The following is a 288,358-nucleotide window of genomic DNA, read 5'->3' on the forward strand; positions in this document are numbered from 1 at the left end:
AGGATTTTCCGTTGGTGTTTTCATACCAGTCAATACACATCTGTAGTAATATGTCAAAGTTTTAGATGCCATTCCAAGTCTTCACAATCTTCTAAAGAGGTAGAGGAGCTGCAGTGCTTTCTTCATAATTATACTTATGTGCAGGGCCTCTGAAATGATAACACTGAGGAATTTTAAGTTGCTGACCTTCTCTACCTCTGATCATCCAACAAGGACTGGCTCATGGACCGCTAGTTTCCTCCTTCAGAAGTCAATCCTCTGCTGCTTGGTCTTGCTGACATGAGTAAGAAGTTGTTGTTGTGGAACCCATAGCCGTATTTTTAATCTCCCTCCTGTGTGCTGATTCGCCACCACTTTGATCTGGCCTATGGCAGTGGAGTTGTCAGCAAACAAATATGACAATGGAATTATGCTTAGTCTCACCGTCATATGGGTAAAGTGAGTAGAGCAGGGGACTAAGCACAGCCTTGTGCTGCTCCTGCGCTGAGGGAAATTGTGGAGAAATTGTTCCCAATCCAAACTGACTAGGGTCTATAAGTGAGGAAATCCGGGATGCAATTGCACAAGGAGGTCTTGAAGCCAAGGTCTTGAAGCCTATGGATTAGTTTTGAGGGGATGATAATACTGACTGCCGAGCTGTATTTGATAAAGAGCATCCTGATGTATGTATCTTTGCTGTCCAGATGGTCCAGGGTTGAGTGAAGAGCCTCTGAAATGGTATCTGCTGAGGACCTGTTGTGCCAGTAGGCAAATTGGAGCAGATCTAATTTGTCAGGAGTTGATATGTTTCATCAGCTACCTCTCAAAACTCTTCATCACTGTGGATGTAAGTGCTACTGGATGATAGTCATTGAGGCAGGTTGCCAGGTAGGCACCAGTATAATTGAAGTCTGCTTGAAACAGTCGGGTACCTCAGACTGCCGAAGTGAGAAGTTAAAGATCTTAGTGAACACTCCACCAGTGTTTTTAGTACTTGGCCAAGTACACCATCTGGGCCAGATAGGGTCATCCTCCTGAAGGATGCTCTTACATTGGCCTCAGAGACTGAAATCACAGGATCATCGGGGACTGTGGCAGTTCGTGGTGGTTCCTCCATGTTTTGATTTCACCTTGTAAGAGGTGATAGCATTCAAGCCCCGCCACAGCTGTCAAACATCCTTCAGTGATTCCAGTTTGGTCCAGAATCACCACTTTGGACATGAGGTGGCTTTCCAGACATGGTATCTGGACCTCTTGTAACTTTTTTTGTCACCAGACTTGAACGCCTCTGATCTGACTCTCAGCAGACTGCAGATCTCGTGGTTCATCCTGGGCTTCTGGTTGGGAAGTCTTGGAATGATTTTGAGGGACAACCCATCTACAACTGTGGTGAATTCATTCCAACTACAAATGAGTCCTTCAACACCTCCAGTCCACCAACTCAAAGCAACCTGTAGTCACCCTTCCTTTGATCTCCTCTTTGTTGTCCTAATCTCTGGAGCCTAGATCTTTAGCTTCTGCCTGTATGCAGGGAGGAGGAGGACAGACAATTGATTAGATTTCCCAAAATGTGGTCTGGGTATGAAACAGTAGGCATTCCTTTATTTTAGTATGGCAGTGGTCTAGTGTATTAAGACCTCTGGTGCTACAGATTATAGGCTAATGGTAATTGGCAGGGATTTCTTCAAGCAAGCCTGTTTGAAATCCCGGACTATGATTTGTGGTGAACTGTTTTTTGGTGATGGCATCATGCGGTATCTCAAGCCCTTGATTATAGTATGCCACTGGTGGTATGTAAACTGTGGTCAGGATCATGGATGAGAACTCTTGGTTAATAAAACTGTTGGCATTTGGTTGTTAGGTGTCCAAGATCGGGAGAACATGAGTACACCAAAACTGCCACATCAGACTGCCACAGAGAGTTTATCATGAAACACACACCTCTACCGTTTGCCTTTTCTGAATCAGTAGTTCTGTCCATCCTCTATATTGAGAAACTGACGAGTCTGATCGCCATATCTGGCATTCTCTGAGAAAGACATGTCTCGGTAAAACACAGAACACAACAATTCCTCATTTCCCTTCGATGCAGCAATCTAGCCCTTAGATCTTCAATTTTGTCTCCAGCGGCAGCACATTTCCTAACAAGATGCAGGTTAGAGGGAGTCTCAGCCCTTTGCGATTTAGCTTGGCTGCACAAGCGAGTCTGCAGATGCTGAGAAAGTATTTGTTGCATGTTCTTGCATCACCTAACATTGGTTATTTTGAAGCATAGAAAATCAAAATGGAGTTTGTTGTTATCTGTGCAAGTACATGGATGCACAGGGAGCCATGAAAATTTATGCTTGCAACGGCATCACAGCTACACAGCATAAGGTAAGCATCATTCACAAGAAAAACATAATTTATACATAACTTTTACAAGAAGGAAGCAATATGAACAAAAAAGTACAACGCAGCACACACATAAATGATGGAGGAACTCAACAGGTCAGGGAGCATCTATGGAAATGATCAAACAGTCGATGTTTCGGGCCATTCATGTCTATAGATGCTGCCTGCCCCGCTGAGTTCTTCAGCACTTTGTGTGTGTGTGAGGACTTAGGAGTCCTCATGCAAGACTCCTTGTAGGTTAATTTACGGGGTGAGTCTGGGGCAAAGTAGGCAAATGCAATGTTGGTATTTATTTGAAGGGGAGTAGAATATAAAAGCAAGGAAATAATGTTGAGTCTTTATGACACTAGTCAGGCTGCACTTGGAGTATTGTCAACAGTTTTGGGCCTCATATCTCAGAAAGGATGTGTTGTCATTGGAGAGAGTCCACAAGAGGTTCACAAGGATGATTCCAGGAATGAAGGGGTTAACATATGATGAGCGTTTGGCAGCTTTGGGCTTATACTCACTGGAATTTAGAAGAATGCGTGGGAATCTCTTTGAAACCTACCGAATGTTGAAAGCACCAGAAAGGGTGGATGTGGAGAGGATGTTTCCTCTGGTGGGGGTATCCAGAACTAGAGGGCACGGCCTCAAAATTGAGGGGAAATCTTTTAGAACAGGGGTAGGGAGGAATTATCTTTTAGAACAGGGGTAGGGAGGAATTGTCTTTTAGCCGGAGAGTGGTGAATCTGTGGAATGCTCTGCCACAGACTGCGGTGGAGGCCAAATCCATGGGTATATTTAAAGCAGAAGTCGATCATTTCCTGATCAGTCAGGACACCAAAGGATATGGCAAGAAAGCAGGTGTATGGGTTGAGTGGGCTCTGGGATCAGCCATGATGGAATGGCGAAGACTTAATGGGCTGAATGGCCTAATTCTGCTCCTATGTCTTATGGTCTTATAGTTTTGCTTTAGATTTCCAACATCTACAGACTTTCTTGGGTTTGAAATGGTACAATGTCCATTTTAGTTCCAAGTGACTCAAATGTTACAAGGCTGTCGTGATTAGGGTTTGCCCCACTTCCCCAGTTGGTTCAAGGGAAGTTGATGTTCCTGAACCTGATGGTGTACCTCCTGCCTAAAGCTACCTAAGAGATGATGGTATGCCTGGTTGGTGTGGGAATCCTTCAGAATCAATATTGCCTTCTTGGAGCAGCATTTCATGCAGACACTACTGATGGGGGTGAGGGATGTATTGGGCAGAGTCCAAAGTTGTTACAGCCTTTACTAACACAGCTGTGGATGAGTGTGTCGCCATGGAATTGTTCAGGATTTTCCAAATCAGAAGCCCTGGATGAACAATGTTATCCAGAGAGCCAGATCAGAGGCATTCACCTGTCCAAGAATGCTCCAAGAGGCACAGATATGACCTCTGGAACGTCAGCCCTCAGGCAAGGTGGATTCTGGAATAACAAGGGATGGTTGACAGCTGTGGCAGGTTTCGAAAGCCATAACCTCCTACAAAAACAAATCTTGCAACATAGGAGCCAGCAGAGCTTTGCTTCCAAAGCTCAATGCCTTCTATGCTCACTTTGTCCACCAGAACAAAGGGAGGAACCATTGCACATCCCCATGTCTCCCAGCGATCAATTTGGCCTCAGTATAGAAACATGGAAAACTTACAGCACAATACAGACCCTTTGGTCCACAATGCTGTGCTGAACATATACTTACTTTAAAATTACCTAAGATTATCCATAGCCCTCTATTTTTCTGAGCTCCATGTACCTATCCAGGAGTCTCTTAAAAGACCCAATTGTATCTGCCTCCACCACCATTGACAGCAGCCCATTCCATGCACTCACCACTCTCTGTGTAAAAAACTGCCATCTCCTCTGTACCTACTTCCAAGCACCTCAAAACTGTGCCCTCTCTGAAGATGACATGCAGGCTGCCTTCAAGATAGTGAATCCAAGGAATGCATCCATTCCAGGTGGAGTACCTGGCTGAGTGCTGAAGACCTGTGCTGACCAACTGGCTGGTGTATTCACGGATATCTTCAACCTCTTGCTGTATTATAGTATTGTAATATTATTACAATATAATATACAATATTATTGTATATTAGGTACAAGAGTGAAGCCCAGTATGGCCTTCTGCTGTTGTAGCCCCTCCACTTCAAGTTTGGATGTGTTATGCCTTCAGAGATGCTCTTCTGCACACCAGGGTTGCAATGCGTGGTTATTTGGGTTACTGTTCACTGCGGTCAGCTTAAACCAGTGTGAGCATTCTCTTCCAACCTCTCCCGTTAACAATGTGGTTTTGCTCACAGAACTGCTGCTCACTGGATGGTGGTTTTTGTTTTTCACACCATTCTCTGTGAACTCTGCTGTGTGTGAAAATCCCAGAAGATCAGTAGTTTCAGGGACCCCATCTGGCACCAACTATAATCATTCCACTGTCAATCACTTAGGTCCCACTTCTTCCTGATGTTGGGTCTGAACCACAACTGAACCTCTTGACCATCTCTGCATGCTTTTATGCAGTGAGTTGCTGCTACACGATTGGCTGATTAGATATTTGCAAAAACAAACAGATGTACTGGTGTATTTAATAAAGTAGCCTCTGAGTGTATGTGCTGGGCCCAGAACACATCTTTGGATGTGTTAAAGCCCAGGAGTTTACTAGACTGAATTTATCCTCAAGGTGCACTGTTCCGAGTTTCCCTCCTTCCAAAATAGAAATCCTAAAATCCTTGGCGAGGATGGAAATAGTGTTAGGAATGTGGACTTCATGTAAATGAGAAGCTATGAGGCAGAGAAGGCTAAGAGTACACGTCGGGCTGCTGTTTATCGATGACAGCATGGTGTTCAACACCATAATTTTGCTAATCCATGAGGCTTTACTCAGCTTAGCGCTGAACTGTCTCAGTACCTATGGCCTGCAGCCACCAGCACTGAGCTACCTCCACGGGTGTGGACTCACCTTTGGGAACTCCACCACTCATGTTCTGTGTGTTATCTGTTTATCTTTGTTTTACTGTTTGCATGATTTATTCTTTTTTTGCACATTGGACATTTGTTGTGTGGAGTTTTACATGGATTCTATTGTGTTTCTTAGTCATGTGGCTGTCTGCAAGAAGATGCATCTCAAGGGCGTATATGGTATATACACTTTGATAATAACTGTACTTTGACTTTGACCCTCAGTAATAATCCACTAAGATGAAATGATTTTGCTGAAAAACAGTTTCCCACTCAGGAGGTGCCTGTAGCCCCACTGCAACCAGCAAATCTGCCCCACTCACAGGTTGCACTGTACATAAGTCAGGCATTTAGATCCAGGGCAGGTGTGTGGCAACCATGCCATCTGAGGAACGACAGGAGTGGCTCAGGGGACCAGGTGTAACTGCTCCATTATGCTGGTGCAAAGATCAGAATCAGGTTTATTATCACTGTCACATCACTTAAGTTTGGTGTTTGCAGCAGCAGTGCAGTGCAATACATTAAAATACTTGCAGTTACAGCAAGAGATCACCGGCCGGTGGTGTAGTGGCATCCACACTGAACTTTGAGGCGAGTAGTCCTGGGTTTGAGTACGGCCGGCTCCTTCCACACATCGAAAACAGGCAAAAATGCTAAAAGACAGTGGCAAGGTTGCCGCCCGATGCGCCACAAGGCACAGAAAGGGGCAACATCGGCATCGAAAAGAAATGTGAAAAAAAAATAAGACGTGCAAAAGAAAAGCAGAAGAGCGAGGTAGTGTAGTCCTGACGAAAGGTCTCGGCCCGAAACGTCGACAGTTGATGCACCATCAATAACTCTCGGAGACGGGAGGTGAAGGATAGGCTTTTATTAGCTGCAAGAAACAACCACACAACTTCCTGGAGACTGAGGGGGGAGCAGTGCCTCCAATCGCCTTTATACAGGGGTCTGTGGGAGGAGCCACAGGAGCAGTCAGCAGATGGGCGTGTCCAGACAGGTATATGTAGTTCACCACAACAGTGCTTCTCCCTGTAGATGCTGCCTGGCCTGCTGTGTTCCATCAGCATTTTGTGTGTGTTGTTGAGCGAGGTAGTGTTCATGGGTTCATGCACTGTTCAGATATCTGATGGCCGAGGGGAGGAAGCTGCTCTTAAAATGTTGAGTGTAGGTCTTCCGGCTCCTGTACCTCCTCTCCGGTCAGGTCCCAGATGCTGAAGGTCCTCAATGATGGATGCAGTCTTCCTGAGGCACTGCTCTTTGAAGATGTCCTTGATGGAGTGTGTGGGGGGTGGGGGGAGAGGGTTAGTGCTGCTGATGATGAAGCTGGCAGAGTTTGTACTCCTCTCCAGCTTTTTCTGATCCTGTGCATTGCCCCCCCCCCCCCCACACCAGGCAGTGAAGCAACCAGTTAGAATGCTCTCCACTGTACATCTATAGAAATTTGTGAGTCTTTGGTGACAAACCAAATTTCCTCAAATCTCCTAATGGAGTGTGGTATGGTGGGAGAGTCTAGGACCAGAGGACATAGCCTCAAACAGAGGGCCATCCTTTAGATTGGAGATGAGAAGGGACTTCTTTAATGAGAAAGTGGTGAATTTGTGCAATTCTTTGCCACAGACAGCTGGAGAGGCCAAGACTTTATGTATATTTAAGGCAGAGGTTGATAGGTTGTCGATTGGTCAGAGCATGAAGGGATACTGGGAGAAGGGAAGAGATTGGGGCTGAGAGGAAAATTGGATCAGTCATGATGAAATGGCTGAACAAATGTGATGTGCCCAATGGCCCAATCCTGCTCCTATATCTTACTGTCTTGTGGCACGAAGAGGGGGAGGCCATTCTTCCCACTTGACTGCACTGGCAAACGCTATGATTGTGGATTATCTTGTACCTTGTTCAGATCCCCTCTGAGAATCATTTAAAAACACATGACAGAGAGGCAGCTGAATAGTGAGTATTGGTGAGGGGGAAGGAGGGTGGGGGAGGGGTGAAGTGAGAAGCTGGGAGATGACAGTTGTAAGAGGTAAGGGGCTGAAGCAGAAGGAATCTGATAGGAGAGCACAGTGGGCCATGGGAGAAAGGAAAAGAGGATGGGGACCTAGGATGAGGTAATGGACAGGTGAGGAGAAGGGAAGGGATAGAGAGAAGTCAGAATGGAAAGTGGAAGATTTCTGAGAGGTTTTTTTGTAGAGGTGTGGTAAAACATTTGTCAATTTGTCACGGGTGGCGTATGTCGGTGTGGGTTAGTGTGGCAGAGAGAATCGGTGAGTTGAGCACAGGACCTTTAGGAACGAGCATTCAGAGTGGAGATGTCGAGGACGAGCCAAATTTTGTGTATATTTTAGTGTGAGGTTCGCAAGTCCCGATCAAACAGGAGACTGAGTGTGTGTGTGTGTGTGTGTGTGTGTGTGAGTGAGTGAGTGAGTGAGTGAGTGAGTGTGTGTGTGTGTGTGTGTGTGTGAGTGTATGAGTGAGTGAGTGTGTGTGTGTGTGTGTGTGTGTGTGTGTGTTTGTGAGTGTGTGTGTGAGTGAGTGAGTGTGTGTGTGTGTGTGTGTGTGTGTGTTTGTGAGTGTGTGTGTGAGTGAGTGAGTGTGTGTGTGTGTGTGTGTGAGAGAGTGAGTGAGTGAGTGAGTGAGTGAGTGAGTGTGTGTGTGTGTGTGTGTGTGTGTGTGTGTGTGTGTGTGTGTGTGTGTGTGTGTGTGTCCGCGACAAAACGAAAGTGGAATGAGATCCCGACTCATCACACAAAAAAGGAAACAATATTGGGGATTTTTTTTTCTCTCTCTCTCTCTGCAGAGTTCCGGGATTTCCACGTCGGGGGTTTCCAAAATGCCACAGTGCACTGCCGCCTCTTGACCGGTGAAAATGTCAGCCTCGTCACCCCGAGTTCCCCAGCTGGAGTGGTGTAATGGGGACAGTGTCTCTGCTCTCTCGGGGGAGACGCCAACACCTTCTAGCTCTGTTCACCAGAAGGGCCATTGTTTAGGAGTTTTCTCTCTCTCTCTCTCTCTCTCTCTCTCTCTCTCCCCCCCCCCCCTCTCTCTCTCTCTCTCTCTCTCTCTCTCTCTCTCTCTCTCTCTCTCTCTCTCTCTCTCTCTCTCTCTCTCTGTCTGCGTGACTTTATCTCTCTAACACACACGGTACAGGACAGCCTCAGACTTCAGGAATAAAGGTGGGGAAGAAAGGGGCTGGTGTCAGAGATAAAGGAAAACATAATTCGGGAGGGGTTGGGGAGGAGAGGATGATGAAACAGGGAAGGGTGGGGCAGAAGGGGAGGGATGAGGCAGGTGAGGGGACATGGGGAGGGGGAAATGGGTGAGTGGATAAGGATAGGGGAGATTAGAGGTGAGGGGGAATGGGGAAAAGGAGGCAGGGAAAGACCGGGGAGGGGGAACGGGGATGGTGAAATGCTGAGAGAGTAGGAAGGTAGGGGAGAGGATGGAGAGGTGAGGGGGAGGAGGGGATAGAAAGGCTACGAGGGAAGAGAAAGAGGGGAGTTGTGTTGGGTGTTGTTGTGCAGGAGAGAGTAAGGGGAGAGGAGGTGGAAGGGCAAGGGAGATCGAGGTAAAGAGATGAGTCAGGGGGGATAAAGGGAAGGGGAGATGAGGAAGATGAGAGAGAGGGGAGGGGAGACGAGGCAGAGGGAATGGGGGAGATGAGAGAGAGATGAAGGTGAGGGGAGATAAGGCAGAGGGGATAGTGGGGAGTGGAGATGAGGGAGAGGGGAATAAGAGGGGAGGGGAGATGAGGGAGAGGATAGAGGGGGAGGGAGACAAGGCAGAGGGGGTTAGGCAGAGAGGAGGTGCGAGCCTGAGGAGGGGAAAATGGGGGTTGGGATTGGTGTGGAGGGAGACAGACAGGGCAGAGGGATATGGAGGAGTGGAAGACTGTGAGGGGGAAAGACAGGAGAGAGGAGAGAAAGGGAGAGGAGCCGGGAAAGCGTTGCCGGCGAGAGGAGGTGTGAGAGGGTGTTGTAGAACTGGAAGAGGCAAGATTTGAGGATTGAGAAAGTGTGAATGAACCGGCAGGAAGGAGAGAGAAGTGGAATAGAGGATTGTGTGAATGCGGAGGAAAAAGAGAGGAGAAAAAGAAATAGATGACGGAGAGCAGGAAAGGGGTAGAAAAGATTGTGGGAATTGATGCAAAGGAAGAGGGCAAGTCTAAGGGTGAAAAGGGGGCAAGAACTGTAACGGGGCTACCTGCCGGAGGAGCTCCAGATTCTAGATCCGGATTGCTCCTGGGTCAAGCATCTTTTGTCGACGGCTGGAACAGGGAAGACGGGAGAGTTCCCGAGCCGGGGAGCGGAGACGTGTCGGAACGGAATTCTGGAGCCAGATCTAGTCATTGTGAGAGAGCTCACAGGCTGGAACAACCCTGGGATACACAACTATGACTAGCAGGTCTCGAGGGGATTTGCACAATCAACATAACCTCGTACGTGTAAAAGTCCCAGAGGAAATACTGTCAGCAGCTTGGCTGGAATTTCCAGCGCCGCGCGCTACAAATTGGCCCAAGCTTCCGCCCAGTCTCCTAGTTACCCTTTGACCACGGAAGTATCGGGGAGTGCTCCTTCCACACAGGGTGAGTTAAGACACTGACGTTCGCCCAACTATTGTAAGACTCTGGTTTCACTGTGTAATGCTCTGCTAAACGCCGCTTAAACCCGTGTAATATCTGAGATCAGATTAAACTATTTGTTTAAAAAAGTTCTGATGAAGGATCTCGGCTGGAAACATCGACTGTTATTGCTTTGCGTAGAGGCTGCCTGACCTGTCCACTTAGCTCCGATCGATCCCCTGATCTTTCTGTCCCTCTCTCTCGCTCTCTCTCTCTTCCCCATTCTCTTTTTTCTTCGCTCTCTCCCTCCCTCTGTCCGGTCTCCCGTCCACCCCATTGCTCTGCTTCTCGTCTCGAACTTCCACCGCCCTCCATCGGGGAATTTAACAGCGACAGGTTGTAAACACAAGAGATTCTGCGGATGTAAGAGCGAGGTCACGGGGATAAGGAAGACCCAGGACAAACGACAGAGATGGTAGGGAGGCGGTAGGAGACAGAGTCAATCTCGGCTGCTGCGATTCGAGTTCACCCGAAGAAACGGCAACCAGACAAAGTGTCGCAAAGATGGATCTATTTACGTAAGGGCAAAAGCGATCCGCGCTTCCAGCGATCTACTGGAGAATAGGACTGTCAGACATTCTTCCTTAGGAGCTAAGTGATTCCACCGCCAGGTGATTTACTGGTCCGTACGCACAACGATCTACTGGACAAGTCAAGCAGCGAACAAGCAAACTCATCAGCCACTGATGAAGCCATCCAATAATCACTATGTTGTTCTCCTATGGATTCCCCTTACTGGTGAAGGCATGTGCGTGGTTTGTTTAACGCGGGGAGGTTGATGCACATCGGAGTCAGCATCCAGTGGCTTGGAATGCGAGACGATTGGGGACCGCTCCCTGCTGCAGCCTTCCTCCACTTTCACTGCCCCTGTGATGCCATCTTCTTGTGCCAGCTCCACCGTCGAGGTTGGGTCGCACTTTGTCTGGGTGAGCCTACCAGCAGCTACGCACCAGATGGCATGGTTCATGGGATCCCAGCATCTCACAAGCCTCTCCATCACAACTAAGGTGACAATCCTCGAAGAAGATCTATTGGGAGAATAGATCTTTATAGCCAAGATGATGGACTGCACACGGTGACCCATGGATTAGATGGCCTGCTGGATGTGACCCATTGGCCTGACAACGAACCAGAGAAGTGACCCATGGAGTACCCGTTATCCACTGGATGTGACCCATTGATGGAGTGATGCCCTGGGCAACTGATCTGTGGGACAATTGATCTTAGTTAATTCCCAAGCCAATTGATCCAGTGGGTGGACAATTCCAGGGTCAATACTGGACAATTGATCTGGTGGGCAATTTATTCCTGGGGTATTCTTTAGGTCTGGTTATATGTTGGAGAATTGATCCATGAACCAATTGGCCCATTGGTCAATTGGGGAAAAGAGAATCCCACATTTACAACCTTACTTTGAGAAGTGCTTCCTGACATCAAGTAGAAATGGCTTGGCATGCTAATTATGATGTTATGCTTACAGAAGAAGGAATTGTTTCTCTCCGTCTACATGATCAATTTCTTTAAATATTGTAAATGTTTTGATTACTGATCTAATACTACTCTAACAGTATTTAAAGATATTTACATCTGCCTCTAATAGCAAGGTGGCTAGCACAGTCACTTTATGGCATCAACTGTACGATCAGTGTTCAATTCCCACCACTGCCTGTGAGGAATTTGTACATTCTCCCAGTGCCCATGTGGGTTTCTTCTGGCTGGTCTGTTTTCCTCCCACAATCCAGAAGTGATGCCCCGTTAGGCTTAGTGAGTTGTGTTGGAGGCGGAAGCATGGTGGCACTTGCAGGTGCCCAGCGCAATCCTCACTGATTTAATTTGGGGCGCTATAGTAGCGTAACGGTTAGTGCAATGCTATTACAGCTCAGGGCACTGGAGTTCAGAGTTCAATTCCAGCACCCTCTGTAAGAAAATTCGTACTTGCTTCACATACTGGTGTGGGTTTCCTTTGGGTGCTGCGGTTTGCTCCAACCGTCCAAAGACGTACTGGTTAATAGGTTAATTTGTCAATGTAAATTGTCCTGTGATTAGGTTAGTACTAAATGTGTGGGTTGCTGGGCTGTTTGGCTCAAAAGGCCAGAAGGGTTTGCTCTGCATTGTATCGCTGAATAAATAAATAATATAAAATATATAACTGAAGAAAACAAATCGAGATTATGCCAGCTCTCCCCGTAACTTAACTCCTCTACTGGCATACCGGGCATCCTCAGTCAGGGCAATGAGTACCGAAAATCGTAAACTTAAAAAATTCCTCAGATGCTGGAAATCTGGAGCCACACGCTGGAGGAACTCAACAGGTCATGGCAGCATCTATGGAAATGCATAAACCGTCGACACTTCATGCTGAGACCCTTCATCAGGAGTGTAGAAGTCAGGACTTATGTCTTATGGTCTTGTGAGACATCACGTTGAACTTGTTCAAGAGATTGTTGAGGCTGCACTTCAAATACAACCTTCCGTTTTGCTGTAGGAAATATACCATTAAGCTGGAAAAGAGAAGGATGTTGCTAGGATGCAAGGCACTGAGTTATGGAGAGAGGCTGGGCAGCTTGGGACATTTTTCCCCTGAGCATAAGAGAATGGGGATTGATCTTATGGAACTATATAAAATCGTGAGGGGTATAGTTCGGTGAATGAATACACACTCTCTGTTTTTCTCTAGGGTCGGGGAATCAAGACATAAGCTTAAGGTGAGAGGGGAGAGAGTTAATAGGAAACTGAGGGGCATCAACTCACCCAGAGTGTGATCCACGTGGAACAAGCTGCCAAAGGGAGTGATTGAAATAGGTACATTAACAACATGTGAAAGTTACTTGGACAGGTACAATGGATAGGAAAGGTGTGGAGGGATATGGGCAGGCATGAGCAAACGATGAGAATCTTGGCCAGTATCGACCAGTTCGACTGAAAGGTCTGTTTCCATGCTGTATGACTCTGTGACTCTCTCTGTTCTGTAGAATAACCCCTCTAATTCATATGGTCCCTCCTTACACATCTTACCAAAGTACTCTGCTGCAAAATCCTAAGCACTGCAGCTTTGCAACACTACGACCACTTCTGTCTCTTTATAATGAAGCTCGAAGTGAAAAGCCAAAGTAAATTTATTATCGAAGTATGTACTCTATATCTTAATATATACTACCTTGAGATTAATTTTCTTGCAGGCATTTACAGGGTGTAAAGAAATACAATAGAATTTATTAAAAAACTATACATAACTCAGACAAAGGCTGACAACAAACCTATGCGAAAAAGAAGACAAACTGCAAGTAAAATGTATATAATGTAATACTAGAACATGTGTTGTAAAGAGACCATGAAAGTGAGTCTGTAGGTTGTAGAATCAATTCAGGTAGTGATGTTTAAAGTTATCCACACCAGTTCAGGAGCATGATGGTTGTAGGGTAACAACTTTTCCCTAACATAGCTATAACTATACTAAAATGGACATTGCTCTCGTTTTGTTCAAATTATGTTCCTTCTTGTAAAATTTATGTATAATTTATGTTTTTTCCCCTTGTGAACACCATAAATCGGTTGCTATGTTCGTGTGACGCTGCAGTTTTTTTTGCACCTGTGTATACATGTACACATGCATATGACAACAAACTGGAGTTTGACTTTGACACTCCCACCCATCCACCTTTTAACTGCAGTTTCGTGCTTTTACAAAGTGAAGGAAATAAGGTCAACTGGAGTGCAAGTGAAATCTAATTCACGGTAGCATAGTGGTTAGTGTAACTCTATACCAGCCCCAGTGCTCACCGATCTCTGTGATCTGTGTTCAATTCCCACCACTGTTTTTAAAGAAATTGTACTTTCACCTGCGTGAGATTCCTCCGAGTGCTCTAGCTTCTTCCCACGTTCCAAAGATGTACAGTATTGTGCAAAAGTCTTAGGCACACATATATAACTTGGGTACCTAGGGCTTTTGCCCATTACTATATTTGACCTTGTGGAGTGGAAAGTGGGTTTAAAGATTTGGCGGGAGCAAAGGATGTTGGGAATGGTGAGAGCGGAGCGCCGCAGGAGGGGTCTGGGACAGGTGGCAGAGAAGGAGTGCCAGGGGTGGGGGGGGGGGGGGGGGGTGTAGAATGTGTGCAGAAACACCCAGCCCTGAGATATCAGGCAATACCATTTGATTCCAAACAATTGATTTATTGATCACTACAGAATGTCTCTCTGGCATTTCCCGCTTCCTCCCCTCTCCCTTCTTTTCCCAACCATGATTCCCTTCTCCCTCCCCAGCACAACCCTCAGCAACTTGACTTGATGCAAATGATGCATTTCACTTTACATTTCAATGTTTCGATGTACATGTGACAAATAAAGCTAATATTTGAATAATAGAACTAATCTTCACAAAAGAATTAGATTATCATTCCTCATTGGTGGAGCAAAGTTTCAAGAAACTGAGATAAACCTGAATCAAAACTGAAATTAAAAAGGTCAGCTTTTCATGTGGGCCATATTTATAGCCAAGTAGTTCTAGGCTGCTTTCTATTCGGACTTCAGAATTGAAAATATGTGTGGGACTTTTTGTGTACTCAGTCTGAACTTAACAGATAATGTTATCAAGAAAGAAATGTGGGATGGGGTGGTTCAGAATATTTGGTAACTTATATAAATGTGTTTCACTTTGATAAAACGAGAGACACTTATTAACCAGCCCTAAATTACTGGAATTATTATTCAGGTTGGCACCCACTTGGCTCTGCATCAAATCCTTCTCCGTTTGAGCTCCCACTTGAGAGACATGAGTAAAACAAAAAATCAAGGTTAACTTTTGGAGATTTGGACCGGGCTTCAAACCTGTTATGAAAGAGATTTACAAGAAACCTCGTGGCACTGCTGTGAAAGGGAGCAGGCTTATTGTTTGCTAATGCAGGATTTTATCTGAAATGTTAACAAATCCTTCCCCATGTCCACACACACACACACACACACACACACACACACACACACACACACACACACACACACACACACACACACACACACACACACACACACACACACACACACACACACACACACACACACACACACACACACACACACACACACACACACACACACACACACCTCGACCCAATGCGTTCCTCCGGTGGGTTGCTTGTTGCTCCAGAGTCCTGCATCTTTTGTGTCTCCTAGCAACCTCCTCCCTGCCCTGGCCAATATTTATTCAGTTTTAGAACATATGACATAGAATATTCAAGCACAGTACAGGCTCTTCAGCCCACGATGTTGTGCCTACTTTTAAACCTACTCCAAGATCAATCTAATTCTTCCTTCCCACATAGACCCCAATTTCATCCATGTCTAAGAGTTTCTTAAATGCCCCTAATATATCTGCCTCTACAACTATCTTAGTGTTGCACCCACCATTCTCTGTGTAAAGAACCTACGTCTGAGACCCCTGCATATTTTTCTACAGTCAGCTTAAAGTTATGGTCCCTTGTATTAGCCATTTCTGCCCAGAGAAAAAATTCTCTGGCTGTCCGCTCAATCTATGCCTCTTATCATCTTGTACACCTCTATCAAGTCACCCCTCACTCTGTTTCACTCCAAAGAGAAAAGCCCTTGCTTGCTCCACCTTTCTTTGTAAGACATGGTCCAGGCAGCACTTGGGATAGATTATCTGGTCTCCACTACATTACTGGCTGTGGGATCTTGCCATACACAGACTGACTGCCATTTTGGAATACAGGTCACACCTCAAGAATAGAGTGCTGTTTGATGTCCAGGAAAGGATGTGAAGGGTGTCACATAAATGCAAGTCTTTTTTGTTTTTTTTTAAGGTTAAGTAAGAGAATATTTCCAGAGCCAAGCTAAGGAATGGAGATGAGTTTGTTCCCACTGAAACATGAAGATGGGCCCCAGCTCTACAGTTCGGTGTGTGTGGAGAAGAAGGCCTTATTCACAAGCACCAACATGGAGGAGACGGACGGGGGTTATGTGACAAACACCAGTCAGGGCTACGATCGCAAGTACTACTGCGGCGCCTGTGGGCTCCTGATGAGAGATCCCGTCCAGACAGAGTGCGGGCATCGGTTCTGTGAGATGTGTCACAAGTCAGTATTGTAAGTTGTCACTTCATCCCATTGCATTACTGACCACGTGTTCTCTGCCAATGCCACAGTGTCAAATTATCGAAAGGGTTCAAATCACAGAATCATACAGTACCTTATCACCATAAAACTAACCTACACTAACTGCATTTGCCACACTGGGTTCAAACCCCTCTATGCCTTTCTTATCCAAATACACGTCCATAACTGTGGTTGTATCTGCCTCCAACACCTATTGTAACATGGTCCAGACACTCACTACTGTGTGGAAAAACCTAGCCCCTACCCCTCAGATGCTGGAAATCCAAGCAACACCAGGCAAAATGCTGGAGGCAGCATCTGTGGAAAAGAGTAAACAGTCGATGTTTCGGGACAAGGTCCTTCTTCAGGACAGGTGAAAGGACCTACTGAAGGGTTTTGGCCTGAAGTTTTGACTGTACTTTTTTTCCCATAGATGCTGCCTGGCTTTTTGAGTTTCCTCAGCATTTTGTCTCTGATCCTCTGACAAGCTAGTGTTTTGATTCAGATGAATCTGCTTGCTCTGCACCCTCTCTCTACTCCTCTCTGCAGTGCGGTGACCAGTGCCACACACAATATTCTAAGTGGTCCCAGTGGGTCTTACTGGGCTGAGGGGATGGTTCTCTTGGGGATAGCATTGATTTAATGGCCCAAATGGCCTCATAATAAGTGAGCATTTGTATGTCCTTATATATATTTATGCATCAATTAATATTTCCTCTATTTCACTTGCCTACAGGAAAGAACTGATGATGTGTCCCTCTTGCCTGAGGGATAAAGAAATAGTTGAGAATGTTTCACTTGCCACATTCGAAAAGGTAAGAAAATATGCTCTGTTTGTGGTCCATTGAAAGGCCTGGATAGAGTGGATGTGAAGAGGATGTAGTAAGAGACTCTAGGACCAGAGGGCACAGCCTCAGAATAGAACAGAAATGAGAAGGGACTTCTTTAGCCAGAGGGCTGTGAATCTGTGGAATTCATTGCCATGGACAACTGGGGATATTTAAAGTGGAGGTTGGATTGGTTGTTTCCTTCAGTGACAACTAACACTGGATTGTGTTGTTATTCTGAGGCTGTGGATAGCAGAGTCAAGATCGACACTTATTCCCTCTCCTCAGCAGTGGTCTAAATCATCTTCACAACTCGACGTTTTGGTTTGAGACCTTTCTTCAGGACCCTGATGAAGGGCCTTGGCCCAAAACAACAACTGTTTATTCCCCTCCATAGATTCTGCCTGATCTGCTCTGTTCCTCCAGCACTTTGAGGGTGTTACTTAAGATTTCCAACACCTGCAAAATCTCTCATGTTTACAATCCTCTTCCATTGTTGGAGGCAAGTGCAGGGTATTCCATCACTCTTCTGACCCATGCTTTGTAGATTGAGGGAAGGTTTGGAGTGTTCCTTCATCGTAGTGTACAATGCTCTTGTACGAAACAGCTAGTACAGTTTATGATCAGTGATCGGAGACTGGGCAATATTCAGAGAAGGAGGGTTCACTCTTGTATTGGAGAGGTAATAATTGCCTGTAACTTATAATGAATAAAGTTGGTGTTTATCGACTCATTGAGGCTTTCTGTATGTTTTAGTGTTTTAATGACAGGGCGATTGCAAAGGAGATCCTAAACCTGGAAGTCTCCTGTCTCAACCAGGGCTGCACGTGGACTGGTCCACTGAGGGAACGAGAGGTAAGTCCTTCACATTCACTGCACAACACTCTCAGAGGAATGATGCATGGAAGATGCAAATAGACAATGGAGGTGGATGATCCCCGAAGACAAACACTCAATATTTTAGGAACAGCTTCTTTTCTTGCATTATTGGATTTCTAAATGGACAATGAACCCATGAACACTGCCTCACCTTTCCTCTTTCACACTATTTCGTTTATTTATTTCTTCTTGTTAGTGATTGTTTTTACATCTTGCACTGATCTACTGTCCCAAAGCAACAAAACTTCACTACATATGTTAGAGGTAACAAAACCCGATTCTGATTAGAATTAGAATAGGTACGGTTTATTGTCACTGACATACAGTAGATCGTGAAATCTGTTGTTTTGCGGCAGCGGTACAATGCCAGACGTAAAAAAAATCACTGTAAGTTACAACAAGAAGTCCTGAGTTCAGACACATTTCTGCCCTAGAGCCCTGAAAAGTCAGCACTCGGCGGTGCTGGGCTGGCCTTTAAGGCACTGGGTGAGCCATTCAGACCACCATATCTACGGCCTATGATTAAAACTGGGGCAGCAAGAAGAGCCATTGTTGTGCTATTCTTCTGACACAGGTTCAATCCCACCTCCGGCGCTGGCCGTGTGGAGTTCGCTCTTTCTCCCAGTAACTGCGTGGCGTTCCCCACTCAGGTGGTCCTGTCCCCCCCCCCCCGCCCACCCACCAATGAAGAGACTCAGATTGGCTGCTGTAAATTGCTCTAGTGTTTTAGGGAAGGGTAGAATCTGGTGGAGGAGAACAAAATGGGGATAAAGTGGTCGATGGCCAGTGTGGACCTGGTGTGCCAGAGTTCAACATCTGTATGATTATCAAATATTCTTTGCTGGCTGCCTCATGTGTAGTACAGCTAATCCAAAGTTACTAATGCTCGACATTCAGCAGAGCTCAGTGTTTCGTGAATGAACCATCAAGCGTTTGGCAGGAGCCTGATGGCTGTAGGGTGATAACTGTTCTTGAACTTGGTGGTGTGGGATCTAAGGCTTCTGTACCTCCTGACCGATGGAAATAGAGAGCAGCAATTGGCCAGTAAATTTACCACTTCCACCTCACAAACCACAAAAGCCCCAGGAGCAGTCTTTGGCCCATGCCGAGTTGGCAGAGAGGAGAGTGAGTGCCTTATGCTTTAACGGTGTGCCATTTCTCTGGACCTGATGCGTGATCATATTTTGTCCTTGGCATTTCAGGCGGAGCACAAGATGACTTGCGAGCAAGGCCTCCGGAGGTGTCCCTTCAGTGTTGTCGGCTGCAGGCAGATGGTGAGTGAGAGGATGTTAATTCAGTGAATGAGGCCACTGTCTCAGCCTGGACAGGGAGCTCTGTGTCAGAACAGAAGAAAGATTTTCCATTACTATAGCACCTTTTGTGGCTTTGAAACATTCCAAGCAAATGAAAATCTTCCTTTAAAGCTGGGATTTGGGACTATTAGGTAATGGTCAATTTGTCAATGTAAGCTCTCACATATCTCTGAATACTTCAGCAAAAACTAGCAACTCTTGGGCTATAGGAGAGTGGAACTGAATGTCTTGACCGTGTCTGCGTGCATTTATGCATTGTGTTGCGGCCACGTGATTAGTTGATAAGATATTTGCATTAATGAGCAGGTGTACCTAATAAAGTGGCCACTGAGTGTAAAGCCAACCTTTAATCTTAAAATGTTTCTTTGCAGATACCTGGTCAGAAGGTCGATGAACACATGCAGAACTCTGTTGCACACCATCTGAACTGTGTCCTCCAGAGCATACAGGGATTCCGGAAAGAGCTCAGTGAGTCTCCCAGCCTGGAAGGAATGTTTGGGAATCGGAAAGAGATGAGCTTACAGCCCAGCCAGTTGCTAAAGCAGAAGACACAGGGCGAGGGTGCCCAGGAAGATCTGAAAGTAAAACTACAGACTTTTGAAAACATTGTCACGGTGCTAAACCGTGAAGTGGGACATACAATAAATACAGTTGAAAAGCAAGAGAAATGGATAAAGGAGCAAGACACAGTGATTGCACAGCTAAAGAACAAGGTAAGAATTTCATAGAACATCGAAGAGTATAGCCCAGTACAGACTCTTCCCCGTATGCCGTACCTACCCTTTAACCAACTTTGGGAACAATGTAACCCTTCCTTGCCCAAATCCCTTCATTATTCTTTTACGTGTAGTTTCACACTGACAATGAACAAGAAGAGGGTGGTGAATGGTGGCGAACCTTCGACTGCCTAGCTAAAGATCAGGGAAACAAACACACCTGATTTTAAAAAAAAGAGTAGTCACTCCATGGAAATGGAAAGAGTGGAAGATTGTTACATAGGAATTCTGGACATCCGGATTAGCACAGTAACATAGCCCTCAGTGAGACGCTTTACTGCACTGGCTGTAAAATCGGGGTTCAATTCTCACCGCTGTCTGTAAGGAGCTTGTATGTTTTCCTTGTGACCATATGGGTTTCCTCCAGGTGCTCCGGTTTCCACCCACGGTCCGAAGGCAACTTGAACAGCACAGCACAGGAACAACCTCTGCCTGTATAATGGATCTCAAAATGGTTTATTATTGTCATAGGTTGAGTGAAAAGCTTTTCTTGCATACTGTTCATTTAGCTCATGGTCTATATCCCTCCATTCAGTGTCAATCTAACTGTTTCTTAAAAAGCACAATTGTATCTCCTTCTATCAGACCTTCTGGCATCTATCACCCTCTGTAGTAAATAAAAACTTACCTTGCCCATCTCCTTTAATCTCTCCCCCATCCTCTTGTGCTTGATATTTCTACCTTGGCAAAAAGATTCTGGCTGCCAATCCGAACAAATCCTTCTCAAAGCCTTAAGAACTTTTACCAGGTCTCCCCTCAGCCTCCCAACACTTCCGAGAAAACAGCCTCAGTTTGTCCAACCTCTCCTGGGCCCGGCAGCAGATGCTGGAAGTGTGACGGCACTTGCGGGCTGCCACCAGCACATCCTCACATCGTGGATCATTGACGCAAACAACAAATTTTCACTGTTCGCTTCGTTGTACATGTGGCAAATAAAGCTAATCTAAATGTAATCTGTCTAGTTCATACATTCTAATCCAGGCAGTATCCTGGTAAAACTCTACTGCTCCCTCTTCAAAACCTCCACACCCTTTTTGTAATGGGTTCACAGATCTTCTTAAGCACTTCATTCTAAACCTTAGCATTCCAGCCATTGGCTTACAGTTCACTGTTTTCTGAGGTTCCAGTTTCTATCGAAACTCGTTCCCTTCGCCTGTCCCCATTCAATTGGATGTACTCTGCTTCCTCCAAGAGGATTTCTGTGTTTTCTGTGAGAAAAACCTCAAAACAATTAATTCCTCTGCCACTTCCTTATTCCCCGACACAATTTCTTCAGCCCCAGCCTGTAGGGGATCCACATTATATGAGATTAGTTTGTTGCAGGTACATTGAAACATACAGTGAAATGCATCATTTTGTGTCAAATCAAATCAGCCAGAGAATGTGCTGGGGGCAGCCCGCAATTGTCACCATGCTTCTTCTGCCAACGTGACACGCCCACAACTCACTAACCCTAACCTGCACGTCTTTGGAATGTGGGAAGAAACCAGAGACACTCATGTGGTCATGGGGAGAACACACAAACTCCTTGCAGACTGCGGAGTGATTCTAACCCCAGTCCTACATCTGGCACTGTAAAGCGATTGCGCTAATTGCTGTGCCACTTGTTTTAGTTTCTGTATTTCTAGCCATATCACTTTCATCTTTCACTTTCCTTTCTTTATCACTACCCTGGTCCTGGTTTGCTGAAATCTGGATTTTCCTTACTACCTCATCCTTAGGCTTACTTCTCAAGTTCACGTTCAACTCAAGTTCAAGCTGACATAGGGCACATACCCAGGGTATAAGTGCCACCAGAATTAGCTTCTTGCAGCAGCAGCAGAGGAAATTATGAACATAAGTTTGTAACATGAGTTTCAGGGTGGGACTGTCGTGTAGAGGTTAGTGTGACACTTTATAGCACCGGCTGTAAGATCAGGGTTCGATTTCTGCCACTGGCTGTAAGAAGCCTGTATGTTCTCCCTGTGGCCGTGTGGGTTTCCTCGGTGCGTTCCAGTTTCATCCCATGTGCCAAAGTTGTACAGCTTAGGGCATGCTATGTTGGGCTGAAGTGTGGCAACAGTTGCAGGCTGCTCTGCATAACCCTGATTGGATTTGAGGTAAAGCGGTGCATTTCACTGTATGTTTCGATATACATTTGACAAATAAAGCTAATCTTTCAGTTAACGTAAATTATGTTTAACTTATATTACAAAAAGGCATAACTTGGCAACATTCTAAGTCTGTTTCTTTTAATTTAATATTTAACTACCCTTGACAGCCATGACTGTACCTTTCTTTGTGCTGAACATCTTTAAAAGGACACACCTTTGTTACACATTAAGTTGTCATAAATTCAATGTTAGCCAATGCTTGCTTCTGTGTGTAAGACATCTCCAGAATGTGCACATGGTAAATTATGCAATTCTGGACTCAAAAAAGTCTCTGGAATTGTTGCAAAAATAGGAAGTGATGCAAACACTCATTGAGTCAGGCTATGAATAAGAAAAATCAGATCAATTGTTCAGGTTGGAAACTCTTCATCAGAAAGAGAGAAGTAAAGCTGATTTTAATTTGTTTAGAGAGTGAGGAGGGGATGGACAGGACAAAGGGTAGTATTTAGTTTCCTGTGTAGATAAGCTGTTGAAATCATCGGGTTTCATAGATTAATGAGGGAAGTTTATGACAAAGAAAACAAATGGATAAGTAAATGCAGGACAAAGTTGCAGGGATCTCCCGGCAGTGTATAGGAGGCGGCTGATGTTGGAGCCAAAATCCAAACAGCGGAAGGAACTCAGTCATTAATTGAGTGCTGATGTGGGGTCGGTATCCCTCTACATGGCTGACTCACTGAGTTCTTCCAGCAGTGTTTTTTGGAGCTGGACATAGTAAACGGAAACAAAAAGAAATATATCACAGGTAGATAACTATAGCAGAACTGACCAGAACTAATAGAAACAGAGGAAAATTGAAATGATCATATTTGATGTTGACATAAGAACATAAGAACTAGGAGCAGGAGTTGACCATCTGGTCCATGGAGCCTGCTCCACCATTCAGTTAGATTTCAGCTGATCTGGCTGTGCACCTACCTGTCTTTTCTCCATAATCCTTAATTGTCCTGCTATGCAAAAATCTATCCTGATGAAGGGTCTTGGCCCGAACTGTTTATTCCTCTTCATAAATGGTGCCTGATCTGCTGAGATTCTCTAGCATTTCCAGCACCTGCAGAATCTCTTGTCCTCAAAAACATTATCTAACTGAGTCTTAAATATATTTAATGAGGTAACCACTAATGCTTCCCTGGGCAGAGAATTCCACAGATTCACTACAGTTCCTTCTCATCTCTGTCCTTAACCTATTCCTCCGAATCTTGAAGTAATATCCCAAAAGTTGTGCTATACCCAGATTGGGTACCAGTGTGTTCTATGATGGCCCCTAGAATGGTGAAAATGATTCCAAATCTAGTAGTGCGATTTCCTTAATTCCAGAAACACTGATGTAAGTCTTTTATTCAGTGTCAGGTGTGGTCTCAATCAGCATAATCTAAGGCCCCTGCCCTTCCCAGACAGTTTCTCCTCTCCCCTCTCCCATTGGACAGAGGATCCAGAAGCCTGGGCTGCATACTGCCAGAACAACTTCAGCCCTGCTGTTGTGGAGCCGTTGATAAGATGGACTCTTGACCTTACTGTCTACCTGGCTATGATCTTGCACCTTGTTGTCTACTTGCAGTGCCCTTTCCCTGTGGATATTACACTTTATTCTGCACCCTGTCATTTTCCCTTGTTCGGCCTCAATGAATTGATTAATATGAACAGTAAGCAAGACATGGTTTTCACTTTGCTTCACAGTGCATATGACAGGAGCATGGGATTGGGAAGGATAATAAATCAGCCATGGTCGAAGGGCAGAGCGGACCTCGCCTGATTCTGCTCCTATGTCTTATAGACTGTATTCCATCATTGTGCCCACTTGCAGCCTGGTGGAGAAACAGTTCATCTGGGGAACTCTGGAGAGAATTCCTCACCATGGACAGCTGTGGAGGCAAGTCACTGGGTGCATTTAAGGCAGATATTGTAAATGGTGCTAAAAGTTACATGAAGAAGGCAAGAGAACACTGTTGAAAAAAATCAGGCATGATGGAACAGCGGAGCAGACTTAATGAGCCAAATAGACTAATTCTGTGCCTATGTCTCATGGTCTTATGGTGTAACACGTGGTGTTGTTAATTAGACAAGTCAACAAGAATTTTTACAATACTCAGCTGTGACATGTTTTAATTACCTTACCAGATACGACAAAATGAGAAATCAATTTGCCTCAAGGATGTGGTGATCGCTAACCTCCAGATGCGCCTTGAAGTCTTGGAGAGCACTTCATATGATGGCACTCTGGTCTGGGAAATCTCTGACCTCAGCCAGAAAATGCAAGAGGCCATCGATGGGAGGACTCCCTCAATTCTCTCCCCACGTAAGATTTCAATATAGCTTTGGAAGCAGAATTTAATATATTTAGAGTATAAATAAGTAGTCAGCAAGTGCAGCATCTGTCCAACACACCCTCAATATTACTTGTGCTCACTGGGAGAAAAAAAACAGTATTAAAATGCTAGGTGTTTGTGACCTGTCCTTTAGAAAATGCTATCACTCCTATCTGCATGACCTGGGCTGTTGCGTAATTAAAGTGGATCATGTGACACGAAAGGGCCAAAGAAACACTGCACAGGCCACCCACGAGTATTGAACAAGTTCTGTTTTTACTAAAGTCCTTAAATCAATCTTGTTTCTAAGTTGAAAAATACACAAAAACACTTGATATGGTAACAAAATCTCCATGGTGTTGTAGTGAATGGCATTGAAACATGCAAGAAGAAAAACAGTTTGGCATGGACTAGATGGGCTGAAGAGCCCGCTTCTGTGCTGTAGTCCTCCATGACTCTAAGAAAAAACAATTACTAAAAGGGAAGAGGGAGAGGGAGGGGGAGCGAGATCATGCATAAATGTTGTTAAGTGATACTAGGATTTGTCATAAGATTGTATGGTAAGCAAGCATGCCCTTCAGCTCAACTCATTCATCCCAACCATGGTGCTTACCCAAACTAACTTCTCGATATTTGGCCCATACCCCTGCAAACCTTTCTGGTCCATGTACCTGCCCAAATGTCTTTAAATGTTGTAATTGTATCTTCCTCTACTACTGGCAGCTGGTTCCACATAGTCGTGACCCTCTGTGTGAAAATCTTGCTCCTTTAATCCCATTTTAAAATTCTTTCCCTCTCACCTTAAACCAGTGCCCCATAGCTTTACACTCCCCTACCCTAAGAAAAAGACATGGACACTATCTGTGTCCTGCAAAATTTTATCTATCTCTAGAAGGTCACCCCTTGACCTTTTCTGCTCCAGGGAAAACAGTTCCAGCCTGTCAAATCTCCACTCATTACTCAAGCCCCCCAGTCCAGGTAACTCTTCCCTGGGCCCTCTCCAGCTCAATCTTGCACCCGCTACCTAACATGTGGTGACCAGAGCACATGGTACTTCAAATGAGGCCTGATCAACTTGTTTTGGCAGGGCAATGTTTGAAGTGGAGTTCCAGACTGTCAGCTTATCGATCATCTTTCTCTCTCCCACAGCGTTCTTCACCGCTCACTGTGGCTACAAGCTGTGCCTGAGGATGTACCTGAATGGTGATGGAGTGGGGGCAAACACACACCTCTCTCTATTTCTGGTCATAATGAAGGGCAAATACGATCCCATTCTGGAGTGGCCATTCAGCAAGAAGGTAAAGGAACCTCTCAATATACGGCAGAACACACTGGTAGATCCCATCAAGAGGATGGAAGAAATTTACTGGGTTAGGTGTAGAGATGTTTCCATTTATTGAGGTCTGGGAAAACTGATGGTTATAAATTTAAGAGTCATGGTATCGAAACTGGACAAACTTGTCCAAGGTGCCTGTCTGAGCTAATTTGTGGAATTCATTGACACAGATAGCTGAGGAGGCCAAGTTATTAGGTATGTTTAAAATGGAGTTTGATAGGTTCTTGGCGAGTCAGAGTATCAAAGGTTACGAGAGAAGGCAGGAGAATGGGGTTGAGGGGGCAAACTAAATCAGCCACAGTCAAATGGCAGCGTCGACTCGATGAGCCAAATGGCCTAATTCTGCTCCTATGTCTTGTGGCTGTCTAATAGTCAATTGGCCCATTTCCTTCCAAACATTTATTAACCAGGTGCTTATCCAAATATCCCCTTCACTTGGTCTCACTTATCAACTTGTATTCCTCCCCTCCCCTCTAAATCTAGCTTTTGCCCCCTCCCTTTCCAATCCTTGAGAAGTTTTTCAGCCCAAAACACCCACGCATGTTGCCTGACCCGATTTCCTTTGTGTGTTTCTCAAGATTTCCAGCATCTGCAAAATCACTTGTGTTTACAATTGGCAAATCTCTATTTTTCTCCAGGTGACCTTTAAGCTCTTGACTCAGCAGGACAGAAGCCTCCAGATGGTGTCGGCCTTCAAACCGGATGTCAGCTCTCCCTCATTCCAGAGGCCCACCCAGACCATGAACGTGGCCAGCGGCTGCCCGCAGTTTCTGCCCCTCACCTACCTCCACTCTAACTGGCACTCCTACGTATCTGATGACACCATGTTTGTCAAAGCCATCATAGAGCCTTAGCTCTCTGTTTCCATGGCAACCTTGGCAAAGAAGGCATAGACCTCAGGACTTAGCAAGGGCCCCACTGCGACAGATGTGGTGGCTGCCTGGGAACACGCAGTGAAGCGGCCTCCCACAATCGGCACCATCCTCCAACCCTGGAGTTTTGAATTGCACTTTTGTTACACATATAGAATTAATTTTATTACTTCAATGTTAGAAATCTATATTTTTAACCTAATGTAAATTATATGAATGAATATTTTTCTAGCTAATGCTTGGATGAGGAGGCAAGAAGCCTCACATGTGGAATGTGAACATTTGATGGCTAAAGGGTCTCATGCTGTGTGATGACAAAGAGGCCACTTGGCCCCTCAAGTCTGTCCCACCATTCAATGTAATCATGGCTGATCTGCACCAAACTACCTCCTCTCCTATGCCAGTTCCCAAGGCACTTAAGTTGCCCATCTATTAACTGTTTATCTACCTCCTCTTGCAATACATCAGGGTGATGTGGTCACACATTCAGCTTTTTGGTCTGTTCAGACCCCGTGCTGACATGTAGGGAACACAGTGAGCCCAATGTTTCTCTCACTTGCAATCCCGGGGCATGGAGCCAGTGAGTTGAGGTGCTGTCTGTATGTGGAGTTTACATGTTTTCACAGATTCAGAATCATACAACACGGAAACAGGCCCTTTGGCCCGGCTTGTTCATGCTGACCAAGATGTCTTCCTGAGCTAGTTCCTATTGCCTGCATTTGGCCATATCCCTTAACTAATTTCCCCTTTGCCCAATAAAGGAAATGATGAACAGGATGAGTTACCAATGGTAGGGTGTTAGGGTTGGGGTTTGATTACTTTTTGGATCGAGAATGGTCTTGCAGTCAGTGGGAGAGACCTTGTTGTTTTAATCTTTGAAGCAAGTTCACAGAGGGTTGTCTGTCAGGACAACGCAGAGGGCGTGGGAAGTTTCACATCCAAATGCAGTACACCCAAGTCCCAGTCATTTATCGCATGGGTAACTTCCAGCCTGACTGATGGGGGAATTACCCACTTATCTTCCTTGTGGCATCATTTTATACCACATTTGCTTTATGAGATTATGTCAATAGTTTGATGGTAAAATATATTATTTACTTATTAAAACACTAAACATTTTTCTTAATTATAAAAGTGTTATTGAGTCATCGAACACTACAGCAGAGAAAATGGTCCTTTGGCCCATCTAATCCCTGCCAAACCAGTCATCTGCCTAATCCCATTAACCTGCACCAGACTATACTCCTCTATACCCCTCATTTAAGAGAAATTGGATAGGTACATCCATGTACCTATACAATTTCTCTTAAATATTACAATTGATCTTACATCCACAACTTCCACTGGCAGCTCATTCCACATTCTCACCATCCTCTGAGTGAAAAAGTTCACCCTCATGTTCTTCTTAAACATTTCACTTTTCACTCTTAACTCCTGACCTCTAGTTCTAGTCTCACCCATCCTTAGTGGAAAAAACCTGTTTGCATTTACCCTATCTATACCCCTCATAATTTTGTATACCTCTATAACGTATATCCTCAATCTCTTGTGCTCCAGGGTGTAAAGTCCTAACCCATTCAACCTTTCCCCACAACTCAGTTCCTCCAGTCCCGGCAACATGCTTGTAAATTGTGTGTATTCTTTCACTCTTATTGACATCTTTCCTGTTGGTAAGTGACCAGAACTTCACACAAAACTCCAATTTAGGCTTCAGCCTAATCTATGAAGGCCAATATGCCAAAAGTTTCCTTTAGAAAGACAATCAGAAATCACTGGCATATGCCGTGAAATTTGTTAACTTTTGCAGCAACAGTACAATGCAATACATGATAATTTATGGGGGAAAACTGTGAATTAAAGCAAGTAATGTGTATATTAAATAGTTAAATAAAGTATAAATATAGAAATAAAAATAGTGAGATAGTGTTCATGGTTTCACTGTCCATTCAGAAATCAGATAGCAGAGGGGAAAGCTGTTGCAGAGTTGGTGAATGTGTGCCTTCAGACTTCTGTACCTCTTTCTTGATGAAGAGGGTATGTCCTGGGCGGTGGGAACCCTTAGTAATGGACACCACCTTATACAGGCACTTCTCCTTGAAGATGTCTTGGATTTAATTCAGAAAATGTGTAGCTTGGATGCTTGATTGTTGGGTTGTGTTGTTCTCCAATCCTGGCAATCTATTTCATCATCTTACGAGGCTGTTCGCTTGTGGTGTGTTCTTCGAATGCTTATTTTTTAATATCCTTATCAATCAGAAGACTGAGGGGTACAAATTCGGCTGGCATCATTGAAAGCCATGCACATGGCATACAAGAGAATTCCTAGAAGCATGGTTTGCCACAAACAATTCTATAAAGAGGCATGTAGATTGTGAGCCCATTTATAAGCCAATGTAGGCAAAATCCCAGACAATGCAAAGTTCACCACACAACCAGTCAGTGACAAAATCCCTTCCCTACTTCACAACTGACTTCCCATAAGATGACGAGTCAAATGACACATTTATAAAAGCCAAGTATTCGGTCTGTGATTTATCAATGTTTATTCCTCTAAACCCTGTGGACTATTGGATGGTCTATAATATAATCCCCTTAATGTAGCCATCCCTTTCTTATTCTTCATTTCCACCCATATACTCTCAGTAGATCTGCTCTCCAGCCTGTCTTGACTGAGCTCTGCTGTGACAGTTTCCCTGACTAGTATTGACACCACTCCCCCTTTAATCCCTCCCACTCTGTCACGTGTAAAGCAATGGAACCCTGGAAAATTGAGCTGCCCCTCCTGCAACCAAGTTTCACTAATAGCTACAATGTCATAATTCCAAATACCCAGAGCTCAACCACTTTTCTTACAAACATGTATGTTGAAATATACACAACTCAGAACATAGTTCCACCTTGCTTCATCTTTTGTTTCCTGACCGTACACAGGCTTAATATTTTTCCCAACAATCATTCTGCCTGCCCAGGTGCTCTGGTTTGCATCCCCCTATAACTCTAGTTTAAATCTCCCCCCCCCCCCCACACCTCAGAATAGCACCTGCAAACCTTCCCACAAGGATATTAGTCCCTCTCCAGTGTTCAGGTGCAAACCATACCTTCTGTACAGGTCCCAGCTTCCTTGGAAGAGAGCCCAATGATCCAAAAATCTGAATCCCTTCCTCCTGCACCAATTCTTTAGCCACGTGTTAAACACTGTATGATCTTCCAGTTTCTGGCCTCACTAGCATGTGGCATGGGTAGCAATCTAAAGATCACTCACTCCCAGGAGTCAGGATAACATCCAGGAATCTTGCTCAAGTCTGCAGAACCTTCTGTCCATTTCCCTAACCAACAATCCCTTATAACTACTGCTCACCCTTCTCCTCCCTTCCCTTCTGAGCCACAAAGCCAGACTCAGTGCCAGAGATCTGACCTCTGTGACTTTCCTCTGCTAGGACATCCATGCCTACAGTATCACTTCAACTTGTTGAGGGGAATGACAATAAATGTACTCTGCAATGGCTACCTATCTTCTTCTCCGCTCCTGACAGTCATCCAGTTACCTGTGTTCTGCACTTTCGATCTACCTACCTCCATATGCATCCTGTTGATCAATCCGTCAGCCTCCCAAATGATCATCCAGATCCAGCTCTAATTCCTTCACAGTTTGTAAGTAGCTGCAGGTGGATGCACTTTTTGCTGGTATAGTCATCAGGGCACTGGAGGTCTCCCTGCCTTCCCACATTCTGCAAGAGGAGCATTCCACTATCCTGCATAGCAACCTCACTACTCTAACTGTGCAACAAGAAAGAAAGAAAGAAAAATAAACAGAAAAATCTACCTGTAGCATCTGCCTATGACAAAGCCCGTATGAGCCAAACACTGAACTCTCCACTCTAACACTGGCCCACTCACACAATGGCCACTCTGCTTAAACCTAACTTAAATCTAACTTGGCAGTGCCAAGTGCCTAAATACATACACTCCAACATCTCCTCAGGAACTGAGTTAATTGTTTTAATTAACAATTAAATATTTATGTATTTAGAGATACAGCACAGAATAGAACCTTACAGCCCTTCAAGCCACCAGCAACTCACTGATTAAACATAGACTAATCATGGGACAATTTACAGTGACCAATTAACCTGCTAATCAGTCCATCTTTGGACAGAGGTCAGAAAATGCCAGCAATCAAGGACAGTACAGACTCCTTACAGGTTATGTTAGAGTTGAACTCCTAGCTCCAACACCCTGAGCTATAATAGTGTTGTGCTAAACATGACACAACTGTGGCGCCCAATGACGATGATGGTCAAAGAATCTTGAGACAAACAGTACAAAGCCAGCAGGTTATGCTAAACATATAAAACATTACTTTCGCTAATGTATGCAGTTCTGGACATTTGGAATTATGTGTGTTGCATGAGAGAAGGGAGATAATTATCTGTTCTAGAGGGCTGGGCTTATAGTCATGGAAACTGAAATGATTTTATTAAGCTCCACCACGTTGTGGTGGAGAGGCTTGTGAGCTCTTGAAAGCAAAGTTGTCTGGATTTTTACTATTTGGTGCTTAGCTCCTCGTAGGGTCACCCATGGCAGTAAGGTGAAGGGGGAGGTTCCAACATAGAGTGATCCAGCCAGGACCTCAATGGTGGAGCTGGTGGAAGATGATGATACATCACAGCAGCAGTGAAAGCAGAGGAAGGCCACAGCAGTGAAGAGTTCCCAGTTGACTTGCATTCCAAGCCACTGGACCCTGACCCTCGATCTGTCAAGATTGTGTGGTGTCTGCCCATGCATCAGCCTTCCCACATTAAACACAGTCACACACAGTCATTCTTCATTAAGGAAATCCACCCTAACATCCAGGATTAAGTCCCATGGTGATCAGCAAGTGGCAGAATATATAGATTCCAGATCTGCCTCTGCAGCCACCTGAAGACCCACCAATAGGAGAACATCATGCTCCATGCAAGTGATCACACTACTACTACCAAGCTAACATGCTGGTGTGGGGTACAGAACATTCGATGGAGATATTTAAAGCCACAATGGGATAGGATAAAGTAATTAAACTGAAGGTATACACACACAAAATGCTGGAGGAACTCATGCAGTATCTGTGAAGAGGTATAAGGAGCCAATGTTTCAGGCCTAGACCGTCCATCAGGAGAAGCCAGAACTTCGTGATGGTGGGTTTCCTCCCACATCCCAAAGACAGCTGGTAGCTAAACTAATGGTACAGAGATTTAAGTTTCAAAGGGCAGGGTTGACAGGAGGAGAAATGTTTTAAACCAATAGATATCTGGATCAAGATATAGGATACAGATCCAATATCATTCTTCAAAATGGTACTGCACAAGTACTTGAAGAGTAGTTTTACATGCAAAGGCCAGAAGAGCGAGGAGGTGACACTACCTTTGTAAGAGCCGGTGCAGTCTACGTTGTCAGACTGCCCACCTCCCATGTTACATCACTGACCTTTTAAGGCTGTTAATACTGAAAATAGATGAGGTGGTCAGATCCAAGTGAATAAATATATTGTTCATTGCAGTATTATCTTTAACAAAATCAGAACTAAATGAACAATAAAAACATTGTCTGTTATGATTCATATTCTCCTCTCTGTGCTTCCCCTATGACATCTTGCTTCTATTAATGAGGCTTTTGATTGCTTGCTGTGGGTGGTGGGAACAATGGGAAGGAGAGATGGTGGGGAAACAATACAATACACAGTGGTTCATGGGGTATGGGGGAAGAGGAGGTCAAGGGGACTTGAACTGTGTGGGGATACAGCCTTACAGGGTGGTACAGTGATGCAGTGGTAGAGTTGCCTCACAGCTCTGCTGACCAAAGATCTATCCTGACCTCTGGTTCCAGCTATGAAGTCTGCACATTCCCCCTGTCACTGTGTAAGCTTCCTCACACATCCCAAGGACAAGCAGCTTGGTAAGTAATTACCTGCTGTGAATTGTCTGTAGAGTGTAGGTCAATGGTAGAGTTTGAGTGGTGGCGAGATGATGGGAAAATGGAGAGAATGGGATTAGCGATGAATTCTTCCCACATGAAAACAAACCCATCAGCCCAACATCCATGCCAACCAAGGTGACTTCCTGGGCTGATCCTATTTGCTCCTGCATTTTGGCCTTCATCTCTCCAAACTTTTCCTATCCATGTACCCGTTCAAATGTCTTTTAAACACAGTAAATGCACCCACTCAGCACCTGATTTAGTTTATACTTAGTGAATGGAAAATCCTACAAAAAAGTAGATGATTTGGTCCAGTCCATTACAGGTAAAGCCCTCCCCACCACTGAGCGCATCTACACAAAATGTTGTCATAGGAAAGCAGCATCTGTTGTCAGGAACCCCAACACCAAGGTTATGCTCTTTTCTCACTGCTGCCAACAGGAAGAAGGTAAAGGAACCCCAGGACCCACACCACCACGTCCAGGAAGTTATTACCCTTCAACCATCAGGCTCTCGATTCAAAGGGGATAGATAGCTTAACTCAATTTCACTTGCCCCATCATTGAATGTTCCCAGAACCTACGGAATCACTTTCAATATCTCTTCATCTCACGTTCTCGATATTTATTGTTAATTATTCTCTCTTTTAGTATTTGCACATTTTGTTGACCTTTGCATACAGGGTGAATGCCTATGTTGGTGCAGTCTCTCTTTAATTCTATTATTGTTATTTTATTATGGATTTATTGAGTATGCCCACAAGCAAATTATTCTCAGGGTTGTATATAGTGACATATGCACTTTGTTAATAAATTTATTTTGAACTTATGAAATTTGAAATGGATTGATACTGTTATGTGTGCTGAACAAGCCAGATGGAAATGAGGTCCAGAGCTGCCCCCCCACCACTGGGAACTATGCTGCTAATGAGAAAGAGATGAACAGAGGTAGAGGCATCTGCTACAGGTAAGAGAGAGAGAGTTGGATGATTTAAGTATTATGGTTTCTTCACTGATGGAAAGGTAAACAATCTTTTGCTGCAAGGACACTTCTTTGCTCGTTAACATTCTTGCTGAGACAGCTGGGAGTGGCCTAGTTTGATGGACATGGACATGTTGAGCTGATGGATGGCTGATACCCCGTCAGTGGGGATAAAAGACGGGTCTGGAAGACACCCTCAGACACACCAGTGGACACTGAGTGTTGTGTGCCCACAGGAAGGTGGGGGCCTGGAGGATTGGTTCAGGAGAATCGGTCTGGAGTACGGTGGATGAAGGCAGACCGGGGGGACTTGTGTTTGTCCGCCCTTGCCTGGGTGATGAGTCCATCACTGAAGAATGGTCTAGCCTGGAACGGAAGGGTCATAATCGGTGACCCCAACGCTACAACGGTACAAGACAACGGAAGGTTTGCCTGCTGCAGCTGCTCTCTTGCTCTCTCTCTCTCCAACAATTGGAACACAACTACCTCAACACGAACTGAACTGAACTCTATATTCCCTTATGACTATTCATTTACCCCTAGACTTTGATAGAGCTTGGTTTTGATTCTTATTCCTACACTTCTGTATTTATCATTGCTAACCTGTTTTATATGTATATTTGCATTTTTGATACTGTATTGCTTAGTTTACTAATAAACACCTGTAGTTACAGTACCACCAGACTCCAACATATCATTCCATTTCTGCTGGTCTGTTAACCCAGTTACGGGGTACGTAACAATACAGACTGGGCCAACAGCAGGGACTGTTTTCACTACTGTACAACCCCATAAAACTAATATATGAAGGTATCAAGGCAAGTTGATATGTTGCATACTTTACTTTAAAAGGGCCAATTGGAAAACCTGGAAGTCAAATAAGGAGGAAACCATCGCTGCTGCCTTTCTTCCCTATATTTCCATAGTTTCTGGAAGTTTTGCCAAGATCCTGAAGAAATACCAGATTAATACCATCCACAAACCTGTAATATGCTCAAATCACAGCATACAATGGTCAAAAATTACCTGGGACTGAGGACAGCTTGAATTTATAGGATTCCTTATGAATGCAGAGCAGAACATAATTGGCCTGGTGAGACTCATGGTGTTAATCTGCATTAAAGAGCACAAGTGGTGTATCTGTTTCGGTTAACCAGAGAGATCAGCAGTAGCAGAACACTGCATTCACAGTAGTCACAGTGTTGACTTGGCACGAAACTACTGTGCCAAGCCAGTGGCTTTTGGGTCCGCCTGGTGAAGAGAGCCATTGAAATAAAATTACAGGAAAAGAATTTTAATAAAGCCAAAGGTCTTGCTCCAAGAAAGAACTGGAATCCAATTATAAACAAGGTAGCACAGCGAAAACTTGATTGGATGAAGACTAACCAATTAGGAATAACGGATGATGGGGGTATAAAAACCACCAAACTAGATATGCTCAGTCATCATTCCGGACGAAGATGGCAGCATTTGTCATCAAAACATCAGCCAAAATTAATACTGTACCTGTACTTGACTGGAAGTCTAAGTGTTTATTCGTCACGTACGCCAGGAAAGCACTAGATCCATTTCCATACATTGTTTTGTAGACGGTATTAGTTACAAATAGACCAAAATACTGTACGTGGTTCTTCTGCGTAATCAGTTGAAAATCCAACATAATTAAAGTGGAGCCAAAAAAAAGCAAGATGCTTTAGGAATTCAGTGGGTCAGGAAGCATCTGTGGAGGGAAATGGACAGTCAAGTCCCAAAAATCTTGGCTGTTCATTTCCATCCACAGATGCCGCCTGGCTAACTGAGTTTCTTCAGCATCCTGTTGTTTTTTTGCCTTAAATACCAGCATCTACAGTCTCATGTCTCCACAATTAAAGTGGAGTATGATTTATTGGCTTACTGTTAATTCATGACTCTGGTTATAGATGAATAGGTGAGGCAGGGCAGATGGAGGCAAAATGGGATCATTTGGACTTCTCTATCAATCTTCATGCAATGAGATTCAAGCAGAATAGCGCAACCTTGCTTCTTAAGCACAGGGGCAATTGTGAAGGGAGATACAAGAGACTGCAGGTGCTGGAACCTGGATCTGCCAGAGGAATTCAGCGGATCAAGCAGCATCTGTGGGAGGAAAGAAATTGTCGACGTTTCGGGTCAAATCCCTGCAACAGGACAGTCATGGAGGTTTTTGTTTAAACAAAGGTTTATTCACTAACAAAACACCATACAATAATCTGGGCTTCATAAACTATATACAGTTTCAAATTAAAATACGACTGTTACTATCTACAAGTCCTGAGGGGGTCAGCTTTTTTTGGAAATCCCCCATTGTGCCCACACATACCGCGTGCTCCTTCTCCAAGGCATGTACATAGCCCTAGAAGAAGGGCAACACTTGACTGACGACTGCTTTCTGGACTGGTGAATGGCCAGCATGACCAAACCAACCAGGAGATGTCTCAAGTGGCCCTCTCCCCTTTGTACTGGATGAATGTAGGTCACGAGTGTGGGGTTGCAGTGTAACCAAAAGTTGAGGAGCAGCCAGTTCACATACTCAGAGAATGCAATGTCTCAGATTCCATGTACACTTACTCATCCCGGCCATGGAAAGGGTAGATGGCTGAGAAGTCAGTAAACTGATTCAAAAATCTGCTGCATGGCACTGCCCAACACTTTTCATCCCAGTCCACGATGTACAGGGGAAGACCCCTGCATAAAGAGACATCCACTTGGGAACCTCTCTTATGAAGGGTTTTGACACTGTAGCCTTTTCACGAGCAAAGGTTTAACGTAACTGGGCAAGGGAACCAGGCAGAACTGAAAAATTATCTGATGAAATGACTACCTACGATGTGAAATGTATTCACTGGAGAAATTCCACAGCAATGTCCAAAAAATGGAACAGAAAGGCAATGAAAAAGTACAGAAAGACTCAGGGAAAGCACCCATATTATCAGTTCCAAGCACAGGCTCAAAGGTTAATGAGAAAACTGAAAGTGCAGCTGATAAAGAAAGTTTAATTTCACTACGCACATCTCACAGGTCAATATCCTCTCCTCCCGATGAATCAGGGTGGGCTCATACTAATGTCCATCAGCACCTGCCAGCTTCTCCTCCTTCTAGCTTCTGCTTTCTTCCTTCCCAGTCATGATGTTGGGTCTCAGCCTAAACTATTGACTGTTTATTCCCCTTCATAGATGCCGCCTAACCTGCTGAGTTCTTTCAGGATTTTGTGTGCGTTACTCTGGATTTTCCAGCATCTGTAGGATCTCATGTTTCTCAAATACCTCCAGCTGCTCCTGACTGTTCTGAGCTGAGGGTCCTACTTCCCAAAGTCAAAAACAGATGTATCATGTTTCTTGCCTGATCACAACTTAGAAACAACATTCCCCAGCTCCAGGAGTTTGGACCATCACAAGGCAGCCTCAATGCTCCAGGTAAATAGAGCGCTCTCTGGAGGAAGGACATACACTCGCAATGCACCTCTTGCGCAATCAGGATGACTTGACATGCTTCACAGTCAACGATTCATATCCTGAAGGGAGCCTATGTTGTAACATGGCAAGTTCATGTATAGTGAGCTCCCCCCCCCAAGAGCAAAGTGAGTGGACCCAGATAATCACTTTTAGGGATGTTGGTAGAGGGATAACCATGGATTCAGAAAACTGGGGGTGGGATGACTGAAGTAGGAGGAAGTTATTAACATTCACCCAGTGGAATAGCATGGGGGCCTGAACTAGCCCACTATCCAAAAGATGGCACTCTACCCTCGGTCGATAGTAAAATCCTGTAAAACCTAAAACCTCCCATCACCCAGTCAGAAGAGATGTTGGAAGAGGTTCATCACTATATCTCCCTGGGTCGTCAGACAATAAACAGGGACTTTAAACACAAAGTACACTGCAGATGCTGTGATCAAATCAAGACGTACAAAAAGGCAGGATGAACTCAGCAGGTCGGGCAGCATCCGTTGAAAGGAGCAGTCAACGTTTCGGGCCGAGACCCTTCGTCAGGACTAAAGAAGGAGGTGGCAGGGGCCATATAAAGAGGGTGGGGGGAGGGTGGAATGTGCCAGGTGAAAAACCAATCAGAGGAAAGATCAAGGGGTGGGGGAGGGGAAGAAGGGAGGGGATAGGCAGGAGAAGGAATCTAAGGGGAAAGCACTATGGGTAGCAGAAGAAGGCAGAATCATGAGAGAGGTGATAGGCAACTAGAAGAGGAGACAGAGTGAAGGTGGGATGGGGGAAGGGAGAGGGAGGGAATTACCGGAAGTTGGAGAATTCGATGTTCATAAACAGGGACTTTTATTTTCTACGGGATCAGAAGAAACAAGAAATTCCCATTTCTTCCCCTCCAACCCTCCCCTGAGACTCTGGTACCATGAGCTTCCTCCCACCTTTCTTGGGAACAGTAGACTTTGGAGGTCAGAATGAACAAATCAGTCACATCCCAGAAAGCAGCCTGAAAGAAAATCCAATGAACCAAAAACTCAGGGGAAGGTGAAATTATTTTTTCCTTAATTGCATGGCATCTCGTAACTAGGAAGAGGGTGGTGAGAGCTGCGGCAGTCTGGAATATGATAAGACATTGTTTACTATCGAACTACTGTCACCATGCTCCAGGGTAGATTTAGTGGCAATAGAGACAATACAGAAGATATTAATCAGGGGAACAAATAAACCTGCTTATAGGAGATTTGACCAGGTTGAGTGGCATCTGTGGGGGAACAGAATTGTCAAAGCTGGAATTTGAAGACCTTGACAATTTCTTTCCTCCACAGATGCTGTTTGGCCCATTTTGTTCCTCCAGATTCCAGCATTGGTTGTGTCATGTCTCTGAGATCCATCACAAAGTTGCTTGGCTTCAGTTAAAGGGAGACACTGGATAGGCCGGGTTTATACCCATAGCAATGGTGAAGGTTGAAGAATGAACTTATAGAGGTTTATAATATTATTAGGGGCATAGCTAGGATACATAGTCTTTAGCACAGTGAAGACCATAACTAGAGGGCGTAGTATTAAGGTGAGAGGGGAGAAATTTAAAAGATCTGAGGGGTAGATATTTCCACACAGAGGGTGCTAAATATCTGTAACAAGATGTCAGAAGAGATGGTGGACAGCACATACAATTACAACAGTTAAAAGGCATTTGACAAGTAGTCAAGCATATTGTCAGGTACAGTGCAATGGAAAAACTTCAGCCACATCACAGGTATGTAGGTTCAGGTAAAACACAGAATACAAGTTGTACAAAATAGGAATAACTGTCCAAACCAAGTCCTTAGTGTGAAGGAACCACAATCAGACAAGTCCATGGTATTGCAAGAGGCTGTTGCTGAAGTTAGGGTTTGGGTTGCGCAGTTCAGTTCAAGAACCTGACGATTGTAGGAAAAGAGCTGTTCCTGAAACTGGTGGGGTGGCACTTTAGGCTTCTGTACCTCTACCCAACGGCAACAGGGTGGCCCTCTAAATGGGACATCTTTGATGAATAATGCCACTTTCCTGAGGCAGCAGTTCCTGTAGCTGATGGGGGGAGAGTTGGATAGGAAAGGGATGTAGGACTCAGGCAGCCTGGAAGTAGATAGGAACCCTGGCATGGATGAGATGGGCTGTTCATGTTTTGAACAACCTAATGACTAAGTTTGGCCCAATGAAACACGACATCCTTGGCTGATGAAAACACAACAGCAGCGAAGCTCCTGCTCCATGATGGAGAGATGGGGAATGGGAAGAGGGGGCTGATGGTGTTAGCGGATGCTGTTGGCTAGCCTGTTGAGAGCCTGTGAGAGGGCCACCACAGTGTCGAGGACCCGCTGTCGGTCGGCCTCCAGCAGCCGACCTCCGCACCTCTGTGTGAAGCGATCAGGGTGCCAGACCACCTGCTGCTGCCTCAGGTAGCGACGGAAGGTGCCCGGCTGGCTCCGGTCCACCCCGTGGAGGATCACCCCCACCATGTCATCTACCGTCCCCCGTGGGTCGGGCCAGGGGATGTCGGAATAGGCGAGCAGGTTGCCCCCCGCCCCGCTGAACACCTCGGCGCAACCCTGCTCGTAGCGCCGCTTGCGGCTGCCTGCCAGCTCTTCTGCCTTTCGGGCGCCCCGTTCCAGATAGCGCTGGTGCTCCTCCTCCAGCCGCCGCTGCAGACTCCCATCCTGCTCCATTTGGGGCCTCCGCCTCTGGCTGCCCTTTGCCTGGGCCCGCTTTGCCGCATACTCTCTCGCCAGTCGGTCGGCCCACTCGTCATACGTCTGCGGCTCAGCATCTGGCAGGGAGTAATCCTCTGTATCAGAGAGGGAAAGGCTGTTATTAAGTTTGTAGCAGACAGTAACATTGATAGTATATGATAAAATAGACCTAACCTCACAAACTACCTTGTTATGGCCTTACACTTATCACTTACCCGCACTCCACTTTCTCTGTAGCTTTTACACTTTATTCTGTTGTTATTGTTTTACCTCATTCCAGCTCAACGCACTGTGTAATGATTTGATCAGTGTGAACTGAAGGTGGTCATTGGGATTTACAGTGGGATCTTGATCAGTTATCTAAGTGGGCCAGGAAATGGCAAGTGGGGTTTAATTTGCACAAGTGCAAGATGTTGTAATTTGGGAAGACAAATCTAGATAGGGCCTTCACAGTGAACACCAGAACCTTAGGGAGTGTTGCAGAACAGCTGCCTCCTACCAGGATCCTCTAAGTGGACACATTATTGGCTTGACGGTATGAAGCAGAGGGGGATGGTAGAAGGCTGCTACTTTGGACTGGGGTCCCATGACCAGAATGGGCCCTTTGTTGTTCAGCATATATTGACAGTCTGAATGAGCACATGCAAGGAAAGGTTAATAAGTCTGCAAGTGACATTAAGGTAGGCAGTGTTATTGACAGTGATGATGGTAATCAGGATTTAAAGTGGGATGATGATAAGCTACATAAGTGAGTGAGCAATGGCAAGTCAGGTTTACTTCAGACAAGAGCGAGGTATTGTATTTTGGGAAAACAAATGAGGGTAGGACTTCCACAGTGAATGACAGGGCCCTGGGGAGTGTTGTAGAACAGAGGGACCTAAGATTACTTTGCCTAAGAGTTTCCCTGGAAGTGGTATCACAGGCAGAAAGGGTAGTGAAAAGCATCTGGCACTCTGGTCTTCATCAGTCAGGCTGTCATATTGGTAGTTGTACAAGATGGTCCTAACACCACACTGGGAATATTGTGTTCCAGTCTGGTCATCTTGCCATAGGAAATACGCCATTAAGCTGGAAAGAGTGTGAAGGACGTTGCCAGAAACGGAGGGACTAAATGGAGGTTGAGCAGGTTACCTCTTTTTACATTGGAGCATCGGAGTTGAGAGGTGATTTATTAAAGGTGCATAATGTCAATAGGGACAATGTGCAGTTGTATTGCCACAGCTGAGAAATCAAGAACTAGAGGGTTATAGGTTTTAGATGAGAGGGGAGAGATTTAACAGGAACCTGAGGAGAAACATTTCACCCAGAGTGTTGCCAGCATTTGGAATAGGCTGGCAGAGGACATTGTTGTGGTAGGTACTGTACATTAACGAGATATTTAAAAAGTACTTGGATAGGAAAGATTTAGAGGGTTATGGGCCAAATGGGTCTAGCTTATATGGGAATCAGGTGGTCTGAAAGGCCTAGACGAGGAAATCTGCAGATGCTGGAAATTCAAACAACACACACATTGTGTGTATGGTCTGAAAGGCCTGTTTCTTTGCTGTTTGCTTCTATAGTTGAGAGTTAGAGATCCTACAGTATTGGAACAGGCCCTTTGGCCCAACCAGTCCATGTCAAGCAAGTGGCCTAATATGATAAATCCCAACATTTCCTCTTACTCTATCCATTCCTTCCTGGTTTTCAGGGAGAAGCTTTCCGTAGTCACACCCATTCCTGACTGAGATTTGGGTGGGAGAGGAATGAGAGATGTGTGTACACCTTAAGATACATGAGCAGAATTAGGCCCTTTGAATCATGATTGATTTACTTTTCAACTCCATTCTCCCACCTTCTGCCTGTAACCCTTAACACAAATACCAGGAGGGTGGAGCTTAGTCAAGATGGTGCTCAACCTTTGCTTGAATCTTCTGAAACAGCTCTATTTCCATATTTAATATCTCTATTTTTCTCCTTCAGGGTTCTTTTGAAGACCCTGACCTGGAGTTACATACTGATTTCAGTACTTTACTTTATTGTCACCAAACAATTGATACTAGAGCGTACAATCATCACAGCGATATTTGATTCTGTGCTTCGCGCTCCCTGAAGTAGAAATCGAAGTAAATATAATAACAAATTTAAATTATAAATCATAATTAGAAAATAGAAACGGGAAAGTAAGGTAGTGCAAGTCAGGTCCGGATATTTGGAAGGTACGGCCCAGATCTGGGTCAGGACCCATGCAGCAGTCTTATCACAGTTGGAAAGAAGCTGTTCCCAAATCTGGCCGTACGAATCTTCAAGCTCCTGAACCTTCTCCCGGAGGGAAGAGGGACAAAAAGTGTGTTGGCTGGGTGGGAATGGGATCCACTCTCAGGGTTTCATGAATGACTATTAACTGACATGCCAAGGGTGTGGCCCAAGAATTTGGCTCGCCTTTGGAGGCCTAGGATCGCGGGGCTCTGGAGATGGGCGGATCGAAGGTCGGTGTCCTAACAGACCAGTGTGTCATTGAAGCTGGAAGATCTTTGGCTGTGTGCCCAGAGGCCTGAGATCTTCGGGCACAGAGCTCGGAAAAAAGCGACGCAACAGACTTTTAACATCCTAAACCAGCGAGTTGTTTGTTAAGTCTCCCCTCTTGCTGTGAAACGGAGATACCTCTTTCTCCCTTATTAGGGAGAGAGGGCGCCTGTGGTATGTCATATACCGGGTGAACGAGTAGTCTTTGGAGTACTGCAAGTCTGTGTCTTTGCTGCTGCTTTTGCTGCATGCTTGAGTACTCAGTGGCAGGTGCCGATGCTTCTTTTTTGCCGGTGTGGGGAGGGGAAATCATTCCTTGCTGCTGCTTATGCACAGGAAGGAGGGGAGCTGGGGGGGGGGGGCTGGTCTTTGAGATTCATTCTGTGGGGGCACCTCTGTTTTCGTGGATGGTTGCAAAGAAAAAGCATTTCAGGATGTATATAGTATACATTTCTCTGACATTAAATGTACCTTCGAAACCTTTGAATCAAGACGCTAACAATTTAATTACACCCAATGACTTGGCCTCCACAGCCCTCAGTGGTAATAAATTCCACAGAGTCACCACCCACTGGTTGAAGGGCCGTCCCTTTACACTGATGCTGTGCTCTCAGATTCCAGACTCTCCTACTGATGAAAGATTAGTAGTATAATGAAGACATCCTCTTAATGTCCACTCTACCCAGAATTTCAGTACTCACTAGGTTTTAATGAGATCGCTCACGTAGTCCTGAACTCTGTCGAGTATGGGCTGAGAGCCATCAAACCTTTGATGGGTGGAAATTTCACAAATGAATCTCATTCAGGCTAACACACTCACTGTAAGTCCATCTCCACTGCGTTTCCCACTGAGGATGCCTGCCCTCTGCAGGCTGTTTCTAGGGAAACAGAAGAAGGCCAATGGCATTCTTGCCTTCGTTGGTCAGGACACTGAGCACAGGAATTGGGAAGTCGTGTTGAAAGATCTTGGTAAGGCCACACTTGGAGGAAGAATTCACAGGAAGAATGTGGAGGCTCTGGAGAGGGTGCAGAAGAGATGTGCAAGACTACTTCATGGATTCACAAACATAAGAATATCTGCAGATGCTGAAAATCCAATGCAACACACACAAAATGCTGGAGAAAACCAGGTCATGCAGTAAGCATCATCTAGGAAAACAGCAAACCCTGTCCAGATGAAGGGTCTTGGCCCGAAACCTCAACTGTTTGCTCTTTTCCACAGACCTGCTGAGTTCCTGCAGCATTTTGTGTGTCTGTTACTTCATGGATTAGCGAGTATTAACTTATAATGAGAGGTTGGACAAACTTGTAGTGTTTTCTCTGGGGAATCAGAGGCTGACAAGAGACCTGACAAGAAGCTTATAAAATTATTAAAGACATTGACAGGGTGGAGATAGGATTTTGCCCAGGGTTGGTAATATTAGAAGATACTGTTTAACAGTAAGAGAAGGAATGCTTAAAGGAGATGTGTAAGGCAATTTGTTTTAAAAAAAGAGAGTGGTTGTTTCCTGGAAGGCACTGCCAGGGATGACGTGGAATTAGGCATGATACTGACATTTAAGAGACATTTAGACAGGCATGTGAACAGGGAGGATGAGAAGCAAATTTATCACGTGTAGGCAGATAGCTTTGTACAATGTACTGTGTATGTTAATCAAAATGGCTTCTTTGGTTTGTCAAGAGTAGGAATGCTTCTTTGTCTGATAAGTGTTTCTCTCGCAGTTGTTTAGCTTTAGACTTGCTGATATGGGGATTGTATTCATTTGTTAACCAATGGGGAATGTTATTTTGTCTTGTGAGGCTGGGAGCTTGGGGGTTTTCGCGGTTTTTTCAGGGGAGTCGGGAAGAAGACGCTGAGGAAGGTGGACGTGCACTGCACTGCTCGGTCGACCACCAGGGTGGTCCCAGGTGCAAGGACGTGGAGGTCGGAGGAAAATGACGAGGGGTCGAATGGTTCGATGGTTGAGCTCCAACGATGTGCACTAAACTGACTGAACTTTGATAAGTTGGCGCCTTTTACTTTTTCTTTTCTTTCATATATACTGTATTGCATAGTACTCTTTTAGTTTTAGTAAAATTTTTAAAGTGTATTCCATAACGGTATCTGGTGTGAGTTTGATATTGTGTGTGCGTGCACGGCATAAACTTGATTCTCACAGCACCTGCGTGTAACGGGGAGGTGCGGTTGTTGAGTGGCTGGATCTCCTTTTCCCCTAGACATATACCAGATTGTTGGGTAAGTGTTACAGCTTTAATTTAATTTGTCATCATAGGCGGCACAGATATCATAGGCCAAAGTGCCTGTTTCTGTGCTGCACCACACAAGTTGGTGAAAAAATGCTGACACTCACTGGTGTTCCTGTGTAGGTTGACTGTAAGGGAATGCAACCGACTGCTTGAAGGACACATGGAAACTCAGTGCAGCCAACACAAAGGCTCTGTAGGGGAAGGACTACAGTCACTAAGGGGTGTGGTCCTTTACAGCAGCCTCCCAAATAATTCATGGTTCATTGCACAAACAGGAGATAGGAGTGGCATTGATTCACTCTAAAAGAATGGTAGCAATAAATGCAAGGGACAGCATGTCCCAATTATAATCCCTGAAAGCATTATGAGGAGTGAGAAACAAACAGCTGGAGGAACTCAACAGGTTGAGCAGCATTTCTGGAGAACAAGAAATAATCAACATTTTTAGGACTGAAGAATTTCAATGCTCATTGTAAGTTGCTTCAGGTAAGTAGGTAGGTAGCGGAACCTATGTTGGGAATGTGTCTAGAAAAGTTTGCAAGGAATGGTTTGAGGAAAACTCTGTTTACCATATCTGGGCCTCACAATTTTCTGAAGCTCCTTATCAGGGCTGAATAAAAATAGATAAACTATGAATAAAGTATATTATTGAAACCAAAAACTTTGTCTGCACCCACCCATTCCGGTGGCCATAAGGTATCAGAAAGCTCCAGTTTAGAATTAAAGTCAGTAAACAATTTGCAATCAGGGAACACTGTGTTTGGTTCTGGTTGCCTTATTATGCAAGGGATGTGGAAACTTTTTAAAAAATATTATTTATTTATTGAATTTTAGAAATTACAAGAATAAATGTAATAATGAAATGGTAAGAAAAGTGATATTAACCCTCCCCCCTCCCCTTAACCCTCCCCCCTTAATCCTTATCTAAAGAAAAAAAAAGAAAGAAAGAAAGAGAAGAAAGATTGCCTGGATATCGGAGGATCCCCACATGTTCCATGGAGTTCAAAATAATTTTGATATTTATTTTCACTTTCCCCAATGGAAACTTTATAGAGGGTGCAGAGGATATTCACCAGGATGCTGCCTGGATTACAGAGCATGTCTCATGAAGAGCAGAATTATGCCATTCGGGCCATTAAGTCTGCTCCTGGGATCAGGGACAGGTAACTATTGTCAGTCCAGTCTTCTACCACTGGGCAAGATCGATAATTGTTTTAAGCATAATTCTGCATTTAAATGTGACTCATTACAACAATGACACACAATGTCAGCTGGCATGGTGTGTGCTGAAACTTTGTCACCCTTCATGCAATTAGAGAATAAAGAGGAAGAATTAGCCATTGAGTAATACATCATGAAAACAGGCCCTTCAGCTTAACTCTCCATGCCGGGTTGCTCAGTGAGTCATCTGCCCTTTGTACCTGACCCTTGTTCAAAAGACATCATGGGGGGGTTCATCTTCTACATCAGAGCTACTTTCCTGCACTATCCACATATCACTTCATGCCTTGAAATCCATTGTCTTCCATGTTGACTGAATACATAGAATGAGCTGCCACAACTCTTCAAGAGCTAGACTGTATCCTGAATGACAAGATGGCTTGAGACAACAGTTAGGACAGCAGTTGGCGGGCAAGACCTCCAATTCTACCCGCCACCATCTGAGATGAAAATGAGGAAGGAATGCAAGACAGAGTCATGGAGACAAACACAAGAGAGCACAAGTTATGAGCTATGATTCCCTGCCGCCAGCAACATAAGGCAGGCTTGATGGACTAGCTTGCTTGATACCAGTCACATTCAACTGCTGGTAAATAACAAGGTGGGGAACTTTCTGGTGATGGGTAAGCCCCCTTGATACTCTGGAAATGACTGCCTTGAACTTTCCTTTTGTGTATTGACATAATTTCTCATCAGATTCTGCAGGTCCCTAAATTTTGAGGATACATTTAAAAAAGTTTGTGGAATTACCACCCTGTCTAGGGGTTATGTTTGGACTTTCTGAAGGAAGTGTGAGTGTGCAATGGAACCGAATCACGCTCTACGGTAAATTTCAAGGTTCTGTCATGTCCGCACTTCTAACAGAAAAGCAGCTGGTACAGCTCCAATCCCTGATGCTGACATTGTGGAGTTTGCACTTCCTCCTTGTAACCGTGTGGGTTTCCATTGGGATCTCCGGTTTCCTCCCACATCCCGAGAATGTGTGAATTGCTCACTGTAAAATTGTCCCTTTAGAAACATAGAAAACCTACAGCACAATACTGGCCCTTTGGACCACAAAGCTGTGCCGCAAATGTCCTTCCCTTAGATATTACCTATGGTAATACCCTCCATTCTTCTAAGCTTCATGTACCTGTCCAGGAGTCTCTTAAAAGACCCTATCATATCCACCTCCACCACCGAATACATAACCAGCAGATAGGGACACAGATTGTTCACAAAAAGTTCAAGGGTGAAAGGTGGAACTGAATATAACAAGGAGTGTGTGAGCTGAGCAACTGCATCCAGAGATACCGGCCACGTGACAGATGCACTGCCACCTGGCTGGTTGGAGGACACACCACATGCCAATCAACATTTGGTCCCTCCCAACTAATCAATGCACACCTAAATTATTGGTCACCTTAATTGGATCATCTCGCCCAGCCCCATGCTATAAAAGGTGAAATTTGTCCCTGGCTCGGTCTCTCTTGCAGACCACCTCATTGAAGGTAAGTGCACTGATTTATGTTTGGGAAGGTCTATCGTTTGTCCTGGTAAGGGAGCCGCAGCTATCCAAGGTCAAGGGGGATAGCTGTTGTAGTGCTTTTCCCTTGTTCTTTGTTTGTGTAACTGTACCCTGTCCCTACACCGCTTCCTGTGTATTGTAGTTGCTTGTGTTGACCCGACTTCCCCTTTAATAATAAATTCCTTATTGGTGTGTGTCCAGGCCTCTACTGTTGAGACTCAAAGAACCAGTTATTTCCATCACAACAGCAACACAGACAGATAGTTAAACACAGGAAGAAGAAAAGGTTACAGTGATAGGGTGGGAAGAGGTTTGCATGAAATAAAATCACCAGCATATACTGGGCGAGCCTAATTGTCTGATACTGTGCTATAAATACTGTACATTTGTACGGCTTTAAGGTGTGTTAGCTGCCTGGAACAGGCTGCCAAGGGTGACAATGGAAGCAGATACAATAAAATCATTAAAAGGCCTGGATAGAGTGGATATGGAGAACAGGTTTCCAGTAGTGGAGAATCGAAGACCAGAGAGCACAGCCTCAGAATAGGACATCCTTTTGAAACAAAGTTGAGAAGGAATTTCTTTACCCTTAAGGTGGTGAATTGGTGGAATTCATTGCCACAGATGGGTGTGAAGGCCAAGTTACTGGGTATAATTAAAGTAGAGGTTGCTAGGTTTTTGATTGAGAACATAAGAAATAGGAGCAGGAGTAGGCCATCCGGCCAATCAAGCCTGCCCCATCATTCAGTAAGGGTGTCAAAGGTTATGGAGAGAAGGCACAGAATGGGGTTAACAGGAAAAAATAAATAAGCCATGATGGAATGGCTGAGCAGACTTGATGGGCCGAATAGCCTAATTCTTATGTCTTAAGGCATTCAAGAGGCTCTTAGATAGGTATGTGAATTTGCAGGGAATGGAGGAATATGGACCATATGCAGATAGAAGGGATCAGCTTAAGTTGACATTATGGGCTGCACTGTTCTATGTTCTGTTTGGAGGGTGGTGGAAACAGATGGTACGTTCCTCCAGATCACACTCCATGGGCTCAATCTAACATACTTCATTGTTCCATAGTCATTACCACAAATAATGTGCTCTCACCTTCGTAACGACCGCAGTTCTGGTAGAATTCATCCTCACATTCACCAAACAGCTTGCAATACCACTCCCTGTCGGCAATGTCCTTCTGTGTGTCATACGCCTCCTCTTCCCCTGGCACTAGATGGTCACTTGCCTCAACTACTTTTGTTCCAGGGTCCTGCTGAGAGGTTTGGAAAGTAAAAGTTTAGAAAGTAGAGCTGTTGGGGTAGGGTAGGGGTGTAATGAGATCTGCTCCCTCAACAGACATTGATTATTTGCTAATTCATATTGGAAAACTACGAGCAACAGCTTTAATTTTGCAGAGCAAACTATGAGGTGTCACTGCCAGTCTTGTAGAATGAGCTCCTCCTGGTCTCATTGTATGGCCTGCTGTTAGATTTTACACAGAAATAAATATTGGATAAGACAAAGGAGGAGTAATTTACTTTCTTTACAGTTTACTAATGTCACCATTTTCTTCAGATACATCTTTCCCCACAATCTACAGCAGGTGCTGTCTCCAGAAGGCAACATCCATCATCACAGATCCTCACTAACCAGGCCACATTATCTTCTCACAGCTACCATTGGAAGCCTGAGGTCACACACCACAAGGTATAAGAACAACTACGTCCCTTCAGCCATTCAGTTGTTGAACCACCTGACACAAACCTAATCACTACAGTCTGACAATACTCTGACCACTTTGTACTTTATAATTTATACAGTACTGTGCAAAAGTCATAGGCAAATATATATAGCTAGGGTGTCTATGACCTTTACTGAAGCAATTTTATGTATCGCACTGTACTGCTGCCACAAAAAAACCCAATAAATTTCATGACATATGTGAGTGATTCTTATCTGGGTCTCTATTGTGGACTGAGAGTGGGAACAAGACAGGGAGAAGGGGAAGAGAGAGGGGAGGCGTGGGAAGCACCAGAGAGACATTCTGTAATGATCAATGCACCAATTGTTTGGAATCAATTGACCTTGCCTGGTATCTCAGGGCTGGGTGTGGCTACACTGTGCGATTTTCCCCCCCCCCCCCCCCCCCACCCCCCCAACTCCTGGCACTCCTTCTCTGCCACCTGTCCCACTCCCCTCCCACAGTACTCTACCCTCACCATTCCCAACCTCCTATCCTCCCGCCAGATTTACAATACCGTGCAAAAGTTTTAGGCACCTTAGCAAGATATAGATAAACAAGACCATAAGACAGGAGCAGAATTAGGCTATTTGGCCCACTGAGTCTGCTCTGCATTCAGTCATGGCTGATCCTCTCTCCCCCTCCTCAACCCAACTCCCACCAACTCTACCTGCAAGTCAACCTCTGCATAATGTTCTGCATAAGGACTCTCAAGTCCCTTTGCCCCTGAGATTTTTGGATTTTCTTCCCGTTTAGAAAACAGTCTGCACATTTATTTCTACTACCAAAGTGCATGACCACTCATTTTCCAGCATTGTATTTCATTTGCCACTCTCTTGCCCATTCTCCTAATCTGCCCAAGTCCTTCTGCAGCCTACCTGTTTCCTCAACACTAAATGCATCTCCACAAATCTTCGTTATCATCTGTAAACTTGGCAACAAAGATGATTCCATCAACTAAATCATTGATATACAGCATAAAAAGCAGTCCCAACACCAACACCTGCGGAACACTACTAGCCACTCGCAGCCAACCAGACAAGTATCATTTTTTTCCCACTCGCTGCTTCCTATCAATCAGCAAATGCTCTAAACATGTTAGTAACTTTCCTGTAATACCATGGGCTCTTAACTAGGTAAGCAGCCTCATGTGTGGCACCTTATCATATGCCTTCTGAAAGTCCAAATATACAACATCCACTGCATCCCCTTTATCTATCTGACATATAATCTCCTCAAAAAATTCCAACAGGTTCATCAGGCCAATTTTTCCCTTCAAGAAACCATGCTGACTTTGCCCTATCTTGTCCTGTGTCAACAAGTACTCCATAACCTCATCCTTAACAACTGACTCCAATATCTTCCCAAACACTGAGGTTAAGCTAACTGGTCTACAATTTCCTTTCTGCTGGCTTTCTCCTTCCTTAAAGAGTGGAGTGACATTTGCAGTTTTCCAGTCCTTTGGAACCATGTCAAAGTATAGTGATCTTTGAAAAGATCTCCTGCCACCATTTCTAGGGTGCAGATCATCCGGTCCAGGGACTTATGTACCCTTAAGTGTTTCAGTTTTTTAAGCACTTCCTCCCTTGTAATAGTAACTACACTCACTTCTCTTCCTTCACACACTACAACACCTGGCACACTGCTAGTGTCTTCCACAGTGAAGACTGATGCAAAATACTTACTTCATCTAGCATCTTGTTGTCCTTGTTACTATTTCTCCAGCCTCATTTTCTAGCAGTCCTATATCCACTCTTACCTTTTCATCCAATTTATTTATTATATATACATATATACACATACATACATACTTGAAAAAGCTTTTACTATCCACTTAGACGTTGTTCTCTGTTGGTTTTTAAAAGCATCCCAATTCTCTATCTTCCTACTAATTTTTTCTTTGTTGTATGCCCTCTCTTTTGTTTTTACAGCAGCTTTGACTTCCGTTGTCAACCATGGTAGTATTATTTTGCCATTTGAGCAGTTCTTTGTTTTTTGAATACATTTGTCCTGTATCTTCCTTATTTTTCCCAGAAACTCATGCCATTGCTGCTCTGCTGTCATCCCTGCCAGCAGCTCCCTGAAACTTACTTCAGCCAACTGCTCTCTGATAAGATGGTAAATCCCTTTACTCCACTGAAATACTACTATGTCAGACTTTACTTTCTCCCTGTCAAATTTCAAGTTGAACTCAATCATATTGTGATTGCTATCTCCTGAGCGCTCTTTTACCTTAAGCTCCCTAATCAACTCCAATTCATTACATAACACCCAATCCAGTATAGCTGATCCCCTAGTAGGCTCAATGACAAACTGCTCCAAAAAGCCATCTTGTAGGCATTGAACAAATTCACACTTTTGAGATCCATTACCAACTTGATTTTCCCATTCAACCTGCATGTTAAAACCTCCGAAGACTATCATAACATTGCCCTTTTGACATGCCTTTCTATTTCCTGTTGTAACCTGTGGTCCATATTCCAGCTAATGTTGGGAGGCCTTGTATAACTACCATCAGGGTCCTTTTATCCTTGCAGTTTCTTAACTCAACCCACAAGGATTCAACATCTTCCGATCCTATGTCAATTTTTTCCACTAATTTGATACCATTCTTTACCAGCAGAGCCACACCACCCCCTCTTCCTACCTTCCTATCCCTCTGATACAATGTGTAACCTTGGACATTCAGCTCCCAACTACAACCATCCTTTAGCCATGATTCAGTGATGACCACAACATCATACCTGACAATCTGTAGTAGTGCAACAAGATCATCCACCTTATTTCTTCTACTCTGTGCATTGAAATATAACAATTTTGAATGTTGTATTTGCTACCTTTTTTGATTTTTGCATCTCTAATCCACTGATACTCACCTTGCTGGCTGCAATTTTGTCCTATCATCTGCCTGTCCTTTCTGACAGTCTGACTGCACACTACCTTTGCTTTTTCACCATCCATCCCTTCATTCTGGTTCTCCCCACCACCCCACCTGTCAAATTACATTAAACCCTCACCAATAGATCCAACAAAACAGCCCACGAGGATATTGGTCCCCCTCTGGTTCAGGTCTTGTATGCTTTAGACTTCTGCACAGTAATGTAATTGAACAATGTTTTTCTTGTGAATGCTGCTTCTATGATACTATGTGTGTAAGGTGCTGCTACAAGGTTGTTCATTGCACCTATGTGTATACGTGCTTGCACGTCTAACAATAAACTGAACTCCGACTTCAGAACTGTTTCATTGTATCTGGTTTGCGTTTTATTGTTGAATAAGTCACTAAATGAACTTTACTGTGTAAAATACTTCAGGAATGATTTGAAAATAATTCTAACTCCCTGGGGAAATGTTGTTTTGAGTTAACTTTGATACTAAGGGAACTGAGGGATAAAGGGCTCAGACAGAATGCAAGAAACACACAAAACTCAGCAGGTCAGGCAGCATCTACCGAGGGAAATGGACAGTCAACATGTTTGGTCTTGATAGGACCAGTGTAAGAACAATTACTTGATGGTTGACATTGATGATGTCTGTTTTCATGCTGAATCCCTCTGAGAGAACTCCCATGTCCTAAGCTTCCAAACTCTGGTTAGCAAGTGTAGGGTAGCCCAGACCTTCAGAAATAGTAGTTACCTGATACGTCATCATTAATTTGAGTATTTCTCTTGGAGTGAGCCCATCCTCATTCAACACATCCATGGCAGCTGGGCAATACTTCTTCAAAGGCTCCACGAGATGCTCAAACACTGAGAAAGAACAAGACAATGTTACACCAGGCAGTAATACTCTTTCCGCTTTTACCGACACTGCTTGCGGTCATTGCCAAATGTTGAAGGGTGTGAGGGAAGAGAAGTGAGTGCAGTTGCTATTACAAGGGAGAAGGTATTCAAAAAGCTGAAAAACCTAAGAGTACATAAGTCACCCGAACCAGACGAACTGCAACCTAGGGTTATGAAAGAGGTAGCACTGCAGATTGTGGAAGCATTAGCAATGATCTTTCAAAAATCACTGTACTCTGGCATGGTGCCAGAGGATTGGAAAATTGCAAATGTCATTCCATTCTTTAAGAAAGGAAGAGGGCAACAGAAAGGAAATTATAGATCAGTTAGCCTGACCTCAGTGGTTGGGAAGACGTTGTAGTCAGTTGTTAAGGTTGAGGTTATGGAGTACTTGATGATACAGGACAAGATAAGACAAAGTTTCCTTAAGGGAAAATCTTGCCTAATGAACCTGTTGGAATCCTTTGAGGAAATTACATGATAGATAAAGGGGATGCAGTGGATGTTGTATATTTGGACTTTCAGAAAGCCTTTGACAAGGTGCCACACATGAGGCTGCTTACCAAGTTAAGAGCCCATGGTATTACAAGAAAGTTACTGGCATGGTTAGAACATTGGCTGATTGGTAGGAGGCAACGACTGAGAAACAAAGGATCCTTTTCAGGTTGGCTACAAGTAGCTAGTGGTGTTGCACAGGGATCGGTGTTGGGATCACTTTTTATGCAGTATATCAATGATTGATATACAGATGGAATCATCTTTGTTGCCAAGTTTGCAGATGATAACAAAGATCTGTGGAGGAGTATTTAGTGCTGAGGAAACAGGTAGGCTGCAGAAGGACTTGGGCAGATCAGGAGAATGGGCAAGAGAGTGGCAAATGAAATAGTGTTGGAAAATACATGGTCACGCACTTTGGTAGTAGAAATAAATGTGCAGACTGCTTTCTAGATGGGGAGAAAATCCAAAAATCTCAGATGCAAAGGCACTTGAGAATCCTTGTGCAGCACACCATAAAGGTTAATTTGCAGATACAGTCAGTGGTGAGGAAGGCAGATGCAACAGTAGCATCCATTTCCAGAGTTCCAAAATACAAGAGCAGAGATGTGATGCTGAGGCTTTACAAGGCTCTGCTGAAGCCTCACCTTGAGTATTGTAAACAGCTTTGGGTTCCTCATTTAAAAGAAGTGCTGGCATTGGAAAGGGCTCAGAAGATATTGACAACGATGATTCTGAGCATGACAGGATTATCATATGAGGAACATTTGATAGCTGTGGTCTGTAGTTGCTGGAATTTAGTATGAGCGAGGATTCATTGAAACCTTTCTAATGTTGAAAGGCCTAGACAGAGTAGATGTGGAAAGCAATTTTCCTATGGTGGGGGACCCCATGACAAGAGGGCATAACTTTAGGATAGAGGAGCGTCCATTTAAAACAGAGCTGCAGAAAAAATTCTTTACTGAGGGTGGTGGATTTGCGGAACTTATTACCACAGGTAGCTGTGGAGGCCAGGTTGATGGGTGTATTTAAGGCACAGCATGATAGGTTCTTGACAGGACACAGCATCAAAGGTTGCGGGAAGAAGGCCAGGAGTAGGGCTGAGGAGAGGAAAAAAAAAGGATCAGCCATGATTGAATGGTGAAGCAGAGTTGGTGGGCCAAATTGCCTAATTCTCCTCCTATGAATATGGTCTAGACCCTATGGTGTAAGAGCAATATTAAGGATGTGTGGATAGGTATTTGGATAGGGAAGAGTTGAGGGATGTGGGTCTAATGCAAGCAAGTGGGATTAATGTAGACAGACATCATGGTTGGCATAGGCGAGTTGGGCCCACAGGCCCATTTCTATGACCTGAATTAAGGCCATGCATCCTTAAAGCTTAGAGTTCACTAGCTGTAACTTTTTTAAAAAAACTCATTTAAAGTCTGTTGGGAGTTTAATAGGAATAACATTGAATAAATGGGGAAATCTGTCAGTTCTGCATTACCAAAGCCCCAGGAATGCCAGATTATCACAGTTGCCCTCTGCCATCAGATCTCTGAATGGACAATGAATATATGTCTGTCACTACCTATGTACAGTGGTGATAGAAAGTTTGTGAACTCTGTAGAATTTTTTCTATTTTTGCATAAACACGATCTAAAATGTGATCAGATCTTCACACAAGTCCTAAAGAGAACCCAATTAAATAACAAAAGTATTATACTTGCTCCACCCTCTGCTCCCATGGCATCACATGTCCCTCATCAGGAGGCTAAGCAGGTGCTACACCTTGCCCAAGGGTGACCTGTAGGCTAATGGAGGGAAGGAGTGCCTTATACCTCCTTTGGTAGCAACATATCTCCACCCTGGTCACCTGAATATTGTAATTTAGTTTTTTAAAAATTATGTATTTCACTGTACTGCTGCCACAAAACAACAAATATTACAACATACCAGTGATATTGAACTTCATTCTCATTTTATTCCATTGCCCTCCTGATTTGACCTTGGTATTTGGGAGTAAGGAGGTGTCAGGAGGCAACATGGCTACCCCTTGACCTGATCTTATGGTCAAAGTGATATCTTTGGTTCATACGAGTTTCTGGACAATGCTGATGTCCAGTATGTTAGAGATAGGATATTGCCACGGCCATTTGCAATGCACTGAAGCAAGTAAACTAAAAACTTTTACCTCAAACCTCATCTGTTGAAAGGTTTGGTTTGTGGCTGGTCTGAGATCTGGGAAATTGTCACACAAGAAGAATCTTGTGATTTCCAGTATCTGTAGCTTTCCTGCATTTTGATTGCTTTTGTTAGGTTAAGCTCTACTGTTTGAGTGAAACTCAAATCCTGAGACAGGTATAATATGGTTAACCTGTTTCATGTAACTGCAAGAAGAGAGTTTTGCTCTTTCTTAAACCATTCATCCCTGCCTTGGGAGTGTTCAATGGGAGAGTGTAAAGAAAGAATTACTCTACAAATAAGGCTTTTTTATTTGATTACTCTGTCTGGTATCCTCTGGAATCAATCTGGAACAAGTTACATGGCAATGGTATCTCTTACCCATCTCTTCCCCACAAAGTTGATTTCTACAAACAGTGTTCTGTTTGGTCAGTCAGTCCATAATCTAGTCTCTCCGCTAGATTAAACATAGAACAGTACAGCACAGGAACAAGCCCTTTGGCCCACAATGTTGTGCCAAACCAGCTAAAAAGGTAAATGAACCCTTCCCCACAAAAACTAATCTTTCCTAGTTACGCAATATCCACATCCTTCCTCGCATTCATTGCTTATATAAAATGTCTCTTGAAAGCCTCTAATGTATTTGCCTCTACCACCATAGCAGGCAATGCATTTCAGGCATCCATCACTCTCTGAGTAAAATACTTAACCTTCACATCCTCTTTTAACCTACCCCCTCTCACCTCTGACGAATGCTCTCTGGTATTAGACAATTCCACCTTGGGAGAAAGGTACTGTTTACTTTATCTACACCTCTCATAATCTTGTAAACCTCCATCAGATCTCCCCTCAGCCCCCACCTCTCCAAGTTTGTCCAATCTCTTGTTATAGCACATACCCTCGAATTCAGGCAGCATCCTGGTAAACCTCTTCTGCATGCTCTCCAAAGCCTCATCATCGTTTCTATAGTGGGGCTACCAGAGGTGTATGCAATACTCCAAATGTGGCCTAACCACAGTTTTATAAAGATGCAACATAACCTGTTGACTTTTGAACTCAATGCCTTGACTAATAAAAGCAAGCATTCCATAAGCCTTGTTAACCACCCTATTGATCTGTGTAGCCATTTTCCTAGAGCTATGAATTTGGACCCCAAGATCTCTTTGCACAGCAATACTTAAGGGACAATTTTACCTTGAGTGAGTTCCAAATGTGGACATGAAGAAACATTCAGTAGGTCAGGTTTCCTCTTTAGTCCCCAATTCAGAGGACAGCAATGTTATGGGGGTGTGGTAGCAGAGCATTTCGTAGAGATGAATTCTTGATCTCCCAATTTTACCTCATTATTGCTCTCACATTTTATTTATTTACAGTGTACTTACTCTGTAGCTGCTACACCATATTTAACATTCTGTTTTCCTTTTACTACCTTGATCTACTTATGTTTGGCTCAATCTGCCTGGATGGATGGTACACAGACGAAGTTTTTCCACTGTATCTCTGCATATGACAGTAAGGAATGATGATGTTGACTCAGGCCTGAGGGGGCAGTATCTGGCATTTTCATGCCTTTCAAGGCACGGAACGAAAGACTGTGTGGCGTGCCACTCCTCACACATTTCACAGTATTTTTCTTTTATTTTACGAGGTTGAGTTGTGAGCTCAACGCTCAACCCGGCACGGATTGAAAGCGTACTTGGGAACGGCCTGATTGGATTCGAACCCGGCTGATGTCACTGCGCCACCAGCCAATAAGGAACCAATTCCAATACTTTGCATTTAACCAATATTGTCCCTGCACCATCAGATTTCAATGAACCAATGAAAGTTACCTCACTAATTTGCTCTCTTTTTGCACTAATCTAAATTCAAAATATATTATAAACTACATGAAGTAATATATATTATGTATTGCACTCTACTGCACTGATAATAAACCTGATTCTGTCCCAAACAATGTAAAGGAATAGGGGAAAGGGAGATTTACCCTGTACCTAACTCATGTTACCATGGCGTCCAACCAACAGCACTCACCTCAACACTGAACTGGCTCCATGGCTGTGTCCTGCAGACATCAGGCTCTTGGACCAGCTCTGTGGATGTGGACTCATGATCAGGGACTCTGGTTCATGTTCTGTGTTTGTTCCTTTGCATGATTTGTTCTTTTTATTTATATGTCGGGTGTTTAACAGTCTTTCCCATGTGTTTTTTTAAAAATGGGTTTTATTGCGTTTCTTTGTTTTGTGGTTGCCTGCAAGATGAATCTCAAGGTTGTATATGGCGTACATATTTTGATAATAAATGTCCTTTGAACTGTGATGTCCTCTTTACACTGGGAAGAGCTTGAAGGGACAACACAGAGGGAGATGCACTCTGTATTTAACCTCTGCTATTCCTGCTTGGGAATATGTGATGGGACGTTGTACAGGGAGCTTCAATTGGTGTTCAATTCCTCCTGACAGTGGTTAAAATGGCAATCATCTCATCTTGATCTCCTAATCTACCTCACTGTGGCCCTTGAACTTCATCCACCCAAACTGCCTGTTCTCAGTAACTGTATCATCTTATTCTGTATTCATCATGAATGGCTGTGATGCTTCACTCCTAGATGAGCTCGATGCCTTTACTGCACACTTTGAAAGGGAGAATTAAAATTACACCTGTGTGAATCCCTGCAGCATCTGGTGACCCTGCAATCACCGTTTTGAAGGCCAAATTTCAAACATTTTTCCAGAAGGTGAACCTTCAAAAGGTGCCAGGCCCTGATGGTGTACCTGGTAGGGCTCTGAAAAACCTGTGTTAACCAACTGTCAGAGGTTCCCAAATGCTTCCAAAGGGTGAGAATCGCATCAGTGCCCAGGAAGAGCAGGGTCAGCTGTCTCAATGACTATCACCCAGTGGCACTCACATCTACAACCAAGAAGTTGGGCATGGCTAGAATCAACTGCCAAAGTGCGGACCTGGACCCACTGCAATCTGCCTATCACCACAATAGGTCTACAGTGGATACAATCTCAATGCCCCTCCATCGGCCTTGGATCACTTGGATAACATACCTACATCAGGCTGCTGCTTACTGACTACAGCTCAGTTCAGCACAATTGTATCCTCAGTTCTAATCAACCTGGGCCTCTGTACCTCTCTCTGCAACTGGACCTTCGATTTCCTCACCAGATAACACAGATTAGAAATAACATCTCTTCCTCACTGACAATCAATGCTGGCACACCTCAATGATATGTGCCTGGCCCAATGCTCTACTTTCTCTACATCCACGACTGTGGCTAGGCACAGCTCAAACGCTATCCAACAAATTTGCCAACGACACAACTATTGCTGGTGGAATTTCAGATGGTGACAAGGAGGCATATGGCACGATACATCAGCTGTTTGAGTGTTGTCACAGCACAACCTTGCACTCAATTTCCATAAGACCAAGAAATTGATTGTGGACTTCGGGAAGTCGAGGGAAGACATCCTCATCGATAGATCAAAAGTGGAAAGGGTGAGCAGTTTCAAATTCCTGGGTGTCATCATCTCTGAGAACTTATCCTAGGGCCAACAGATTGATGCAATTAAAGAGAAGGCATGACAGTGGCTATATTTCATTAGGAGTTTGAGGAGAACTGGTTTGTTACCAAAGACTACAAATTTCTACAGATGTACTGTGGAGAGCATTCTAACTGGTTGTATCACCATTGGGTATGGAGGGGCCACTGCACAGGATCAGAAAAAACTGCAGAAAGTTGTAAACTGAGCCCCTTCAGGACATATGCCTGTGATATTAAACCTGGTTCTGATCCTGTTATGTTCACTACTCGATGTACTTACAGATGCGGATGATCTATCTGGATGGCATGCAAACCTTTCACTGTAGCTCAGTACAAGACAATAATTGGTGTTCATTTTGGTTTACATTTGTCATATTTTCCAAGATAGTGAAAAGCTCATCTTGGATACTGTTCATACAGATCAGTGTGTTGAGCTGGAATGAGGTAAAACAATAACAAGGCAGAATAAAGTGTAATTACTATTAATAGTGCATTGCAGGTAAACAATAAAGTGCAAGATCCTATCAAGGTAGATTGTGAGGCTAAAGGCTCACTTTTCTGTACAAGAGGCCCATTCGAGAGTCAGACAGCAGTGGGATACAGCCTGGCGGTATGGGCTTTGAGGGGGGAGGAGAAGAAAGAACGCCCAGGGTGCATGGGTCTTTGATTATGTTGATAATGTTCCAGTTGAACAAAACATCAAATTTCACTGCCCACCCACCCCCCTCCCCAATATCTTTGACTCTCTCCTACTTCCACATTACCTCTCTTTCCCTTCCTCACCGCCTCCCTGGCTGCCAGGTGTAGCGGAGTATTTCCTCTCTGGTCTCGGATCATCGGGTCAGCTCCATGCCTCAGCAGCAGACGTGCGGCCGCACCCTCCCTCCGTACGCAGGCCACGTGCAGTGGGGTGCGGCCTTTCCGCCCGGTAAACGACACTGGCAGCAGCCGGTGCTTGCGGAGATAGGACTTCAGCTTTGGGATGCTGCCCTCCTCCACGTAACGCAGCAACCTCTTCTGTTTCCGGGAAAGCACGGCCATGGTCCGAACCCTGGCATGGTATAAAAGCCACTGAGAAATAAGCAACTGCTTGAAAAGTGTCCCAAATACAATTATTTGTAATGAAAGCATCACTCAGCAATGACACTGTGCACCCCAAACGGCCAGGATTAGTAAGTATTCAGAGTAGTAAGATAGACTATTTCATCCAATCGGTCCTGGTATTTATGCTCCATGTGCATCCCCTCTAAATGTCTTCTCTCCCACTCCCACCATCCCATTCCACCATCCCCTCTCATTAAGCTCCCCTTTAAACCTTCCTCAACATCTCCCTATGGGACTGAGTTCCACATCCTCAACAGTCCTCCATTAAAGTTCAAAGTAAAATTTATTATCAGAGTACATATATGTCACCAGATAAAACCCTGAGATTCTTTATCCTGCAGGGATACTTAGCAATCTATAGAACAGTGACTGTTGTTATGAAACCAGTAACTGGTTTCACTTACCAGCAAAGATAGATATGTCAGTTGAAGTCCAATGGTACTATTTTCAAAAGTTTTATTAATAAAGGGGCACAAAAATTAAGGTTAATACAAACATTCAGATAACATGCGTCAATACTCAATCTAAAACGCAGGTACATTAATAATCACTCAGAAATAAGCTCTTTCGTTGTCTAGGGTATAATACTGAGTCCAATTGGAAATATAAAGAGTCACTCTGAAGTCTGCAGGCTTTTCCCTTTTGGTTTCACGTGTTGGAGAGAGAGAGAGAGAGATTGTTAGGAAAAGATAACACTTGCCGTTGTCTTTATGAATCAAATCCTCAGCCTCAGAGGATTTGGCTTCCCTGGTGTTAAATAAAAGCGGTTTTCCGTTGGTTCTAGCCACAAACTCCGCATTCGGAATTTAACACACGTGGCTTCCTTCAAAATGGCTTCCCGTTCCCACGGGAAGCGGTATCGTGCTTCTCGGTGTCTCCTTGGTGCGTCTGAGGGTCGTCCTCTTTTAGACCCTTCTTTATACTGCCTCACGGGATCTCAGGTGTCAATCAGGTTGCAGGTGATGCAATCTCTCTCTCAACCAGCCCACTTTGCCCGAGGGCTTTACAATGTCCCTGCGAGTTGGCACGTCTGCAGTTCCCAGGTGTCTCCTGAGAACAATGCCACAGTCGCCAGCTTTTGTCCCAGTGGAATGCGGTATCCAGCACGTCGCTGTCTTTCCATTTCCTGTGTCCATTCGGCATGTCTCTCTCTCTCTCTTGCTCTCTCTCGGGTCATTGACCCCCCTTTCACTAGGGCTCTTGCAATTCTCACAAAGGAGGGGGCTGGTATCATAACACTGTATACAGGATCAATAGACGACAAACTGCGCACATACAGATACAAATAAATAGCAATAAATAACAAGAGCATGAAATAACAAAATAAAGAGCCCTTAAAGTGAGATCATTGGTTGTGGGAACACCAGCAATAGAATAAGTGTAGTTATCCCCTTTTGTTCAAGATGGTAAAGGGGTAGTAACTGTTCTTGAACTTATTGGTGTGTGTCCTGAGACACCTGTACCTTCTACACCATGGCAACAGTGAGAAAAGAGCATGGCCTGGGTGGTGAGGATCTTTAGTGATGGACGCTGCTTTTCTATGGCAACATTTCATGTAGATGTGCTTAATGGTTGGCAGGGCTTTACCCGTGATGTACTGGGCAGATCCACTACTTTTTGTAGGATTTTCCACTCAAAGACATTGGTGTTCCCATACCAGGCCATAACACAGCCAGTCAATACACTTTCCACTACACATCTATAAAAGTTAGTCACATTTTCGATGACGAGCTGAATGTGTGCAGACTCCAAAGGAAATAGAGGCATTGTCATGCTTCTGTAACCCCTTCACCGGGCTCATGTACAAACCTGGCTTGTTATCTAACAGCCACGTGACTCAGAGGTTCAAGTATAACGTGGACTACTTTGGATTGGAAACAAGAAACCTTAACACAGAAGGAACTTAACAAATAAATGCAAGCACTAAAGCAACCAGGAATGAATAATGAAGAATTTGAATAGCAACTAATAGGGCTACACTTACAGTGCCATCAACTGGAATTTTATTCCTGTCACTGTTTGTACATTCTCCATTTCCTCTGGGCACTGCTAATCAGGATAGTATCACAGCTGCAGAAAAGGAGGAGGTCATGGAGGGATCGTCTACTGAGTCATTGTGGGTGGAAGTCAGAAACAGGAAGGGGACAATTACGGTACTCTATTGGGTGTTTTTTTTTTATATAGAGCCCCCAATAGTAACAGGGATATCGAGAAGGAGATTGGGAGGCAGATTCTGGAGTGGTGCAATAATAGGGTTGTTGTGATGGGTAATTTTAGCTTTCCTAATATTGACTGGCATCTTCTGATGAACACTGAGGCTGTCTACAAGAAGGGTCAGAGCTGTCTCTATTTCCTGAGGAGACTGAGGTCCTTTAACATCTGCCGGATGATGCTGAGGATGTTCTACGAGTCTGTGGTGGCCAGTGCTATCATGTTTGCTGTTGTGTGCTGGGGCAGCAGGCTGAGGGTAGCAGACACCAACAGAATCAACAAACTCATTTGTAAGGCCAGTGATGTTGTGGGGGTGGAACTGGACTCTCTGACAGTGGTGTCTGAAAAGAGGATGCTGTCCAAGTTGCATGCCATCTTGGACAATGTCTCCCATCCACTCCATAATATACTGGTTAGGCACAGGAGTACATTCAGCCAGAGACTCATTCCACCGAAATGCAACACTGAGCATCATAGGAAGTCATTCCTGCCTGTGGCCATCAAACTTTACAACTCCTCCCTCGGAGTGTCAGACACCCTGAGCCAATAGGCTGGTCCTCGACTTATTTCCACTTGGCATAATTTACTTATTATTTAATTATGGTTTTATATTGCTATATTTCTACACTATTCTTGGCTGTTGCGACTGTAATGAAACCCAATTTCCCTTGGGATCAATAAAGTATGTCTGTCTGTCTGAGAGCAAGGGGTTTAGATGGGGTGCAGTTTAAATAGTGTGTTCAGAAAGGTTTCCTAACACAACATGTAGATAAGCCTACAAGAGGAGAGGCTGTACTTGATTTGGTATTGGGAAATGAACCTGGTCAGGTGTCAGATCTCGGTGGGAGAGCATTTTGGAGGTAGTTATCACAACTCTATCTCCTTTACCATGGTACTGGAGAGGGATATGAGCAGGCAATTTGGGAAAGCATTTAATTAGGGTAGGGGGAAATATGATGCTATTAGGCAGGAACTGGGTAACATAAATTGCGAGCAGATGTTCTCAGGGAAATGCATGTCAGAAATGTGGCAAATGTTCAAAGAACATGGCATTCTGCATAGGATGTTCCACTGAGGCACGGAAGGGATGGTAGGGTAAAAGAATCATGGTGTACGAAGGATGTAGAAAATCTAGACAAGAAGAAAAGCAAAGGTTATGAAAGGTTCAAGAAACTAGGTACTGTTAGAGCTCTAGAAAATTACAAGGGTGCCAGGAAGGAGCTCAAGAATGAAATGGGGAGAGCTAGAAGGGGTCGTGAGAAGGCCTTGGTGTGCAGGATTAAGGAAAACTCCAAAGGCTTTTTACAAATATGTGAACAGCAAGAGGATGAGCCGTGTGAGAATAGGACGAATCAGGTTATGGAGCTGGAGGAGGTAGCAGAGGTACTTAATGAATACTTTGCTTCAGAATTCACCAGGGAAAAGGACCTTGGCAATTGTGGGGATGACTTACAGTGGACTGAAAGGCTTAAGTTTATAGAGATTAAGAAAGAGGACGTCCTGGAGCTTTTGAAAGGTGTTAAGTCAGATAAGTTGACAAGACTGGACGAGATATACCCCAGGCTACTGTGGGAAGCGAGGTAGGAGATTGCTGAGCCCCTGCCAATGATGTTTTCATTATCAATAGGGACAGGAGAAGTACCAGAGGATTGGAAGGTTGCAAACATTGTTCCCTTGTTCAAGAAAGGGAGTAGAGATAACCCAGGAAATTATAGACCAGTCTTACTTCAGTGGTGAGCAAGTTGTTGGAGAAGATCCTGAGAGGCAAGATTTATGAGCATTTCGAGAGTCATAGTCTGATTTTGGGTAAGTGGGGCTTGTTAGCTTGGATGGCAGCCCACCTCCAAGGAAAACTCTTGATTTGAAACCTCTGCTACCTTGCAGTCATACCCACCCACGGAAAAGTCTTCAGACTAAACCTAGAGGAAGAAATTTGGAGTCGGGGTCCCTAAGGCAGTTTGATGTTGTTTACAACTTCACTCTGGCAACCTCTACGACGACACTGGTGCCAAGCTGTATTGGTGCTTGCCCTTCCCTTGGAGTACATCAGTGACGTGGAGAAGGGGAACCCACTGCATGGGCAACAGCCGGTTCTTCAGATCTTCCCACCCAGGCTTGCACCCTGGAGAGGACACAGTCCACCAGAGGCACAAACCCATGATCCTCCAGAATTGACAGCTGCCTACCAGTAATCTGATTGGGGATAGTCAGCATGGCTTTGTCAAGGGCAGGTCATGCTTTACAAACCTAAGTGAATTATTTGAGGATGTAACAAAACACATTGATGAAGGTCAAACATGAGGAAATCTGCAGATGCTGGCAATTCAAACAACACACATAAAATGCTGCTTGGCCTGCTCTGTTTCACCAGCATTTTGTGTACATTGATGAAGGTAGAGTTGTAGATGTAGTATATACAGATTTTAGTAAGGCATTTGATAAGGTTCCCCATGCGAGGCTCATTCAGAAAGTAATGAGGCATGGGATCCAAGGAGACTTTGCTTTGTGGATCCAGAATTGGCTTGCCCACAGAAGGCATAGGGTCGTTGTATATGGTTCGTAATCTGCCTGGAGGATGGTGACCAGTGATGTTCCGTAGGGATCCGTTCTGTGATCCCTCCTCTTTGTGATTTTTATAAATGACGTGTATGAGGAAGTAGAAGGGTGGGTTAGTAAGTTTGCTGATGACACAGAAGTTGGGGATGTTGTGAATAGTCTGGAGGGTTGTCAGAGGTTACAGCAGGACATTGATAGGATGCAGAGCTGGGCTGAGAAGTGGCAGATGGAGTTCAACCCAGATGAGTGTGAAGTGGTTCATTTTGGTAGGTCAAATTTGAAGACAGAATATAATATTAATGGTAAGACTCTTGGCAGTGCAGAGGATCAGTGAGATCTTGGGGTCCATGTCCATAGGACACTCAAAGCTGCTGAACAGGTTGACCGTGTTGTTAAGAAGGCATATGATGCGTTAGCCTTCATCAACCATGGGATTGACTTCAAGAGCTGTGTGGTAATGTTACAACTATACAAGACCTTAGTTAGACCCCACTTGGAGTACTGTGTTCAGTTCTGGTCACCTCACTACAGGAAGGATGTGGATACTACAGAGAAAGTGCTGAGAGATTTACAAGGATGTTGCCTGGATTGGGAAGCATGCTTTATGAGAATACATTGAGTGACCTTGGCCTTTTCCCCTTGGAGCGACCGAGGATGAGTGGGTGACCTGATAAGGGTGTATAAGATGATGAGAGGCATTGATTGGATAGCAAGAGGCTTTGTCGCAGGGGTGAAGTGGCTAACATGAGGGGGCACAGTTTTAAGGTGCTTGGAAGTAGGTACAAGGGGTAAGTCAGAGGTAAGTTTTTCCGCAGATAGCGGTGGGTGCATAGAACGTACTGCTGGTGTAAGTGGTAAAGATAAATACAGTGGGGTCTTTTAAGACACTCTGGGGTAGGTACATAGAGGTTGAAAAAATAGAGGGCTATGTGGTAGGGAAATTCTAGGCAGTTTCTAGAGTAGGTTACATGATCAGCATGGCATTGTGGGCCAAAGGGCCTGTAATGTGCTGTAAGTTTTCAGTGTTCTAGGAATCTGGAGTAACACATGATACGCTGGAGAAACTCAGCAGTCAAGCACCATCACTGGAGGGAAATAGGCAGACTGGATGAAGGTCCTGACCTGAGACAGCAATTGTCCTTTTTCTTATGCAGATACAGCCTGACACACTGAGCTCTCTCTGCAGATGATGCAGTCCAGACTAAGAGGATTAATGTTTCTAGTTGATGATGCTGGATGCAGCCTATTGAGTGTTTCTAACATGTACTTTTTTGTTTTAAAACGTCCACTATCTGCACATTTCTTGAGCAACAAACAAGATGTGGGCCATGCAGCATCTGTAGAGGGAAACGGAGAGACAATGTTTCCAGTCAGGATTCCTCCAAGCAAGGACATCACCAGATTCAAGAATAGCTACTCATTTTCCACCATTCTGTTCTTGAACCAGCATGCACAACCGCAGCCACTGCCTCAGTAAAGCGACACCAACACCACTTGGCACTGCAATTGATTAGATTTTTTGTTCTAATTGTGTTCTCACACATTTGTTTACGCTTTACTTGCGATTGCTGCATATACAATGCTGCCGAAAGTAAGTTTCTCATTGCAGCTAGGCATCCATGCACTTGTGCAGATGACCATAAATGCAATTTTGCATCGTATGCTGCTGCATATTCCAACACCAATAGTCTCTTATGTCTCCCTAAGCAGACTTAAACCATCCACAGTTTGTACAAGAGAGAACACAATTAGAACAAAAACACAAGAGTTATCAACATTGTGGGTCAAACTTCTATAGATGTGTAGTGGAAAGTATATTGACTCATTGCTTCATGGCCTGGTATGGAAATATCAATGCCTCAGAACAGGAAATCCTACAAAAGGATTCCGCCCAATACAACATGGGTAAAGCCCTCCCTACCATTGAATACATGGCTCTGGTGGAGGACTTTGTCAAATGGTACAAGCTGAATCATTTGCAGCTCAACATCAGTAAGGCAAAAGAGACAATGTTGGACTTTAGTAAGACTTAAGACTGCACTATTCCCTGATACTATTGATAGTGAGGATATGGATGTGGAGAGGACCTACAGGTACCTGGGGGTGCACCTGGATGACAGACTTGATTGCAGCACCAACACTGAGGCTGTGTACTAAAAGGGCTAGAGGCGCTTCTACTTCCTGAGGAGACTGAGGTCCTTTGGAGTGTGCAGGCCTCTACTTCACATGTTCTGCCAGTCTGTTGTCACCAGTAGAATCATCTTTGCGGTGATGTGCTGGGGCACAGGTGATGCCAATCGGCTCAATAACCTGAATAGAAAGGCTGGCTGTTATAGGAGTCAAACTGAATACTGGAGGCTGTGGTAGAACAAAGGACCCTATGGAAAATCCTGGCAAGTCTGAAGAATGTTTCTCATCCTCTGCATGCCACCATCTGTTCCAGCAAGCCATGACAGTGTTTTAAAAAATCTCCGGTTACCCCGTCCACACTACTCTGCTCAATCGGTGTTTTCAAATTTACACACTCTGGAGGGCGTTTTAGAAAAGCTCCATTTTCAGGGGAGAAAATAGCTGTTTCAGTGTGGCTGGAGGGTCAAAATGAAGAGAAAAAGCTTTGGTTACAGATTTATCCGGAATAGTGTGGACATCCGGTGGTGTCTGAAAAGAGGATGCTGTCCAAGTTGCATGCCATCTTGGACAATGACTCCCATCCAATCCATAATGTACTGGTTAGGCGCAGGAGTACATTCAGCCAGAGACTCATTCCACCGAGATGCAACACTGAGCGTCATAGGAAGTCATTCCTGCCTGTGGCCATCAAACTTTACAACTCCTCCCTCAGAGTGTCAGACACCCTGAGCCAATAGGCTGGTCCTGGACTTATTTCCACTTGGCATGATCAACATTATTATTTAATTATTTATGGTTTATATTGCTATATTTCTTCACTATTCTTGGTGCCGCTGTAATGAAACCCAATTTCCCTCTGGATCAACAAAGTATGTCTGTCTGTCTGACACAGTGTGGACTGCCTAGCTCCAAAGAGCACTGTATGAGGTCATTCTTACTCTCAACCAGTAGGCTCTATAATGAGTCAACCTATAGCTGGGGAAGTGATGGCCCCCTCCTGCTAGACTGTTTGTGGAAACTTATTTTTTGATTCTTCCTACTAATATTTATATATGTGCACTTGCAATGCTACTGTAACACTACAATTTCCTTTGTGATCAATAAAGTATCTATCATCATCAACACGAAACACTGTCATAGGGAAGCAGCATCCACCATCAGAGATCCTCACCATGTTCTCTTCTCGGTGCTGCCATTAGGTAGAAGGTACAGGAGCCTCAGGATTCGCACCACCAGATTTAAGAACAGTTACTTACCCTCAACCATCAGACTCGTGAACAAAAGCAGTTAACTACCCTCTCTTGCCCCATCATTGAAATATTCCTACAACCAATAATCTCACTGTAAGGACTCTTCATCTCATATTCTGGTTATTCATTGTTATTTATTTATATTTGCATTTGCACAGTTTGTCTTCTGCACTCTAGTTGATCTTTCATTGAACCCATTATAGTTACTATTCTATGGATTTACTGAGTATGCCACGAGAATATCAGAACCGGAATCAGGTTTAACATCACCAGCGTATGTCGTGAAATTTGTTAACTGAGCGGCTGCAATACATGATAATATAGAAAATAAGTCAATTACAGATAGCATATATCTGCATATTACATTAAAATAGTGCAAAAACAGATACTGTCCATTTAGGAATCGGATGGGAAAGGGGAAGAAGCTATTTCTGAATCGCTGACTTCGGCTTCTATGCGTAGGCCTCCGTTAGTCTCGATAGACCATGGATTTGCGCCTTGGAAAGTTTCCAGGGCACAAGCCTGGGCAAGGTTTTTTTAAATGGAAGACCGGCAGTTGCCTAAGCAGCAAGTCTCCCCTCTCCACACCACCGATGTTGTCCGAGGGAAGGGCATTAGGCTTCTATACCTCCTTCCTGATGGTAACAACGAGAAGAGGGCATGTCCTGGGTGGTGGCAGCCTTTAATAATGGACGCCGCTCCTTAAAGATGTCTTGGATATTCATGGTGACGTATATGTACATTGATAATAAAGTTTACTTTGAACTTTGAGATTCAAACGAATCTCTCTTCTTCTCTTCCCCCCCCCCCCCCCCAAGATGCTGCTCGAACGGCTGAGTTCCCGCAGTTTAGTGCTGCAAGGAATCAACAGCCCAGTGGCTCCCCTCTAATGACTGGAGATGAGAAATATATTTAAAGCAAACATCTACCTTAGTGCGCAGGGTCTTGGAGTTCACGAATTAAACCATCCCGAGGCAGAAGGAGGTGCAACCATCCTAATCAATCAATAAATCCCCATCGCTTCGAGCCTGCGGCCTCCTTACACCGGTTGCCAAGGTGGACGTCACTTCCTGTCAGGGGCCCGGAAATTGGGCCTGCCTGGAGTGGTGGGGAGGCAATCGCGCCGACCGTGGACTAAGGACAATCCGGGGAACAGCGGACCCTCTCAACGCATCCACACGGCGCGCATACACAAAAATTGTCACGACTCCATTAAAAAAAGCAGCGACTCGGATCTGGTAAATATTTTATCTTCCAATTCTAGAAAAAATCTAAATGCATTCCACTAGCGTGCCCATCTGATGGCTAGTGGTAGCCTTTTAGGTTGGAGAGCTGCGTTAGCCAAAGAAGGTAGAAGTATTTTTCTGTTTTAGGAGGGGAAACTGAAAGAAGGAAATATTTGTACGTGTTGGGGGGGGGGGGGAAGAGATACTATTTGAGCTAGGCCGCGTTGCTACGGGGCATGGGGGGGGGGGGGTGGTAAGAGAAGCTGGGACAACCTAATATGAAGTGAGCCGTCCCTCCTTCCCGTTTAATCCTATCAGAGGATGAAGCTGAAGGTAGTTCAGACGCTGATGGTGAAGCACGTTGTCAATCAATGTTCGCGCGCTTCCGGCTCCTAAAGATTGGTTGACCCGTGTGGATCATAGCCGTTGCGTGGAGATTGAACGTTTAATTCGATTGCCAGTAATGATAACGAACGGGTTTTTAGTCACACAGGCGTAACATTATTCATTATTTATGTTCTGGGAAGCCATTTCTGTCTGTCTAGTTTTGCAAACGATTAAGTGGAAGGTGAAGGCGATGCTGCTTCTGCAAAGGGAGCTGGGAGGCTTGTAGTCTCGGTTTTAGACCAGCAAGCATTGGTGACGTTAGTGACGTCAGTGTTGGACTACAGCTCCCAGCGGCCCGAACGGTCAATCGTGAACAGGCGCAGTGACGGCTGAAGCCGCATTCCACCGCCTGTCCCCAATCCGTCCAAGGCGAGCAGGGGCCACATTATTGCACTGTAGTTAATCCGACTCTTATGTGCCAAAACAGCTTCCAGTCGCGTATAAATATGTGTGGAATCTAGACGTTGATCTACAGTCTGATATTGTTGGGGTTTCCTGCTGCCTTTTTGTCAGGTACCTGCTTTTCTGCACCGGTTTCATCAATTTCCGTTCCAGGTGTATTAATGACCGTTCTTACCCCGTGATTTTTGAAGGCGTAATACTGAGTATTTATTAGTACCCTTATATTGGACCATGTAACTAGAATAATTATTAGGAAGATCATTGATTGAGGTTAGGCGTAGGTTTTTCATTTCAAAGCAATTTAAGCCATTTTTTAAATACATGTATTTGATCATTTTGTAGTGTCCCAAGGGTGGAAAAATACTGCAAGCTGATAAATGATTAGTATCTGCAATTATTTTGTTTTCCAGTTTCTTTATTTATGTGCATTGTTTAAATCTGCATTTTTAAAAAAATTTCAATTGCTTTAATTGTAAAATCAGACTATCAGTTATTTTTAAAACCATTTCAGGTCATGTTTTATTTTCTCATTTGCCTTTCTTTATTCTAATTTCATCTTGCTCAGCACAAGATTTGTAACAACTGTCTCTTTATTCTGTGGTAATTATTACAGAAACCTGTCAGATCTGCACTTAGATCCTGCTTCTCTAGGGTGCCCGTGCAACCTTGCCCTTCCTCCCAGGAATGTTTCTTGCATTCCATTTCACACTTCTGCTTCCTTCCTCAAGAGCAAAACATTCAGCACATGCTGAATTAATGCCCTTTTGTATTCTGTGTTCCTGTTTCAAAGTCCAGAGCTTAACTTGGAGGGTAGTCAAGGAGATGAATTTCCCAGTTCTCTCCAGGTTGCATGTCCAACTTGTGGACTGCCAATGCGGGATACACCCTGAGCTAGTGTGCAGAGGATAGAATCAGGTTTATTATCACTACCATGCCACGCAGTGCCATATTATGAACTGCAATTAGAAATAAATAAACAAAATTACACAGACAGTAGTGGCATCCTGAAAGAAGCTGTTCCTTACACATTGTGTGTACCTTCTCTCTGATTGTAGTAATGAGAGGAGGACATGTCCTGGGAGGATCTTACCGCAGCAATGTACTTGATGTTGTCTGTGTGGTACGCTCTCACACTTCGTGTCATGGCATACAAATATGTCCTACCCAGGCATAATACTGTAAGTTCCCACATCCAGTTCCAGTGTGAATGAGACCAGTGGCAGTGCTACTCTAAGGTTGCAGCACGCATTGCAACCAAACTGACTCTCATGGGGATGCAGAGGAGGTACCTCAGCATTGTAATGAGAAGTCACAAAAGGGGACACACTGAGACGTAGTGTCAGGAGGACACAATCAGTCATATTCCAGTGCTGTACTTTAAGATCACAGACCAGGACACACCAGACCCAACATCCTAGGGCATACTCCAGCCTTGCCCTGGTACAGTGCTCTAAGTTGGTAGAGCGGAACATAAGCAGATCCAGTGACAGTGGGTCATGCCACAGACCTATCCCACATTGTACTCTCAGGTCCCAGAACAGTACATGGACAGAGTGTCTTGGGTACAGGGGCAAGTCCTGCTCCGACACTATACTCAAGTCACACAATTTGGCAGTACGTAGGACTTGAGCATTTGGGAGAAGGGCAGAATGGATGAAGATTCATTTGTCACTGCTGCGGGGGCTTCAGGTACCTTCTACCGAGTGGGCTCTAGGCACTCTGTATGTTTCACTTCCTCGCTCACTGAGTTAGTGAGACTGACTTAAAGTTAACATCACTGGAGAGAAGGTTCTTGGGAAACTGAAAAGTCCAAAGGAAGTTAAGTCACATAGACCTGACTTGGTATGCATCCAAGATTTCTGAAAGTAAGAAGTGGCATTAGTAATGTTCATTTAAGAATCACTAGATTCTGGAATGGTTCCAGAAGACTGGAAAATAGCACTCCACTCTTCAGGAATGGAGAGAGGCAGAAGAAAGGAAAGCATAGGCCAGTTAGTCTGACTACAGTGGTTTGGAAGATGTTGGAGTAGATATTATGATATTATAGTATGTTGGAGATAGTCTCGGAGTACTTAGAGACACATGATAAAATAGGCCATAGTCAGCATGGTTTCCTCGAGGGAAAATCTGTTGGATTTCTTTGAAGAAATTACAAGCAGGATAGACAAATGGGAATTGGTAGCTACACAAAGTACACTGCAGATGCTGTGGTCAAAGCAACACGTACAACAAGCTGGAGAAACTCAGCAGGTCTGAGTTTGACTGCTCGTCTCCACGGATGCTGCCCGACCTGCTGAGTTCCTCCAGCTTGTACGTGTTGCTGGGAATTGGTAGATGTTGTGTACTTGGTCTTTGACAGAGTGCCACATATGAGGCTTGCTTAACAAGCTACAAGCCTGTTGTATTACAGGAAAGTTTCCAGCATGGATAAAGCAGTGTCTGATTGGCAGGAGGCAAAGAGTGGGAATAAAGGGAGCCTTTTCTGGATGGCTGCCAGTGACTAGTGATGGGTCCATGTTTGGACCGATTCTTTTTATGTTATATGTGAATGATTTGGATGATGGAATTGATGTTTTTGTTGCTAAGTTTGCAGACAATATCAAAGGAGTTGGAGGGCAGATAGTTTTAAGGAATTAGGCTACAGAAGGACAGACAGATTAGGAGAATGAGTATAGAAATGGCAGGTGGAATAGAGTGTTGGGAAGTGTATGGTTGTGCACTTTTGATAGAAGAAATAAAAGGGTAGTTTACTTTCTAAATGGAGAGAGAATTCAAAAATCCTTGTGTAGGATTCCCTAAAGGTTTATTTGCAGGTTGTGCCTGTGGTGTGGAAGGCAAATGCAATGTTAGCATTCATTTGACGAGGACTAGAGTATAAAATCAAGGATTTAATGTTGAGACTTCATAAAGCACTGACAAGGGCTCACTTGGAATATTGTGAGTAGTTTTGGGCCCTTTATCTAAGAAAAGCGCTGACATTGGTGAGGGTTCAAAGGAGGTTCACGAAAATGATTCAGTGATTCTGTTGGCTTGTCATGTGAAGAGTGTTTGATGGCTCTGGTCCTGTACTTGCTAAAATTCAGAAGAATGAGGGGTGACCTCATTGAAACCTATCATATTGTGAAAGGTCTTGATAGAGTGGATGTGGAGCGGATGTAGGGAGAGTAAGACCAGAGGAGACAGCCTCAGAATAGAGGGTGTCCTTTTAGAACAGAGAATAGGAGGAATTTATTTAACCACAAAGTGGTGAATTTGTGGAATTCTTTGCTACAGGCAGCAGTGGAGACAGTCTTTATGTATATTTAAGGCAGAGGTTGATAGGTTCTTGATTGATCAGGCATGAAGGGATACAGGGGAGATTGGGGCTGAGAGGTAAAATGGATCAGCCTTGATGAAATGGTGGAACAGGCTCGATTGGCCAAAAGGCCTAATTCTGCTCCTATATCTTAATGATCTTGCGGTCTTATTCTACAGTAGTGGTCACCAACCTTGTTAAGCCCAAGATCGACTACCTCGGCCTTAGTGAAAGGCAAGATCGACCCTCTAAATTGTTTAGTCGTACACATGCGTACCAGGCAGAAAAGACCTGAAGTAAAACCCCGCAACCCTTGTAGGATCTATCGAGTGACAAAAGTTTGGCTCGAGGGATGACTTTCAGTAGATCGCAGCGAGGTAGCTGCTCTGCTACTTATGAAACCCTGAGCCCGAATTAGGTCGTCTATGAATATTTTAGCACCGGGTTCCCCACGAACATTCGGTGTGGTAAACGGGTTCAGAGGCGGCACCCATCTGTCCGCGCTTCAGGCCAGCAGCAATGGCACTTCCCGCCGGCCGCGTAAGGCGGCCGATTACCCGAGGCAACCAGTGATTCCTGGCGTGAAGGTATCACTGCATTTAGGCGAATGATGACCTTGCGTGTGTAATGACTTCGCGTGGGTTCAAGTTCAACAGTGGGTGTGACGGAATGAGGAAAGGTGCAGCTGACTCGTATCGTTCAATATTGCCAAATCATATTGTTTCCTCGCGGCCCAGTGTTTGGGGACCACTGAAGTACACTGTGTAGCGTGGCGGAGGAGCTACACACATGCGCACTGGGCAGAAAGAACGGAACGAAAACCCCGCAACCCGGAAACAATCTCTCAACAGTATTTGTGTATTTATTTTTCATTTTTTCTCGGGATCTACTGGGAAAGTCTCAAAGATCGGCGGGTTGGCGACCACTATTCTACAACATTGTTAAGGAATACATTGTTTGGGCAAGGTAAAGCCTTTCTTGATTGATTGAATAGTAGAGCTGCTCCTTTATCTTTATTCTTGTGATCTCAACTTGTCCCATTGTCTCCATTAATTCGTACACTGATGCACTTAGATTCTTCTGCCTTGTGTTTCCTTCACATAATATTTCCTTTCCTGGCTCTTCCCGTGACTGTGACACGTCACTATTCACTGCACACTGCTTGAAGCTGTTTTGTGCACTCCCCATGTCGATCTGCCTCCCTTCCAGAGGCCTTTAGGTTCAGACCCAGGGAATAATTGTCAAACACAGTTTACCTAAAATTACATACCGTTTATTAGCAAGTTTGCGACGCTCAGTTGAACTACAGAGCCTGGGAAAATCTGCAACCCAAGTGAGTACCCCAGTACTGTCTGGGCTGCTGTTAGACATCCGTTATCACATACATACTTTGATAAGGGTAGACAGAAGCTTTCTCATGCAATAACCACCTCTTTATTCATACATTATTCTCACAGCACGACTTGTTAAGCTGCCAATAAGTCAGATAGGTTTTATCCCTTTTAATTCTGCATATAATTCTTCACCCACACCAGGTCATTAATAATAGACGATGAGAACAGTACTATGACGCCACTGTACTTTCCAACTCCTCACCAATTTTTGCCATAGAAAGTGCCCTATCTAAATGCATCGTGGTTTGGTTTGGCCTGGCAACTGCTCTGCTTGAGACTGCAAGAAGTCCCAGGGAAAGAAGCTTCCCCTCTGTACACTGTCTACACTTCTGGTTGCCTCAGTAAAACTGCCAAGATAATCAAGTATCCACCCCCCCCCCCCCCCCCCCCCCACTCCATGAACAACAGGGCAGAAAATTCAAAGTCCCAAGTACAGGTATTGCCAGGTTGAAGGACAGCTTTTATGCTGCTGTCATAAGGCTACTGAACAATCCCTAGTACATTAACAGGCAACACGAGTTAATCTGCAGATGCTGGAAATAAATAAAAACACAAAATGCTGGCAGAACTCAGCAGGCCAGACAGCATCTATAGGAGGAGGTAGTGACAACGTTTCGGGCCGAAACCCTTCATCAGGAGTGAAGTAACATGGGATGGTCGAGGGGGGGGATAAGAAGTGGGGGGAGGGATAAAGTAGAGAGCTAGGAAGTGATAGGCTGGAGGGGAATGGGCTAGGGGGAAGGTGGAGAATTATGGGAAATAAAACAGAAAGAAATGTAGGGCTGGGGGGAGATTATAGTGAGGGGGGAAGAGAGAGAAAAAGAATCAGACTAAAATAATAGGGATGGGGGTAAGGGGGGGCAGGGATATCAACGGCTACCTAGACTATTCCTCCTTCCACCTCCTGCAAAAATGCTATCCCTTTCTCTCAATTCCTCCGCCTCCGCCGCATCTGCTCTCAGGATGAGGCCTTTCATTCTAGGACAAAGGAGATGTCTTCCTTTTTTAAAGAAAGGGTCTTCCATTCGTCCACTATCAACTCTGCCCTCCATCGCGTCTCCCGTATTTCAAGCACCTCTCCCCTCACCCCATCCCCCCCCCGCCAGCCCACCAGGGATAGAGTCCCCCTGGTCCTCACCTATCACCCTACCAGCCTACAGATCCGATGTATAATCCTCTAACTTCCGCCACCTCCTACGTGATCCCACCATCAGCCACATCTTCCCCTCCCCCCCCACTCTCGGTTTTCGGCAGGGATCGCTCCCTACGCGACTCCCTTGACCATTCATCCCCCCCCATCCCTCCCCACGGACCTCCCTCTGGGCACTCATCCCTGCAAACGGAAGAAGTGCTACTCCTGCCCCCACACTTCTTCCCTCACCACCATTCCAGGCCCCAGACAGTCCTTTCAGGTGAGGCACCACTTCACTGGTGATATACTGTATCCGGTGCTCCCGATGTGGCCATTTATACATTGGGGAGACCCGCCGCAGACTGGGAGACCGTTTCGCCAAACACTGGCGCTCAGTCCTCCAGCAGTGGCGGGATCTCTCTGTGGCCACACACTACAATTCTACAGACCACTCCCACTCCGACATGTCTGTCCATGGCCTCCTCTACCGTCAAGATGAGGCAACACGCAGGTCGATGAAGCAATACCTTATCTCCCGCCTAGGTAGCCTCCTACCTCCCAGCATGAACATCCAACTCACAGACCTCCGTTGATACCCCTGCCCCCCCTTAACCCCATCCCTATCTATTATTTTAGTCTGGTTCTTTTTCTCTCTCTTTTTCTCCCCCTCACTATAATCTTCCCCCAGCCCTACATTTCTTTCTCTTTTATTTCCCATAATTCTCCACCTTCCCCCTAGCCCATTTCCCTTCAACCTATCACTTCCCAGCTCTCTACTTTATCTCTCCCTCCACTTCTTATCCCCCCTCGACCATCCCATGTTACTTCACTTCTGATGAAGGGTTTCAGCCCGAAATGTTGTCACTACCTCCTCCTATAGATGCTGTCTGGCCTGCTGAGTTCTGCCAGCATTTTGTGTTTTTACTTAGTACATTAAGATGGACTCTTGCCCTCAATCTACCTTGTTACGGCTTTTGCACCTTGATTACCTGCATTTCTCTGGAACTGTGACATATTATTTTCTGTTCCCTTGTGCTGTCTCAATGCACTGCTGTAATATGATCTATATGAATGGCACACAAAACAGTTTTGCACTGAACCTTGTACATGTGACAATAATAAATTAACTCCAGTCTGAAAAGCTGATCAAATTTGCTACTGAGACCATCCTTGCCATTGCTGCTTCTTTCATTCCACTTTCTTCAGTTTTGCAGGCAATTCTTTTTTGTGGTACTTTTGAAAATCTGCATGCACAATATCAAACCCATTTCCTTCTGCAGCTTCAGAAAATGAATATTGCCAGGGCATTGATCTCACCAAATCCACACACTAGCTTTCTCCACACTAAACTGCAATCACTTCTATCCCAGATACTTTTTTGTGGCTTCCCTGCCACTCGGGATAAGGGGACTGGCCTGTCGTTGCGTAACGTCTGTAATGCATGAGGGTAGGCACTCAATGGCCACTTTATTAGGTACAGGAGTGGAACCTGGTGTCTTTTGCTGCTGGAATCCATCCACTTCAATGTGTTCAGCACGTTGTGTGTTCAGAATTGCTCTTCTGCTTTTCTGAGTTACTGTCACCTTGAACCAATCTGGTCAGCGTCCTCTCATTGACATTGTGTTTTTGCCCACAAAAGTGTCCCCTACACCATTCTCTGTAAACTCTAGAGAGCTGTGCGTGAAAATCCCAGGAGATCAGCAGTTCCTGGGAAGCTGAAACTACCCCGCCTGGCACCAGCAATCATTCCATGGTCAGAGTCATTTTCATCACATTTCTTCCCCATTCTAAAGTTGGTCTGAACAACTACTGAACCTCATCACCATGTCTGTACGCTATTATGCATTCAGTTGTTACCACATGATTGACTGCTTAGTCATTTGCATTAGAACAGGTATATTTAATAAAGTGGCCACTGAGTGTATGATGCAAATTCAACAGGCCTCTGGGACCACAGGAGAAAGGGAAGATTGCCAGATGTATTGCTGCAGTTTCTGCTTTCATATTTTACCTGTGCATCTCTCTAATTTTAACCTAAAACTTTCCTCAACTCCCTTCTCGTTAAACTTTGAAGTTTTGTACAGTTTCACCTCAGCCACACTATTTGCCTCTGGGTGGATTGCCATTATAATCCTATCATTCCAGCTATTTTCCATAGGAACATGAGACATAGTCATTTAGCCCATTGAGTCTGCTCTGCCATTTAATAATGGCTGATTTATTTTCCCCCTCCACTTCTCCTCCTGCCTTCTCCCTGTAACCTTTGACACCCTCACTAATCAAGAACCTTGATTACTTTTGGATAAGAACATAAGTGGGAGGGGTGTGGGAGACCATAGTTCAGTCGCACATTGATGGGATTAGGCAGAATAATTCTTTGGCATGGACTAGATAACCCAAAGTCTCCATTTCTGTACTAGTGCTTCACAGCTCTGACCTGTCACCCCCTCTTTTAAATATACCTAATAACTTGGCCTCCCAGCAGTTTGTGGCAATGAATTCTGTAGATTCATCATATTCTGGCTAAAGAAGTTCTCCCTCATCTCTGTTCTAAAGGGATGTCCATCTATTCTGAGGCTATGTATGCCCTCTTGTACTTCTCACTGGTTTCCAGGAGATTCTCCCCCCCCCCCACATTCTTCTAAACTCTCTAAACTCCCACCTAGAATCATTGAATGCTATTTGTACATTAACCCCTTCAACCCCAAGAGCATACACATGAACTACCTCTGGATCCTCTCCAATGCCAGCACATCCTTCCTTAGATAAGCCCAAAACTGTTGACAATACTATGCATGGTCTGACCAAAACCTTATAAAGCCTCAGTATTACAGCCTTGATTTTATATTCTAGTCTTTCAAAATGATTGCTAACATTGCGTTTGCTTTCTGTTCTACTGACTGAACCTGCAAGTGTTAACCTGTAGGGAATCCTGCACAAGAATTTCCAAGTCCCTTTGCACCTCTAATGTCTGAATTCACTCCCCATTTAGAAAATCATTTACACCTTCATTCCTCTAGTGCACTATTGTCCCTACACTATACACTTCCCTACACTATATTCCACCTGCCACTTGGTGCATTCTCCAGATCTGTTAAAGTCCTACTGCAGACTCCCTGCTTATTCAACACCACCATCTTTGTATCATTCGCAAACATGGCCACAAAGCCATCAATTCTGTCACTCAGATCATTAACGTATAACGCAAAAAGTAACCAACCTAACATAGACCCCTGCGAACACTACTAGTCATTGGCAGCCAACCAGAGAAAGCCCCCTTTATTCTCACTCTTTGCCTCCTGTCAGTCAGCCAATCTATCCTTTCTTTTACATCTTTCCTGTAATACCATTGGCTTCTATCTTGTTTGGCAGCCTCATGAGCAGCACCTTGTCAAAAACCTTCTGATAATCCAAACAAATTTGTCAGACAACATTCTCCCTTGAGGAAACCCATGCTGTTTTCGGCCTATTTATCGTGAGCCTTGAATTACCCAGAAACCTCATCCTTCCTAATGGATTCCAACAACTTACAGAAGTACTGGAGAAGACTTTGTATTTATGAACCCTTGCTGGAAGCACTCAGGTCACATGGCATCTGTGGCGAGAGGGCGAGTTAATGCTTTGCAGTTGAAGACCCTTTGTCAAAATTGGATGAAAGTAATCTCAAAGCAAGTCATGTTCTTAGAAGGATTGAAGGGTGCCTGGAAGCAGGTTCATGGTTTCAAAGTACCATTCAGAACTGAAATAACGAAAATAAATTTCTTCACCAAAGGGTGGAGGGTCTTTAGAAGTCTTCCCCTCCCCCCCCCCAAAAAAAAGCACTGATTGCTGAGCATGTTTAAGCAAGAAAGTGAGGGTCCTTTAGATTTTAAGGGATAGTGTAGGAGAATGACATTATATAATCAACCTCAATTTTACTGACTGGGAGAACGGACAGGAGGAGCACCTGCTTTTTCTTACCACCTTTTGGCTGGGAATTCTTCCTGATGAATAAATTCTTCAAACATCAGTCTGAATATAACAGTAAAAAGGTTGCTGGTCCTCCATCCTGCTAGCTTTTAACTGGCCAGTTTCCAGAACCCTGGTATACTTTGCAAACCTGTCCTAATCTTTCCCCTCAGTTTGGTTTGCTAAATGATACATTTCTTCGACTTGAAAGCAAAGTATTTCAGCTGTGCAGCTATTACTTTTTTTGATAGTGTGGGCACTGTTAATGGCGACTGTCACATCAAGCTCCCTTTCATTAAAAGTAATAGATAGCAGTGTTATATAACTTGAATTTTATAGTTGAGGATATCACAACTTCTGAGCCAGCAGCATAATATTTCATAGACTGTCAATAATAAAGCATTTTTTCATTATTTCTTGTCTCATTCCATTTTGTAATCAGTGAAGGATGTCACCAATATAATGCAGGAAACGGGGCGATCTGTTATAGACAGCTGGTAGAAGTGTAATGATGGTAAGCTTGTGATGTTACTTAATGTATAGATGTATGAACAGGACTTAATTAAATCTTCAGTTGGGTTCTTTTCTGTCTAGCTGAGAGTATTAGTTTGACATCTCAGTGGTAAGACAGTGCCTTCAACGTGTCACATTGAAGGCAAATGGAAATTAGAGCAGAGGGTGTGGTTATGTTTTACAGTAGCAGAGGATTGGGGAGGATGCTGCAGTGTATATTGGATTTATGGGCTTCCAAAGGCATTTTGACAATGCTATCCCATGAGATTGAAAACAACTTGGATGTTGGAATGCGTGGCAACTCTGAAAGGTCAAACAACAGGTAGGTGAGCAACAGGCTTCAAATGGTTTAAGCTACATTGTGCAGAACTTATCACCAGAACTGTACTGTGTTCTCCCGGGTGTACTGAGTATGTACTAAATGGGGCAATGTAAGGTTTGCAGATACTGGGAGATCTGGGGCTGTACATATCCAAACCTTAGAATGTCAGTGGTCAGTTAAACCATAAGGGTTTCCTGACTTGAAAATTGTTCAGTTTTTCTCAACACATGGATGATAGAAAAATGGAGAGTAATGTGGGAGAGAAGGGTTATATTGAACTTAGAGTAGGTTAAAAGATCAGCACGGCATTGTCAGGACAATAATGTTCTATGTTAATTTCCAGGCTGTAGAGTTCTGTCATCACGTTAAGCCTCAGCTGGAGTTAACTCTGGTATTCTTGAGGAGATAGGGCTGTCCTTGAAGTGGGCACAGATGTCTACCTAAAATAAATATCTCAAGGAATCTGGAAGTTTTCACTATCTATATTACTTGTTGCTAACATTACCCACTGTTTCTCATAGGAGTTTTGATGTGTAGCCATTGTTATAAATAATTAATATGAGTTTATACACAGCAGTCCCAAAACCAGCAAAGTGATAATGACCTGAATACATTTTTGACATCATTGCAGTTCCAACAGAATGGAAGTGTTTTAACGGCACAAATAAAACAGTTAATATGTTTGGCTTGTTTTTTTAAAAAGAAAATGCATAGGTGAGTGATCGATTCCTTGAACGTTTGAAAGTGAACTTGCAAGCACTTTTTCATATGGCGGTAGGACTTATACACTACCCGGCGACACAGAAGAGGCAGAAATTTTGTCAGACCCAGTGTAGATGAGTTCTTGTACTGTTGGATTTCCCAATTCTGGAGCAAGAGCACCACTCATTTGACAGTCATTGAAAAGATAATGATTAACTTTATTTGTCACATGTACATCAAAACATGTGGTGAAATGCATCGTTTGCGTCAGCGACCAGCACACTCTGAGGATGTGCTGGGGGCAGCCTGTAAGTGTGGCTGTGCTTCATGTGCCAGCATAGCATGCCCACGCCCACACCTGTACTATATATATGTGTGTTTGGAATGCGGGAGGAAACTGGAAACCCACGCAGTCCTGTGGAGAACTCCTTATAGACAGCAATAAGAATTGAAGTTCAGGTGCTGGCACTGTATCACTAACTGCCACGCTTCCCTGGCCTGATCGTTTAATTTTGCAGTCAATGTGTTTGAACGATGAAAAGGTTGGTTAATAGTTTTAGTATTAATACTGTCTACTGTAAATGTTGAAGCCAGTGGTATTGGATGGAACTCACTGAGCTGGCAAGAATGAAAGGAGACAGGACAGGAATAATAGATGATCGTTGGGATCTCACCTGGATTGGTGTTTAGGTTCCCATTTATTCGCCATTGACATTGGAATAGTTAAGTAACACAGTTTGCTAACCACTCAAAGATGGGTGGCACTGTGACAGTGTCAGTGGAAGTATTAAGTAAATTTGAATGAATAAAATTGTGGAGAATGGATGTAGGTGTAGACAAATATGAACACATTCAATCTGTGTCCAAGAAGACTTTTTTTTCAATGATGAAACTAGGGAATCAGTAGATATTCAGATAGACAAGTCAAAGACTTGGGGGTTTATTTGTGATTTGAGCACCACCTTGCAGCTGTAAGATCAGGGTTGGATTCCTGCCAATGTCCTGTGAGATGTTTATACATTTTCCTTGTCGCCGTGTGGGTTCCCTGCTGGTGCTCTGCTTCCCCTTGTGTTTCAAAGCTGTACAGTTAGGATTGGCAAGTTGTGGGTCATGTTGGCACTAGAAGTGTGGTGATTAATGGGTACAACTAAGCGGAATGCTTGATGATGTCTTTTGATGAAGATGGCATATTTCACTATGTTTCAATGTATGAAAGGTTACAGGGAGAAGGCAGAAGAATGGGGTTGAGAGGGATCATAAGTTAGCCATAGTGGAATGGTGAGCAAACCTGATGGGCTGAATGTTCTTATTCTGCTCATGTCTACCCCTGATCCAGGTGTACATGTGATGAATAAAGGGAATCTTTAACCAATATTGCAAGCAATTGTATCTAAAGCAGGGGTTCCCAACCTTTATTATGCCATGGAACCCTATCATTAACCAAGCAGTCTGTGGACCCCTGGTTGGGAACCCCTGATCTAAAGGAATAGCGTTCAAGAGAATTGAAGTTTTAGTGCAGTTACATAAAAAGCTGGTTAGACCACACTGGAGTACTGTGAACAGCTCTTGGCAATGCTGTCTTCAAAAGGATATGATGACGTGCAGTGTAGGTTTCCTGGTGATGCTTAGATGCCTGCAAATTCCTTTGGAGATTGCAGGAAAAAAAATTGGATTCCATGGAATCTTGATGGTTAAAGAGCAGTGTGATATTGAGAAGCAGTGTGATTAGTTAAAAGGAGCAATTTCTGCTGGGAGGAGGTATTGAAGAATTAGCCCACCTACCAGGAAACGCTTCTGGCTACAGAGAGTACAGTGCAAGTTTTCATCCGGTCAGTTAATATTGAGGGAGCTCTGCATGAAATTTTTCAATCCTCTCTATGGCTAATGAGTACACTGGAGGATATTGTATCATTGGAGGAAAGAATAAACTGAGTAATTAAAGGTTTGTAAGCGTTAACTTCATATCGGGTAAATTACTGGCATTCATTCTAAAAAGCAGTATAAACATAAGCCTTCCATTAGAAAGGTACAGAATAATCAATTGATTTCATCAAGTTTGTCTTACTGAACTAGTTTGAGGGCTGGTGCAGTGAATGCAGTTGGTTTGAACTTTAATGAAGGACCTAGGTTGAGCAGTATCAAAGATCTATTTCCATTAACAGAAGGGTCAAAAACCAGGCCTCAGCGGTTTACAGTAATGGGCAGATTCATGGTGAGACAAGGACTGGATTTCTTATCTAGAAGGTGATAGGGATCTTGCACAAAAGAGTGGTAGTGATAGAGGCCTTTTTCACATGGATGGTTGGGAGGCTAAGTCATTGGGTATCTTTAGAGATTGATGGACTTGTAATTAGTAAGACTGTCAAAGCTTATAGGGAGGAGGCTGGAGAATAGAGTTGAGAGGAATGTTAAATCACCCATGGTCAAATGGCGAAGCAAACTTGATGGGCTGAATAGCCTAATTCTGCTCCTATGCCTTGTGGTTTTGTTTTTTTAAAATGAAAATGCCTGCTCTATACTTAGGATCTGCAACTTGATTTGCAGTTCTTTTTATAGACCACGGATGTGGTAGCTTGCTTTCTGGGTTGTTCCTTGATTTTAAAACTAATTGTTTTTGTTGACCCAAGGCAAAAATCATAGGAAGCATAGTCAGCAAAATGAAATTAGATCACATGCTACCCTTGAATGACAATAGTTGGAGGAGCTAAATGACTTTCAGTTCCTGAAGCAGAATGTTCGAAATGCAATTTCTAGGTCTGTCCACAGGGCTTCCATAGATTAAATAGTTTGTAAGTGAAATGGTAGCATTTATGGTAAAGAAATTTGCAGCACAGAAGCTGTTACTCAGCCATGACTGTTTCTGTTCCACACCCTCCAAGCTTGCAGTTTGCCCTCTTGTGCATAGAGCTGCTCTTTATGCTGTTAGCTGCAATTCTTGCTTGCCATTCTGTGCCTTGTACAAAAAGGCAAATAAAAACACATTAAATCTCATCTCAAATCAGGTTTTCAGTTTCTGAAGGGTAATGATCAGCTTATTTTTCATCACTTTCAGTGTCTTGTTCCGTTCTGATGTGTGTTCAGTGGCCTTGTTTACTGATTGCGAATCGGTAGCATTGTGGGAATAGCAGAGGTTCTGGTGGGCCAGTTAGCCTCTGTTCCATTTACAAGCTGCAGCTGCAGGCCTATATCACAGCTGCACCTGTAGCAAGCAGAAGCTTGGAGTAAGGTGGGCAGCTTTTTAACCATCAGTTTCCCCAGAGTTTGTAAACTGTTTCCTTGTACATTAGCAGTGTACTTTGCTGCTTTTTCTTGCTGCTCGCTGTTCTAATAATGGTGGTTATACTAGTTGTTACTGAGTGTAAATGCTGAATTTGGAGATGCAGCTTAGCCCAATGAGCTATGGCACTCAGCAACCCACCTATCTAGCACTAACCTAGTCACAGGACAATTTACAACAACCAATTAACCTACTAACATGATATGTCTTTGTGCTGTGGGAAGAAACGGGAACACAAGGGAAAACCCACTTGGTCACAGGGAGAAGGTGAAAGCTCCTTACAGACGCTGCCGGAATTGAAATCTGAATTCTGGTGCCCTGAGTTGTAATAGCGTTGCGCTAGCTGTTATGTTACCGTGGCACCCAAACGACAGATTTCACGGGGTGTCAGTGATAAAGCAGATTCTACTTCTGATTTTAATTAAATTCCGCAGTTGTCATTGTAGGATTTGATCTCAGGTTGCCGATAAGAATCTATGTAGTGCTTATCACATTCTGACACTCAAAACCAAATATTAAGTTAGTTCAGGCATCTTGAGTGTGGACAAATTTTGTGCAATGTCTCCAGCTGCTTTGAAAATCTCGAGTTCCTTCTTGAGCAGAATTAAATACAAAATGCAGAAGTCCTCATATTTTGTTTTTAAAAAAGACACCAGGCACCCTAATAGAAGATTGGTGGAGTTGTGGATAGCTGAGTTGGCAACAGCACATGATGAACAGCGAGCTCTATGACGACCTACCAATGCTCACTACTAAAATCGAGGCGAGAAGACTGCAACTAGTGGGGCACTGTCTACGCCACCCTGAGCGACCTGCCAGCCTAGTCATCATATGGGAGCCCAAGCATGGGAGGATGAACCCTGGGCACCCTCCCAAGACTATGGTCAACACGCTCCTAGAAGATAGCGGCATGGCTAATGTAAATGAACTGAACACACTGATGAGGGAGAGGGAGGAGTGGAGAGTCCGTCATCGTGCCTGACGCCGGCCCCCTAGGCCTGAGTCGATGTAGGAGTAGGTTATGATTGACTGAGAAGTGGCAGATATCTTCAGTCAAGAAAAGTGTGAAGTGATTCACTTAGGAAGGTTAAATTTGAAGGCATAATACAGGGTTAATGGCAGGTTTCTTAGGAGCGTGGAGGAGCAGAGGAATCTGGGATCCATGTCAATAGATCCATCAGAGTTGCCACACATGTTGATAGGGTGGTGAAGAAGGCGAAGGTGTATTGGCATTCATTATTCAGGGGACTGAGTTCAAAAGCAGCGAGGGAATGTTGCAGCTCTGTATAACCACTCTCGGAATGTTCAGTGCTGTTTGCCTCATTATCGCAAGGATGCGGATGCTTTAGCGGGAGTGCAGTGGGATTTACCAGAAGGCTGCCTAGATCAGAGAGCATGTCTTAAGAGGGTAGGTTGAGCAAGTTGAGCCTTTTCTCTTTGGAGCGAAAGAGGATGAGAGCTGACTTGATAAGAGGTGTACTTGATGATAAGATGTATAGTTAGAGTTGACATCTGTCGACTTTTACCCAGGGTGGAAATGGCTGATACGAGAAGGCATAATTTTTAGGGCATAGAACACTACAGCACAGAAACAGGTCCTTTGGCCCATCTAGTCTGCCAAACCATTAATCTGCCTAGTCCCATTGACCTGCACCCAGACGATAGCTCTCCATACACCTCCTATTCACATAGCTGTTCAAATTTCACTTAATGTTGAAAGCAACCCTACATCCACAACTTGCACTGGCAGCTTATTCTATGCTCACCACCCTCTGAGTGAAGAAGTCCCCCCCCCTAAACATTTCACCTTTTACACTGACCCATGACCTACAGTTGTAGACTTATCCAACCTCAGTGGTAAAAGTCTGTTATCAAATCTCCCCTCAGTCTTCTAAGTTCTAGGGAATAAAATCCTACCCTATTCAACTTTTCCCTATAACTCAGGTCCTTAAATGCTGGCAACATATTTATAAATTCTCTGTACTCTCAATCTTCTTCACATTTTTGTTGTAGGCAGGTGGCCAAAACTGGATGTGATACTCCATATTTGGCCCCACCAAAATTTTAGACAATTTCAACATAACATCCCAATCCCTGTAGTCAGTACGTTGGTTTATAAAGACCAATGTGCCAAAATCTTTCTTTACGACCCTATTGACCTGTGACACCACTTTCAAGGAATTGTGGACCTGTGCTTATCTTCTGCCTCAGAGTCAATTTGTTGCCATATCCTTGAATCCCTTGATATCCAGAAATTTGTCAACCTCTTTCAAATGGGCTCAGTAAATGAATCTCCATGGTCCTATGAGTTACAGAATTCCAAAGTTTCACATCCTCTGAAGGTAGGAATTCTTCCTCCATCTCAGTCCTAAATGGCTGACCTATGATTCTGAGTTTGTTTTTCCGGGTTCTGGCTTTGAGGAAATATCGTTCATGTATCCAATCTGTCAAGCCCTGAAGAATTTTGGGAGCTCCACCTTCCATGTTGCTTTAAAGAATACAAGCCTTTTTGGGGTCTCCTCACGAAGTAAAGTGCTGTCACTGGAGGCATTCTGGTGGGTCTTCATTGCATTCTCTCAAAAGCATATGTAAGGGTAAGAGACGGAGAACATGTTTGGAAAGGGAAAATGTTCTACATATCTACTGGGTTTGTTGAATGCCTAACAATGCTATGCTATTGCCAGTGGTGAAATGTTGAGTAAGTAACATGGGAGAAGTGGTTCTGTGTCCTCACAAGGAGGAGAGTAGAGGATTAAAGTTTTGGGCTGTCATTTGGAATCAGTTCAGCAACTTTGTCTCTTGCCAAAAACGATGTGTTCTCGATGATATTTATAGATAAATGAGATTTATTTCTCACACGTACATCGAAGCATACAGTGAAATGTGTCGTTTATGTCAGCGACCACAGAGCCTGAGATGTGCTGGAAACAGCCTGCAAGTATTAACCTGCTTCTAGCACCAATATGGCATGCTTACAGCTCACTACCCCTAATCCATACAGCTTTGGAATATGGGAGGAAACTGGAACACCCATCGGAAACCCGTGGTCACGGGAGGGCGTACAAACTCCTTACAGATAGTGGTAAGAATTGAACCCCAATCTCATAGCACTTTAAAGATTTAGGCTACCATAACCTCCCATATATGCATTGAGCAGCTCAGCTGAATGTGTTTCTAGAATCAAGATTGTGCTGTTTGCTAAATTTGCATACGACAGCTCTGGGTTGCACATCATTGATGCTAATCACTAATGCCCCGTGGCTCAGAGCTATTGCCATGTAATGTGGCATTCAGCCAGTGAAAAGGCCATAGTGTTAATGAAATCAGGGTCAGTGGTCTAGCAGGCTATTTTTGCAATCTGGATGCCTGTGTGAAAAGCTACTTGGTCAAAGTAGCTGGGATTTCTGTCCTTGTTCCTGAGCAGAAGGTGATGAGACAAAGAATGCTGAAACTAATTGCTTTGTTTTCTTTGTACTGGAGTGAAAATTAACTTTGCTTAGAGTTGCATGAGCTGCAGAAATGAGGCATTAGCTTTGCCACTTTATGAGTACATTTTAGTAGGTGGTTTCTGCAAGAGGACCACAGCCTGATTCTGGTTTGGAGGCCTGCGTGTCGCAATGAGCTGCAATTGTTTGGAGTCAGGGCTTTACGCTTTGACTCTTGGTAGAGTCACTCATGCCAAGCGGGTCAAAGGCAGACCAAGAGTGGTTCACTAGTCTTCCAGGTTCAGGGGTTCAGATCAGGGCTACCAACTCTGTCTGGTAAAACAAAATTGTTACGGAAACAGCAATAAAGAATCCTCCTGCATCTGAGTGTGATGGTATTCTGTGTCTCCACCCGGGGCTTGCATGGACCGGCGGTAGTGAAAACCAAGAGGAGGCTACTGACCTGATGAAAGAAGCCCTCAACACTGCCAAAGATGGAGTAGCAGACAGTAAGTTTAGTAGGTGTTTGGTAACTACAGATCAGTGATCAGAAGTTCAAAGCAACAAGGAGATATCCACAGTTTAAGTAGCATAGCAGTTAGCAAGATTGCTCTACAGGCCCAGTGATCATCAATTTCCACCACAGAATGAAAGAGTTTGTCTGTTCTCCCCTCGACTGTGTGCATTTCCTCCAGATGCCCCACTTTCCTCCAGATGTCCCACTTTCCTCATGTATTCCAAAGACGTATGGTTAGGGTTCATTGATTGTGGCAACCCTTGGAGACTGCCCTACACAATCCTCGCTGATTTGATGTGAACAAAACATCTCACTATATTTTGATGTTTTTGTATTTGTGACAAATGAAGCCAGTCTTTAAAAGGGAACCATTTCAGAGAGCTATTGACATTGCTCGGCACCAGTTATCATGACATGGCGGATGGAGTTTAATGCAGACGAGTGTGAAGTGTTGACAGGGCAAACTAGGACAGGACATGGTGATTGGTAGGGTACTGAGGAGTGTACTGGAATAGAGGGAGCTGGAAATACAGAGTATAATTCCTTGAAAGTGGCGTTACAGGTCAATAGGGTCATAAAGAAAGCTTTTGGCACATTATCCTTAAAAATTAAGGTATTGAGTAAAAGAGTTAGGATGTTATGTAGAAGTTTTATCAGATATTGGTGAGGCCAAATTTGTAGTACAAGTGCAGTTCTGGTCACCTAACTGCAGGAAAGATGTAAATAAGATTGAAAGGGTGTAGATGTTGCTGGGACTGGAGGACCTAATTTATAAGGATGCTGAGCTGATTTGAAGAGCTTGAGAGCGACTTTGGGCTGGGCGATGAAATCTGGGCCAAGAGCAAGTTGCTGGGCAGCATGGTCTGGGCCTGAGGCCTTTCGCAGCAGTGATGCCTGGGTCCTAGTGCAAGGTACAATGCGCTGTTTAGACAATTTAAATGCCGGCCCAGTTCAGAGGCAAGCTCTGAGTTTGCTTGCTTTCCGTAATGTTCATGCCTCTCTCCAGGGCGCCAGAGCCCTTTTGCTGTTCCGTTGCTGGGTTAATTTAAATGCCCACCCAGATAGACTGAAAAGGCAGGGTGTCTGTTGGGATGAGAGTTGATTTTGCTCGTTCTTCACAGTGGTCATCTCTATGGCACTGAGGCTGTGAAGACAGCCCCGGCTGCTGCGCCCTGTGCCTGCTAATATGCTGAACTGATAGTGAAGCTTTGGGTCTATTCCAGGCTGCTCCTGGGTTTGGATCTGAGGACTCAATTTTGGTTTGGAATGCTGTTGTTCACTTTGATTGCTTGTGTGACTTGCATTTATTTTTTCTTTTTCGTACGTATGGAGAGTTGGTCTTTGATTATTATTTTTGTCTCTAATTGGGTTCTTTCAGGTTTCTTGCTGAGCTAGCAAATCTCAAGGTTGTATAATTTATACATTCTTTTATAATAAATGTATTTGAATCTCAAGTATATGGATGAGATGAGTAATGAAGGACTATGTTCCAGATGTAGATTGATGGGGCTAGGAAGAATATAGTTTGGCTGGACGGGCTGAAGAGCCCATTTTTGTTGTGTAGTGCTCTGACTTTAGGACATTACTGCAGTCAGCTGACCGCACCAATCATCTGTAAGCACTGTTTACACTCAACTGCAAACAGTTATGACCTCGTAGTCGTCAGTTGGTGACATCACTGCGGTCATCCAACACTGTGACATCATTCTAATCAATTGGTGATACAACGGACTGCCCTTCATTGCTGTTGGTAACTGCACAAAGAGGAGGTTGCTGTTTTTTCACTTTCAATGTCCAGGGATAGAAGCATGGACTCTTCATTTCTAGCAGATGGTCACTTGCTCCCCAATGAAAGACGCAGTAGGTATTTTTAAAATATGGAAGTCAAATATATGAATGTTTGATTTATTGTTAAATCAAGGCAAAATGGTTAGAACTTTTTCTTTATCATCCTGTGAGTCTGCACTTGGCAGGCTGTCTCCCGCCGGCAGCCTCTTCCACAAATAAGAGCACGGCAGAGTATGTAGTGGTTAGCGCAACCACTACACCACTCTGCTTTACAGGACCAGTGATCACTGATCAGGGTTTCATTTCCAGCTGCTGTCTGTAACAAATTTGCACATTCTCCCTTTGCCCACATGAGTTTCTTCTGAGTGCTTCAGTTTCCTCCCATGTTCCAAAGGAGAACAAGTTTGGTTTAGTAAGTTGTGGGCATGCTATGTTTGTGCCAGAAGTGTGGTGAAGCTCAGACTGAGTTGGTCGGTGACACATTTCACAGTATGTTTTGATGTGCGTGTGACAAATAAAACCAATCTTTATCTCTGGCTCCCTGAGGTTTAAATTATAGCAAGTGCGTGAGAGTGCTGTCAAACAGCACCTGATTGTTCATTACTTCTGTATCACCAAGGCAAAGATCCGTGTTTACAACCACAGTACAGTGAAACTATCTTCAAGGCAATTGCACTGAAGACCCACTGCTATATTTTGTAGGGAAACTTGTAATGGGGTTATACCTAAGGTAAATCATTCCAGAAACACATCATGACAATGATTTGTTAAAGTAATGTCATTGGATTCAGTTCAGAAGGTACTACCCGGTGTGTGTGTGCGCGCGCGCGCACCAGCATTACAGTTAGTTAACACTACATGCTATCACCATGTTTAGGGTGGTGACTGACCTGGCAATCGCATTGGCTGCTTCGATCAGGATGGTATTCAAAATCGAACATGGTACAGAGAAGAAACAGGCCGTTTGGCCCCCAAAGTTGTGCTGAACTAGTTACATTAGTCATCAAATCCCTATTTTTTTGATGGTGTGTGTGTAAGTAAGCAGTTTTGCTGTTGTCATGTTTTATGTTGTTCTGCTGAACATTGTGGGCATGCTATGTTAGTGCTGGAAGATGTGGCTGGTAACGTGAGATATGTCACTATGATTTTCTATGTACAGGGTGGTTTGCCACAGTAGGTGTGTGGGACAGGTGGCAGAGAAGTACCAGGGGCAGGGTCATTTGATTCAAACAATTAGTGGATTGATCATTACAGAATGTCTCTCTAGTGCTTTTCACTCCCTCCCCTCTCCCTTCCTCCTTTCCACTGTCATTCCACAAAAGAAACCCTTTTCAAAATCAGATTTATTACTACTTACTTATGTCATGAAATTTGATTTTTGTGGCAGCAGTACAATGCAATGCATAAAATTACTATTGTACTGTACACAACGTCCAGACCCTTGCATTTTCTGACATACATGTGCTTACGTAAGAGCCTCATGAACACCTCTGTCATATTTGCTTCTGCTACCACGTCAGGCAGTGTCGTCTGAAGCACCCACCACCCTTTGAAGATAATTAGCTTGACAGCTGATTTTAGGACCTCTGGTTGCGATCACGAAACTTTTAAAGGAGTTTGAGTATCCAGTTTGAAGGTGGAAAGAGACACTTGAAGGTTTAGAGTTATGGTTATTAACTCACTGAGGGAAAGGCGTGTGTAGGTTGACTGCCAAGCTGTTTGGTTCACCTCATTAAGTCATGGTCATGAAGTTGAATTGACTTTATTTCGTACATCCTTCACATACAAGAGGAATAAAAATCTTTGTTATGTCTCCATCTAAATGTACAATCATAGTAATTTATAATAAATACAACAGTCAGTGTAATACAGAGTACACTCAGATCAGTGCGAGTTAATCAGTCTGATGGCCTGGTGGAAGAAGCTGTCCCGGAGCTTGTTGGTCCTAGGTTTTGTCCTGTGGTACCGTTTCCTAGATGGTAGCAGCTGGAATAGATTGTGGTTGGGATGGCCTGCGGCTCCAATGATCCTACGGGTTCTTTTTATGCTCCTGTCCTTGTAAATGTCCTGAATCATGGGAAGTTCACAACTACAGATGTGCTGGGCTGTCTACACCACTCTCTGCAGAGTCCTGCGATTAAGGGAGATACAGTTCCCATACCAGGTAATGATGCAGCCAGTCAGGATGCTCTCAGTTGTGTCCCTGTAGAAAGTTCTTCGGGTTTAGGGGCCCATACCAAACTTCCTCAACCATCTGAAGTGAACGACACGTTGTTATGCCTTTTTCAACACACAGCTGGTGTGTACAGACCATGTGAGGTCCTTGCTGATGTGGATGCTGAGGAACTTGAAGCTGCTTACCCTCCCAACTCAGATCTATTGATGTCAATAGGGGTTAGCCTGTACTCCACAACCAGCTCCTTTGTTTTTGTGACATTGAGATAGAGGTTGTTTTCTTGACACCACTGTGTCAGAGAGATGACTTCTTCCCTGTAGGTCACCTCGTTAAGACCAATCAACGTAATGTCGCGGCAAATTTAATTAGCAGATTGGAGCTGTGGGTGGTGATACAGTCATGGGTATATGGGGAGTAAAGGAGGGGACTCAGTATGCAGCCCTGAGGGGCTCCTGTATTGAGAGTCAGGGTTGGATGTCAAGTACGAAGGCAGCTGAGTTCTTGGTCCTGTTCAATTTATTCTATTCCTATGCTTCCTTAAAGTTGAAAGTAGAGTTCGTTGTCATGTGCACAAGTGCAGTGAAAAATTTGCTGCAGCAAAACAGGCAAATCCCAGTCCTGAAGAAGCATTCCACATTTTGGTCTCAGCCCAAAATAATGACAGTTTATTCCTCTCCATAGATGCTGCCTGACCTGCAGATTTCGTGCGTGTTATTCACTGGCACCTAGGATTAGAGGCACAACATTCACAAAAAAGAAAAATTAAACAAAAGATCTCCAAGAAAGAAAAGAACATAATGAGAACAAAGGCTGTGGGGGGGGGGGGGGCAGGGTTCATGGTTTATTATAGTGTAAAGTGGCCTTAGTGTTACTGCATTGAGATAGTGATTTGTGTTTTGCCAGTTGTTTCTTGAACCAAATGCTTGAAGGAAAGTAGCTGTGAGAGATGGCATAGGGCTAGTTAGGATTTTTATTGCTTTGTTGAGGCAGTGCCTTTTGCAGATGCTTTTGAATTTGGTCATCTCCCCCCCCCCAGTGCAGGTAAAACTCTGAATTGTGTCCTTCGTAGATGTCAAGTTTGAAACTTCTGCTAACGGTTGATGAGAGGTTTCATCTCAAGTTTGCCCAGTGCTTTCTTATGTGAATTGCAAAGATTTTCAACAAATTGTTTTCACCCATTTTGGGCAAGGTTGTTGGCATGTATTCTTTTTTGGGGTGAATGTGGCCAGGGGCAAACTGACTTTTCCATCTTCCCCCTCCGCACCAGGCTTGGTTCCTGTCAACTGATCCGAGAGAGATTGGTGACGACAGTGGGGCAGTAAGATTGGGAGCATTTCCCCCAGTTGCCAATCCTCCCAGCTAAAAGAGGATGTGTGGTGGTGAGTTCAGTCATGGTGTAAGGGTGAAGAGATTACGGGAACTAATCAGGGTTTCCAATCATGCAGTTCCTCGCGGCTAATCAATAAAAAAAAATTGGCAAGTTTCCACATGCTCTCTGTAACCAATACGTGTCTTGTTAGTGTTTTTGCAATCAATCATTCCACGACTGGGAAAGTTGAAATAAAAATTAATGACAATAAAATTGAGCTGAGCCAGTAGTTAAATTTTTATGCTCTCACTGCCTTGCATGCTACCTTGTCTGTTTGCCCTCAGTGATTCTATACTTTATGCTTCTTGGCGTCATCCAGTTAGGAAAGAGCCCATTCTGATCAATGTTAACGTCTCCTGGTGTAATTTATCTAAATTTTCTTGTCAGCATGCTCTAAATGTGGATCATGGGAAGGTTTTTGTGTGTTTGGTTACTGTTTCTTTAAGTGTTACCTGAGTGGGTTGACTGATTACTGGTTGGTCTCCACACAATGGCCATCTCCACACCGGCTAATGGCTTGAATTGGCTGTATGCTGCAGTACCATGAGCCTGGCACCTGTCCAAATTGGGCTGGCAGATCTGCAAGTTCAAGTTTATTGTCATCCAACTGTATACATGTATACTGCCAAACGAAACAACATTCCTCTGAATCAAAGTGCTCAACACAGTACTTACAACTCACACAGAACACGCAAAGTAATATGACCCCAAAATAGATAACAAATAATAAAATATATTCCAGAAAAATATGCCTGGGTGGGGGGGAGGAGGAATATTTGGAATTAATTTTGGCTCGGTTATATCTGCTTTTTTCTTTTCCCCAGCCCTTAATCTGTTCTCAGTACTGTATAGAATGTTTGAGTGTACAAGAGATGTGCTTTTTATTAACAATTTTTCTTCTGTTTCTTCACTGCACAGCTTGTTTGTTAGGAAATATCAGTAAGAGGCTCTTCAAAGTTAAATCTTTAACTAAATTGCAGAACACCTGTTTTTCTATTGGCGGATATTGTTCCTCCAGCAAATTAAGTGTGTGAACTTTGGTATTGATTATATTTCAGCGATAGTTTTGGAGTTGTTTCTTGCTTGGGATGTAGTCTCTGTGGTATGCATGAAGCAGATCAGATGTGCTTCAATGCCAGTTGAAGCCATTGTGAATATAGTAGAAGTTTCTCAACTTGGGTGTTGGGATGACAATGATGTGCAAATAATGGACCAGGCAAAGGCTCCAGCAAAGCCCAAGAGTGGTTCCTGACAAATGGTGGTGTTTCACTGGGAGCAGATGATGAACTAAGCCCTTTATGATGTGCTACCTGAAAAAGATGGTTAAATTATGAGGTAGTTTAGAAGCCATATGGTGTGTTGGTTTTTCATTAGTTTTATTTAGTTAGGGATACAGTTTGGAGTAGGCCCCTTTGAGCCACACTGCCCTTTGAGCTATCCCCAGCAAACTTAATGAAGCCTTATCTGATCACAGTACAATTTACAATGACCAATTAACCTACCCGATATATCTTTGGACCATGTGAGGGAACCAGAGGATCTGGAGAAAACACACACATTCCACAGGGAGGACGCTCAGAGACTCCTTCCAGTTGAATAATAAAGACAGCATGACTGCAGACTGCTTTGTTCTCAAGACTGTGTTAATTTACTGGCTGACCCTTTGAACTGTGGCAGGACAATGGAGTTGAATAACTCAATTACTGATAACACAGAATTTACTATCTTTCCTTTCAGTTAGTCCTGACGAAGGCTCTCGGCCCGAAATGTCGACAGTGCTTCTTCCTATAGATGCTGCCTGGCCTGCTGTGTTCCACCAGCATTTTGTGTGTGTTGTTTGAATTTCCAGCATCTGCAGATTTCCTCGTGTTTGCAGAATTTCCCTTCTTGTCAGTAATAAATGTAGACTTCAGTTTTAAAGAACTAGGCTGCATCCTTTTAAAGCCTCTTAGTGTGTTTAGTTGCCAAAGTGCTTAGGCACAGAAAGAATTGATAAACTGTCTGTTGCCCAGGGTCACCATCTCTCTGTTTGGAGCAACTGGTCTGACACTGACGACAGAGTTTAGTGCTGAGTTAGTCCTTTTCACGTTCTCTGTAGTCTATGTAGTTGTGGATTTACTGGATTTGAGCCAGGATTTATCAAGTAAAATTTAGCTCTGGGAGTATTATCTCAAAGTGTGAATAAAATTCACTGGAGCTTGCAGTACAAGAGGTGAGTTGTGTGAGGTCATGTGCAGGATAAACAGTGCTGTTTGTGAATTAATGCTGACTCCAGAGCTGGAGGGTATATATGTCATGTTAAGGAGCTGGTCTTTAGAATGTGGTGCAATGCTTTTTTTACACATGAATTTACTACATTTCAAATTTGAGCAGTCACTCAAAATTGTTTAGAGATTTATTTTCTCTCTTCTGTTTTCTCCCCATAACCATTGGCACCTTTATCAGTTCATTGGTGTTAGGCTAACCAGGAAGTTGGAGTGGAGGTAGAGGATGATGGTGGGTATCGGGATTGGGCAGATTCCTCCTTCTCCAGCCCTTTGCCTTTTCCACCGATCACCTCCCAGCCTCTAACTTCATCTCTTCCCTCCCCCCCCCCATGCCCATCCACCTTTCCATCTGATGTTACCTATCCCCAGCCAGCTTGTACTCTTCTCCCTCTTTCACCCCACCCCCAACCATCTTATTCTTGCTTCTATTTATTCTCTTCCTTTCCAGTCCTGATGAAGTGTTTCGGCCCAAAATGTCAGTGCTCATTCTCCTCCGTAGATGCTGCTTGACCTGCTGAGTGCCTGCAGCAGTTTGTTTGCGTTCCTTTTAAGCATCTATTTCTGCATTTAACGGCATGGATCACTACCCTGCCAACATATTGCCTTCATTCTATTGGTGACTGAAGGAAAGTCCTATTTAATGTTATTTAGTGCTTTGTAACCCTCTTCAAAGTGAGACGGGTTTAAGCTGTTTGCCTACCTAGAAGCATTGGAAATTGAACTGATGAGAGCAGTTACTGCACAGCTCCAGCGAGCTGATCCCTGGTGGGTTTTGCACATTCTTCTTCTGAAGTCATGTGATTTCCCCTAAATCTGCCGTTTCCTCCCCCAACCCGAATGCATGTTAGTTAGTGGGTTAACTGGCTGCCAGGGACTACCCTCTTGGTTTCCAGCAGCTTGGCGGGTGCCAGGAAAATTAAGGAAAAGTTGATTGGAAAGTGTGAGAAACTGTTCCAGCGATTGTAAAGGAGCCAGTGTGAATGCCTGAGAGCAGCATTGACCCAATAGGCTGAATGGTCTGATTCTCTGTTGTAAATAAATATGACAAAAGAAGATGAGAAATGGTTGTTTTATCTGCTGGAAAGTGCTACAATTCCAGCTGATACTGACAGACTTTGTGCTAATGCTTCTTTTACACAGCTGTACCCACCACCACCTAGAGATCAGTAAGAAAGTTCTCTGAAAGCTGCAATAAATCATATAGCCTCTTGTAATTTTGTATAGTTAGGTTCAGGATTTGAATCCTTCCTCCTATTGCTTCATGGTAAATCATGAACTATGTCTATATATTTTTTTAAACTGGTAGATTTGATCTTGGTGAGATCATGGCTAGCCTTTTGCATAAACATTTCCCACCATATTCACAGATTGCTGAATCCCTGAAACACACAAAAAAAAACCTGATCAATCCTTTAAGGTGTTGTCCAGGTGAAGAAATTTCTCCCAGTCCCTTTAGCTCTGGAGTCAGCATTGTTTTGCTCCAACCCTTGCAACTCCCCTCCCTCTCTTCAAGGACCCAGATGGAGACAGAACTTTTCAAAATCATTCCAACGAGCAAATTCTACATAAACACGAGATTCAGCTCATGGCAGAAATCCAGAGCAATGCATACAAAACGCCGGAGGAATTCAGCCCAAGTTGTTATGTATATTTAGAGCAGAGGTTGATAGGTTCTTGATTAGTAAGGGCTTCAAGGATTACAGGGAGGAGAATGGGGTTAAAAAGGATAATAAATCAGCTATGACTCTGGGCTGAATGGCCTAATTCTGCTCCTATTCTTATGGGCTTGTGTACCACTGACCAAGTTAGTTGTACTGTGGGCTGCAATACTCACGCCAGCGCTGTGCAGTGAGAGCTGATGATAGCCGAGGTGGTAATTGTGGGCGTTTAGTGGAATGAGTCCACTCACCAATGAAAGCAAGCACTTCCACTTCTTCAGCATGTTGTTCACCTGCAATATATCCTGAAACTCTTCCAGCTAATGATATACCTCCGACAGACCTGTGGCTGCAATCCAGAAAAAAATGCAGCGTATATACAGACAGTTGCATGATGGTGAGGTTCCTAAGATGTTCCTATACCTTTTTTTTCACAGCACTTCTTGAACTTCCTTGTTCTTTGGAAAGGGTGCCTTGGGATCTTTTCTAGTCTGTTGAGTGGGCAGATTGAAAATTATCTCTCAAATGATTCAGGAAGTAACACTTCCTCAGAACTGCACTGAGAGAATTAGCCCTAGCTGTGTGTCCTCTGCTCTCTGAAGTAGGAGCTGCATCTGTATCTGAATTGAAGGCAAGAATGTGCCTACTGAGTCTGTGTTCTGGTAAGCTTGGCTAGCTCACCCGCTCGGTTACCCCAGTGAACTTTCAGTGACTGAGAACGAGCAAGAATATGTTAAATAGGGTGCGACTAGAACTGAGGCCTAGTATGCTAATTCACTCACCAAGAAGTGAGGTTTGATGTTTGAACTCATTACAGTGTCACTACTGATATCAGTGAACAAATGACAAACATTCTTTCTGCAGAGTTAATCATTAACAGATAGAAGATTGACTAAGCTGAAGTGATCAGAGTTGGCAATTTTTGTACAAATTTTTGTTTCAAGTATGTGATTCACTGCGCAGAGCAGTAAGAGGAGGAAGAAGCCTGGTGGCCAGTAACGGGGCGGCACGGTGAGCGCAGTGTTTTACCGTGCACTGGCTGTAAGATCGGGGTTCAGTTCTTGCCGTTAGATCTGTAGGGAGTCTGTACACTCTCCCCATGACCATGTGGGTTTCCTCCAGGTGCTCAGCTTTCCTCCCACGTTCCAAAGACGCACATTTAAGGTTAGTGAGTTGTGAGGTTAGCACCAGAAGTGTGCTGCCATTTGCAGTCTGTCCAACGGGACACATTTCACTATGTTTCGACGTACGTGTGACAAATAAGCTAATCTTTGCACCTTTTTGAACTTTGGCTTCTGAAGGCACATAAGTAATGGAGGTGTGGTGCAGGTGAGAGGCTGCATGTGTTGGAAAAGGTCTCCACTCCTGAGTAACTCACTCTCTCTTTCTCTTCCTGTCCCCGTTCTCAGAGGATACGAAGATGAGCAGCTCGGAGGAAGTGTCGTGGATCTCCTGGTTCTGCGGGCTGCGAGGCAACGAGTTCTTCTGTGAGGTAGGCTTGCCGATGAGTGACTGGCTTCACCTGGGGCAGATAGCACTGGCGATTTACTCCCTCCCGGGGAGCGCAAGCAGTAATTTGGTTCCTGAAGGCATTTTGGTTATTTACGTTCAATGGTCAGTCATTGGAAATTTGTAAACGTGTCAGTGGTGAATGAAAGTGATCTCCTTAGTCATAGTGTGAGAATGGGGAACCACAAATAACCAGCACTCGGGATTTTGGCCTGATTGTTCATTCACTTAATGCTCAAGACTATCTGTCGGAATTGGCGTTTACTGTCACTGACACGTGAAGTTTGTTGATTTGTAGCAACAGTACAATGCAAGATGAAAAAATGCTATAAGTTACAATATATAAATTAATTATTGCAAAAAAGAGAACAAAAATAGTGAGGAAGAGTTCATGGATTCCTTGTCTGTCAGAAATCTACTGGAGGGGAAGAAACTGTTCCCAAAACATTGACTGTGTAACTTCAGCCTCTGTATCTCCTGTCTAACGAGATGAGGGCATGTATTGGGTGTTGGGGGTCCTTAATAAGGACAAAACGTAGTGTGCAATGGGAGTGCCAATTCCGGCATTCCATTGTATATCGGGAAAGAATTTGAATTTCATGCAGATTGAAGAGAAACAAAAAACAGCCTCCAGATACCGAAAACCTGGAAAAGAAACAAAACAGTAAATGTACTGATGAAGGGTCTCAGCCTGAAACATCGACTGGTTATTCATTTGCACAGATGCTGCCTGACCTGCTGAGTTCCTCTAGCATTTTGTGTGAGTTGCGGTGGACGTACTCAGCAGGTCAGGCAGCATCTGCAGAAAGAGGAACAGGGTGAACAGTGAGACTGCTTAATTTACCCAGCACATAAGCTTTTCCACTTTATGCGGCCAAACAGATATATTTTGTTTTCCTTGCTGTTGACCTTGACTGCACGTGGAGGCACCTAACACTTTTCAAAGTAACCTGATTCGGATGTCCTCCACTGGTTACCTTCACTGTAACAATCTAAAGTTTGGTATTAAACAATATTGAGGAAAGTGGCACCAAGATTGAAGAGTGGCTATAATGTTGATGAATTGCAGAATAGCTTCATCTTGCAGTTTGTGTCACTTGGCTGTGAGTGACTGCACTCGAACTGCCTGTGTTAGTCTCTAATTAATCCTTCAGCAACTGCCTTTCTTGTTTTGCCCTTCGATCATCAGACTGAGCTGAGAAGTAGACAGAGGCTCTGGCACAGCAGCTGCACAGCTCAAGAATCTGAGTTTTAATCCCAATCTCTGCTGTCTGCAGATTACATGTTCTCCCTGTGACTGCGTGAGTTTCTTCCAGCTGGCTCTGGTTTCCACCTGTGTTCTAGAGTATTTAGAGTCATTTATTTGTGAAACATACTGTTTACCAACACAACGTAAAGATGTGTTTTGGGTAAGTGTTGCCCACCGCACGTTCTGGCACCAACCTAGCATGCCCACCATGTTCAGCAGAACAACACAACAGCAAAACAAGACCTTTTCCCATCCTCCCAGTCACCAAAGTACTCTTATACACTGACAGGACTCAACCAACCCACTCTCCTGCCTGCATGGACTGCCAACATCAGTCATTGACCATGGGGATTTGGGTCCTCAGCCCCCGCCCATCAGAGAACTGCATTTTTCCTTATTACAGTATGAATAAGGAGATACACTGTAGTTAGGTTAATTAGCTGCTGTACATTGACCCCTCGTGTCTAGTGACTGGTAAGATCCAGGAGGATTCAACAGATATGTGGAGTGAATAATCCACTGCGAACATTAGTGACGGTATAAGATGGCACAAACTCACTTGTCCGAATGGCCTCCCCCGTGACGTGAGGAAATGTGAACCTATCAGCAAAAGTCTGCTGGAGAACTTGGGTTGAACAGTTATCTGTTGGAAGGTGGGGTGAGGAATTGTCGGTGTTTCCAGTCAAGCCCCTTCCTTGGTGTTCTTCCTCCCCACCCATCCTGTGGATCTAGCAGATTGTTTGAGATTCCAGCTCTGCCATTTCTTGTGCTCTGGAAATATTGGCATGACCATATTTGAGATTTTGTGTTTATTTAGGACTATCTGCCCACTACCACACCAGAGACAGGATTCCTCTTGTCCTCACCCACCACTCTACTAGCTTCCTCACGCAGCACATAATTCTCCATAACTTCCACCGTCTCCAGCGAGATCCCACTACCAAGCACATCTCTCCCATCCCACTTCCACTTTCCTCAGGGATCCCTTGTCCATTTGTCCTTCCCCACCAATCTCCCTCTTGGCACTTGTCCTTGCAAGCAGAACAAGTGCCATACCTGCCTCTACACCTCCTCCCTCACTACCATTCAGGGCCCCAAACAGTCCATCCAGGTAAGGCGACTCTTCACCTGTGAGTGTATTGGAGTCATCTGCTCTATCTGGTGCTCCCGGTGTGATCTCCTGTACATCATAAGTCATAGGAGCAGAATTAGGCCATTTGGCCCATTGAGTCTGCTCTGCCATTGAATCTTAGCTGATCCTTTTTTAACTTTCTCAGCTTCATATCCCGGCCTTCTCCTCATATCCTTTGATGTATCAAATCAAGAACCTATCAAGCTCTGCCTTAAATACACCCAACCACCTGGCCTCCACAGCTGCCTGTGGTAACAAGTTCACCACCCTCTGGCAAAGAAATTTCTCTGTATCTCTGTTTTAAATGGTCACCCCTCTATTCTGAAATGATGTCCACTTGTTCTGGACTACTCCACCTTGGGAAAAATCCTTCCCACATCTACTCTTTGTCTAGTCCTTTCAACATTCAAAAAGTTTCAATGAGATCCTCACTCATTTTTCTAAATTCCAGCGAGTACAGATCCACAGCTATCAAACATTCCTCGTATGATAATCCTTTCATTCTCGGAATCATCCTTATGAACTGCCTCTGAACCCTCCCCAATGCCAGCACAGCTTTTCCTCCTCGTCTCCTGGATGAGGAGCCCAAAACTGTTCAGTCCTCAAGCTGAGGCCTCGGCATCACATTCCTGCTCTTGTATTCTGGACCTCTTGAAATGAACGTTAACATTGCATTTGCCTTCCTCACCACAGACTCAACCTGCAAGTCAACCTTTAGTGTTGTGCACAAGGACTCCCAAGTCCCTTTGCATAGAACCATAGAACACTACAGCACAGTACAGGCCTTTCAGCCCTCCATGTTGTGCTGACCCATATAATCCTTAAAAAAAGTACTAAACCCACACTACCCCATAACCCTCCATTTTTCTTTCATCCATGTGCCTGTCCAGAAGGCTGTTAAATACCCCTAATGTTTTAGCCTCCACCACCATCACTGGCAAGTCATTCTAGGAACTCACAACCATCTGTGCAATTAATTAATTAATTAATCAATAAATAGATAGATAGATAAATAAATAAATAAATAAATAACACACACACACACACACACACACACACACACACACACACACACACACACACACACACACACACACACACACACACACACACACACACACACACACACACACCCACCCCCCCCCCCTATGTCTCCCAATATTACATTCTTGTTTTTATGTTCTATTCCTCTTGAAATGAATGTTAACATTGCATTTGCCTTCCTCACCACCGACTCAACCTGCAAGTCAACCTTTAGTGCTGTGCACAAGGACTCCCTAGTCCCATTGCATCTCAGATGTTTGGGCTTTTCCTCGTTTAGAAAATATTCTGCACATTTATTTCTCCTATCAAATTGCATGACCATGCATTTTCAACATTGTATTTCATTTCCCACTTTCTTGCCCATTCTCATAATCTGTCCTTCTGCAGCCTACCTGTTCCCTTAACGCTACACGCCCTTCCACCAATCTTCGTATCATCTGTAAACTTGGCAACAAAACCATCTGTTCTATCATCTAAATCACTGATATACAGCATTAAAAAAAGGCGGTCCCAACACTAACCCTTGCGGAACACCACTAATCACTGGCAGGCCAGAAAAAGATTCTTTGATTCCCAGTCACTGTCTTCTGCCAATCAGCCAATGCTCTAACCATGTTAGTAACTTTCCTGTAATACCATGGGCTCTTATCTTGGTAAGCAGCCTCATGTGTGGCACCTTGTCAAAGGCCTTTTGAAAGTCCAAATATACAACATCCACTGCATCCCCTTTATCTATCCTACTTGTAATCTCCTCAAATAATGCCAACAGATTGCTTAGGCAAGATTTTTCCCCTTGATGAAACTATGCTGGTTTTCTCCTGTCCTGTGTCACCAAGTACTCCGTAACCTTATCCTTAACAATTGACTCCAACATCTTCCCAATCACTGAGGTTAAGCTAACTGGTATATAATTTCCTTTCTGCTGACTTCCTCCTTTCTTAAAGATGGTCTTCTGACATCTGTCTGATCCCCCTTCTCTCCCCAACTTTCCAGCTCTATACTTCACCCCAACCCCCCTCCAGTATCACCTTCTTCCTAGCCCTCCTCCCCACCCCCACCTCCATTTTCTGGCTTTGACTTCTCATCTTTTTCTTCTCCAGTCCTGATGAAGGGTGTCAGGTGAAAACATCGACTGTACTCATCTGGATATTTTCTTGTGGTTGTTTAGTCTCTGTCTGCTTTCTAGGTCGATGAAGATTACATTCAAGACAAGTTCAATCTCACCGGACTGAATGAACAGGTGCCTCATTATCGGCAAGCGCTGGACATGATTCTTGACCTTGAGCCTGGTATGTCACAGAGCATTCCATGATGTGGTTTAGCTGTGGGGCCAGTGGAATTTCGGTGTGTACCAATTGTTGGGTTGACAGCTCTGCTTCTCTGACAATGGGCAAACATAGCTGCTTCTCCAGCTGTGCAGTTCTAACTGAGTAAGGGCATGGAAGAGCTGTCTGGTTGTCCTCATCATCAAGGACTAGTGTGGGAGCAGTGTTTGAGCTCATTGTGGAAAGCAAACCTGTCATCTCTTTCAGAGTAAAGTGGAATAGACAATCTAATCTCTTTCCCAAATGACCCCAGCATGTACTGCGATAAGTGGCAGAAAACACATGCTTTAAAACGGGGGCTGCCAACCTTTTTTTTAATGCCATGGATCCTTGCCGTTAACCAAGGGTTCAGTGGACCCCAGGTTGGCAACCCTTGCTTTAAAATCTTAAGGGGCATAGACAGGGTTAATGGACGCAGTATTTTCCTGGGGGTTGGGGAATCAAGAACTAGAGGTTGAGTGGGCAGAGATTTAATTGGAAACCGAAAGGAAGCATTTCACCCAGAGATAGGTCATCATGTAGAATGAGCTGCCTGAGGAATGGTTAAGGCAGGTATGGTCCCAACATTGAAAAGTTATTGGAACTGGTGCATGGATAGGAAAGGTTTAGAGGATCATGGGCTAAACACAGCTTAAAGGGACTAGCTTAGATGAGAATTTTGGTTGGCATAGACCAGTTGGGCTTATTTCTACTCTGCAACTCTGTGCAGGATTATTATGAGGCTCAAGACCCTGAACAGCTGCAATACTACCTTCCTTCCAGTAGATGGTGCTGCTGCCATTGAATTCCAAACAGGGTCTGTCTGCCTGTTCGAGTTCAAAGTGAATTTATTATCACGGTACATGCATGTCACCATTTACAACCCTGCGATTCATTTTCTTGCTCAGTAAATCAAATAACCATGATAGAATCAATGAAAGAGGACACAACCAGTGTGCAAAGGCAACAGACTGCAAATACAAAAGAAAAAAATAATAGAAACATAGAAAACCTACAGCACAATACAGGCCCTACAGCCCACAAAGTTGTGCCTTAGAAAGCTCCAAATACCTATCTAAAAGCCTCTTAAAAGACCTTATTGTATCCACCTCCACCACCGTGGCGAGCACCCCATTCCACACACTCACCACTCTGTGAGTAAAAACCTTACCCTTGACATCTCCTCTGTACCTACTCCCCAGCACCTTAAACCTGTGTCCTCCTGTGGCAACCGTTTCAGTCCTGGGATAAAGCCTCTGACTATCCACACGATCAATGCCTCTTATTATCTTATATTTATTATTATATATGGTATTTATTATTTTTATTGACAACATACAATGAAGAGACCTTGAAAGTGAGTCCACAGGTTGCGGGAACAGTTCAGTGATTGTTCAAGTGAAGTTATCCCTTCTGGTTCAAGACCCTGATGGTTGAGGTGTAACATTTTCCATTTTGATCTCCCATGTTGATAAGGTACTGCATGAGATCAAGCAGGAATTGGTACAGTTTTTGTGCTGAGGGTTTCTTTTGGCCAGTGACCCAGAGCAGAGAAGGAATACTCTTGGATTTGGGCTGGTGTTCCATGGCTGAATGCTTGTCAGCCACTTAATTGTGATTTAGTATTTTCCTAACTTGTACTGCTGATGCCAGTTACTTCACCTTGAGGACAAATTGTGTCCTGACTTAGACCTCCTTTGCTTTTTTCAGAGTGACAATTTGCTGTAGGAACTCGGTGGGTCAAGCAGCAGCTGTGGAGGGTGACGTTTTGTGTCAACCCTGTACCAGGAGTCAGGAAATGATCTAGGTTTAAGGTTTCAGCCTGAATCGTGGATAATCCTTCTTTGTGCCCCTCCCCCCTCCACTGTTTCTTTTAAGCTGCATGGATGCACACCCACACAATAAAATAAAGTATTTCTTTGTTGCTGTGCAGCTGGAATAAAGCCAGACAAGAAAATGAATGGTGCTGTTTGTTGTACTGCAGTTAATTAATTAAATACATGTGACTTCAATTTTCATTCTATTCCATTCTACAATTTTCATTGTGGAATTTTCAGTCCAAAAAAAAAATTCCTACTCGGAGCAATAGTTGGTCCGCGTAGATGTATATTTAACAAACAATTAGAAAGAAAGTTGCCTTCCTCCTCCCTTCCTCTACAGATTCAAGACTCTTTATTGAAAGTGAGTTTTCTTTGTCACATGTGCATTGAAGCATACAGCTGTCACGGTAGCGTAGCAGTTAGCAGGATGCTATTGCAGCTCAGGACATTGGGTTTCAGAGTCCAATTCGAGCGCCATCTGAAAGGTCTTTGCACGTCCTCCCTGGGTTTCCGCTGGGTGCTCTAGTTTCCTCCCACAGTCCAAAAATGTGCCAACTAGTAGGCTATTTGGCCATTGTAAATTGTCCTGTGATTGGTCTAGGGTTAAATAAGTGGTTGGGCCAGAAGGGCCTGTTCTGCACTAATCTCTCAATAAAATTAAAATTAGTGCATTATTCACATTAGCAGCCAACACAGTCAGTGGATGTGGTGGGAAAATCCTGGATACGCAGCCAGCGTAACAAGTAACTAACTCACTAACCTGTACGTCTTCGGAATGTGGAAGGAAACTGGAGCTCCTGGAGGAAACACACAGTCACGAGGAGAAGATACAATCTTTAAGACAGTGATGGGAATTGAAGCTCACTGACACTGTAATAATGTTACCTACCATGCTGCCCTGGTTGAGATGCTGCTCCGCACAATGAGTTTTTACAGCAGATTTTTGCTCCAGGCTCCAGTATGTTAAGTCAGTTGTCTTGTGATGTTCAAATATGATTTCTCAGTCATGCCATCATCCCTAGCATCTGGCCTGTGCTTTGCAGGCTTAAGAACAACACTTCAACCCAATGCTTGTGCCTTGTGCTGAAATGAACTGTCAGCACAAGCGATGTGTGCGAGCTCAACTTCAGTACTGAAGAGAAGTTAGATAGCTACACGGAAGGCAGATCGATGGGAATAGGTAGTTTAAATGGTTTCGGCATGGACTATGTGGGCCGAAGGGCCTGTTACTGTACTGTGCTTCTCACTCCATGTCTGCCCAGTTTGGTCAGTGTAGGGTGAGGATGGTGGGACTAGTCAGAATAATAGTTGGTACAGGCTAGATGGACCCAAAGGTCTGCTTCTGTGCTGTAGTACTCTTGACAAACTTTCAGATTCAGTTTATTGTCATTTATAAACCACAAATACAATGCAGTTAAAAAATGAGACAACGTTCTCTGGAATGATATCATGAAAAAGCACAAAACAGACCACACAATGTTTGGTAATCCTCAATCCAGATTCCGGAGAGGCTGCTGCGTATCGATATCGCACTACCATCTTACACATTCCCCAGAAAGGAACTACAAACCCATCAGACAAACCTAAAGCTACAAGACCTACACAAAACCACATAGTTACATATAGTTATAGTTAACATATAGTTTCAACAGTGCAGACAGTACCATAATTAATAAAAGACTAACTGACAAAGACTACATAATTATAACACATAGTTTCAACAGTGCAAAGCAATACCGTATTCTGATAAAGAGCAGTCCATGGCACGGTTTAAAAGAAAGTCTCAAAGTCCTGACAGCCCATCTTGTATGTTAATGTAGCCTACTGATTGGTTCAGTGAGGTTCTCCATACCTTTGCCAAAGCAGGCAGGTAATAGAGCTGTCTGCCAAGGAGGACCACTGTGTCAATGTGAGGTGCCTAATGTTTCCTGCATTCTCCTGAGCAGATGAGGAGCTGGAGGATAATCCAAACCAGAGTGACCTGATTGAGCAGGCTGCTGAGATGCTGTACGGACTAATCCACGCCCGCTACATCCTCACCAACCGAGGGATTGCACAAATGGTACGTCTGGCTGTGGACATCTTGCAGGGTTTGGTTGGGAGGCGGGAGCAGTGCTCGGAACCTGTGACTTGAAATATTGTCTCTGCGTTGGGAAAGAATCCTGACTCTCCTACCAGCTCAGGTGAATGCACGCAGTTTCTTTGTTTAGGGGTGGTATTTAATTGGGCAATGCGGGCCAGAGGAGCAGTAACTGGCAAAGAGGAGAAGCAATATCTGCACCACATCTCCAAGACAGAAGGAGCAGCAGTTTGGGAGGTTACACTGAAAGGCGACAAAGAACCCAAGCAGAAGAGGTGCTTTGCTTTGAGCTACCTTTGAGGGATGGCAGGACAGACACGATGGATTGAGTTGCCTAATTCTGCTCCTCTGTCTTATGGTCTTGTGTACGGCAGTTCAGAACGGGAGTCAAGTATAGTACGGGAAGAGTGCAGGGAAGCTTTGATTCATGGGACAGAGTTACAGGGAGAGGTTGGGCAGATTGGGACTGTTTTCAGTGGAGTGTAGGAGAATAGGGGGTGTTTCTATAGACATGTCACAAGGGCATTGTGTGAATGTAGTCATTCCCCCCCCCCCCCCCTCACTGTTAAGGAAATTGATAATTAAAAGGTATAGGTTTTGGGTGAGAAAAAAGATATTTAATCAGAAGTTGAAAGGCAACTTCTTACCACTCAATGGTCGATATGTGGAATGAGCTGCTAGAGGAATTGCTTGAGCCAGCTGCAATAATGACTTTTAATAGATGGTTGGGATGGGTTACATGGGGTAAGTCATATTTAGAAGGTTACAGGCTAAATGCTGGCAAATGGAACTAGCTTGGATGAAGCATCTTGGTTGCTGTGGACCATTTGGGCTGAAGGGCCTGTTTCCATGCTCTCTGACTCCTGACAGCCAATCCTTCCAGAGCACCCTACTTGTTTTATAGGTATGAATGCTATGCCTGAAGTTGAAGAGAGAAAATTTAACATTAATGGAAATCCTTTTAGCAAAGTACTGTCCATGTATATCTAAGGGTGTCAAATGTTTTGCTAAAATTCCAATCACGATTGCATGCAACCTTCCTTGGCTAATTATGTCCAATATTTTCATTTTCCTTTGAAGAATCTTTTTCGGACACTGTTGCTTGCTACTGCTTGGTCTGTACAGACTGGCATCTTTGAGCATCTACTCACCAACCCAATCCCTGATCAGCTGTCTGAGTTTTGTGTTACCTGAACCTCCTTGCAATCTGTAAGGTTAATAACTTCTCCACAATACCCACCCATGCAGATATTTGTGACTGAAAAGGCAATAGTCTCTTCCCCACCCCTCCCACTTCAAAGTAAATTTATTACAGAAGTATGCAAACCATTCGTAATCTTGAGATTCATAATCCTGCAGACAGCCACAAAACAAAGAAACGCATTAGAATCCACAAAAAGCCCGCCCAACTAATAGCTAAGCAGGAAATTTAATTAAAACTCACAGCTGAACTTTATATGCAGTAAATTTGCATCGACAGCTTCCTCAAACACATACACAGTTATCTGTATCTTTGTGCCATGTGTTTACAGCTGTCGTGCGGGCTGTTCACAAGAAAGCCTACACAAGTTCACATGGCCCAAAGCTTATGCCTTGCTGGGATGGGACTCACAGAACCAGAACTTTTTTTAAATAAAAGAATTAAAAAGTGCATTAAATGAAGCACTAACAACTGAAAATACAACTGCTGAAGAGGAAAGGTATTCGGAGCATAAACCTTGAAGTTAAAGCTTGCAGATTAGGGCTTGAGTAATATTGCTTGGGATTGGTTCATTTGTGTTAAGAATGCCAGCTATGTTTTTCATTTACTCATCAGTCATTTTCTACCAGGGAGTTGCTTGATGTCAGCAGTGGCAAATAAAAGCTGAATGAAACAGACAATTATGTTGTGTTAGTTAAAGGTTACCTTATTTGTCTTATGCATAACAAAACACAGTGAAGTTTATTGATTGCGCCAATGACCAACACACTTGGGATGTGCTATGTCAACCTTCCAGTGTCGCCATGGCTCCGGCATCAACATAACATGCCCACGACTTACTAACCGTAACCCATGCATCTTTGGAATGTAGAAGGAAACAGGAACACCCAGAGGAAACACATCTGGTTATGGGGAGAATGTACAAACTGCTTATAAACAGTGGTGGGAATTAAACCCTGATCTTGCAGCTGGCACTGGAAAGCATTATGCTAACCACTGTGCTGCTGAGTTTTAGTAATAAATCTGAGTAGTATTCTTAAAATATCTGTCAACACCAACTAGTGGACAGCTTTGACATCTGTAATAGAGCTTACATCGTAATGCTTGGGAATGTTTTTGAGAGCTTGTGCACGGAATCCAAACGCATTAGCAAAATTTATTTTCCTGCAGGTAAGGTTTATTGGTGATTACTGGTAGCTCTGTGGTCACGGAATGGCATCCCCTGCACCAAGTGCATTGGGGCAGAGTCCAGTACACACACTGACAGAAAGAGAGAGAGAGAGACACACACACACACACACGCGCGCACACACGCACACACACGCACACACGCACACACGCGCACACACACACACACACACACACACACGAAAATTGGCCAGGTTATTGGCTTAAGTATTTAATCCCAGCAAGCGCAAGGTGATGTATTTTGTGAAGTTGTACAGATGTGGAACATGTGCAGTAACTAAGAAATGCTGATGGGCATAGGTTCTCTGAAAGTAATGCGGGTTAACAAACCGTGTAGAAACTGGTGGCATGCCGGCCTTCATAGATCATGGCATAGGATATAAAAGTTGGTACGTGATAGAGTGGTTTTGAAGGCGTAAGGCCATCATTATTGGGTGTTTGAGTTGCTGATGATCTGGTGGGGATCTATAAGATGTGAGGTACAGACAGACTGGACAGCCAGAGACTTGTTCAAATGGCGAAATGGCTAATACAGGGAGCTTAATTTTAAGGTGATTCGATGAAAATATAGGAGGAATGTCAGGCAGGTTTTTTACTGCTGGATGTAGTATCCAGGAGGGTTGTATCTGCTGGATGTTGTATCGTGAGGGTTTTAACTAATTTGCAAGGGGGGTGAGACCCGGAGCGATAGAGCAGTGAAAGAAGTGCATGGAGTAAAGCCAGATCTAACATATAGAGAGGCTTTGAGGAAAGAGAAGCAAAATAAAGGGTGTAAAGGTAGTAAGGTAGAAGGGTTAAAGTGTGTACTTCAATGCAAGAAGCATCAGGAACAAAGGTGATGAACTGAGAGCTTGGATACATACATGGTATTATGATGTAGTGCCCATTACAGAGACTTGTCTGGCACCAAGGCAGGAATGGATTCTCAATATTCTTGGATTTCAGTGCTTTAAAAGGGATAGAGAGAGGTGAAAAGGGGAGGAGGGGTGGCATTACTGGTCAGGGATTCTATTGCAGCTACAGAAAGGGTGGGTAATGTAGCAGAATCTTCTTTTGAGTCAGGAACAGGAAGGGAGCAGTTACTCTATTGGGGGTATAAGAACATAAGAGATAGGAGCAGGAGTAGGCCAATCGGCCCTCAAGCCTGCTCCGCCATTCAACAAGATCATGGCTGATCCAATCTTAACTCTAGTTTTCACCGAATCCCACAAGGCAACAGTGCCAACCAACAGGGCACCATGCCGCCCATTTTATTTTATTATTCATCCCGCCCAAACCCATGTGATCACCCAGGGAAAAAAAACCCGGGGAAAAAATCTGGAAAATTCCTCTCCGACCCATCCAGGCTATCGAAAACTGGTCTAGGAGATCACATGGCTGATCTAAACCTAGCCTCATGTCCACTTACCTGCTCGCTCACCGTATCCCCTAATGCCATTTTTATCCAGGAAAATGTCTATCTCCGTTTTGAATTTATTGAGTGTAGTAGGTTCCACAGCTCTCTGGGGCAGCAAATTCCACAGCCCCACTACCCTCTGAGTGAAGAAATTTCTCCGCATCTCAGTCCTGGAACGGCATCCCCTTATTTTAAGATTATGCCCCCTCATCCTAGTTTCACCCATCATTGGGAACATTCTCCCCGCATCCACCCGATCAAGCCCCTTCACAATCTTATATGTTTCAGTAAGATCGTCTCTCATTCTTCGGAACTCCAATGAGTAGAGTCCCAATCTACTCAACCTCTCATCATACATCAACCCACCCATATATTCTATAGGTCCTCTGACGATGGTGTCTGAAAAGAGGATGCTGTCCAAGTTGCATGCCATCTTGGACAATGACTCCCATCCATTCCATAATGTACTGGTTAGGCACAGGAGTACATTCAGCCAGAGACTCATTCCACCGAGATGTAACACTGAGCGTCATAGGAAGTCATTCTTATATTTGGCCATCAAACTTTACAACTCCTCCCTCGGAGTGTCAGATACCCTGAGCCAATAGGCTGGTCTTGGACTTATTTCCACTTGGCATGATTAACTTATTATTATTTAATTATTTATGGTTTTATATTGCTATATTTCTTCACTATTCTTGGTTGGTGCGGCTGTAACGAAACCCAATTTCCCTCGGGATCAATAAAGTATGTCTTTCTCTGGTAGCAGCAGAGATATCGAGGAGCAAATTGGGAGGCAGATTTTGGAATGGTGCAAAAATAACAGAGTTGTTATCATGAGTGACTTTAACTTCCCTAATATTGATTGGCACCTGATTAGTTCCAAGGGTTTGGATGGGGCAGAGTTTAAGTGTGTCCAGGGCAGATTCCTGTCACAGTATGTTAACAGGCCGACTAGGGGGAATGCCATACTAGATCTAGTATTAGGTAACGAACCGGGTCAGGTCACAGATCTGTCAGTGGGTGAGCATCTGGGGGACAGTGACCACCGCTCCCTGGCCTTTAGCATTATCATGGAAAAGGATAGAATCAGAGAGGACAGGAAAATTTTTAATTGGGGAAGGGCAAATTATGAGGCTATAAGGCTAGAACTTGTGGGTGTGAATTGGGATGATGTTTTTGCAGGGAAATGTACTATGGAAATGTGGTCGATGTTCAGGGATATCTTGCAGGATATTAAGGATAAATTTGTCCCGGTGAGGAAGATAAAGAATGGTAGGGTGAAGGAACCATGGGTGACAAGTGAAGTGGAATATCTAGTCAGGTGGAAGAAGACAGCATACATGAGGTTTAGGAAGCAAGGATCAGATGGGTAGCAGGGTAGCAAGAAAGGAGCTTAAGAAGGGGCTGAGAAGAGCAAGAAGGGGGCATGAGAAGGCCTTAGCGAGTAGGGTAAAGGAAAACCCCCAAGGCATTCTTCAGTTATGTGAAGAAAAAAAGGATGACAGGAGTGAAGGTAGGTCCAATTAGAGATAAAGGTGGGAAAATGTGCCTGGAGGCTGTGGAAGTGAGCGAGTTCCTCAATGAATACTTCCCTTCAGTATTCACCAATGAGAGGGAATTTGATGACGGTGAGGACAATATGAGTGAGGTTGATGTTCTGGAGCATGTTGATATTAAGGGAGAGGAGGTGTTGGAGTTGTTAAAATACATTGGGACGGATAAGTCCCTGGGGCCTGACGGAATATTCCCCAGGCTGCTCCACGAGGCGAGGGAAGAGATTGCTGAACCTCTGGCTAGGATCTTTATGTCCTCATCCACGGGAATGGTACCGGAGGATTGAAGGGAGGCGAATGTTGTCCCCTTGTTTAAAAAAGGTAGTAGGGATAGTCCAGGTAATTATAGACCAGTGAGCCTTACGTCTGTGGTGAGACAGCTGTTGGAAAAGATTCTTAGAGATAGGACCTATGGGCATTTAGAGAATCATGGTCTGATCATGGACAGTCAGCATGGCTTTGTGAAGGGCAGATCGTGCCTAACAAGCCTGATAGAGTTCTTTGAGGAGGTGACCAGGCATATAGATGAGGGTAGTGCAGTGGATGTGATCTACATGGATTTTAGTAAGGCATTTGATAAGGTTCCACACGGCAGACTTATTCAGAAAGTCAGAAGGCATGGGATCCAGGAAAGTTTGGCCAGGTAGATTCAGAATTGACTTGCCTGCAGAAGGCAGAGGGTTGTGGTGGAGGGAGTACATTCAGATTGGAGGGTTGTGACTAGTGGTGTCCCACAAGGATCTGTTCTGGGACCTCTACTTTTTGTGATTTTTACTAACGACCTGGATGTGAGGGTAGAAGGGTGGGTTGGCGTTTGCAGACAACACAAAGGTTGGTGGTGTTGTAGATAGTTTAGAGGATTGTCAAAGACTGCAGAGAGACATTGATAGGATGCAGAAGTGGCAGATGTAGTTCAACCCAGAGAAGTGTGAGGTGGTACACTTTGGAAGGACAAACTTCAAGGCAGAGTACAAAGTAAATGGCAGGATACTTGGGAGTGTGGAGGAGCAGAAGGATCTGGGGTACATGTCCAGAGATCCCTGAAAGTTGCCTCACAGGTAGATCGGGTAGTTAAGAAAGCTTATGGGGTATTAGCTTTCATAAGTCGAAGGATAGAGTTTAAGAGACGCAATGTAATGATGCAGCTCTATAAAACTCTACTTAGGCCACACTTGGAGTACTGTGTCCAGTTCTGGTTGCCTCACTATGGGAAGGATGTGGAAGCATGGGAAAGGATACAGAAGAGATTTACCAGGATGCTGCCTGGTTTAGAGAGTATGGATTATGATCAGAGATTAAGGGAGCTAGGGCTTTACTCTTTGGAGAGAAGGAGGATGAGAGGAGACGTGATAGAGATGTACAAGATATTAGGAGGAATAGATAGGGTGGACAGCCAGCACCTCTTCCCCAGGGCACCACTGCTCAGTACAAGAGGACATGGCTTTATGGTAAGGAGAGGGAAGTTCAAGGGGGATATTAGAGGAAGGTTTTTCACTCAGAGACTGGTGCGTGGAATGCGCTGCCTGAGTCAGTAGTGGAGGCAGATACACTAGTGAAATTTAAGAGACTGCAAGACAGGTATATGGAGGAATTTAAAATGGTGGGGGGGGTTATATGGGAGGCAGAGTTTGAGGGTTGGCACAACATTGTGGGCCGAAGGGCTATGTTCTATGTATGGAGTGCACTGCCAGGGTGGTGGTCGAGGGAGACCTATGCGACTCTTAGTTGGGCGCATGGTTGATAACAAAATTGAGGACTATGTAGGAAGGAAGGGGTAGGGTGATATTAGAGTAAGTTACACCATCGTGGGCCAAAAGGCCTATACTGTTCTGTTATATATAAGACCATAGGAAATAGGAGCAGGAGTAGGCCATCTGGCCACGGACTCATCTCTACCTTTTCTCCCCCCAATTTATTTATTTATTAATTTTTTAGAAAATTACAAAGAATAAATGTAATGATAAAATAGTAAGAAAGAGAAAAAATAATATTAACCCTCCCCCCCTTCCCTTAACCCTTATCTAAAGAAAGAAAAAAAAGAAGAGAAAGATTGCCTGGATATCAGAGGATCCCCACATGCCCCATGGAGTTCAAAATAATTTTAATTTTTACTTTTACTTTCCCCAATTACTTTATAATTTTCTCTTCAAAGGACCTATGTATTTAATCCTATCTTTTGTAGATATGGGAGCCAAATTTTCAAAAATATATCATATTCATTTCTTAGATTGTATGTAATTTTTTCAAGTGGAATACAACTATATATTTCATTATTCCAACGATCCATAGTTAAATATAAATCAGATTTCCGAGTAACTGCGATAACTTTTTTGGCTACTGCCAATGCAATTTTTATAATTTTTTTCTGATACTTATTCAATTTAAGTTTCGGTATTGTCCCTTCAATGTCTGCTAATTAAAGACTCATCTCTACCTACCTGCTTTTTCTCCATAACCCTTAATTCCTCTACTATGCAAAAATCTGCCCAACCTTGTCTTAAATGTATTTACTGAGGTAGCCTCCACTACTTCATTGGGCAGAGAATTCCACATATTCACTACTTTCTGGGAAAAGCAGTTCCTCCTCATCTCCGTCCTAAATCTACTCTCCCGAATCTGGTGGCTATGTCCCCTAGTTCTAGTCTCACCTACCAGTGGAAACAACTTTCCTGCCTCTATCTTATCTATCCCTTTCATAATTTTATTTTTCTATAAGATCTCCTCTTATTCTTCTGAATTCCAGCGAGTGCAGTCCCAGGCAACTCAGTCTCTCCTCATAGTCTAACCCATTTTTCTCTGGAATCAAGCTGGTGAACCTCCTCTGCACTGGCTCCAAAGTCAGTATATCCTTCCTCAGTAAGGCCAGATCTGCGCGCAGTACTCCAGGTGCAGCCTCACCAGTACACTGTACAGTTGCAGCATAACCTCCCTGCTCTTAAATTCAATCCCTCTAGCAATGAAGGCCAACATTCCATTTGCCACCTTCATAGCCTGCTGTACCTGCAAATCAACCCTTTTGTGATTCATACACAAACACTCCCAAGTTCTTCTGCACAGAGGCATGCTGCAGTTTTTAACTATTTAAATACAATCTGCTCTTTTACTTTTCCTTCCAAAGTGGATAACCTTGAATTTACCAGCACTGTACTCCATCAAAACCAAGTGGACTGAGATAGGATAACTGCAGGAGTCTGTTCAGCTCCTCAAGCCTCATCAAGCATTGAATAGCATTGCTGCTAAGAATTGCCTCTGTTGTTGTACTATGTCTTAATACCCTTGTTAAACAAAACACTATTGATTGGAAAGGTTGTAATTGACCTGGACTCGGGTCATATTTTCTATCACTGGGATGTGTTTGTTGCTGTGTATAATTGAACTCTGTTTGTTTTCAGCTGGAGAAGTACCAGCAAGGAGATTTTGGCTACTGCCCTCGAGTGTACTGCGAGAACCAGCCCATGCTTCCCATTGGTAAGTACAGAAAGAACGTTCTTCATGGACAGGTGAGGCCCACGTTGTGAGCTGGGAGGCTATGTTCATGGTAATTGGTCTGCGTAGGAATTTTCTGTAATGCAAAGTGCTGCCGTCCGCTGTGTGCCAAGAAACCCTAGTTTGGGGTGGGGAAGGGAGGATATTTTATAAAAGTTTCAAGATTTATTCTCAAATTTTTGTGCAGGAATTTGTTATTTTCCAATATTCAAAGCTGTAACGTGGGGTGGTTTCTCAGCCCAAAAGAACAGTAGCCAAAACTATCATGTTTTGAAACAATGATGCTGTCAAATAATACAGCATGGAAACTGTCCTTCAGCCCCTATGGTGCCTGCTGACCCAGTGTCCTATTCAGTTTCTGTGTTCAGCCTATAACCCTCCAAGCCCCTCCCCTCCACATACCTATGCAAATATCTCTAAAAAGTTGCAATTACATCTGCCAGTATTACTTCCAAAAAAAAAGTTACCTCTCAGGTCCCTTAAATCCCTCCCGTCTCATACCTGTGCCCTCGGGCTTTTTTCCTGGGACAAAGATATGACTGTCTGCCTTATCTATACACCTCATGATTTTATGAACTTATGAGGTCACCTCTCATTCTCCTGCGCTCCAAGGAATAAAGACCCAGCATGGCCCACTTCTCCCTGTCACTCAGGTCCTCTAAACCAGCCAACGTCTTTGTAAATTTCTTCTGCACCCTCTTCAGCTTGACCATGTATGACTATGTATATTATCCACCTACAATGTTCAACTATGGTAATCTAGTCAACAGCAGTAAGACCAGAAAGCAAGCAGAGGGCTGTCGTCAGTTATAAGGAGAAGGAATGCAGGAGAGTGGGGTTGAGGGGCAAAACAAATCAGCCGTGATCGAATGGCATTGCAGACTCAATCGGCTGAATATCTTACACTGCTCCTAGGTCTTATGGCCTTAACATAATGGGTCAAAGGGCTTGTTCCTGCGCTGTACTGTTCTTTAACCTGTGTAGTTTAAAGACTGCTTTGGCAGTGAGAGATTGTGTTATCCCTCACACCCATTGTGTTCCTGGGTGCCATGTTATCTTGAGATTCCTGAGCCCAGGTTAGAAGCAAATCTGGTTTGTCAAGTAGGATAGGAAAGTCACAGGTTATGTGGTGAAAATGATTGCTGGATGGTTGAGTCTGATGTAGGTCACTTTGACTCTGCTGTCTCCTTCTGAAAGATGATGGACTTATCCCCGTGTTGTCACACAAGGGTATTGTTCAGTATCAGATTTGTATCACTGCCACCTGACATCCCATGAGCCTCTGCATCCAATATACGCTCCGCAACTTCTGCCATCTTCATCAGCATCCTGCTACCATCTTTACCTCCCCTCCTCTGCACCCCCCCTCAAATTATGCTTTCCACAGGCATTGCTCTCTCTGTGATTCCCTTGTCCGTTCGTCCCTCCCCTCTCATCTCCCTCCTGACACATATCAATGCAAGTGACAGGAGTGCTACTCCAGCTGAGGCAACACCTCCCCTGTGAATCTGTTGGGCCTGATGCGGCCTCTGTATTGATGAGACCCAGTGTAACTGGGGGGCTGCTTTGTCAAGCACCTCTGCTCTATTTGCCAAAGGTGGATTTCCTGTTGGCCAACCATTTTAATTTTTATCCCTAGTCATATTCAGCTACGAGCAGCACTTCATATTCTGTCTAGGTAGCCTCCAACCTGTAGGTATGAGCATCAATTTCTTCCAGTATTTTTTTTTTCTCCTCTCCCTTCCCTCTCCTACTCTCCACTCAGACACCTCTTATCTGTCCTCTTCTCCTCAGCTGCCTTGATGTTCTTCCTCCTCCCCTTTTCCTCATGGTCCATTCAGCTCTCCTATCATATTTCTCCTTCTGCAGCCCTTTATGTTACCCATTCATCTGGCTTCACCTATCACCTCCTATCCCTCCTCCAACTTTTTATTCTGAGGTGTTCCTTTCCAGCCCTGAAGGGGCTCGGCCTGAATTGTTGAACTGTTCATTCATTTCCATTGATGCTCTCTGACCTGCTGAGTTCCTCTGGCATTTTGTGTGTGTTATCACTAGCCTATGTCATAAAATTTGTTTTGTGGCAGTAGTAAATCACAATGCTTAAAAATACTGCAAGGTTCAATAAATATGAAAAAGATAATGCAAACAGAATAAAATAGTGAGGTTTGATCTATGGGCCACTTGGATGATGAAGGGGGAGAAGCTGTTCCTAAAACTTTGATAAAGGATGTATTATCTGGCCTGTTGAGTCCATACTGGTCCTCTGCAGAGCAGTGAACTCCACAAACAACCAATGCTGTTCTCTCATGCAGGTCTTCAGTAAGACAGCATCTACTGCACAAGTTGGCAGCTTGGACTCAAAAGGTTGCAAACGGGAGGAGTGTGCAGTTAACTTTTTTTTAGTGCTCTCTTCAGCACACTGATTGTGCTGCTTGCTCAGTCCTCCTTGGTGTTGGGAGGTTGACATTGATGCAATGAACTCCCTGCAGTCTGACCTCTTGGGGGCAGAGGTGATGTACCATAAGACATAGGAGCAGAATTAGGCCATTTGGCCCATCAAGGCTTATTCACTCTCAACCCCATTCTCCCATCACCTGGTAGCCATTGATTGCCCTTACTAACCAGGAGCTTATCAAGCTCCTCTTTAAATATCTAATGACTTTGGCTCTATAATAATCTGTGGCAGTAAATTCCACAGGTTCACGATCCTCTGGCTAAAGCCTCATGAACTGCCTTGAGAACATAAAGTGTTGAATGGCACAAAACTTCTTACAGCTGAATGAAGGCAAGTCTGAAGTTGTCCTATTTGGCCCCTCTGACTCCATCAAAGTGATTACCAACAGTCTTGGTAACCTGTCCACCCTTGTCAAACCCCATGTCAAATCCCTCGGAGTGATATTTGATTCCACATTTAAGTTTGACAAGCAAGTTAATGCAGTACTAAAAGCCAGTTTTTTCCAGCTTCAGACTATTGCCGAAATCAAGCAGTTTCTCTCTTTCAAAGATCTCGAGAAAGTCATCCACGCCCTTATATCTTCCGGCGTGGACTACTCCAACTCTCTGGATTAGTCAGTCGTCCCTGACCCGTCTGCAACTGGTCCAGAATGCCGCAGCTAGGCTCCTGACAGGTGCCCGGAAGAGGGACCATATTACTCCTATCCTGGCCTCCCTCCACTGGCTGCCAGTACGGTTCAGATTCTTCTGTTTCCTTATAAAGCCCTAAATGGGCTGCCCCGCCTTACATCACAGACCTTCTAACCCCTTATTCTACTTCCAGGTCCCTCAGGTTGGCTGACTTGGGGCTCCTGGCTGTCCCACGATCTAAATTTAAGCTCGAGGTGACCGCGCCTTTGCTATTGTAGCCCCTAGACTGTGGAACAGCATTCCCCTCCCTATCAGATTGGCCTCCTCCATCGACTCTTTTAAATCCAGGCTCAAATCTTACTTTTATTCACTAGTGTTTGAATCCTCCTGATGTGGCTGATTTTTGGCTTGTTCCTGGGCCCTTGTGTTTCTTCTGTGCCTAAACTGTTTGCCTTGTTGGTTATGTCTTGTGTTTCTTGTATTTGTGATTTTAGCTATCTGCTCTGATCTGTACAGCACTTTGGTCAACGAGGGTTGTTTTTAAATGTGATCTAAATAAACTTGACTAAAGAAATTCCTCACTTCTGTTCTAGAGGAATTAGTTTGTATTCAGAGTCTGTGTCCTCTGGTCCTAACTCCCCCACTATTGGAAACATCCTCTGTGCCTTCTCTCTATCAAGGCCTTTCAATCAGATCCCCTCATTCTTAAAGCCCAGAGGCACCAATTGCCTACAGTATGTTAACCCCTTTATTTTAGGATAATTCTCGTAAACCTCGTGTGGATCCTCTCCAGCACATCCTTTATTAGAAATGGGCCAAAAATTCATCATACTCCAAATGTGGTCTGACCAATGCCTTATAAAGCCTCAGCTTTTTTTTTTGATCGGGGTTGAACATGGATGTTGCATCCTAGCTATCTACATCAATGCAAGCCATGGCAGTATGACAGGGAGAGCAAGTGGATGCCATGCTTTTTGACTCCCAGCGTAGGTCTCCAAGAGACAGTAAACCCTGTCACCCATAGTGGGCTGTATCAGAAACTATGAGCCGGAGTACAGAGAGGAAAGGGAGGGAGTGGGATGATATCACGTAATGACAACAACCTTTCCCTCAATGTCAACAAAACACAAGAGCTTTGACTTCAGGGTGGGGAGGGGTGCAATGCCAATGCTTCTGTCCACATAAACGATGTTGCGATTGAGAGGGTAAAGAGCTGCAAGTTCCGAGGAGTAAGCATCACCAATACCCTGTCATGTTGACGTCTAGGCCCAGATGCTGCCTGACTTGCTGAGTTCCTCCGAATCAGAATCTGGTTTAGTATCACTGGCATATGCCATGAAGTTTGTTAACTTTGTGGTAGCAGTACGCGGCAATACATAACAGGGGGAAAAGAAACTGAATTACAGTAAGTATGTATGATAGTTAAAGGAATGGTGCAAAAACAGAAATAAAAGTGGAGAGGTAGTGTTCATGGGTTCAGTGTCCATTCAGAACTTGGACGGCAGAGGAGAAGAAACTGTTCCTGAATCACTGAGTGTGTGTTCCTTTTTCCTGATGGTAGAAATAAGACGGCATGTCCTGGGTGACGCTGGTCCTTAATGATGGATGCTGCTGTTTTTTTCAGGCATTGCTTCTTGAAGATGTCCTGGAACTACAGAGGCTAGTGTTCATCTGTGGAAATTTACGAGTGCTTTAGATGACGTACCAAACCCCCTCAAACTCCTAATGGAAAAATAGGCACTCTCTTTCCTCCTTTATAGATTAGATCCTCAGAGATATTGGTACCCAGGAACTTGAAATTGCTCACTCTTTCCACTTCAGATCTCCAGCATTTTGTGTGTATTGCAAATGATTAGCTGTTCGAAAGGCTCGCCACAGATCAGATGATGACTAGGTTTATGATGAATGATTTTAAGATGTCAGTAAGTTATTTTTGGCTGCTCAGTATTTGGTTCCTAATTGCTCAGTCTTCCCACCACCAGGTTTGTCTGACATCCCCGGTGAGGCCATGGTGAAGCTGTACTGCCCCAAGTGCATGGACGTGTACACGCCAAAGTCCTCACGGCACCATCACACGGATGGCGCATACTTCGGCACGGGCTTCCCCCACATGCTGTTCATGGTCCACCCAGAGTACAGACCCAAGAGGCCAGCGAACCAGTTTGTTCCAAGGTAAGGGTGGATGATTGTGACCGATGTTCCCTTTAATTTGTAATGACTGGTATACACAAAAAACTTGTGCAATTTTTGCCCAGTGACAACATTTGTGCACTGAATAATTTCTTCAATAAAAACGGTATAGATAAACCAGTTCTAAGATCTGCAGAGAAATCTTCGTCATGCCATCTGCATCAGAAACTGGAAAAGGAAATGTGATTGTGTATGATCGAGAAATATACTTAACATATCAGTATGGTAGAGGGTGAAAACCTTTTGTGTGCAGTTTAAATTCCTTTGTGCAGTAGTAGCAAAATGTGTGTGTTTGCGCACCTTAGAGCGAACATTGGTGGTGACTGTGCTCCAGTTGGCAATTGAAGAGACACAAGAGACTGGAATCTGGAGCCCCTCACACAAAATTGGAAGACCTCAGCAATTCAGGGCGGCACTGAACCTCTACCCAGTGGGTCAGGCAGCATCTGTGGAAAGAAATATTGCCTCAGGACTAGCACCACCAGGTTCAAAAGCAGTTGCTACCCCTCAACCATTAGGCTTTTGAGCAAAAGGGGATAACTGCACTCATTCAGGGACTCTCACCTTATTGTTTCATGCTTGTTATTTATTGCTATTTATTTGTTATCTGCATTTGCACATTGGCAATTCGTGGTGTTTACTGTTTACAGTTACTGTTCTGTAGATTTGCTAAGTATACGCACAGAAAAAGAATCTGCGGGTTGAATATGGTGACATTATGTACGCTGATAATAAATTTTACCTTGAACATTGGTGTCTCTATATCAAATGGCAGTGATACAGCCAGTCAGAATGCTCTCCACCATACATCTGTAGAAATTTGTTTTGAGTCAGAAATTTGAGTATAACCTTTCGTATCTGCTTTTTCCAGCCATAGATCTCGCATGAATGCATACTTCACAGCTATTGTTTTGCTGGTGTCAGTGCCATTCCAGTGTAACGCCTGACTTGCTCAGAAGTCCTGCAGGTCTTTGATTAGTTAAAGGAGAGCTATAGGTCATTCTTCTTTCTTCCCCCTCTCTCTCCGGCAAGCACTTGATTCTGAGCTTTTGGCACAGTCACTTTTAGAATCAGTTTATTATCACTGACATATCTCTCAACATTTGTTTCCTGGTAGCAGTACAAAGAATAAAATTGCTATAAATTACAACAGGAAGTATACACCAAAAAAACAGTGAGGTAGTAGTGTTCATGGACCGTTCAGAAATCTGATGGCAGAGGGGAGAAGCTGTTCTGAAAACGAGTGTGGGTCTTCAGTCCCTCCTCTCTGTAGTAATGAGATGAGGGCACGTCCTGGATGGTGTGTGTCCCCAGTGATGAATCCCTCCATTGATGATGCCTAATTCACTGAGTTCCTCCAGCATTTTGTGCATGGCTCCAGATTCAAACATCTGCAAGTTACGTTGGTAGTTGGCTGCTGTGAACTTCAGCACTGGTTGGGTTAGCAAGCAGAAATAAAATATAGGCTGGAGGAAATGGGTTGCAGAAGAAATTTTTCACTAGCTATTAAGCTTTCTGCCTAGCCTTTGAATCCTATTCTGTGCAGTGGGCTCATGGTTGTAGCTGTCCTTCAGCTAATCAAAGACCAAATCAGGCCCACCACTGGAATGCAGTGACACCAGCAAAACCTTTCCTTCCAGTTTCAGTAGCTGTGGCTGGAAAAGGCAGGTTGGACAAGTTATACATGAATTTCTGGCATTTTTAGAATGCTCAAAATAGATTTCTACAGATATATAGTGGAGAGGATTCTGACTACCGTAGTTGTATAACTGCCGTTTGGTATGGATAAGGCAGCATCTGTCAGGGGAAACAGGCAGCAGGTGTATCTGGTCCAAATGAAGAGTCTTGAGCCAAAATGTTGACCCTGGTGTGCTGCCTTTGTGATTGCATCAGTATGTTGGGCCCAGGACAGATCCTCTGGGATGTTGACATACAGAAACTTGAAGCTGCTCAGTCTTTCCTCTGCCGACCACTCGATGATGTACCCCTGACCTCCCCTTCCAAAAGTCCACAATCAATGTGTTGCTCTTATTGATGTTGAGTGCAAGGTTACTGTTGCAACAGCACTCAACCGGCAGACGTACCTCACTCCTGAACACCACCTCTTTGCCCAAAGTTATTTGGGATAGCTGATTCCACGATTACTGTTGTAAGTGGGGAAGATCCAGTTATGGAGATGGAAATTCCATAATGAGAAGATGGGACTTTTTTACAGTTGGTGGAGGAGCTGAACACTATGGGTTCCTTTACGGGACTAACTAAATACATAAGCGCAGTACAGGAAAGGGCCCCTTGCACCAGAGTGCCTTGTGACAAGCAAGGTGTCAACTTAAACTAATCCCTGTCTGCATATGATCCATATCCTTCCATTCCCTGAATGTTCATCAGCTTGTATAAAAGGCTCTGGTATCTGCAAAGGAAGTAAAGAATGCAAGGATATGTTGCTTGAGTGAGTTGGTAAGTATTAGCATGTACCAAGTCAATAGCATAGGGCTAATTGGCCAAGGTTTTCTATGCCAGATTAAAAGGTCCTCCCTGTGTGGCAGGAGAGGTGGTGCAGTTAGTATGGCTGTTGCCTCACACTGCCAGCAACTTGGGTTCAACTGAAAGACATTGTGGGTTGTTAGATTAACGGGCTGCTGTCAGTTGTCCCTCGTTCATGATAATGAGAGAGGGTATAAAACAGGATTAGTGTAAATGGTCAGCACAGACAGTGGGCTGAATGGCCTGTTTCTATCCTGTGTGGCTTTCTGCCTTGCGCACTACCATTTTGGAACATGTTGCAGCTTTTGGTCTCCCCAAATATTATTCTCCTCGCTCACCCGCCCCCCCCGTTAACTCTTGGCAAACTCTGGGACAAACTGCAACGAAACAACACCCCAGTGTGATGTCACGGCTTGATACTTCACCCCACTGCCTGAGACTGTTGACTGATTCCAAAGCAGACTGAGTGTGTCCTCTTTGTTTCTACAAGCGCCGTGCCATGTGTGAAATGAGTTTGAGACTGTTAAATCCAGTGAATACTGGTCTGGAGCAAGAAACTAGTGTTGCCGTGGGACAGTGGAAACTGCTCCTTTAAAGACTAGTCTGAAGTAGCCTTACAGTATGATCATGGGTTCTGTAACCCTACCCCCCTGCCTCCCCCAATTCAGTGCTGGATACTGAGCACGTAGGAGAGAGCCGGCAGGTGTGTGTTCATCAGTTATGAGCCATAGCATCAAAGTCCAAAGTAAATTCATTATCAAAGTTACGTATATAGTCTGACACCTTGAGATTCATTTTCTTGCAGGCATTTACAGGAAAATAAAGAAATGCTGTATAATTTATGAAAGCTATAAGTAACAAAGAGGGTCAATGTGCAAAATAAGTCAAATCATACAAATATAAAAATATAAATAAAATTTATTCAGTTGTAGAATCCCTGAACGTGAGCTTATAGGTTGTGGAGTCAGTCCAGCCTTGAGGTGAGTGAAGTTATTCACACCTGTTTAGGACCTGATGGTTGTAGGGTAATGAACTGCTCCTGGACCTGGTGTTTTGGGACCCAAGGCTTCTGTACCTCCTGCCCAGTGCTAGTAGGAGCGAGTAGGGCATTCCATCAGGGCCCTTGTGCTCTCTTGTGGCAGCAGTCCTTGTCATTGTGCTCAGTGATGAGGCTTGTTCTAGAATGGACTGGGCTGTTTCCACCACTTTCTGTAGACTTTTCTGTTCCTGGGCACTGGAGTTTCCACACCAGTCCATGATGCAAAATGTTGTACAGACTTCCCTCATAAAATGCTTTCTTATTGTTTGGCAGATTTTCACTGCATCTTCTTGAAGCCGGGATCATGTCGTGCAGTTCTTGGGGTGGAAAATAGCATTCAGGGTGGAGATCAGCCTAAGGCAGCACACATCAAGCATTACTTGCTCCTCCCGAGAAGGCCAGCATTCCAACAGTACTTGGTCATTGAGCACTCCAGCTCACAAACAGGCCCTTCAACCCATCTAATCCATGCCAGCCTGTTCTGCTTAATCCCATCTACTTGCACCTGGACCAAAACCCTCCATACCCCTCTCACACTCATACCATTCTCTAGGTGAAGAAGTCCCCTCTCTGTTTCCCCTTAAATATTTTCCCCATTTAATTTAAACCTGTGACCTCTAATTGCTTTCTCACCCAACCAGAAGGGAAAAACCTGAATGGGTTCACCCTATCTATACCCCTCATTATCGTGTACACCTCCAAAAGATCTCCCCTCATTCTCCTATGCTCCAGTGAATGAAGACCTAACCTATTTACGGCAAGTGTATGGTCATGCACTTTGGTAGAAGAAATAAATTAAATGGAGAGAAAATTCAAAACTTCAAGATGCAAAGGGACTGGGGTCCTTTGTGTAGGATTCCCTACAGTTAATTTGCAGATTGAGTGGGTGATGAGGAAGGCAAATGCAATGTTAGCATTCATTTCGAGAGGACTAGAATATAAAAGCAACAATGTAATGCTGAGGATTTAAGGCACTGGTGAGCAGTTTTGGGCCCCTTAGATAGGTGTGCTGACACTGGAGAGGGTTCACAGGAGGTTCACAAGAATGATTCCAGGAATGAAAAGGTTACTGGGCAGTATTCACTGGAATTCAGAAGAATAGGGGGTGGGGGTGGAATCTCATTGAAACCTATTAAGTATTGAAAGGCCTTGATAGAGTGGATGTGGAGAGGATGCTTCCATTGGTAGGGGAGTCTAGGACCAGAGGAAATAGCCTCAGAATACAGGGCTGTCCTTTTAGAGCAGAGATGAAGAAGAATTTCTTTAGCCAGTGAGTGGTGAATGTGAAATTCATTGCCACAACGAAGGTGGAGGCCAAATCGTTGAGTATATTTAAGGCAGAGTTTGCTAGATTTTTGATTAGTCAGGGCATGAAGGGTTATGGGTAGAAAGCAGGAGATTGGGGCTAAGAGGGAAATGGATCAGCTATAATAAAATGGCGGAGCAGACGTGCTGGACCAACTGGCCTAATTCTACTCCTATATCTTATGGTCTATTCGGTCTCTCCCTATAACTCAGACCCTCGTCTTAGCAACATCCTTGTTGTTTTTCTCTGCACTCTTTCATTCTTACTTGCATCCTTCCTATATGTAGGTAACCAGAACTGCACATGATACTGTAAAGCCGGCCTCACCAATGTCTTGTACGATTTTAACATGATGCCCAACTGCTATACTTGATGCCCTGATTTACGAAAGCAAGTGTGCAGACAGCTTTCTTGTTTTGTGTTATTATTTCATCCCTAAACAAACTAACTATTAGTGATCTTGCAAATGCCATACTGCAGCAATTTTGCACAGGCAGTCTTCAAGATCCACCCGTCAAGAAGGGAGCAATGCAGAAGAAAAGAAATTATAAGCCAATTAGCCTGATGCCAGTGGTTGAGAAGATATTGGAGTCCATTGTTAAAGATGTAGTTTTGAAGTACCCGGAGGTACATTATAAAATAGGCCATAGTCAGCATGGTTTCCTGAGGTGAAAATTTTGTTGACAAATTTGTTGGAACTCTTTGAAGAAATAACAAGCAGGACAGCCAAAGAGTTGTTAGATGTTGTGTGCCTGGATTTTAAGAAGGCCTTTGAAAGGTGCTGTACATGAGTCTCCTTAACAAAACCCACGCTATTATAGGCAAGGTTCTAGCCTGGATAAATCTGTGGCTGATTGGCAGGAGGCAAAAAATGGAAATACGGAGAGTTTTCTGGTTGGCTGCCAGTGACTAGCGGTGTTCGGCAGGAGTCTGAGTTGGAACCATATGTCAATTACATCCAGAGACTCATTCCACCGAGATGCAACACTGAGCGTCATAGGAAGTCATTCCTGCCTGCCGCCATCAAACTTTACAACTCCTCCCTCGGAGTGTCAGACACACTGAGCCAATAGGCTGGTCCTGGACTTATTTCCACTTGGCATAATTTACTTATTATTTATTTATTTCTGGTTTTATATTGCTATATTTCAACTCTATTCTTGGTAGATGCAACTGTAACGAAACCCAATTTCCCTCGGGATCAGTAAAGTTTGTCTGTCCATCTTGATGGCTTTGTGGTAACATTTGCAGATGACACAAATATATTTGGAGGGGCAGGCAGTTTTAAGGAAGTAGAGAGGTTACAGAAGTATTTAAGACAGATTAGAAGAATGGGCCAAGAAGTGGCAGATGGAATACAGTGTTGGGAAGTGTATGGTCATGCACTTTGGAAGAAATAAAAGGGTAGACTATTTTCTAAATGGAAATAAAATTCAGAAAAACTGAGCTGCAAAGGGATTGGGGAGTCCTTGTGCAGGATTTCCTAAATATTAATTTGCAAATTGAGTCAGTGTTGAGGAAGGCAAATGCATTGAGCTAGAACAAGGTAAAATTACAAAGCAGAATGAAGTGTAAAAGCTAGCTACAAAGAAAATGCAGTGCAAGAAAACAAAAAGCAAAATCATAAGGTGGATTGAGGCCAAGAGTCCATCAAAAGGTCCAGTTAACAGTCTGACAGCAGTGGGATAAAAGCTAATCTTGAGCCTTGTAACGCATGTTTGACTTAACAGAAGTGTCTAAAATAATGAGAAGCATAAATAGGTGTAGATAGTCCCCTTCCCCAATCCCTGCTCTGAGTGGAAATGTCAAATACGATGAGGCATTTCTTTAAAGTGAAAGGGGAAGTTTAGAGGAGATTGTGATATGTTTTTTATTATACAAGGCTCTTGGGTACCTGGAACACACTGTCAGGGGAGATGGTGGAAGCAGCTACAAAAGCAATGTTTAAGAGGCAATTAGATCAAGCCAGGAATTGAAGAATACACAGTTTAGACTGGGATCTTGGCCCGAGACAGTACACTGTGGGTGTGGCTGATTCTCTGCAGTACAAATTCAAAGTGGCTGGGTCAGGTTTCAAGAGGAGCTTGTGGATGTGCAAACTGTTTAGAAGGCAATTGAGAAAGTTTAGCTGAAAGTTGTGGTCTGAAGGAGATTGGAATGTGCAAGGCTCCCCACCCCAATTCCAACAACTTTCTGCAGAGCTCTGAGAGTGCCCTGTCTGGCTGCATCAAAGTAAATTTATTTTCAAAGGACATGTATGTCACCATATACAGCCCTGGGATTTATTTTCTTGTGGGCATTCACAGTAAATACAAGAAACAATAAAATCAACAAAAAGACTGCACACACCAGGAAAAAGATAGAACCAATGTTGCAAAAGACAACAAACTGCAAGTACAAAAGGAAAACTAATAATAAATAGTCAAGTAGTAAGTATTGAGAACATGAGATGAAAAGTGAGTCCGTAGTTTGTGAGAACAGTTCGGTGATGGGTTTGTGTGGTACAGAAGCCACAAGGCATTGGACTTCAAGTCCCTACCAAGGATCAAAAGAACCAGCGAGAAGATCACTGGTGTCTCCCTCCTCCCTCCTGGTAACATCAACCTGGAACATTGTAGACAAAGAGCCCATTGTCGAGGATTCATCCCACAATCTCTTTGAGCCACGACCAAAAGCAAGGAGGTGCAGGAGCATCAGGACTGGGGCAGCCAGGCTGAATAACCTCTTCTTCCCTCGAGCTGTGAGACTAATGAATACCCTGCCACCAAGGTCTTGTCACCAGGAGTTTATTGGCTACCTCTACTACACAATACATGCATTTTTAATTGTATTTTATTAACTTGTGGTAATATTGTTTCATGTGCAGTGTGTGATATGTTTATGTGTGCACTGTGGTCCAGAGAGACATTATTTCATACAGTTTATATATTTTAAACATACATAAAATAGGATGACAGTAAATTAACTTGAATCCAAGGATTTATCAGAGAATTGCCCAGCTCAAAGAGCAAGGAAATTCTGCTTTACAAAACATTTTATGGCTTTTCTGGACACCAGCTTTTGAGACACGAGAGATTCTATACATGCTGGAGTAACTAGCATGCGCGCACACACAGTGCTGGAGGAACTGAGCAGGCCAGCGTCTATGAGGGACATAGGACAGTGTTTTAACCATCAACTGTTTACTTTCTGTCATGGCTGCTACCTGACCAACTGAATTCCTGCAGCATTTCCTGTGTATTACATAGGCTTTTGACAGTTGGCGGTGATTTACTGGAATGACAGGAACGAGCTACAATGCAAATCAACCACAGCAGCTGTGTGTGTGGGAGGTGTGCAGTGGGGCGTGAGTACGGCACTGGGATTAATCTGGGAGTTTCTCTGCCTCTGGAGTGGTGCAGTAGATTACAAGCTTTTTGTCTCCTCTTCTCCACACCCTCCCCCCAGAACTCCAGGTGAAAAGGTAGATATTTTGCCCAAATACTCTGTCCCTAATTTAAAGTGCTCTGTGCCCTGATCACTGATCCTCTGTCTGAAACCACCACTCCTCTCTCCATTCTTGCGGCCTGCAATATGCTGACAGATCTATGGTGAGCAGCCCAGAGGGGGAGTGTGGAAGACAAGCTAACAATCTGCTTGTAGTGGAGAAAGTTGTGGGGAAATGTTTGAGAAGGTTGAAGGATCTTTGAGAGAGTGTGATGAGGCAGTTCTGTTCCCACTGACAGAAATGAGAAGAGTTTTTTTCTATATGAAATGCCATGTGTTGTGTTCTGACTGTGCCAGCTAAAGAAAGGGTGAATAATAGTTTTCATAGCTGAGAGGAGGTCAAGAATAACTAGACCCTCACACAAGCATGCCTCCCCCTTGCTCCCTTTTTATCCTTTGGTCCAAGCCTCCAACCCCTTTGTGAATTTTAACTCTTGCCCTCTTTTCCCACTGCCAGGCTTTATGGCTTCAAGATCCACCCCATGGCTTACCAACTCCAGCTCCAAGCTGCAAGCAACTTCAAGAGCCCTGTCAAGACCATCCGCTAGAGAGACGGGCAACCCCTCCAGGCGACCACATTTAACAACGTGACCGCAGACAAAAGAAATGCCGCAAGGCTGTAGACGGTGTTCACTTTAACAAAAAGAAACAGTTTTTCCCACCCTCCTGTCCCTCCATCCTCCCTCCACGTTCTCCCCCCCCCCCCCCCCCCCCGACCATCCCCTCTTAAACAACATTATTTTGTTGTCCAGGGTTTCCACTTGTGTGCCCTGCATGAACTGAAGTTGGTGCCAATGGATTTCTTTCAGTGGAAAAAAATACTTAAAATGTCTCATCAACAAAAAGCGTGTGTGTGTGTGCGTGTTGGCCAGAGTGATTTATTCTCAGTTTAGACCTGTACATCCATTCAGCCAGCAGTCGTGGATGGCTTTGAGTGACCTCCATGCTCGTGTTTCGGTTTCCCAAAGCAGACTTTGTCGCTGGGCTTCCCACCAGTGTGTGACAGAAGGGTTAGGGGTCCTGGGCTGGGGCTGGATGCTGTTAGTACCCACCCTCCACTTCAACGTTGATTCTCCTGTGCCTGGAGAGAATCTGTTTCATCGTTCCTGTCTCTGTGTGGAGATTGTAATTACAGTCCTGGTGTGGAGACAGTAATTTGGAGTGAAAAGTCAGTCGAATATCGATCAATGATCTACAATGTACCATTGAACTGCCATTTTCTAACAACTGACTGGTACTTATAGACCAAGTGATGAGATGGTTCAGGGGAATGGTGTTGGGAGTTCAGAGGCCATAAAATTTTATGATCTCTGGACACCTATGTTTTAACAGCATCAGGTTCCTTGATTTCCCTCCACCCCTGGACCCTCTCTGTATAGTCCATAAAATGTAGCATGTTTGTGTGGAAACTCATGTTGAAGAGATCTGTATCCCCATGAGGTAATCCTGTATTGCCCAGGCATGGAACTTTATTGATCACCTTGCCCAGCGCGAAAACTTTGGCTTCCTTTCTCCCTCTTTGCCCACCCACCCCTGTCTACTCCAGGTAAGTTAAGGTCATTCACTGTATTGTATGTATTGTATAAAGAATATTGACTTGGTGAAAGCTGCCTGTGTTTTTTTTTAAAGAACATGTTTAATTGGTTTAGGGATTGTTACTAATGTTTATTTCTGAATAAACTCATACTTGATCGAAGAGGCGACAGATTTGAGTCTACCGATTCTGTTGGCAAAGGGTATGCCAAATCAGATGCTGTTGAACAGGGAGGAGTGTGGCGTTTACAAGGAATTAGATTCTCTCTTCTTCCCCCCCCCCCCCCCCCCACCTCTTAGAGGTTATTTTGCACAGTTTGGAACCTGAAGAACTGGTGGAAGAAACATACATTGGGGTTGTACAAGGTTGGAATAAGCCAACAAGTAGATATGAAGAAGATCCTGTTTTCAATTGAGATGCTGAGTGCCCATTTGCAGCTTGTCCATCAGAGAACCTTCCACTGCAGGGTGGAATCATACTGATTAGACTTCTTTGTCCTATGTACATCAAAACATAGAGAAATACATTGTTTAATTGAAGGTATCCCACTCATCTTGTCACAGTTTGGTGCCAAAATGGCATGTCCACAATGTTTAGCAGAACAGCATGCTGGGCAAATATCTACTTTATCTATTACATTTACTGCTGCCACAAAAAAACTCATGACATGTGAGTGATGATGAACCTGATTCTGATCTGGGTCTGTATGGTGGACTGAGAGTGGAAAGAGGGAAGGGAGAAGGGAATCATGGTTGGGGGGAAGGAGAGGGGAGGGAGCAGGAAGCACCAGAGACATTCTGTGGTGATCAATAAACCACTATTTGGAATCAAATAATCTTGCCTGTTGTCTCAGAACTGGTGTGTCTACTTCTGTGGATTCACCCCCCCCCCCCCCCACCACCCAGCACTCCTGTGCCACATTCCACATCCCTCTTGCAGTGCTCCACTCTCACCATTCGCAGCATCCTTTGCTCCACCAGATTTACAAGCTTGCTCTCCACTCCACATTGACAAGTACCTTGCAAAAGCCTTAAGCAGCCTAGCTATATACATGCACCAAAGTCATGCACAGTCCTGTACAATAAGAACAAAAATATTAAGAAAGAGGATGTGCTGGAGCTTTTGCAAAGCATCGAGTTGGATAAGTCACCGGGACTGGATGAGATGTACCCCAGGCTACTGTGGGAGGTGAGGGAGGAGATTGCTGAGCCTCTGGCAATGATCTCTGTATCATCAATGGGGACGGGAGAGGTTCCAGAGGATTGGAGGGTTGCGGATGTTGTTCCTTTATTCAAGAAAGGGAATAGAGATGGCCCAGGAAATTATAAACTAGTGAGTCTTACCTCAGTGGTTGATAAGTTGATGGAGAAGATCCTGAGAGGCAGGATTTGTGAACATTTGGAGAGGTATAATATGATTAGGAATAGTTAGCATGGCTTTGTCGAGGGCAGGTCATGCTTTACGAGCCTGATTGAATTTTTTTGAGGATGTGACTAAACACATTGAAGGTAGAGCAGTAGATGTAGTGTATATGGATTTCAGCAAGGCATTTGATAAGGCACATCATGCAAGGCTTATTGAGAAAGTAAGGAGGCACGGGATCCAAGGGGACATTGCTTTGTGGATCCAGAACTGGATTTCCCACAGAAGGCAAAGAGTGGTTGTAGATGGGTCATATACTGCATGAAGGTCGGTCACCAGTGGAGTGTCTCAGCAATCTGTTCTGGGACCCTTATTCTTCATGATTTTAGTATATGACCTGGATGAGGAAGTGGAGGGGTGGGTTAGTAAGTTTACTGATGACACAAAGGTTGGAGGTGTTGTGAATAGTGTGGAGGGCTGTCAGAGGTTACAGCGGGACATTGACAGGATGCAAAACTGGGCTGATAAGTGGCAAATGGAGTTCCACCAAGATAAGTGTGAAGTGGTTCATTTTGGTAGGTCAAGTATGATGGCACAATATATAGTATTAATGGTAAGACTCTTGGCAGTGTGGAGGATCAGAGGGATCTTGGATTTTGAGTCCATTGGCCTTCATCAATTGTGGAATTGAATTTAGGAGCCAACAAGTAATGTTGCAGCTATATAGGACCCTGGTCAGACCCCAATTGGAGTACTGTGCTCAGTTCTGGTCGCCTCACTACAGGAAGGATGTGGAAACCATAGAAAGGGTGCAGAGGAGATTTACGAGGGTTCTGCCTGGATGGGAGAGCATGCCTTATGAGAATAGGTTGAGTGAACTCAGTCTTTTCTCCTTGGAGCAACAGATGAGAGGTGATCTGATAGAGGTGTACAAGATGATGAGAGGCATTGATAGAGGCTTTTTCCTAGGGCTGAAATGGTTGCCACAAGAGGACACAGGTTTAATGTGTTGGGGAGTAGGTACTAGGTACAGAGGAGATGTTAGGAGTAAGTCTTTTACTCAGAGAGTGGTGAGTGTGTGAAATAGGCTGCCAGCAACGGTGGTGGAGGCGGATACGATAGGGTCTTTTAAGAGACTTTCGTATAGGTACACGGAGCTTAGGAAAATACAGGGCAATGGGTAAGTCCAGTCATTTCTAAGGTAAGGCCATGTTCAGTACAACTTTGTAGGCTGAAGGGCCAGTATTGTGCTGTAGGTTTTCTATGTTTCTAAAAAAAAACGAGTCCTTTTCCCACCCTCACACTTGAAGAAGGAAATCTAATGGGAGAGGACAGCAGCATAAAGTGAAGGGGGTGGAGAACCAGGAAAAGGTGATGTGTGGACATAATGATGGGGGAGCAGAAGAGAAAGGGTGAAAAGGCCACTTCCCCCTCATCTGTCAGCTTGTGCTCCCCTCCCCCCCCCCACCCTATTCTGGCTTCATTTCCCATTCTTCCAGTCCTGATGAAGGGTCTCTGTCTGAAATGTTGACTTCTTACTCCCCTTGATAGATACTGCATAACTTGCTGAGTCCCAGCATTTTTTGAGTGTGTTGCTCAAAGATTTACTCAACTACAGAATCCCTTGTATTTATGAAGTGCACTATTTAACTTGCTGAATCTGGGCAGACAGAAAAGCTGACATGTCTCTGGCGTCAGTAAAGCATGTTGACGGAGTGGGTGCAGAAGGTATGATGGTATGGAACAGGAGCAGGCTTGGGCGATAAAATTCCTTTCAGTACCAGTTGAGATTTATGGGAAGATTGCTCCCTGCTGAACCTCCAACAATGCCCTTAGATCAGCTGGAGGATGATTCACCATTCATTGATGTTTCACTCCCTTGGGCCTGGCACATCTGGTGGAGCAGTGGCAGGGAATGCCGCCTTGCCACCCCTTCATCTAACGAAAGAGCGAGTTGGTCCCCCAATCTTGCAGTTAGAGATGGGAATCAAATGAACCCTTGGGAACTATGAGAGGCAGAACAGGGAACTTAACCAAAAATCTGAAGATTGCTGAAAATGGGTGGTTCTGGTAATTGCTACTGAACACGTTCACAGAGGAGAAACAAAACCTAACATGTTACAGGGCTATTAAATCAATATGATCAACCTGTATAGTTAGCCCACACCCTCCTGTTTATTACATCAGTCACTTTAAAGCACTTTTTATAATACTGTTTGCATTGTAAATCCATGATGGTATTTGTGTATGTGTTGTTCCTTGTCTATTTTTTAACCTCTTAGTGCATATCAAAATGTCTTAATCTGCATCTACCAGCACGCCCAAGCAGCAGATTCCAGACACCCATCATTCTGCTTGCCCCTCGCACCTCCTTTAAAATTACCCCCTCTCACCTGAAGTGCATGCCCTCTGGTATTCTAATCTATCTATGACTCTCATAACATAATAAATTTTTTATCAGATCTCTCCTCGGCCTCTGTGACTCCGGAGAAAACATTCCAAGTTTGTCCAATGTCTTGTATAGCACGTGCCCTCATATCCAGGCAGCATCCTAGTAAATCTCATCTGCACCCATTCTGGGTGACCGGAATTGCACACAATAATTCAAATGTAGCCTAACTAGAGTTTTATAAACTCCTGACTGCAACATAAATTCCTGACTTTTGAACTTGATGCCTTGACTAAGAAGTCGGGGGGGGGGGGCAGAAATAGCCTATCAGGGCACAGCAGCAGCCAGCTAGCTCTGAGGCAGGGAAGGGCAGATAGGATGTCTGTAGAGTGGGCAGCCAGAGGTTGTGGTGCACATTGGCACCAATGACAGCTAGAATGGGTGATGAGGTCCTGCACCGTGAGAATAGGAAGTTGTTGAAGAGGCTGAACAGCAGGCCCTCCAAAGTAGTAATCTGAATTATTCTCACATGCTAGTCAGGGCAGGAATAGGATGATCATACAGATGAATGAGTGGTTTAGGGGCAGGGTATCAAATTTCTGAATCATTGGGATCTCTTCTGGGAAAGGTATGACCTATACAAAATAGATGGTTTATACCAGAATCCAAGGAGAGCAATATCCTTGAGGGCAGATTTGCTACCGTTGTTGGGAAAGGTTTTAATTATTTAATTTGGTGGGTGGCTGAGAAACAGTGATAGGTCTGAGGATATGGTAGTTGGTATACAAGTCCTCCTTGAGGGAGGATGTACTTTGGAGGCCGTACAGAGGAGGTTCACCAGGTTGATTCCAGAGATGAGAGGGTTAGACTATGGGGAGAGATTGATTCGCCTGGGACTGTACTCACTGAAATTCAGAAGAATTAGAGGAGAGCTTCTAGAATTATGAAAGGGATAGATAAGATAGAGGCAGGAAAGTTGTTTCCACTGGTAGGTGGGACAAGAACTAGGGGACATAACCTGAAGATTCATGGGAGTAGATTTAGGACGGAGATGAGGAGGAACTGCTTTTCCCAGAGAGTGGTGAGTCTGTGGAATTCTCTGCCCAATGAAGCAGTGGGGGCTACCTCAGTAAATATATTTAAGACCAGGTTTTTTGCATAGTAGGGGGATTAAGGGTTATGGGGGAAAGGCAGGTAGGTGAAGGTGAATCCATGGCCAATCAGCCATGATCTTATTGAATGGTGGAGCAGGCTCAAAGGGCCAGATGGTCTACTCCTGCTCCTATTTATCTGTGAGGAATAAGGTAAAATGTTCTTGTAGTGCAGTTAGAGATTGGCATGTGTGACATGGGCATTACTGAGTCATGGCTGAAAGAATATCATAGTTGGCAGTTTAGTATTGAAAGGAAAGGCAGGTAGGAGATGGGGTGGCATGGCTATGTTGGTAAAAAATGAAATCAAATCTTTAGAAAGAGGTGACAGGATCAAATCCTTGTGGTTAGTGTGAAGAGACTGCAAGGGTAAAAAGACCCTGGTGGGAGTTGTATACAGGCTTCCAAATTATTTGCCCTTGTATAAGGGCGATGTTATGATGGTCATAGGTGTTTCAATATGTAGTCACATTGAAAAAATTAGGTTGATACTGGATCCCAAGAGAAGTTGTGTGGAATGTATATGAGATGACTTTTTAGAGCAGCTTCTGATTGAGCCCACCTGTGAAAAGGCAATTCTGGACTGGGTGTTGTGTAATGAACCGGATTTAGTTAGGGAAATTTAGGTAAATGAGCTCTCACAAGGCAGTGATTATAATATGATAGTATTCAACCAGCAGTTTAAAAGGAAGAAGATAAAATCTGATGGATTAAAATGAATTATAGAGGCTTAAGAGTGGAAAGTTAACTGGAAGGGAACATGAGCAGGGCCCAACAGCAGTGGCTGGAGTTTCTGGGGGTAAATCGGAAGCTGCAGGATAAATACGTCCTGAAGTATTCCAAAAGGAGAATGAGGCACCATGGCTGATGGGGGAAGCCAAAAACAGAATAAAAGGAAAATAGAAGGCATATAGTATATGTAGCAAAAATTAGTGGGAAGATAGAGGATTTGGAAGCTTTATTTTTTAAAAAAAAAGGCAATAGGAGGCAACTGAAATACAATAAGGAGAGAGAAGTTGTTATTGGGTTGCTGGGCGGTGTGGGTGGAAGGGCGCTGTATCTCAATAAATAAATAAAGCTAGCCTATGATATAAAAGAGAATTGCAAAAGCTCCCCCCCCCCCAAGTATATAAAGTGCAGGAGAAAGGTGAGAGTGGATATCAGAACACTGGAAAATGATACTGTAATGCCAAAGTCTAATGGTGGATGAACTGAAGTATTTTGCATCAGTCTGACCATGGAAGACACTTAGCAGAATGCCAGAAATGCTAGAGTGTCAGGGGGCAGAAGTGAGAGTCATTGCTATTACTAGGGAGAAGTTGGAATGTCATTTAGAGATAATCATGCTGCCCAAGAACGCAGTGCAATCCCCGCCAACCAAAGCATCCGTCTATTTCCTCACATTATTTCCCTCCAGGATTACAAGTGGGAGAGTTGTATTTAGTTAAATGATATGGATTGGAAACTTGTCTGGGTACGTGTAACTGTGAACCTGCTGGATTGTCGAGAAAAGACCCATCTGATTCATTCTGATCCCTCGGGAGTGGCTGAATCCTGGTCTGGAACCTTATGCAACTTCAAATCCTCAGTTTCTTCCCACATTTCAAGGACGACAGAGTAGCATAACGGTTAGCACAAAGCTATTACAGTCCCGCCGACCTGGGTTCGATTCCCACAGCTGCTTGCAAGGGTGTTTCCCGCCCCTGCCATTCCAAAAACATGAGTTTGGTTGGTCACATGGTGTAATTGGTTCATCTGTTATTGTACTTTAAATAACTGGGTGAAGAAAACAGATGGTTGATGAATATCTTGGATCTGAGAATCTGAATAGCAAATTAACATACTGCAAGTTTCATGTCAATGAATACCTATTGTAAATACACTCAAATAAATGATTAATTAATTTGGATTGATAACCACTGGTGAGGATTCTTAGGGGTAGGATTTGCACACAATTAGAAGAGCATAAGATTATAAGATATGGAAGCTCTGCTCCACCATTCCATCAAGGATGATTTATTATCCCTCTTAACCACATTCTCCTGCCTTCTCCCTATACCCTTTGATGCCCTGACTAATCAAGAGCCTATCAACTTTTCTTTTAACTATACCGAATGAATTGGCCTCCACAGCTGCCTGTAGCAATGAATTCCACAGATTCAATACCCTCTGGCAAAAGAAATCCCTCCTCATTTCTGTTCTAAATAGACGTCCCTCTATTTTTGAGGCTGTGCCCTCTGGTGCTAAACATGGCCTGATTGAGGACCATCAACATTGCTCTGTGCAGGGCTGGTTGTATCTTCCTGTGGGAAGGGGAGTGGATGTTGTGTATGTTGATATTATTAAAGAGCAGTTGACCAGGTCTCATGGTAGGCTGATAGGGAAGATTAAGATGCAAGGGATCCATGGTCTTGCCCATTGCAGACAGAGGGTAGTGGTGGATGAGTGTTATTCTGGCTGGAGGTCCATGACCAGAGGACATAGAAAAGCACAGCACAGAAACAGGCTCTTTGGTCCATCTAGTCCATGCTGAACTATTTAAATTGCCTAGCCCTATCGACCTGCACTGGAAACATAGCCATCCATACCCCTACTATCCATATACATATCCAAACTTCACTTAAACATTGACATCAAGCTCACAAGCACCACTTGTACTGGCAACTCGTTCCACACTCTCTCATTCCACAGGGATTGATGTTAGGCCTGCTGTTTATGAATAATATATATTATGCAATATATTATAATATATAATGCAATATATACATATAATTAATTACTTCAGTAACAATGTAGTCTAGGGATTAGCTTTGTTTGTCACATATACATTGAAATATATAGTGAAGTACGATGTTTGCATCAATGTCCAAAACAGTACGAGGGTGTGCTGGAGTCAACTCTCAATAATTGCCATGCTTGGGCGCCAACCTAGTATGGCCACAACATTCCAAAGATACAAAAGTGCAGAATTTTGCAATGTGGTAGGAAATCGGAATACCCAGAGGAAACCTGCATGGTCACATGGACAATGCACAAACTTACAAACAGCAGCGCGAATTGTATCTGGGTCACTGGCACTGTAAAGCGTTATACTAACTGCAATAATGAATGGGTTATCATTGTGAACTTCACGAAGGGTAACACAAACCAGTCCTCACGGAGGGATCCAAACCGGAGAGAGTGAGCATTTTCAATGTGCTTGTGCTTTGGAAAGCATCAAGTTGGATAAGTCACTGGGACCAAAGGATATGTACCCCAGGCTACTGTGAGAGGCAAGGGAGGAGATTGCTGAGCCTCTGGCAATGATTATCGATGGGTTCAGGAGATGTTCTGGAGGATAGGAAGGCTGCAGATGTTGTTCCTTTATTCAAGAAAGGGAGTAGAGGTAGTGAAGCAAATTATAGACTAGTGAGTCTTACTTCAGTGGTTGGTAAGTTGATGAAGAAGATTCTGAGAGGCAGGATTTATGAACATTTTGGAGAGGCATAATATGATTAGGAATAGTCAGCATGGCTTTGCCAAAGGCAGCTTATGCCTTATGAGCCTGATTGAATTTTTTGAGGATGTGACTAAACACACTGATGAAGGTAGAATAGTAGATGTAGTGTATATGGATTTCAGCAAGGTATTTGATAAGGAACCCCGTGCAAGGCTTAATTTTGAAAGTAAGGAGGCACAGGATCCAAGGGGACATTGCTTTGTGGATCCAGAATTGGCTTGCCTACAGAAGGCAAAGAGTGGTTGTAGTCAGGTCTTATTCTGCATGGAGGTCGGTGACCAGTGGTGTGCCAATAGGGATCTGTTCTGGGACCCCTTCTTTCGTGATTTTTATAAATGACCTGGATGAGGAAGTGAAGGGATGGGTTAGTAAGTTTGCTGATGACACAACAGTTGGAGGTGTTGTGGATAGTGTGGAGGGCTGTCAGAGGTTACAGCGAGATATGGATAGGATGCAAAACTGGGCTGAGAAGTGGCAGATGGAGGTCAACCCAGATAAGTGTAAGGTGGTTCATGTTGGTAGGTCAAATATGATGGCAGAATATAGTATTAATGGTAAAGTTCTTGGCAGTGTGGAGGATCAGAGAGATCTTGGTTCCAAGTCCTTATGACACTCAAACCTGCTGTGCAGGTTGACTGTGTGGTTAAGAAAGCATATGGTGTATTGGACCATCAAATGTGGGAATGAGTTTAAGAGCTGAAAGGTAATGTTACAGCTATATAGGACCGTGGTCAGACCCCATTTGGAGTACTGTGCTCTGTTCTGGTTGCCTCACTACAGGAAGGACGTGGAAACCATAGAAAGGGTGCAGAGGAGATTTACAAGGATGTTGCCTGGATGGAGAAAATGCCTCATGAGGACAGGTTGAGTGAAATTGGCCTTTTCTCCTTGGAGCGACAGAGGATGAGAGGTGACCTGTATAAGATGATGAGAGGCATTGATCATGTGGATGGTCAGATGTTTTTCCCTAGAGCTGAAATGGCTAATATGAGAGGGCACAGTTTTAAGCTGCTTGGAAGTAGGTACAGAGGAGATGTCAGGGGTAAGTTTTTTACGCAGAGTGGTGAGTGCATGGAATGGGCTGCCAGCAGCGGTGGTGGAGGCAGATACGATAGGGTCTATTAAGAGACTCCTGGATAAGTTCACGGAGCTTAGAAAAATAGAGGCTATGGGTAACCGTAGGTAATATCTAAAGTAAGTACATGTTCAGTACAGCATTCTGGGCTGAAGGGCCTATTGGGCTGTAGGTTTTCTATGTTTCAAGTTCTGCGGCTCTAACCAGGTCCCAACATATCGATGCACTTATAAAGAAGGAAGACAGCGGCTCAATTTCATTAGGAGTTTGAGAAGATTTGGTTTGTCACCTAAAACTCTCGAAAACTTATACAGATGTACCATGGGGAGCATTCTGACAGGCTGCATAGCCGTCTGCAATGGGGGGAGGGGCTACTGCACAGGATTGAAAAAATTAGTGAACTCCATCTTGGGTACTAACCTCTGTAGAATCCAAAACATCTTCAGGGAACGATGCCTCAGAAAGGTGGCAAATTATTTCTGTTTTTGCATTACTACTTTTAAATGTAACTATTAAAAAAATATATACATACACAGACACACACATACACATTGTATTTGTGTACTTGCTGTAATTCATTTTTTCTCTATATTTATCACGTATTGCATTGTACTGCTGCCGCTAAGTTAAGAAATTTCATGACATATGACGGGTGATATTAAACCTGATTGTGAAGTTTTCAAATGACTAAGTTTGGTGGCATTGTAGACAGTGTGGAGGGCTGCCTAAAGATACAGCAGTCGATCAGTTATAGATATAGGAGGAAAATTGGCTGATGGACTTTAATCCAGGCGAGTATGACATGCTGCACTTTGGAAGATCATATGAAAGCGGAAAATATACAGGACCCTTAACAGGACAGATATAGAGATGAATCTTGGGGTCCATGTCTATAACTCTTGAAGGATGGCCACGTAAGTAGATGGGGTAATAAGGAAGGTATATGGTTTGCTTGTTTTTATTTGTTAGGGCACTGAGTTTGATGTTCCAGCCGCTGTTTTTCCATGTGGGTGATCTGTAGCTTTTGTGCGAGGGAGGGGTTGGGGTTTCAGGTTTGTAAAGTTTGTTTCTTTTTCCTTCTCATGTGGGGAGGGGGTTGATGTCACCCGTGATTTTTCTTGTTTTTGGTGACTACCTGGAGAAGACAGATATCTGAGTTGTATTGTACATGCACACATTGACAATAAAATGAGCGTCTGAGTATCAGAGGAAATCATGTTGCAGCTGTATGAAACTTTAGTTGGTCTGTACTTGGAGTATTTTGTGCAATTCTAGTCACCCCATTGCAAGGGGGCTTTGGAAAGACTGCAGAAGGATACTGATGTCAAAATAAATTAATTTATTGATTTATTTATTTACCAAATACTACTTTGACATTTTTTTGCAGACACTTACTGAACAATATAGAATTTATAAATATCTATACATAAACAAAGACTGACAAAAAGACCATAAGACAAAGGAGCAGAAGTCAGCCATTCGGCCCATCGAGTCTGCTCTGCCATTTTATCATGAGCTGATCCAATCTCCCCTTTAGTCCCATTGCCCTGCCTTCTCACCATAACCTTTTAATGCCCTGACTATTCAGATACCTATCAAACTCTGCCTTAAATACACCCAATGACTTAACCTCCACTGCCTCCTGTGGCAACAAATTCCATAGATTCACCACCCTCTGGCTAAAATTTTTTTTTCGTATCTCTGTTCTGAATGGGCGCCCTGCAATCCTCAAGTCATGTCCTCTCGTACTAGACTCCCCCAACATGGGAAACAACTTTGTCACATCCACTCTGTCCATGCCTTTCAACATTTGAAATGTTTCTATGAGGTCCCCCCTCATTCTTCTAAACTCCAAGGAGTACAGTCCAAGAGCGGTCAAACATTCCTCATATGTTAACCCTCGCATTCCTGGAACATTCTAGTGAATCTCCTCTGAACCTTCTCCAATGTCAGCACATCCTTTCTTAAATAAGGAGCCCAAAACTGTACATAGTATTCCAAGTGAGGTCTTACCAGTGCCTTATAGAGCCTCAACATCACATCCCTGCTCCTATACTCTATTCCTCTAGAAATGAATGCCAACATTGCATTCGCCTTCTTCGCCACCAACTCAACCTGGAGGTTAACCTTAAGGGTATCCTGCACAAGGACTCCCAAGTCCCATTGCATCTCAGAACTTTGAATTCTCTCCCCATTTAAATAATAGTCTGCCCGTTTATTTCTTCTACCAAAGTGCATGACGGTACACTTTCCAACATTGTAATTCATTTGCCACTTCTTTGCCCATTCCCCCAATCTATCCAAGTCTCTCTGTAGACTCTCTGTTTCCTCAGCACTACTGGCCCCTCCACCTATCTTTGTATCATGGGTTGCATCACAACCCACGTGCAAAAGAAGGTTGATTGAACAAACACAATGACAAATAAATAAACAACTGAAGACTGGTACTGGTCACTGATGCTGTATGAGCTATTGGATAAACTTGGGTTGTCTTCTCTGGAGTGTTTCAGGCTGAGAGGAGACCTGAGAGGCCAATAAAATCGAAGTGTAGACAGGGTAAACAGTCAGATTCTTCTTCGCAGGGTGGAAATGTCAAGCACTAGAGACACATTTAACAACAAGGATACCCATTTAGAGGGAGATCTTCCCTGACAACTTTGTTGGTATTCTTTGAGGAAATACCAAGTAGAATAGGCAAAGAAGAATTGGTGCATGGTGTTTACTCGAATTTTGACAAGGTGAGGCTGCTTAACGAGGCAAGAGTCTGTGGCATTACAGGAAAGGTGCTGGCATGAATAGAGGGTTTAGTGATTGGTAGGAGGCAAAGAGTGAGGATAAAGAGGACCTTTTCTGATTGGCTGCTGGTGACTGGCATTGTGCTGCAGGGGTCAGTGTTGGGACTGCTTCATTACACATTATACACAATGTCAATGATTTGGATGAAGGAAGTTGTGGCCAAGTTTGCAGAAGGTACAAAGATAGGTAGAGGGGCAGGTAGTTCTGAGGAAGCAAGTGGTTCGCAGAAGGACAAGGACAGACTGGGAGAATGGGCAAACTTTAAAGTTCAAAGTATGTATACATTATACACCCTTGAGATTCCTCTCCTTACAGGCCGCCACAAAACAAAGAAACTCTTTAAAAAAAAAGACCGTCAAATGCCCAATGTGCATAGAGAGAGAAAAAAATTGTAGAAAAACAAAAACCAAGCAAATAACATTCAGAATAAAAGTGAGTCTATAGACATGAATCCTGGAACAGCCAGAGTATCTCCATCTGGTATGGGAGTAGCAGAGCACCGGACCAGAAGACCCTACAAAGGACTGTGAGAATGGCCAAGAGGGTCATAAGGGTCTTCCACAGTCTGTGGGGGGCATTTATCCAAAGCACTGCATACACAGACAGGGGTCCCACCCATCTATCCAGCATTGTCTCTGATATTCTACCATCAGGCAGGAGACTACGATGCAAAAGATAAGAAAGGTCAGGATGGCAAACAACGTCTTCCCTCAGGCCATTAGGCATCTGAATTTCCTGCCACGTCACATTCAGAGTGCCACCAGATAATATTTAATTTCTGCATTTTACTTTGTTTATCTAGATGTAATTCATTTGTAGATTTAATTCTTACTTTCCTAAGTTATTGTCTGTCCTATTTATAAGTTATTGTGATGTCAGGGGTAGGTTTTTTATGCAGGGTGTGGTGAGTGTGTGGAATGGGTTGCCAGCGATGGTGGTGGAGGCAGATATGATAGGCTCTTTTAAGAGACTTCTGGATAGGTACATGAAGCTTAGAAAAATAGAGGGCTATTAGTAACCCTAGGTAATTTCTAAAGTGAGGACATGTTCAGCACAGCATTGTGGGCCAAAGGGCCTGTATTGTGCTGTAGGTTTTCTATGTTCTATGTATGTGTTTTACACCCTCGTCTGGAGAAATGTCTCATTTGGCGGTACACATGTACAGTGGCATGTAAAAGTTTCGGCACCGCTGGTCAAAATTTCTGTTACTGTGAATAGTTAAGTGAGTAGAAGATTAATTGATCTCCAAACATCATGAAGTTAAAGATGAAACATTATTTTCAACATTTTAAGCAAGATTAGTGTATTATTTTTGTTCTGTACAATTTTAGAGTGAAAAAAAGGAAAGGAGCGCCATGCAAAAGTTTGGGCACCCCAAGAGATCTGCGCCCTCAGATAACTTTTACCAAGGTCTCAGTCCTTCATTAGCTTGTTAGGGTTATGGCTTGTTCACAGTTATCATTAGGAAAGGCCAGGTGATGCAAATTTCAGAGCTTTATAAATACCCTGACTCCTCAAACCTTGTCCCAACAATCAGCAGCCATGGGTTCCTCCAAGCAGCTGCCTAGCACTCTGAAAATTAAAATAAATGATGCCCACAAAGCAGGAGAAGGCTATAAGAAGATAGCAAAGCGTTTTCAGGTAGTTGTTTCCTCATTTCATAATGTAATTAAGAAATGATAGTTAACAGAAGCGGTGGAGGTCAAGTTGAGGTCTGGAAGACTAAGAAAACTTTCTGAGAGAACTGCTCATAGGATTGCTAGAAAGGCAAATCAAAACCCCCGTTTGACTGCAAAAGACCTTCAGGAAGATTCAGCAGACTCTGGAGTGGTGGTGCATTGTTCTACAGTGCAGCGACAGCTCCTCAAATATGACCTTCACGGAACAGTCATCAGAAGAAAACCTTTCCTGCGTCCTCACCACAAAATTCAGCATCAGAAGTTTGCAAAGGAACATCTAAACAAGACTGATGCATTTTGGAAACAAGTCTTGTGGACTGATGAAGTTAAAATAGAACTTTTTGGCCACAATGAGCAAAGGTATGTTTGGAGAAAAAAGGGTGCAGAATTTCATGAAAAGAACACCTCTCAAACTGTTGACAACAGGGGTGAATCGATCATGCTTTGGGCTTCTGTTACAGCCAGTGGCACAGGGAACATTTCACTGGTAGAATGAATTCAATTAAATACTGTACCAGCAAATTCTGGAAGCAAACATCACACTGTCTGTAAAAAAGCTGAAGATGAAAAGAGGATGGCTTCTACAACAGGAAAATGATCCTAAACACACCTCAAAATCCACAATGGACTACCTCAAGAGGCACAAGCTGAAGGTTTTGCCATGGCCCTAACAGTCCCCTGACCAAAACATCATCGAAAATCTGTGGATAGACATCAAAAGAGCAGTGCACACAAGACGGCCCAAGAATCTCACAGAACTAGAAGCCTTTTACAAGTAAGAATGGATGGAAAATCTCCCAAACAAAAATTGAAAGACTCTTAGCTGGCTACAGAAAGCATTTAACAAGCTGTGAATCTTGCCAAAGGGGGTGTTACTAAGTACTGACCATGCAGGGTGCCCATACTTTTGCTTCGGGCCCCTTTCCTTTTTTGTTATTTTGAAACTGTAAAAGATGGAAATAAAAAAGTAATCTTGCTTAAGATATTAAAGAAATGTGCCATCTTTATGCCTTTTGGAAATCAGGTCATCTTTTACTCACCTAGCTATTCACAGTAACAGAAATTTTGACCGGGGTGCCCAAACTTTTGTATGCCACAGTAAGTACGTTTGTTGAATGTGCGTATGTCTATTGGGTATTCAGCATTTTATGTGTGTTGCTTGGATTTCCAACATCTGCAGATTTTCTCTTCTTTGTAGCATCTGTAACTTGGGGAACATGAATGTTTGATCAAGTTGTTGCTGTTTGTAAATAAATGATTAATATACCTATTTGAAGTCCATGCATTTCCTGTCTCACTTGCTGGAACTGCCAACCTGATCAAACATTGCATGCCACTGTATATAGTTAAATGACAATAAACTCTAGGTCAATTGTTCAGTTAATGAGAAACATTGTAAGACTCAGGAACTCCAAATACACTGGGGCGATAACTCTCCATTGACTCTCCATAAAGGGTCAGAGATTCTAGTTGACTCTCCTTGGAGGGTCAGAGATGCTAGTAAGGTGCACACCGGTAGTTAGTTTGTGAACCCACGTGCTTTTTTAGGTCAGACAGTAAAAGTTACTTGCCGGTAAATACAGATTCTCTGTGCCTCACTGATCATCATTACAAGGGGTGATTTTTGTAACAGAATTGGCATCCCTGGGTGGGCTCCAGGATAAATATTTTTGTCCAGCGACAGTCTGGAGTCAGACCATGTGAGCGAGGTACAGAGAGATCTGCGGCTGGGTAGTTAGTAGTTACTAACCCAGGATGAAGAATTCAGGAAACTCTGCAGACTCGAAGGACTGGGTGTGGTGAACTACATATACCTGTCTGGACTGCTCCTGTGGCTCCTCCCACAGACCCCTGCTGACTGCTCCTGTGGCTCCTCCCACAGACCCCTGTATAAAGGCGATTGAGGCCTGAGCCCGGCCTCATTCTCCAGGATGTAGTGTTGTTCATTCTTCCAGTCAATAAAAGCCGATATCTCGCTTCTTACGTCTCAGAGTGAGTTATTGATGGTGCATCACTGGGATTGTTTTGAGTGGAGGAGGATACCTCAGAAGTACGTGTCGGGAAAGTGGCCGCAACATGAGGAGTTTGTCCACCACCCTGGCTGTGAAGGAAAAACTGCTGGAGATGTCCTTTGGAAAATCGCCCAAGGGAGTCTGTCGTTCAGGAAGTTTAAACAATTACAAAAACCAGTAGCAGTTGGCTGTTTAGTTGAGGATTTGATAGAATTACGACAGAATGCTAAAGCGGAACGGCACAGATTAGAAACCAAAATGCAATATCCGCCAAAAGCAAAAGCCGAGCGAGGGTTTAGAAGGAGAACACAAAAGGCTCCAAAAGGAAGTAGGAACTGATTTACAGGGTCAGAGAGGTACGGACTTGATGCATATGAACCGGTTTTATTACTTCAAAGGAAAAACTAAACTGGAGGAAGCAGCCGAACTAGCGAAGGATGAAATGGAAAGACTGTGCAGAACAGTGCAGTGATTTAAAGACGGTAATGGCTTTGATTCAGAAAACAGCACCATTTGCAATCATGCAAAGCAGATTTAAAAGCTGCAGGATCAACTTGCAGCACAGCGAGGAATAATATGTGCTTTTATATCTGAAAAAGGAGAGCAAGGTGAATATAGAGATATTGATTGGCGTGATTTAGCAGATGAAGCTTCTAGATACTGTTATGACCATTAAGAAGCACAATTTCCCGAGGAACTCTCACCGACAACCTACCAACGGGGGCCGGTGCTAAGGATATCGGTACTTGTGTGCTCGGAGACTATCTCTAGAGCTTCAGAGAGTAACACCTGGCCTGGAGGACTCCGAGGAAAGCCAATTCGTTATAATGTATTTACATCCAAATATACACTCAGCTTTGCCAGATAGACGACATGCGAGGAGATGAAGACAATACCGACTGGAGATACATGGGAAGTTGAGACCAGTAGCGTACACACCCGCAAGCTCTCACCAGTAGAATACTGTATATGAAAAACACTCATTAGCGGTTTTCTGCGTGGTACAACATTTCGCCTACATCGTGGGACTTAATCCACTTACAATACTGACAGAACACACAATTATGGAAGGAATAAAGATGGTTCAGTAAGCCACAACAGAATTACTAGATAGACATTGCTGTTGCAAAGAAGGAATATTAGTGTAAAGTGAGTAAACACTACCTCAGTGTTAGCTGATAACCTAGTGTACCAAGGAAGTGAACATGAGCGTCAAGTTATGATAGCACATGATCCCAAGGGTCCAATTGTATCAAAACAAAAAGGAGGGGGTGTAAGCAAATCAGATAAAGCAATGACTGAAAACAAAGACCCTTTATTAAGAAAGGAAAAAGAAAAGCCCTGTATTAAGATTTTTGTAGATGGCTCCTCATCAGTACAGGTGAAAGAACAGGATGTGGCATAGATGTAGAGGATGACCATGGCCAGGAAAGGTATAGTATAGCTTTAAAGTTACCTGAAACCATGAATGTACAGGTAACAGAATTGGCAGGTGTAGCATATGTGGTTAGCCACCCAGATTGCTTTCTGCCCGGGTCAGTCGTACACTCTGATATGTTTGTAACTGCCTTACAGAGCATTCGCCTCTGTGGGAAGCCAGGGGGTTTGTTTCAGCTGATGGGAAGCCCCTCCCATCTGTGGCTTTATTGCAACATAATATATGTTATTATATGTTAATATATATTTGAGGAGGCAATGGGAAAAGAATATGGAGTCATAAAAGTAAAAGCCCACTCTAAATTATCTCCTGAGGGAAATAGAAAGGCTGATGAATTGGTGAAGTGTTGCTTTAATTGGGCAGGAATGGCAGCCACAGATTGGGAGGCAGAAGGAACAACAGATCAAGGTTATGGATTTAACCGAGGAGCAGAAGAAATATTTTTGGAAGGAGCAGAGTCTGAAATATACAAAGAGCACAAGGAGTGTTTGTCAACGATGAAGTTGTCCTTCATGAGGGAAAGCTTCTGGTTCCAGAGGGTGGAGGAAACCAGATGATCCATTGGTGCCACGATCTGCGGGGACACAAGGGGTGTGAAAACACCCTGGGAAAGATCAAGGAAGATGGCTGGTGGTCTAAGATGAAGGATGATGTGAAGCAGTATATCAAAAATTCCTTGGTCTGTGCTCAATATAATCCTGACAGAAATGTAAATAAAGCAGCCCTTCGACACAACAGAGCAGTGGAAGGGCCTTTGTCTAATTCGCAGATAGATTACGTAGGTCCCTTACCCCCCAGCCCTGGAGGGTACAAATATATTCTGGTAGTAATAGATACATTTACAAAGTGGGTAGAAGCTTTCCCAGCTAAGACAAACACAGCAAAGGCCACTGCAAAGATCTTATTGGAAAGGATATTTGCTTGCTGAAGGCTACCCTGGAGTATCAAATCAAATCAAGGCACACATTTCACAGTCCAGATAATGCAAGATGTCATGGCACTTTTAGGGATGAAGCAGAGATTTCCTGTACCCTGTAGACCACAGTCTAGTGGAATTATAGAAAAGATGAATTGAACACTAAAGCTGTGATTGCAAAAATAGTGGAACAAGATGGCAGGTAGTTTTGCCTTATGCCTTGATGATAATAAGGAATACAGTGGCATCTTCAACAGGTTACACCCCGTATAAACTCATGACCCGAAGAAACATGAGAGGATTGGAGGAGTTGTTAGGATTAGATTTGTCAGAACCTGAAATCAATGGAATTGTGTCAGAAAAGTGGGAACAACAATTAGTAGAGACAGTGAAAGAGGCTAATTATGTGGCAGCCCGCCAAATAGGAAAGAAAAAGCAACAGAGTAAAGCCTACTTTGACTCAAAAGTCAGTCCCAGAGAACTGAGCCCAGGACAAAGAGTGATGATTAGAGTACACCAACCGGCCTCATTTTTAAGTCCGAGGTTTGCAGGGTCCTATGAAATGACAGACAAAGCAAGTCCTTCGGTGTACAAAGTGCTGACTTCTCCTGATAAAAGTGGATGGAACCATATCAACTATGGGGGAGTAACGGGAATTTTATCACCATTGGCAGATAACAATTGATCTATATGATGGCCCTGATTTGGCAGACTTGAGGATGGAACAAATGTTCCAAGAAAATGGGGACAGGTCCTATCAAGGGGGTAATTTTCAGTTCCCTCATCCTGAGAACCAGGGGAGTTTTGTCAATAAAATCAAAGGAAAAGGAAAATATGCCATTTCCTCTCTCTCCTAAATTGGGTGAGGAAAAACGGATGCCTTGAGTTCAAAGAGAAATGGGAGTCCAGATTTGATGGTCTAGAAAAACAAATAGAAAATACGGACTTAAAATAATTAAAGATTTAAACTGGAAATAAGAGCAGAAATTACCCTTGTGTGTTACAGGTTTAATTCAACTTGAAGGGAATAACGGATATTGTTGCGATGGAGTTAACCATGACTGGGGCCTTGGTCTGCCGTCTAGCTCCAGAGCCATTGCAGTGGAGAAATGTGTCAACAGTGAGGTCATTGTTGGGGAACAGTCGGTGAAGAAAAATGGACACAGGTAATGTGGGCTAAACTATGTTGTTACTGAGTTGCCACCATTTCTTCACTTGACTGCAAACTGGACACGTGTTGTGGAGGAGGCGAAGGAGATAATCCATCAACTGACTAAACACACTAAAGTTACTAAAACACACACTGGTAAGGCAAATGAAATATTGAGTGAATGACCCAGGTTTTTGGAGTAAGTTTTGGAATTGGGAAACAAATATTCAAATGCATCTGTGGGTAAGGATAGTATCACATGCTGCTGTAATACTAATTTTATGTACGCTGATAATTGTATTGCTCAATGTATATCAGCTGAGAAGATGGAAGGCTGAACTAATGGAAAAAATAGAGGATAATGTTTACATGAAACAGCAGAGACAATTGTCAGTATAAAGTGGGTGAATTTAATTAGTAAATGTTAATATTATTTATAGAGTGTAAATGTTGCACTTCGAGCAGGTGGGGCTTGTCAGCCTTGGACAGCGTCTCGCCTAGGAGACCATCCCGCCTAGGAGAAGGAAAACTCTGATTTTCATCCTCTGATGCCTTGCGGCCATACCCACCCAAGGAAAAGGCTTCGGGAGTAAACCCTGAGTAAGAAATCCGGAGTCAGGGTCCCTAAGGAAGTTTGATGTTGTTTACAACTTCACTCTGGCAACCTCTACGACAACACTGGTGCCAAGCTGTATTGACACTTGCCCTTCCCTTGGATTACATCAGTGACGTGGAGAGGGGGAACCCACTGCATGGGCAACAGCCGGTTCTTCAGATCTTCCCACCCAGGCTTGCACCCTGGAGAGGACACAGTCCACCAGAGGCACAAACCCATAATCCCCTGGGATTGACACCTACTGGGGTTCCATGGCAATCCTATGTGCAGTCATCTGAATGAGAGGAGGATAATGATCCCAAGGTAAATATCTTTTGATCAAGAGGAGGGAGATGTTGGCCAGAAGAAACTCAGTATGAAATTAGTGGATTTGACGAATCTAAACAGTCCTGCCAGGTGAGGTGACACTTCAACTGTGAGTCTGTTTGGGGGTCATCTACTGTAACTGGTGCTCCTGGTGTGGCCTCTTCTATATCTGTGAGACCTGACATAGCACCTACGTTCTGTCAACCTGAAAAAGCAGAACTCGCAGTAGCCACCATGTTAATCCTCCTTTCTATTCTCTCTCTGACATGTCAGAACATGGCCTCCTCCACGGCTGCGATGAGGCCATGCTCAGGTTGGGGGTGCAACAGCTTATATTCTGCCTGGGTAGCTTCCAAACTGATGGCACGAGCATTGATTTCTCAAACTTCTGGTAATATCCTCCCTCTCTCCTTCACCATTCCCTCATTCCCAATTCCCTCTCTCACCTCTTCTTACGTGCCCATCACTGCCCTCCGGTGCTCCTCTCCCTTCCCTTTCTCCCGTGGCCTTCTGTCCTCTCCAATTGGATTCCCTCTTTTCCAGCCATTTATCTCTTTCACCTATCGATGTCGCACTCTTTACTTCACACCTCCCCCTTCACCCTGTGGTTTCACCTATCACCTACTACTTCAACCCCTCCCCCACCTTCTTGCTCTAACTTCTCATCTTTTTTCCAGTACTGACGAAGGGTCATGGCCTGAAACGTCGACTGTTTATTCTTGTCCATAGATGCTGCCTGACCTGCTGAGTTCCTCCAGCATTTTATGTGTGTTGCCATGATAGTGATGTTTAAGAGGTTGTTCAATACATAGCATTAATATTCAGGACATGAAGGGGGAATGGGGGAATATTCATGTATGTACCAGCAGTAGGGATTTGGGTTAATTTGCCATTGTTATACATGCTATACTGATATATGTTTTATTTTCTGCCTAATGTATCTGTATATTATTCAGTGTCTGTCAGTCCTCAGTACTGACACAGGGTCTCATCCCAAAATGTCAATTAACCTTTCCCTTCCACTGATTCAAATCAGGTTTATCATCACTGACAGATCAAGACAAGTCACTTTTTATTGTCATTTCGACCATAACTGCTGATACAGTACACAGTAAAAATGAGAGAACCTTTTTTCAGGACCATGGTGCTACATGAAACAATACAAAAACTACACTGAACTACAGACTTACCCAGGACTGCATAAAGTGCACAAAACAGTGCAGGCATTACAATAAATAATAAACAAGACAATAGGCACAGTAGAGGGCTGTAAGTTGATGTCAGTCCAGACTCTGGGTATTGAGGAGTCTGATAGCTTGGGGGAAGAAACTGTTACATAGTCTGGTTGTGAGAGCCCAGATGCTTCAGTGCCTTTTCCCAGATGGCAGGAGGGAGAAGAGTTTGTATGAGGGGTGTGTGGGGTCCTTCACAATCCTGTTTGCTTTACAGATGCAGCGTGTGATGTAAATGTCTGAAATGGTGGGAAGAGAGACCCTGATGATCTTCTCAGCTGACCTCACTATCCGCTGCAGGGTCTTGCGATCCAAGACGCTGCAATTTCCAAACCAGGCAGTGATGCAGCTGCTCAGGATGCTCTCAATACAACCCCTGTAGAATGTGGTGAGGATGGGGGGTGGGAGATGGAATTTCCTCAGCCTTCGCAAAAAGTAGAGACACTGCTGGGCTTTCTTTGCTATGGAGCTGGTGTTGAGGGACCAGGTGAGATTCTCCGTTAGGTGAACACCAAGAAATTTGGTGCTCTTAACGATCTCTACCAAGGAGCCGTCGATGTTCAGTGGGGAGTGGTTGCTCCGTGCCCTCCTGAAGTCAACAACCATCTCTTTTGTTTTGTTCACAAAACAAGACTGAAGATATCTTCAATCTGAGGCAGCAATATGTAAAAAACCTACCATAATTTACAATGAATAAAAAATGTAAAGAGGTAGTGCAGAAAAGAATCCTAAGCTGAGGTCAGGTTCATTGTCCATTCAGAAATCTGACAGCGGAGGGGGAGAAACTGTTCCTGCAACACTGAGTGTGTTTTTAGGTTCCTGTACTTCATCCCCTGATGGCAGTAAGAGGGCATATCCTGGATGTCAGGGTCTTTAATAATCAATGAGACATCGCCTTTTGATGCTGCTCGAACCGCTGTGTTCCTCCAACAGTTTGCTTTTTGCTCCAGATTGCAGTCTCTTACGCTTGAACAGTTTGAGTTATCAAGTGCTTGGAGTGGAAGAGGCAAGTCTGGACTTAGCACCATCTCAGACTACGTAATGCCATTATCCGAAGGATATCAATCACTGAGATGGCTCCAGCATTTGAATACTCACTATTACCGAGAGTAGCTTTCCACCTCTACTCCCAGCACCATAGTGGAGTGATTAGTATAATGTTTTATAATGCCAACAAGCACTGTTCTATTCCTTCTGCCGTTCATAAGGGGTTTGTAGATTCTCTCTGTGACAGGGGTTTCCTGCTGGGGCTCTGGTTTCCTCAAATGTACATTTCAAAGATTTCCAATTGGTAGGTTATTTTGTCATTGCAACTTGTCCTATGATTAGGCTAGAGTTAAATCAGTGATTTCTGGCCACATGGCTCAAAGAAAAAAGGAGGAAGTGATGGAGGGATTGTCTACAGAGTCTCTGTGGGTGGAAGTTAGGAACAAGAAGGGGTCAACAACTCTACTGGGTGTTTTTTTATAGACCACCCCATAGTAACAGGGACATCGAGGAGCAGATAGGGAGACAGATTCTGGAGAGGTGTAATAATAACAGAGTTGTCGTGGTAAGAAATTTTAATTTCCCAAATATTGATTGGCATCTCCCTAGAGTGAGGGGGTTAGATGCGGTGGAGCTTGTTAGGTGTATTCAGGAAGGTTTCCTGACACAATATGTAGATAAACCTACAAGAGGAGAGGCTGTACTTGATCTGGTATTGGGAAATGAACCTGGTCAGGTGTCAGGTCTCTCAGTGGGAGAGTATTTCGGAGATAGTGATCACAATTCTATCTTCTTTACCATAGCATTGGAGAGGGATAGGAACAGACAGATAGGGAAACATTTAATTGGAGGAAGGGGAAATATGAGGCTATCAGGCAGGAACTTGGAAGCATAAATTGGGAACAGATGTTCTCAGGGAAACGTATGGAGGAAATGTGGCAAATGTTCACGGGATATTTGCGTGGAGTTCTGCATAGCTACATTCCAATGAGACGGAAAAGATGGTAGGGACAGGAACCGTGGTGTGCAAAGGCTGTTGAGTATCTAGTCAAGAAGAAAAGTTTACGAAAGGTTCAAAATACTAGATAATGATAGAGATCTAGAAGATAAGACTAGCAGGAAGGAGCTTAAGAATGAAATTAGGAGAGCCAGAAGGGGCCATGAGAAGGCCTTGGCGAACAGGATTAAAGAAAACCCCAAGGCATTCAACAAGTACGTGAAGAGCATGAGGATAAGATGTGAGAGAATAGGACCAATCAAGAGTGACAGTGGAAAAGTGTGTGTGGAACCGGAGGAGATAGCTGAGGCATTTAATGAATATTTTGCTTCAGTACTCACTATGGAAAAGGATCTTGGTGCTTGTAGTGATGACTTGCAGCAGACTGAAAAGCTTGAGCATGTAGATATTAAGAAAGAGGATGTGCTGGAGCTTTTGGAAAGCATCAAGTTGGATAAGTCTCCGGAACTGGACGAGTTGTACCCCAGGCTACTGTGAGAGGTGAGAGAGGAGATTGCTAGGCCACTGGCAATGAATGATCTTTGCATCATCAATAGGGACGGGAGAGGTTCCGGAGGATTGGAGGGTTGCAGATGTTTTTCTCTTATTCAAGAAAGGGAGTAGAGATAGCCTAGGAAATTATAGACCAGTGAGTCTTACTTAAGTGGTTCGTAAGTTGATGGAGAAGATCCTGACAGGCAGAATCTATGAACATTTGGAGAGGCATAAAATAATTAAGAATAGCCAGCATGGCTTTGTCAAAGGCAGGTCGTGCCTTACGAGCTTGATTGAATTTTCTGAGGATGTGACTAAACACATTGATGAAGGTAGAGTAATAGGTGTAGTGTATATGGAATTCACCAAGGCATTTCATAGGGTACCCCATGCAAGGCTTATTGAGAAAGTAAGGAGGCATGGGATCCAAGGGGACCTTGCTTTGTGGATCCAGAATTGGGTTGCTCACAGAAGGCAAAGAGCGATTGTAGACGGGTTATATTCTGCATGGAGGTCAGTGACCATGCATGGTCCATGGGTGTGCGTCAGGGACCTGTTCTGGGGCCTATATTCTTCGTGATTTTTATAAATGACCTGAGTGAGGAAGTGGAGGGATGGGTTAGTAAATCTGCTGATGACACAAAGGTTGGGGGTGTTGTGGATAGTGTGGAGAGCTGTCAGAGGTTACAATGGGACATTGATAGGATGCAAAACTGGGCTGAGAATTGGCAGATGGCTTTCAACCCAGATAAATGTGAAGTGGTTCATTGTGGTAGGTCAAATAGTAGGCAGGATATAGTATTAATGGTAAAACTCTTGGCAGTGTGGAGGATCAGAGGGATCTTGGGGTCCGAGTCCATAGGACTCTCAAAGCTGCTGCGCAGGTTGACTCTGTGGTTAAGAAGGCGTATAGTGATTGAGTTATGAGCCGAGAGGTAATGTTGCATCTATATAGGACCTTGGTCAGACCCCACTTGGAGTACTGTACTCAGTTCTGGTTGCCTCACTACAGGACGGATGTGGAAACTATAGAAAGGGTGCAGAGGAGATTTACAAGGATGTTGCCTGGATTGGGAGCATGCCTTATGAGAATAGGTTGAGTGAACTCAGCCTTTTCTCTTTGGAGCGATGGAGGATGAGAGGTGACCTGATAAAGGTGTATAAAATGATGAGAGGTATTGATCATGTGGATAGTTAGAGGCTTTTTCCCAGGGATGAAATGGCTAATATGAGAGTGCACAGTTTTAAGGTGCTTGGAAGTAGTACAGAGGAAATATCGGGTTAAGTTTTTTTACACAGAGTGTGGTGAGTGCGTGGAATGGGCTGCTGGCGACGGTGGTGGAGGCAGATACGATAGGGTCTTTTAAGACACTCATGGAGAGGTACATGGAGCTTAGAAAAATAGAGGGCTACGGGTAACCCTAGGTAATTTCTAAAGTAAGTACATGTTTGGCTGTGGGCCGAAGGGCCTGTATTGTGCTGTAGGTTTTCAATGTTTTTATGTTTCTATGTCAAAGAGCCAGAAGGGCCTATTCTTCCCTGTATCTCAATCAAAATGCATAGAAAGGTGAGGGTCTGCTGTGTTGGTGCCTGAGTCATGGCTACACTCACACCATGTGTTGGTTATTGACTCAATTTCACTGTATGCTTGGTGACAAATAAAGCAAGTGTTCAAAATCCACATTATTTGTTTAGGCAAATGCAAGTTCAGCAGCACAATGCAAGTAAACACAGCAGGGAAATCAGACACAAATGAGGAGGCATTTGGAGCGAAGGAAGTGGTGGAATGGCACTGTAAACAAATGTCTTCCTGCAAGCTAGCGTACTCATGATGGCTGTTGTGTGGACATTTGCATCCAGCTGAAATAGGAGCAATACTCTCTTCTCTTCCTCCCATTAATCCAGATTGTGGACATGCACTTGGAGAGATACAGCGTGGAAGAAGGCTGAGAGCCCCTCGAGTCCATGGTGTGCATTAACTCCTCCCCCCTCCTCAATTTGCACTACCTCCATTTAATCTCGTTAGTGCCATCATGGGCACTAGTCTCTGTTGTATCCAGGAACTGACTTGACTTTATTACTTACATACTTCATATACATGACGAGTAAAAATCTTTACATTACGTCTCTGCCTAAATGCACAATGTGCAATTTATAGTCATTTGTAGAATGTACAACAGGACAGTGAATATAACATAGAAATACAGTTGTATCAGCGTGAATTAATCAGTCTGATGGCCTGGTGGAAGAAGCTGTCCCAGAGCCTGTTGGTCTCAGCTTTTATGCTGCCGTACCGTTTCCCAGATGCGGGATGCCCTAAAGTTTAATCTTCAGTTTGAGCTGGTGGCGAAAAAAGCAAATGCAACGTTAATATTCATTTTGAGAGGACTAGAATATAAGAGCAAGGATGAGGTGCTGACACTTCATAAAAATTGGCCAGACCACACTTTGAGTGTTGTGAAAGGATTAACGTATGAGGAGTATTTGATGGCTCTGGGCCTGTACTCACCAGAGTTTAGAAGATTGTGGGGGATCTCATTGAAGCCTATTAAATATTTACATGCCTAGATAGCATGGACATGGAGAGTATGTTACTCATAGTCTACAATCAGAAAGCACAGCCACAGAACAGAAGACATCCCTTTAGAATAGAGATAAGGTGGAATTTCTTTAGCCAGAGCCTGGTGAATCTGTGGATGGCTGTGGAGGTCAGATCATTGAGTGTACTTAAAGCAGAGGTTGATTGGTTCTTGATTAGTAAGGATGTCAAAGGTTACAGGCAGATAGCAGGAGAATGGGTTTGAGGGACCCAGCTCCAGATTTTTCCCTCGGGGTTTACTCCTGAAGCCTTCCTCATGAGTATTTGTAGCCACAAAGTACCGGAGGTTTGAGATCAGAGTTTTGCTTCTCCTAGTTGAGCTGCCAACCACGATTAATGAGCCCCGTCTGCCTGAAGTGACAGGTTTTAAGGAGCCAGTAACTTGCTTTTGCCTGTTCTCCTGTCAGTAGAAATGGTTCAGCTGGGTTTAGTAGCTAAGCCACATGTGAAAGCCAGGAGCTGGACTTGATTGTCAGAGGCTACTTGAGGCACACACCATTGGGAGTATTTAATAGGTAGTGGGAGCTTGTCCCATTAACACTCCAGCTATAACAACCTTAAGGAACCTGTCTTAAGGAACTTCTTCTGTCTTTTGGTCTTACGGAATCAGAAAGTCCCAACCGGAAGCAAAGCAACCACAGGTCAATTATTGACTCATAGGGATTTAATGGGCAACTTTTCCCATTGCAGAGTGTACAGAATGAGCTGTCTGAGGTACGTGGTTGTGTCAGGTCCAACAGTATCACAGTATTTTTGTTTCATGCAGTTACCTTTCTCCAACTGTAGTACCGTCACATCAGAAAGGATGGGCACATGGTGAGAGGGGTTTGCTTTGGAGAGATATGGTCCGAGATTATGCAGATCAGGTCTGTGTGTTCTGGATACCCAAAGGGCCTGTTTCAGTGCTGTCAAACTCTATGGGGCTGCACACTAGTGTAGCAGTTAGCATTACACTATTACAATGCCAGCAACCGGTGATCGGGGTCCAATTCCTGCCAATGTCTGTAAGCAATTTCTATGACAGACAGACATACTTTATTGATCCCAAGGGAAATTGGCTTTCGTTACAGTCGCACCAATCAAGAATAGTGTAGAAATATAGCAATATAAAACCATAGATAATTAAATAATAATAAGTAAATTATGCCAAGCGGAAATAAGTCCAGGACCAGCCTATTGGCTCAGGGTGTCTGACACTCCGAGGGAGGAGTTGTAAAGTTTGATGGCCACAGGCAGGAATGACTTCCTATGACGCTCAGTGTTGCGTCTCGGTGGAATGAGTCTCTGGCTGAATGTACTCCTGTGCCTAACCAGTACATTATGGAGTGGATGGGAGTCATTGTCCAAGATGTTCTCCTCATCATCACATGTGTTTCCTCCAGGTGCTCTAGTTTCCTCCCACAATCCAAAGACATGTGGGTTAGGTATAGCCAGTTGTGGGCACGATATGGCAACATTTGTGGGCTGCCCCCGCAGGACATATTTGGACTGTGTTGGCCATTGACACAAACGATTCATTTCACTGTACATCAAACAAATAAAGCATATCTCTTTTCATACTGTATTTGATTCAATGGTATTTCGGGGGAATCCTAAATTGAGCACCACATGGTTAAAGGGTTGTCTCAGTGGTTGGGAGAGTAAAACATGACCCAAAAGACACAAAATACTGCAGAATTTGGGGACTGAAGAATCAGGAGAATGCGTCATGAAATTTATTAACCTAGCAGCAGCAGTTTGATGCAATACATAATATATAAGAAAGAAAAAGTAAATGTAAAAAATAAGTAAATCAATTACAGCATATGTTTATTGAATAGATTAAAAATCATGTAAAAACAGAAATAATCTATATTAAAAAAGTGAGGTAGTGTCCAAAGATTCAATGTCCATTTAGGAATCAAATGGCAGAGGGGAAGAAGCTTTCCCTGAATCACTGAGTGTGTGCCTTCAGGCTTCTGTACCTCCTACCTGATGGTAACAGTGAGAAAAGAACATGCCCTGGGTGCTGGAGGTCCTTAGTAATGGACGCTGCCTATCTAAGATATCACTTCTTGAAGATGTCCTGGGTAGTTGGGATGCTAGTACCCAAGATGGAGCCGACTAAATTTATGACTCTCTGCAGCTTCTTTCGGTCCTGTGTAGCAGCCCCTCCATACCAGACAGTGATGCAGCCTGTCAGAATGCTATCCACAGTACATGGAACTTACAGAAGTTTTGAGTGTTTTTGTTGACATATCAAACCTCTTCAAACACCAATGAAATATAGTTGCATCTTCTTTATAGCTGCATTAATATGTTGGGACCAGGTTAGGTCCTCGGAGGTCTTGACACCCAAGAACATGAAGCTGCTCACTCTCTCCACTTCTGATCCCTCTATGAGGATTGGTGTGTGTTCCTTCATCTTACCCTTCCTGAAGTCCACAATCAGCTCTTTCATCTTACTGATGTTGAGTGCCAGATTGATGCTGTGACACCACTCCACTAGTTGGCATATCTCACTCCTGTACGCCCTCTCATCACCACCTAAGATTCTATCAACAATGGTGGTATCATTAGCAAAGTTATAGATGGTACTTGAGGTATGCCTAGCCACACAGTTATGGGTATAGAGTAGAGCAGTGGGCTAAGCACATGCCCCTGAGGTACACCAGTTTGCTGGAGGAACTCGGTAAATCATCCTCACCTCCATAGCAGAGTTTGTTTTCCTGCTTATATCCTGCTAGCTGTTTTCTCCAACCTTCACCATTCCACCCCCCCAACTCAGTCTATCCATTTTTGTTTCCTCATGTTGGAGGAGCAACACCTCATATTCTGTTTGGGTATTCTAATGGCATGAACATTGATTTCTCAAACTTTCAGTAATTTCTTCCCCCCTTCTCTTTTTCCATTCACGGTTCTGACTCTCCTCTCACCCCTTCGCTTGTCCTCACCTCCCTCTGGTGCTCCTCCTCCTTCCCCTTCTCTCGTGGTCCTCTCTCCTCTCCTATCAGATTCCTTCTTCAACCCTCTTCCATCTTGTTACCTCCCGGCTTCTCATTTCATCTCGCCTCCCCCACCAACCTACCTTCCCACTCACCTGGTGCCACCTATCATTTGTCCAGCTTCCCTGCTCTCATCGACCTATTCTGGCTTCCTCTCCCTTCCTGTCCAGTCCTGATGAAAGTTCTTGGCTTGAAACCTCGACTGTTTATTCCTTTCCACAGATGGTGCCTGAGCTGTTGAGTTCCACCAGTGTTCTGTTTGTGTCACTTTGGATTGCCAGCATTTCCAGAATTTCTTGTGTTTATCACATCCTTAGGTTGTGTCGGTTGTTAACACAAATGATGTACTGTACACCTGATGAATAAATTAATCTGAACCAGAATTTTTCTCTTTATTTTGTTTTAAATTCTATTTAGAGATACAGCTTGGACCAGGCCCTTCCAGCCCAATGAACCATGCCACCCGTAACCTACCTACTTCATCCTAATCTAAACACAGGACAATGTACAATGACCAATTCACCTACTAACCAGTACATCTTTGGATTGTGGGTGGAAACCTACCTGGATCATGGGAGGGCGTACAAACTCCTTACAGATAGTGCTGGTATTGACCACCGAAGTCCGGAATGCTCTGAGCTGGAACAGTGTCACACTAACCACTGAGCTACCACGGCACTCTATGAATTTGAATCTGAACTTCTGTCCTTGCCTCCATTTACTGGGCATTGATGCCTAAAATGATAAACTTCCGAGCATGCACTGGTTGAGAAGCAGTGAGGTGAACTGAAATGATAACGTATGCTTTTTGCATCAGCCATAACACTGATGTTTACTTTTGGAAATGTTTACGTGCCAACAGTTAGGTGTGACTGGATTTCTGTTTTGTCCTTCAGCATACAAAAGGTATCAACTTGTATGGGAAGTCCAAGGCCCCACCCAGCTTAGATCGATCTACAATGCAGTCACGTCACACCACACCTATTACAAGAAAAACACCTGAAATTCTCGAGGGCTGGAGAGAACAATTAACATTTTAGTTCCGTAAACTTTCAGCATCTCTCTGGTCTGCAGGAGAATGAGGGGAGATCTTATAGAGGCTATCCGAATCATGAGGGGTACAGATTGGGTGTGGGTGGCAGGATGGAGGTGTAAGGCAGTCCTTACCTCCACGGGTCTGCAGGTCACCCTTGGGCAAGGTGTAGCATCTGCTTGAGCATATCCCTCCCCGATCAAGGCCATGTGATGATGGGAGCAGCTGGTGTATATCACAAGTCCTGGTTATGCAACCACTGACACTGGGCAGACAATCTCTGAAGAGTATTGATGATGGCTGGGGTCACCTGTCTGCAGCACAGTACAGGCCCTTCGGCCCAGCCTATAGTGTTGTACCGACCTTTACACCTACTCTGGATCAGTCAGAAGGTTTTTGGTTGAACAGATCACAAAGATCCCAGATTAAATCCTCCCAAGTGGTATAGAATTATTCTTACTGATTTTATTTCATTTTAGAGATAGAGTGTGGAACAGGCTCTTCCTGCCCTGTGAGCTGTGCTGCCCAGCAGCAAGCCACTGATTTAGCCCTAACCTAATCACAGGACAATTTCCAATGATCAATTATCCTACTGACCCGACTGGGGGAGGAAACCAGTGCAGCTGGAGGAAACTCGTGCACATGTGGAATGAACCTACAAACTTTCTTACAGAGAATGATGGAATTGAACTGCGAACTCCAAACTCCAACAGCCTGAGCTGTAATAGTGTTGCGCTAACCGCTACCCTTCTGTGACACCCTAAATTAGTTGGTGGCTAAAGGTTGGAAAAATGGGGAAATGGGCACTCAGGACTAATGGTGGAAAGCAGATGTGAGAAGCATGTCTAGAATGGGGTTGGCTTTGATGTCCATTATGCCACAGTGTGGTGGAAATGGTTAAAACTGGTGTATGATGGAATACTTGACCATTCTGGAACAGCTGGACATGCTGATGCATGTCAAGAATAACCTTGGTTGATAAGCGCAGTACCAGGAACTCCAATTAATAAAATCCTAGGCCCCTGGAACCAGGAGGGAGGATGCCTCTGGGGGTAAATTATGAGCCCAGATAACAGGAAGCAGGAATAACTGTTGGACTCACACTGAGAGATAATTGACATGTCTTTTAAACAATTGATCCTGTACTGACTGTGGGTTGCCAAACAAAGTTATGTGAAGTTGTCTGTCTTGCTGTATAAATATGAGCTTTGTCCAACCTATAAATCAGAGTTCTGGTAGCAGTGGAGACTGCCGCAGACTCACCATGATATCATGTTAATAAGCTCTTAAAACAAAACTCAAAGTCACTCTGGTGTTCTTAGTGTTCCCATGACACACGGTCACCTCGATTCCAATTGATGAAGCTCATATATCCAGAGGTACTCATTGCAATCTTGGTACGTCAACTTACAGGCATTTGGAGGGTGAGAAATTGTCCTTAGGTTAAGTTGAGTTTATTATCACATACAGTGCATGTATGGTGAGTGCAAGTACAGAAAATGAAAAACTTGCAGCAGTATCACAATCACTTTAGAATAGACAACACACAGAATATACAATATACGCACTGTAAATTATTCCAGAATTTCGGGAAAATGTACAAATGCAAGACTGTCTTTTGTATCCCAAACATTCAGTACCAATGACTACAATGGAACCAAATATCAAGAGTACAATAAACAGTCAATATTTCAAAGCCTGCTTGTTAATTCTGGCCAAAGCTAAATTTCTTTACAAGGGGTGATAGGGAAGCAGAAAAAGTAATGAAATGGTTGTCATAACTTTGAGAACCTCACAACCACTGGCTGAAACAAGAGGCAATGCTCAGATGGGTAAATGACAGAAACATCTTGTAAAGACAGTGCCCAGAAGAAGACAACAGCAAACTGCATCTGTAGAAAAATTTGCCAAGAAAAATCATGGTCATGAAGACCGTGTTTGTCCATTCAAATCATTGACATATAGTATAAAAAGAACTGATTACAACACAGACCCCTGTGGAACACCACTAATCACCAGCAGTCAACCATAAAAGACTCCCTTTATTCCCACCCTTTGCCTCCTGCCAATTAGCTACTTCTTGTATCTGTCCTGCAATACCACGGGTTCATAATTTGTTAAGCAGCCTCATGTGTGGCAGCTTGTTGAAGGCCTTTTGAATATCCAAGTATACAATTTCCACTGGTTTTCCTTTGTCCAGCCTGCTTTTTCAAAGCCCAACGTCATTGACTGGAACTTCACAGACAAAATGCTGGAGGAATTCAGCAGGTCAGACAACATCAATGGAGAGGAGTAAGCAGTCGACGTTTTGGTCTCAGGCCCTTCATCAGGACTGAAAAGGAAGGCGGAAGAAGCAAGAATATGAAGCTGGGATGGGGGGAGGGGAAAAGGAGTACAAGCAGAAAGGTGATAGGTGAGAGCAAGTAAGGCAGAAGGTGGCTGGCTGTGGAAGAAGGGATGCAGTAAGAAGGGGGTGATGGGTGGAAACTGTAAAGGATGGAAGAAGAAGGATGAATCTGATAGGAGTGGACAGTGGGCCATTGGAAAGGGAAGGGGTCAGCAGAGGGAGGTGATGGGCAGGGGAGGGGAACATAAAGGGTGATTGGGGATCTAGAATGGGGAATGGAAAAAAAGAAGTGGTGTGAGACATTACTGGAAGTTAGAGCCATCAATGTTCATGTCATTATGTCAAAACTCCTTTGCATACTGCTGCGGACGGGGAGGGGGGTGCACACAGAATGACCTATCAGGGCACAGTCGCGGCAGCCAGGCCACTGGCACTGCGGTCAGCTCCGAGGTTCAGCAGGGAAGGGTAAAGTCAGGTAGTGATAGTGAGGGGGACCGACAGGAGATTTTGTGGTTGCAGGAGAGAAGCCAGGATGGAGAAGTTGCCTCCCAGGTGCTGGGGGCAGACTGTCTCAGAGTGGCTGCAGAAGAATCTCAAGAGGGATTTTGAGCAGCCAGAGACCGTAGTGCAGATTAGCACCAATGAACAGGTAGAAAGGTGGAGGACGTCCTGCGCAGCGAGTATAGGGATTTAGGGAGGAGCTGAGAGCAGGATCTCCAGGGTAGTAATCTTTGGATTACTCCCAGCGCTACATGCTAGTCAGGGTGGGAATAGGATGATAGCACAGATGAATGAGTGGCTGAGGGAGTGGTTCAGTGGGCAGGGTTACAGATTTCTGAGTCATTGGGATTTCTTCCAGGAAAAGTACGAACGGTGCAAAATGAACGGGTTACACCTAAGCCCTGGGGGGACCAATATCCTTGCAGGCAGGTTCGCTAGAGCTGCTGGGTGGAGACATTGGTTAAACAAAGTTGACAGGAGGATGGGAACCAGACTGATAGGGCTGAGGATGGGGCAGTTGGTATAGTGAGTGAGACTGCATTGTGAGGAAGGACAGGCAAATGATAGGACAAGATTGCAGTCGATGGGATGAGGTGAAGTGCAAAATAGCAGCAAAATTAAAAAAGGACAATGAATACAAGACTGAAGATGTTATATTTGAATTCACACAGTTTATGAAATAAGGTAGATGATCTCGTAGCGCAGTCAGTAGGTACAACGTTGTGGGCGTCACTGTGATGCGACTGAAACAAGATCATAGTTGGGAGCTTAACAGCCAACAGTATGCATTGTATCAAAAGCAGAGGTAGGTAGGCAGAGGGGATGAAGTGGCTCTGTTGGTAAAAAAAATGAAATCAGATATTTAGAAAGAGGTGACACACGTGAGGCAGATTAGCACTTATCCCTATCACTTTCAGGGATAAGTGCCGGGGCAAGATCAGTGGGGAGGGATGAGTGGACAAGGGCGTCATGAAGAGAGTACCTTGATAGATTCATCACTAATCCTATTGGAGCCTGATTTTCACAGGTCACCATGTGCGTGGGAATCCCATGAGCTGCCAAGGACAGAGATAAAAAGAATCTATTTTCCCATTGGAATCACCACCAGGCTACAGGATAAGTCACAGTCCCCTACATTTTGGAAAATCAACTCACGGTGTGGCTTTTTCATTGAATGCAAGGGCCCTATGGCCTGCAGTAGGACAGAGAGGCAGAGAGTTCAGGTACACAATTCCCTGAATGTGGATTTACATGTAGACAGGGTGATGGAGAAGGATTTTGAGACGCTACGCTGGCCTTTGGCATTGAGTGTCGCATTTTGGAGACAACGGTGCAGTTGCGCAAGATGGTGTTGAGGCTACTCATGGAGTTTTATGTTCAGTTTTCAGTCACCCTGCTATAGGGGCAATGTCATTAAACTGGAAGGAGTGCAGAGGAGATTTATAAAAAATATTACAATGATTTTCCAGTTAGGCCGAAGGGCCTGTTTCTATAACTCCTACAGAAGAGGCTTCCGGCCTAACTGGTTCATGTCAACAAGGAAGACCCATTGAAGTTAGACCCATTTGCCCATGTTTGATCCATAACTTTCCAAACCTTCTATGTTGATCTTGTATCCTGATAATTGACCATATTGTTCAAAGGATTGCATCAATTTAGGTAAAGAGTATGTTGGTTGCCCTAGATAGATCAAAATGTCATCCGCATAACAAGCCAGTTTATGCTCTGTCTCTTTAATAGTAATTCCCCTGATATCTTCATTTTGTCTGATGTATTGAGCTAATGGTACCAGATATAACGCGAAGAGTAGTGGTGACCACGCACAGCCCAGTCTCGTGCCCTTTTCTAGGGTAAGACTATTTGATAAATATCCATTGATTTTAATCTTAGCAGTAGGATTGTCATATAGCGTCTATATAGTTTTAATAATTGTGTCTTGGAAACCAAATCTATGTAAAACTCTGTAAAGAAAATTCCAATTAACCAAATCAAATGCTTTTTCAGCGTCCACGCTTATCACCATTGCTTCGATTTTATTTTTTTGTATATGATCCATAATGTGAAGTGTCCTTCATATATTGTCTTGTGTCTGGTGTTGTCGTATAATACCTGTCTGATCGTTACGTATCAGTATGGGTAGAAACTCCTCTAAGAAATGGTTATCACAGGAGAGCCCAACTTTAAATATATGGATGGAAATTACAATGGACATTTACAAAATGGAGAAGATAACAGCATCTGTTAACCATAAGCTCAAACAATTTGATTCATATTGGGAAAAATGGTTTAACTACATAATGCCTCATAGGCCTGATTTTATTCTCACAAATCAATGAATCTGTTGTAAAAAAAATCGCTCCCTACTTGTACATAGTTCTTCCTTTTGCTTGTTTTTTCTTTCCACTTTTTTCTATAAGTGTATACCTCAGATAAATACTATGTGGAGATTTGTGACATATATGATTATATGATATATATGTACAATGTCTGAAATACATCTTATTGGAATGTTTGTTTGATGATGAACTTCAATAAAAAAATTAATTACATAACTTTCCAAACCTTTCTTGTCCACATACCTGCCCAAGTGTCTTTTAAATGTCGTCAGAGTACCTGCTTCATCCACTTCTTTTGGCAGCTCATTCCACAGATTCCAAGCTTTGTGTAAAAAAATGTAGCTTTTCAGGTTCCTATTAAATCTCCCTCCTCTCACTTTAAAACTTCTGCCCTATCAGTTCTTCATTTCCTCAACCCTGGGACAAAGAAAGATTAAAGATTAGCTTCATTTGTTACTTGTACATTGAAACATCAAAGAGTACAGCAAAATGCGTTATTTTGCATCAACAACCAACACAGTCAGCGGATTGTGCTTGGGGCAGCCCGTGAGTATCGCCATGCTTCCGACACCAACAGAGCCTGCCCACAACCCACCAACTGTAACCCGACTTTGGAATGAGGGAATGTCGTTGTCTTTGGAATGTAGGAGGAAACCGGAGCACCTGGAGGAAACCCAGATGACGAATGTACAAACACCTTACAGTCAGCAATGGGAAACACACACTGAATGGTGCTGTAAAGCAATTGTGCTCATCACTACGCTACCGTGCTTCCAAAAGACTGTGGGCATTCACCCTATCTGTCCTCTTGTAGTTTTATACATCTCTACTGGATCACTCTTCTACACTCTGAGGAATAAAGGCCCAACGTGCCCAACCTCTCTGTAAGCCAGTCCCTTAGTCCTGGCAGAATCCTTGTAATCCTTTTCTTCACTCTCTCCAAAGGGCTGCAGCACCTGTTCCCCCGCTGTAAAAGTCTGTAGCACTCTCAGCACAAAAAGAGGCCCTTCGGCCCAGTATGTCCATGCCAAACATTGTACTTACAGAACATAGACCAGTACAGCACAGAAACAGGGCCTTTGGCCTGCAATGTCTGTGCCAAAAACGATGCCAAGTTAAACTACGGTAAATCCTTTCCATTCTTTTGTTGAATGGCCTCTTGAACGCCGTCATCAAACCTGCTTCCACCACACCTGGGGGTTCCAAACTGTTTGTCTACTCCATCTATGCTTCTCATAATCTTATAAACCTCTTTCATACCTCCCCTCAACCTGTTCCAGGAACCCACCACTTGCTGCGTATAAAAAACTTGTTCCATGTATCTCGTGTAAACTTTCTCCTTTTCACTTTAAATGCATGTCCTAGAGTCATAGAAAGGTACTGCACAGAAACAGGACATTCGGCCCATCTATTTTGAGCCGAACCATTTAATTTCCCAAGTCCCATCGACCAACATGAGGATCATAGCCCTCATTGCCTGTACTAGTCAAGGCATTGAGTTCGAAGGTCAGGAAGTTATGTTGCAGGTTTATAAAACTCTAGTGAGGTTGCATTTGGAGTACTGAATACAGTTCTGGTGGCCTAGGAAATGATGAGGCTTTGTAGAGGGTGGATAAGAGGCCTGGATAAGAGGCAATGTTCTGTAACAACAGGTTGGACAACTTGGGTTGTTTTCCTTGGAGTGGTGGAGGCTGAGGGGAGATATAATAGAGTTTTATAAGATTATGAGGTACATAGATGGAGTAGACAGACAGTATATTTTTTTCAGGGTTGAAATGTCTAATACCAGAGGGCATGTAATTAAGGTGAAAGGGGGTAATTTTAAAGGAGGCGGAGCTAAATAGTTATGGCACCCAGCGACGACTCCTTTTCTTGCATCTTCGAAAATACTTCTATTTCCACCTTTGATATCTCTATTTTTCCCTTTCAGGGTTCTTTTGAAGACCCTGACCTGGAGTTACACGTTGACTAGGGTTCTTTGCGGGAATGGGACCCGCTCGGCCGTTGTTATTCGGTACGCCAAAGGCTTGGCCTAAGATTTTGGCTCAGATTCGAAAGCCTGGGATCTCGGGGCTCTGCAGACAGGCAGATCAAGGATCGGTGTCGCGACAGGAGACCCGTGTGTCGTTGGGGGAGTCGGAACATCTGCTGTGTGCCTGGGGACCCGGGATCCTCGCGATCTCCAGGCACAGAGCTCAAAAAAGCAACATAACGGACTTTTAACATCGAAAACCAGCATTTCTTTGTTATGTCTCCCCGCTTATTGGAAAATGGAGTCACCCCTTTCTCCCTTATTATGGGGGAGAGTGAGAGAGAGAGTGAGAGAGAGCCTGCAGCATGTCGAATTACCAGGTGAACAATGTAGTCTTTGGGGGTAACTGCAAGTCTCTGTCTTTGCTATTGCCTTGAGTGCTGGTAGCGGGTGCACTTTATTTTTGCCGGTGGGGGGGAGAGGTATGGTTTCTCGCTGCTGCTTACGTGCTGGTGGGAGGGTAGTTGAGGGGGGTCTTTGGGGTTCTAACATTGAACTGTTGTTCATTCTTGGGGCAATTCTCTGTTTTCGTGGATGTTTGCGAAGAAAAAGCATTTCAAGATGTATATTGTATACAATTCTCTGGCATTAAATTGTACCTTTGAGATGTCAGGGGCAAGTTTTTTTACACAGAGAGTGGCAGGCTCCTGAAATGCACTGCCTGGGGTAGGGGCGGAGGAATTAGGGAGTTTAAAGAGACATTTAGATAAGCACATGGATATGAGGAAATTGGAGGTAGATGAACATTGCGGAGACACAGAAGAGATTACTTTAGTTGGCCAAGTAATTACTAATGTAATTGATTTGGCGCAACATTGTGAGCCGAAGGGCTGTTCCTGTGCTGTATTGTTCATGGGAGATGGCAGCAGAATGGAGTTGAGAGGGTAAATCAGCCGTGATTGACAGGTAGAATGGAGTCGATGGGCCGAATGGACCTATACCTCTCCTGCCGTATGTCTTTGATCATGTGTGAGTTCAAAGGAGATGGGTGGTGCAGTTTGTTTTTAACACAGAGTGTGGTGGGAGCCTCGAATCTGTTGCTGCGTTTGATGGTGGAGCCAACGGCAATGGGCATGTTCAAGAGGCTCTTAGAATATGCAGAGAATGGAGGTGGCAGGGATGAGCTTATTTAGACATTTAACTACTAGTATAATGGCTAAATAAGCTCCTTTAAAGAATGGATTTCCCTTTCCTCCACCAGTGATGCTACCTTCACCCGCATCTCCTCCATTTCCCAAATGGCTGCGCTCACCCCATCTTCCCACCCCCTTAACAGTGATAGAGTTTCTCCTATCCTTACCTACTGCCCCATTAGCTCCACATTCAACAGATTATCCTCTGCAACTTCCGCTATCTCCAAAATGTTCCTACCACCAAAAATATCTTTACCTCTCCTCCTCTCTGTACTTTCCACAGCAAACCCTCCCTCTGTGATTTCCTTGTCCATTTGTCCCTCTCCACTGATCTCCCTCCTGGCACTTACCCTGCAAGCAGCTTAAGTGCTACATTTTCCTATTCACCCCCTCCCTCACCTCCATTCAGGGCCCCAAACAGTCCTTCCAGCTGAGGCAAAATTTCACCTGTGAATCTGCTGGGTCACCTATTGTGTCCGGTGCTGAAAGCAGAACGTCCTGGAGGTCAAATATTTCAATTCTGCTTTCCATTCCCATTCTGACATGTTGGTCTATGGCCTTCTCTTACATGAATATTGACTCTTTTCAGTAAAATAAAATCCCTCCCCCTTCCCTTCTTCTTCTATGCCCCACCCTGGCTTTTTACCTCCCCTGGATCCCTTCCTCCAATGTTCCTCTCTTCTCTCCCATCAGATCCCTTCCTCTCCATCACTTTATCTTTCCTACCACCTGGCTTCACCTATCACCTTCTAACTATCCTCCTTCCCCTCCCCTCACCTTCTTATTCTGGCATCTTCCCCCTTCCCTTCCAGTCCTGAAGAAGGGTCTCAGCCTGAAATGTCGACTGTTTCTTTATTTCCATAGATTCAGCCTGAGCTCCTGAGTTCCTCCAGCATTTTATGTGCATTGTAGTGTATAACTAGTCAAGCACATCACTGTGGGCCAAGGGACCTGTTCCGGTGTTGTACAGTTGAATGTTCAGTGGAAATAAACACTAGACTAAAGCAGGAATACCTGAGAGAGGAAAGGGAAGCAAAAGGCAAATGCGGAATAAATGATCTGAGATGTGGGATGGTACGTATTGGATCATTTGATTATTTGCCTCCTCCCTTAGGCTTTATACAACTGCTCCGCTCCAGAGTGGTTTTCAGAAGCAACGGAGGTCCTCAGTTACTGCCCTGGCACCCTGCTCTGCTCCTCCTAGAGAAGTCAAAAATGAAGCATTTCCTTCTCCTCGTGTGTGGTCTCGCTTTCTGCACGTCCCTGGGTAAGAGCACCAATTTACTTTGAAACACTTCCCACGTACATTATCTTTACCTTGATTTTATTGATTACAAATGAAGCATTTTGCATATAAAACAAAACTCAGCTGATAGCATGGTTAAGGAGGTGTAAGGGTGTTGGTTGTTATTAGTCAAGAGCTGCAATGTAACGTTATAGCTCAATATAACCCTGGTTAGACCATTCTTGTTCAGTTCTGGTCGCCTCATTACAGGAAGGATTTAGATGCTTTTGAGAGGGTGCAGAGGAGACTTACCAAGATGCTGCCTGGATTATTGAGGGGAGGTTGAATGCAGTAGGGCTTTGGAGAGCAGGGGGATAAAAGGTGAGTGGATAGAGGTGCACAAGATAAGGGCATTCTTTGTGGTGGCGTGTTGGGGAGGAAGCATTAAGAAGAGGGACGCCTCACGTCTTAATAAGCTGGTAAGGAAGGCGGGCTCTGTCGTGGGCAAAGTACTGGAGAGTTTAACATCGGTAGCTGAGCGAAGGGCGCTGAGTAGGCTACGGTCAATTATGGATAACTCTGAACATCCTCTACATAGCACCATCCAGAGACAGAGAAGCAGTTTCAGCGACAGGTTGCTATCGATGCAATGCTCCTCAGACAGGATGAAGAGGCCAATACTCCCCAATGCCATTAGGCTTTACAATTCTAACGCCAGGACTTAAGAACTTTTTAAAAGCTATTATTAATGCTTTTTGAGATAGTGATTTAGATGCATATCATATTCTTTACTGAGTTAAGTATTGTATGTAATTAGTTTTGCTACAACAAGTGTATGGGACATTGGAAAAAAAGTTGAATTTCCCCATGGGGATGAATAAAGTATCTATCTATCTATCTATCTATCTATCTATCTATCTTGACAGAGGGAACAGCCAGGGCGGAATGGCTAATATGAAAAGGCATAATGTGATTGGAGGAAAGAATAGAGGGGATATCAGAGGTAGGTTTCTGTACAGAGAGTGATGGCTGTGTGGTGGGGTAGGGCAGATACATTAGGGGCATTTAAGAAAGTCTTAGATAAGCACATGGATGATAGAAAAATGAAGGGCTCTTTAGGAAGGAAGGGCTAGAATGATTTTCGGAGATTGAAAGGTCAGCACATTAGGGGCCGAGGGGCCTGTCCTATGCTGTAGTATTCTGTATGTTCCACAAAAAGAGAACTAATGGAACACTACCCCTAACTCAATGGGACTAGCATAGCTATGAGAGAGGGAGGTTATTCTGGAGCTGCACAAAGCATGCAGTGCTAATCATAATCTTTCAAAAAGATTGGTGTACAAGATGATAAGAGGCACAGATAGAATGGACAGCCAGTGCCTTTCTCCGAGGATTGAAATAGCTGATGCGATAGGGCATAAATTCAAGGTGACTGGAGAATAGTATGGGGGGAATGTCGGAAGTATGAATCATTGGAGTATGAAACATGTTGTTGGGGTGGAGGTAGAGGCAGATACATTAGGGACATTATGAAATTCTCAGATAGGCACATGAATGGATATGTGGGAGGGAAGGAGCAGATTAATCTTGGAGTTGGTTAAAATGATGGCAAAACTTTGTGGGCCGAAGGGCCTGTACTGTTCTATATTCCATTTTAAGCCATGCATGAGGAGGAGGAGGTAGATAAACGGTTGATCGATCATGGTCTATCTTCTCGTACAAGGGGACCTAACAATTTAGGTGAGATTGCACCTAAATTGCATTTCTCTGTCGCTGTTACAGTCTATTTTGCATTGTTATTACCGTAATTTATCTTGTCCTACCTCAATGCACTGTGTAATGATTCGATCCGTACGAACAGTCGGCAAGACAAGCTTTTCACTGTATCTTGCAACATGTGACAATAAATAACCAATTCTAATTTAATCATCTTATAAGCTGTCTTCGAGCCTGGCGGTAGGTGCTGCCCATCAGGGGAGAGGAGAGAGAGCGTCCCGGGCTGGGTGAGGTCTTTGATTTTGCCGTCTGCCTTCCCAAGGCAGCCAGACGTGTAGTCAGAGTCCATAGGGGTGGGGCAAGCTGGTTTCCGTGATGTGCTGAGCTGCGCCTACAACTTTGTGGTTTCTTGCGATCTCGGGCAGAGCAGTTGCCGTGGCAAGCTGCTCTGCATCCAGGCACGTGGACAAGGTAATAGTTACAGGGAGAAGGGTAGGAAAACCATGGGGAACACCACCCCCTGGAAGCTGTCCTCCATGACGCACACCGTCCTGACTTGCAGGTAAGTTGCCGTTCCTTCACTGTCGCCTGGCCAATGTCCTGGAGGCCCCTCCCAGACAGCGCTATGTGTGTACACTTAACACACGTCTCAAGGACTGCGGGGTTCAATAAGACAGCTCACCATTACTTTCTCAAGGACAAACAAGGTGTGGGCAATGAAATACTGATTCAGCCCACATGCACTGAATAATAAAAATACTTTCTCGCCTGTTCTTGATGTACAGGTCGCTGCCTGATGTGTTACAACTGTACAACAAAGCCCCATTGCAAAGACAGCTGCATGAACTGCACCTCTGAAGATGATCGGTGCTTCTATGGATTTTCAAGCCAAGGTTGGTAAGAATTGAAAGGGAGCAAGAAACCCTTGGACTGCACAATAGAGTCACAGACAAGATCTTCAGATGCTGGAAATCAAAGTCACACACACCAAAATGCTGGAGGGACTCAGCGGGCCAGGCAGCATCTGTGGAAAAGAGTAAACAGTTGATGTTTTAGGCCGAGGCCCTTCATCAGGATGCTTCATCTGTCCTGCTGAAGGGTTTTGGCCCGAAACGTCGACTGCACTCTTTTCCATTGATGTGTCCCGCTTGGTGGCGCAATAATATCAGCACCGGACTCCGGAGCAAAGGTTCCGGAATTCGAGTCCAAGTCGGGTTGAGCATCGAGCTAGCAACTCGGCCTCGTAAAACAAGAATAGCTTGCTACAGAAACACCATCAAAAGACGGCGCCCCGATAACTCCACTGCCGATTTAAGGGCTATTCTTCTTTTCCATTGATGATGCCTGAGTTCCTTCAGCATTTTATACATATTGCTGCACAACAGAGTAGTGGTTTGCCTAACAAAAGTGACCAAGGTTCAGTTCAGCTCGTCGATAAGGACCTTGTGCGTTCTCCAAAGGGCTGCATGACTTTCCACTGGCTACGCATCCAAGAGCATGTAGGTTAGTAGTGTTACATTCCCAGTAACCGGGTGACTTACCAGCAAAGATAGAGAGGTCCACTGAAGTCTGATGGTACTATTTTCAAACGATTTTATTTATAAAGGGGCACAACCGTATGGTTAATACAAAACATTCAGATCATATACATCGTCAAAACTCAATCTGAAGCACAGGTATAGTAATAATCAATCAGAAATAAGCTCTATCGTTGTCTAGGGGATAATACTGAGTCCCAATGGAATATAAAAGTCACTCATAAATCTGCAGGCTTTTCCGTTTGGGAACCGCTGGCATTTCACGTGTTGGAGAGAGAGGATTGGTGAGAAAAAGGAACACTTGCCCGTTGTCTTTGCGAAGCAAATCCCAGGTGTTAGTTAAAATGGTTTTCCTTTGGTTTCAGCCACAGACTCCCGATCCGGAATCTAACGCACATGGCTTCCTTCAAAATGGCTTCCCGCTCCGACGGAAGTGCTATCGTGTCTTCTTAGTGTGTCTCCTTGGTGCGTCTGAGGCCCCGCCTCGGCAGCCCACCTTTTTATCGGGACTTGCAGGGTTGTAGCTGTCAATCAGGGTGGGGAGTGGCAATCTTTCCCCCATCACCCAGCCCACGTTGCCCTGAGGGTTTGCACATAGTCCAGTCCCCATTTCACAAAGGTGTCTCCAAGAGACAATGGCTATGTCCGTGGCTTTTGTCTGGCTGAGAGGCCAGACCACATTCCAAACCTTAAGGCTTCTCTCTCTCTCTCTCTTGCGATTCTCACAAAGGAGGGGGCTGGGGTCATAACAGTAGGTTAATCAGTCACATGGGTGTAATTGGGCAGAGTGTGCTCACTGGGCTGGAAGGGCTATAACTGCAGAATAAAAATAAGATCAGGGAGTATGTGTGCAAAGATGAACAGAATTAAAGGTGCAGATCAAAGATCCTTGGTCAGAAATGGGAAAGAGAAAGCAGTTTAGTTAGAGAGGGTGACAGGCTGATGGACAATGGATTGGCAGATCAAAGGGAATAGTTGGAATAGCTGGAAAGGAAATTTACAAGAATGCAAAACACAAGAGATTCTGCAGAGTAACATACATAAAACGCTGGAGGAACTCTGTAGGTCAGGCAGCATCTATGGAGAGGGATAAACAGTCAACGTTTTGAGCCAAGACTATTCATCAGGACTGGAAAGGAAGGAGGCAGAAGCCAGAATAAGAATCAAATCACAAATGAGAAATCTGCAGATACCAGAAACCCAAGCAAAACACACAAAATGCTGGAGGAACTCAGCAGCCCAGGCAGCATCTATGGTCAAATGCACAGTCCACATTTTGGGCCAAGACCCTTCCGCAGGACTGGGAAAAAAAAGAAGGTAGATTTAAAAAAGGTGGGAGGAGGGGAAAGGGAAGCACAAGGTGATAGGTGAAAACGGGAGGTGTGTGGGAGGGGGGTATGAAATAAAGAGCTGGGAAGTTGATGGGTGAAAGACATACAGGGCTGGAGAAGGTGGGTGGGGGGGGGGGTCCAAAAGGAGAGAACACTAGGCCATGGAAGAAAGAAAAGGAGGGGGGAGCAGCAGATAGAGGCGATGGGCAAATAAGGAGATAAGGTGTGAGACGGAAAAGGGAGTGGGGAATGGTGAAGGTGAGGGGGGTGGGGGCATTACTGGAAATTTGAGAAATCGATATTCATGCCATCAGGTTGGAGGCTACCCAGACGGAATGTAAGATGTTGTTCCTCCAACCTGAGTGTGGCCTTATCATGACAGTAGAGGAGGCCATGGATTGACATATCGGAATGGGAATGGCAAGTGGAATTAAAATGGGTGGCCGCTAGGAAATCTCGCTTCTTCTGGTGGACAGAGCGTAGGTGCTCAGTGATGTGGTCTCCTCATTGACGTCGGGTCTCACCGATATACAGGAGGCCACACAGGGAGTACCGTACACATTATATGTCCACAAAAGACTCACAGGTGAAGTGTTGCCTCACCTGGAAGGACTGTTTGGGGCCCTGAATGGTAGTGAGGGAGGAGTTCTGGGGGCAGGTGTAGCACTTGTTCTCCTTGCAAGGATAAGTACCAGAAGGGAGATCAGTGAGGAGGGATGAATGGACAAGGAAGTCGTATAGGGAGCGTTCCCTGTGGAAAGCTGAAAGTGGAGTGTGGGGGTGGGGGTGGAACAAGTGTTTGGTGGTGGGATCCCGTTGGAGATGGCGGAAGTTCTGGAGAAGTATGTGCTGGACACAGACCCATTTTGATTCCACTTCCCATTCCGGTATGTCAATCCATGGTCAATACTGTCGCGATGAGGAACAATACCTTGAATTCCGTCTGAGTAGTCTCCGACAAGGTGGCATGAGTATCGATTTCTCAAACTTCTGGTAATGCCCTCCTCCTCTCCTTCACCGTTCCCCATCCCATTTTCCCTCTCTCATCTTACCTCCTTGCCTGCCCTTTGCCTTCCTCTGATGTTCTCCCCACTTTTCTTTCTTCCATGGCCTTCTGTCTTCTCCTATCAGACTCCCCATTCTCCAGCCCTGTATCTCTTTCACCAGTCAACTTCCAGCTCTTTACTTCACCCCTCCCCCTCCTGGTTTCACCCATCACCTTGTCTTTCACTCCGCCCTCTCTCCGGCCATTAATTCTCTTCCTCATCTTTTTTTCTCCAGTCCTGCCGAAGGGTCTCGGCTCGAAATGTGGACTGTACTCTTTCCCATAGTTGCTGCCTGGCCTGCTGAGTCCCTGCAGCATTTTGTGTGTGTAGTCAGAATAATAAGGGTGTGGTGTTGGTGAGAAGTGCTAGCTCCAAACACGAGAGATTCAGATGTGGACTCTGCAGTCTCCTGTCTTTCTGCAATTCTGGAGCTCAGACATTTGGTCCATTTTTGCATTAATGGCATGGGGACTGTGTTGAACTGGCACAGGGAAAAGGTGAGATTTGGGTGCAGTTGGCCATAATCATATCAAATGTTCGGGCAGGTTTGAGGGGCTGAGTCGCTCCTCTTTTCTTGTGTAATGTTTTAACCATGGGTTCTTTTTATCTTGGCAGGTAAAGAAAAGTATTCTGCTGGCTGTACCAGTCAGACCATCTGCTCCAAGAACAAGACTATGTTTATGATGAATAAGATCTCCTACAATATTACCTGCTGCGAGACCGACCTTTGTAACGAAGGCAGCCTTATGAAGGTGTCTCCTTTATTCTGCCTAGCTCCACTCACACCCTGGTTTGCACAGCTTCTCTGAAGCGGGACCTGCTTCAGGTGTGTGCCTGAGCTTCTCGCAGTATTTCCCTCTGCCATGATGATGAGTCTTTCTGATATGCAGTGATATCACTACTTAATGTAATGAAAATTAAAAGCACAATCCTTTCGCATGAAGAAGTCCACACCATCTGCTCCATAGAATAACTCTTTTAGTGTAAAAGGTCCAAATATTTAGTACAGCAAGTGTTTTTATTTTTTTTGCCATTCAGCCCATCTGGTCAATGCCAGCTCACAGTGCAAACCCTTTCTCCTACTGGTTTCCCCTACATTCCCATCAACTCAAGGCTAATTAACTTCTAATGAAGCTTCTTATTTCACCCCCAGTCCCCGAGCAACCCATCTCCTCCCCTTACCTGGTCTCATCTATCACATGCCAGCTTGTACTCCTTTTTTCTTCCTTTGCAGTTCAGAAAAAGGGTTTTAATTTCCTTCCAGAGATGGTGCATGATTTTGCTGAGTTCCTCCAGCATTTTGTGCACATTGCTCAATATTTCCAATTTCCCTGGAGTGGACCAATGGTTACAGAGGGAATCTATGACCCGCGTGCACACACACACACACACACACACACACACACACACACACACACACACACACACACACACACACACACACACACACACACACACACACACACACACACACACACACACACACAGTGCCTCAGTGATGAGTAATAAACATTCATTGTCAGGGAGAACACACACACTCTCACACTCACTCACACACTCTCACTCACACACACACTCTCTCTCACACACATACATACAGACAACTCACTCTCTAACACTCACACACACACTCACATTCACACTGTCTCGCACTCACTCATACATTCAGACACACAGACTCTCTCACACTATCACTCAAGCACTTACAGACACTCACATACTCTCTCACAGTCACTTACACTCACACTCTCTCACACTGACCTTCACATGCACTCACCCTCTCACTTACACTCTCTCTCACACACTAATGCACTCACCCTCTTGTTCTCACTCTCACACACACATACTCTTACACACTCATACACTCTCACTCACTCAGACATTCACACACCCTCTCATACTCACTCATATACTCTCTCACACTCTCACTCAAACACACTCACCCACACTCACACATACTCTTACACACTCGCACACTCACTCACATATACTCTATCACACTCTCACTTATACACACTTTGTCACTCACTCTCACACACACTCACTCACACTCAAACACTCTCTCACACATTCATTCACACACTTTCTCAAACACACTCATACATTCACTCTCTCACACACTCACTCACATGAGACATTCACACAGATCGAACCTGGATCTCTGGATCTGTGAGGCAGCGGCTCTACCCGCTGCATCATTGCATTTCCCCAATTGACCAGGGCAATTGTTATTTTTAATTGCCAGAGTTGACAGTGTATAGAATGGTGCATCACAGAATATCTTAATTTTAAAAATACAATGTGCGTTTTAAAAGACTTGAGCACAAACTACAAGAACTGAATGTGTTTGGCGGATTGGCGCCGGTGTGCAGTCAACTCCACCTCAGTCAGAGCACTGTTGGTGAACAGAGGCTCTGGTTTTGTTAAAACTGCTCTGTCCTTTCTGACCTGCCATGGTATAAGGGACACGTTGCGTTCCGATGATACCACTATTCATTTACAGTTTCCCGCCCTGTCTATTTGTGTGGAACCCCAAAGGATACAGCCTTCCCTGTGGAAAGACGAGGTACTGTTGCTTGGAGCTTGGAGATAATCACAGCTTATGGTATCTGGCTGTTGGGGTGGTGGAAATGCTCGAAGCTTGGATACATAAACTGTAGGGAAATGAGGGGAGAATGAAACCATAAGACATAGAAGCTGAATGAGGCCATTTGGCCCATTGACTGTGGTCAGCAATTTGATCATGGCTAATTTATTATCCCCTCTTATTCCCATTCCCCTGCCTTCTCCCTGCAACCTTTGACACCCTTACTAATCAAGACCCCATCAACCTCCATTCTAATTATACACAATGTCTTGGCCTACACAGACACCAATGGCAATGAATTCCACAGTACCCTCTGACTAAGTAAATTCCTCCTCATCTCTGTTGTAAAGAGATGACTTTCTATTCTGAGGCTATGGCTTCCGATCCTAGACGCTCCTACTATTGGAAACATCTTCTCCATGTCCACTCTGTCTAGGCTTTTCAGTATATGGTAGGTATAGCCAGATGGGATTTACTCTTTTGGGAACTGGCATGGACACGATGGGCCAAATGGTCTTAAGTAAGCTTATAGTGGTCAGAAGCAAGTTAATATACACTGAGAGATATCAAATGTAATTAAATGAATATTTTCATAGCAGGAACAATAGTTTATCTTCTTTAAAGGCTACAGGGAGTAGGGCTGAGGAGGGAAGAAAGGATCAGCCATGATGGAATGGCGGAGCAGACTTGATAGGCCAAATGGCCTAATTCTGCTCCTATGTCTTATGGTCTTATCTACTCCTATGGAACCATTATTTGCTCCATTTTCATCAGCACAGGTGGTGCGTAACTTTGATTATTTAAATATGCTTTGGGACTGGAGGCATTGTTTCACTGGTCTTTTGCCAAATCCTGATAAACTACTAATGTGGCAAACATGAGCCATTTCTTTCTTTTCCCCAAATCACCTACTTTGCTTTATAGCCTTTTATAAAATAAAGCACTCTGCTATAGTTATACAGCCAGATTACCAAACAACATCTGTATGCATCACCCAAGCTCCATCACGGCTGAGGGGAGAGGCAGAGTTAACATTTCACCCTGCCACTGGTTTCCAAATTTACCTAGATTTATTATAACTGGAAATAGGTCAAATGAATAAAATTTATTATTTAAACCAAGTTAAGTTTGAAACATTAATATTAAATAACTGAAGCTAAATAATATAATCACAGTGTTGGACTTTGTCTTTCTCCGTTTGCTTTTTTGTTCACGTAACACTTAATAAAATTGCTAACAACAAGCCTTATGCCTCATTCTTGCTTCATGCTAAAACCATCAGGATCCAACAATGGGTTCAAGGCCCAAGTTTAAAATATCGTCTCTATTATTTATTCCCCCTTCCCACTCTCTCTCATCTTGTTCTTCACCTGCTTTCCTCTCTCATTGTTGCTGCCGGTAATCTGCTTCCTCCTCCAAAACTAGCTTCTCCCTCCCGATCTCCCTCCTTGATTGTCCCTCCCTCACTGTCTCCTCCACATTTGTCTGTCTCCCACATCAACCCATTCCGACATCTCTCTCCCTTTTTCTTGGCCTCACCACTTCAGTTACCCTTACATCTCTTCCCATTCAGCCCAAACCAACACCTGTCTCCCCTTCACTTCTCTGCCCCTCATCAATCCCCAAAATCTCTCTCCTGTCCTCTATATCTCCCCACAACTGTCTCCCTCACTGGCTTCCCACATCTCTTCCCATATTAACCCATCCCAACATCTGTCTCCCCTTCACCTCTCTTCCTCTCAATTCTATCTCAACATCTGTCTCCCTCACTGCCCCCATCTTCCCCTCCATGCCTCTCTCCAAAATCAACCCACCCCAAAATGACTATCACATCATCTCTCCCTTCACAGCAATCCATTCCAGCATCTGTCCCTTTTTCCCATTATCAATCAACCCTGACATCTGCTTCCTTCCTGCATCTGCCTCCCACACATCTCTTTCTAGATCAAGCCACCTCAAAACTACCCCCATAGTTCTCCCCTGCTCAACAATCCATCCAAACTTCTGTTACCGCTGCCTTACTGTCTCCCTACATTTTCTACATCAATCCACCCTGATATATTTTTCCCTTCCTCATTTCCTTCCCACATCTGTCTCCCATTCATATTCCTCCACCCTCCCCAAATCAACTCACCCTGATATCTGTCTCCTCTCTCCTTCTGCTTCCCCACATTAACCTATCCTGACATCTCCCCGCTCTTCCTATTGCCTCCGCACTTCAGTCCCTCATTCACAATTCTCTCCCCACATGAATCCATCCCAATGCCCCCCACTCTCCTACAACTCTCTCATCTTCCGCACTGCTCTCCTCCCCCTTCCCACAAACCTCCTCCATATTATCTCCACATCTGACTGCCTTCCCAACTCTCTCAATACATCGGCCCATCCCTCCCTAACTTACTATAGCTCTCTATACTCCTGCACAGTCCCTCTTTAACTGTCAATCAAGCCCCTGCCCATTCTCTGACCATGTCCTGACCTCACCAAAGCCTCTCGTCGCCCATATGAACTCCTAGTGCCTCCCAGCTTTGCACCACTTTCCTTGCAGTAGACTGACAGGAGAGTTCCCCAAAGAAGATCAGTATAGGCCATCGGATTACTGGGTTATCCCTGTAGCTTAACCCAGAATCCCTTAAAGGATATATCACAACTCAATTTTATTTGCAGAATTGGGAGTATTTCAGATCTTGGGCTGAATAAACTGTGTAGGCTCCTCCTGTTGTATATACATCTGCAGGAGGTTGCAGAGAGTACTGAGCACAGCCCTCCCCACTGCTGACACCATTTACAAAAGGCGCTGTCTCAACAAGGAGGCACCTACCATAGAAGGCTCCACACCATCTGGATTACGTCTTTTTTGTTGCTGCTACAGTCGGGCAGGAGGTAGAGAACCCTGAAGTCCCACACCACCAGGTTCAGGAACAGCTACTCTTCTATAACCATCAGATTCTTGAAGTGACCTGCTCAACCCTCACCTTATCTCAGTACAGAATGCTGCTGACCATCTCTTTCGCTACCATGGATTGTCTCAATCACAAGAAAATTTGCAGATGCTGGACATCCAAAGCACCACACACAAGATGATGGAGGAACTCAGCCGGCTCGGCAGCACGTATGGAGAAGTGTAAATGGTCAATGTTTTGGGCCGAGACCCTTCATCAGGGCTGGAAAAAAGATAAGAGGTCAAAGTAAGAAGGTGGGGGGAAGGAGAGGAAGAAGTACAAGGTGGTAGGTGATTGGTGAAATTGAGGGAGAGGAAGGGGGTGAAGTAACAAGCTGGGAAGTTGATTGGTGAATGAGATAAAGGGCTGGAGGAGAGGAAATCTGATAGGAGAGGGTAGAAGTCCATGTTAAAAAGGAAAGGAGGCGGAGTACTAGAGGGAGATGATGGGCACATAAGGAGATAAGGTGAGAGAGGGAAACTGGAATGGAGAATGGTGGGTGGGGGGTGCAATTACTGGAAGTTTGAGAAATCAATGTTCATGTCACAGGTTGGAAGCTACCCAGATGGAATATAAGGTGTTGCTTCTCTGACCTGAGTGTGGCCTCAGCTCAGCATACAGGAGGCCATGGACTAACATGTCAGAGTGGGAATGGGAAGTAGAACTGAAATGGGTGGCTACTAGGAGATCCTGATTTTTCTAGCAGATGGAGTGTGGGTGCTTGGTGAAGCAGTCTCCCAATCGACATTGGGTCTTACCAATATAAAAGAGGCCACACTGAGAGCGCGGGATACAGCAGAAGACCCCAACAGACTGACAGGTGAAGTGTCACCTCAGCTGGAAGGATTGTTTGGGGCCCTGAATGGTAGTGCGAAGGAGGTGTAGATGCCATCTCCAATGGGATCACTTCTTTCCTTCCCCCCCCCCCCCAACTTTCCCGGTTTGCTCCCTATGTGACTCTCTTGTCCACTTGTCCCTCCCCACTGATCTCCTTCCTGATACTTATCCTTGCAGCTGGAACAAGTGCCACCTCTGCTCCTGCACGTCCTTGTGTTCCATGTGGGAAGTCTCCAACCTGATGACACGAACGTTGATTTCTCAAACTTCTGGTAATCCATAACCATTCCCCATTCCTGTTTCTCTCTCTCTCTCTCTCTCTCTCTCTCTCTCTCACACACACACACCTTATCACCTCCCTCTGGTGCTCTTCCACCTTCCCTTTCTGCCATGGTCTTCTACCCTCTCCTATCAGATTGCCCATCCTCCAGCCCTTTACGTCTTCCACCAATCAACTTCCCACTCTTTATTTTACCCCTCTCCCCATCTCCTGGTTTCACCTATCACCTACCACCTTGCACTTTTTTCCTCTCCTCCCTGTAATGTTCAATCAGGCTCATAGTTCCAGCAAGTGAGATAGGAAATGCATGGACTTCAAATAGGTATATTAATCATTTATTTACTAACAGCAACAATTTGATCAAACATTCATGTTCCCCAAGTTATAGATGCTACAAAGAAGAGAAAATCTGCAGATGTTGGAAATCCAAGCAACACACATAAAATGCTGAATACCCAATAGACATACGCACATTCAACAAACGTACTTACTGTGGCATGCAAAAGTGTGGGCACCCCGGTCAAAATTTCTGTTACTGTGAATAGCTAGGTGAGTAAAAGATGACCTGATTTCCAAAAGGCATAAAGATGGCACATTTCTTTAATATCTTAAGCAAGATTACTTTTCTATTTCCATCTTTTACAGTTTCAAAATAACAAAAAAGGAAAGGGGCCCGAAGCAAAAGTTTGGGCACCCTGCATGGTCAGTACTTAGTAACACCCCCTTTGGCAAGTATCACAGCTTGTAAACACTTTCTGCAGCCAGCTAAGAGTCTTTCAATTCTTGTTTGGGGGATTTTCGCCCATTCTTCCTTGCAAAAGGCTTCTAGTTCTGTGGGATTCTTGGGCTGTCTTGCATGCACTGCTCTTTTGATGTCTATCCACAGATTTTCGATGATACTTAGCTTGGGGACTGTGAGGGCCATGGCAAAATCTTCAACTTGCACCTCTTGAGGTAGTCCATTGTGGATTTAGAGGTGTGTTTAGGATCATTATCATGTTGTAGAAGCCATCTCTTTTCATCTTCAGCTTTTTTACAGATGGTGTGATGTTTGCTTCCAGAATTTGCTGGTACAGTGTTTAATTGAATTCATTCTTCCCTCTAACAGTGAAATGTTCCCCGTGCTGCAACACAAGCCCAAAGCATGATTGATCTACCTCCGTGCTTACCCGTTGGAGAGGTGTTCTTTTCATGAAATTCCGCACCCTTTTTTCTCCAAACATACCTTTGCTCACTGCGGCCAGAAAGTTCTATTTTAACTTCATCAGTCCACACACAGGACTTGTTTCCAAAATGCATCAGGCTTGTTTAGATGTTCCTTTGCAAACTTCTGATACTGAATTTTGTGGTGAGGACGTAGGAAAGGTTTTCTTCTGATGACTGTTCCGTGAAGGTCATATTTGAGGAGCTGTCGCTGCACAGTGGAACAGTGCACCACCACTCCAGAGTCTGCTAAATCTTCCTGAAGGTCTTTTGCAGTCAAACGGGGGTTTTGATTTACCTTTCTAGCAATCCTATGAGCAGTTCTCTCGGAAAGTTTTCTTTGTTTTCCAGACCTCGACCTCCACTGTTCCTGTTAACTGCCATTTCTTAATTACATTACGAAATGAGGAAATGCCTACCTGAAAATGCTTTGCTATCTTTTTATAGTCTTCCCCTGCTTTGTGGGCATCATTTATTTTAATTTTCAGAGTGCTAGGCAGCTGCTTGGAGGAGCCCATGGCTGCTGATTGTTGGGACAAGGTTTGAGGAGTCAGGGTATTTATAAAGCTTTGAAATTTGCATCACCTGGCCTTTCCTAACGATGACTGTAAACAAGCCATATCCCATCAAGCTAATGAAGGTCTGAGACCTTGGTAAAAGTTATCTGAGAGCTCAAATCTGTTGGGGTGCCCAAACTTTTGCAAGGTGCTCCTTTCCTTTTTTTCCATTCTAAAATTGTACAGAACAAAAATAATACACTAATCTTGCTTAAAATGTTGAAAAGAATGTTTCATCTTTAACTTTATGACTTTTGAAGATCAGTTCATATTCTACTTACTTAACTATTCACAGTAACAGAAATTTTGACTGGGGTGCCCAAACTTCTGCATGCCACTGTAGTTGAAAGTGCGTGCAGAGCATAACTTCCAAATAGTCATGTCTTAAACAAAGGTGGAAGAAAGCAAGCCCCTTCTATGTGCTATTTTATTTACCCAAGATATGTGAAAGTGGCTACCAGGCATCTATTCAATGGGAAAGCAGCTGCACCTTTTAAACCAACCAATCACCAACAGAATAAAGCACCCCCCACCCCCACAGGACACTCCTTCCCACCTTCTTACTCTGAGATTTTTTTTAGTCCTGTTGAAGGGTCTCGGCGTGAAACGTTGACTGTTTACTCTTTGCATAGACGCTGCCTGGCCTGCTGATTACTCTGATTGTGTCTCTTTGTTTTGCATGAATGTCTTGTTTTCACATTCTTTATTTTCTCTCTCTCTCTCTTCATTGTCTTTATGTTCTGTGCGGTCTGTGCATGCAAGAGTATGATGGAAGGTGCCAGCAAGTTTTCCTTCATTTTCAAATGTGATAATCAGCTCAACTTGATAATTTCCTACTATGGCACAGGACACTTTAAACATTTAACCTGACAAAAGCATTATAAGCCAACATTTGACATTGCTGTGCTTAAGGTGCTAGTCCCATGTTAGAATGTGCTAGGTTTTCTTACCTTGTAAGAAAAGAGCAGGACATTCAGCCCTTCAAGCCTAGGACAGCCCTCAGATCAGCCATGTTTCACTACTTAGTACAAGAGGACATGGCTTTAAGGTAAGGGGTGGAAAGTTCAAGGGGGATATTAGAGGAAGGTTTTTTACTCAGAGGGTGGTTGGTGTGTGGAATGCACTGCCTGAGTCAGTGGATGCACTAGTGAAGTTTAAGAGACTACTAGACAGGTATATGGAGGAATTTAAGGTGGGGGGTTATTTGGGAGGTAGGATTTAAGGGTCGGCACAATATTGTGGGCCAAAGGTCCTATACTGTGCTGTACTATTCTATGTTCTATGTAACCTATTCTACCTGCTCCAAGTCATCCGTTGTGATGTTGGCTCAGTTCTTTCTCTCCCTGTAAGTACAGTCTTATCTTCCATTAGCAAGAAATCCATCATTAAGAACCCTCACCACCCGGGACATGTTTCTACCATCAGGAAGAAGGGACAGGAGCCTGAAGACACATACTCAATGTCTTAGGAACATCTTCTTCTCCTCTGCCATCAGACTTGTGAGCAGTCAATTAACCCATGAACTACCTCGCTATTCCTCTTTTCCACTATCTATCTATCTGATGAAAGGTCTCGAGTCACGGAGCCGCTGCTGTACCAATTGCACATTTAGTTCTGTTGTCGCCAGCATTTTGGTTAGATATGCCGTTCTAGTATTTCAGGTTTGTCTGTGTTGAGACAATTCACCTCTTTGCTGAGCCAGCCTTTATAAGACTGCTCCATTGAGTCCACTGGTCAGAAGCCAAAAGGATTTCAGGAACTCAGGTCAGATCTTGATAACAGCAATTTCTCTGTTTCTCGTTACTGTCAAAAACTCAAGCAAATCGAATCAGAAGCAAAATGAAGTACCTTCTTCTCCTGGGATGTGGTCTTCTTCTCTGTGCCTCTCTGGGTAAGAAATTTAAAGCTATTTCTAAAGTTTTCTAATTATTTTCCCCATCTTCAATTTGAGATTGGCATTGCAAACAATGCCAGGGGTTTTACAGTGCTCTCACCATTTCAGGGAGCAGCCTTGATTCAAACCAGACCTCAGGGACTTTCTCTGTGTCTGCGTGGGTTCCTTCTGGGCGCTCCTGTTTCCTCCCACATCGCCAGGACGTGCTGGAGGGCTCATTGTCTACCATAAATCGCCCTTTAGGGTTGAATCAGAAAGCTTGTGTGTGAAAAGTAAATTGGAAGGGCTATTGGGAAGTGAGGAGAAAAGGGACAGATGAGCCACTGTGTTTTAGTCCACTGGTTTGTACAGCCACCTCCTGTGCTGAAGAGGGAGAATTTACAGAACATTGTTCATTAATTTGGAATTACGGAAGAGACTGCTATTATAATTATAGTTGTTTGTGGCGTAGTTTAAACTGTTTAATTAATTTATTATTGTAACACACAGCAAGGTATGTTGCAAAATTTTGCTCTGCGAGCCATCTGTACAGATCATCTCAGCTGATAAGTAAACTGAACAATTACAAATGAAAAATAGTAACAGAAAATGCAGAAGGAAATTTTACAGTAACAGAGAGGGCAGAGAATAAGGTTCAAGCCTGTATCGAGGTAAATTGTGAGATCAAGAGTCCATTTGATCACATTGGAGAGCTGTTCAACGGTCTTATATTAGTGAAGTAGAAGCTGTCCTTGATCCTGCTGCTATGTGCTTTCAGGCTTTTGTATGTACAGTCTGATGGGATATGGGAGAGGAGGGAATGTCCAAGATGGGTGGAGTCTTTGTTAATGTTGGCAGCTTTTCCTGAGTCCATGTACGAAAGGTTGGTTTCCATGATGTTCTAGGTGCATCCACAACCCTCTGTGGTTTCAGGCAGATCAAGCTGTTTGATAGGATGTTTTCGATGTCTGTTTAAGTTTATATTAACTTGCTGTATGTTAGTCATGTGCTGTGCTGCTGTCACAGGAAGCTAGTTCTCAGGGTTTTTAAATCCTGGGCAAGTACACACGTAACACTAAACTTGTCAACTTCTCTCATACTCACCAGCCATGGAAGAAGGGGGATGCCATGGTAGTGAAGTGGTTAGCACAACACCATTATAACCCACAGCAATGGAGTTCAGAGTCCAAATTTGACTCTGTTTGTGGTCCTTCTTGTGTGCGTGGGTTTCCTCTGGGTGCTCTTGTTTCCTCCATGGTCCAAAGACGTATTGGCTAGTAGATTAATTGGTCATTGTGTAAATTGCCCTGGGATTAGGCCAGGATTAGTTAAGTAGGCTATTGGGTGAAGTGGCCTATTTGCTGGAAGGCCTGTTCTGCACTGTTACTTTAAAGAAAACTTGAATCTCACGTAATCTGTTGTGTTTATTTATTTATTGAGATACAGCGTGGACTAGGCCCCTCCTTCTCAACAAACTTGGGTTGTTTTCTCTGAAGTGGTGGAGGGTGAGGGGAAACCTGATGAAAGTTTGTAAAATTGTGAAAGCCATAGAGAGGAAACTCTGTGTACTTGGCTCTTAGAACTTGCTTAGAGGAGGCATGTGCGGGCTTACTGAGGTTGAATTTACAGGGGCAAGGTGTGTGCTTGTAATCTCCTGTGTACCATGTACTAGAAAGATTTATTTCTCACATGTACATTGAAAGATACAGCGAAATGTATTGTTTTGTGTCAATGACCAGCACAGTCCAAGGATTGTGTTCGGGGCAGCCTGAAGTGTTGTCTCACATCCAGCAACAGTATGGAATGGCCACAAGTTACTAACCCTAAACCTGAACATTCCTGGAATGTTCAATATTCTTGGAAATTAAAATACCTGGAGGAAATCTATGCGGTTTTGGGGGAGAACGTGCGAGCTCCTTATACACAGAGATGTAAATCAAACCGCGAATGATGATCACCTTATGCCCTCTAATTTAGGCAGCAGGCCGGTGAACCTCTTCTGCACCCTCTCCAAAGCCTCCAAATCTGTCCTGTAATGGGATAACCTGATTGTGCCTGTTCAAGGTCATTGTCACAGGCATATTTACCCCCAGGATCTAAATGTCATAAACTCTTTGTAGCAGCAGCTCAGTATATTACAAACACAAATTAACATAAACTTAAATGAACATAAATTATACATAACTTACACAAGAAAGGAAAGATATACATACTGCATATGTCACCAGATTCGTTTTCTTGCAGGCATTTACAGGAAAAAAGAAATACAGTAGAATTTATGAGGATTTCCATCTTGTAGCATATGGAGTAAGTCGCATTCCTAGTGGCGCTCTCTCTTTTAGTATATGTTATATCCCACTAACAGATCCTTTTTAGTTTTGAGAAATTTATTACTTCTACTGAAGGATTTACGACTTAATTACAATGGCCGAAAAAAGTCATTCTGGTATTGAACTGAGAAGCAGCAAGACTTTTTCTGAAATGCAGCAAACGGAACAAACCAAGAAAACAGAGGAATCTGTTACACTAGCAGGAATATTTTCTTCAATACAAGACATGAAATCGGAATTCGGATTGCCTAATATTAAAATTGATAAGCTGGCCGGTTCAAACGGGAAGCTCTAAAAAGCTATTTCTATGATTCAAGACTCTTTGAAAAACTTGGATTCTCAAGTTCAAACACTTCAGCAGACTACAACCCGAATCGAGAGTGAGCATGATCTATTCAAGCAAACTATTAATGATCAAGGAATGAAGATATCTTCGATGGAAAAGAAAATCAATGAAATTACCTCGGAACTATCTAAAATGAAGAAAAGAATGGTTGATTTAGATAGTAGAGGGCGTCGGCGGAATCTGCGTATTCTGGGACTGCCTGAAAATACTGAAGCTGGCGATCTGTTAAAATTCTTTTCAGATATGCTGTACTCACTTTTCAATGAGACTCTTAAAGCTAGCCCCTTAATTGATAGAGCTCACAGAATTTCATTTTCTCGGCATTCATCCGAATTATGTCCTCGAGCGGTTGTTACTTTATTTGCATTATTATACGACTAAAGAAGCTATTCTTCAAGAAGAAGAAAAGTAAATGAGTATATATATAACAGACCTAAAACTATAAGTATTGAAACAAATGAAAGAAATAAGAAGCGGATGTTATTCTTTAATTTGGCACAGATTCATATAGTTGAAGATTATCCTCCCGAGATTTTTGCCGAAAGAAAGAAATATCAAGAAGTTATGAGTGAAATGTATAAATTAGATTTAAATCCCTCTCTTCACTTTCCAGCAAAGCTGATAATTTTCCCTGAAAAATCTCAATCATTGAGAATCTACTCTCCTCAGGAGGGATGGGAGTATATTAAAAACCTTAAAGTTAAGCCTACTGAATAAAATATTAAAGTTACTCCAATTACTCAATAGGCAATTTTGAAGTATTTGCTGTATGAGTTGTTTATGGAGCTTCTGAGTTAAGCACATTCTATACCTTTTCATTCTTTGGTATGGGACATGGCTGATTTAATTTTTTTTTACCTTATTAATAATTAGTACATATATAACTGTCTTGTAGGGAACTTTTATAGTATTGTACTTTAATGGTCCGTGTAGGACCTGTTGTGTATTAATCTTCTTATTTCTTTCATTTGTTTCAATACTTATAGTTTTAGGTCTGTTATATATATATATACTCATTTACTTTTCTTCTTCTTCTTCGAGAAAGAATACTGTTTGTAATATTATTCGCTTGGATTTATTCCTTTTTCTGAATGTGTTTAAGCTACTTTAGCTGATTCTAAGATGGCCGTTGTTGATTATGTTTTTATTAATGTTAGACATAACATTATAGTAGTTGAATTCTGTTTGTGCATTTTATTATGACTATTTTCCTTGGGATTTTTGTTTTATTTTAATATACGGAGCTGCAAGATGGAGAACAGGGTCAAAGGTTTTTAGTTAGCATGGGACCAGCCTATTGGTTCCTTCCTTTCTATCTATTGGGAGGGGGGAGGGGTCTATAGAGTAGGTTTTTTTCTTGATTGGGCAGTTCTTTTGATGGATTTCTCTTTCATAAATGCATCACTCCTTTTGGTTTTACCCGCGCCTTTTGGTTTAATATGTACTTGCGTAACATTTCTTTTATATAATATTACATTCAATTTTAAACATGGATGTTAATAAAATCAATATAATATCTTGGAATTGGAACGGTGTTAATCACTCCATTAAGTGTAAAAAGATTTTTAAGAAATTAAAAACACTTAATGCTGATATTATTTTTGCGCAAGAAAATCATACATGAAAATAGGATGAGGATAGGTTTTTCCGCTTCTGGAAAGGACCTGTATTTCACTCGCTGTCGGATAGTAAAACGAGAGGCGTTTCTATATTTCTCAGTCCCAAAATCCCTTTTGTACACTTTAATACAACTACTGATTCGATTGGAAGATAATTAATTGTTACTGGTTTATTATGCGAGCAAAAGGTAGCTCTGGTGTGTGTATACGCACCTAATGTAGATAATTCTGATTTTTTAAAGAAACTTTTTTCAGAGTTACCGAATCTCAATGAATATAAGCTGATCATGGGTGGTGACTTTAACTGTTGCTTAAATCCGGCGATTGACAGGTCATCAGCCAATCGGTCGCTTCCTAATAAAGCGGCAGCTTGTATTAACTCTTTTTTATTAGAATATGGCCTTGTCGATATTTGGAGATATAAACACCCCAATGATAAAGATTTCTCTTTTTTCTCACACGTTCATCGCAAGTATTCTCGAATGGATTACTTTTTTTTAGATACAGGTCTGTTAAACTCCGCTGTTGAATGTGCTTATGACATCATTGCGCTGTCAGATCACGCGCCTTTAAAGTTAACCCTTAAGCTTTCAGATAGATTTTTGAAAATCTCAATGGAGATTGAACCCCGTATTGTTACAGGATCCAGCTTTTGTTAATTTTATTAAGGAGCAAATTTCTATATTTTTTGAATTTAATACAACTGAAGGAATGTCAAATCTGGTTATATGGGACACGTTGAAATCTTTTCTTAGGGGACAGATATTCAGCAGCCTTGAGAAAGAAAACTAAAGTGGAATTGTCAGTGCTTATTAATAAAATTAAACAGATAGATAATGTGTATTCAGTTAAACCTACTGAAGACCTATGTAAAGAAAGGGTCGAACTTCAATCACAGTATGATTGGCTTCTGACCTTTCCTATTGAACAGCAAATTTTTAGATCTAAAAGTTTATTTTATATACATGGGGAAAAATCTCCTAAACTTTTAGTGGGTCAGTTAAAGGCTGGGATGGTCAGAAGACAGATTTTAAAAATTCGCTGACCAGATAGAACAGAAACTTTAGATCCTTATGAAATTAATAAGATATTTATGGACTTTTATTCTAATCTTTATAAATCTGAATTCTCTGATAGCACTATTATTATGAATAGATTTTTGCAAAGGTTAAACATACCTCAAATTTCGATTCAAGATGTTGATATGTTAGATGCACCTATTAAACAAGAGGAGATAGCCAAGGCTATATCCTCTATGCAATTAGGTAAAGCTCCGGGTCCTGATGGTTATACGGTAGAATTTTACAAGACTTTTCATGAAATGCTTATACCACATCTTCATCAAACGTTTACCGATTCTACTTCCTCTGGGAACCTTCCTGAAACGTTTTATGAAGCACTAATTTCATTGATACCAAAAAAAGGAAAAGACCCACTGGAATGTGTATCCTATAGACCTATTTCATTATCGAATGTAGATTTTAAAATTTTCTCTAAGATTCTAGCAAATAGGCTTGAGAATATCTTGCCTAATGTTATCTCAAATGATCAAACAGGATTTATAAAAAATAAGTACTCACATTTTAATATTTGAAGATTGTTAAATATCATTTATTCCCCCTCAACCAAAGAATCTGAATGTATTGTATCTTTGGACACAGAGAAAACCTTTGAAAGGGTGGAGTGGCCTTATCTATTTCAGGTTTTGAAGAGGTTTAATTTTGGTCCAGGATTTATTTCTTGGATTAAACTGATTTATCATACCCTGATAGCTGCGGTTCTAACTAATAATCAAAAGTCTCCCTATTCTAGATTATATAGAGCAACCCGTCAGGGTTGTCCCCTCAGTCCTTTATTATTTAATTTGGCTTTAGAACCACTTGCTATTGCTCTTAGGGATTCTAATTCTGTGCAGGGTGTTAGGAGAGGGGATAAATTACATAAGGTTTTGTTATATGCAGATGATTTATTAGTTTACATTTCAAATCCTAGGAAATCTATTCCTTTTATGTTATCTATATTTATGGAATTTGGTATTTTTTCTGGATATAAACTTAATTTACATAAAAGTGAATTATTTCCTACTGATAATTATTCTGATTATTATGATCGAATACCTTTTAATATTGCCAAAAACCATTTTACTTACCTTGGTATCAAAATTACTAAAAATTTTAAAGACGTATATAGGTATAATTTCTTCCCTTTAGTTGAATATACTCAACAGGCGCTTTCTAAATGGTCACCTATGTCGATGTCATTGATAGGTCGAATAAATACTATAAAAATGGTTATTCTACTGAAATTTTTATATATATTTCAAGCAGTTCCATGTTTTGTTCCAAAAACATTTTTTGATAAAATAGATTCTCTGATTTTGTTTTATGTTTGGAATAATAAAAGCCCTAGAGTGAATAAACTCTTATTGCAAAAATCAAAAAAAATGGAGGACTGGCTTTACCAAACTTTAGATTTTATTATTGGGCAATTAATATTTGTTACATTACTTTTTGGATTTATGATATAGACGACCAAGATCGCCCTTCATGGTTACAGCTGGAGGAAAATTCAGTAATGGGGTTTTCATTAGCTTCTTTATTAGGAGCTCCTCTTCCCTTTTCACTCTCCAGAATAGGTAGACAAGCTCTCAACCCTATTGTTAAACATACTTTAAAAATTTGGTTTCAATTTCATAGATTTTTTTGAATTAAATGGTTTTCTACTTTCTAGTAATATTTATTCTAATTTCTTTTTTAAACCATCAACTTTGGATAAGGCTTTCTTAACATGGGAAATTAAGGGAATAAAAACTTTTTTAGATTTGTTTTTACAAGACTGTTTCATGTCTTTTTCACAGTTAATGGATAAATATGATATCCCCAATATACATTTTTTCAGATATTTACAGGTTAGGAATTTTTTACGTGATTTTTTTACCAAATTACCCCTCGGCCTGCTCTTTAAATTTGGCTTATGCTATTTTTCAGTTTAAACCCTTTCAAAAACGATTAATAGCTATCATTTATAAACAGTTAATGAATGCTCGCATGTCGCCTAATGATAGGGTTCAACGCACCTGGGAAGTAGAACTTCAACATTCACTTTCAGATAATCAATGGAGTAAAATTTATTATTTAGTCAATAATTCAGCTATCTGTGCACGCCATATTTTAATTCAGTTTAAGATAGTACACAGGGCCCATATGTCCAAAGATAAATTGGCGCATATTTTTCCTAATATAAGCCCTATTTGTGACAGATGTAATGCAGAAGTGGCTACTCTAACTCATATGTTTTGGTCATGTGTAAGTTTAAATAATTTTTGGAGGGATGTGTTTGGAATATTATCTAAAGTTATAGATGTGGATGTTCAACCTAATCCAATTTTTGGGATTATTCCAGAGGAAACAAGCAAAGTGTCTGCTTCCGCCCAACCTGTGATAGCTTTTTCAACTTTACTGGCTAGGAGAGCTATTTTGCTACACTGGAAAGAATCTAATCCACCTACTGTTTTTTTTATTGGCTCTCCTCCATGATGTCATGTCTAAGCTTGCAGAAAATTAGAAGCCGGACATTTGATACATCCTTTAATTTTGAACAAGTCTAGCGACCATTTATTCAATATTTTTACATGATTTAATTTTTATTTATTTATTTATTTTTCTTCATTCTCTTTGGGGAAAATCCTTATCCATGAAGGTTCGGAGATGACTGGAAGGATGTTTCTTCTCTCTCTTTTTAAAGTTTTTTATCCTCAATTGGACTGCCCAATCTTTCTTTTTCTTCTTTTCTTTTTTTCTTTCTCTTTTTTTTGTCTCAAGTTAGTTAGTATGGTTTTTTTTCTTTTATCAATATAATTTCCAATCTTTTTTTATGATTGCTATGAGGAGTTGTAGTTTTTTTTGACCATTGTATATATTAAAGCATAATATTTTACCTATTTGATTTTGACATTATATGCTTTCTGTTTTTATTATTGCTGTTTATGTCTTTTATATTATCTGTTTGCTAATCTCCTCCTCTGATTTGTATATTTTTTATTTGAAAATCAATAAAAAGATTGAAAAATGAAATTAATAGAATTTATGAAAAACTACACATAAAAAAAGACTGACAAACAATCAATGAGCAAAAGAAGACAAACTGCAAATATAAATAATATTGAAAATATAATTTGTAAAAAGTCCATAAAAGTGAGTGAGAATACGTACACAACGCTGGAAGAACTGAGCATCTGCCATTGTATTTTCATAAATGTGAGTGTGTAGGTTGTGGAATTAGTTCAGAGTTGTGGTGAGTGAAGTTCTCCGTGCGTTCAAGAGCCGGATGATTGTAGGTAATAATTGTTCCTGAACATGGAGGTGTGAGACCGAAGGCACATGCACCTCCTGCCTGATGGGAGTGGTGAGAAGAGGGCAAGACCTGGATGGAGTTGGTCTTTCGTGATGGATCCTGCTTTCTTGTGGTACTCCATGTAACTGTGCTCAATAGTGGGGAGGGCTCTGCTGTGATGGACTGGTGTTTCTGGTAACCATACCAGGCTGTGATACAACAGTGTAGGATACTCTTCCCTACGCATCTATAGAAGTTTGTCAAAGGTTCTATCCACCTATCACCCAGCAGCTTTTGCTTCACCCCCGTCCAACCACCTTTTTATAAATCTCTCTTTCTTTGCAGTCCCGATGAAGGGTTGATTTCCATCATGGATGCTGCCTTACACACTGAGTTCCTCCAGCATTTTGTGTTGCTCCAGTCATCTGCCCCTGTGCCTATTCACACATACAATAAGACCATTTATTTTCCCCCTCAAACTTATTCTCCTGCCTTTTCCCTTTGATACCCTTATTAATCTAGAATCTTTCAAACTCTATTTAAAATATACACAATTACTAACTCCCGCAGGCATCTGTGGCAATGAATTCCACAGATTCACCACACTTTAGCTAAAGAAATTCCTCAATCTCAGTTAGGGGGCAGTGCAGTTCTCTGTTGATGTGGAGGAGCTTGTTGAATAGTGATTCTAGAATAGAAATTACTATGACGTGCGCTGCAGTGATATAACTTAGAATTGTACTATGTACGTGGAAGAAAAATATTTTGAGCACTTCTACACCGGGGCTAGTTCAGAAAAGGGCGAGCCAAGGGAACAATGCTGCCAGATCTAAATTGTGTTATCATAATTAAAGACATACGAGTAGTTCAGGTGCTGGGATTCCGACTGTCATATCAACATAGGGTCTACAACTTGCCAATTAGAGTCATATAGCACAGAAAAAGGCCTTTCGGCCCAAGTGGTCCATGCTGACCACGATGCCCATCTGAGCTAGTTCTATTTGGCAAAATTCCTTTAAATTTTTCCTGACTGTGTACCTGCCCAGCAAGTACATATATACAAGTCTGAGACTGCTGGAGCAATTGTACTGAACGTAGTCAAAGGATTGGGAAATGGGGCATGAATACGATGGTTAATAGTTGCCCATGACGTCACAGACAACGGTCTATCATAGAACTCATGAGGACGGCCTATTCTTAATTTCATACCTATTTCAGTTCGACTTCCCATTGCCATTCTGACATATCAGTCCATGCAACGAGGAGGGAAACTCAGGTTGGAGGAACTCAAATTCAGTTTGTGTACTTTCCAGCCAGATGGCATGAGCATCAGTTTCTCAAACTTCTGGTAATTTCTATCCCTTCTCTTTATTTCTGTTCCTCATTCTAGTTTCCCCTTCCACCCCTTCTCTTCTCCACACCTGCCCATCACCTTCCTCCGGAACCCCTCCTACTTCCCTTTCTTCCATGGTGCACTGGCCTCTCCTATTATTTGCTTGACAGTCTTTGTGTGTGGTTTTCCACTGATTCTATTCAATTTCTTTGTTCTACTGCAACTGAGAATGAATCTCAGGGTTGTATCAGTACTTTAATAATAAATTTAAACTATTATATCTCTTCTTCTTCAGGAATTTATCTCTTTCATCTATCCTCTCCCAGCTTCTTACTTCACTCCACCCTCCCCTACCCACCCACCTTCCCCTTCCCCTGGTTTCACCTATCACTTGGCAGGCTGTACTCCTCCTCCCCCTTCCTCTTAATTTGGTTTCTGCCACCATTCCAGTCCTCATGAAGAGTCTCAGCTAAAACATCTTCTCCATTCTTTATTCCTCTCCATAGATGCTGCCTGAAATGCTGAGCTCCTCCAGCATTTTGTGTCTGGTGCTCAAGATCTCCAGCATCTGTAGAATCGTTTGTGTTTCTCTATTTCTCATGCCACCTTGCTAGAACATAGAATAAAGAATATTACAGCATAAGAACAGGCTCCTCGGCACCCAAACCAATTAAATTAGTAATCAAATGTCCAACTCTTCTGCCCACACAATGTCCATATCCTTCCATTTCTTCACATTCATGTGCTTTACTAAGCATCCCTGATGCATCTGCCTCTACCACCACCCCAGGCAGCACATTCCAGGTACCCATCACTCTCTTTGTACTAAACCTGCCCCCCCATCTCTGAAATTACCCCCTCTGATTGCTGCCGGTGCCGTGCACAGTGAGGACAGGAATAGGATGATTTGGCAGATGAATGTGTGGCTGAGGAACTGGTGCAGGGGACAGGCTTTCAGATTAGTGGATCACTGGGATCTCTGCTGGGAAAGGTATGACCTAAACAAAAAAGACAGGATACATTGGGGACCAACATGCTTGTGGGCAGGTTTGCTTGAGCTGTTGGGCAGAGTTTAAACTAATTAGCTAGGGGGATAGGAACTGGAGTGTTAATGCTGAGGATGAGGTAGTTGGCTTACACAGGAAGTGTGTAATGAGATTGCTAATAAGGAGAGGCCAATGATAGGCCAAAATTGCAGTCAGTAAGATGGGTTTCAGTGTAAAACGGGGACAACATTGAAAAGGATGACAAATACAAGATGGGAGGTCTTATATTTGAATATAAGCAATTTATGGAATAAGGCAGATGATCTTGCAGAACTGTTAGAGATTAGCAGGTATGACATTGTGGCTTTAGCTTCTCCCTCTCATATTGCAGGGTGAGTTCTAACATATAGTATTAAGTTCACTATTTCCTAAGGGTTCCTTTACCTTAAGCTCCCCAATCATGTCTGATTTGTTACACAACACATGGAATCATAGTTGAAAGATGATTTTGGATAGGAGGTTAATATCCAAGGATACACAACCAATCAAAAGGATCAGCAAGTAGGCAGAGGAGGAGTGGCTCTGCTGAAATGAAATCAACTCATTAGAAAGAGGTAATATAGAATTGGAAGATGTAGAATCCTTGTGGATAGAGTTAAGAAACTGCAAAAGTAAAATGACCCTGATGGGAGTTATATACAGGCCTATCAACGGTAGCCAGAATATGGACTACAAATTACAGGAGATAGAAAAAGGCAATGTTAGATTAGTTATGGGGGATTTCAATATGAAGCTAGATTGGGAAAATCATGTTGATGCTGGATCCCAAGAGAGAGAAATTGTGGAATGTCCCTGAGATGGCTTTTTGGAGCAGCCTAGTGGAGCAACCACTAGGGGATCACCAATTTTAGATTGTGTGTTGTGTAACGAATCAGATATGATTGGGGAGTTTAAGGTAAAGGAAGCCTTAGGAAATAGTGATCCTAATAGTCTATGTTAGAACTCAACCTGCAATATGAGAGGGAGAAGCTAGTCAGATGTATCAATATTGAAGTGGAGTAAAAGGATTTACTGAGACATTAGAGAGCAGCTGGCCAAAGTTGACTGGGAAGGGACACTGGCATGGATGAAGCCAGAACAGCAATGCTGGAGTTTCTAGGAGCAATTCAGAAGGCACAGGATAGATAGATCCCAAGGAAGAGGAAGTGTTCTATAGGAAAGATGATACAACTGTGGCTGAAAAGGGGAGGGAAAGCCAACATTTGGAGAAAGAAGTTGGAGGATCAGAACGGGAGTACGCAGGCATGTGATGTCAGGCAGTGAAGCGGGGAAGATTTAAAAAGGACACAGCCTTACACAGCAGGCAGAGGAGTGAGCAAGGAGCAGAGTGTAGTCTTAAGGGCTTGGGATCAACGGGCTTAGGCAGAAGCGGGCGAGGCTAGGTAGGTTTAGGTTTCAGATTTTCCTGTTATTTGAGGAAGGGGGAAGTATGAGTGTGAGGGCAGCTTGTTGCTCTCGGTGTCGGATGTGGGAGATCCTGGAGTCTCCTAGCCTCCCGGACATCCACATTTGCACCAGGTGTGTCGAGCTGCAGCTCCTAAGGGACCGTGTTAGGGAACTGGAGCTGCAGCTCGATGATCTTCGTCTGGTCAGGGAGAGTGAGGCGTTGAGAGGAGTTACAGGCGGGTGGTCACACCGAGGCCATGGGAGGCAGATAGGTGGGTCACAGTTAGGAGGAAGGGGAAGAGTCAGGTTCTAGAGAGTACCCCCGTGGCTGTAGCCCTTGACAATAAGTACTCCTGTTTGAGTACTGTTGGGGGTGGGGGGGGGACAGCCTACCTGGGGGAAGCAACAGTGGTCGTGCCTCCTGCTCTGTAGCTCAGAAGGGTAGGGAAAGGAAGAGGAAGGCAGTAGTGATAGGGGACTCGATAGTTAGGGGATCAGACAGGCGATTCTGTGGAAGCAGGAAAGAAACTCGGATGGTAGTTTGCCTCCCAGGTGCCAGGGAGTGACAGTCTTTGTTCTACTGCAACTGAAAATGAAACTCAGGGTTGTATCAGTACTTTGATAATAAATTTAAACTATTATATTCCTTCTTCTTCAGCAATTTATCTCTTTCATCTATCCTCTCCCAGCTTCTTACTTCACTCCACCCTCCCCTACCCACCCAGTGCCAGGGATGTATTTCTGATCGCATCCAAGATATCCTGAAGTGGGAGGGTGAGGAGCCAGGGGTCGTGGTACATATAGGTAGCAATAACATAGGTAGGAAAAGGGAAGAGGTCCTGAAAGGAGAATATAGGGAGTTTGGAAGGCAGTTGCAAAGAAGGACCACAAAGGTAGTAATCTCGGGATTACTGCCTGTGCCACGCGACAGTGATAGTAGGAATGGAATGAGGTGGAGGATAAATGCGCGGCTGAGGGATTGGAGCAGGGGACAGGGATTCAAGTTTCTGGATCATTGGGACCTTTCTTGGGACAGGTATGACCTGTACAAAAAGGACGGGTTACACTTGAATCCTAGGGAGACCAATATCCTGGCGGGAAGGCTTAATAGAGCTGTTAGGGAGGGTTTAACCTAATTTGGCAGGGGGGTGGGAACCGGAATGATGGAGCGGAGGAGAGGGAAAACAGAAATAGATCTAAGGTAGTGAGCAGTAAGGATGTCAGGAAGGACAGGCAGGTGATGGAGCAAATTTGCAGCCATTGGGATGAGTTGCAGTGCAATCAATGCAAAAAGTACCAAATACTGGACTGAAGGTGTTATACTTAAATGCACGCAGCATAAGGAATAAGGTGGATGATCTTGTACAGTTACAGATTGGCAGGTATGACATTGTGGCCATCACTGAGACGTGGCTAAAGGATGCATGTCTCTGGGAGCTGAACGTCCAAGGATACATGGTGTATTGGAAGGATAGACAGGTAGGTAGAGGGGGTGGTGTGGCTTTAATGGTAAGAAATGATATTAAATCATTAGAAAGAGTTGACATAGGATCGGAAGGTACAGAATCTTCATGGGTTGAGCTAAGAAATCGCAGGGGTAAAAGGACCCTGATGGCAGTTATCTACAGGCCTCCAAACAGCTGCAGTGATGTGGACTACAAATTACAACAGGAAATAGAAAAGGCTTGCCAGAAGGGCAGTGTTATGATAATTGTGGGGGGTTTTAACATGCGAGTGGATTGGAAAAATCAGTTCGGCACTGGATCTCAAGTGAGAGAATTTGTAGAATGTCTACGAGATGGCTTTTTAGAACAGCTTGTTGTTGAGCCCACTAGGGGATCGGCTGTACTGGATTGGGTATTGTGTAATGAACCAGAGGTGATTAGAGAGATGGAAGTGAAGGAACCCTTAGGAGGCAGTGATCACAACATGATTGAGTTCACTGTGAAATTTGAGAAAGAGAAGCCGAAATCCGATGTGTCGGTATTTCAGTGGAGTAAAGGAAATTACAGTGACATGAGAGAGGAACTGGCCAAGGTTGACTGGAAAGGGACACTAGCGGGACGGACGGCAGAGCAGCAGAGGCTGGAGTTTATGCGAGAAGTGAGGAAGGTGCAAGACAGATATATTCCAAAGAAGAAGAAATTTTCAAATGGAAAAAGGATGCAACTGTGGCTGACAAGAGAAGTCAAAGCCAAAGTAAATGCAAAGCAGAGGGCATACAAGGAAGCAAAAATTAGTGGGAAGACAGAGGATTGGGAAATTTTTAAAAGCTTACTAAAGGAAACTGAGAAGGTCATTAAGAGGGAAAAGATTAACTATGAAAGGAAGCTAGCAATTAATATCAAAGAGGATACTAAAAGCTTTTTCAAGTGTATAAAGAGTAAAAGACAGGTGAGTGTAGATATAGGACCGATAGAAAATGATGCTGGAGAAATTATAATGGGAGATAAGGAGATGGCGGAGGAACTGAATGAGTATTTTGCATCAGTCTTCACTGAGGAAGACAACAGCAATATATCGGACATTCAAGGGTGTCAGGGAAGAGAAATATGCACAGTCACAATTACTCAGAGAAAGTACTCAGGAAGCTGAATAGTCTAAGGGTAGATAAATCTCCTAGACCAAATCGAATGCACCCTTGTGTTCTTAAGGAACTAGCAGTGGAGATTGCTGAGACATTAGCAATGATCTTTCAAAAGTCGATAGATTCTGGCCTGGTTCCGGAGGACTGGAAGATTGCAAATGTCACTCCGTTATTTAAGAGGGGTGCAAGGAAGCAAAAAGGAAATTATAGACCTGTTAGCTTTGTTATGGTCGGGTCCGAAGTCCGCATTCCGGTTCTTGATCCGTTTCGCGGACTCCAGGTCCTTCGACCGCCCCTCATTTTGCCTTGAACTCAAATAGTCACACCTGAGTATCATCTTAGCTTGGTTGGCCTCAAGGAGGCGCACTTGATGCCTATCGGTTGGCTGTGAATATCAGGGGCTCTGGGAGTGAGTTTAGTTGGGGTGTTGTCCTCTCTGTCCCTGCTTGGAGTACCACCGTTAACAATGAGTTCTGTGCGTGAGTTATGGACTGGGCTGCTCCGTAGCCCGCCCGGGCCTTCTGGCCGCAGTGAGTCTTGAAGTCACCCTGGACCGAGCTTGCTTCCTATCCCTTGCCTCCGTCGGGTAAGCCAGGCCGGACTGCCGTTGCCTGTCGGAGGACTCTGCCCCTTTCTATCCCTCGCCTCCGTCGGGTTGTGCCCTGCGACCTGCCCAGGAGCCCCGCGACCTGCCCAGGCCTCTGTGTCCTGTCTGGGAGGTCCGGGCCCTGCCCAGGAGTTCTGCGGCCCACCCAGGGGCTATCCTCCCAGCATTCCTAGTCCCAAGAACCCATCCTTAAGCCAAGCCTCAAGACCCCAGTCTCAAGACCTCAGCCTCAAGCAAGCCTCGACTTAAGCATCTAGACCCCAGCCTTTAGCCAAGCCTCGAGACCCCAGCCTCTAGCCAAGCCTCGAGACCCCAGCCTCTAGCCAAACCTTGAGACCCCAGCCTCTAGCCAAGCCTCAAGACCCCAGCCTCTAGCCAAGCCTCGAGACCCCAGCCTCTAGCCAAACCTCGAGACCCCAGCCTCTAGCCAAGCCTCAAGACCTCAGCCTCAAGCAAGCCTCAAGACTTAAGCATCTAGACCCCAGCCTCTAGCCAAGCCTCGAGAACCCAGCCTCTAGCCAAGCCTCAAGACCCCAGCCTCTAGCCAAACCTCAAGACCCCAGCCTCTAGCCAAACCTCGAGACCCCAGCCTCTAGCCAAACCTCAAGACCCCAGCCTCTAGCCAAGCCTCAAGACTTAAGCCTCGAGACCCCAGCCTCTAGCCAAACCTTGAGACCCCAGCCTCTAGCCAAACCTCGAGACCCCAGCCTCTAGCCAAGCCTCAAGACCCCAGCCTCAAGCAAGCCTCAAGACTTAAGCATCTAGACTTCAGCCTCTAGCCAAGCCTCGAGAGCCCCTTCAGAATCCTCTCTGAACTCCATGGTCTCCGCACCTTATCCTATCCTTTAGCTTGTCCCGTCCTACCCCCAGTACTTCAGTGCCTGCGTCCTGCATTTGGGTCCAGTCTCACGTCCCCTTATGACAAGCTTGACATCGGTGGTGGAAAGTTTTCGGAGTTGATTGTCAGGATGAGGTTACAGAGTACCTGGAGGCATATGACAAGATAGGCAGAACTCAGCATGGTTTCCTCAAAGGAAAATCCTGCCTGACAAACATAGTGCAATTTTTTGAGGAAATTACAAGTAGGTTAGACAAGGGAGATACAGTGGATGTTGTGTATTTGGATTTTCAGAAGGCCTTTGACAAGGTGCCACACATGAGGCTGCGAAACAAGATAACAGCCCATGGAATTATGGGAAAGTTACATACGTGGATAGAGTGTTGGTTGATTGGCAGGAAACAGAGAGTGGGAATAAAGGGATCACATTCTGGTTGGCTGCCAGTTACCAGTGTGTTCCACAGGGGTCCGTGTTGGGGCCGCTTCTTTTTACGTTGTATGTCAACGATTTGGATTATGGCAGAGATGGCTTTGTGGCTAAGTTTTCTGATGATACAAAGATAGGTGGAGGGGCCAGTAGTGCTGAGGAAACAGAGAGTCTGCAGAGAGACTTGGATAGATTGGGGGAATGGGCAAAGAAGTGGCAAATGAATTACAATGTCGGAAAGTGTATGGTCATGCACTTTGGTAGAAGAAATAAACAGGCAGACTATTATTTAAATGGGGAGAGAATTCAAAGTTCTGAGATGCAACGGGACTTGGGAGTCCTCGTACAGCATACCCTTAAGGTTAACCTCCAGGTTGAGTCGGTGGTGAAGAAGGCGAATGCGATGTTGGCATTCATTTCTAGAGGAATAGAGTATAGAAGCAGGGATGTGATGTTGAGGCTCTATAAGGCACTGGTAAGACCTCACTTGGAATACTGTGTGCAGTTTTGGGCTCCTTATTTAAGAAAAGATGTGCTGACGTTGGAGAGGGTTCAGAGAAGATTCACTAGAATGACAGGGTTAACATATGAGGAACGTTTGACCGCTCTTGGACTGTACTCCTTGGAGTTTAGAAGAATGAGGGGGGACCTCATAGAAACATTTCGAATGTTGAAAAGCATGGACAGAGTGGATGTGGCAAAGTTGTTTCCCATGGTGGGGGGAGTCTAATATGAGAGAACATGACTTGAGGATTGAAGGGCGCCCATTCAGAACAGAGATACGAAAGATTTTTTTTAGCCAGAGGGTGGTGAATCTGTGGAATTTGTTGCCATGGGCAGCAATGGAGGCCAAGTCATTGGGTGTATTTAAGGTAGAGATTGATAGGTATCTGAGTAGTCAGGGCATCAAAGGTTATGGTGAGAAGGCGGGGGAATGGGACTAAAGGGGAGATTGGATCAGCTCATGATGATGATGAAAACAAAACATAAAAGCAAAAGAGAAGGCATATAATAGAGCAAAAATTAGTAGGCAGTTAATGGGTTGGGATAATTTTCAAAATAAATGGAAGGCAACAAAAATACCACAAGGGGGTTAAATCATTGGGTAAAGTGGAGCTTGATAGGGTCTTGATCAATAAAGGCATCTAAGATTATGGGTTGAAGATAAGAGAATGGGGTTGAAAGGGAAAATAAATCAGGCATGATTGAATGTCTGAAAGGCATGACTGATGGGCCAAATGGTCTAATTCTGCTCCTATATGACTAATAATCTTATTAAAGCGATTTTATGTGGGATCTACAAAATTACAGGGAGAACTTTGATAAGCTAGCCAGCAATATCAAAGAGGATACCAAAAGTCTTTTCAGATATATAGAGTGAAAGAGAGGCGAGAGTAGATATCGGACTGCTGGAAAATGACGCTGGACAGATAGTAACTGGAGACAATGAAATTAGATTAGATTAGATTCAACTTTACTGTTAATGTGCTGAGTACAGATACAAAGCCAATGAAATGCAATTAGCATCTAACCAGAAATGCAAAAGAATAGTGTTATTTACTGTTATGTACCCCATAACTGGGTGTCTCACAAGCAAAGATAGAAGTGTCCGTTGGAGTCTGGTACTATTTTCAAAACAGTGTTTATTAGTAAAAATATACAAATCAATATCAACAATGCAAATATACAGATAATACAAGTTAGCAATACTAAACCTAAAAGTATGGGTGTAATAATAATCAATAATAAACAAGCTCTATCGTTGTCTAGGGGATAATGAATTATCATGGGAAAGTATAAAGTTCAGTTCAGTTCATGTAGGCTGAGGTAGTTGTTGGTTCTTTTCTTGTAACCGTTGGAGGGAGAGAGAGAGCGAGCAAACAGTAACAGCTATTGTCTTGCAAACCTTCCTTTACTTTCTTGATCCGTCGATGTGTTGTTGTGGCCATTCAGGTATGACCCCTCTGTCCTTTAGCTAGACCGTTCTTCTATGGTGGACTCGTCACCCAGGCAAGGGCGGACACACACACAAGCCCCCACCGGCCTCGCTATAAACACTGTGAGTTAAAATTGACTGATCCTTTGTTCGGTCTCTGATGCCCCACACTTTCTCGTGGGTTCCAATACTTAAGCAGTGCTCACTAGTGTGTCTCTTGGTGCGTCTCCTGGTGTGTCTGAGGGGTGTCTCCCCAGACCTCACTTTTATCCCTACTCACGGGGTCTCAGGTGTCAATCAGGTTTGAATGGCTTAGTCCATCAAACCAGCCCACTCTGGCTGTCCACTGAGGAATTTTAATGAACAGAATGGTACCAAGTAAACAGCCCTCTCTGGAGCCGTGAGTCTTACAGGAGTCATAATATGGTCTCTCTCCCCCGGTGTTATCAGCAGCAGATGTTCCAGTCCCAGTATGTTTTTGTTCCATCTCTTTCTCTCTCATTAACACGTGGAAACAGTAACGGTTTGTAATTCTCCCAGGGGAGGGGGACATGGGCAACCTTGCACCCTTCTGCCCATCAGAATTGTTCATCCTTCGTAACATTACAAAATAACTGCGAATAAAAAGTAAGTGCTACAGCACACAGATATAAAAGTACTGAGAGTACAATATGGGTGCGATACTGCTTAGCGCTGTGATGTGAGGTTCAGCAGGGTCACAGCCTCAGGGAAGAAGCTCTTCCTGTGCCTGTTGGTGCAGGAACGGTGGCTCCTGTAGCGCCTACCGGATGGGAAGAGGGTAAAAAGTCCATGGTTAGGGTGAGATGCATCCTTGATAATGCTTTTCGCCCTGCCCAGGCAGCGATTATGGTAGATGTTCTCAATGGTGGGCAATTGGGTGCCGATAATCCGCTGGGCAGTTTTCACCACACACTGGAGTGCTTTGTGGTCCGATATGGGACAATTGCCAAACCACACTGAGATGGAGTTGATGAGTATGCTCTCAATGGTACAGTGATAAAAATCCATCAGTATCCTGGGACAGAGGTGAACTTTCTTGATGCTCCGCAGGAAATAAAGGCGCTGTTGATCAGGATGGAGGAGTTCAGGGATCAGGTGAGATCATCGGAAATGTGGACACCAAGGATCTTCAAGCTTGATACACGCTCCACTACAGCTCCGTTGATGTAGATGGGGACGCGAGTGTGGCTCCTAGCATGCCTGAAGTACACAATGATCTCATCGGTCTTCTGAGTATTAAGGGCCAGGTTGTTGTCGGCACACCACGCGGCCAGGAGCTGGACCTCGTCCCTGTAGGCCGTCTCGTCATCCCCTCAGATCAGGCCAACCACCGTGGTGTTGTCTGCGAACTTGATTATGGAGTTAGAACCATGTACAGGAATGTAGTCATAGGTGAAAAGGGAGTACAGAAGAGGGCTCAGCACACAGACTTGAGGCATGACGGTATTCAGGGTGAGAATGGAGGAGGAGAGGTTGTCTAACTTAACAGATTGGGGTCTGTTAGTCAGAAAGTTCAAGGTCCAATTACAGAGGGATGAGTTGATACCAAGGTGGTGAAGTTTGGTGATCAGCTTGGAGGGGGTCACAGTATTGAATGCTGAACTAAAGTCAATGAACAGCATTCTGACGTAAGAGTTGGGGCTGTCCAGGTGGGTCAGGGCAGAGTGAAGTGCCGTGGAGATGGCGTCCTCTGTTGACCTGTCAGTGTGATAGACAAATGATGGGGGTCCAGGGTAGTGGGCAGACAGGATTTCAGATGTGATAGAACCAGTCTCTCAAAGCACTTTGCAATGGTGGGGGTGAGTGTAACTGGGCGGAAGTCATTCAGGCCCGTGACAGTGGAATGCTTCGGCACTGGCACAATGGTGGTAATCTTGAAGCTTGAGGGGACAACTGCCTGGGCCAGGGACAGATTGAAATTGTCTGTGAAGACCCTGGCCAACTACCCTACACGTCCCATTCCCATTCTGATATGCCTCCCCTACTGTCAAAATGAATCCAAACTCAGGTTGGAGGAACAACATCTTATATACCGGCTGGGTAGCCTCCAACCTGATGGCATAAACATTGACTTCTCTAACTTCTGTTATTGCCCCTCCTCCCCTTCTTACCCCATCCCTGACATATTTAGTTGTTTGCCTGTTCTCCATCTCCCTCTGGTACTCCCCCCCCCCTTTCTTTCTCCTGAGGCCTCCCGTCCCATGATCCTTTCCCTTCTCCAGCTCTGCATCACTTTCGCCAATCACCTTTCCAGCTCTTAGCTTCAACCCTCCCCCTCCAGTCTTCTCCTATCATTTCGCATTTCCCCCTCCCCCCACTACTTTCAAATCTCTTACTATCTTTCCTTTCGGTTAGTCCTGACGAAGGTTCTCGGCCCGAAACATCGACAGTGCTTCTCCTGGCCTGCTGTGTTCCACCAGCATTTTGTTTGTGTTGTTTTAATTTCCAGCATCTACAGATTTCCTCGTGTTTACCCTACACAGACTCTGAGCACACAGCCAGGTATTCCATCCGGACCAGCTGCCTTCTATATATTCACACTGCTCAGGGTGGCACAAACATCAGAGGTGGAAAGTGAGAGAGGCAGTTCACCAGGTGGGAGATCCACTTTGAGGGTGACCTCCTTGTTTCCTCGGTCAAAGTGAGCGTAGAAGTAATTGAGCTCATCAGAGAGAGAAGCAGGTGGTTTGAAGTCTGTAATAATCTGTATGCCATGCCACATGCACCGGGGGTCTGAGGAGTTAAAATGCTCCTCGATCCTCTGCTTGTATGTGTGTTTACCCTGAGACATTCCCTCCTCAGGTTGGTCCTGATTGAGCTGTAAGCCTCCCGGTCTCCAGACCTGAAGGCTGAATCTCTGGCTTTGAGCAGAAGGCGAACCTCTCTGTTCATCCATGGTTTCTGATTTATTTGTTTTCGTGATGTCACTCTATCTACACACTTGTTGATGTGCTCAAGGACAGAATTGGTATATAAGTCAATGTTAATCTGAGAGTCTGTGGTGGCATGGGCAGCAAATGCACTCCAATCTGTGTGCTGGAATTGCTGCTGAAGAACAGAGTCAGCACCCTCCAGCCAGATCTAATGGAAGCTCAGTCTTCACAGTAGCAGACACTAGTAGTATACCAGAAGTTTGAGTGTGTCAAGGGGCGGAAGTGAGTGCAGTTGTTATTATTGTACTATGGAGAAGGTGCTTGGGAAATTGAAAGGTCTGAAGTTAGATAAGTAATTTGAACTTGATAGACTACACCAGAGGGTTCTTAAAGAAGTAGCTGAAGAGGAGGCATTGATATTGATCTTCAAGAGTCACTAGATTCTGGAATGGTTCCGGATGATGGAAAATTTCAAATGTCAAGAAGGGAGGAAGGCAGAAAAAAGGAAATTATCGACCAGTTAGCCTGAGCTCAGTGGTTGGGAAGATTGTTAAGGATGTTGTTTTGGGGTACTTGAAAGCACATGACAAAATAGGCCAAGGGAAAATCTTGTCTGACAAATCTGTTGAAATTCTTTGAAGAAATAACAAGCAGGATAGACAAAGGAGAATTAGTGGATGGTGTACATGGATTTTCAGAAGCCCTGTTGACAAGGTGCCACACATGAGGCTGCTAAACATGACAAAAGCTCAAGGTATTACAGTGTAACCCTCGGTTCATTAGTGGCTTAATCTAAAGGATGACAGCCCCCGGCCTGGCCAACCTTAAGAAATTTGGGTGGATGCTGTGTGATGTGTCCCCTGTTACAAACCAGTACCATGGAATAGCAAACAGTACACAATATGTGATTAAACGATTGAGCTTTATAATTCTTAATTATAATGACTATATGGTTAGTAAAGAAACAAAAAAAGAAAAGGGCCCATTCTCATGAAACAGTCTAACACACAAACATTGGAGCTCATTAATAAGGCTGTTTATCCACCATCGACCTCCTCCGATCGTTGCTGACCTTCAGACCCTCACTCCAAGTCCACTCCATGAGGCAGTCTACCTACTCTCTCCATTCGCATCTTCTCTCCTTATCTCTCCCCAGCAGAAGACCGCAAAATTCCTCTCCCAGACACACACGAAAGAACAACATCCTGCTCATTGGTTAACATGCCCCATTATCTCTAGTCATAACCCAAACATTGCTGCTAGAGAAACCATTACCGTAGCAGTGGAACATTACAAAGAGGCCATTACATTAGCAGTGAAACCTTAGAGCATGTTACAACAGGAAAGATACTAGCATGGATAGAACATTAGCTAATTGGCAGGAAGTAAAGAGTGGGAATAAAGGGAGACTTTTTAGATTGGCTGCCAATGACTAATGGTGTCTCACAGGGGTCTGTGTTGGGACGGTTTCTTTTTTACATTGTATCTCAACGATTAGGATGATGAAATCAATGGCTCTGTGGTTAATTTGTAAAATTTTGTGTATGATTTAAAGATAAATGGAGGGGCAAATAGTATTGAGGAAGCAGAAAGGCTGCAGAAGGACTTGGACAGATTAGGAGAACCGGCAAGGAGGTGACAGATAGAATACAGTGTCGGGAAGTATATGGTCATGCACTTTGGTAAAAAGAATAAAAGCAGACTATTTTCCAAACACGGAAAAATTCAAAAATCTGAAGCGCAAAGGGACTTGGGAGTCCTTGTGTAGGATTCCCTAAAAGTTAATTTGCTGACCCTGTTCCAATCCTATTTGTTTTTCCAGTTTTGATTATATATATGTTGAGAGGATCGGAGTTGGGGACACTAATGATTCTTTGTCTTTTTATAGATACTATAAACAGCCCATTTTTTTCCTTTTCTTCCTTTATTAGTTAGTGGTTAGTTTGTTAGATTAGTTTTTCTTAGGGCAATAATATTTTTGTTCTCTTTTTCTCTTTTCTGTTTTTTTCAACATGATATACCTAGTTTTTTTTGTTTCATTTATATGGTATTTGTATCATTCATGATTTGGGAAGACTTAACTATATTGTACTTATTGCTTGTGTATCCTTTTATGTTCATTTTTATCTTGTAATCCCAATAACTATGTATTAATCTTATCATGTTGATATTAATAAAAAGATTGAAAAAGAAAGAAAGAAAGAAAGAATTTGCAGTTTGAATCAGCAGTGAGGAAGACAAATGCAATGCTAGCATTCATTTTGAGAGGACTAGATGTGATGTTGATGCTGTATAAGGCACTGGTGAGGCCTCCCTTGGAGTATTGTGAGTAGTTTTGTTCCCTTATTTAAGAAAGGATGTGCTGACATTGGAAAAGGTTCAAAGGAAGTTCACAAGAGTGGTTCTGGGAATGAACAGCTTTTCATATGAGCAGCGATTGAGGCTCTGGGCCTGTACTTGCTGAAATTTAGAAGAATGGTGTGTGTGGGGGGGTGTAATCTCATTAAAACTATTGAATGTTGAAAGGCCTAGATGGAGTAGATGTGAAGAAGATGTTTCCTTTGGTGGGGGAGTTTAGGACCAGAGGGAACAGCCTCAAATTATAGGGATATCCATTTAGAACAAAAATGAGGAGGACTTTCTTTAGCCAGAGAGTGGTGAATCAGTGGAATTCATTGCCACAGGCAGCTGCGGAGGCCAGGTCACTGCGTGCATTTAAGGCAGATTTTAGGTTTTTGATTAGTCAGGGCATGAAAGGTTATGGGGTTAAGGCAGGAGCATGGGCTTGAGAGGGAAATTGACCAGCTATGGTGAAATGATGTTGCTTATTTGATGGGTCAAATGGCCTAATTCTGCTTCTATTTCTTTGGTCTATCAAATCTCCCCTCAGTGAAAACAACCCAAGTTTGTCCAACCTCTCGTTAGTACGCATGCCCTCCTGGAAAAAACTCTTCTGCGCCCACTTCAAAGCCTCGACATCCTTCCTAATGGGGCAACCAGAACTGTATGCAATACTCCAGATGCAGCCTAACTAGAGTTCTTTAAGCTGCAACAAAATTTCTTGACTTTTGAAGTCAATACCTCAACTAATGAAGGCAAGCATGCAACATGCCTTCTTAACCACCCCCTAAACATGTGTAGCCACTTTCGGGGAGCTATGAACCTGAACCCCAAGATCTCTCTGTTCATCAGCACTGTCAAGTGTTGATTTAATTTCTTGTTCTTGAGATTATTATCACTGCTCTGCATTAATTCACCTTTTTTGAATACTGATAAAAATCACGGCTTACTTTTAACAACAGTACCAAAACTAGGGAAATACAAGCATTTTCCACTCAACCTTGTCTCCTCTCTTTTCTACATACAGGTACCTGTCTGGAGTGTTTCAGATGTGTAATCTCATCGAACAAGTGTATATCTGATAAGGTTAATTGCACCAGAGCTAATGAGAAATGCTTCCTTCAGGTTGGGAAAGCCGGTAAGTGAGAACCAATTTGCGTTACACAGTTTGGGTCATGTTGTTCTAGTGAAAGATTTTCCAGACAGGAAGTGCTTAATTCAGCAGCAGCATTGGAGAGAAGACACATTTAGGAATTCATTGGCTTATGTTATTGTAATGTTATGGATTCAGCAACATTAAATATATAAGTGAGGCAGGGTTTTTTTTATAACAAATAAACATTTATTAAACACTGAAAAACAAACCCCCAAAAGTAAACAAACAACTAACGCAACCGGAAATCAGCTGCTGTGCGGCAGCTTAAACAGTTTTTAAAGGAATAAAGCGAAAACAGTTCTTAAAGCGATGTTGCAAAAACAGTTCTTCAAAGTAGTACTGCAAAAGTTCAAAATGCTTACAGTCCATTAAAGGAGAGACATTTTAGACGATTTAAATTCTCTTTCACGTCGTGTTGTTGCGGTTCCCAGTCGAGCTATACTTTTCCCAGAGAATTTACGAAGATGAAAATGAAACGGCTTAAAGGCACTGACCTTTCCTTTACAAAACTGGACCCAACCCTTTCTGCTATTCACAGGGGTTACCACGGGGACAGCCAACGAATTCCTTCCGAATGAGGATCAAACAAGGTCAAACCTGTTTCACCGTCGAAATCGACTTTCCTCGATCTTTTAGCTCCCGAATTCTGATCTTCACTCTCCACTGATTTTTAACTGGCAGTATTATAAAGAAACTACCGGCAATGACCTTTTAAACTTTAGGCATTAAATAAAACTCCACCTTTCAAACAAACTGCGTCATAATAATGGACCACGCAGTGGCATGGAGTCAAAATGGCAAATCCAGCCATGAACTGCCCCTCCTCACAGGGAGGGGTCCTCCTTTTATACCCTGTAAAAAAACCTGTCACATGACCTCTACTGGCGGGAAAATGACGTCACTCCACCATCACAAGACCACTACCTTAGGTCCAGCATATCTTCAACACCACTGTCACGTGACAAGTACCAGATACCCACGGGTACGTAACAGTAGAAACAGGACGTTTCAGGTTCTCAGTTCAAAACATCAACTGCTTAGTCCTCTCCATAGTGCTGCCTGACCTGCTGAGATTCTCCAGCAAGTTATGCATGTTGCTCAACATTTCATTTCATGGATTCATATATTTATACAGCACTAAATACAGAAACAGGCCCTTTGGCTGATATAGTTCATGGCGATATGTTATTCTTTTTAGTGCCATCAACATGCATGCCTGGACCATATCTCTCCCATTGATGAGGCGAGTTTTATGGTCAGGGCTGAAATGGCTGATATGAGAGGACACAGTTTTAAGCTGCTTGGAAGTAGGTACAGAGGAGGTCAGGTGTAAGTTTTTTATGCAGAGAGTGGTGAGTGCGTGGAATAGACTGCTGGCGATGGTGGTGGAGACGGATACAATAGGGTCTTTTCAGAGACTCCTGGAAAGGTACATGGAGCTTAGAAAAATAGAAGGCTACGGGTAATCCGAGGTAATTTCTAAAGTAAGTACATGTTCAACACAGCATTGTGGGCCGAATGGCCTGTATTGTGCTGTAGGTTTTCTTTGTTTCCATGAAATACCCCACATCATTTAGTTGTAGAAATCTTAACCAGGGCATTACATAAGAAAGGATCTGCTGGCACCGGAGAAGGTCTAGAGGAGGTTCATGAGAATGATCCCAGGAATGAAAGTGTTAACATATGAGGAGTGTTTGAATGCTCTGGGCCTGTACTTGCTGGAGTTTTGAAGAATGGGAGGTGGGGGGTGGGGGGGGGAGATCTCAATGAAACCTACAGAATATCAAAAGGCCTAGATAGAGTGAACATACAGACTAAGTTTCCAGCAGCGGGAGAGTCTTGGACCAGATGACACGGCCTCAAATTAGGATATCCCTTTAGAAAAGAGATGAGAAATTTCTTTAGCCAGAGTGTAGTGAATGTGCTGAGTTCATTACCACCAATAGCTGTGGAGGCTAAATCTTTGTGTATATTTAAAGTGGAGGTTGATAAGAGTCCTGATCAGCAGTAAAGGCATCTAAGGTTATGGGGAGTTATGGGTTGAAAGGGAAAATCTATCAGCCATGATTGAATATCAGAGAACTTGGGCCAAGTGGCCTAGTTCTGCTCCTATTCTATGCCTTATGATCTTATTAAAGTGATTTTATGTGGGATCAACAAAATTACAGGGGGAAATTTGATCAGCTGAGAAAGTAGGCCATGAAATGGCAAATGGAGTTTATTTTGGACACATTCCACTTTAGGAAGCTAAACCCAGGTAGGACTTTCACAGTGAACAGCAGAGCCCTGGGGAGTGTTGTAGAACGGCTGGCCCTCAGAGTACAAGTATACAGTTCACTGAATGTCAAATCACAGATAGGCAGGGTGGTGAAAAGGATTTTGTCATGCTGGCCTTCATTAGTCAGGGCACTGAGGATATAAGTTAGGAGGTCAAGGTAGGTTTGTACAGGTGAGTATTGCATTCAGTTTTGGTTGTCATCCTACTAAAGGAACAATGTTATTAAGTGATAAAAATTGTAGAAATGATTTGCAAGTACTTTGTCAGGACTTAAGAGTCTGAGTTATAAAGAGAGGTTGGGCAGGCTAAGACTTTATTCCTTAAAGCATAGGATTTGGATTTTATCCATGTACCTGTCCAAGTACATTTTAAACATTGTTAACATACCTGCTTGATTACTTCCTCTGGTAGCTCATTCCATGCAAGACCATTTGACAATAAGACATAGGAGCATAATTAGGCTACTTGGTCCATTGAGTCTCCTCCATCATGGCTGATTTATTTTTCCTCTCAACCCCATTCTCCTGCCTTCTCCTTGTAACCTTTGATGCTCTGACTAACCAAGAACATATCAACCTCCAGTTTAAATATACTCAGAGACTTGGCCTCCACAGCTGTCCATGCCAATGAATTCTACAAATTCACCACCTTCTTCCTAACAAAATTTCTTCTCATCGTTGTTCTAAATGGATGTCCCTCAATTCTGAGGCCATACCCTTTGGTTCTAGACTCACTCACCATACAAAACATCCTCTTTACATCCACTCTAATTAGGCCTTTCAATATTCAATAGGCTTCAATGAGATTCCTCCCCCCCCCCCCATTCTTCTAAATACCAGTGAGTATTACTTACATGATTTGTGCATTTTTTTCTCTCTTTCTCTCCACAGTGGTTTTTGGTCTTTTTTTAAAAAGTAGGTTATTCAGGGTTTTGCTTTGTGACTGCTGGTAAGCAGACAAATTCCAAGCTGTATAATTTATACATTCTTTGACAATAAATATGCTTTGAATCTCTGAATCTTGAGTACAGGCCCCGAGGCATCAAATGGTCCTCGTATGTTAACCCTTTCATTCCAGAATAATTCTTGTGAACCTCTTCTGGACCCTCTCCAATGTCAGCACATCCTCACTTAGATCAGGAGCTCAAAATACTCCGAAGTGTAGTCTGACCAATGCCTTATAAAGCTTCAGCATCACATCCTTGCTCTTATATTCTAGTCCACTAGGAAAGAAGACGAAATGACATAGGAGCAGAATAGGCCATTTGGCCCATCATGGCATGGGTGATTCTTCTTTAACTCCTCTTCAACCCCAATTCCTGGCCTTCTCCCTGTAACCTCTGATGCCATGTCCAATCAAGAACCTATCAATTTCTGTCTTAAATACACCCAACACCTTGGCATCCACAACTGCATGTGACAAGAAATTCCACAAGTTCACCACCCTCTTGCGAAAGAAACCTTTTCTGCATCTCTGTTTTGAATGGACACTTCCTCTGTCCTGAGGCTGTGCCCTCTTGTCCTAGACTCTCCCACCATGGGAAAATCCTTTCCACATCTTCTCTTTCAACATTGAAAAGGTTTCAATGAGATTCCCCCCTCATCCTTCTAAATTCCATTGAGTACAGACCCAGAGCCAACAAACGTTCCTCATAAACCTCTCATTCCTGGAATCATCTGTGAAACTCCTCTGCACTGTCTTCAATGCCAGCAGATCTTTTCATAGATGAAGAGCCCAAAACTGTACACAATACTCAAGGTGAGTCCTCACCAGCGCCTTCTAAAGCCTCAGCATCACATCCCTGCTCTTGTATTCTTGACCTCTTGAAATGAATGCTAACATTGCATTTGCCTTCCTCACCACCAACTCAACCTGCAAGTTAACCTTTAGGGTGTTCTGAACAAGGACTCCCAAGTCCCTTTGCTTCTCAGATTTTTGGATTTTCTCCCTGTTTAGAAAATAATCCACACCCTTATTTCTACTACCAAAGTACATGACCATGCATTTTCCAACATTGTACAAATGTTTGTATTTCATTTGACACTTTCTTGCCTATTCCCCTAATCTGTCTAAGTCCTTCTGCATCCTACCTGTTTCCTCAACACTACCTGCCTCTCCACCAATCTTCATATCATCTGCAAACTGTGCAACAAAGCCATCTATTTCATCATCTAAATCTAATCTCGGGATTACTTCCTGTACCATGTGACAGTGAGTATAGGAATAGAATGAGGTGGAGAATAAGTACATGACTGAGGGATTGGAGCGGGGGGCAGGGATTCAGATTTCTGGATCATTGGGATCTCTTTTGGGGCAGGCTTGATGTGCACAAAAAGGACGGGTTGTACTTGAATCCAAGGTGTACCAATATCCTGGTAGGGAGGTTTGCTTGGCTATTGGGGAGAGTTTAAATTAGAATTGCTGGGGGTTGAGAACTGATCTGAAGAGACGGAGGAAGGTGCTGTTGGCTCTCAAATAGAGAAAGTTTGGAGACAGTGAAAGAGGGAGGATAGGCAGATGACAGAGAAGGGATGCGCTCAGTCTGATCATTTGAGATGTGTCTATTTTAATGCAAGAAGCATCATGAACAAAGCAGATGAGGCTTTAATTAGAGCGTGGATCAGTACTTGGAGCAATGATGTTGTGGCCATTACAGAGACTTGGATGGCTCAGGGGCAGGAATGGTTACTCAGAGTGCTAGACTTTATATGTTTCAGAAAAGACAGGGAGGGAGGCAAAAGAGGTGTGGTCCTGGCACTGCTAATTAGATATAGTGTCACAGCTGTAGAACAGGAGGAAATCATGGAGGGATTGTCTACCGAGTCTCTGTGGGTGGAAGTCAGAAACAGGAAATGGTCAATAACTCTACTGGGTGTTTTTTATAGACCACCCAATAGTAACAGGGACATCTAGGAGCAGATAGGAAGACAGATTCTGGAAAGGTATAATAATAACACAGTTGTTGTGGTGGGAGATTTTAATTTCCCACTTGTTGATTGGTATCTCCCTAGAGCAAGGGGTTTAGATGGAGTGGAGTTTGTAGGTGTGCTCAGGAAGGGTTCTTGATATAATATGTTGATAAGTTTACAAGAGGAGTGGCTGTACTTGATCTGGTATTGGGAAATGAACCTTGTCAGGTGTCAGCCCTCTCAGTGGGAGAGCATTTTGGAGATAGTGATCACAATTCTATCTGCTTTACCATAGCATTGAAGAGGGATAGGAACAGACATGTTAGGAAAGTGTTTAATTGGAGTAAGGGGAATTATGAGGCTATCAGGCAGGAACTTGGAAGTATAAATTGGGAACAGATTTTCTCAGGGAAATATATGGCAGAAATGTGGCAAATGTTCACAGGATATTTGTGTGGCATTCTGCATAGGTATGTTCCAATGAGACAGGGAAAGGATGGTAAGGTACAGGAACCATGGTGTACAAAGGCTGTTGAATATTGAGTCAAGAAGAAAAGCTTACAAAAGGTTCAAAAAACTAGGTAATGATAGATATCTAGAAGATTATAAGGCTAGCAGGAAGGAGCTTAAGAATGAAATTAGGAGAGCCAGAAGAGGCAATGCACAACTATCAGTGATGATTTAACTGTGTACTCTTCATTTTTACACTTTTTTTTACAGGTATTATATCGGTTTACAGGGCTGGATGCTCCACTCCTGAGATCTGTGGCCAAAACGCTGAGCAAACTTTTTTGGGACAAACGGTCTCTCTCAAGACTAGCTGTTGTGATACTGACCTCTGCAATGGAAGTGATTACATTAAGTTATCTCTTCCGTTGTGCCTCATTGTGGCTGCACTTTGGCTTCTCTGAAGCAATTACCAGAATGCTACTAATTGTGCTTGGGGATCAGGGATAATGAATCTAACAATGGGATTTCTCAAAGATAAGCTATGCAATCTAAATATGTGTAAAATTGCTTTAATGAAGAAATCAGTACTTAGTCAAGGCCAGGAACCTGTTCAGTTGTTCATGATCATAATTTGTTCATTAACACTCTGACATGAATATGATGTGTTGCTCCTCCAACCTGAGTTTGGCCTCATCATGGCAGAAGACAAGGCCATGGACAAACATGTCAGAATGTTAATGAACAAATAATTAATTCATAATCACAAAGCGGCTAGTTCTATTATTTCTATAAATCTTTGATCTTTCAATTAAAAAAAAATTGATTTCAATTAAGTTTTGTAAATGGCTATGCATTCACAGATTTAGTACGTACGATTGTTTTTTAAATGTGAGAACCATGCAGCCCAGAGAGGGTTATGGTTTGGATATTATTGCTGGTGACATTGATAGATGAGTTTGTCTCCCATTTTCTGTAGCCATGGTCTCAGAAGCACTAATGGTGAATGGGCATCCTAATTTCTTTAACACAACTTTCCCTTGAGTGACAGAGAAAAGGAATGAACACATACAAGAGATTCTGCAGATGCTGGAAATCCACAACAACACACACACAAACAAAAAGTGCTGGAGAAACTCAGCAGGTCTGGCAGCATCTATGGAGAGGAATAAACAGTTGATGTTTCAGGCTGAAACCCTTCATTAGGACTGCTTCATCATAAGATGCTGCCTGACTTGCTGAGTTCCTCCAGCATTTTGTGTCTGCCTGTACATTGAGAAAAGAAGCCAGAATAAGAAGGTGGGGATGAAGTACAAGCAGGGAGATGACAGGTGAAACCAGGTGGGGGGGAAAGTGGGTGGATGGGGGAGGGGTACAAAATAAGAAATGGGAGGTGATAGGTGTTAGAGGCGAAGGACTGAACGTCTCCCTCTGCGACTGGATCCTAGACTTCCTGACTGGGAGACCTCAGTCAGTCCGGATCGGGAGCAGCATCTCCAACACCATCACACTGAGCATGGGGGCCCCCAGGGCTGTGTGCTCAGTCCACTGCTGTTCACTCTGCTGACCCACGACTGTGCTGCAACACACAGCTTGAACCATATCATCAAGTTTGCCGATGACACGACTGTGGTGGGTCTCATTAGCAAGAACGACGAGTCAGCTTACAGAGAGGAGGTGCAGCGGCTAACGGACTGGTGCAGAGCCAACAACCTGTCTCTGAATGTGAACAAAACAAAAGAGATGGTTGTTGACTTCAGGAGAGCATGGAGTGACCACTCTCCGCTGAACATTGACAGCTCCTCCATTGAGATCATTAAGAACACCAAATTTCTTGCTGTTCACCTGGTGGAGAGTCTCACCTGGTCCCTCAACACCAGCTCCTCCATTGAGATCATTAAGAACACCAAATTTCTTGCTGTTCACCTGGTGGAGAGTCTCACCTGGTCCCTCAACACCAGCTCAACTGGTCCCTCAACACTAGCAAAGAAAGCCCAGCAGTGTCTCTACTTTCTGCAAAGGCTGAGAAAAGTCTATCTCTCACCCCTCATCTTCATCATATTCTACAGGGGTTGTATTGAGAGTATCCTGAGCAGCTGCATCACTGCCTGGTTCGGAAATTGCACCATCTCAGATCACAAGACCCTGCAGCGGATAGTGAGGTCAGCTGAGAAGATCATCGGGGTCTCTCTTCCCACCATTACAGACATTTACACCAAACGCTGCACCCGCAAAGCTAACAGTATTGTGAAGGACTCAATGCACCCCTCACACAAACTCTTCTCCCTCCTGCCGTATGGCAAAAGGTACCGAAGCATTCGGGCTCTCACAACCAGACTGTGCAACAGTTTCTTCCTCCAAGTCATCAGACTCCTCAATACTCAGAGTCTAGACTGACATCTACATCATTTATTATTATATTGTAATTTGTCCTCTACTGTGCTTATTGTCTTGTTTATTAATTATTGTAGTGTCCTCAACTGTTTTGTGCACTTTATGTAGTCCTGTGCATGTCTGTAGTTTAGTGCAGTTTTCATGTTGTTTTACATAGTCTAGTGTAGCCTTGAGCTGTCTCACATAGTCTAATGTAGTTTTGTGTTGTTTCATGTAGCACCAGGGTCCTGGAGGAACGTTGTTTCATTTTTACTGTGTACTGTACCAGCAGTTTATAGTCGAAATGACAATAAACTTGACTTGACTGAAGAACGAGTCTGATTGGAGAGGAGAGTGGGCAATGGGAGAAGGGGGTGGAGAGGTACAGAAGGAGGTGATGGATATGCAAGAAGGGGTAAGACGGGAGCCAGAATAGGGAATGAACAAAATGGAAGGTCTGGAATGCTGCAGAGAGAGATGGACTGACTGATAAAAACAAAAATGATGGTGCAAGGCCCAAGGGGGTGACATGTAATGGGGCAAATGGAGAAACAAAGGACCAGAAATGATGTAACTGGCAAAAGGGGAAACAATATCAGTGCTCACACCCCAAGTCCAAAGGAGTAGCAGCTTGGAAGTTAAATTGCTGAAATTATGTTGTGTCAGCAAGGCCTAAGCAAATGAAGAGATGCTGCTCCTTAAGCTTGTCTAGGCCATAGGCAAGCAGGTCACAATGGGAATGAAATGCAGAACTGGGTAAATGCAAGCCATTTTGGTCTGATAATGGGAACGCTAATACACAGTAAGCTTGATATTTGCAGTTTTTATGTACCAGGATACAATTTGCAGTCTGTAGCATTTTTGTGTTATTTGTTGCTTAATAAACTCCTGGTTCCAAAAGAAAAGTGTTTCTTCCATTTCTTCAAAGCGGGTACATTCATTAACGTTTTGCTGACACACTGGGAAGGGAGTTAATATATACTGAGAAGAAGTGGGTGGATGGGGTTGAAAGCCAAAAAAAGAAAAAACAGCCATAAATACAAGAGATTCTGTAGGTGCTGGAAATCTACAACAGACAGAAAATGCTGGAGGAGCTCAGCAAGTTAGGTAGTAACTATGAAGGGGAATAATCAGCCAATGTTTTGGGCTGAGATCCTTCAGCTGGACTGGAAATGAAGGGAGCAGAAGCAAGAATAAGAAGTTGGGGAGGGGGAAGGGAAGGGGTGTTGGGGAGGGGGGAATTACTTGGTTAGAGAGGAATATGAGGTTTTGCTCCTCCAACCTGAGTTTGGCCCCATCATGGCACAGGATGAGGTCATGGACAAACATGTCATAATGTTAATGGGAAGTCAAATTGAAAAGGGTAGCTACTGGGAGAACCTGTCTCTTCTGGCAGACAAAATGGTCCCCTAATTTTGCAATCTGTCTCAGGTTTCACCAATGCAGAGGAGGCTGCACTAGGAGCATTGGAAACTTTTAATGTCCCCAACAGATTCACAGGTAGCATGTTGCTTCACATCGAAGGACTGTCTGACTCTGGATGGTGGTGAGGGAGAAGATATAGAAGCAGGTGTAGCACTTGTCCTGCCTGGAGGGATAAGTGCCAGGAAAGTCATCAACCATGATTGAACTCGGAGAGACCGGATGGACTGACTGGCCTGATGGTGTCTCTGTATGGCTACGAATCTGATTTGGTTGTGTTATCAGAAGTTGTGCTACACTATTTAGGCAGTCCCAGCACTGGGCACATCACTGCAGTGAACTATCCTAGAATCTTCTCTGTCTCCCCTATCTGTCATCACAGATCCATGTCAATATAAAGTAAACAAAACCATTGCCTAAAAATTCCAGTGCATCCACCTGGGTGAGCTAGAGATGCATCACAGATACTTTAGACGATAAGACATAGGAGCAGAATTAGGTCATTTGGCCAAACGTAACGGTCATTAACCTTTTTTAGCCCAAGATCCCCTACCTCGGCCTTAGTGAAAGGCGAGATCGACCCCAGATCAATTAGTTACACGCATGCGCACTGGGGCAGAAAGACCGGAAGTAAAACCCCACAACCCGGAGGTAGAAATAATGCATAAACACCAGGGTTACCCACCCTTTTCTTGCACCACTGACCAGTTTAATATTGACAATATTCTTGTGGACTAGCTGATGGGGGTGGGGGGGTGGGGTGTTAAACACAACGGGAATACAGCAATACGCGAAGCAGGTTCCTTATGTCCAGTCTATTCCGCAAATTAGTTTTCGCGGCTCTCGGCACTTTGCTGCTGTCCTGTGCTGCTCACGTTTTTTCCACTGAAAAAAGTCAATGGGTTCATCTTTAAGCGCAGGGTGCTTGGACTCAGGGTACCAAAGCAGTTTTGAGGGCTTAATTGCCTCATCAGACAACCTCCCAGCCTGAACTCCAGCCTCCCGCCCGCCACCAGATGCCTTGGCCAGGTGCAGCTGGTTGTGGGTGGGGTGAGAGAACAAGGTCAGTGCCGGGGCTGTGCCAGTCGCAGTCCGGAGAGACCGACCGACCGAGCGAGGAGTGCAACAAGGAGAGCTCCCCCCCCCCCATAGGATCTGTCGGCCGACAAAAGTTTGCTTCAGTAGATCGCAGCGAGGTAGCTGCTCTGCTGCTTACGAAACCCTGAGCCCACGAATATTTTGCACCGGGTTCCCCACAAAAATTCCGTGTGCTAAACAGGTTTAGAGGTGGCGCCCATCTGTCTGTGCTCCGGGCCAGTAGCAACGACAGTTCCCACCGGCCGCACGAGGCGAACACTGGCGCGAGGGTGTCACTGCGTTTAGGCGACTGATGACCTCGCGTGTATTCAAGTTCAACAGTGGCTGTGACAGGGACTGAGGAAAGGTGTAGCTGACTCATCGTTTCCTTGCGACCCGGTGGTTGGGGACCACTGAAGTACACTGTGTAGTGCGGGGGAGCTATGCACACTGGGCAGAAAGAACGGAACTAAAACCCCGCAACCCGGAAACAATCGCTCAACAGTATTTGCATATTTATTTTTCTTCTTTTTTCGGGATCTACTGGGAAACTCTCAAAGATCGAGAAGTTGATCGCGATTGATGGGTTGGTGACCACTAACCTACAACGAAATAATTATTTACTCACCTTCTTGGGAGACAACTAAGTAGGAGTGAGTTTAAGCCAGTCAAAAATGGAAGGAAAAGAGTATTATTGGAATTAGTGGGAGCAAGTTTTGCATCAGGGGTAGCAACGGTCAACAGCCGGGATGTAGCAGAGTTGGAAAACCAGAAAATAAGGGATACTGCTGCAGAAAATTATCAAGATCGGGTGCAAGTTAATCAAATTGGTTGAGATGCATCCCAGGTAACTCTGGATGCGGTAAAATTTCTGAAACCCCTTCAAGATACAACAAATCTGATTATTGTCTGCATAGATCTCATGTCTAAGGAAACGCATAAAACTGAGATAGAACTGAGGTTGGCAGATAGTAAGCAAACGGTAACGGTGAATGGGTGTTTCTCGGAATGGCAGGTGGTGACTAGTGGGGTGCCACAAGGCTCGGTATTGGGACCACAGCTGTTTACGATTTACATCAACGATTTAGATGAAGGCATTGAGAATAACATCAGCAAATTTGCTGATGATACTAAGCTGGGTGGCAGTGTGACATATGATGAGGATGTTAGGAGAATTCAGGGTGACTTGGATAGGCTGAGTGAGTGGGCAGATACTTGGCAGATGACGTTTAATGTGAATAAGTGTGAGGTTATCCACTTTGGGAGTAAGAACAGGAAGGCAGATTATTATCTGAACGGTGTAGAGTTAGCTAAGGGAGAAATACAAAGAGATCTAGGAGTCCTTGTTCATCAGTCACTGAAGGTGAATGAGCAAGTGCAGCAGGCAGTGAAGAAGGCTGATGGAATGTTGGCCTTTATTACAAAGGGAATTGAGTACAAGAGCAAGGAAATCCTCTTTCATTTGTACAGGGCCCTGGTGAGACCACACCTGGAGTATTGTGTACGGTTTTGGTCTCCAGGGTTAAGGAAGGACATCCTGGCTATAGAGGAAGTGCAGCGTAGATTCACGAGGTTAATTCCTGGGATGTCCGGACTGTCTTACGCAGAGAGGTTAGGGAGACTGGGCTTGTACATGCTGGAATTAAGGAGATTGAGAGGGGATCTGATTGCAACATATAAGATTATTAAGGGATTGGACAAGATAGAGGCAGGAAATATGTTCCAGATGTTCCAGGAGCTAGATAGGTATCTTATGGATAGGGGTATCAAGGGATATGGGGACAAGGCAGGAACTGGGTATTGATAGTAGATGATCAGCCATGATCTCAGAATGGTGGTGTAGGCTCGAAGGGCTGAATGGTCTACTTCTGCACCTATTGTCTATTGTCTGTTGAGATCTGTGCTGTATATGCTAGTCGGTTGCTTGCCATGACGGGTACTATTACAACTTGATACACATCAAGTAGTAAATTGGGTCTCAGTTGAGTATCTAAAAGAATGGGTTGGAGAAAAGGCGCCGTTATGTCAGATTGGAAGCCTTACAACAACCAATGGGGTACTGGGTACCTGTGGTGATGGTAATGAAAGGTTTTACATTGGAGCAGCTTCAACACAATCCCCAACATGGAAATAATTCAACCTGCCCTTTGAAAAGGGTTCACAATGTTGGTAAATATCATGAGAATATGTAATAGTTTTTAAGTAACCCACCAGCACATGCTATTGTTATGAACAGAACTGGGAAAGGGATAGATTTATCAAGATAGATCAAGGGGGAGACCACTGGTCTTGTCCATAAAAAAATGACAAAGCAGAAGCTTACAAATTGTGGCTTCACAGCTTATGAAATTGTTCATTGTCTATTTTGTCTGTGAGTAATCAGTCTTTCTTACAATATGCATTGGTGGGTCAGACATGCTATATAGCAACACAGCCACAAGTTATACGAAGGGATGGAAACATTGCTCTTTGGAAAGTCACAGTTGCCATAGGGAATGTGACTTTAGATCTGGCCACTGGAGAATGAACTTTGCCTCAGCCAGCAGGAGACACAGTAATGAAGGAGAACATCAAGATGCATTGCACTGGTACACACGTGGTAAACTATGTACACCTGTCTGGACACACCCTCCCCCCCCCGCTGACTGCTCCTGTGGCTCCTCCCACAGACCCCTGTATAAAGGTGATTGGAGGCACTGCTCCTCCCTCAGTCTCGACATGGTTGTGGTCCCTCTTTCGCTGTTAATAAAAGCCTATCGTTCACTTCCAGTCTCCTAGAGTTATTGATGGTGCATCAATTTTATTAACAGCGAATTAAAACATGGATAGCATTTTACGACCCAACAGATTGGATATTGACCCTAATCTCCGGAAGCCGGCATCGCCTTTGAACTCTGGCTTGCATGCTTCGAATCGTACCTGGAGGAGATTCACGTGACTGAGCCTGCCACGATGCGCAAAGTTCTCCTCTCCAGGGTCAGTCTGCGGGTCTACTGGGTCTACCATGGGGGCACTGGATGCCCTCAAAAGACAGTACCTGCGGCCGGTGAACACCGTCTACACAAGACATCGCTTAGCGACACAGCGGCAGCGGGCCGGAGAGTCGAGCGCTGAGTTTGTCCGGGCCCTACAGACACCCGAGTGGGCCTGCAATTGCAGGGGACTGATGGCGGAACAGCATGCGGAGCTGCTAGTACGAGACGCCTTCGTTACGGGGATCAGGTCAGTGTACGTGCACCAGCGGCTGCCGGAACACGCTGATCTTACCTTACATTCGGTGATCGAGCTGGCCGACACGCTGGAGGCCGCTCTGCACAACGCTGACGCTGTCCAGGCGTGCGATTTCCCGCCGGCCTCGTGGACGCCGCAGACCCCGCAACCCACCGGCGAATCGACCTCGGCTGCTGCCACTCGCAATTCAACTAAGTGTTACTTCTGCGGACTCAAGAAGCACCCCCGAAAATGTTGCCAGGCCCAAGAAGCTACCTGCTCCAGCTACGGAAAGAAGGGCCACTTTGCCAAGGCCTGTAAGTCAAAACCGCGAGCGGGGTTGAGCAGCGCCGCGTGCAAAGCATGGAGGTCGCCATCTCAGTCACCGCCATCTTGCCTGCTTGCCGCGTGCGAGGCATGGGGGCGGCCATCTTGGCCGGCGCCACCTCACACTGTCTCCAACCAACGGATGCTTACCAGGCACCAAGACAGCGATGCAACTCTGGCCTCCATGACCTTCGACCAAAGCGCCCCACACCAGCTTGCAAGGTCAATGATGGACATCCTGGTGGAGGGGCACAGGACTAGCTGCCTGTTTGACACGGACAGCACTGAGAGTTTTATTCACCCGGACACAGTGCAACACTGCAGACTCGTGACACGGCCGGTAAGCCAGACGGTCACCATGGCTTCTGGATCACATTCCACAGACATCCGGGGGTGGGGGGGGGAGGTTGTGTAGCGACACTGGTGGTACAGGGCACAGAATATCGGGACTTTACATTACTGGTCATGCCTCAACTGTGCGCCCCTGTGCTATTGGGGCTCGACTTCCAGAATCACCTGAAAGGTGTGACAATGGAGTATGATGGGACCTCCCACCAATCACTGAAGGCCACGCTCTTAGCCTTTAGGTCAAAGGGACTGCTGGTCTCTCACTGGCAGGAGGTTCTCCCCGAGGCACTCCACTCCATCCGCTCCCTGTTATGCATGTCCACCAATGTCACCCCTCATGAGCAACTCTTCTCTTCCCAGGAAGTCGACCACTGGGACCACCCTACTGGCTTGGCTGACGTCCCCAGGGCCAGTGCTGCTCCGGAAACATGCGAGGAGCAATAAATACTCCCCGATGGCCGAGAGGGTTCACCAACTTCATGCGAACCCCCAGTATGCCTACGTGGTCTTACCTGATGGGTGGGAGGACATGGTCTCCATCCGAGACCTGGCACCCGCAGGAGCACCAGACCCCTACCCTGAACGCTCCATGGTGACTATGAACCCCGTACCCACCGATGTATATACCCACGAGACACCTACCCACGAGACACCGCGCACGCCAAGCCCTACACCGACTCCTCCCGACACTCCCATATCGGGCGCCACGCACACACTTGAGGGGTTACTGATGCCTAACGGGCTGGCAACTCAAGTCAGGCCGGAACCAGCACAACCACCGTCACCGGTTCAATCACCACCGGCACTGGTGCAATCACCACTGGTGCTACGTAGAACACAGCAACGGACTCGGCCGCCTGATAGACTCAACCTGTAAATATACTTGTCAGAAACTTCGGTAAATATACTGTCAGAAACTTCGCCCCGTGGGGACTCTCTTTTAAAACAAAGGAGGGGTGAATGTGGTAAACTATGTATATCTGTCTGGACACACCCCTCTGCTGACTGCTCCTGTGGCTCCTCCCACAGACCCCTGTATAAAGGCGATTGGGGGCACTGCTCCTCCCTCAGTCTCGACATGGTCGTGGTCCCTTTTTCACTGTTAATAAAAGCCTATCGTTCACTTCCAGTCTCCTGGAGTTATTGATGGTGCATCAACATATGAATATCTGTGGGACTAAGTTGTTACTGAGTTGCCACCAATTCCTCACTTGACTGCAGACAGGACTCAGGTGCTGTGGCAGAGGCACGGGAGATAATCCGTCAATGAACTATACACACAAAGCTATTAAAACACACTGGTAAAGAAAATGAAATATTGAGTGACCCAGGCTTTTGGAGTAAGTTTTAGAATTGGGAAACAAATGTTCAGACGTATCCGTGGGTGAGGATAGTATCACATGCTGCTGTAATACTAATTTTATGTACGCTGATAAATGTATTTTTCAATGTATATCAACTGAGAAAATGGAAGGCTGAAATAATGGAAAAAATAGTGGATAATTCATTCATGAAACAGCAGAGATGTTTGTCAGTATAAAGTAGGTGAATTTAGTGAGTAAATGTTAATATTATTTGTAGAATGTTGTGTTGTACACCTACTGGAGATCAATGGCAGTTCGATGGGCAGTCAACTGAATGAGAGGACAGTAATGATCCTAAGATAAATATCTTTAGCATCAAGAGGAGGGAGATGTTGGCCAGAAGAAACTACAGTCTACATACACTTAGTGGGTTTGATGAATGAAGGACAGGGTAAGCAGACAAACTAGTTGTCTTTGTTCCCCCATCCCCCAACTTGTGGACTCTGAACTGATTCTTGCTCTGGGATAATCTAATCAGAGCAATTGGATATGGACACAAGGACCTTCAGATATTGACCTGCTAAACCTGAGGCAATTTCCAGATGAGTAGCTATTTGTTCTACAAAATGCCAGGCATACCATAAAAGCAATCGATAATCTTGTTAGCCTATATCTGGTTTGCCTCATTTAACTAGTTTGGACCAGTCAAATTTGAAAGGCACAAATACATAAGGCCGCGGTGGGCAGAACCATGAAACAATATTTGTTGTAGCCCTAGGCTGGCCAGCAAAGACAAAGTCAACGACCCCCAAACCAACATGACTGCCTTTCTTAGTCTACACTGCCAAAGAACTTTTCGAGTGTGGATTAGCCTCTTCAGCCATCTGTGTACCCACAGACCAGTCCAGTCCCTACAAATCGTGGATGACTACTACTATGACCAGTGAGGTTATCATCGTTTCACAATGGAAGAATGAATGAACTATCCATCCCACAATCTCTTTGACCCTGTAACTTCAGGGAGGAGGTACAGAAGCATCAAGACTTGGACTGCCAGACTGGATAACAGTTTTTTCCCTCAGGCTGTGGGACTAATGAATACCCTGCCACCAGTGAAGACAAATCTCTGAGTTGTATACTGCATACTGTACATACCTAGATAATAAAATGAACCTTTGAAACATTGAACATCTAATTCCAGCTTTCCCTGCAGGCTTCAGCTAAGTTGGCCATCTTCTTGAATTCTCTCATTGAACCATTAAAACTCTCTTTCTCTCTTTGTCTATATATCCATATCTCACTTTATCTCTATCTATCTATTTCTCTTCTTTCATTTTCTCACTTTCTTACTCTATCTATCTATTATTCTCAGTCTTCCTCTATATCTATCTATCCACCTATCTCTCTCTCTCTCTTGAATGCTCCTATCTTTCTCCTTGAAAGCCACATCCTTGGCCAAACTGTGGCTCTGTGTGAAATTCTCTAGACTGTAACACAGCATGCAAAGTTTCATTCAGTTAGTCAGTGGAAGGATCCAAATAACTCACTAAATCTGTAACAGAATGTTACTATATTGGGTCATCTTCTAAGAAAGACTCAGGTGAGATGGTCTTAGTATTGGTTTATCATTGTAACAAACAGCAAAATACAGTGAAAAATATTAGTTTTGCATGCCATCCAGACAGAACATGCCATATTTCAAAACATCGAGGCAATAAAAATATTAACATAAATGTGGATTGGAAATAATATCTCCACCTCACTGACAATTAACGCTGGAGCACCACAAGGATGCGTGTTCAGCCCACTGCTCTACTCTCGCTACACCCATGACTGCCTGGCTAGGCATAGCTCAAACAGCATCCATAAATTTGCTGATATTACAACCACTGTTAGCAGAACTTCAGATGGTGGCAAAAGGGCATACAGGAGTGAGATATACCAGTTAGTTGAGCGGTATCACAGCAAAAACCTTGCCCTTAATGTCAGCAAGACCAAAGAGCTGACTGTGAACTTCCTGGAAGGGTAATATGAGGCAACACAAGCCAATCCTCATAAAGGGATCAGAAGTAGAGAGTGTGAGCAATTTCAAGTTCCTGGGTGTCAATACCTTTCAGGACCTAATCTGGATGTAACATATTGATGCAGCTATAAAGAAGGCTTTTTTGGGAAACCCATATTGCTTCTGTGGCTTGGGGTCTGGACCATGTCTGCACACATTCCAGTCATCCTTCTGCCATCATGCTTGTGCCTTGCAAATGCTCCCGAGTTCTGTGCAAAAATTTGCTGCACCTTCTGATCATTGATCATCTCCTCCGGGTTTATCCACATTTCACCCATTATGCATATCCTATCCTGATATTCTACTGCTGGGATCTGCATGTGGTGTATGTTATTCACACCAGTTGGAATCTGCCAAACTGTACATTTAACTAGGGCAAAACAAAGCCCGCTTTGGCCATATAATCACTCCCCAGTATACTGTATGTTCCTGCTCCCGGGGTAATTCCACCAACACTACTGAATGTTCCAATGCTATGTCTCCTATCCTTACTTTTAATGGTACACTCGCATGTCCCACTTGTGAATGTCCTGTAATCAGGATCATTTTACCTTGTATTTGCCTAATTGCATTATTTATGTTAGTGGTGTTGAAGTGGTTCAGGATCCTCCAGTGTCACACCCATGTCGGTGAGGCCTGACACTGTCATTGAAGCTCAAGGTACAATTCCCTAAATGGTGGCATCTCCACCATGTTATTTTGTGGGCTTGGTCTTTCTGGCCTCTCCAAGGGCAAACCTCCTTTCTCTGCTATTTCTCTTCTCAGGTTTGAACATTCTCTTTAATGTGACTCTTTTGACCGCAGTTACAGCATTTTATTACTCGGCTTTCAGTTTTCCCTGTTCCTGGCCCTATTCCATTTCCTCTGCCTTTCCTTGCCCCTTGATAGCATGACAGGGTCCTTAGGTTGGATCCACTAACCACATTTCTCCAGACAGATCACCTGCCCATTACAGGGCTTAGTTGGTCTTTGTATCTCCTTTTCCCACACTCCACTCATTTTCCTCAGTACCCATGCCTCAGTATGTGGGGGTTCAGAAGGATCAAACATGTCCAGTACCTTCTTGGATTCATTGGTACAGTGAGAAGCCAGTGCCCTCAACCATCTATTAGAGGCCTCTTGTCCTAAATGGTCCCACTCCAATGCTGTTCCATACACCTCTTGGAACACAGTCCATAAACGGGATGCAAATGCAGTGGGATGTTCACATCTCCTCTGGTAACATTTGGCTAGCGTATCTACCGGGTCCCATCTGTTAACACCCCTAAGAGTCAAAATTGTGTTCCTCTGTTCCTCACTTGTTCCCCCACCATGTTGTTGTACATCTGGCAAATCTGAGTGTAAGTCTGAATGTGAACATATCAGTTTCCTTTCCTCTGAGTCACCTAAGCCGTGTATCATTCTCTGATGACTAGTTGCTTTGAAAAGCTCTCGAGGATTGACTCCAGGCACACATGTCCCGATATCCTTAGCAATATCTCTAAGCTGCTGTAGCCCGTACGGTGTGCTGTATTCTGATTTTGATTTTCTCCCACTGCTCCCCCCTCTCTGATAGTAACTTAGAGGTGCTAATCATGCAGATGGTAGCATCGGCTCCTGTTGGCAGGATGTCGTAGTGCAAGAATTGGTTCAGAGACCATGAACTTTACATAACAAATAGCTACTTGTCTGAGAATGGTCTCGTGATTAGCAAATTATTATCTGAAGCATCTTGTATGCACATTCAATTGCTCTGATTAGATTATCCCAGAGCAAGAATCAGTTCAGTGTCCACAAAATGGGGAGAAATAACGACAACTGGTTTGTCTGCTTACACTGTACTTGATTTGTCAAATGCTCTAAATGTAGACAGCAGTTTCTTCTGGCTGACAACACAAAGAGCATCTGACTCAAAAATAGTTACTTTCCGGAAGCAGTAAGGCTGATCAATGCCTCCACCCACTCATCCACCCCAGCACACTCCCACCACTGCGACTTTATCATTACTGGAAATAACAAGAAACAAATCTTGAATCTTGGTCTTGCAGACATTGAGAAGACACTGCTCAACCAGCTGATGTTTCTCACTCCTGTACACCTCCTTGTCACAATTTCAGATTCTACCAACAATAGTGCTGTCATTGGTGAGTTTATAGATGGTGTTTCAGCTCTGCGTAGCCACACATGGGTACAGAGAGAGTAGGGCAGTGAGCTAAACACAAACCCTTGAGGTGTGGCTGTGTAATCATCAGTTCCCCTAATGATAGTCATTGTCATAGTCACACATCCTGAAGTTGGTCCTTTGGCCCAGCCAGTTCATGCCAACCAAATTACCAATCGAAACTAGTCCCAATTGCCCATGTTTGGCCAATAATCTTCTTCCCAACATGTCCAACTGTTTTAAAAATGTTTTTAATGTACCTGTCTAAACCACTTCCTCTGGCAGCTTATTCCAACACTGTGTAACAGAAAAATGCCCCTCAATTTCCTTATTAGAGCTTTTTGCTCTTACCTTGATCCTATGCAATCCAGTTCCTGATTCAATAAACTTGGGAAAAGGACAAAGCATTGACACTATCATGATATGTAAACACGTCATGATTCTGACAGTCCAATCAGTGCCAGGAGCAGGCCACAGTGATGAGGACTTTTGCACGTCAGTGATGTTTGTTTAAAAGTACAGAATTGACAAGTGGGCTGGCCATTATTGGGAGTCAGCCTGTGGTGAGAGTAGGAGTGTCAGGCTTTGGCTCAAAGGAGGTTTCAGCTTGAAAGAGGCATTGGCTCTGGGTAGGTTTCTGTTAAGTTTCCCTTCCCCCCCCCCCCCCCTCTCTTCCTGTATCTAGTGTAGCAAATGGCCATTGTGTGTTCATCATGTTGGATGTTGGTGTTCTGGAATTCTTAGAGACTCCCAGGGACTGTCAGGATAAATGGAAATATGAATAGGCAATTAGTGCAGAGCACCCCATGGCCATTCCCCTCAAAAATAAACATGGAAAACAGAATATAGAAATCTACAGCAAATAGCAGGCCTGTTGGCCCACAATTTCTTGGTGTTCACCTGGCGGTGAATCCCACCTGGTCCCTCAACACCTGCTCCATAGCCAACAGAACCCAACAGCGTCTCTACTTTCTGCGAAGGCTGAGAAAAATCCATCTCCCACCCCCCATCCTCACCACATTCTACAGAGGATGTATTGAGAGCATCCTGAGCAGCTGCAACACTGCCTGGTTCAGGAATTGCACCGTCTCGGATCGCAAGACCCTGCAGCGGATAGTGAGGTCAGCTGAGAAGATCATCAGGGTCTCTCTTCCCACTATTACAGACATTTACACCACACGCTGCATCCGCAAAGCTAACAGTATTGTGAAGGACCCCATGCACCCCTCATACAAACTCTTCTCCCTCCTGCCGTCTGGCAAAAGGTACCGAAGCATTCGGGCTCTCACAACCAGACTGTGCAACAGTTTCTTCCCCCAAGTCATCAGACTCCTCAATACTCAGAGTCTAGACTGACATCCACATCATTTATTATTATACTGTAGTTGGTCCTCTACTGTGCCTATTGTCTTGTTTATTAATAATTGTACTGCCCTGCACTGTTTTGTGCACTTTATGTAATCCTGTGCAGGTGTGGTAGTCCAGTGCAGTTTTTATTTTGTTTTACGTAGTCTAGTGTAATCTTGTGCTGTCTCACATAGTCGAGTGTAGTTTTCTGTGTTGTTCCATGTAGCACCAGGATCCTGGAGGAACGTTGTTTCATTTTTACTGTGTACTGTACCAGCAGTTTATGGTCAAAATGACAATAAACTTAACTTGACTTGATTTGACAATGTTGTGCTGACCATGTAACCTACTCCAGAAACTGCCTAGAATTTCCCTAGCGCATAGCCCTCTGTTTTACTAAGGTCCATGTACCTATCTAAGAGGCTTTTAAAAGGCCCTATTGTATCCACTTCCACCACCAACGCTGGCAGTGCATTTCACACACCCACCACTTTCTGTGTGAAAAACTTACCCCTGACATCCCCTCCGTACTTATTTCCAAACATCTCAAAACTATGGCCCGTGTGTTAGCCATCTCAGCTCTGGGAAAAAGCCTCTGGCTATCCACAAGATCAATGCCTCTCATCATCTTGTACATTTGGATACTGTTGTGGGGTATGACCTTCCCGGGGGAATGCCATGGAAACCAGGTGACAGGCACTGAGCATAGATCTGTGGTGCAGAGGGGAAAGAGGGAGTAGAGGGAAGCGGTAGTGATAGGGGACTCAGACAGGAGATTCTGTGGACATAAGCAGGTCATTTGGATGGTGTGTTTCTTCCCAGGTGCCAGGGTCAGGGCTGTCTCAGATCGCACCTGAACACAAGGGGAACCAATATTCTCACAGGCAGGTTTGTTAGAGCTCTTGGGAGAGCTTAAACTAATTTGGCAAGGGGGTAGGAGCAAGAGGGCTGAGGATAGGATGAATGGTTAAAAGCAAAGATAGCGTGCAGTCAGACTGTCAGGAAAGGCAGGTAGATAATAAGACATAATTACAGCCATTAGGGATGCAGAATTAAAAAAGATAGTAAATACAGTATTTGAAGTGTTATATCCCAGTGCACGGAGTAGAAGAAATAAGGTGGATAATCTTGTTGCACTATTACAGATTGCCAGGTATGATGTTGTGGCCATCACTGAATCGAGGCTGAAGGATGGGAGCTGAATGTCCAAGGTTACATGTTGTATCAGAGAGATGGGAAGGCAGGCAGAGGGGGTGGCATGGTTCTACTGGTAAAGAATGGCATCAAATTGTTATAAAGATGTGAATGTGACATAGGATCAGAAGATGTTGAAACCTTGTGGGTTGAGTTAAGAAACTACAAGGGTAAAAGGATCTTGATGGCAGTTGCCTCCCAACTATAGCTGGGAGGTGTACCACAGACTACAACAGAAAATAAAATAGGGCATTGTTATGAGAGTCATGGGAGATTTCAACATGCAGGATGATTGGGAAAATCAGGTTGGGAACGGATCTCACGAGTGTAAGTCTGTTGAATGCCTATGAGGTGGCTTTTCAGAGCAATTTGTCATTGAGCCTACTATGAGATCAGCTTCATTGGAGTGTGTGTTATATAATAATGTAATTATATAACACGCAGTCCAATGGTGACTAGGAAGCTGAAGAAAAAACAACCCTCAGAGGCAGTGATCACAATATGATGGAGTTCAACTTGAAATTTGATAGGCTGACACAGTCATATTTCAGTGGAGTAAAGGAAATTACAGTGGTTTGAGAGAGGAGTTGGGAAAATTAGGAATCTGCAGGATAGATGTATTAGAAAAACAAAGAAATACTCAAATGGCAAAATAGTACAACTATGGTTGACAAGGGAAGTCAATGCTAATGTAAAAGCCAAAGAGAAGGCATACAACAAAGCAAAAATTAATGGGAAGACAGAGGATTGTGAAGCTTTTAAGCTAAAAGAATCATTAGGAGGGAAAAGATTAAATATGAAAGTAAGCTAGGAAACAATATCAAAGTGAATATTCAAAGCTTTTTCAAGTATATAAAAAGAGAGATGAGAGTAGATATTAATTAATTAATGGCTCCCTCTGTCTAAGTAGACAACAGATGTGCCCGGATTGGGGCGCCAACCTGGGCGATGAATATGGAAATCCTGGGCTGCCCAGACATCAAGATCCCCCTCTCGGTCTCGTGGATATGGTCCAAAGGAATGCGAAGCAGTACATTTGGCATCAGCTTGGCTGCAGGAGCTACGTCATCCAATTGCCTTAGGGGCTGCACTCTGTATTTGTGTAGGGTTTACTTCTTAACCTTCTGTTCTCCCGAAGATACCCACAAGGCAGTGGGATCCGTAACCCTGGATAGGGGCCCATACCGGGTACTGTCAGCCGGAGCCATCTGAGCCGAGAACTCGTGTAAGGCAGGGCCATCACGCCCTACAGTAGTGACATATGGAGCCACTACCCATATGGATATAGGACCGTCAGAAAATGAGGTCAGAGAAATAATAATGGGGACAAGGAGATGGCAGATGAACTAAAGGAGAATTTTGCATCAGTCTTCAAAGTGTGCATATGGGTGCAGGTTCAAGAGTGGAGTGACCATCAGCCACCTCCTGTACATGGATGACATGAAGCTGTATACTAGAAATGAAAGAGACATTGACTCACTCATGTCTCTTTCATTTCTAGCATATAGCTTCAGAGCATTCAGAGACATCGGGATGTCATTTGGACTGGAAAAGTGCATTGGATGGTAGTAAAAAGAGGCAAACCCATCATGACTGATGGAGTTGAGTTATCTGAAGGCCATGTACCTGATGTACAGGATAACTACAAATACCTGGGGCTCTTGCAGGCGCATGGAAGACACGATGAGGACTCAAAGAAGGTTGCGACATCTAAATATCTCCGAAGAGTGAGACAAGTCCTTAAAAAGCCAGCTGAATGGGAAGAACAAGATCAGAGCCATCAACACTTTGCTCTGAACAGAAGAGCAATAGGAGCAGGCGTCTGTCACACCAGACAAGACCCAAGATGTAGACTGTGCAAGGAATCTGCTGAAGCCGTCCAGCACGTTCTCGCAGGGTGCAAGATACAGACAGAGACAGCATACACTGAACGGCACAGCCAAGTTGCAGCAATTGTGTACAGGAGCATTTGAGCTGAGAATGGATTGGACAAGTTCAAATGGGAACCAACCAAGAAGGTAATGGAGATCAACAGAGCTAAGATCCCATGGGACTTCCAAATACAGACTGATAAGCAGGTACTCGCCAACCAACCAACCAACCAACCAGACATAGTAATACTGGACAAGGAACAGAAGAAAGCAATAGTAACAGATGTGGCAATTCTGAATGACAGTAACATCAGGAAGAAAGAATATGAGAAGCTGGATAAATACTAGAGCTTGAAAGAGCAGATAGAAAGGATGTGAAAGATTGAAGCCAGAGTAATCCCAGTGGTGATAGGAGCAATTGGTGTTGTGACATCTAGACTGGGAAAGTGGCTCCAATAAATCTCAGAAACAACATCTGAGATTTTGGTCCAGAAGAGCACACTACTAGGAACAGCAAAGATACTGTGCTGAACCCGCAAGCTCCCAGGCCTCTGGCAGGAAAAATACACATACATGCCACCCATATTGGGTGAGAAAAATCTATATATAATACTGAGAACCTGAATTGCAGAGTCCTTGAAAGTGGTGATATCAGTTCAGAGTTGAGGTGAGTGCAGCTATCTATAATATAGAGCCTGCTGGTTACAGGGTCATAACTGATGATGTGGGACAAAAGGCTCCATTACCTCCTGCCTGATGAGAAGAGAGAAAAGCCTGGATGGTGGGGGTCTTTGATGAGGATACTGCTCTATTGTGGCAGGGCTCCTTGTAAGTCTGCTCAATGGTGGGAAGAAGTTTGCCTGCAAGGGGTAGGCTACATCTACCACTCTCTGTAGCCTTTTCTGTTCCTAAGCAATGGTTCATGATAGAGCACGTTTTCTGTTGCTGTGGATGCTGGGTAAAGAGTTCTCCATTTTGCAAGAGGTGTCCCCTTCACAAAAGTCACTGCCATCTTGTGCTGAATATCTTGTGTATCTTGGAGTACATAATCTGTAAAGTTACCTACTCTGGTTTAGGAGCCTGATGATTGTAGGATTACTGTTTCCGAACCTGGTGATGAGTGGCAGAATACTGATGGATGTGGAATGGGAAAGTGGGGAGAATAAAATGGGATTAGTGAAGTATTAGCATAAATGCTTGCTTAAAGACTAGCTTGGACTGAATGGGCTGAAGGTATTTGAAGAAAGAAGAAGATAGATGGTCATAAAATTATGAGAGGTATTTGCAAACAAAGTTTGGTGCAGTTGTGAATAAAGTTGACAACTGTCAAAGGGTACAGAAGAATATAGATCAGTTTCAGATATGGGTGGGAAAATGGTGGATGGAGCCTTATCTGAGTAAGGAGAATGGCTTTCCCCACTGGGTGCTCTATTTCCCTCCCACATCCCAAAGATATGCGAGCAGGTGGGTTAATTTGCTGCTGTGAATTGCTGCTAGAGTGTGGGTGAGTGGTCGAATCTGGGTGGTGGGGAGGGAAGTTGATGTGAAGGGCAAGAGAAGAGTTTACAGGGATTGCCATTGATCTGTGAGCTGGCATGAATTTGACGAGTCAATATGTCCTACTTCTTTGTTTGAAGAAAATATAGAAGCAAAGTCTGTTTAATGATTGGGTAACTCCTCTATCTCACCAATCAGCTGGTTGGGTTATACGGTTGAAGAACACTACAGAACAGAAACAGGTCCCTCGGCCCATCTAGTCCATGTCGAACTATTAATCTGTCTAGTCCCATCAATTTGCTCCTGGATCATAGCCCTCCCTTACCCTCCCATCCATGTACCTATCTAAACTTCTGTTAAATGTTGAAATCAAACCGACATTCACTACCTCTGCTGACAGCTTGCTCCACATTCTCACCACCTTCTGAATGAAGAAGTTCCCCCTCATGTTTCCCTTAAAAATTTCACCTTTCATCCTTAACCCATGCCCTCTCGTTCTAGGGATTGGGCAGGAAAGCCTTGTGATTTATCCAGAGTGAGGACACTGGCTACTAGTTCAAAATCTGAGCCAGTTGCATACGGACAACCTTGAAAAGGACTCAGAACATAGAAGAGTACAGCCGAGCAACAGGCCCTTTAGCTTATGACATCCCTTCCCAAAATTATGTGAATTAAACTGAATCTTCACTTTTCCATAATTTTTCTCAGAAATAACATATAATGCATCCAAGCCCTCTGATTCCCAAAATCAGGGATAACTTACTGCCAGGAATGCAGAACACAATTCCCACAGATAATTATGTGACATTCCTCCAAGCACTTAATGAAGCGTACTATCACCATGCTCTGCACGGTATTGTTATACTCTCAGTGGCCACTTTATTAGGTACACCTATACACCTGTATGTTAATGCAAATATCTAATCAGCTGATTATGTGGCAGCAGTTCAATGCATACAAGAACGCAGACATGGTCAAGAGGTTCAGTTGTTGTTCAGACCAGACATCAGAATGGGAAGAAATATGATCTACGTGACTTTGACCGTAAAATAATTGTTGGTGTGAGGCAGGGTGGGTTGAGTGTCTCAGAAACTGCTGATTTCCGGGGATTTTCACAGACAATGGAAGCATAGAAAACCTACAGCACAATACAGGCCCTTCAGCCCACAAACCTGCGCCGAACATGTCCTTACCTTAGAACTACCTAGGCTTACCCATAGCCCTCTATATTTTTAAGCTCCATGTAGCCATCTAGGAGTCTCTTAAAAGACCCTATCATTTCCACCTCCACCACTGCTGCCAGCAGCCCATTCCACGCACTCATTGCTCTCTGAGTAAAAAAACTTACCCCTGACATCCCCTCTGTACCTTCTTCCAAGCACCTGAAGACTATGCTCTATTTTGCTAGCCATTTCAGCCCTGGGAAAAAGCCTCTGACTATCCACACGACCAATGCCTTCCATCATTTGTACCCCTCTATCAGGTCACCTCTCATCCTCTGTCGCTCCAAGGAGAAAAGGACGAGTTCACTCAACCTATTCTCATAAGGCATGCTCACCAATCCAGGCAACATCCTTGTAAGTCTCCTCCACACCCTTTCTATGGTTTCCAAATCCTTCCTGTAGCGAGGCCACCAGAACTGAGCACAGTACTCCAAGTGGGGTCTGACCAGTGTCCTATATAGCTGCAACATTACCTCTTGGCTCTTAAACACAATCCCACGATTGATGAAGGCCAATGCACCATACGCCTTCTTAACCACAGAGTCAACCTGCGCAGCAGCTTTGAGTGTCCTATGGACTCGGACCCCAAGATCCCTCTGATCCTCCAAACTGTCATTATCCATTACACTGTCTATCCATTAATGCTATATTTTTCCATCATATTTGACCTACCACACTTATTTGGGTTGAACTCCATCTGCCACTTCTCAGCCCAGTTTTGCATCCTATCAATGTCCCGCTGTAACCTTTGACAGCCCTCCACACTATCCACAACACCCCCAACCTTTGTGTCATCAGCAAACTTATTAACCCATCCCTCCATTTCCTCATCCAGGTCATTTATAAAAATCACAAAGAGTAAGGGTCCCAGAACAGATCCCTGAGGCACACCACTGGTGACTGGCCTCCATGCAGAATATGACCCGTTGACAACCACTCTTTGCCTTCTGTGGGCAAAGATAAAGTAATGACTGAGAACAAAGACACAGAGGAGAAAGATAATCCTGAATTTAAAGTTTTTGTAGATGGCCATTAGTATGATGTCATCAGCATATCTGATGTTATTTATATTATGGCCTCCAATTGTGAGTCTTTTGATGTCTTTGATACTTAGCAAGATATTTTCACTATACAGGTTGAATAAGTCGGGTGAAAAGACACAACCTTGCCTGACTCATCTCATGATATTCATATACTCACTCGCTTCTCCTTCTTTTCTGATGGATGCTGTCTGGTCCCAGTATAAGTTTCTTAAGAAACGTATATCTTTCCCATCTATGTCAAGATTTTGAAACATTTCCAGGAGATCTTGACGTCTGACAGTATCAAAAGCTTTTGTATAATTGATGAAACATCCAGGTCTTTTTTACCTGGATGGCTCGTTCACAGATCATCCGTAGCATTTCTGGTTCCAGTGTTTTCCACAAAGCCACATTGTTCTTTACTTAATTCTGGTTTTATACAGTGTCTTGCTCTCATCATGATTACTCTGAGGATAATTTTTGCCACGTGGCTCATCAAGCTTATTGTACGATGTAACTCACATTCTGTTGAGCCCTCTTTCTCTGGAAGTGTGATAAACACTGATTTACTTAAATCATCAGGTATTTCTCCATGATCATAGATTTCATTTGCTATTTTTGTTATTTTCTCCATTCCAAAATCATCCAAGGCCGATATCATTTCAACATCGATGCTATCTGGACCAGTTGCTCTGTTATGTTTTGTTTTATTTATGGCTGCTCGAATTTCTGATTTTAGAATGTTGGGTCCTTAAAGATTCTTCTTTATGTTCAGGTTTTCTCCTCTTTTTCGCATGGTCCCAACTGGTAATTCCCCATCTTGCCATTATCTCATTGATTGTGCCTTAATTCCTGTCGGCTGATTCCCTATGATTGCTGGATCCATTAATTGCCGCCCACCTGGATCCCATTAGTGAACATAGGATAAAACTCGGGTTCCTGATTCGTTAGGACTGTCAGTTCTAAGCTCTGCATCATTTCCTGGATACTCTGCATACACCTTGTCTCCATGTAAAGACTTCCCTGGATATCGGTTCCCCATTCGCGATGGTGCTAACACCTCACGACTCTGCCTCCGCGCCTGTGTCCTGTACTTGGGTTCATCCTCAGCCTCATTCTTGCAACACTCTGGTCTTCAAAGAGTTCTTTTATATATTCTGTCCATCTGTTTAGGAGACCATGTATGTAGACCATAGTCTGGTTAAATTGTGGAAAGAATGAATCAAACACTAAAACTATGATTGCAAACATCATGCAACAGCATGGAAAACTGTTTCAAGAAGGTGGGGACAGGTCCTATCAAGGGGGTAATTATCAGCTCCCTCATCCTGATAACTGGGGGAGTTTTGTAATAAAATTGAAAGGGAATGGAAAATATGCCAGTGCTTGTCTCTCCTATCCCATAACAAAATTGGGGTAGGAAAAATGGACACCTGAAGTCCAAAGAAAATTGACAGTCTGGATTGGATAGTCTGGAAAAACAAGTAGAAAATATGGACTTAAAATAATTTGTTTTAAACTGGAAATAAGAGCAGAAATTACCTTGTGTGTTACAAGTCTAATTCAACATGAAGGGAATAATGTATTCTGTTGTGATGGAAGCTGGTTGAGCGGTGTCCATTCAATGTCAGCAAGACCAAGATTCAAGACTGTTTGACGTGATTTCCTGTGTACTTGTGTAAAGAAGAACATAATTGTTACACTGGCTCCAATGCAGCACAAATAAAAATAAGATGAATAACACAACAATAATAAATATAAATACTGTATATAAGTTACCTCACTTGCATACATTGATTGTATGTCTTTGAAGTGCCAGTAGACACAGAAAAGTCTGCACATAAAGTGACTGACAGGAAATGATAAAGTAGCAGTGGTGGGAGTGTGGTGTGGTGGGTTAGTGGCTGGAGTTGTTGATCAGCCTCTCTGACCGGAGGCCTGGGACTAGTGTTGTACCACAGGGATCGGTTCTGGATCCATTGCTGTTTGTAATCTATATCAATGATCTGGATGATAATGTAGTTAACTGGATTAGCAAATAATTGGATGATACCAAGACTGGGGATGTAATGGAAAGCGTGGAAGATTGCTACAACAAAAAAAAACATTGTCAATGAGGCAGACGACACTGGAGAATCATTTTTTATTAAGTCGTCCAACATAGTACCTCCACATCCCAAGAGCATCTGCTTTCAGCTCCATCATCTGTTTCTCATGTTCCTCGTCACAATGATGTCATCGACAATGTCCCCTCTCCTCAGTTTTCTCAGACCTGATGTTTGGTACTGCATTTAGGGTATATGTATATGCTTCAGTGTATAGGTATACACTGTATACGTAATGAAAATGGATTTCATGTTTAGTCCTGGGGTCCATCTCAAAGTATCTCATTATATGAATGCAAAAATTCCAAGTCATGAAACAGTTCTGGCCCCAAACATTTTGGATAAGGAATGCTCAATCTGTATTACCATCAGAAAGGAGGTATAGGAGCCTCAAGTCCCACACTCGTATAACCATATAACAATTACAGCACAGAAACAGGCCATCTCGGCCCTTCTAGTCCGTGCCGACGCTTACCCAGACCCAACTAGTCCCACCTAGTCCCACCGACCCGCACTCAGCCCATAAACCTCCATTCCTTTCCTGTCCATTTACCTATCCAATTTTACTTTAAATGACAATACCGAACCTGCCTCTACCACTTCTACTGGAAGCTCATTCCACACAGCTACCACTCTCCAAGTAAAGAAATTCCCCCTCGTGTTACCCTTAAACTTTTGCCCCCTAACTCTCAAATCATGTCCTCTTGTTTAAATCTCCCCTACTCTCAATGGAAAAAGCCTATCCACGTCAACTCGATCTATCCCCCTCATTATTTTAAATACCTCTATCAAGTCCCCCCTCAACCTTCTACGCTCCAAAGAATAAAGACCTAACTTGTTCAGCCTTTCCCTGTAACTAAGGTGCTGAAACCCAGGTAACATTCTAGTAAATCTTCTCTGTACTCTCTCTATTTTGTTGACATCTTTCCTATAATTTGGTGACCAGAACTGTAATAATCTAATCAGTCATGAGGTGACTAAAACTGAACACAATACTCCAGGTGGTCTGACCTGGGTTCTGAAAAGCTGCAACATTACCTCGTGGTTCAGGAACTCAATCGTCTAGGTAATGAACGGTAACACACCGTACACCTTTTTAACCATCCTGTCAAACTGAGCAGCAACTTTGAGAAGTCTATGGACATGGATGCCAAGGTCCCTTTTTCTCTCCACACTTCTAAGAACTCTACCATGAACCCTATACTCTGCCTTCAAGCTCATCCTGATTAAGGGCCTTGGCCCAAATCACTGAATATTTATCCATTTCCATAGATGCTGCCTGCCCTGCTGAGTTCCTCTGGCATTTTGTCTGTGTTGCTCATGATTTCCAGAATCTGCAGTGTCTCTTGTATACAAATTCATCATTCTCTGCAGAGTTGTCAGTTCATAATGTACACTGGATTCCGGTTAATGGGAACAGATTGGGACCAGTACATTTTGGCCCAATTAAGTGGCTGCACAAGTTAGTCGAAGTTTCATGGAGATACAGTAGCTAACATAAAAAAACAGATAAACCACCATTTAACTAAGTTAGTCCGTTCAGCTCTGTCAACTACAGGCAATGTTGGCAGGGCCATGGCAGGTTCCAGGGAGAAGCAACCAAAACAAACCCACACAGCATTTTGAGTTAACTGCTTTGTTATTATGAAAAACACCTGCCAGTAAATGATACCAAAACCTCAGGGTAGTTACAGAAAATCTGGAGAAGACACAAAAGGCAAGAGGAGTGGAGTATAGAAATAATAAAGTCGTTCTAGACCTGTTGGGACTTTGGTGATTGCACAGTTGGAGTGTAGTGCAGAGTATTCAAACCTCTTGCAGCCAGATCAAGGTTCATTACATGGATAGAGTCTGCAGACTCTGGTATCTGGAGCTGCACACAAAGCACTGGAGGAACTCAGTGGGTTGGGCAGCCACTGTGAAGGGGTATGGACAGTCTTCATGGGGACTGGGTTCATCCTAATGAGAATGACCAAACTCCTCTGGTCATCAAGATCAGGACAGAGACAGTCCATATGAAGGGTTTCAGCTTGAAATGTTGACTGTCCACTTGCCTCCATAGATGCTGACTGACACACTGCGTTCTTGCAGCATTCTGTGTGTTTTGCTTCATTAGGATGGTGTCTGGTAGGAAGGAGTTGACTTAGCTGCAGTGATTGAATTTCTTGTGCCTACAGTCTCTGGAGTTAGACTAATGAGCGGTGATCATAAAACACCACAATCCAGTTTCCAACATGGTCTGTGGCAGAGAATCCCAGAGATTCACTGCCTTCTCAGAGAGGAATTTCCTACAACCCTCAATTTAACCTAATCTTGTCAGTTATGTCCTCTTGCTTAAGATTCTCCCACAAGTGGACATCTGGATTTTGGTATATCATTGTCACATGTGTAAAACATTTCTCTGCCTGCCATTCAGATGTATCTTTCCAAACGTAAGCCCATCGAGTTAACACAAAGAAACAGCAATAACAGATTGTACAATGGACAATAAGACCATAAGACATAGGAGCAGAATCCCATCAAGTCTGCTCTGCCATTCAATCATTGCTGATCTATTTTACCCCTCCTCAACCTTACACCCTGACCTTCTCCCCATAACCTTTGATGTCACGTCCAATGAAGAACCTATCAAGCTCTGCCTATGGTCTTATGATTCAGTGATGGCCACAATATCACAGCTGACAATCTGTAATAGTGCAACAAGATCATCCACCTCATTTTCAATACTCCTTGAATACAGTATTTGATACCCTTTATGATTCTGCATCCTCCATTACACTGATACTCAACCTGCTGGCTGCAATTTTGTTCTATCACCTGCCTGCCCTTCCTGACTGTCTGACCGCACACTATCTTTGTTTGTTTAACCATCAATCCTATCCTGAGTGTCTTCATTCTGGCTCCCAACCCCCACTGCCAAATTAGATTAAACTCTTCCCAACGGCTCTAACAAACCTGTCTGTGTGAATATTGGTCCCCTCAGATTCAAGACTAACCTGTCCTTTTTTCACAAGTCATTCCTCCCCTAGCAGAGATCCCAGTGATCCAAGAAGCTGAAGTCTTGCCCCCTGCACCAGATTCTCAGCCACACATTTATTTGCCAAATCATTCTGTTTCTACCCTCAGTGTTGCAATCCAGAAATTACTACTCTGGAGGTCCTGCTTCTCAGCTATCTGCCTAGCTCTTGGAATTCTCTCTTTAGGACCTCTTTGCTTTTCCTTCCAATGTCATTAGTACCAATATAAACCAAGACAAGCGGCTGCTCCAGCTCCCTCTCCAAAATGCTGTGCACACAGTCCGAGGCATTCCTGACCCTGGCACCTGGGAGGTAACGTACCATCCACGTGTCCCATTCATGTCCACAGAATCTCCTCTGACTATTGAGGCCCTATGTCTTTCCCTTCCGTACAGCGACTGAAGTCCAGCCACCAGGTTCAAGAACACCTAATTCCCTTCAGCCATTCAGTTCTTGAACCCACCTGCACAACCTCAGCAAATCAACACTGACCACTTTGCACTACAACGGACTATGTCATTTGCTCTAATTGTGTTCGTACTTCAGTAATTTTATCGAATTTATATTTAACGTACGATTAAGGATTTGTGCTATGTGCCCGGATACTGCTGCAAGTATTTCATTGGACCTGTGTACACATGTACTTGCGCAGATGACCACAACCTTGACTTTTGAACGAACTCGGTCTTTGTCAATACTCCCTCGTCCTGTTGAAGCCCGGGTGCTGAGCACTGCTCGACGCTGCCCCCTGCTGTCGTGAAAGAGAAAAGGAATTCCAACTGCAGAATATTTTTAACATGTGGGATGCCTCAAAATACTGTACACCCGTTGAAATATGGTTTCATCGCAGCTCGCTGAGTGTGTATTGGGGAGGGAAGTGAAGGAGAAGTGGAGTGGCGATTTTGACAGATGGGAGTTTTCAGATATCACTGAATGACTGAGCAAATTTAATTCTGCTCCTATGGTCACACATTATGGGCACCAGACAATGACTGTGCCTAACAAATGTATTTGATAGAGTCATAGGAATGAACAGCACAGCAACAGGCCCTTCGGTCTATCTAGTCTGTGCTTACACATTTAGATTGCCTACTCCGATCAACTTGCCCTCCATACCCCTACCACCCAAGTACCTATCCAATCCTCTCTGAAATGTTGAAAACATCACTCGTGCTGGCAACTAACTCATTCAGCATTTTCATAACCCTCTGACTGAAGATGTTTCCTCTCATTTTCCCCTTAAACTAGTCACCTTTCATCCTTAACCCATGACCTCTGGTTGTAGTGGCACCTCACCTCAGCGGAAAAAGCCTGCTTGTTTTTACCCCATCTATACCCCTCATAATTTTGTATACCTCTATCAAATCTCCCCTCAATCTTCTACATTCCAAGGAAGGATGTCCTAACCTATTCAATCTATCTTGTAACTCGGGATGTCCTTGTAAATTTTCTCTGTACTCTTTCAACCTTATTTACATCTTTCCTATAGGCAGGTGATTAAAACTATATACAATACTCCAAATTAGGCTTCAACAATGTCTTATACAACTTCAACACAACATCCCCTCTTCTGTACTCAATACTTTGATTTATGAAGGCCAATGTGCCAAAAGATATCTTTACAGTCTTATTTACCTGTGATGCAACTTTCAATGAATTAATGACCTGTATTCCCAGATCCCTTTGTTCTACTGCATTCCTCAGTGCCCTGCTTTTCACTGTGTAAGCTCTACCCTGGTTGGTTCTACTGAAATGCAACACCTCACACTTGTCTGCATTAAATTCCATCTGACACTTTTCAGCCCATTTTACCAGTTGGTCCAGATCCCACTGCAACCTTGGTGTGATCCACAAATCTGCTGATCCAGTTAACCACATTATCATCTAGATTGTTGATATAGATGATAAACAACAATGGACCCAGCACTGACCCCTGTAGCACACCACTAGACACAGGCCTTCAGTCAGAGAGGCAACCACCTACTACTGCTCTCTAGCTTCTCTGAAAAAGCCGATGCCTATTATAATTTACCACCTCACCTTGAATGGCAAGCGACTGAAACTTCTTGAACAACCTCCCGTGCCTTCATCAACCTTCTTGGCAACTTTCTCGAAAAACTCTACAAGATTGGTTGGACATGATCTACCACATACAAGGCCATGCTGACTATCCTTAATCAGTCCATGTCTTTCCAAATATTTATATATCTGGTCCCTTGGTATACCTTCCAATATCCTTCCCACTACTGATGTCAGACTCACTGGCCTAGAATTTCCTGCTATATTTTCAGAGCCTTTCTTAAACAATGGAACAACATTAGCTATCCTCAATTCCTCTGGAACCTCACCTGTCACTAAAGATGATTTAAATATCTCTGCTACGACTCTGGCAATTTCAGCACTTCCCTGCCACAGGGTCTAAGGGAAAACCTTGTCACGCCCTGGGAACTATCCACCCTAATTTGCCTCAGGACAGCAAACACCTCCTCCTTTGTAATCTGCATAGGGTCCATGAAGTCGATGCTGCTTTATAGACTTGGTGTCCATCTCCTGAATAAAAACAGATGCAAGAAATTCATTTATATCTCCCACATCTCCTTTGTCTCCACACATGGAATACCATTCTGATTTTCCTGAGGGCTAATTTTGTCCCTTGCAATCCTTTTGCTCTTAACATACACAGGTATGTTAAGAATCTCTTCAGATTCTCCTTCACCTTGTTGGCTAGGGCAACCTCATGCCTTCTTTTAATGGTTCAGTGGTTCCATCCAATATCAGAGAATGTCTACAACACACAACCTGAAATTCTCACTCTCTTCAGACATCCTCAAAACAGAAGAAAATCCCCGAAGAATGACAGAAAAAAACATAAGAACCCCAAAGCCCCCTGACCACCTCCCACTCAAAAGCAGCAGCAAGAAACATCAACCCTTCCCCTCCCCTCCACCCACATTCCAGCATAAAGCACCAACATACCCAACACCTACAACATAAGCAACAGCAAAGCCCACAAAGAGAGACCATGGTCTACTGTACAACAACACATAACTGTTCACTCCAACATTTTGACATCCCTCAGGCTCTCTCTCTCTCTCTCTCTCTCTCTCTCTCTCTCTCACTAACAAGGGAGAGACAGATATCACTCTTTCCACAGCGACAGAAGAGATAAACAGACAACAGTTGCTATTTTGATATTACAGTCACGGTCAGAAATGTTGCTTTTTATGTCGAGTTTCCCAAATCGAGAATCAGCAGTAAACTCTCACACCATCGAGAGAGAGCAATAGATCACTGAGTGCCGGGGCCTCTGACAGCTGCTCTTGCTCTCTTCCATGTTCTGGCTCCAGTTTGCGACACCGGACAAAATTCACGTCCACAGGGATACGCAAGGCCACAAGGCCACACCCTGAAGGCAGCCGACTTCAGGCTGCACCAGCACAATTGGGAAACTCGAGCTCCAAGAACGGAAACATACCGCCATGTGGAACCGCAGGTTGAGTGCCGCAAAGGATCAAAGACCCCAGCAGGACCCCAGATACTGTGAAAATAAAAATAGTGACATTAGAATTTAACTGCTTTGAGACGTCACCTCTGGTGCCATCTTTAGCTCCGCTCATTTTTAGCCCTCCTGATTTCTTTCTTCAGTGTTCTCTTGCATTTCTTATACACTATAAGCACCTCATTTGCTCTGCCTGACTTTTCCTTCTAAGTATCTCCTCCTTTTTCTCAACCAGGTCTTCAATATCTCTTGAAAACCAAGATTCCCTATACCTGTTACCTTTACCTTTAATTCTGACAGGCGCATAGAAGATTTGTACTCTCAAAATTTCTCTTTTGAAGACCTCCCACTTACCAAGTACACCTTTGCTAGAAACAGCCTGCCCCAATCCATATTTTCCAGATCCTTTCTGATACCTTCAAAGTTGGCCTTTCCCTCACTTAGAATCTCAACACACAGACCAGATCTATCCGTTTGCATATGTACTTTAAAACATTAGTTCTGTCACGTACTCTGTGACTGGGTTAAAGAACCAGCAGAAATGGAAAACACTTTGGAGTCTGGTATTGCTAATAACTAATAGTGTTTATTAGTAAACTATGCAATACAGTACTATAAATGCAAATATATCAATCAGGTTCGCAATGATATATATATATATCATTGTGTGGAAATAGGAACAAAACTAGGCTCTTTCAAACCTAGGGATGAATTAATAGAGTCTTACTATGATGAAGAGAGTTCAGTTCAGTTCGAGGTAGTTATTTGAGTAACATTGGAGAGAGAGAAAGAGAGGTGAGAGCTGAGCTGATACCTTCGATCTTTCCGTTGTCTTCCGAAATACTGTTGTGGTCACCGACTATGACTGTGATATGTATGACCGTTCTTCAGTGGTGGAATTATCATCCAGGCAAGGATGGACACACAAATAATTCCCCACCGGTCGCACCTTTTCACCCCGAATCGATCCTCCAAAACCTCAGCTTCTTGTGGGTGCAACAAAGCTCATTCAGTGTCCACACTGTGTGTCTCATGGTGCATTTGTCTGTGTCCCAGCCGATCTGGTTTTTATCTCCACATGTTGCTTAGCATGATGCCAAGAGTTCTGAGTTGATGAGGAAGGACAGGCAGGGAACAGAACATAATTGTAGCCAGTTAAAGGTGTTGAAATGTGTCTATTTCAATGCTAGGAGTATAAGGAACAAGGAGGATGAAGTTAGAGCGTGGATTAGTACGTGGAACTACGATGTTGTGGCAGTTACTGAAACATGGTTGGACGAAGGGCAGGATTGGATGATGCAGGTCCTGGGGTCCAGGTGTTTTAAAAGGAATAGGATGGGGGGTAGAAAAGGTGGGGAGTGGCATTGCTGGTCAGGGATAGTATCACGGCTATAGAAAGGGAGGACGCTGCAGAAGGAGTGTCCATGGAGTCAGTCTGGGTGGAAGTCAGAAATAGGAAGGGATCAATCACTGTGCTGGGTGTAGTCTATAGGCCCCCAAATAGCCCTCGGGACACCGAGGAACAGATAAGCAAGCAGATTTTAGAATGGTGCAGGAAATACAGGGTAGTAGTTATGGGTGATTTCAACTTCCCTCATATTGACTGGTAGGGCAGTGGATGTGGTCTACATGGACTTTAGCAAAGCTTTTGACAAGGTCCCTTATGAGAGACTCATCCAGAATTTCATGAGCCATGGGATAAGTGGAACCTTGGCTGTTTGGATAAAAAGTTGGCTTAAAGGAAGAAAGCAGAGGGTAGTTGTGGAAGAAAAGTATTCTGCCTGGAGGTTGGTGACTAGTGGAGTGCCGCAGGGATCTCTCCTGGGACCCCTGCTATTTGTGATTTTTATAAATGACCTGAATATAGAGGCGGAAGGATGGGTGAGTAAGCTTGCGGATGACATGAAGATTGGAGGAGTTGTGGATGGAGCTGTAGGTGGTCGAAGGTTACAAGAGGATATAGACAGGCTGTAGAGTTGGGCAGAAAAATGGCAGATGGAGTTCAATCTGGACAAATGTGAGGTGATGCATTTTGGAAGGACAAACCAGAAGACTGAGTACAGGATTAATGGTCAGTTACTTCAGAGTGTGGATTAATAAAGGGACCTTGGGATTCAAATCCATACATCCCTCAAGGTCGCTGCACAGGTTGATAGGGTAGTTAAGAAGGCCAATGGGTTGCTTGGCCTCATTAACAGGGGGATTGAGTTCAAGCGTAGAGAGGTCATGTTGAACTCTACAAATCTCTGGTGAGACCACACTTAGAGTATTGTGTTCAATTCTGGTCACCTCATTATAGGAAGGATGTGGAAGCTATGGAGAGGGTGCAGAGGAGATTTACCAGGATGTTGCTTGGATTGGAGAACAAGTCATATGAAGCAAGGTTAGCAGAGAACTTTTATCTTTGGAGCGCAGAAAAATGAGAGGGAACTTGATAGAGGTCTACAAGATTATGAGAGGCATAGATAGGGTGGATAGTCAGTACCTATTTCCCAGGGCATCAAATGTAAACACCAGAGGGCATATTTACAAAATTAAGGGAGGGAAGTTTAGGGGAGACATCAGGGGTAAGTTTTTTACACAGAGAGTTGTAAGTGCCTTAAAATGCTCTTGCCCCTCATTATCAGATTCCACAACTTCATTTGTTTCCATGACAGTTCTGACAGGTACTATTTCAGGGTCATAATATGGTTTGAGCATATTTACGTGAACTAGCTGATTAGCCTTTTTTCTATCAGGAGTTTTGATAACATACTTCAAAGAGTCAATCCTTTTAATTACCTCGTAGGGTCCCTGAAATCTCGCATGGAGGGGGTTGGTCACTAAGGGAAACAAAACCAGGACCTTATCTCCAACTTCAAACAGCTGTTCCCATGCTCTCTTATCATACCAATGCTTCATTTTGACTTGGGAGTTTTGTAAACTTTTCCTTGCAAGGTCGCATACCCTACTGAGTCTCTCGCGGAACTTCAAAACATAATCTATCACACTGACACACACTGTCGGGTTAGACCACTGCTCTCTGAGTAAGGCCAAAGGTCCCTTGGGCCTATGTTTGAAAATGAGCTCAAATGGACTGAACCCCAATGATTCCTGAATAGTGTCCCTCACAGCAAAAAGTAATAGGGGCAGTCCCTCATCCCAGTCTCTGTCATTCTCCTGACAGTAGGTTTTAATCATGGTTTTAAAAGTTGAACGAAACCGCTCCAAAGCCCTTTGAGACTCTGGGTGGTAGGCAGATAACACAATTTGCTTAGCCCCCCAGCTCAGAAACTATTTGCTGGAATGTGTTTGACGTGAAGTTACTCCCCTGATCCGACTGAATCTCTTTAGGCAAACCTACCAGTGTGAAGAACTTGACGATGTCCTTTACTACAGCTTTTGCTTTGATGCTCCTAAGAGGCACCGCCTCCGGGAACCTAGATACAGCACACATGACAGTTAGCACATACTGATACCCTGCTGCAGTCTTTGGTAACGGGCCCACACAGTCCACTATGACTCGGGAAAATGGTTCACCAAAAGGAGGTATTGGCCAAAGTGGCACTTTTGGGATGGCCTGATTAGGTTTTCCCACCACCTGGCATGTATGACACCCTCTGCAATAATTGACAATGTCTCTTCTCATGTTAGGCTAATAAAATTCCCTCATAATCCTGTGTACTGTTTTCTTTATTCTAAAATGACCACCTAAAGGTATTTTGTGGGCCAGGTTTAAAATTTCAGCCCTGTAAACCTTCACCCAATCCTCATTTGCAGGCACTGTAGCAGGACTCCACTTCCTCATTAACACCTGTGATGTGTGATGAGCAAACCATGTGGACATGGGGTCCAGAGTTGACCCCCCTGTGAACTATGCTGCTATCGAGAGAGAGAGAAGAAGAGGGGGGAGGCATCCTGCTGCAGATGCTGATAATGAGAGAGAGAGAGTGATTTAGTATTATGGCTTCTTCGATAATTGTTTACTTTACTTCCAAGGACTTTGCCTGCTTGTGTGGATCCCTGCTGACACAGCAAGGTGGTGCCAGGTGATGGACATGGACAGTTGATGAATGGCTGGTACCCCGTCAGGGGAGATAAAAAGCGAGTCTGCTGAGACACAGGCAGACTCACCACGGGACACTGCAAGAGTGTTGTGCACCCACAGGAGGGTGGGGGTTCGGAGGATCGATTCGGGGGAATCGATCAGAGGCTCACAGTGTGTGAAGGCAGACCGGTGGGGGCTTGTGTGTGTGTCCACCCTCGCCTGGGTAACAGGTTCACCACTGAAGACCGGTCTGGCCTGGTACGGAGGGGTCACAGTCAGTGACCACAACAGGACAAGAAGACAACGGTAGGTTTGACTGCAATTGCATCACCTCTTGCTCACTCTCTCTCTCTCTCCCCAACGGTACAACAGCAGCTACCTCAACTTAAACTGAACTGAACTGAACTCTGCATCATCATAAAACTATTCATTTACCTCTAGACTTCAATAGAGCTTGGTTTTTGATTCCTATTTACACATTTCTGTATATATCATTGCTAACTTGTTTCATATATATTTGCATTTTATAGTACTGTATTACTCAGTAAACTAATAAACACTTTTAGTTACAGTACCACCAGACTCCAACGTATTATTCCATTTCTGCTGGTTTGGTAACCCGGTCATGGGGTACGTGACACACCCCATCTTCAATGTAATATCCCACTGTCTCATTCTGAATTTCCTCTTCAGAGAGAGCTGTCTCTCTTAAAGCCACAATTTCTAAGTCTTTATTCTGTTCTATGAATTTTTTCCTCGATAACGACAAGTTTTTTTCACCCTCCTTACTCTCCTCAGCCTTACTATCCTCTAAGTCCTGGTGATACAGGGACAGTAAGAAACTCAGAGATAAATCAATATTAGTGTTAGGAGCCTTTTTTGACATGCTTCTCGTTACTGTGCAGGCAGGACCAACTCTGGAATCTATGGGCGGGTCCTCAGCAGCTGCAGGTTTGCTAGCTAGCTGGTCTGCTGGAGACACGTCTCCACCTGCAAGGTCATTACCGAGTAAGACATCAACGTTGTCTATCGGTAGTTTAGATCGCACCCGTATTGCGACTGGTCCGGATACCAAGTCACATTTCAGAATTATTTTATGCAAAGGTACGGCCTCAGTCCCTTTTCCAATACCCTGGATAACATTCACTTCACCAGTCTCCGTCTCAGCACCAAATTCAAACACACTCCCTGAGATTAATGACTGAAAAGCTCCAGTATCTCTCCAGATTCTCACTGGAACAAGGGTTGACCACTCCTTTACAGACACAAACCCATTTGAAATAAATCTCTTGCGTCCCTCTTGAACTCGGCCTGACCCCTCCTTCCTTAGTGGCATTTTACCCGGCTGGACACAGGCAGTTGGGGTTTTCTCCTTTCCTTTTCCCTTGTCTCTTTTCGGAGCGAAACACCTAGATGCCACGTGACCGGGCTTCCCACAATTAAAACACGTTAAACTCGGGAACTTTCCTCCCGAATGCTTCTCTTCCTCCTTACCTTTTTCGCTAGTCCCCGGATTACTTTCTGGCTTAGCCAGTGGGCTGTTTCTGCCATCCCTGTTACCCTTTGGGTTGTTCTTGCTCAGGAAAAACTTTACCTTGTGGGTCAAAGCATACTCGTCTGCTAACTTAGCATTTTCTGACAGGGTGTCTGCCCCTTTCACATCTAAGTACGTCCTCATACCATCAGGGACACAACTTTTAAACTGTTCAATCAGCATCAACTCCATCAGTTTGTCACTATCCCCACTTGCCCCTTTCGAGGTACACCAGCAATCAAAGTACATTTGCAACTCACAGGCAAACTCTAGGTATGTGCGGTCCCATGGCTTCCTCAAATTTTGGAACCTTTGCCTGTATGCCTCCAGAACCAACTCATAAACCTTAAGTATAGCCCTTTCACTTTGTTATAATCCCTTGTGTCTTCCGTAGACAACACCTAATAGGCTTGCTGAGCCTTCCCCTTAAATACACTTTGTAACAAAACAGTCCACTTCTCCCTCGGCCAGTTCTGATTCATGGCGACTTTTTCAAAATACCTATTGACATCCATTTCCTCAAATGGAGGTACCAACTTAATTTCCTGACTAACCTTGAACCCCCCGACTGGGTCTATCACTTGTCCCCCTTCCTGCAATGCTCTTATCCTTTCCAGCTCAAACTTCCTCTCTCTTTCTCTTTCCTCCCTCTGTCTTTCTGCTTCTTCTCTCTGCCTTTCTGCCTCCTCAGCCTCCAGCTGCTTTACTCAAACTCATACTTCATTTTATCTGCCTGAAGCTGAATCTCAGCCTCAGTAAGTACTTTACCTTCAACAAACATCTCCAACACCTCCTCTTCGAATTTCCCCTCATTACATATTGCTGTGCTATCAACAGCTCTATCTGAGCCATCTTCATGTGAGTGGTCACTTTAATCTTTAGTTTACGAGCAATCCCCAACGGTACATCCCTCTTAGCATCATCTAATGCCTCAGGGGTTGGTTCTGCCACAAAATTACTAACCTCAAACTCCATTTCTACTGTATTTCCACACCAAATCAAATAAGGGATTTTCCCCAATCAATTCAAACAAGCTGCCACACAATTTGTTCAAATCCCAGATGAGCCCCCAAATTTTCACTTACCCCATGACCGGGTTAAAGAACCAGCAGAAATGGAAAACTGTCATGGTCTGGTCCGTGAAATCTGCATTCCAGCTCATGGTCCGGTCCGAGTTCCTTATTCCAGGTTTTCTGGGTTTCCCCAGTTTCTGTTGAGGCAGCTGATTCTTGTTTGGACTGGCTTCATAAATAGCTTCAGGATTCAGCCACTGGCTGCTGGATTGTTCCTGTCCTAACAACTTGTCTGTATTGCTTCCTTTCACCTTCCTCTTGGAGCCTCACCTTGACTTGCTTGGAGCCTTGCCTTGCCTCACCTCCCCTTCCCTCTACCTGGAGCCTTGCCTTGCCCCACCTCAGCCTGAAGCCCTACCTCGCCTCGCCTCAGCCTGGAGCCCTACCTCACCTCGCCTCACCTCTGCCTGGAGCCCTGCCTCACCTCGCCTCGCCTCTGCCTGGAGCCCTGCCTCACCTCGCCTCGCCTCTGCCTGGAGCCCTGCCTCGCCTCGCCTCGCCTCTGCCTGGAGCCCTGCCTCGCCTCGCCTCACCTCACCTCGCCTCTGCCTGGAGCCCTGCCTCGCCTCGCCTCTGCCTGCAGCCTCGCCCTGTTTGGAACTGTCTGTCTGTGTCCACGCCTTCACTAGGTAGGTCCAGCCGTTTTGCCGCTACCTAGCATTGGGAATTGTCTCGTCATGTTCAGTGTTCTGTGTAATTTGTCCTGGCCCTACATCCTGCACCCAAGGAGGGGTCCTGGCTCTGTGTTCTGTATAATGAGTCCCGGCCCTACGTCCTGTACCCAAGGAGGGGTCCCGGTTCTGTGTAATTTGTCCCAGCCCTACATCCTGTACCCAAGGAGGGGTCCTGGTTCTGTGTAATTTGTCCCGGCCCTACGTCCTGTACCCAAGGAGGGGTCCCGGCTCGGTGTTCCATGTTCCTGTCTGTCCCTTGGCCAAGGCTCTGTGCTCGGTGTTCCATGTTCCTGTTTCGTCCTCGATCAAGGCTCTGCGTTCCTGTCTCTTCCTTGAGACACGGCTCAAGTTCCTGTCCAAGCCACGGCTTTGTGTTCTCGTCTTGTCATGTGCCTCGCCCAGCCCAGGAGTACCTTCCCCAGCCTGGTGCTGGGGTTCCTTTGTCCTGTCCATGAGTCTCGCGTCCAGTCCTGTTGCCTCTCCTCATCATGTAGCCATGTCTTGTCTTCGCCTGGTTCTGGAGTCCGACCCTGATTCAAGACCTAGGTTCTTGGTCCTTGTCCAATCTCTTGCTCAGAATCCAAGCCCAGGCTCCCAGTCCCCAGTTCTATGTCCTGGTTCCCTATCCTAGTCAGGTCCTAGCCCAGGCCCAGAGTCCTTGTCTTGTCCAGACATGTTCAGTGTCTTTTCTTCTTCTCTTCCCCTGCTTCCTTCTCATGCCTAGTCCTGCTCCTGGTAGTTCAGTGTCTGTGTCTTCCTTTTGGGTCCGCTCCCAACACCGCCCCCCATGACAGAAAACACGTTGGAGTCTGGTATTGCTATAAACTAATAGTGTTTATTAGTAAACTACGTAATACAGTACTATAAATGCAAATATATCAGTCAGGTTAGCAATGATATATATACATAAGTGTGGAAATAGAAACAAAACTAGGCTCTTTCAAACCTAGGGGTGAATGAATACAGTCTTACGATGATGAAGAGAGTTCAGTTCAGTTCGAGGTAGTTATTTGAGTGACAGTTCAAACATTAAAAGGATCACGATGTGTTTCAGACAGAGCACATTAGCTCTTACAGGCCACAAGGGATTCTGCAGATAATGGATATCTTGAGCAAAACACACAAAATTTTCTTTCATTTTCTTTTTTCATTCTCCCTCCCCATTCTGGTTACCCTCTTACCCCTTCTTCTTCCCCCATCCTCATGTCCTGTTCATCACCTCCCTTTGGTTTTTTACCTCCTTTACTTCATTCCATGGTCCATTCTTCTCTCCTATAAAATTCCTTCTTCCTCAGCCCTTTACCTCTTCCACCCATCACCTCCCAGCTTCTCACTTCATCCCTCCTCCCCCACCCAACTACTTTACCCTTCAACTGGTCTCACCTATCACCTGCCAGCTTGTGCTACTCCCTCACTCCCCCAATGCCCGGCCCCAGCACCTTCTTCCACTGTCTTCGACCCCCCCCCCCCTTTCCAGTCCCGATGAAGGTTCTCAGTCCAATACATTGACTATTTATTCACCTCCATAGATGCTGCCTGACCTGCTGAGTTCCTCCAGCATTTTGTGTGGGTTGCCCATAACATCTCTTGTGTCCCTAAAGAGTTAATGAGCCTTGTTTGAATCCACCTCGTGAATCTTTGGATTGTTTCAACTGATAAAGAGACATCTTGTTAGGCAAGTCCATTATTTGGTATGTGTAATTGTGTGACCATAAGACATAGGAGCAGAATTAGGCCATTTGGCCCATTGAGTTTGCTCCACCATTCCATCATGGCTGATTTATTATCTCTCTCAACCAGTTTCCTCACAACTTCTGATGCCCTGACGAATCAAGAAACCAACTAGTTTAAATAAAGTACACACAATAAATTGGCTTCCAAAGCCATCCACAGATTCAACACCCTCTGGCACAAAGCTCCTCCTCATCTCCATTCTCATCGGTCATCCTTGTACTCTGAGCATGTGTCCTCTTGTCCTAAACTGTCCCACTATTGCAAACATTCTCTCCACATCCACTGTTTCTAGGCTTTTTGGTAGGTTTCAATGAGATCGAAACATAGAAAACCTACAGCACAATACAGGCCCTTCGGCCCACAATGCTGTGCCAAACATGAACTTAGTTTAGAAATTACCAAGGTTACCCATAGCCCTCTATTTTTCTAAGCTCTATGTGCCTATTCAGGGGTCTCTTAAAAGACCCTATCATATCCGCCTCCATCATCATCGCCGGCAGCCCATTTCACGCACTCACCACTCTCTGTGTAAAAAAAAAAACAAAACAAAAAAAAACAAAAAAAAAAAACAAACTTACCCCTGACATCTCCTCTGTACCTACTTTCAAGCACCTTAAAACCATTCCCTCTCGTGCTAGCCATTTCAGCCCTGGGAAAAAGCCTCTGACTATCCACACGATCAATGCCTCTCATCATCCTATACACCTCTATCAGGTCACCTCTCATCCTCCTTTGTTCCAAGGAGAAAAGGCCGAGTTCAATCAAACTGTTCTCATAAGGCATGCTCCCCTATCCAGACAACATCCTTGTAAATCTCTTCTGCACCATTTCTATAGTTTCCACATCCTTCCTGTAGTGAGGTGACCAGAACTGAACACAGTACTCAAGTGGGGTCTGAACAGGGTCCTTTATAGCTGCAATATTATCTCTCTGCTCCTAAACTAAATCCCATGATTGATGAAGGTCAATGTACTGTATGCCTTCTTAACCACATTGTCGACCTGTGCCGTAGCTTTGAGTGTCCTATGGACTCAGACCCCAAGAGAATCCCTCTGATCCTCCACACTGCCAAGATTCTTACCATTAATACTATAGTTTGCCCTCATACTTGACGTACCAAAGTGATTCCTCTCATAATTAGCTGGGTTGAATTCCATTTGCCACTTCTCAGCCCAGTTTTTCATCCTGATGTCCTGCTGTAACCTCTGATAGCCCTCCACACTATTCATAACACCCCAACCTTTGTGTCATCAGCAAATTCACTAACCCATCCCTCCACTTCCTCATCCAGGTCATTTATAAAAATCACAAAGAGAAGGGGTCCCAGAAGGGTTAAAGGAGATAGAATTGTGATCACTATCTCCAAAATGTTCTCGCACTGAGAGATCTGACACCTGAACAGGTTCATTTCCCAATACCAGATCAAGTACAGCCTCTCCTCTTTTAGGCTTATCTACATATTGTGTCAAGAAACCTTCCTGAGCACACCTCACAAACTCCACCCCACCGAACCCCCCTTCCTCCAGGGAGATGTCAATCAATATTTGGGAAATTAAAATCTCCCACCACAGCACCCCTTTTATTATTACACCTTCCCAGAATCTGTCTCCCAATCTGCTCCTCGATGTCCCTTTTACTATTGGATGCTCTATATAAAAAAAACATGCAATAGAGTTATTGACCCCTTCCTGTTCCTAACTTCCACCCACAGAGACTCAGTTGACAATCCTTCCATGAGTTCTTTTCTGCAGCTCTGATACTATCGCTGATCAGCAGGGCCACGTCCCCACCTTTTTGCCTCCCTCCCTGTCCTTTCTGAAACATTTATAGCCTGGCACTCTAAGTAACCATTCCAGATCCTGAGCCAGGTTTCTGTAATGGCCACAACATCACAGCTCCAAGGGCTGATCCACGCTCTAAGCGCAGCTGCTTTGTTCATAATACTCCTCGCATTAAAATAGACACATCTCAAGCCATTTGTCTGAATGCATCCCTTCTCTATCTCATGCCTTTTCTCCCTCACACACTGTCTACAAGATTTTTCTATTTGTGAGCCAACCGCCACTTCCTCCATCCCTTCAGTTCAGTTCTCAACCCCCAGCAATTCTAGTTTAAGCTCTCCCCAGTAGACTTAGCAAACCTCCCTGCCAGGATTTGGGTCCCCCTCAGATTCAAATGCAACCCGTCCTTTTTGTACAGGTCACGCCTGCCCAAAAAGAGGTCCCAATGATCCAGAAGTCTGAATTTCTGCCCACTGTTCCAATCCCTCAGCAACGCATTTATCCTCCACCTCATCCTATTCCTGTTCTCACTGTCACATGGCACAGGCAGTAATTCCGAGATTACTACCTTTGAGGTCCTGCTTCTCAACTTCCTTCCTAACTCCTTGTAGTCTGTTTTCAGGACCTCCTCCTTTTCCTACCTATGTTGATGGTACCAATATGTACCACGGCCTCTGGCTGTGGACGCGAATAGAAACATCCCGGACCATGTCACCTGGGAGGCAAACTCCCATCTGTGGTCTTTCCTGCATCCAGAGAATTGCCTGTCTGACCCACTGACTATAGAGTCCCCTATCAATGCTGCCATCCTCTTCCTTTCCCAGTTGCCACTGTTGCTTCTCCCGGTTAGAACATCCCCCCCCAAAAGTACTCAAAAAGGAGTATTTATGGTAAGGGGGACAGCCACAACTCTAGTATCTGGATCTTGCCCTTCCCTCTCCGGACTGTTACCCACTTATCTGTCTCCCAAGGCCCCTGTTTATTTACCTGCCTATGTCTCCTATCTGTCACCTCCTCACTCTCCGTGACCAGACAAAGGTCATTGAGCTGCATCTCCAGTTCCCTAACCCGGTCCCTAAGGAGCTGCAGCTCGACGCACCTGGTGCAGATGTGGCTGCCCAGGAGGCTGGGAGTCTCCCGAACATCCCACATCTGACACCCAGTACAGTACACTGGCCTCGGAGACATAATCACTGTTTCTATTCTTCACAACTAACTGACCTCGCCTCAACCCACTAATGCCAAAGCCCGAATGAGCCAATGCCCTCCTATGCTATCTCCCTCTACTCTGGCACCTGCTCTAGAAAGCTGTCTTTATTGGAAACTCTTCCTGCTGTTCTATCTCACTGATGTCCATGCATTTGTGTGGTCATGCCTCGATCTCCCCTTATTCTCCTTCACTCCAGTGAATATAGGTTCAGAGCCATTAAATTTCATTCCCAGAGTCATCCAATGTAAACCTTCTCTAGACCATCTTCAGTTCAGCACGTCTTCCCTCTGATATGGGACCACTACCACACAGATCCAGCATTCTGTGTTCGATTCCGACGTTTGGCACTGTCTGCATAGAATTTCACATTCTCCCTGTGAGTGTGTGTGTGTGTCCCATGGGTGCTCTGTGTCCTCCGACAATACAGGGTGTAAAAACACTGTGGCTCCCAAGCATAAGGGCTTCCTGTCGGATATGTTTTGATTGAACCTACCCCTTTGAAGAAGTTGAAGAGCAGACAATTGAATCTATAACCAAGCACTCACTGCAGCTGCAAAATGAGAATCTGCAAAGATTCAGAGGAGAGAGGGAGAGAGGGAGAGAGGGAGAGAGGGAGAGAGGGAGAGAGGGAGAGAGGGAGAGGGGGAGAGGGGGAGCAGAGTGAGAATATATGTGAGGGAGGGACAGAGAAACTGAAGGTAACAGGTACAATATAATAGGAAGTGGGAACACAGGCAGAGAGAGAAGTGAGGGAACAATTGGGAGGAGAGGAGGGGGGCTGATCATAGAGTTTGCAGTCAACCACTGAAATCTACTAGAAATCACACATACTCTTCAGACAGTACCTTCCAAACTCCACACCTCACCAGCTGGAAAGACGTAGGTATTAAAAGCATGGGGAACATCACCAGCTAGATGTTGTCCTCCAAGACACATTCCATTTTAAAGTTTGGGATATATTACTGTTCCTTCACTGTTGCTGGGTCAAACTCCTGGAATTCTCTCCATGTGGGTCTACCCAGATGACAAGGAGGCAGCTCACCACCATCTTCTCAATGACATCTGGGAATGGACAATTAAATGCTGAAAAAGGATTGTGGTGCTATCATGTGATGTGAAGTGTAAGAATGTGATTGGACAGAGTTCTGAGCATGAACAGAAATGAAAGAGTGATCTGGAAAACATGTCTGTAAGAAACGTGGTTTGGTTGCTGTAAATAAATGTTTTATATCTTCCAGAATATGATTCTTTTTTACACGGTACATATAAAGAACACAACATGGTGTTAAAAGAAGGAAAAAAAATGTTCCAACTGTTTTGGTGTGCAACAGTTTTAGAAATGGAAGTTGTGCAACCCCCATCGACACATCAGCTGACTGGGAATGTAGCTGAAAACCGGAAAAATTTAAACAGCATTTTGAATTTTATTTATTGCTGATTGGAGCAGATAAAAAAAAAAGGGAAAAACAAGAGCTGCAATTCTACTCCACATTATAGGTCGGATGCAATTGAGGTATATAACCATTTTACTATTGAAAATGGAGATAATTTGAATCTACAGACAGACATACTTTATTGATCCCGAGGAAAACTGGGTTTCATTACAGCTGCACCAACCAAGAATAGTGTAGAAATATAGCAATATAAAACCATAAATAATTAAATAATAATAAGTAAGTTATTCCAAGTGGAAATAAGTCCAGGACCAGCCTATTGGCTCAGGGCGTCTGACACTCCGAGGGAGGAGTTGTAAAGTTTGATGGCCACAGGTAGGAATGACTTCCTATGACGCTCAGTGTTGCATCTCAGTGGAATGAGTCTCTGGCTGAATGTACTGTGCCTAACCAGTACATTATGGAGTGGATGGGAGACATTGTCCAAGATGGCATGCAACTTGGACAGCATCCTCTTTTCAGACACCACTGTCAGAGAGTCCAGTTCCACCCCCACAACATCACTGGCCTTATGAATGAGTTTGTTGATTCTGTTGGTGTCTGCTACCCTCAGCCTGCTGCCCCAGCACACAACAGCAAACATGATAGCACTGGCAACCACAGACTCATAGAACATCCTCAGCATCGTCCGGCAGATGTTAAAGGACTTCAGTCTCCTCAGGAAATAGAGACAGCTCTGACCCTTCTTGTAGACAGCCTCAGTGTTCTTTGACCAGTCCAGTTTATTGTCAATTCGTATCCCCAGGTATTTGTAATCCTCCACCATTTCCACACTGACCCCTTGGATGGAAATAGGGGTCACCAGTGCCTTAGCCCTCCTCAGGTCCACCACCAGCCCCTTAGTCTTTTTCACATTAAGCTGCAGATGATTCTGCTTGCACCATGTGACAAAGTTTCCCACCGTAGCCCTGTACTCTATGGCAGAGTCATCAGAAAACTTCTGAAGATGGCAATACTGTGCAGTAGTTGAAGTCAGAGGTGTAGATGGTGAAGAGAAAGGGAGACAGGACAGATAATGGACAAATTTGACACATTTTGTATACCGAAGTGCAATGTAACGTGTGAACGGTATTTTTCAAATGTCGGCAGAGACCTGGGCAAACAATTGATCAGTTTGTTACAGAGTTGAGACACCACAGTAAAACATACCAGTTTGCAGAACTCACATACTCTCTCATTAAAGACAGAATTGTCTGTGGCATTCTGGATAATGCTCTGAGAGAAAGATTGTTAATAGAACCAGACATAGATTTGGAAAAAGCTTTGACGGTCTGCCAAGCTTCTAAAACTGTGATGTCGCAGAAAAAGTAATGAAGCGACAACTAAACTGACAGAGAGCAAGACGTCATTTGAAAGAAAAAACTTTGTGATTGCTGTGGGCTGCAACATCAACCTAAACAGTGTCCAGAGAATCAGAAAATGTGCAACAACTGTGGTAAGAGTAATCATTTTTCATGCTGTTGCAGAAGTAGAAAATAAAATGAGTAAATGCAGTGCTTGAAAATGAACATGAGAAGTTTTATTGAAGTGATGAAGTCTCAGCATTAAAAAAGATCACACAGTTAATGAATGAATTAGAAGAAGAAAAGAAGACTCGTATTTCATTACAAATGGAAGTGGAAGGAATTAAGAAAGCTACAGTACTTAAAGATGCACAACCCAGATCATACATGGTCCAAACAGAAGAAGGAGCAGTGTTAAGAAGAAATCGCAAAGACCTTAAGAAAGAGCCAACTTCAGACTTTCAGTTAACTGATGCAGACCAGACAAAACAAGGAAAACAATGAAACACAAGAACTGTGTGAGCCACTTAAAAGGTCTACCCGTGTTCATAAACCCCCCAGAGAGACTGATAGAGACATGTTAAATTATGTATTTGTTCTGATCAATGTTGCTAATTGTTTTTCTTTTTAAGAAAAGGAAGATGTGGTGATATCACGTGATATGACATGTAAGAATGTGATTGGACAGAGTTCTGAGCATGCACAGAGATGGAAGAATGAGCTGGAAAACATGGCTGTAAGAAACCTGATTTGGTTGCCTTAAGTAAAAGCTTAGATAATAAATTTGCGAAGAACTTTGAATGAGGAAAGGTTTTTTTTAACTATATCTTTGGCCCGTGTTCACTCAAGCCCATGATCAACTCCTTTTCTCGACAGTCTCCCTGATAAGAGAATTGAGGAAGATTGAAATCATTGAGGTGAGAGAGGAAAGGGAAATGGGTGTTTAGCGGCATCTGCCAGCCTCTCACTCACTGCTCCTGAGGGAAGGTCCCTGTGTTCAAATGGTTTCTCTCCCCCACTCACTCAGTGGTACCGAAGGGAGTATGCTGGAATCCTACGTCTTAGGGAAGGTTTAATCAACACGATTTGTGCATTGGATTCTATGGTTCACGTTCAGATGTGTTTCTGGGTTGTCTTGTTGCTACTTTGTGTGCTCTTGACTGGGACAGTCTGCAGATAATGAATGATACAGTGCTAGATGAACTGAACTGAGTTGAACTGAATATGCCTGGACTCTTCAATTTTTACATACTGAGTTTTCACTCATTCTTTTTCGCCCTTTGCACAGTTTTTGAATCTCTGTAAGCCTCATGGTGGAATCTCGTCTCCAAAAGCATTTGAGGTCACTGGTGGATTCCTGATTATCCCTGGTTTAGTGATAGTTATAAAGGGGTAACAAATGCTGGTCCCTCTGGAGCTGCCTGTACCCTGTTAATATATTAATTTATAGAACGTCAACGTCTAGTAAGGGGTGGTGATGTCAGGGAATCCTGGGAGTCACTGGATTCCTGTCCAACAGGTTTAAATTATGAATACAAATTATAAACCTGCAAATGCAGGAAACCCAAAAGAAAACCAGGAGATTGCTTGGGCTTCTCAGCAGTTTAAGCAGTATGTGTGGAGAGAGGAGCACTGTTGCAGATTCAGGACACTCACCCTTCAGAAGTCTAAAAATTAAAACACACTCTAGATTCAGAGTACACCTCTAGAAACTGACCATAATCCATCACACAAAGGGAACAGTTATATCCTGATGATCAACATGGTTTGTAGTTAATTGATGTGGTTTGTTGATTGGATTTTATAGTTCCCATTGTGTGTGTTTCCGGTTACTCATTATTTTGACGTTTTGTGTGATTTTCATTGGGGCAGACTGGCTCTTCAGCCTGCAGGCAATGAGTGACAGCACGGAACTGAACATTCCCGGGCTGTTTCAGTGACTCTCTGGTTTGATGTTTTATATTCTGTGATTTTCACTTGTTTTTTTTTGCCATTTGCACAACTTGTACTTTTCTTGTGCATTGTGTACTTTGTAATCTTTGAAACTCTGAAGATCCCAGTCCTCTGTTTGAAGGCACAATTGTGAAACCCTTTTCAATTCATAGTAAATTTCACATGTATGAAGTTTAGTGAAATCTTGGAATGACTATTTGGGAGGTAATAGAGGCGGAGTTCACAACTTATGTTACTCCGCTATTTAAGAAGGGTGGGAGGCAGCAGAAAAAAAACAATAGATATGTTAGCCTGACATCAGTGGTTGGGAAGTTGTTGGAATCAATTGTTAGGGATGAAAATAAGGAATACCTGGAGGCACATTGCAAAATATGCCAAAGCCAGCCTGAAAGGAAAATCCTGCCTGACTAACCTACTGCAATTCTTTAAGGAAATTACAAGCAGGTAGACAAATGAGATGCAGTAGACGTGGTGTACTTGGATTTTCAGAAGGCCTTTGACAAGGTGCCACACATGAGGCTGCTTAGCAAGATAAGAGCCCATGGAATTACAGGGAAGTTACTAGCACGGGTGGAGCAGTGGCTGGTCAGCAGAGAACAGAGAGTGGGAATAAAGGCATCCTATTCTGGGTGGCTGCCGATTACCAGTGGAATTCCACAGGCGTCGGTGTTGGGACCGCTGCTTTTTAGGATGTATGTCACTGATTTAGACTACGGTAGTAATGGATTTGTGGCTAAATTTGCCGAAGATACAAAGATAGTGGAGGAGCGGGTAGTGTTGAGGAAACAGAGAGCCTGCAGAGAGACTTAGCTAATTTAGGGGAATGGGCAAAGAAGTGGCACTTGAAATACAATGTTGGAAAGTGTATGGTTATGCACTTTGTGGAAGAAATAAATAGGCAGACTGTTATTTAGATGGGGAGAGAATTCAAAATGCGGAGATGCAAAGGGACTTGGGAGTCCTTGTGCAAGACACCCTAAAGGTTGAGTTGATTGTGAAGAAGGTGAATGTAAACTTAGCAATTATTTCTAGAGCTATAGAAGATAAGAGCAGGGAACTGATGTTGAGGCTTGTGAGACCACACTTGGAGTATTGTGTGCAGTTTTGGGCTCCTTATTTTAGAAAGGATATACTGACATTGGAGAGGGTTCAGAGAAGATTCACGAGAATGATTCCAGGAATGAGAGGGTTACCATATGAGGAACTCTGGCCTCTCTTGGGCTGTATTCCCTGGAGTTCAGGAGAATGAGGGGGGATCTCATAGAAACATTCCAAACATTAAAAGGCCTAAACAGGTTAAATATGGCAAAGATATTTCCCATGGTAGGGGATTCTAGGACAAGAGGGAATGACTTCAGGATTGAAGGACGTCCTTCTAGAACTGAGGTGTGGAGAAATTAGTCAGAAGGTGGTAAATCTGTGGAATTTGTTGCCACGAGTGACTGTGGAGGCCAAGTCATTGGGTGATTTAGGGCAGAGATAGATAGGTTCTTGATTAACCAGGGCATCAAAGGGTATGGGGTGAAAGCAGGGGAATGGGGATGACTGGATGAAGTGGATCAGCCCATGATTGAATGGCGGAGCAGACTCGATGGGCCAAATGGCCTACTTCTGCTTCTATATCTATGGTCTTATATGGGGGTGTTGTCATGGTCTGGCAGACTGATCTCTACCTTGCTGAAGTCAGGGTGCAACTTTTAAACACCTTGTCGTACTTACCTCTCAAACAGGACTCCACCGAGAAGCACCAGGCTATTGTCTCCTGCTCCATCACCAACGTTATCGACTCTGTGGTCTTCCATCCACTGCCACAAACCTCATAGTTCCCTTACCCAACACCTCCTGTTTCTACCTCCTACCCAAGATCCATAGACCTGCCTGTCCAGTTAGACCCATTGTTTTTGCCTGCTTCTGTCCCACTGAACTGTGTCTGCATATTTGTCTCTGTTTTATCTCTTTCTCCCTACATCCAGGACACTTCACATGCTCTTGACCATTTCAGTGACTTTAAATTCCCTGGTCCCGATCCAATCATTTTCACTATGGATGCCCAGTCCCTATATACTACCATCCCCCATCAGGTGGGCCTTAAAGCTATCTGCTTCTTTCTGGACAACAGACCCAACAGTTCCCCTCCAGCAGCACTCTCCTCCATCTGGCAGAAATGGTCATCACCCTCGATAATTTCTCCTTCAGCTCCTCCCACTTCCTTCAAACAAAGGTGTAGCCCTGGGCACTGGGCTACCTGGAACAGTGCATGTTCCAAGCCTACACCAGCATTGTTCCCCAACTCTATATTGACAACTGCATTGGTGCTGCCTCCTGCACCCTTGCTGATTTCATCAACTTCATCAACTTTACCTCCAACTTGAACCCTGTCCTCTAACTTACTTGGTCCATTTTTAACACTCCCCTCCCCTTTATCAGTCTCTCCGTCTCTATCTCTGGAGACAGTCTATCTCCTGATATCTTTTGTAAACCTGCTGACTCTCAAAGCAATCTGGACAAAACCTCTTCCCACCCTGTCACTTATTAAAATGCCACTCCATTCTCTCAAATTAACTGTCTCTGCTGCATCTGATCTCAGGATGAGGCATTTCATCCCAGAACTACTGAGTTGTCCTCCTTCAAAGAAAGTGGCTTCCTTTCCTCCACCATCAACACTGTTCATTTTTGCGCACATCTGTCCTCACCCTATCCTCCCATTGCCAACCCAGGGATAGGGGCCTCTCGTCTTCATCTACCATCCAACTAGTCTCCACTCCACACATTATTATTTATAAATTCCGCCACCTGCAACGGGATCTCACCATTTCCCCTCTCCCCTACTTATTGCTTTCCGCAGAGATCGTTCCCTCTGTGACTCCCTGATCCACTTTTCTCTCCCCATAGATCTTGGAACTTATCCTTACAAGCAGAATAAGGTCCACACATACCCCCACACCTCCTCCCTCACTGCCATTTAGGCCCCAAACGGACCTTCAATTTGGCGTCATTCAATGTCTGTAGTGAGATGCTGAAGATGTTCTATAGGTCAGTTGTGGAGAGCGCCCTCTTCTTTGTGGTGGCGTGTTGGGGAGGAAGCATTAAGAAGAGGGACGCCTCACGTCTTAATAAGCTGGTAAGGAAGGCGGGCTCTGTCGTGGGCAAAGTACTCGAGAGTTTAACATCGGTAGCTGAGCGAAGGGCGCTGAGTAGGCTACGGTCAATTATGGATAACTCTGAACATCCTCTACATAGCACCATCCAGAGACAGAGAAGCAGTTTCAGCGACAGGTTACTATCGATGCAATGCTCCTCAGACAGGATGAAGAGGTCAATACTCCCCAATGCCATTAGGCTTTACAATTCTACTGCCAGGACTTAAGAACTTTTTAAAAGCTATTAATGCTTTTTGAGATAGTGATTTAGATGCATATCATATTTTTTACTGAGTTAAGTATTGTATGTAATTAGTTTTGCTACAACAAGTGTATGGGACATTGGAAAAAAAGTTGAATTTCCCCATGGGGATGAATAAAGTATCTATCTATCTATCTTCCATGTGAGGAAACACTCCACCTATGAGTCTATTGGTGTCATCTACTGTATCCGATGCTCCCACTGTGGCCACCTGTATATCGGTTAAACCCAACGTAGATTGGGAGACTGGTTCACCCAGCACATTCAGTCTATGTTTCACAAAAAGCAGGATCTCCTCTACTGCCATGATGAAGCCACAATCAAGTTGCAGGAGCAACTCCTTCTATTCTGCCTGGAGAGCCTCCAACCTGATGACATGAACATGAATTTCTCAAATTCTGTTAATTATCCCCCTTTCTTCACTATTCCCAATTCATATTTCTCTTCCTCATCCTATCTCCTTACCTCTGGTGTTTCTCCTCCTTCCCTTTCTTCCTTGGTCTTCTGTCCTCTCCAATCAGACTCCCATTTTTCCAGCCTTTGTCCCTTTCACCAGTCAACTCCTCCCCCTTCCCAGTTTGGACTAGCACCTACCAGCATGTACTTCTTCCTCCCCTCCCTCCACTTTCTTATGCCGACTTCTCCTCTTCCTTTCTTGTCCTGATGAAGAGTCTTGGACCAAAATGTTGACTGTAGAATGGGGTTGAGAAGGATAATATGTCAGCCGTGATGGAATGGAGGAGAAGATTTGATAAGCAGAATGGCCTAATTCTGCTTCTATATATTATATAGTCATCAGAGTCATCAGGAGAACTTGCAACGTCCACACATAGCGCACCAGGGGTCAGTATTGAATTGGGCTGTGGGGCAGGGGAATGACTTACAAATCAGTAATAGATCTGCACATCCCATATATCAAACAAATTAAAACAGGCTTTAGAATTAGGTTTAAAATGTTTTATTGATCATTTATAAATTTACACAAATCATTGCAATTTATACTGTTATCATGAAAATCTCTGTCAGCGTTCATTTAATTCCCAATAATCGACACATTCTTTTAAAGCAGTCTAAAAGTACCCATTTTTTTTTGGTTCAGACTAGAGGATATGCCAGGCAGGATGCTGGAATGCTCCTCTTGCAGGGTGTGGGAAGTCAAGGAGACCTCCTGTGTCCCTGACAACGTTACCTGCAAGAAGTGCATCCAGCTGCAGCTCCTAACAAACCGTGTTAGGGAACTGGAGCAGGAGCTGGATGACCTCCGGATCATTCGGGAGACTGAGCAGTTTATAGATAGTAGCTTCCAGGGGGTAGTTACACCAAAGAAACAGGGCACAGGTAATTGGGTTATCATCAGGCGAGAGAAGGGGAAAGGGCAGGTAGTGCAGGGTTCCCCTATGGCCATTCCCCTCCAGAACAGGTATACCTATTTGGATACTGTTGGGGGGGATGGCTTACCTGGAACAAGCTGCGGCAGCCGGATCTCTGACACTGAGTCTGGTTCTGCAGTGCAGAAGGGAGGGAGGAAGAAGAGAAGAGCGGTAGTGATAGGGACTCCATAGTCAGGGGTACAGACAAGAGATTCTGTGGTTGTGACAGAGAATCCCAGATGGTTTGTTGCCTCCCGGGTGCCAGGGTCAGGGATATCTCTGATCGCGTGCACAGCATTCTGAGGTGGGAGGGTGATCAGCCAGATGTCGTGGTATACATCGGTACCAATGACATAGGTAGAAAGAGTCAGGAGGTCCTGAAGAGTGAGTACAGGGAGCTTGGTAGGAAGTTGAAAAACAGGACCTCGAGGGTAGTAATCTCCGGATTGTTGCCTGTGCCACGTGCCAGTGAGGGTAAGAGTAGAATGCTCTGACAGATGAACACGTGGCTGAGAAACTGGTGTAGGGAGCAGGGTTTCAGATTTCTAGATCATTGGGACCTCTTTTGGGGCAGGTGGGACCTGTACAAGAGAGGCGGGTTACACCTGAACTACAAGGGGACCAATATACTTGCAGGGAGGTTTGCTAATGTTATTGGGGAGGGTTTAAACTAGATTTGCAGGAGGATGGGTACCAGAGTGCCAGAGTAGATAGTGGAACAGGGCTAAAAATAAATGATGCTAGTAATTCATGCAAAGTCATAAATAGTAAGGTTGTGTGTGGTGGTGACAATCTTCTGAGGTGTGTATATTTCAATACGAGGAGTATTGTGGGAAAGGCAGATGAGCTGAGGGTCTGGATTGACACGTGGAATTATGACATCATAGCCATTACTGAAACTTGGCTACAGGAGGGGCAGGACTGGCAGCTCAATGTTCCAGGGTTTCGATGTTTCAGACGTGATCGAGGCAAGGGATGAAGGGTGGTGGGGGGTGGCTTTGCTAGTCAGGGAAAATATTACAGCAGTGCTTCAGCAGGAAAGATTAGAGGGCTTGTCTACTGTGGCCATATGGGTGGAGCTGAGAAACAGGAAAGGTACGACCACATTAATAGGGTTGTATTCTAGACCACCCAACAGTCAGCAAGAATTGGAGGAGCAAATCTGCAGAGAGATAACAGACAACTGCAGGAGACAGAAAGTTGTGATTGTAGGGGATTTTAATTTTCCACACATTGGTTGGGACTCCCATACTGTTAAAGGTCTAGATGGGTTGGAGTTTGTGAAATGTGTTCAGGAAAGTTTCCTAAATCAATATATAGATGTACCAACTAGGGAGGATGCAATATTAGATCTCCTATTAGGAAATGAGTTAGGGCAGGTGATGGAAGTGTGTGTAGGGGAACACTTTGGTTCCAGTGATCATAACGTCATTAGTTTCAACTTGATCATGGATAAAGATAGATTTGGTCCTCGGGTTGAAGTTCTAAACTGGAAAAAGGCCAAATTTGAAGAAATGAGAAAGGATCTAAAAAGCGTAGATTGGGACAGGTTGTTCTCTGGCAAGGATGTGATTGGTAAGTGGGAGGCCTTCAAAGGAGAAATTTTGAGAGTGCAGAGTTTGTATGTTCCTGTCAGGGTTAAAGGCAAAATGAATAAGAATAAGGAACCTTGGTTCTTGAGGGATATTGGAACTCTGATAAAGAAGAAGAGAGAGATTTATAACAGGTATAGGCAACAGGGAGTAAATAAGATGCTTGAGGAGTATAAAATGAGTAAGAAAATACTTAAGAAAGAAATCAGGAGGGCTAAAAGAAGACATGAGGTTGTTTTGGCAGTCAGGGTGAAGGATAATCCTAAGAGCTTCTACAGGTATGTTAAGAGCAAAAGGATAGTAAGGGATAAAATTGGTCCTCTTGAAGATCAGAGTGCCAGAGGTGCTGAATGGTGCAGGTGCAGGCCCATCCAGCCCTAAGACACTAGGCAAGGTAATTTGATACAGCATTACAGAATGTCTTTCCTGTGCTTCCCCCCTCTTCTACTCTCCCTTCCACTTTTCCCAAACATGATTCCCCTCTTCCCACTCTCAGTCCACAATATCAGATCTCTTTCAGGTTTATCATCACTCACATATGCCTTGAAATTTGCTTTTATTCATGGCAGCAGTACAGTGCAATACTGTACATACAATTAAATTTCTACAGTACTGTGCAAAAGTCTTAGGCACTTAGCTCTCTCTCTCTCTCTCTCTCTCTCTCTCTCTATATATATATATATATATATATAGAACCTTGGTTTTCTAGGGATATTGGAACTCTGATAAAGAAGAAGAGCTTCCGCCCAACCTGTGATAGCTTTTTCAACTTTACTGGCTAGGAGAGCTATTTTGCTACACTGGAAAGAATTTAACCCACCTACTGTTTTTTATTGACTCTCCTCCATTAAGTCATGTCTAAGCTTGGAGAAAATTAGAAGCCGGACATTTGATACATCCTTTAATTTTGAACAAGTCTGGTGACCTTTTATTCAATATTTTCACGTGATTTAATTTTTCTTTCTTTCTTTTTATTCTCTTTGGGGAAAATCCTTATCCGTGAAGGTTCGGAGATGACAGGAAGGATGTGTTTTTTTTTCTCTTTTTTTCTAATTTTGTCCTCAATTGGACTGCCCAATCTTTCTTTTTCTTTATTTTTCTTCCTCTTTTTTTTTGTTTTGTTTCAGTTTAGTTTTCTTTATCAATAAAATTTCCAATTTTTTTTATATGATTGCTATGAGGAGTTGTAGTTTTTTCTTTTTTGACCATTGTATATATAACAGCATAATATTTTACCTATTTGATTTTGACATTATATACTTTCTGTTTTTATTATTGCTGTTTATATGTCTTTTATATTATCTACTTGCTAAACGTCCTCCGATTTGTATATTCTTTATTTGAAAATCAATAAAAAGATTGAAAAATGAAACGAAAGAAGAAAAGAGAGATGCATGACATGTATAGGAAACAGGAAGCAAATAAGATGCTTGAGGAGTACAAAAAGTGCATAAAAATACTTAAGATAGAAATCAGGAGGGCTAAAAGAAGACATGAGGTTGCTTTGGCAGTCAGGGTGAAGGATAATCCTAAGAGCTTCTACAGGTATGTTAAGAGCAAAAGGATAGTAAGGGATAAAATTGGTCCTCTTGAAGATCAGAGTGGTTGGCTATGTATGGAACCAAAGGAAATGGGGGAGATCTTAAATGGGTTTTTTTAATAACAAATAAACATTTATTAAACACTGAAAAACAACCCCCCAAAAGTAAACAAACAACTAAAGTAACTGGAAATCAGCTGCTGTGTGGCAGCTTAAACAGTTTGCAGTACTACTTTGAAGAACTGTTTTTGCAACATCACTTTAAGAACTGTTTTCGCTTTATTCCTTTAAGAACTGTTTACAAATAAGTATACTGTACTCACTTTGCCCTGTTTTCTGTCCTAACTTGTGTGAAGGTGGTTTACCTATTTATGCAAGTACTTCTCTGACAATAGATGTGTAACAGCCTAATGTAACATTCTATGGAAATACAAGATAACACTGATGCAGACATGTTTTACACATTTAACAAAGGGCTTTATTAATGCAACAGATTTAGTCAGTTTTTCAATGTTCGTCATCGGCCGGGTCATACAGTCCGTGAACACCCTGTCGGTTGCCTCCATACACTTCAGTATTTTTTTTACTTTTAAATCCTCCTGCATGAGAGCCAACAGCTGCCCGTTGTTTAAGTATTTTTAGTCTGTAACTGAACAAACATGCACAGTCTTTCACAGCGAGATTCGACACCAAACATGTCGCTTGTTTTCGGTAGATGTGTCCTGCGCATGCGCAGTAGGAGGAAATTCCCCAAAATCTTCGTTTCAAAGTGGACGGAGATATTTTTAAAAACACATAGTGTGGACGCCTATCGTTTTTACGTGAAACCAGTGTTTTCAGGATTATCCGGTCGAGTGTGGATGTAGCCTGAATGTAACATGAAGGAATATTAGTCTTTTGAAGGAGTTACACTGATCTATTGGAATCCCACAAACCAGACAAGAACCATGACAGAGATAGCCAGTACGGATAGTTGAGCAGCCGTGGCACCGTTGCAGTTATCGAAATTACAACATTCGGGCTGTATTTTTAACTCTACACCACCATATGTGTCAGTGAGTGTTTTCCCACACAGTTCCTTGTCTACGCATCCAGAGACGAAGGTAGTTACTGTACCTGAAGAGACAAAGGAAATGGATGAGTGGTCTGGGTTTCAGTGATGGAATTATGGGAGGGCATGGGGGGGGGGGAATAGGGAAGTAGCAGAAAGAAGGTGATTGTAGGCTCTCTTAGCATGGAGATCACATTAAATTCAATTTCCCAAAGAATTCTCAGTTCCAGTTAGACACTGATAGTCTCCACATCAAGATGGCCATCCCCAGAAGGTTATTCTTGGTTCTGTTTTGTACACTTAGGACACAGAAGGAAGCCCATTAAATGTATGCCAGCTCTACAGAGCAATCCTGTTCCCACTCTCTTCATCCGCCCATAACTTGTTCTTGTTCAGTGACAATGAATCTCAGTGTAGTATATGGTGACAGATGCTCTTTGTTAATATATTTACTTAAAATTCATTGTTACGGATTCAGCAACATTAAATATATAAATGAGGCAGGGTTTTTTATAACAAATAAAACATTTATTAAACACTGAAAAACAAACCCCCAAAAGTAAACAAACAACTAACGTAACCGGAAATCAGCTGCTGTGTGGCAGCTTAAACAGTTCTTAAAGGAATAAAGCGAAAACAGTTCTTAAAGCGATGTTGCAAAAACAGTTCTTCAAAGTAGTACTGCAAAAGTTCAAAATGCTTACAGTCCATTAAAGGAGAGACTTTTTAGTCGATTTAAATTCTCTTTCACATCGTGTTGTTGTGGTTCCCAGTCGAACTATACTTTTCCCAAAGAATTTACGAAGGTGAAAATGAAATGGCTTAAAGGCACTGACCTTTCCTTTACAAAACTGTACCCAACCCTTTCTGCTATTATTTGCAGGGGTTAACACGGGCACAGCCAATGAATTCCTTCCAAATGAGGATCAAACATGGTTGAACCTGTCTCACAGTCGAAATCGACTTTCCTCGATCTTTTAGCTCCCAAACTCCGATCTTCACTCTCCACTGATTTTTAACTGGCAGTATTATAAAGAAACTACTGGCAATGACCTTTTAAACTTTAGGCATGAAATAAAACTCCACCTTTCAACCAAACTGTGTCATAGTATTGAACCATGCAGTGGCATAGAGTCAAAATGGCAAATCCAGTCACGAACTGCCCCTTCTCACAGGGAGGGGTCCTCCTTTTATACCCCGTAAAAGAAACCTGTCACATGACCTCTACTGGCAGGAAAATGACATCACTCCACCATCACAAGACCACTACCTTAGGTCCAGCATATCTTCAACACCACTGTCACGTGACAAGTACAAGATACCCACGGGTATGTAACATCATACACTCCCCTAAGATTCGATAGACACCAAAAGGGATCTTGTCAGCCAGTTAACCCACTGGCCCTTTCCTGTGGAAGGAAAGGAGAGTACCCTCAGACACAGGGAGAATGTGTAAAACCCAAGCTGGGTAGTATTAGAGGTCACCATCAAACCCAGGTGGCTGGAGTAGAAACTGCAGTACTACCTGCAGTCCAAACCCATGTTGAACAAACACTGAAATATCATTACTGTCCGTAGAAGACAAGCAACATGTTAGAAACCTGTAATACCTTTCCTCATAGGTTTCAAAGAAGAGCAATGAATTGGGGAGGTTTGACTCCATCACACTGAGCCCCATTACAAGAACAGCAAGGAACCAATAAGCTGAACTAAACTGATATTTCAATACCCAATTCCTTCTGCCTATACAACATTCACATTGCTCCATTATCTGCAGGTACACATGCCCACCCAAGAACCTCATAACTCAGGAGGCTGATGGTGTTCCACAGGTTCTGTACAAGGACCTCTGTATTGGTGATGTAGATAAGTGACCTGAATGAAAATGGAGTTGGGTGGGTTATTCAGTGTGCAGACAATGCAGAGATTGGTGGTGTTGTGGATAGTGTAGAAGACTGGCAAAGAATACAGTGGGTACAGATAAATTGCAAATATGGGCAGAGTAAAGGCAGATGGAGTTTAACCCTGCCAAATGAGCAGATTTGCACCTTGGGAGGTCACATATAATGAGACAGTACACCATCAAGAGCAAGACCCATAACAGTGTTTATAAGTAGAGTGATCTTGGGCTCCAAGTGCACAGCTCTTGAAAATGGCTACACTGGTTGATAGGATGGTTATGGCAGCTTATGGAATACTTTCCTTTATTAGTTGAGGTATTGCGCTGAAAGGTCAAGAATTTATATGCAGCTTTATAAAACTTTAGTTCGGCCACAGCTGATCACACCATTATAGGGAAGATGTCAATGCTTTGAAAAGGATGCAGAAGAGGTTTACCAGGATGCTACCTGGATAAGAGAGCATGTACTATAAGGAGAGGTTGGAGAATCTTGGGTTCTTTTCTCTGGAGCAGCAGAGGTTGAAGGGAGATCTGATAGAGGTTTAAAAGATTATGAGAGGCACAGATAGAGCAGATAGACAATATCTTTTTCCCAGGGTTGAAATGTCTGAGACAAAAAGGCAAGCATTTAAGGCTGGGTTTCCCTACCTGGGGTCCATAGACCCTTTGCCAAATGGCATTGGTCTATGGCCTCTTGTGTGCAGAGAGAACAACACAAATGTGTCCGATCTATCCTTATAGCACTCTCTAATCCTGGCAGCATCCTGGTGAACCTCTTCTGTACAGAATAGCTGACATAGAAAGAAGTGGGAGAAAATGGGTGTACTATAAACTTCATGCAATGGGGGAGCGGAGACTGGGGCAGAACAGCTTGCAGCTAAGGTCAGGGAAGTAGTTCATGGTATTGCAGAGAGAAAACTATCCACTAGGATCCATGAACATCAACCAGCTGTAGAGCAACATAACCAGCTCTCCCTAGTTGCTACCCATGAAGATCGAGAGAGGCACATTCAACTGGGTATCAGTGAAAGTCACTGCATAAGCAAATGTGACATGCAAGGGAATTCCTAGAAGCGTGGTTTTCCATAAACAATTCCGTAAACAAACTTGCCAATCTTGATCCAATTTATGAGCTATTGCGGGAAAAATTATAGACTGCTACGCACAATGTTTCCCACTCAACCAATCAGCAAGGCGATTTCCTCCACACATCGCAATTGTGTTTCCAAAAAGGTAACCAATCAGCTGATTGATTGGTATATAAAGGCCAAGCATTTGAAGGACACACCACAATTAACAGAGCACTGACGATTTCTTCTCATATGGTGATGAAACACTTGCAAGTAAATTCCCAAGATCAGAGATCAACTCAACCAAACCATCAATCACCTGAGCTACACATTTTCCAAATTATTTCCAACCCTTCCAGAACGGTCTGGATTTGCTAAATGGTCTTCTCCACCTCTCAATTCTGAAAAAAACAGTCTTTAACAAGCATCTTACCTGCATTAAGATTTGCAGAGTAACACAGCTGATAAATTTTGCAGGTTTCCTTCAAACACAGAGATCGACTGATGGCACATTGGAAACACTCCAAGGCAGTACCTACAGCATCAAGAAAATGAAAAAATTAAAAATCCAATACAGATTCAATTTTCATAATGTAAAGACAGATCAAAAAGTATACAATGCTGATTTTCCTGCACCACAAGTTTATATCAATCTTTATAACCATCAGCACTGCCCTCAACCACATCTCTTCCATTTCACGCATGTCTGCTCTTACCCCATCCTCCCAGGGATACAATTTCTCTTGTCCTCACCCTCTACCCCACCAGACTCAGTGTCCAACACAGAATTCTCAAAAACTTCCACCACCTCCAACTGGAAGCCACCACCAATCACATCATTCCCTTTCCCGCCCACCCCAACCCACTTTCTGCTTTCCACAGGGATTGCTCCCTATGCAAGTCCCTTGTCCATTTGTCTTTCCCCATAGATCTCCCCCCTGGCATCTCCTCCTTCACTACCATTCAGGGCCCCAAACAGTCCTTCCAGATGAGGCTGTTGGGATCATATACTGTGTCCCCGGTGTGACCTCTTGTATGTCAGTGAGACCCGACGTAGATTGGGAGACCGCTTCACCAAATATCTTTGCTCTGACCGCCAGAACAAACAGGATCTCCCAGTGATCACCCATTTTAATTCCACTTCCCATTTCCATTCTGATATGTCCATCCATGGCCTCCTCCACTGTCATGACTTTGTTTGGAGAAATAACACCTTATATTCAATTTGGCGAGCCTCAGACCTGATGGCATCAACATCAATTTTTCAAACTTCCAGTAATGCCCCTCCATCACCAATTCCTATCCCTTTGTCCCTCTTATGTCACCTCCTTGCCCACCCATCGCCTCCCTCTTGTGCTGCTCCCCCCATTTTTTTTCTCCTATGGCCTTCTGTCTCTTTCACCAATCAACTTTCCAGCTCTTTGCTTCAACCCGCCCCCCACCAAGTTTCACTTACCACCTGGTGTTTCTCTCTCCTCTCCCCCGACCTTTTAAATTTGCTCCTCAGCATTTTCCTCCAGCCCTGCCAAAGGGTTTCGGCCTGAAACATCAACTGTATTATTTTCCATAGATGCTGTCTGGCCTGTTGAACTCTTCCAGCACTTTGAGCATGTTGCTTGGACTTCCAGTACCTGCAGATTTTCTCTTCTTTATAGCAATTAAAATTTGTTTTAGCTTTTCATGAGCTTGATTCTTTTTTTGGTCCTGTCTAGGTTCCTGGAGGCTTCGGAACACCAACCCATCTTAGAAGAGCCAGATTTTTTTTTTCAAGTGACACTGTATCATTTCCCTATATGTTGTCAGTCTTGGCACAATTTCTACTTTGAAGTTCATTGTCCCATAATCTCCAATTTACAGGCACACGATTCTTTAAAGGAAAAAAAGCAGAAGTCTTTTCAGAAAAGAGGACAATAGGATTCAGGAAATTTATCGAGTCTGGAAGATTTTGTTTAAACAATATGGTCAGTACTTGTTGATGCATACAGGCCAATCCATGTACATACGCTGGTCAGGAAATAAATCCATTTGGACATTTAAAAAACCATACATTTGGATTATAGAAATTCTACAGTATCACAAGATGACAATTTGAGCGAAATGGGCCTGTGATGTTGGTGCCTTTCCTTTCCAGCCCCGATGAAGGGTCTCAGTCTGAAATGTAGACTGTTTATCCCCCTCCATTGATGTTGCTTGACCTGCTGAGCTCCTCCAGCATTTTGTGTGTTGTTCATGTTCACTTCATGTCTTTCTTGTGAATTTGCGTATCCAATGCTACTTGCCTGTGATGCGGCTGCAAGCCAGTTGTCACGGTCACATGCACAAGTACATGTATGGATGGGTGCAAACACAACTTTGACTTAATTTCCACCTCCACCCACCATGTACTCCCAGTTCTGATGCAGACTCCAAATGAAACGTCCATAATTCCCATCCACTTCCCTACAGAGGCTGTTTGACCCACTGGATTCCCTCTGGTGAGAATGTTTCAGAAAGATTTGGAGCAAATGCTCCACAAAAAGCGTCAATTGATTCAAATTAACCCAAAATGTAAAAGGTTCACCTGTAACTTCTAGTTCCAATCTCACCCAACCTCAGTGCATAGAGTCTGTTTGCATTTACTCTATCTATAGCCCTCATAATTTTGAACTTTGAATTTAAAAACTATGCAATTATATAATGCAGAGTGAATGGTACACCATGCAGATAGGGTGAAACAGCCCCATCCTTCTGTATTTACCCCATAAGTTTGACTCCCTCATTTATCAAGAACTCATCAACCTCTGCTTTAAATACACCTACTGACTTGACCTCCACACCACAGCCATCTGTTGAAATTAATTCCACAGATTTACCTCTTCTGGCTAAAGAAATTCCTCCTCATCTCATTCTAAACTCTAGTGAGTACAGGCCTAAAGCTATCAAACACTTGTCATACATTACCGGACAATAGGCTCATGGTTTACAACAGTGGCTGTGTCTCTCTCCGTGACCATATCAAAATGTCAGATGCACAAATAAATCTTGATCAAGAAACACAACAGCATAGTAGTCCAACTTGCTTTTCCATTTTTTTTGTAGCATAGCTGTTAGCGCAATGATTTTTTAGCACCAGCGATCAAGATTTTATTCCCATTACTGTCTGTAAGGAGTTCATACATTCTCCCCTTGTCCACGTGAGTTTCCTCCCATGCTCCAAAGACATGTGGACTAGCAATAGTGAGTTGCGGGCATGCTACGTTGGGGTTGGTTGTGTCATGACACTGGGGGGCTGCCCCCTAGCACAATTAACACTAAATAATGCATTTGACCATATGTTGCTATGTACCCTATATGTGACAGATAAAGCTAATATAATCCTTTGATCCCTGATACCATTTTCATAAACCTCTCTGGACCCTCTCCAAACCAGCATATCCTTTCTTAGGTAGGGGTCAAAAACTGATCCTTTATGTGACTCTTCTGCTGGATTGGAGTTAGGAGTTCAATTCGGGCACCACCTGTAAGGAGATTGAACATTCTCCGTGTGAAGGGTCAGAGCCGTCTATTTCCTGAGGAGACTGAGGTCTTTTAACATCTGCCGGACGATGCTGAGGATGTTCTATGAGTCTGTGGTAACCAGTGCTATCATGTTTGCTGTTGTGTGCTGGGGTCGCAGGCTGAGAGTAGCAGACACCAACAGAATCAACAAACTCATTTGTAAGGCCAGTGATGTTGTGGGGGGTGGAACTGGACTCTCTGACGGTGGTGTCTGAAAAGAGGATGCTGTCCAAGTTGCATGCCGTCTTGGACAATAACTTCTATCTACTCCATAATGTACTGGTTAGGTACATTCAGCCAGAGACTCATTCCACCGAGATGTAACACTGAGCGTCATAGGAATTTATTCCTGCCTGTGGCCATCAAACTTTACAACTCCTCCCTTGGAGTGTCAGACACCCTGAGCCAATAGGCTGGTCCTGGCCTTATTTCCACTTGGCATGATTAACTTATTATTATTTAATTATTTATGGTTTTATATTGCTATATTTCTTCACTATTCTTGGTTGGTGCGGCTGTAACAAAACCCAATTTCCCTCATGATCAATAAAGTATGTCTGTCTGTCTGTGACTGCATGGGTTTCCTCCAAGTGCTCTGGTTTCCTCCCACAGTCCAAAGACATAGCAGTTAGTGGGTGAATTGGACATTGCAAATTGTCCTGTGATTAGGCTAGGGTTAAATAGTGCATTGATGGGTAGCACAGCCTGCTGGGCCAGACGGGCCTGTTTCATGCTGTATCAGTAAATAAATTAAATAAATAAATGCCCTCAATACTTCAAATACAACCAACCTCCTTGCTAGTTCCTAGTTCCTCCAACTAGAAACATTCACTATTTTGCTTCCCACTTATCTAATTGGCTGGCATTCTCAACTGTAACTCTGAATTTCCATCATTTGTAGCTTTTCTCTGCAACAATTTTTAGTCAGACTCTTAATGGTCATTTCCAAACTGGACATCATTGAGAAAATCTGACTTTATTGCTGAAATCCAATTGCTCTTTAATGTTCTGGTGGGTTGCCATATTGTTTTTCTGGTGAAGTTGCTCCTGATCATCTTGGGTTTATTGTTCTGGAAAGGAACCATTAGCCCTAGATCTGGTTCACATTTCACATCTGTGAGAGGAAAAAACGCTGACTTCTTCATTTTTCAAAGCTACAGAAAACATTCTCCTCTTTCCAAAGGCGGTCTGGCATAAGGCCAGCACCACCCCCCTCCGTCTGGTTCATGCATCTTGTAGCTAGTGTTAAAGTCAAAGTAAAATTTGTTATCGAAGTGCATATGTGTTACACGTAATACCTGGTGATTCATTTTCTTGAAAGCAATCACAGGAGAATAGAGAATGTACAGACTAGGGTTAGTAAGTTCTGGGCATGCTTTGGTTGATGCGAAAAGTATGGCGACACTTGAAAAAAAAATGAATCTATAATTTATTTGGGACCTACAGCAATGTAGCAGTTAACATCACATTATTACAGTTCGGGAGGTCAGAGTTCATTTCCAGCATCATCTACAAGGAGCTCGTACGTCCTCTATAGAATAATGTTGGCTTTCCCCAGATCATCTGGTTTCCTCCCACAATCCAAAACCAGGTAGGTGTATTGGTCATTGAAAATTCTCCTCTGATTAGCTTCGGGTTAAATTGGGGTTGATGGGGTTTGTGGGGCAGTGTGGCTCAATGGGTCAGAAAGGTCTATTCTGTGCTGTATCTCAGAATAAAAATAAATAAAGAAATACTATAAGATTTATGAAAAACTATACATAAAGACTGATAACCGATATGCAAAAAAATACAGAGCACATGACGGTTGTAAGGTAATTGTTCCTGAACCTGGTGGTGTGGGACCGAAGGCTCCTGTGCCTGCTGCACCATGGTAATAGCAAAAGGGGAGAATGGCCAGGACTGGGGCTCCTAGATGAAGGATGCTGCTTTCTTGTGGCAGCATTTCATGTAAGTGTACTCAAATGGTGGGGAACGCTCTTCTTGTAATTGATTGGGCTGTATGCACCACTCTCTGTAGATTCTTCCCCCCATTCTTGGGCATTGGTGTTCCCATACCAGGCCATGAGTAACCGGTTCAGATACTCTGCATTGCGCATCTATAGAAGTTCGTCAGAGATTTAGATGGCAAGCACCTGAGAAAGGAGATACATAGTCATGCCTTCTTTGTGATGGCACTCATGAGCTGGTTCCAGAACAGATCCTCTGACATGATAATGCCAAAGAATTTAAAGTCACTGACCCTCTCCACCTCTGATTGCCTGTTGAAGACTGGCTCATGAACCCCTGCCTTCTTCCTCCTCTAGCTGATAATCAGCTCTTTGGTTTTGCTGACGTTGAATGAGAGGTTGTTGTTGTGGCACCTTTCAGTCAGATTTTCCAGTCTCCCTCCTACATGCTGCATTGGAGCTATAATTAGCAACACAATCACAGTTACAAGTCAAATAGGGGAGAGTGTCAAATAGGGTATTAAATAGCCTGCAGTGTCCACAGTGATATTTTCCAGTCCTTCTCAATGACTTTCAGGCCACATCGAGTTTATTGTCGTGAGCACATCTACAAGGTACAGACACAATGCTGGCAGGAGCTTCACAGGCTCATAGGTTCAGCCAATTTGCTTGTTGTCCATTGATTTTGACAATGACGATTGTGTTTGTTTGGCTCATCTGATGTGTTTGAAGGTGACTGTAGAGGCCAGTTCCTGAACGGTGTAGACATTCACAACGGGGACAAGGTAGTTGTCCTGATTCCATTGGTACAGCTGCTGCTGCAGCTTTCCTCTTCCGTCAGGCGGTCTCCCGGTCCACATTACACCCATCTTCTAAGTTGCTGTGAGCAAGTTTAACCAAGGCGCACCAACCATTTCTGTCTGGTGAAATCAATGCTGGCTTTCACATAGTCTTCATTCCTCTTACAAAGTCTGCTGCAGTTTCTACTTCTCTGTGATAACCAGCCAAGGAATAGCAGCATAGGAAGTCTGGAAGCCTCCATGTATATAGTATATCAGCTGCAACTCACTGCTGGAGCACTTTCACTTCCACAGCCTGAGCAGCTCCATGATGGTTATACACTGGTATGACCATATCACAAACCTGGAATCCTGCAATAGGACAAAGACTACCTGCATTGAAGCTGTGATCTTGAAGTGCAGCTTCTTTGGAAAGAGGTGTTTTACGCTTTTTAAAAAATCACTTTGATTAAACTGTGACCTCGTGTGTTAGCCATTTCAGACCTGGGAAAAAGCCTCTGACTATCCACACAATAAATGCCTCTTAACATCTTATAGACCTCTATCAGGTCACCTCTCATCCTCCGTCGCTCCAAGGAGAAAAAGCACAGATCACTCAACCTATTCCCATAAGGCATGCTCCCCAATCCAGGCAACATCCTTATAAATCTCCTCTGCACCATGTCTATAGTTTCCACATCCGTCATGTAGTGAGGCAACCAGAACTGAGCAGAGTACTCCAAGTGGGGTCTGACCAGGCTCCTACATAGCTGCAACTTTAACTCTCAGCACCGAAACTCAATCCCGTAATCGATGAAGGCCAATGCATCGTATGCCTCCTTAACCACATTCCACACAATGTAAAATAATTCAGCAACTCATGTGGAGTCTGGGGGTTCATATTCAATAACAGAACTGCAGTTTAGGGGTTTCATCTCTGCCACCCAACACCTCCCGCTCCCGTGGGAGAAGAACCCTAAACTGTGGTCCTTTCCCACTGGGCCGTTGCGATGGCTGCACCAAGTTTCAGTGCATTCCCTAACACGTACTGCTGCAGCTGAGAATGTGCCAGTCGGCAGCATTCTGCTGCAGAGATCTTGACATGCTGGTAGACCAAGTTTCGTGCTGACCAAAGAGCGTCTTTCACTGAAATGATGATCTGCCAGCAACACCTTATTTTTATCTCCATGTGTGTCCTGGGTACAGCCCATAGATCAGAAAGTCCTCTACTATGCAGCTGCTGGGAATGAAACCTGACAGAAGCCCTGTCAACCTCTCCACGAACCCACAGTGTGAAAAGATTACCGATTTCCCCACTGCAGTCCTCCCGTGGGCAGAGGGTTGTGGAGATGACATTCCAGGCGTACAGGAGGGATCTGACTGGGAGGGCCCCTCTCACTGCCAGCCAGGCGAGGTCTTGCTGCCTGTTGATGAAGTCAGGCGATGAGTCATTTTGCCAGATGGCCTGGACGGTCTGCTCAGTGAACCACCCCACTGTGTCTGTCTCCTGCAGTGTCTACTGGATATTTCGTGTTGACCACTGCCTGATGTGCTGTGGTCAAAGGTGTTGTTCTGAAAGAACTTTTCCACAAAGGACAGGTAGTGTGGCAATGTATATCTGACTGGGGCAATGTGCAGGAATGGGGCCAGATCCATCTTTCACAACAAGGGTGTCAGGTAGAATCCAGGCACGTTGAGTTACTTGGTGCCCATGTATTTGGGTACCACACACAACTGGGTGCAGCCACACACAAAGCTGGTCATTGGATGAGGGTGACATTGGGTACGTTTTTGCCCCCATTGTCAGGGACTTGTGCATGGTGACCCGTCTGACCCGCTCCATCTTCGATCGCCATATGAACCTGAAGACAGCTCGGGTGATTTACGAGCTGGGGGATGGAGCACACGTGCCAGGTACAGCAGCCCTAAAGGCACCTCACACCTGACGACCAGGTTCTCCCCTGTTATCGATACGGAGTGGCCTCCCCACAGTCCGCTCTAGCCAATTCTTGTTGCAAACCTCAGCCCCTCCGAACCAGATACCCAGCACCTTCAAATAATAAGGCTGATGGTGTAGGGGACACTGAAATGGTCAGGCCAGTTGCCGAAGAGCATGGCTTCGCTCTTCGTGCGGTTGACCCTGGCCCCCGACGCCTGCTCGAACTGTTTGCAGATGCTGCTCAGCCTATGAACTGACCTTGGATCAGAGCAGAAGATGGTGACCTCATCCATGTACAGGGAGGTTTTCACTTAGGATCCTCCACTGACTGGCAGCATCACCCCTCTTATGCCCTCATCCTTCCTGATGGCTTTGGCAAAGCATTCTATACAGCACACAAACAAGACAGGGGAGAGAGGGCAACACTGCCTGACTCCAGACTTGATAGAGAAGCTATCTGTTTCCCACCCGTTGACCTGGACTGTACTACAGAGGTCTGTGTAAAGCAGTTGGATCCAATTCCTGATTTCCTCCCTGAACCCATTTTGGAGAGTATGACTACATACCAACTTCTGATCAATATGTCAGCTGCCCTACATGGGTCGATAGAACACTGGACCTTCTGTGTGTGAATGTGGAGGACAAATACAGTGCCACTGCCTTTCCCCCTCTTGGCGGATCCGATCACAACCTGGTCCTGCAACACCCAGGTACGTGCCTCTTGTCCAGAGGCAGCCTGTGTAAACAAGGATTGTAAGGAGGCGGACTCAGAACTTTAAGAATGGACTGGGATGTGTTATTGAGCCACAGAGGGACAAAATTAACAAAATGACTGATTGTATCACAGGCTATATCAAATTCTGTGAGAAAACTGTCTTGTCAGCCATGATGCCAACCCAACAACAAGCCCTGAAACACCAGTGACCTGAAAGAACTTTTGAATATGAAGAAAGCCTTCAGGTCTGGTCATATATTAGTACCAAGGTGAGTACAGAGGGAACTGAATCTGAGGGTGTGTATCTGTGCATTAGGGATGCAAAATCTTGTTGCACTATCACAGATCAGGTATGATGTTGTGGCCATCACTGAATCATGGCTGGAATGTTTGTGGTTGGGAGCTGATTGTCCAAGGGTACATAGGTCATCTGGACCCGATGAACTGCACCCTAGGGTTCTGAAAGAGGGAGCATTAGAAATTGTGGAGGCATTAGCAATGATCTTACAGAAATTTGGCCAAAGGATTGAAAAATTGCAACTGTCACTCCATTCTTTAAGAAAGGCAGCAGAAAGGAAATTATAGAGCAGTTAGCCTGACCTCAGTGGCTGGAGGATGTTGGACTCAATTGTTAAGGATGAGGTTATGGAGTACTTGGTGACACACAGCAAAGTCGGCATGGTTTCCTGAAGTAAAAATCTTACCTGCTGAACCTTTTGGAATTCTTTAACGTGATTACAAGTATGATAGTTAAAGAGAATGCAGTG

General features: G+C 43.9%; 4 protein-coding genes across 11 annotated transcripts; 3 read left to right on the forward strand and 1 right to left on the reverse strand.

Moving 5' to 3' along the window:
* Positions 1 to 9,503: 9,503 nt before the first annotated feature.
* LOC140718101 (TNF receptor-associated factor 2-like) lies at positions 9,504 to 34,126 on the forward strand. Of its 4 annotated transcripts, XM_073031624.1 has the most exons (10): positions 9,504 to 9,919; positions 12,633 to 12,757; positions 15,772 to 16,053; positions 16,799 to 16,877; positions 17,646 to 17,744; positions 18,971 to 19,042; positions 19,453 to 19,794; positions 24,129 to 24,306; positions 25,466 to 25,614; positions 26,291 to 34,126. In XM_073031624.1, exons 3-10 carry the CDS (start codon positions 15,809 to 15,811, stop codon positions 26,504 to 26,506), a joined length of 1,380 nt encoding a protein of 459 aa, XP_072887725.1. In that variant the 5' UTR covers positions 9,504 to 9,919; positions 12,633 to 12,757; positions 15,772 to 15,808; the 3' UTR covers positions 26,507 to 34,126. The 4 variants fall into 4 exon arrangements, with proteins under 4 accessions (XP_072887725.1, XP_072887723.1, XP_072887724.1 ...); XM_073031622.1 differs by lacking the exon at positions 12,633 to 12,757; XM_073031623.1 differs by lacking the exon at positions 9,504 to 9,919 and having other exon boundaries at positions 12,133 to 12,757.
* Positions 34,127 to 35,639: 1,513 nt separating this feature from the next.
* nfkbil1 (nuclear factor of kappa light polypeptide gene enhancer in B-cells inhibitor-like 1) lies at positions 35,640 to 69,150 on the reverse strand. 3 transcript variants are annotated; one of them, XM_073031627.1, is made up of 5 exons: positions 69,019 to 69,150; positions 59,603 to 59,909; positions 52,481 to 52,593; positions 48,217 to 48,376; positions 35,640 to 39,733 (listed from the first exon to the last, which is right to left on the reverse strand). In XM_073031627.1, the coding sequence occupies exons 2-5, from the start codon at positions 59,877 to 59,879 to the stop codon at positions 39,201 to 39,203; spliced, it is 1,083 nt and encodes a 360-aa protein (XP_072887728.1). In that variant the 5' UTR covers positions 59,880 to 59,909; positions 69,019 to 69,150; the 3' UTR covers positions 35,640 to 39,200. The 3 variants fall into 3 exon arrangements, with proteins under 3 accessions (XP_072887728.1, XP_072887729.1, XP_072887727.1); XM_073031628.1 differs by having other exon boundaries at positions 48,217 to 48,373; positions 59,603 to 59,889; positions 69,019 to 69,139; XM_073031626.1 differs by having other exon boundaries at positions 59,603 to 59,889; positions 69,019 to 69,139.
* A 36-nt stretch (positions 69,151 to 69,186) lies between these two features.
* csnk2b (casein kinase 2, beta polypeptide) lies at positions 69,187 to 132,137 on the forward strand. Of its 3 annotated transcripts, XM_073031629.1 has the most exons (8): positions 69,193 to 69,327; positions 93,861 to 93,972; positions 99,297 to 99,379; positions 104,008 to 104,110; positions 107,892 to 108,007; positions 116,759 to 116,834; positions 121,919 to 122,108; positions 130,899 to 132,137. In XM_073031629.1, the coding sequence occupies exons 2-8, from the start codon at positions 93,963 to 93,965 to the stop codon at positions 130,987 to 130,989; spliced, it is 669 nt and encodes a 222-aa protein (XP_072887730.1). In that variant the 5' UTR covers positions 69,193 to 69,327; positions 93,861 to 93,962; the 3' UTR covers positions 130,990 to 132,137. The 3 variants fall into 3 exon arrangements, with proteins under 3 accessions (XP_072887734.1, XP_072887730.1, XP_072887743.1); XM_073031633.1 differs by lacking the exon at positions 93,861 to 93,972 and having other exon boundaries at positions 69,187 to 69,327; XM_073031642.1 differs by lacking the exons at positions 69,193 to 69,327; positions 93,861 to 93,972 and adding an exon at positions 70,069 to 70,215.
* A 55,904-nt stretch (positions 132,138 to 188,041) lies between these two features.
* Positions 188,042 to 222,264, forward strand: LOC140718208 (prostate stem cell antigen-like). Its single transcript, XM_073031663.1, has 3 exons — positions 188,042 to 188,193; positions 213,224 to 213,334; positions 219,260 to 222,264. The coding sequence occupies exons 1-3, from the start codon at positions 188,142 to 188,144 to the stop codon at positions 219,448 to 219,450; spliced, it is 354 nt and encodes a 117-aa protein (XP_072887764.1). The 5' UTR covers positions 188,042 to 188,141; the 3' UTR covers positions 219,451 to 222,264.
* The last annotated feature ends 66,094 nt before the right edge of the window (positions 222,265 to 288,358 follow it).

Source organism: Hemitrygon akajei, chromosome 2 (assembly GCF_048418815.1).
Source record: "Hemitrygon akajei chromosome 2, sHemAka1.3, whole genome shotgun sequence".
In the NCBI taxonomy this organism is placed as follows: Eukaryota; Metazoa; Chordata; class Chondrichthyes; order Myliobatiformes; family Dasyatidae; genus Hemitrygon; species Hemitrygon akajei.

What these genes read in the sequence shown, in the direction of transcription:
- LOC140718101 (XM_073031624.1), top strand. Translation starts at nt 15,809, where the DNA reads ATGGAGATGAGTTTGTTCCCACTGAAACATGAAGATGGGCCCCAGCTC. An exon ending in TTGTCGGCTGCAGGCAGATG is followed by an intron (nt 19,043 to 19,452) that starts GTGAGTGAGAGG and finishes GTTTCTTTGCAG; the next exon opens with ATACCTGGTCAGAAGGTCGA. An exon ending in TCCCTCAATTCTCTCCCCAC is followed by an intron (nt 24,307 to 25,465) that starts GTAAGATTTCAA and finishes TCTCTCCCACAG; the next exon opens with CGTTCTTCACCGCTCACTGT.
- nfkbil1 (XM_073031627.1), bottom strand. Translation starts at nt 59,879, where the DNA reads ATGGCCGTGCTTTCCCGGAAACAGAAGAGGTTGCTGCGTTACGTGGAG. An exon ending in GGTGAGGAAGGGAAAGAGAG is followed by an intron (nt 52,594 to 59,602) that starts GTAATGTGGAAG and finishes GTTCTTTCTCAG; the next exon opens with TGTTTGAGCATCTCGTGGAG. An exon ending in GAACTGCGGTCGTTACGAAG is followed by an intron (nt 39,734 to 48,216) that starts GTGAGAGCACAT and finishes TCTCTGATACAG; the next exon opens with AGGATTACTCCCTGCCAGAT.
- csnk2b (XM_073031629.1), top strand. An exon ending in GCAACGAGTTCTTCTGTGAG is followed by an intron (nt 99,380 to 104,007) that starts GTAGGCTTGCCG and finishes TCTGCTTTCTAG; the next exon opens with GTCGATGAAGATTACATTCA. An exon ending in GCGAACCAGTTTGTTCCAAG is followed by an intron (nt 122,109 to 130,898) that starts GTAAGGGTGGAT and finishes TCCCACTGCCAG; the next exon opens with GCTTTATGGCTTCAAGATCC.
- LOC140718208 (XM_073031663.1), top strand. Translation starts at nt 188,142, where the DNA reads ATGAAGTACCTTCTTCTCCTGGGATGTGGTCTTCTTCTCTGTGCCTCT. An exon ending in TCTTCTCTGTGCCTCTCTGG is followed by an intron (nt 188,194 to 213,223) that starts GTAAGAAATTTA and finishes TTCTACATACAG; the next exon opens with GTACCTGTCTGGAGTGTTTC. An exon ending in CCTTCAGGTTGGGAAAGCCG is followed by an intron (nt 213,335 to 219,259) that starts GTAAGTGAGAAC and finishes TTTTTTTTACAG; the next exon opens with GTATTATATCGGTTTACAGG.